At 42.2% G+C, this 288,358-nt stretch overlaps 3 protein-coding genes across 3 annotated transcripts in view; 2 read left to right on the forward strand and 1 right to left on the reverse strand.

Moving 5' to 3' along the window:
* Positions 1 to 14,953, forward strand: part of svip (small VCP interacting protein) — a 20,774-nt gene extending 5,821 nt beyond the window's left edge. Inside the window, exons 2-4 of the mRNA XM_067993535.1 lie at positions 1,006 to 1,056; positions 10,445 to 10,558; positions 14,360 to 14,953. Coding sequence (XP_067849636.1) covers positions 1,006 to 1,056; positions 10,445 to 10,558; positions 14,360 to 14,374 — 180 coding nt within the window. The 3' untranslated portion in view covers positions 14,375 to 14,953. The remainder of the gene's footprint in view (positions 1 to 1,005; positions 1,057 to 10,444; positions 10,559 to 14,359) is intronic.
* A 15,227-nt stretch (positions 14,954 to 30,180) lies between these two features.
* Positions 30,181 to 191,394, reverse strand: LOC137327731 (growth arrest-specific protein 2). Its single transcript, XM_067993536.1, has 7 exons — positions 191,253 to 191,394; positions 169,049 to 169,170; positions 138,655 to 138,796; positions 133,482 to 133,545; positions 110,539 to 110,677; positions 84,924 to 85,031; positions 30,181 to 30,463 (listed from the first exon to the last, which is right to left on the reverse strand). Exons 1-7 carry the CDS (start codon positions 191,392 to 191,394, stop codon positions 30,227 to 30,229), a joined length of 954 nt encoding a protein of 317 aa, XP_067849637.1. The 3' UTR covers positions 30,181 to 30,226.
* Positions 191,395 to 209,983: 18,589 nt separating this feature from the next.
* fancf (FA complementation group F) lies at positions 209,984 to 212,538 on the forward strand. The gene has a single exon (XM_067994094.1). The coding sequence runs from the start codon at positions 210,061 to 210,063 to the stop codon at positions 211,141 to 211,143; it is 1,083 nt and encodes a 360-aa protein (XP_067850195.1). The 5' UTR covers positions 209,984 to 210,060; the 3' UTR covers positions 211,144 to 212,538.
* The last annotated feature ends 75,820 nt before the right edge of the window (positions 212,539 to 288,358 follow it).

Genomic DNA, 288,358 nt, shown 5'->3' on the forward strand with positions numbered 1-288,358 from the left:
TTTTGTGTCATCAGCAAATTTAGCAACCATACATTTGGTCCCTTCATCCAAGTCTTTGATATAGATTGTAAATAGTTGAGGCCCCAGCACTGATCCCTGTGGCACTCCACTAGTTACATCTTGCCAACCTGAAAATGACCATTTATGTCTACTCTGTTTCCTGTTAGCTAATCAATCCTTTATCTTTGCTAATATATTATCTCCGCGAATATATTATCTCCTACACCATGAGCTCTTATTTTGTGTAGTAGCCTTTGGTGTGGCACCTTGTCAAAAGCCTTCTGGAAATCCAAGTACACCACATCCACAAGATCCCCTCTATCCACATTGCTTGTTACTTCCTCAAAGAACTCTAATAAATTAGTCAAACATGATTTCCCTTTTACAAAGCTGTGTTGACTCTGCCTGATTGCTTTGAGATTATCTAAGTGCCCTGCTATAACCTCCTTAATAATAGATTCTAGCATTTTCCCTGTGACAGATGTTAAGTTAACTGGCCTTTAGTTTCCTGCTTACTGTCTCCCTCTTTCTTGAATAGAGGAGTTACGTTTACTATTTTCCAATCTCGTCTTATTGGTATAGGGCAATAATGAATTTCCTGATTTTCCAGCTAAGACCATCCAACCTTTTTGGGGCATTGGCTTGCAGGATTTTCTGGAGCTGCATGGGAAGAATACCAGCCCATTCAGTTACAGTTCTACCACTTCTTGTCCCTCCCTTCCACTGCTTACCAGTGAGCCAGGCTGGCTGTCCACGAGCTAATCATTGACATCCCCCTGGAGTACTCTAGACCCTGCCAAGCTTGGGTAAAGGATTACAGGATCAACTTGGTTCAGTTATTGAAAGCTTTAGGAAAAGGTGAAGATAGTGAACCTAGATTTGTTATTAATTGTGATCTGAAATCAGGAGCAAAATAATTAGAATTATAGGAAACTGCTCAACAAAGTTGAACATCTTTTTATTAGCTACAAGCTAATTAATTTTGAATTCATTTTATCTACCTAGGACACCAGAAGGCGGCAACTAGCAGAAGCTGCTGAGAAGCGTCAGAAAGAGGTAAGAATATTAATTAGTGTTCTGTTTTCCTGAAATACATTGACAACTTGATGCAGGACAGGGTTGACAGGTATTCAGTCTGTTTAAAATGGGAGGCATTGACGAGGGCAGTGGGTGCCTTTGCAAAGGCACCTTAGGGAGGACAACATTGAGGGTGCTGAATGTGGAGGGAAGGTATTGAAAAGTAATTGACAACACAAAATATACAAGTTTGGCAAGTTATGGGCATCTAGTTTTTTCTGTTGCAAGTGGGATGCAAAAGTGCTGATGGTTCACGTGGACAGTTTTTAATTTATCATTTATTTCATAGAAGATCTTTGTGACATTGCTTGTTCTGTTCACTAACAATGAAGTGTTATTAACAAAATATGACCGCAAAGTGCTACTGGAATTAAGTGTGATACTTACAAAGTGCATGCTATACCCAAGACCATAGATACAGTGCTTGCATTTATCTAATATCTTGTCGTCCACATGTGAAACACTTTACAAAATGAATTATTTTTGGGATGCGGTGACAGCCATTACGTACCAGTAATGTACTGCAAGTTGCAATGATCGGGTAATTTCTGTATGGCATTTATTGGAGGAATGTTGACCAAGACACTACTAGAACTCCTTGCTTCTCTTTGAATAATACCGTGGCATTTTCAACTTTCACCTGAGCATGCGGATGAGATTGTTGTCCCATCTGAAGGACAGTGTCCCTGCTAGTGCAACAATAGCTCATTACAGTACTGGAATGTCAACCTAGACTGAACTTGTGTTCTACTGTGGAGCTTGAACCCACAGATTTCTGAGACTAAAATGCTACCAACTAAAATGACACAACAGAAATTTAAATTTATTTTCCTTAATAAATCGTAGGTTTTAATATTTTAACCCAAGTTTCACATTTATTTTTAGTTTTAAAATTAATATCTGGCTTTCAAAATTTTGCTTTGAATTAAGCACGCTTGAATACTAAAATTGTTTAAATACACCGATGCTCTGCTGACATTGCATAGCTGCTAATCATTTTGCACAACTCTCCTTTACCACAAGTGGTACAATTGCCAGCCTGCTTATCTATTGTGACCAGTGTCACTCTGATCATGCCAAAGGATTTAATTGAACAACTGAATGTTTTAACCTAATGCATTTAATTAACTTTCTAGCCAATTCATTAACTAATGAGAGGAACCTTAAAATTTATGCACACTAAAGCCTAACTAACATTTATAGGAAACCTCCCAGCAGAGTTAGAATTATTATTACTATTAGAATGACAAATGTAACTACTCCACTGACCCTTGTGTACTCTATACAGAACTGTTGTAGTTTCCAAACATTACATTTCACTTTTTTCTGTGATGTACAAAGTACAAATGCTACCTACACATTAAAGCAAGTCAGCAGTATAAACCAAAACGTGGGCATGTGCCGCATATAATGTCGAACCTGTTTATCTGTTACAGCCAGATAGTGCCATAAAGAAGGCAAGTTTATAGTAGCAATTTAAATATGCCAGTGTTCAGTAGATACTGAAACATTAGAAAAATGTTATTCCCTTTAAGTCCATTTTACTCTGTTCAGTACTTGTTGGCATCCACAGATAGTACTAGGATGTTCAGAATGTAGCAGACATTGTCTATCAAGTGCCTCCTACAGACTAAACTTTTCTGGCCTTTGTGCACTACGTTGGGAATCAGATTGTTTAAGTGTAGTTCCAGCATTTTGCCCAGGATCTTGGTGAGGCAGTTTATCAGGGAAATTAATCTGTTGGAAGGGCAGTTCAGTGGGTCTTTGCCTAGCTTGTGGATAAGTGAGATGTTTGCATCTCCCTATGTGTTTGGAAATCATGAACGGTTTTGATAATTAAGGGGAAACTGTTTCCAGTGGCTGAAGGGTCGGTAACCAGAGGACACAGATTTAAAGTGATCGGCAAAAGAGCAAGAGGCGACATAGAATCATAGAAAGTTACAGCACAGAAGGAGGCCATTCGGCCCATCATGTCCGTGCCAGCTGAAGAAGAGCTACCCAGCTTAATCCCACTTTCCAGCACTTGGTCCATAGCCCTGTAGGTTACGGAACTTCAAGTGTACATCCAAGGACTTTTTAAATGAGTTGAGGGTTTCTGCTTCTACCACTCTCTCAGGCAGTGAATTCCAGACCCCCACCACCCTTTGGGTGAAAAAAATTCTCCTCAGCTCCCCTCTAATCCTTCTACCAATGACTTTAAATCTAAGCCCCCTGGTCACCGACCCATGAGGAAACATTTTTTTACACAGTGAGTTGTACTGATCTGGAATGCACTGCCTGAAAAGGTGGTGGAAGCAGATTCAATAGTAACTTTCAAAAAGGAATTGGATAAGTACTTGAAGGGAAATAATTTACAGGCTATTAGGAAAGAGCAGGGGAATGGGACTAATTGGTTTGCTCTTTCAAAGAGCCAGCATAGGCATGATGGGCAGAATGACCTCCTTGTGTGCTGTACCTACCATGATGTGCCAAAGTCAATTTTATTGAGTGTTTTATGTGGCAGGAGGCCAGTTCCAGCACAGCTTTTTGTAGAGGTCTGCTGGGATCCCATCAGGATCTCAAGCATTGCCATTTTATAAATCGACAAACTCCCCCGTCTCTAGATTATGTAACTTAATTTGACCATGTCCAATTCACCTGGTTGAGGAACTGTTATGTTATCCCAAATATGTTCAGCTGATACTGTGGATTTTGACTTGAGAAATTCTATAATTTCCTTGTTTGCTGGCTTGCAGTCAGAGGCTACTATGCCATAATAGGTGCATATTGACAGAATGGCCCTGTCAAAGTTTACCTGGGTCATTGCCCTGTTTGTACTGTTGCATGTGAGTAATGCAGGTTAGCTGCGTTATTTTCATAGAGTTGAGTTAACATAAAAACATAAGAAATCGGAGCAGGAGTGGGCCATACGGCCCCTCGAGCCTGCTCCACCAATCAATAAGATCATGGCTGATCTTTGACCTCAACACCACTTTCCCGCCTGACCCCCATACCCCTTGATTCCCTTGGATTCCTAAAAATCCTTCGATCTCAGCCTTGAATATACTCAACAACTGAGCATCCACAGCCCACTGGGGTAGGAAATTCCAAAGATTCACAACCCTCTGAGTGAAGAAATTTCTCCTCATCTCAGTCCTAAATGACTGACCCCTTATCCTGAGACTCTGCCCCCTAGTTCTAGACTTTCCAGCCAGGGGAAACAACCTTTCAGCATCTACCCTGTCGAGACCTCTCAATCTTATAGGTTTCAATGAGATCACCTCTCATTGGTTCTTGACCCTTCCTCCAATGGGACTAGTTTCTCTCTATCTACTCTGTCTAGACCCTTCATGATTTTGAATATCTCTATCAAATATCCTTGCAACCTTCTCTGTTCCAAGGAGAACAACCCCAGCTTCTCCAGTATAGGCCCATTCTACTTGATCCCTCCTCACAGGTCAACCCTCTCATCCCAGGAATCAATCTAGTCCACTTTCGTTGCACTGCCTCTAAGGCAACTAGAATCATAGAAAGGTTTCAGCATGAAAGGAGGCCATCCGGCCCATTGAATCCACGCTGGCTCTATGCAAGAGCAATCCAGCTAGTCCCACTCCCATGCCCTGTCCCTGTAGCCCTGCAATTTTTTTCCTTTCAAGTAATTACCAGTTCCCTTTTGAAGGCCACGATTGAATCTGCTTCCACCACCCCCTTGGGCAGTGTATTCCAGATCCTAACCACTCGCTGTGTAAAAATATTTTTCCTCATGTCCCCTATGGTTCTTTGGCCAATCACCTTAAATCTGCACCCTCTGGTTCTTGACCCTTCCTCCAATGGGAATAGTTTCTCTCTATCTACTCTGTCTGGACCTTCGTGATTTTGAATATCTCTATCAAATATCCTCGCAACCTTCTCTGTTCCAAGGAGAACAACTCCAGCTTCTCCAGTCTATTCATGTAACTAAAGCCCCTCATCCCTGGAATCATTTTGATCTCCTTCCTTTAGGTAAGGAGATCAAAATTGTACACAATACTCACCAAAACCCTGTACAATTGCAGCAAGTCTTTCTTACTTTTGTACTCCAACCCCCTTGCATTAGATGCCAACATACCATTTGCCTTCCTAATTGCTTGCTGTATCTGCATGTTAATTTTCTGTTTCATGTACAAGGACACCCAAATCCCTCTGAACACTAACATTTAATAGTTTCTCACCATTTTAAAAAATACTTTTGTTTTTCTATTCTTCCTACCAGTGAATAACCTCTCATTTCCCTGCATTATACTCCATCCGCCACCACCTTGCCCACTCACTTAACCTGTCTATATCCCTTTGCAGATTTTTTTGTGTCCTCCTCACAGCTTACTTTCCCACTCAGTTTTATATGTTGTAGCACCCCACTAGCTACAGCCTGCAAACCTGAAAATGACCCGTTTATTCCTACTCTCTGTTTTCTGTCTGTTCACCAATGCTCTATCATACTAATATATTACCCTCAATCCCATGAGTCCTAATCTTGTGTAACAACCTCTTATGTGGTATCTTATTGAATACCTTTTGAAAATCCAAATATACTACATCCACTGGTTCCCCTTTATCTACCCTGCTAGTTACATCCTCAAAAAAAACTCTCTTAGGTTTGTCATACATGATTCCCCTTTCATAAAACCATGTTGATGTTGCCTAATCATGTTATGATTTTCTAAGTGCCCTGTTACCAAGTCCTTAGCAATGGATTCCAGCATTTTCTTGATGACAGCTCTCTGTTTTCCCTCCCTCCTTCCTTGAATAGCAGTGTTACATTTGCTACCTTCCAATCCACTGGGACTGTTCTAGAATCTAGAGAATTTTGGAAGATCACAACCTCTGCAGCCACCTCATTTAGAACCCGAGGATGCAGCCACATCAGGTCCAGGGGATGTGTCGGCTTTTAGTCCCTTTATTTTCTCCAGTACTTTTTCTTTACTAATATTAATTACTTTAAGTTCCTCACTCTTATTTGACCCTTGGTTCCCCACTATTTCTGGTATGTTTTTTGTCTTCTACCATGAAGACACAGTCACAAAATATCTGTTCAACATCTTTGCCATTTCCTTATTCCCCATTATAATTTCTCCTGTTTCAGCCTTTAAGGGACCAATGTTTAATTTCACTACTCTACCTTTTTATATACTTGTGGAAACTCTTACAATCTGTTTTTATATATTTTGTTGGTTTACTCTTCTATTTTCTCCCTCTTATCAATTTTTTGGTCATCCTTTGCTGATTTCTCAAACTCTCCCAATCTTCAGGCTTACTACTCTTGGCAACATTATAAGCCTCTTTTAACCTAATACTATTGTTAACTTTTTTAGTTAGCTATGGATGGATCACTCTTCTCGTGGAGTTTTTATTTCTCAATGGAATGTATATTTGTTGAAAATTATGAAATATTTCTTTAAATGTTTGCCATTGCTTATCTACCGTCATATTTTAATCTAATTTCCCAATCTACCTTAGCCAACTCTCCCCTCACACCTATGTAATTGGCTTTGTTTAAGTTTAAGACGCTAGTTTTGGACCTAAGTATGTCACTCTTTTACTCTGATCATATTTTGATGAATTTCACTCTTCTCTAGAGGATCCCTTAGAGTGAGATTACTAATTAACCCTGTCTTGTTACACGAGACAAGTTCTAAAATAGCCTGTTCCCTGGTTGGTTCCAGGACATACTGTTCTAGGAAGCTATCTTGAATGCATTCCATGAACTTGTCCTCCAAGCTACTTTTGCCAGTTTGTTTTGCCTAGTCTGTATGAAGATTAAAGTCCCCCACGATTACTGCGTTACCTTTTTTACAAGCTCTTATTTCTTGACTAATACTCTATCCAACAGTATAACTACAGTTCGGGGGCCTATAAACTACTCCACCAGTGTTTTCTGCCCCTTGTTATTTCTTATCTCCACCCATTTTGATTCTACTTCCTTATACTTTGAGCCAAGATCTTTTCTCACGACTGTCTTGTCATCCTTTATTATCAGGGCTATTCACACACACACACACACACACACACACACACACACACACACACACACACACACACACACACACTTCCATTTTGTCTGTCTTTTCGACAAGTCAAGTACCCTGGAATATTTAGTTCCCAACCTCGATCACCTTGCAGCCACGTCTCAGTAATGGCTACTAGATCAAGCCCATTATCTCAATTTGTGCCATTCTCCCCTGGCTTGAGAGAGGTTGGCCTGTTTTTGGGAAAGGCCAGTCATGTGCTGTTTAAGAGTGTTCATCCTTTCTTTCAGGTTGTTCTTCATGGCTAGAGCTGCCCTCTATCCCTGACAATATATTCTGTGATGTCACCTGGTACAGTATCTTGCCAGTTTTCTTGAGCACCGATAGTTTGGGAAATCAATATTTGTACACACGGGAAAGGAAGGAAGTGTTTAGTCTTGAGGTTTGTGTGAAAAAGATAATATTTGTATTGTGTTGAATGTTGATGTGTAGCAGATAGGGGTATGGACCATATGTTACAAGCCTGCACTAGGATTAGCTGCAATTGTAGGCTGAGGAAATAGTTGATTTTAAGTAGGATTTATTGGGAGTCAAAGTAAAAAATCCACTTCCAAATGTTCATTGATCACAGCAGTTGGAGCTCAGGTGTGCAGGCACTGTTCTCCTCTACACCCCTGACTTTATCACTTCAATCTCACATTATAAACTGCTGTAATCATTTTGGAGCCCAGTGAGGTTATAAAGTAAACTATCTGAAAAGGTAGAAGCCATGCCAGCAGTCAGTGTACCCCAACCCTCAATAAATTGTTTCCATCCCAATGGTCCCTGCCAGATTTCAAGTAGATGAGTTAATAGAACTCCAGCACCAAAACCTCTGCAAAGCCAACTTTTCAGGGCTATCTTGAGAGGATATGTTGCACTCGACACCCTTCTCAACCTTCCTGCTAGGGAGAATCTGTTTCAAAATGAGCCTCACCCTAACTTATGCCTGTTTCAAATGCTCACAATCCAGATCTCTCCTTATCACCCCGGTCCCACACAACCCTGACTTTTTCCTGATCTAAATACACTGATTATTTTTCACGCTCCGCTAGATGCATCTGACAGTCCGAAAAGAGTATTGACTCTTCACAACTGCTGGTGCTATTTCTGCCCAAGGCAAGTTCAGACGATAGTGCTATGGATCACAGCTATAGAAACCTTCCTCCCATCACAAAGATGAGCCAGCGCACTGACTTTAAAATCCCTGATTAACTTCTTGGGGGTGCCCCTAACTTCTGCCAGTGGTACATCCTGAGGTGGCAGCAAAACCACCAAAGCACATGTAAACTGGCCTCTCAAGGGCATGTAATTTGATTCCTATATTCCAGATAGTACAAATCCAGCAAAAATAGCTTGAGATCTTGAATGTGCTCTTTCCACTGACAATTGGGAATCCATTTGCGAGGCACTTCATAGTTTTCCACAAGGCCCTTGGGACCTCTGCTGTTCGCAATATTTAAATTAATAGAAATAGGGTGTCTGGAGGGTAAAAATCTAATTATCTGATACAATGACTTGAAAGAATATTGATTATCTTCATAGAAACGTGAATCAGTTATATAAATTGGCTGAAATGGCATGTTTTAATGTAATAAATTAAGAGCAGTTAATAGCAGATATGTATAATTTGAATGGGCAGTGTGCGCAAACATTTGGGAGCATCTGGTCAGTCTAAAGCAGTTATCAATCATAAAAATCAGGAACTGAGGTACATCTGGAGCGCATTGAATTACAAGTCAGAACAAGTTATACTGACATTGTAGAGATCATTTTGAGTATGATGTCATTTGTCATTCCACCTCAGATGTAGTTGCATTTGATAAGGTCCAAAGAAGAGTGGCCAGGATGAGTCCAGCCTTAGGGAACTGAGTTGTGAAGAAATATTTAAGTGATTGGAGAAAAGACTAGGGGAAGAAAATAATTAGAGGAGATAAATAATGGAAGGTATAGATCAGACCTTGAAAATAATGAAGTATAGATCAAGTGGCAGTAGAAAACTATTTAATTTGATTAACAAGTATAAGACCAGAGGACACAAGTGCAGAATTAGAGATCAGTTTCTTTTCCTTTCTTCTTCTCCCTCCTCCCTGCCCCCCGCCCCCAAACTCACCACAGGATAATTGACATTTAGAACAGACTTTTCAAGTCATATCAAGTTGATTTCAAGTCAACTGATACATTTAATACCTTTTATTAAGAAGGGGACATTGAGGATTATAGAGATATTAAAAGTACTGCTTGATTTTCTTTTCACAAAGAAGATATGGGAGGGAGCTTAAAGTGGGGGGGGGGGGGGTCAACAGATGGTGGGGAGACAACTAATCATGCGTGGGCTCTGGCTGCAGCGGGCTTGATGAGCCCAAATGGCTTTTACTGACTCACTATTTTCTTGTATTCCACTTCTCACTGTTGTATTGACCCACAAAACATTGTGTTGAACTTGTTTTTAAGAATTGTTTTCAAAAATTCCTAGTGGTATTTTGAACACAGACCAAAGGGTTCCTGGGCAGTACTTTTCAGAATGTTAGGTTTTCATCTTTGAAAAAGAGACTGTTCTAAAATTGCCAGTGTCTAGTCTAAATTACGCCTATAACAATATCTTTACAAAGTAAAATAACATAGATGTTTATCATGTTGTATGCTTATGCTATAAATGTACCCCAGAACTCTCCTTTCATCTGGTTCGTGCCTCTTGTGCATCCCCCCTCTTCCTTCGTCCCACCATTGGCGGCCGTGCCTACGGCCATTTAAGTCCCTCTCTGGAATTCGCTCCCTAAACCCCTCCACCTCCACCTCCCCCTTTAAGACCTTTTAAAGCTACTGGTTATCCCTCCTAATATCTTTTTTTGGGTTTGACGTCCATTTGTGTCTGATTACCCCTCTGTGAAGTGCCTTAGAATCTTTTCTACATTAAAGGCACTATATAAATGCAACTTGTTGCAATATTTGAATGTGACCAATTGCTTCTGTGAAGTAACCCAAGAATGGATATAGGGGGCAATTTTGCACATGCATTCTGGGGGCATGAACCCTTGCCTGCTGCCGTTGCATACTGGAATTGTGAGCATGCTGCTCATGGTTGTCTGATGTGTTGGCAGCAGGTGAGGTTCCTCTTTTTTTAAAAAAAAAGAAAGCTCCTCAAAGGTTCTGTTTTTAAATATATTAAGGAATTTTGAACTTTTCAAACACATTTGTAATTACTTTTTAAAAAAAATGCATAGCTACTATGCAAAATGTATTCAGTCTCATCAAAAGAGCTGTTTTCTTTGGAGATTTGTTTTAGATTTAAGTAGTATCTTCAATGTTGTACTTAAAATTTGAAAAATTCTCTTTCTGGAAAGACTGTGCACCGAGGCATTAAGAATCCTGAATCTGTGGAACGAAAGAAGAAGAAGCAGGAGGAGATGGACAAGCAGCAGATGTATTCCACAACTTCAGGAGGAGGTGGCCTCCGGGTGAGAGAATATTTATACTGTGTACAGTGAGGTATCTCCCAGTCACAATGAGTGGGAATTTGCTAGTTGGTCATTAGATAACTGGTGGGGGGTATGGTTTTGAACTCTTACTATGCAGACAGGCCTGGTAAAAAGCTCAGTATTTATCTCCGGTACACAAAGGCCCAATTACAGTAACTGCATAAAAGATGCGTAATTTGAGTGAATGGTGCACATATTTTACGCACTCCGTTCTTTGTTGCAAAGTTAGTTGCATGCTGAATTCCTGTGTAAAAGCAATTTGAATAATCAACTGAATACACACTTTCAAGTTGATTGCAATTGAGGCTGGGAATAGGGATACAAAGGTGATTTGAGTAATTTAAGTGAAGCTTTCTTAAATGTATGGGAGAGAAAACAGTCTGACCTGGATCTAATTGTCTGTATGAAAGGGAAAGGCCATGAAAATGCAAATGGCTTTCCATATGCAAAATAACTTGATAATTTACATCCTTACAGAATTCTCAATGGCTTTATTTCAGTAAATTCAGAAGGCTGCACTGACTTGATCTTTTATTATCTCTCAATTCTTTGCAGATCAAGATTAGAATTCACAGTAGTTGGAACTGTAATCGCCTTTAAAATACTAAAAACATTATGATACATGATGTTGTGTGGGGTCACTAACTACTTTGTGCATTTGTGTTAAAAAGGTTAATTAGATGTAGCAGCTCTGCTTTAAGTAGTGAAAGCAGAAATATGCAGGTGAAGAAACTCGTGACTAAGAGCACACACTGGTGCAGAGAATGTGCCTATGCTTACTGGGGGAAGAAAAATAAATTGGTTATGATTTTCCAAAATTCTCTAGATTTTGGAACAGTCCCAGTGGACTGGAAGGTAGCAAATGTTAGCCCGCTATTCAAGAAGGGAGGGAGAGAGAAAAAAGAACTACAGGCCAGTTAGCCTGATATCGGTCGTTGGGAAAATGCTGGAATCCATTATTAAGGAAGTGGTAACAGGGCACTTAAATCATAAAATCAGGTTGACTCTGTCTAATCATATTATGAAAGGGAAATCGTGTTTGAAAAATCTTAGTTTTTTGAGGATGTAATTAGCAGGGTAGATAAAGGAGAACCAATGGATGCAGTATATTTGGATTTTCAAAAGGCAATCTATAAGGTGCTACATAAAAGGTTGTTACACAAGATAAGGGCTCATGGGGTTGGGGGTGATATATTAGCATGGATTGAGGATTGGTTAAAGGACAGAAAAGAGAGTAGGGATAAACTGGTCATTCTCAGGTTGGCAGGCTGTAACTAGTGGGGTGCCGCAAAGATCAGTGCTTGGGCCTCAGCTATTTACAATCTATATTAATGACTTGAATGAAGGGACCGAGTGTAATGTATCCAAGTTTGCTGACTATATAAAGCTAGGTGGAAAGTAAGCTGTGAGGAGGACACAGTCTTCAAAAGGATATAGACAGGTTAAGTCAGTGGGTGAGAAGGTGGCAGATGGAGTGAAATCTGAGGTTATTCACTTTGATAGGAAGAATAGAAAAACAGATTTTTTTAAATGTTGAGAAACTATTAAATGTTGGTGTTCAGAGAGACTTTGGTATCTTTGTACAAGAAACACAAAGTTAATATGCAGGTACAGCAAGCAATTAGAAAGGCAAATGGCATGTTGGCCTTTATTGTAAGGGGGTTGGAGTACAAGAGTAAGGAAGCCTTACTACAGGGCTTTAGTGAGCCCTCACCTGGAGTACTGTGTAAAGTTTTGTTCTCCTTACCTAAGGAAGGATATACTTGCCTTTAGATGCAGTGCAACAAAGGTTCTCTAGGTTAATTCTTGGGATGAGAGGGTTGTCCTATGAAGAGAGGTTGAGTAGAATGGGCCTATACTCTGGAGTTTAGAAGAATGAGAGGTGATCTCATTGAAACATGTAAGATTCTGAGGGGGCTTGACAGGGTAGATACTGGAGAGTCTAGAACTAGGGGGCGTAATGGCAGGATATGGGGTCGGCCATTCAAGACTGAGATGAGGAGGAATTTCTTCATGCAGAGGGTTGTGAATGTTTGGAATTCTCTATCCCAGAGGTCTGTGGATGCTGAGTCATTGACTATATTCAAGGCTGAGATGGATAGATTTTTGGACTCTAGGGGAATCAAGGGATATGGGGATCGGGCAGGCAAGTGGAGTTGAGGTCGAAGATCAGCCATGATCTGATTGAATGGCGGAGGAGGCTCGAGGGGCCGTATAGCCTGCTCCTACGTTCTTATGTTAATTTCGTACTTATCTTTGAATTTTGTACTTGTATCCTCTAGTCCTGCGCTGACTGTCAAAAGTTAAATAGGTTGCTTACTTGAACCTTATCTATACCTTTCATTATTTTAAAGACTCTGGGGTAGAAATTCTGGGAATCAGGGTAGGTTGGGGGAAGCGGTAGTGATTTTTGGAGGGGGAAGGGGTAGTAGCAGCGGCCCACGTTTTTTAAATATGGGGTCGAGAGGAGCGCTCCTGCTCCTCCCGGCTCCACGTTCAGGTAAGTAAATTTCAAAAGCTTACCTTGGTAGCAAGTGGTCTCAAGGTCTTGGTTTATTGAGCGCAACTGGCACTGGCTGCCTCAGAGCAAACCAGTTTTGCAGTGTGGGCATCAAACAGGTGTTAGACTCCTTATTTGCATATGCAAAGGGTTATGGCCTGTTTCAGGCGTGGGCACTCTACGACTTTTTTTTTCTGCTGAGCCCCCAATGTGGCGGGCGGCGCACTTTTGGACGGAAATGCGCCCGTGCTTCCTGCCCACCACATTGGGGGCTTAATAGGCTGGATAGAGCTCAAAAAATGTGTGCTGTGCAGCTGAATTTATAGGCCTTAGATTGCAAGTCTTTTCATCTTTTTTCCAAGGAAAACACATTTAATTGCTTGATCTTATCTTTATAACTAAGTCCAATAAGAGAGAGATAGAAGGTGTACTTGAATATTGCCATCGTAGCATTGACTTTACTGGCCCTGTTACTGATGGATCATTCTGGTCACTCTTCTCTGAACTCTTTCCAGTGGATTTTTATGCTTTTTGAGATGGGGGCTTTGTGGCACACTATCCCAGAATTTGAAAATTACAAATTAAGACATTTTTAAAAAGGAAATTAAGCAGATGGCTAATTGTTTCTGTTTGAGGATGTTGAGCAGGGCACTTGTGTTCTTCCCCTCTCCAACTTTAATATCTGCATTGAACAGTATTTCCTTCATGTGTTGCCCTGGAGATGAGTTTTTCCACTATTAATGCTAAACTCAGGAGATTGTGTTTTCCTGGTACCAATCTGCCACTTGCTATAGTTTGGTGTGAGTGAAATAACTGAGATTTCAACTACTAAGAACCTTTATATGTGATGGGTTTTCCCTGCCCCCTCTTCTGTATGGAAGTAAAACAAAACAAAGCAGCTTGCTAATGGAACCAATCATTAACCTGTACTTACCCTGTCCCTTGACAGATTTCTAGCTGGTGATGTACATCACTCACAAGCTGCTCCCAATGTAAAGCTTAGCCATTGTTTTATCACCTTTCTTCCCATCCCTCACATCTTAGGTCCCAAAATAAACAAACAATCTGTGTGATATTGACTGTGGAAAGTAAGGAAATACAACTTAATTGCTTGTGTTTTATGTAAGAAAATATTTGAGATATAGTTTATATATTGAAGAATCCAAGAATGTGATGTTTTTGAGATTGTAACTGGGTTACAGACTCATTATTATGCACCCATGTTATGTACATTGCTGAAACCATTACATTGTCTAAATAATTTTTTATTTAAATTCCAGTGGCAAGTTGGTTAAAGAATCTGAAGAGCTGAAAGAAGACGGTCTTCAATATTGCCAATGTAGCATTGACCTTACAGGCCCCTGTTACTGAGAGGTTCATATTCTCTGCGTGGCTTTCGATGTTGTGTGGTTAGAAAGATCCAGAAATGTGCCATCCTTCGCATTGAATGTTCTATACAGAGGCTTTCTGTATTCCTACAGAAGTGTACTATTTTCCTTCCAGTAATTTAAAAACCTGTCCCATAATGTTTAAAACACTTGGCCAATCCAGTCATTTTTAAGAAACAGTGGAAACTACTCATGGCTTGGATGTTGCTGTTCCACAGGGTCCTTTAGTTTGCTTTTGTTTTACCAGAGATTGTATTGCTAGATGTTTACTTTCTAATGTATTATCATTATTTATAAACCATTGTAGCTACCTAATGTGGATTTTTCTAGATAATTCAGCTGCAGCTTTATTAGGCATGGTTTTCTAGATTTATAAACACTTGACTTTCTAAACCTTTGTGCCTTGGATATAGTGTGGGGAGATATGTGAAAATATGCTTTCTTTTAATGCTATAGCTTGTGTTTATTAAAATATTTACCATCCTTTTTGGGGCTTGTTTTAATTTATTGTATTAACTTTTTTAGCTGCTGAAATTGTAGACTCTACTGGGCTAGATCTCTACATTCAACTACCTCTAAATATATGTACTCAACCCATTTAGGAAAAATACATTTTTTTAGGACTAAATAAAACTATTTGTAGTATTGATTGCATGTTCTTAGCTGATTATACTTTGGAAATGCTATTAATTTATTATGTATAAATATTTGCTATTCCTAGCATGAGTAAAACAAACCCCAGTATAAATGCTCGTCATCAAGTGATTCAATCACAGGTCTCTGCTGTTTGTCACTGACCATCGTGACACTTGTTGACAAAATAATATGGAGAGAATTTGCTTGTTCCTCTGTATTTTTGGAATATACAACCTACAGTGTCTTCCAAGGTAGGTAATTTTTTTGCCAACTTTGTCCTCCTTAGGAGGTGCTGACTACTGCTGGAGTACAGGTGACCATTGACACCATATCAGGGTTATTCTTTGTTAAAAACCTAGACAAAGTGTTGTCAGGATATTTTTCTGCAGTGTTGCTGATCTTGATGTCCTCACTGACATCCACATACCACTTTCTGTCAGGAGGTTACTGACTAACAATGGAAAGGGGTAGACCCTGGCTGATTTTACTATGCTACTTTTACTTACTAAAGTCAATGCTCTGGGCTAATTCTCCTGCCATCCCAGCTAAAAACAGCTAACCAGGAATCAGAGCTGGGCTATGGCTCAGTTACATGCTGCCTTAATCAATTGAGCCATTGTTGTGGGGGGGGGGGGGGGGAGGGAAACGGTGTTTACAGCTTGAATTATTTCCTGGTGCAGGTAGTTCTCTGAACACCTTTTGTTGGGAATAACAATGTCTCTATAGAATTTATTAATGCTATATAATGCTCTGCTTGATAACAGCTTTCTAGTTTTTGACTCTACTTAGAAGATAAGACCCATTGAATGGTCAAATGGTGTGTTATCTTCAGCATTGAAAACACCAAGAAACAATGTTGAGAATGACTATTAAGATGTTTATTACTTAGGGGAAAAGGGAATGGAGTTTTTACATTGTGTACAGGACTCCTTTCTTACCCAGTATGTGAGAAGCCCAACAAGAGAGGAATCACTGCTGGATCTAGTAATGGGAAATGAACTAGAGTAGATAAGAGATGTAAGCGTAGGACACCATCTTGGCAATAGTGATCATAGCAACCCTTCAAATAATGAAGCTGAGAATCCCTACATGGTCAGTTTTCAGTAAAATATTAAGATGCCTATGTGGCAAAGAAGCAGAATGCAAAATGGTTAGAAAGGGTTAATTAGTTAGTAACTGAGATTGGTACAGGTGGCCTGGCCTCCTGCTGGGCCATATGTTTGCGTAGTCAGCAGGTTTGCATTGTCTTATCAATGTAGAGTCTTTGATGTGATTCAAGGACTGGTCTGAATGTCTCCATGTTTATGGAAGATCAATATAGGTAACGAGCTTAGCCAAAGTTGAAAGAACATTCCAGGTTGGAAGGTGATGAAGTATCCCCTTTGATGTCTAACAGCAGCATGATCAGCACATGGACGATTTATGATTGTCCGGAAATAATGTAACCTCGCATGGCAACCTATGCCTGGCTTATGATTGGTGTTGACCCTCGTTAAGTATGTTCCAACCCCTATTCATCTGTATAAAAACGTGTGGATTTCTGTATGTTTCTTGTTCTTGCTCTGCCAGCATAGAGGGACTCTATCAGGAGTCCAAATCAATGCTGCAGACTAAGAACCCTGCTATTAAAGTTGTGATGAACTTTAAAATGTATTCGACTTCAGTTTTTACTGAACCAGACTGAGGGGAAAGAATCCGGATCGTCAAAGCAGTCCGAGCCTGCATGCAGCAAGACCTGGACAACATCCAGGCTTGGGCTCATAAGTGGCAAGTAACATTCGCACCAGGCAATGACCATCTCCAACAAGAGAGAGTCTAACCACCTCCCCTTGACATTCAACGAATCCCCCACCATCAACATCCTGGGGGGTCACCATTGACCAGAAACTTAACTGGACCAGCCATATAAATACTGTGGCTACAAGAGCAGGTCAGAGGCTGGGTATTCTGTGGCAAGTGACTCACCTCCTGACTCCCCAAAGCGTTTCCATCATCTACAAGGCACAAGTCAGGAGTGTGATGGAATACTCTCCACTTGCCTGGATGAGTGCAGCTCCAACAACACGCAAGAAGCTCAACACCATCCAGGACAAAGCAGCCCGCTTTATTGGCACTCCCTTCACCACTGGTGCACCGTGGCTGCAGTGTGTGCCATCCACAGGATGAACTGCAGCAACTTGCCAAGGCTTCTTCGACAGCACCTCCCAAACCCGTGACCTCTACCACCTAGAAGGACAAGAGCAGCAGGTACATGGGAACAACACCACCTGCATGTTCCCCTCCAAGTGACACACCATCCCAACTTGGAAATATTAGCGATCCGTTCCTTCATCATCGCTCGGTCAAAATCCTGGAACTCCCTTCCTAACAGCACTGTGGGAGAACCTTCAGCACACGGACTGCAGCGGTTCAAGAAGGCGGCTCACCACCACTTTCTCAAGGGCAATTAGGGATGGGCAATAAATGCTGGCCTCCCAAGCGACGCCCACATCCCATGAACAAATTTTTTTAAAAATAAGGTTTAAAAGAATGATTGAGAAAGATGTAAGACAAAGACCACAGTAATAGATTGGAAAAAAGCTAATTTTGAGGGGATGAGTGGAACTAGGGAAGGTAAACTAGAAAAACATTTTGACAGAGATTGAACAGCAGTGGGAAATGTTTAAAACGGTGATCAATAGAGTTCAAGAGAAATACATTCCTTTTTTTTAAAAAAAAGCAAGAACAAATTAGCCAATAATGAAACACCATGCATGAATAAAGAGATAAGGGTAACATTGAAACTAAAGAAAAAAGCATACTCTTAAGTACATGGACAATAAAGGAGAGGATGACCAAAGGGAATATGAAGAAGTTAGGAAAGAAGCCAAAAATAAATTAGGAAAGCAAAGAGGAACTATGGAATTAAATTATCAAGGATTGTAAAAAGAAATAGTATTCTACAGACACATAAGTAACAGAGGAAAAATCAGAATAGGGATAGGGCCACTCAGGGAATGCCAAGATAAACTCCCAGGATATGACAGCAGAATGACAGAAATATTGAATAGCTACTTTGCCTCAGTATTTACCAGGGAGACTAACCAGGTGGACATGACATCAGCAGAAGAGATCAAAAAGGATTTAAAACATTTAAGATAGAAAGGGGGGAGATAATTGATAAACTAATCAAACTTAGAGTGGATAAAACCCCTGGTTTGGATGAATATTAAAAGAAGTTAGGGAGGAGATTGTGTGTGTAAAAAAGAAAATAGAAAAGTGAATAGTACCAGAGGACTGGCAGCCAGCTAATGTTGCTCTTACATTTTAAAAGGGAGATACAAGAAGTCCAGGGAACTATAGACCAATTAGCTTAATGTCGGAGGTAGGCAAGATAATGGAAATTTTACTCTCAAAATGTAATAGAAAACATCTAGACAATAAAAATATACGAAAGAACAGTCAATACAGATTTCAGAAGGGAAAGTTATGCCTGACCAACCACCTTGAATTCTTTGAAGAAGTAACACAGTAGATATGGGTAATGTAGTAGATGTAATATATTTGGATTTTCAAAAGGCTTTCACTAAGGTACTGCATTGTAGACTCGTACGCATGTAGAGTCAGGGGACAGTAGCAGAATGGATAGCAAGTTGGCTACAAAACAGAAGAGAGAGTAGGGGTTAAGGGCAGGTACTCAGACTGGCAAAAGGTGGGAAGTGGTGTTCCACAGGGATCAGTGCTGGGACCACTATTGTTCACAATTTACATTAATGATTTGGACTCAGGAGTTGGAAGTACAATTTCAAAATTTGTGGAGGACACCAAATTAATACAAAGGAGAAATGCAAGAGGACATTAATAAACTTGCAGATGGGTGTGTAATTGGCAAATGAATTTCAATATAGATAAGTGAGGTGCATTTTGGTAGGAAGAATAAGGAGGTCACACACTGCTTGGATAAGAGTCTGAATGGGATAGAGGAGCAAAGGGATCTCTGGATACAGGTACACAAATCACTGAAAGTAACGACACAGGTTGATAAGGCCATTAAAAAGGCAAACCAAGCACGGGGTCATTTCTAGAGGGATAGAATTGAAAAGCAGAGAAGCTATGTTAAACTTGTATAAAACCTTGGTTAGACCACACTTGGAATACTGTGCACAGTTCTGGTCTCCATACAATAGGAAGGATATACAGGAATTGGAGAGGGTGCAAAAAAAATTCACAAAGGTGATACTAGAGCTGAGGATATCCTTATCAGGAAAGGCTGAACAGATTGGGGCTATTTTCTGTAGAAAAGAGAAGGCTGAATGGTGATCTGATAAAGGCCTTTAAAGAAGTGTTTGACAGGGTAAACGTGGAGAAAATGTTTCCACTTGTGGGGGGAAACCAAAACTAGAGGCCATAAATACAAAATAGTCACTAATAAATCCAATAGGGAATTCAGAAGAAACTTGTTTACTCAAAGTGGTAAGAATATGGAACATGCTACCACATGGTGGTTGAGGCAAATAGCATAGATGCATTTAAGGGGAAGCTAGATAAGCACATGAGGGAGAAAGGAATAGAAAGGTATGCTCATAGGGTTAGATGAAGTAGGGAGGGAGGAGGTGCGTGTGGAGCATAAAAGCCGACACAGACCAGCTAGGCCGAATGCCCTATTTCTGTGCTATAGTTTCGATGCTACTAGGTGGCAAGCTCTCTTCAGTTACAAAGCGTTTAACTCCTTGGCTTGTTGATTGTGTTTGATCTACACAGGGAGGATGGAGCCAGTGGTGACGATGGCTGGAAAAACTGGCAGATCCTCAAAGCAGGAATATTTGTAACACTTGGGATGGCTTCAGAGCAAACCCCATCTATATCTTCTTTCTTCTCCACAACCCCCCCCGCCAGCCATGCTGTCCTGACCTTTGGGAACTAAGTTTAGCTCAATGGTCAGAATTTTAATGTATATTGCACCAATCGACCCTGTAACAACATTGTCATGTTTCAGGATTTCCGACCATCTTAGGTAGTTTGTGGCGATGGCATTTTCGAAGGGCACTGTGTGAGAAAAAGGAGCCATTGTTACGCATTTGTGATTCTATAATAGGTTGTCTCTCAAATTCCAAGTCATTGTTGACTCCCATAAACTGATCTCGCTTCTACTATGATCTGTGGAGCACCTTCAATATCTAATTAAATGGTGGAGTAATCCAGGAACTGTAACTGTAAGACCCCTCCATGTGTACTGGATACTACAATCTTGCACATGTTGCCACATACGGTCTAGCTTTTCGGAAGGCGGTCTAAAAAACTGTAGTGCGAAGAGGCCAATTTGTGAACCAACAAAGTGGTTTATTTTACATGAAATATATTAAACAGAAATATATTAAACAGAAAGCAGTCTGAAATATATCTATTGCTCCTTGTACCACAGGAAAATAAAATATGCCATTCTGCCCTGTTAATGAGCTAAACTGTTTACAAGTTAGCAGTTCTTGAACTGGCACTAATCTTTATTCTTACAGGCTGCATGCACTTGTACTGTGGAGTCTCATAGCCTCCCTCATTAGCTGGAGAGAAAGCAAGATCTCTCCTATATCTCTGGTTGTTCCAGGCATAGATTGCCCTGGACTTAATTCAAAGGTCAGACAAAGGCTGACCTCTGACCCTTCCGTAAGCACTATTTCTCAAGGTTTGGCTCGCTGAACCGTTCGTTATCACCATGAATAAGAAACCCTTCCCCTTGTGGGTGCCCACAACAACTACATTGGTTAGCTGATCCCCCTGCTGGGCACATTCTAGAATTAAAGGCACAAACTGCTATTCAAACTGTTCAATAACTTCCATTGTCTTATAACTAATATGTATGAGTAAACTGTTTTAGTAGCTATTTCATTTCCCCTTTGATAGCACATTAACATTCTTAACTATCCATTTTTCAGTACGTACTGGCTTTTTAACTGTCAAATGGAAACATATGCTGAAACTCTGGAAATGAATTCATTATAACCTGAACCTGCCTTTCTATCAGTAATATATAAATGAAACAAAAAATGCCTTCTAGACCAAAAAGGTAAAAACCCAATCAGTTATACCATGAGCACTTAACTAAGGAAAGGTAGTTAGTTGTGTGGCCATGAGTTAAGGGTCAAGGGTGCTGAAGGTGGTTACCATAGGGGAGGGAAAAGTAGATTGATTTAAGGACAGGCCTGGGGTAAGAGAGAGCTTTTAGGGTGGAGTGGTTGGGAGCAGGTAGGGACACTGAGACAACTAAGTGAATAGTTTCAATCTTCTAGCCAAAAAAGTCAATGAGCACTTTAAAGTTGGCCTTGGAGCAAAGGAAAGGAATTGCTGAAGTTGGGTTATCCTTACCCCACAGGGCAATCCTGGAATAGGAGGATGTGGGACCATAGAAAGGGAGAAGTGGTATTGCTTAAGGCTGGACAGCCAGGCCTGTTGAGTGCCAGGTCTTTGCTGCTCTAATTTGAGGGTGCAAATGTGGAAATTTAACAAGGGGAATGGTGGGTTGGAAAACTATTAGGGACTTTAAGAGAATAGTATCTAAAGTAAAGAAACTGTTGAGCAGATCAACAATGGCACCAATATTGTGGCGGGTAGAGAACTAGAGGGCATTGGAGATTAATGAGGAAGTTGGGGGTATTTTTTCCCCATAGAGATAGGGTGGTGGGATTGAAGGTCGGCAGAGAGTTGTCTTGACCGACAAAGTGATTAAAGATGGTCTCATCAGTGATCAAAATCATGGAAATGGCGAGACCTTGTGCGCTGGCGAGGTCAAAATGGTGGCGTTGGAGGAGTTGTGGGAGGAGACTAAAGGGTAGAACAGGAAGGTGGAGAAATCAGTTGAAAGGAGAATTTAGGTGAAAATTGAAATCACTGAGTGTGATGGAGTTGCTCAGTGCAGGGGCTAAGGGAGGAGAGGGGGAGAAGATTTTGGCAAGGAAATTTCTGGGGGACTTGAGAGGACAGGAGATGACAAGGACTTTGAATAGGCAGGAGGAAATTGTGATAGTGGCATCTATGATTATAAAGGGTTAAAAACTTAAAATATGGTATTTTGGAATTCTTTAGCATGCAATATTCCATCTCTTTCATACATTGCTGTACTCCATTTCAATCCAGATGTAAAATTACCTATTTTCTACAGGTATATTAATCTTTTAAAAAGGTACTGACAGAAGTTTAGCAGGGTAATGATCAGTACATTGAAAAGACCAAATATTCTAAATTAACATGCAGAAATAAAGGAAACTAGAATATTTGTTCAGTATTCCCTAAATCGAATTAACATTTGTTGCTACAAAATTGTACCAGTCCACTCAAAGGATCAAATTGTAACTTTTATACTTAATGTAAAGCTTTTTTTTCTTTGTAACTAGCCTTGCTAATCATGTATGAGTTCAGATGGTTCTAAACAGCTTTATAACTGGTTCCTGTTTCGTAAATTTTAAATGCAAGAGTATAGTTCACTTTAAGTTCTTTCATTTTTTTCTTCTTGTACAAAATGCAGCACTTTGCAATCAGTTCTGGTAAATTTCTGCAATGTGTAGTGATATATGCTGACAGTCATTTTTGAAGACTTGTATTACACAAGCCATAATGTGCCATTCTTGTTGTATAGAGACTGATCATTTACTCATGGGATTAATGTGTTCACAAGTGTTGATTTTTGTTATCATATCAGATAAATTAATATTCAAGAGTTAAATCAGGAAGAAGACATTTGTGTGAAATACAGTTTGACTGCTTTGCCACTTGAGGGCAGTATTAACATTGTGATGTGGTTTTCAGATAGAGCTAATAATTCACTCTGCCAGGCATTTTTAAACCACATATAAACCAAGTGCTGAAGAACATTTTATTAGCGTTCTAAGATTAAAGCATTTTAGCAACATGAGGGAAAAAAGTTGTGTCCAGTAATATCCCCTATAAAGTAGATGGAACTATTTGACCTCTGTGTATTAACATGCTACATGATTTTAATTGGAAAAACATAATCCACGTTTTGTCATTGTGACATGTATAAAACACTTGACTCTTCCAAAGCTGAACATTCTTTCTCCTTCCCAACGCCCCCCCCCCCGCCCCCATGACAAGAATACTGTTCGACATTGAGGTTATAAAGTCTACCCAACGCCCACATTCATTCATTTTCTTAACACAACACTAATACATAAAAATGAAACTGCTAAAATGCAATTTGATGAGCACTTAAAATGACAATAGGCTACTTTAACTTGCCAGTCTATGACAGACCATATCTTAAAGTCATTTGAATATTTGTCCTCTCAGCAAATGAATGGAGAGTAGAAACAGACTCCCATGATGCTCTAGTTATTTGCTGACTAGAAATGACAGGACTGTCATAGTACTATCACAGCTGGAGCACTGCACATTTATTTTTACTCTATAATGATCTTGTCTCTGTTTTCCATTACTCTTATTGAAATTTATAGTAAAATACAGTACAATAACTTCTGTTCAAAGTACTGCCTGTATAATTCAGGAAGTACCAACATTTCCTCATGATCACACTAAACAAATGTTGAAATGCCAAAGGGAACTTAGAATGGTTTCTTGAGAGATATAATGGTTTTAAAGATGTCAGGGAAACAATTCTTATAATGTCCTGAAAAATAGCATGTATGATCATTCAAGGTATTTCAGATCACATCTTGCGATAGAAACGACGGTTATATTTTATAAGTTCCAATAGAATCATTGAATCATAGAATATTAAAGAATAGAAATGGTCCGTGAGGCTGATGATTTTCTCCACATGAGCTGCCTAGTCTAATTGTACTCTCCTTATTCCCCATTCTAGTTTAATATTCTTTTTCAAGCAACTGCTCTTTCTAAAGAATTTATGGATTCTGCTTAAACAACAGTTTGTGGTAAAGAATTGGCAATCCTAATCAGCCTCTGTGTAAATATTTTTTGTCTTACCTCCCTTTAATTCTTTTTGTCATATCTTAGATTTGTGCCCTCTTATTACATCTTGCTGGCCAGTGGAAATAATCTATCACTATTTATCTATTCACAACTCTTGAATCTATGCTACGATTTTTCCATTGCTTTTATAATTTTCTATAATAGTGCCCAAAACTGTACATAATACTCCAACTGCAGCCTAACTAAGTTCTTTTACAAGTTCAACATTACCTCCTTGCTTTTCTATTTTATGCCTCTAAATACAAAATCCACATGCTTAGTATTTCATCCCATATAATAGACTATAGTGGATTACCAATAACTGAAGTGAGAGTAACTGGTATATAATTTCCTGGTTTATCCCTGTTTCCCCTTTTAAAGAGGGGAGTCGGATTAGCCATCCTCCAGTCCTTTGGTTCTTTAGCCAGTAATGTGACACTTATATTTCCAAGGGTGAATAATCCCTTTATTATTGAAGGGAAGGGTACATTATGAAGCAGTTTATCAGGCAGATAGTGGGTATAAATGCCAAGCCTGTCCAATACCATTAGTTTTCAGGCATCAACTTAGCATGTCAAGCTGTTTCCTTGTCACCTGTCATGTAGGCCTCTTTGGCATAATAAATGTAACTACTATGATTGTCAGTGATTAGTGCATTGCTATTACATATCTTATTGCTTGCGCTTTACAATACTTTTTAAATACTGTTTAGATGGGTTAGTCTAAAAATGCCAAATGCACATCTAGGCAGCTTTCGTAAGCAGTACTGCAAATTTTAGTAATTATACACAATATTTTACCTTTGTATTTATAGAAAACAATATGGCACAGCTCTGTACAATTTATTGCAAAGCAGAATACTCGACCCTTTTGAACAAGGGATGACTGGTGGGAGATTGCATAGGAGCATTATTTACAATGCAGATATGTAGCAAAGGTCAAAGATGTACAGCTTTAAAAGAAACCTGCTTAGGTATACAAGAATCTACTATAGGAGCTGAGGTGAGTAAACAGTTCATAGCCGTATCCAACAACATCAACCAAGTCAGAAGTTATTATTACCTTACAATAAATCCATGGCTAAGAATGCAGAGAACATATTTACAGTTTTAAACCCTTTATAGTGCAAGTACAAAACTTGGTTGCCTTTAACAAAAATGAACATTGGTATTTAAACACCTGTCAATATATTGTATTTAAACTGAATCCTTTTCTGCTTTTGGGAATGCATTTGTAACAGGAGAGGGCAAGGCCAAATATTATGTGTTAAGCTGCTTAGTAGAAATGTAAAATTGGCTTGGAAAGGTAAGCAAGACTTGTTTTACACATTAACTACTCAAATAGGCTCGAGGGGCTGAATGGCCTACTTACATTCCTATGTACTCCAACCCTATGACCATTAATGCAGTTTTTATTGTAAATGAAATTCCACAAGAGATCTATGTTCAAGGGTTAAATATTTTTCATCCCAAACCTTTTACATTCAGTTAGTCTCTGAGAGGAAAATAGGACTGGCTGTGTTGATCATCAACTGTGATGGAGATATCAAAATATTTATGGTATACTATCAAAGATTTTTTGAGAGCAACGGAAACTTTATGTCAGCCACACAGGCTGCTGGGGATCCGCTATCTATGGAGGTCTCCATAGCTTGGGTACAGTCAGAGTTTCATTTATGCGACACCGGGCTCAAGCAGAAAGCTCCAGTCCTCTCCCATTGTACCAGTTGCCCACCAGCTGGCTTTATAGCTTCTTTGAGATTTGACAGCTTGTGACAATTTATAGGCTGTGGAGATGGATTTGCTGAGAACTGATATGAGAATGTCTTAATTAGGCATCTCTTCGAATTGATTTTTTTATTACAAAACAGTGCATTTATATGAAATAGCATATAAAAAAGAGTTTGATGGGAATCCCACATGACACCAACTATCTGACAGTGGGAATGTATGTCTCAGTGGGAAAAACAACTTATAACAGTCAAAAACGTAGTTATCAATTCATTATGATTTTAACATGTTTTTACTGAATATACTTCAATTTTTATTCTGCGGTTTGGTCAAATAAAAGAATTATTTTTTTTAAAAATCTGCACTATATTCTTGTGTCAATGTGTGTATGTGCAACCATCAAAAATCACTGAGACCTATGGAAAAGTTCCTGCAGCTTATTAGTATTCTGAATGATGATACGTGGCCAAGAACTGTTGCTGCTCAAACTGCACTGTAGATGCAAAGCAACATTCAAAAGCAAACTAACAATTTTATTAAATTCTGTTTAGCCTGCCTTCATAACAGAACAGTAAATATTGTCATTTCACACCACAAACTTTTAACAAAAATTTTGCTATAAAGTTTAGATATGCTCTTGCATGGTTCTTTGAGCTGTGTGATGTTTAAGCTTAGATTGTCAAACTTAATGCTGAAGACAGTGTGGACTATTAAGCAATTTTGCCAAGTTTAGCAATGGTAAAACAAAGATGTAGATGCGAATTCTTTTATTTTAACCATAGTATCTTGCTCATTATTATGCTCTTTAGCTCGCTGCAGCCTAGTACTTATCCTAGAATAATGTTTTATTAGCCCACTGTTGTGCAGTATCTGTCAATCCATTTGACAAGATGTTTTCCAGTCTTATATCCCATTTACACAGTAGCTGGGAATTCACAGTTGTATATAGATATGTATTTGTAGCTAGTCACTATCAAAAGCAATCATATAAATTGTCCAGAGCAAAATATCTGTATTTTGTCTTTCTATTCCACAGTGAAATCAAATGAATGGCCTGACTCCATTTACTCCTATCATTAAACCCTAATTGAAATGCTTTGTTTGCCATTATAAACATTGTGAATTTAGATCATTTTGAGTAAACAAAACCAGTGTATATCTTAAATCATCTCACTGAGTGCTGCAATGTGGAGACATCTGTGAACTCCACAATCAAATTGGCAATGAAGAATTGATCACTACCTCATTCAGGTGATTTTTTTTTAAAGTTTAAAATGTGTTGGTGGTCAAACTGCATGCAGGAGCATGCAGACTTTGGGCATATGCAGTTTTAGAACTGAAGAGTCCCATGAAAATTAGTCCAGTTGGATCCATTTGAAGGATGTCCAGTATACAAGCAGAATAATGGAACGGCTGTGCTTATTCAATCCAAATAAGTTGGTTTCATTGATGAAGCCAATGCTATCAAATGCTAAATGCTACATCCTGAATGTGGGTCTGGATATTACAGTTGGCCTCTAAACCAGCCTAAGCATATTGCAAAGATTTGATATTATCAACATATGAAATAATCCAACATTGGATTTATAAAGAGAATCTGTAGCGTGAAACCACAGAAAACCAGGCTACATCCCATTTTGACTTCAGTAAACCATTTGAGATTAATTACCTTACAGCTCTGTTGGGGTGATGGGGGGGGGGTCTATATAGTAGCTCCAGAATGGAGCAAAATACCTTAGTGATTTTTTCCACAGATACTGCCTAGCCTGTTGAGTGTTTTGAGCATTTTCTGTTTTTATTTCAGATTTCCAGCATCTGCAGTATTTTGCTTTTGATTTATTTTAGGATGTTTTTGGGGAGGGGGGCAATGTAAGTATAGTGTGAATAATTAAATCAATCAAAGATTTTTAAATCTAATTACAGTGCTGTTTTTTCACGTGTAAAACATCAAAGAACCTGCATTTGATTTCATATATCTTGCATTGTTGGATAGGGGCTTTAGGAGGGGTTGTAATTACTGCAACTTATGAAAGGAAAGCATTTTATAATTGGATTAATTCCATTCTGCATGATGCAGCTAATGCCTGCAGTTTAAATGAAATGAAACCTCTGAGGGATACAGTGATAATGTGTTAGCAACTGCTGTTCAGCCAGCAGCATTGGTAGTCTGCACTATATTCATGACGTCTGCTTTGTAAGTTTGATTTGTTCAGGAGACTAGGTTATTGAGAGAAATAAGGGTAATCCTTTATTTTAATGTATAGAAATGGTTATGCATCTGATGATTTGCTGCTATTTCTGCATGGTAGTATAATTAAAATGTTTAAATTTGTCTCAATAAGAGTAAGAGCAAGCCTCCCTTTTCTTAAACTGAACACATGGTGAATTAAATGAAACGTATGTGTACATTTGGGGAGAGAGATTTGATACCCTTAATCTTTTTAAACGTAGCAGCAAATTTGGACAGCGATATAGGCACATTGCTCATTTTTTTTTCTGTTCATTAAGGAAATGGAAAAAGCAGAGACTCATAAAGCAATAATTCAATGTGTGGGAAGTATAGCAACTTTTGTTCCTACCCTACTTTGGCTTCATAGCCAAGGAGTGCTAAATTGTAAGAAATCGTTCTGTATAAATAAATCTTTGGAGTAACAGCTATGCAACTATATTCATTTGAGTGTTTGTTTAAATAAATTCTGGTAATGAGCTACCAAAAGCATTTAGAGCCACCTTTTAATTGTTCTGACATGTCACCTCCATAAGGTGTCAGTGAATCACACAGCTTGGTTGCAAATTGTCCCTTCTGCACTGCTGTCACTTTCAAAGCAGCATGATGTTATGAGAAAGCGGACAATTTTGCATTGCACAGAATGTTTATGATTTTACTATTGAACAGATGGAAAGGAGAAAAAATCATAAAAATATTGAGGTAATGTTATAACCACCAGACAGATTGAGATAATCAAATGGTGCCAAGCATCCAAGTTTAGCTGATTGGCTGAAAAGGTCAGCCAGCTATTGAGAGCTTGGAATGCTCATAATTGGGAGGCAGCCCAAACTTTGAAACGGTATAATTATATGGATGACAGAATGGAGGTGGTGTAGTTCAGACCCCATTGTAATATTTTGGTGTTGCAATTTGTAAATATTCAGACCTTTATACTCAAGAGTGCAGAGTACTTAGCCCTTCTTGTTTGGTGTATTGTCACTGGTACAGGTGCACCACTAATTTTGGGGCAGAAATCGCTCAGAAATGAACGGTGAGCTCAACAGCGCTCACTGTTGTTAGTGGCGAAAAGGAGAAGCAAGTTCCGGTGTTCTCACATGCGCAGTGAAACGCAGAAATCCGGAACTTGCTCCTATTGGTTCACCGGCGATATGACAGCTTCGAATTAAAGGGACAGCGCCCGCTACAATCAGTGAAATCATTGAACCAGCACCAACTTGCTCATCTGCCCAGCTGGAAAGTAAGTAATATCGCCATATTTGGGAACGCTTAAAAATACCAGATCTAAACTAAGTTTTAACAGCGCGGTAAGTCTTAATGATGGCCAAACAACTAAAAATTAACTTTAAAAATGTGGAGTCTCATTACTCCTTATTTTAATACTTTTTTAATGACCAAAAACTTTTTTTTAAATTAAAAAATTTTAAAACTTTAAAAAAAATTTTCCCTTCTGTCTCTTTTATTTAATTCGATTATTTCTTACCCTCTTTTTTTCACTGTCTATAACTGTTTTTGCAATGATTTTTAATGTTGTACTTTTCACTTCCTGAAATTCACGTTCCAAGCCTGCAGAAATAGTTTCACAGCATGTCAAAAATGCTGTAATCTGATTGGTCGAGGGGAGAGATTGATCCTCTCTCTTCTCCCATGGGTCCTAGCTTCGCTGGAGCTAACGCTGGGCTTTTCACTTCCTATTTGAGGAATTGCACCCAGTAAAGATCGCGATAAGTTAATGGGTTAGTATAAATCTATGTTCGCCGCTCCAAGCAATTTCTGTCCCATTGTCTTTAACACAAAGCCAGTGAACAGCAAGGATTCGAGAGAAGCAGGATGTGTGATAGCCAAGCAACATGTAGAATGTCTATAATCAAAATAGGCACTGCTACAAGTTTACCACTTTCCAATCAAGGAATTTTCCTAAGGTGAAACTTAAATCAGTGAAGTCTTGCACTAATTTGTTGTAAGCATTACTATCCCTGTCAATTTCTCTAAAGTCCATTTACTGCCATTACATTTTGCCTCAGTCTGGTAGTAGTCTGCATTCTTTTGGCCCCTTTTTGGTTTCACAAAAACTTGTACAAAAAGCCCAAAGAGATCTTGGGGTGATTGGCTGCTTGGATTATTCTTGGCCTGCTTGGTTTGAAAAGGCTGAAGTAGCTAAGGTACAGGTTTTTGATATATTGGATCACTACTCAAAATAATAGAGTGGACATAGTTGCATAGTAAATACTGTGACAATCACTTTGTTCCTCAGTTACCACTATTATTACTTGCACTCTCTCTTCTGCTTCTATAATGGGCAGCTACCACAAGGTAACTATCAGGGCTCAGATCCTTGATCGTCGGGGACTTGTTAGGAATTGGAGAGGTCTTGCCATCCACTCTGGAAATCTGCAGCATCCGGCAGGGGTCATGCTTCAGCAGGTAGCCTTCAAACGTCTCCCATCCCCCTCCTACACGCACCATCACATGCTTGTTGTGCAGCATCTGCAATGCAAAATAATTGTTTAACAATAAAATCAATGAAAGGGTGTAGCATGGGTTGTACAACAGAACAGAATTCAATAAAGATTAAAAAGCCATGACTAATTTTTATTTAGGCATGTAGAAGACTGAAAGGCAAACATAATGAGCGAGCATAAATTAAGAATTAAGTAATAAACACAAATATCCTTGCTAATTTTGCCTGAATAATCAACATTATGGCACTGATTTAAAATTTTACAGGCAGTTGCTATGTACTCCCACGGCCATAAGCTATTTTTATTGATTTCATGTTACAGTCCCACTAGGTCATGCCAATGTAGCTGTTACGAGGGAAGGTAAAGCAGAATAAACTGCCAATACCAGCCCTCGAATATAAGAAATGTTTGATTTCTATTAGTAGTATATCCATCTTGTTCAAGGTCGCTACAAAGCAATTTTCAACATGTCAAATGAAAAGCCTTTTATATTCTATGCTACTTGGCTGCCCAATATTACAGATAAAACTGCAGAATTTTAATATTTATTAGTCCTGTTAAATACCCAGTATTCAGCCTTTCTTACATTGTGTAAATTGCTGTTTGTAATTTTATTGTGTTACGTCAAGAGAAGCATTTGGGAACCCAATGGACTTCCTGCAAATGTGTCATACATTTTAGTAGAAATAGCAAGAGAAAAATAAAAGGGGGAAGGTTTTGAATATTCATATTTAATACTACATTGAAGTTGGACCTGCTCCACATCTTAAGAAATTAACAATGCATAAACATTTAACAACTGATCTCTTAACTTATAAGACAGTGCAACATCTTAAAAAATAAATGTGTTAGAACATACAGATGTATACATGCAAGCTAAAATTCTTAATTGAAGTATAACAGCTACAAGAACATTTGCAAAGACTGGAAACTACTTAAACAACAAAGTCTGTACACTCGGAAGTTTTGTTTTCAGCAGGTTGTAGTGAGGGGCCATGCCGGGCTGCTACCTTTCACCACAAATGTTCTATGCAATGATGTATCTGTAACCTGTTCGAATCAATTGCACCTACATTCTAGCAAAGTGGATGCAGTGTTGACCATCATTGGATCTCAATTCAATAATTTGTGAAATGAGTGTCCATGTACTGCTGTAAACAATTTTACAACACCAAGTTATAGTCCAGCAATTTTATTTTAAATTCACAAGCTTTCGGAGGCTTCCCCCTTCACCTGACGAAGGGGGAAGCCTCCGAAAGCTTGTGAATTTAAAATAAAATTGCTGGACTATAACTTGGTGTTGTAAAATTGTTTACAATTGTCAACCCCAGTCCATCACCGGCATCTCCACATCATGTACTGCTGGACCACTTTATTTTGGTAATTGAATTTGAATGCCATTAACCAAATGTACTCCAAATATTAACCTTTCCAAATTAACCTAAACCAACAAAATGAGTATGGAAAAAAACAACAGCTGTGGAAACCAATAGTAGCTTCATATTAAAGAAATAATGAGGAATCATAGAGTATATTACAATGAAACTATTTTTCAAAATACATACCCCAAAGTCATTATATGAGCATAAAACGATCAGTGGACCAAAAGTAATTGAAATATTCTCTGTAGACCCACCAAGATTTATGTCAGTTGTTTGATTATGAACTGTGGCTTTGGAAGCCATTAAGAGTCAATAAACTGATAGACTCACAGCTATTGCAAATTGTTACTTGGATATTCTGTAAGAAGATTCAAGGGTTAAAAGGTCACAGATCTATTTCTCAGTACAGCTGGCACTTACTACAAATTATTACTTTTATTTGGGTTACCTTCAGAGGAAAGTGCTGTATCAGAATTTTCATTATGCAAAAGACTACTCATCATCATGTAATGTGTATTTAACTGCTGTGACTAAAAACATTCGACTTATTTTCCTGAACAGATTAATAGTAATCAACTAATGGACTAATCTCAGTCAGTAGAAGGATTTTCCTTTGAACAAGGAATGTCAGTTCAGTGATGAAAGAGTAATGAAAATTAATTAGCACGTCGCCAAATACGTTGCACTGCAGCTCAAGAGCTGTGGGACAGCCTTCTAAAGTAACTTTAAATGTAGTAGTATGTTTGAATAGACCATGAGTAATGTTTGGTATTTTTGTACATAGGTAAAAGAATAAATCAAGTCTACTCATTTATGGCTTTCAAAGAATAATGGATAGAGTTGCACAATTCAATCCCCCAAATACCAGAACAAAATCCAACAAAAAATGTGCTCACTCAAAAAAACACAGAAAATGATAAAACAATTTTTGAAAGTGATATGCATCATTGAGAAGCCTCCTTCTCCTGGTGAAGCGAGTGCAATAGTCATGTGTATGTTTCGCATGGACAAAGTGTGTGCCTGGGGTGGAGCTAGAAAACATAAAATTTACTCTGGGACCAATTTATATAATTTTCATACCTCAAACAAAGCTTGCATTGCTGTTAGTTCAACCTTTTAAATGCTTGCCAGTGTCTTTCCCACAAAATGTGCATAATGCATCGGGTGCACAGGCCTTCATGCCCAAATTGGCAACCTGTGCTCGCCAGGAGCAAAGCTCGATGACACCAGTGGAGTTTTTGTAATGTTTTCTATTAGCATTATTCATGCACTCCCAGTTCTGTGTTTCATCATCACCTAGCTCCAACCCTGTAAACTCTTGACTTTACCTGATGTTACCTTCCTCTATCCCCATGATTTCACAATGTTATGCTTCCTATCGCCTGACTCTATTCCCCAAATCTCCTGGCTCTGTCTTGGTGCCTGTTCTGTCTCTCCTTGCTTCCTGCTCTACCCTTATGATCTCCTTTTGCTGTCCAGGTGATCTCCCAGTCCTTTCTTTCCCTCACCCCTGGTTCTGTCTCTGCCTCCCAATCTCCTGAGCCAGCTGACTATCACGGATGCATGCATGATGCTGCCATTATTACAACATAACAATTATTCTGCTTCCTCTACCAATAATACAATACATTTTAAACTTTAACTATTTTAATTGAAATCACTGAGCTGCTACAATCAGTACCACTATTTGTTTTGCATTATTTATATTTAAGAAAGTTTCAGGCTGGATGTTTAGTATATTATTACAGATATGATAATATGCAGACAGCCATCTACCCTTATTTAAAATAGAAAAAAAAGTTTATTTTCAAATCTGGGGCTTTTATCATGTTCAGGGCTAGACTGTAGTTTCCATAAGTAGACTGAGTATCGTATGAATTGAAACATGCATCTTTATTCTCTGTCATGCATGGATTAGTGCAGCCTGGATAAATCATATACTGGAGACGACTTGGGATGCCAACCACGTTCTCCTATAAGCTCAGAAGGCAGAAAAGTAATATGCCTCTACTCCATTGCCAATATGATAGTTCAGATTTATTTACAGATAAACTTACATTAAAAGCAGAAAGATACACCGGATACTAATATATTACAATAACTAAAATTACATTACACATAAACAGGGTTGACTGCTTGAAACAAAAGAAACGGAGTCTGAAATTCTTACAGTGCCTCTAGGCAAAGCTCTTGGAAACACAAGGTGTGATTTTCAACTGCCAGCTGCTTGTTTCTCACCTGAAAAATGGGCAGTCGGTAGATGAAAATCAGATGGGGCACTTAAGCCACTCCAATGATGCCCATGCCCGCCTGGCGCAATTTTCAGGTGGGTCTGTAAAAGGGCAAGCAGTATGCTAGTCTGTTTTAGGCGGGAGGCTGCTTAATTAAGCAAATAGGGGTCGATGCCAATGGCAGGACTCTGACTGCAATTTTCAGGTACAAATGGGTGGAGTGTGCGCTACACGTGCTCTTATCATGTGTACCAGGTGTTGAGCGGTCTAACTAGTGGTTCTTAAAGGGACTGCTAATGACCGCTCAAGAAAAGTACCCAGAATTGTTTTTGCAAGAATTTTTGTGAGGCCAGAAGGAGCATTGGTGCTGCTCCTGGCTCCACAAAAATACAGTGCACTGCAGCTGGCCCGCACTCAATCCCTCGACTGCCCCCTGCCTGATCTGCTGGCTGGCTCAGTGTGGGAGCTGGCCAATTTCGCTCCCTCTCAGAACCAGTAAGCTGTCCGTTTGGCACCTACAGCTCTCCAGCGGCATTCAAATGAGGCCTTAACCTGAAACTGGTTCAGGCCTTCCGACGCCAGCTTTGGGTGGGTAGGGTGGCCACTTTGCTGACTTTGTGCGCGTTTTGGACTGAAGTCGAATTTTCTACCCACAATCTCTGATGTTAATTGCATAAAACAAATCTTTAGGGATTTACAGACCCTAGAATGGTGAATAGACCATTAATGATCCTAAGAGGGTCCCTGGATCATAAATGGTTCCTTTCTTTTATTGTCAAAGTACAACTGTGGGAAGATGACATCTTCTGTCAGCTACAAGTGAATTAGCTCTCAAGCTAATAATGGTAGCTTAGGCCATGACAGTGGTGACAATCCAAGATCATACTTTACAATAGATTCCTAAATTGCTAAATTTATCCTGTGGAATTTCTTTCCTGTCAAGCGATTTCTTTTGAAGTAGTCAAGCAATCAAAATATTAACATATGTGACTTTTTTCATACTGGGCTTCATACCTGATCAGACCAGAAATTATAACTCCATCAGATATGCTCCATACATTAATAACTTTAAACTTTTTTTGCACCCATCAAAGGGTATTGATTACCTGTTATCTTTTCCTGCAAATTGAGTCTTCCATTTCATAACTTAGTAAGGAGACAGCACCCTCCATTTTGAACCTAGCTATTTTAAAATCACATGAAATAAAGACAGAACATTTTGTTTTGTTCTAACGCTGGGCTTAGATTTTAAGTAAATAAAATAGCGGAGAAGAAAGCTTGGGATATTTGAATAAAATGGACACTTACTCTTCAAATATGAGCATGTATGTTTCCAATCTAAAGGGATTTATTGTCATGGAAACAAAGCATAGTCCTGTATATCATTATGAAAATTAATTTTGCCACAGCATGCAGTCAATAAATCAAAATTAATTTCTTTAGTTCTGATCCAAATCTTTTACAGGAAACTCTCAAGACTGTAAAATAAATAATCATAGTTGTAAACCTGGATCATGTTAAAATGACAGTGAGCTAGAAATTGGGCCATGTAGCGCCCGTTTTTCAGGCGCTATGCTGCCTCCTAAGGTCCCAAAATGGTGTCTGGAATGCGCGTGCACGCTTCTAGTATGACGTGCACTGGACGCCATTTTGATAAAGGCATTTGTGCACGCACAGATAACGAGCGACAGCATCATGTAAAATAGGGAGAGTATGCGTTAGATCAGTGTGCAACGCTGATTAAAAGGGATAGACACCATCTTGGCACTCAAAACTCCAGCCAATGAACTTTCTTAACCACGAACAGCTGAACATGTCTTAGACAGCCTGGAGGACCCCCCCCACCAGCGCTATTTAAAGGAATCATGCAGGTTTTGCAGGTTAGTGGCTGGATTATTGCTTCTGGCTGCTGGTATAATTGTACGTGTTTATTGAAGCTTCCTATATTTGGATAGAGTTGCTAAGGTATATAAAGATTGGTTAGGCAGGTCCTGCAATACTGTTGGTGTCATTTACAACAGTGTGCTGAACAAGATTCCTGGCAACCAGGGGTGGCCTGCTAGGGCTCCCGCTGGGCATTGGACACAACTGGAAGGCTGCGCAGAGCGGGTCACGCTGCGAGGAGAGGGAGGAGGAGGAGGCGCAGGGCACTGAGCAGTAGGCCATATCCTATGAGGACCTTCATGGAACAATACTCTTAACTCAACATGAGCGAAGATCAGTGCATCTGATGGCTGCGGTTCACCAAAGAGGTTGTGATGGAGATATGCCAACTGCTGCAGCCACAACTGCAGCCTCAGAGCAGGGCAACGACAGCATTGCCTGTGGCTATCAAGGCAACCGCGAACTTTTACGGCTCCAGATCCTTTCAGGCCTCTGCTGGCGATATTTGTAACATCTCGCAGTTCGCAGTGCACTGCTGCATAAGGGAGGTCATGGCAGCACTGTACCAGCTGCGCAACAGGTTCATCACATTCGCACTTGACAGAGAGAAGCAGAGCGAGTGAGCACGAGGGTTTGCTCGCATTGTAGGCTTCCCTATGGTGCAGGGTGCCATTGACTGCATGCATAATACCATGCGTGCTCCACATCTCAACTCGGCCATTCTTTATGAACAGAAAGGGGTTCCACTCCCACAATGTGCAGCTGGTCTGCGACCATACACAGCGCATCATGCAGGTCAACGCCTGCTACCCTGGCAGCGGTCATGTCGCCTTCATGATGCAGCAGTCCAATGTCCCAACTATGTTTGCACTGGCTCAGCAAGTCGAAGGCTGACAATTGGGTGACAAGGACTAGCCCCTTATGAAGTGGCTCATGACCCCGGTCCGGCACACGCACACATACAGAGCAGGCATACAAAGAGAGCGATGCAGCCACATGGAACGTCGTCGAGTACTCTGTAGGCCTCCTAAAGCAACGCTTCCGCTGCCTGGATTGTTCTGGTGGAGCCCTGGAGCACTCCGCTGATTTATCATGGTATGCTGCAAGCTGCACAACCTCGCCCTTATGAGGGAACAGCGCTTACTATCGCCTATGCAGTAAGACCCTGAGCCAGAGGCAGAGGAAGAGGAGGATGAGGAGGAAGTGGTGGAGGAGGAGGGGGAGGAGTTGGGGGAGGAAGTGGAGGAAGATGCAAGGAGGCAACAAGATGCACAGGCCCTGTCCGCCAGGGCTCTGTGTGCTCATCTTATTCATGAGTGATATCACTAACCTCAAAGACACCTCCCAAGTCACCAACAGTCCTAGACTCCCCACCTTTCCTCTCCCAAATGACCATCAAATCATTCTCCTTATGATTACACATTGCTTCCTCCTGCAGCTCATCGTATAAATAAAAAACACCACCAATTGCAACTTCAAATCCAAATTTATAACATAACACATTTATTCAAGCAGCAAACATTAGAAGATTCAACCTTGTGCATTCCCTCACTATGCCTTTTCCTTTCCTACTGCTCTTATGAGGTGCATCCCCAATGGCTGGAGCATGGTTGGGGGAAGGCTGCTGGCCTTCAATTGAGAAGCGTGCCGATAGCCTTGGAGGGCGACCTCGAGCAGCTCTGGGCTGGGAGAGCCCGGCTTCAGATTGCACCATCTCGGCATGGGCTGCAGCAATCTGGCCTGACTGGCTGACAGCCAACAGCAAGGGCACTGGCCGAGTGGCAGGGGTGGGTGCAGGAATGCTGTCATCTGAAGAGAGGACGGCAGGTTCGACTGACGTGGTGCCACTGCCACTCGCACGGGTCGGCGCCTCAGCACTCCCAGTGATCAGCTAGAGAATGGATTGCTGGAGTGCTGTGATGCCCTGGAAGCCCCGTTCCATAGCAGTACCCAAGGCCAGGATAGCAGCAGTCTGCGCTTCCAAAGCAGCAGTGTGACCTGCCACAGCAGTTGTCTGGGCTGCCACAGCATCAGTCTGAGCTGCCATAGCAGCTATCTGAGCTTCAATCGAAACATGCAGACCTTTGATGACATGTATTTGTGTTGTAATGGAGACCCGACATCAGTCTCTGCAACATGGTGGGTTCTAAACGTGTGCTGATGGAGGTGACTATCTGTTCTGTGTAGTTACGGATGGGCGTCAAGTTTTGCGCAAAGCCCTGCGCCAAGTTCAAGGTGGACTCCTCCATGCCCCTTGACATTGTGCGCAGGCTTTCTGCCAGACTTTCCAGTGCACCAAGCATTTGGTGGTGTACGCCCATCAGCCTTCTTCTGTAGCCTGGCCCATCGAAGTCATCATCTGACGCCTCGGCAGCAGAACCATTGTGCAGCCTCGCCCTCCGGTGAGCAGGCACCTGTGGAATCCGTTCCCCCCACCCCGGCTCCTGTGCACTTGTGCCCGATGTCTCCCCACGAGCAGATCCCTCCTGTGACCTAGCCTCTAAAGGACGCGCAGTGTCAGTATCTGAGCTGGTGGATGCGAGTGTCAGATCGAGTGACGGTGTGGCTGCGTTATCGGTGTCCTCCTCCTCCTCCACTACCTCGGACGGTGCCAGCTCCAGTTCTTGGGTATCTGCAATGACAAAGGGAGACGGGTTGAGTTGTGAAGCTGGGACAGGAGCAAGTGACATGTGCATGCTGACACCATCTGCAGCATGTGCATCAGAAAAGATTGTGGGATGAGGGAGATGTGGGAAACGAGGAGGATTAGGTATGCAGAGACCCCCATCATCGGGACCTCCAGCACCGCCAGTGGCCATGGCCGCAGTGACATTCCGCCCAATGATGCGCAGCACGGCCTCCTCCGGGGGGTGAGGACGTGTAGGCATGCCTGTCCTCCCTTGGGTCTTTCAGTCTGCCGGCTGTTATGCACCACCTTCTCCTGAAAGACAGAGGGAAGTGTGTCAGTGAGTGTCCTGCAATGTGTTTGGGTGATGCATCTCTCATGGTCGAATAGCTGACAGTGTGCGTGACCTGTAAGTGGTGGCTGTGTGGATTGCAAGTGTGCTACTATGTGAGGGTGAGATGCAGCATCTGAAGTGCAGCGTTACGTACGGATGGGCAATGTTTGTCGGTGGGTAGGTGAGGGGGGTGTCGAGTGTGGAGCAGTGGTGCAGTTGGTAGGATGTGCCACTCGGCACTTGCATTCACTCACCTTGACCACTCGTGTCAAATTATTGAACTTTTTCCGGCTCTGTATCCATGTGCGTGGTGCTATACTCCTGCCATTCACCTCCAGGGCCACTTCCTCCCACTGCCTCCGCAGCTGGAGTATGGAGGGTCTTCTGCCACCCTATGGGTACAGAATGGCTCTCCATTTCTGCACTCCCTCCACTAAAGCCTCTGTTGCGCTGTCGGAGAATCTTGGGGCACGTTCTCTTGCCGCTCCAGCCATTCTGCCTGTCATCCTGCACTGCTTCCATCCCCTTTAAGAAATGCAGGCTGTCTTTACCTAATGCTGGCCACGCCCCATATCGGGCCTCCTGCTGGTGCGTGCAGCCACTCAATGGCATGGGTAGCACTGGCTGCATGTGGAAATCATGGAAATGAGGATGCAGCACGAATCTTGCGTGCTGCCTGCATCGGTAACACTGGGCACGGGTTATCCGTGCACCACAACCCCTGTGCCCGGAATACAATTTAACTCCCACTAATTTTTACTTACTACACTATGCTCAGGAGAATTGGCCAGAATGAGTAAATTTGTAGAAAAGCTGTTCTTATGATTTATCAATGGTTTTTAAGGCATAAAGATCTTGCTGTGTTGTAATATTAGATTATATTGGTTCTGCTGTGTTGCCATGGCAATACCTTAAAGTGATGCTTGTGCTTTATTCCTTATATCCCCATTAGACCTTAGGTCCTGAGAGATGTTGGTGAGTCATCACTTTCCTTGACAGCATGTCCTCCAGCTCCATTTCCCCTCACTAAATCATTTATTGTGAAGGCATTAAGCCAGTGTTAAAACAAGCTGCTTTATAATACCATTAATGATAATGTTACAGTGTGACTATTTACCACGTGTTTAGTCGTTACCAACAGAAAGGCCATATATTTCTAATTATAAGGAGTTCTTGTGTGATAAATGGAGTACGCTAAAGGCATATTAACCCACAGGTCTGATCTAAGAACATTTTGTATGCATACATTTTTCATCTCATGCTCACATGGCTAGCAGCTGAAAACTCTTGGTGACAGTCTTTAATCAGTACTCTGCTTAATATTTCATATCTGCTGAACTGTAAAGGAGCACAGTTTTTCAATAATTACCTGCATTGATATAGGACTTTAACATAGAAAACACCCTAAGGCACTTTACATACAGTATAAATATATGTTAAACTACACATGCACTCCCCAGAAATAGGTTTTGTTCAGATGGTTTGTGACCTAAAAATGATGGGGTCTTGTGTACCCAGGGCCACTTGAACCACTAGCAATTTATAGCTTTTTTTTCAAATTACAGCATGATAGTAACCTGTATGGTATAAATAAAACAACTAACCTGGGAACAGTGGGATATATTTTTAAACTCCTGATATTTTAAACCCCGAAGCTTGTATTATGGGAATTACTTTCTACATTCTGACATTATTCAGTAATTATTTTCACTTCATTCCCTGTATCGTTTCAGTCATTCTGTTAATTATTTCACAGGTTTGCACTAATTTTCTTGGGTGTCAGAGACCCAGGATTAATATCTGGTACATAATGCCGCAGGCATTATATTCCAATATTAATCAGAAGTCACAGTTAGTGAGAATATAGTGTGACCAATAGAAGGACATATCAATTTTCAATGTCATCGTTGTGAAACAAACTAAAATACTTGAAACTAAATTCAGCAGAATATGTAGCAGCTTTAAAACTAAAGCTTACTGGCCACTGTTTTCCACATGAAAGCTTGATTGATGATCCACTGAGGCAGTACGTAGCATGCAGTGCTTGTGAAGCACTTGTTTCAGTAGCAAATATGGAGTCAGATCTACAGATAATCTCACTTCACTGTACCTCTCCTGTTTTGCTATTTTCAGTTTCCGCTCTGTGACTTGCAGACTGTCTTGTGCTTAATATATGCAGATTTTTTGAGTGTAGCTCACTGAACAGATATTTGAAATGACAGTGTCATTGTGTGATATGAAAAACTCTGGTTTGGAAATATGAATGTGTGCAGTGGCTTCTTTAGTCCACACTGATATCACTGCCCGTCTTTTTGCATGGGCCAGGAGAGTTGCTTAAATTATTTCTGATATTAGTTCCATTTTGGAAAAACACAGGAATCTTCAAATTGTATATATGTCAGAGTCCAGTGGTCACTATTACCTGAAGCTATCAAGATAACAAAGCTGCATAGTTTTCCACTTGTCTGACTATGATCCAGTTTTTGTCTCATTCTAGTTCTCCCAACTCTAGGAACTTGTAACCTTCATTTTGTTTTTCTCTTGGGAGCTGTGGTGGTTTAAATTTCAGATGCCTTTTTTATTGCCTATGAAAACACTCCTAGTTTATAAGAATCAAAGTCAGGGCTATAATTCTTGGCTCTTCCAGAGAAGCCTACATTGAAATTTCAAACAAAAGGTGCATTGATCCATATGAAATTCTGTATTTTTTTCACTATGATCTTTGATTCGAGATGTGCTTGCCTTGCCGATAATTTAACATAGCATTCTAAGTATATGAATGCACAATCTCTGAACAGATGGTCATCAATATAAAAATCGAACAAACCCCACTCACGTGTTTATGTAAATGTGAAGAATCTGATGAGCTCAAGTGAAATGTGATGTTAATGGTAAAGGGTGAAATGTCAATCAGTCAGTCTGGAGTTCCAAACTGTTTAATAGCTGTTTCTAAGAACTGCTGCATTCCCAAAATAAAGATAAAGGCAAATGCAACAAGTTTTTAATGAGAGGGGGAGAATGGAGAGGGGGTCCTTGCCTTATTGTGTATGTGGGGCGGGGGGGGTCTCGCTTTTTGTGTGCACAAGGGTCTTAATTTGTGTGTGCATAGGGCTCTGATTTTTGTTTGTACAGGGGTCTGATATTTGGGGGTTTCACATTTTGTGTCAATGGGAGTCTCCCTTTTTTGTACATGGGGGTTTCACGTTATTGTGGGATCTTACATTATTGTGTGTCAAAACTGAGACAGCCAATTAATGTTTAATTCTAGTTATAGGCTTGTACTGTGCAATCTCAGTGACTAGGAGCTTGGTTTTGACTTCCAAAACTAAGTTCCTTACAACCAGCAATAAGATTTCCACTCTTGTCCGCCGACCTAGACTTGAGTAGAATTCAGACTTCATAGGTGAAAGCAGTATGTATTTGTCCCAATGTGCCACCCAGTTTCCGTTTAAACCATATTTTAAACCTTCTTAATTTTCTCTCTAGGGAAGAAAGGAGGTTAAAGATCCTGTTTATAATACAACCCAGGTTGGACAATAATTATTTTGCTAATTTTGTTCTTAACCTTGTATTATTATCTGTTGTCAATATTGCTTGTATTTAAGGAAATACTTTCATGTTATAACTTTCAGGTTATGATTTGTGCTGAATGAGCACTTTGACTTCAAAGTGAGAGTTATGTGCTGTCACATGCAGAAGGGAAAGAGATTTAGCAATAACTCCATTGCTGAGGTATAATACAATGTAAGATTCATTAACCTGCTGTGGGAAAATCGATCAAATGAAACCTTACAGGTCACTGTTCAAGCAGGAGACCAATCCCCCAGCTTCTGGATGATGAAATAATTGTATCTGGTGGTGACATTTTTTATTCAATCATGTCACTCACAGTGGAACACTGGCGGTTTTCAATAACTTCAGAGAAAAGCTGAAGGATAAGTGTCACTTAAAAAAAGTGAGGTAGAAAGAAAATATTGCCCAAAGCAAGCAATTATTTTTCCAAAAAACAATAATTATTTAATGTTTTACGATATTACAAAAGGCTAATCTTTAAAAAGAAATCCCTATTGGGTGACTGGTAGAGGATACAAACAGACTACATCCCTTTTCTTGATTATCTTTAACAGTAGGACTAAAGGGTTGATCTTTATCTAAAATTTAACTAAGTTTGGTATCAAGCATTTAACCTAAATTTAATCTTAACTTGCAGTTTTCAGTTAGTGGTAAACAAGCAGCCTGAAGTGGCAGTTGGTCACCTAATTAATTAGGTGACTGGTTAGAACTGGTAATCTAATGTCAGCTGGGGCTGACTCAGGTGATTGGCATTCGAGCTAGCATAAATTCAGAAGGGTTTTGCTAATGCATGGAGTGAGGGAGCATGCAGCAACTACTACTACTACTACTGATGGAGTCTGGTTTCGGTAGAGTCTATAAACTGGGAATTTGGTGAGTGAGGGCATTTGGTGCAGTAAGGGGTGAGGTGCATTTGATTCGTCAGCAGAGCAGAGAGGAGTGTACCGAGAGTGGGTCACAGCAACAACAAAACAAAACAAAACTGCAGTGTGATGTCACAGGTAAGGTAAATGTAAGGAATCTTACAACACCAGGTTATAGTCCAAATGTTTTATTTGAAAATCACAAGCTTTCGGAGGCTTTCTCCTTCGTCAGGTGACGAAGGAGAAGGACGAAGGAGAAAGCCTCCGAAAGCTTGTGATTTTCAAATAAAACAGTTGGACTATAACCTGGTGTTGTAAGATTCCTTACATTTGTCAACCCCAGTCCATCACCGGCATCTCCACATCACAGGTAAGGTAGGTGGTTGGTGGTGAGTATCTCTTCTGTTTCCTTCCTGCTTAGGCTCACCACCACCTTCTCAAGGGCAATTAAGGATGGGCAATAAATGCTGGCCTTGCCAGTGACGCCCACATCCCATGAATGAATTTAAAAAAAAACTGTGGGCTAAATAACATAGCTTATAACTACATTTTTTTTTTAAATGAAACTTAATTTAGTTATAGCAAGTAGTGTTTTTTAGTGAATCAAGGTCTCTAGTGTAGTTAACATTCTCTAAATTAAGAGTAATTTAAAGGAGTAAACTCCTTTGTTGGCCAGGGGCTGCAGTAACCTGAGATTCCCAGCTGCTGACACTCAGGCAAAAGCAACTTTTGAACTGAAGTAACCTGAGTTCAGTCGCTGGCCTGAGCTGGCTGGAACTGGTTTGAATTAGCTAAGTTTTGTGAAAGACAAAGGAGATATGATAAGACACAAGTCCTTATTTAGAAAAGGAGTAATAAGGTAATGCTACCTAAGTCCTTGGGACAGAGCCAATGAGGTGAAGGCACAGACTAGGCGAGCATGCCTAAACCAACGGGAGAGAGAGAGAACACAGTTGGAAGAGATAAGATTCGGAATAAGAGAGAATCTGGGGCGTGGAGCCAGAGCGAAGATTCCGGAGACCAACCATCGTGGAAGTGGAAGAACCTACCTCAGGGACGTGGAGAGGATCTCAAAAGAGAGAGAGAACGGAACGCCTGGCCAGTGTCAGCTCTCCTTTTCGGGTATTATCCTTTATATTCTGTGACCACTCAGGGAGTGTCAGAGAAAACTAATGGGTGTGTGTTTAGATCCTAGTTTGGGTATAAAACTGTATAACCTGGTGCAAACTGCATGTCTATATCTAACCAGACGTATAAGCTATAGGTATATGATCTAACGACTCAAATAAAGCAAATTGAGAGTTAAGAGAGAATTGACTCTTCTCCTCTTTGTACTAAGCCAGTAACCGTAACCGGTGACCTCCGGTCAACACCTTAAAGGGAGTAACTAACGAGCTAATCTAAGGCAAGTCATGGCAGCAGAGCTCGCACCTGTGATATGCTCCTCCTGCGCTATGTGGGAAGTCTGGACACTACCGGTGTCTCTGGCGACCATGTGTGCAGGAAGTGTGTCCAGCTGCAGCTACTGGCTAACCACATTTCGGAGCTGGAGCTGCGGGTGGATTCGCTGTGGAGCATCCGCAATGCTGAGATTATCGTGGCTAGCACGTTCAGTGAGGTGGTCATACCGCAGGTAAAGATTACGCAGGCAGAAAGGAAATGGGTGACCGCCAGGCAGGGTTAAAGGACTAGGCAGGTAGAGCAGGAGTCCCCTGGGGCCATCTCTCTCTCAAACAGATATTCCGCTTTGGGTATTGTTGGGGGGAAATGGCTTATCAGGGGAATGCAGCCAGAGCCAAGGCCGTGGCACCACGAGTGACTCAGCTGCTCAGGAGGGGAGGAAAAAGAATGGGAGAGCAATAGTGATAGGGGATTCCATCGTAAGGGGAACAGATAGGCGTTTCTGCGGCCGCAGACGTGATTCCAGGATGGTATGTTGCCTCCCAGGTGTTAGGGTCAAGGATGTCACGGAGCGGCTGCAGGACATTCTGAAGGGGGAGGGTGAACAGCCAGAGGTCATGGTCCATATCGGTACCGACAACATCGGTTTAAAAAAAAGGGATGAGGTCCTGCAAGCAGAATATAGGGAGTTAGGAAATAAATTAAAAAGCAGGACTTCTAAGGTAGTAATCTCAGGATTACTCCCAGTGCCACATGCTAGCGAGAACAGAAGTAGGAGAATAGACCAGATGAATGCATGGCTTGAGAGATGGTGTAGGAGGGAGAGGTTTAAATTCCTACGGCATTGGGACCGATTCTGGGAAAGGTGGTACCTGTACAAGCTGGACGGGTTGCACCCAAGCAGAATCGGGACCAATATCCTCATGGGGGCATTTGCTAGTTCTGTTGGAGAGGGTTTAAACTAGTATGGCAGGGGGATGGGAACCAAAGATCCTACAGATAGGACAAATTCAGATCAGGAAACGGGAAGTAGAAAAGCAGTTAGTGACGTAGTTAGCGACTCAGAAAGGCAAAAGAAGCAAAGGTTAAATAGCGTTCAGCACAGGAATTTGACGGGGTTAAAGGGTATATACTTCAATGCAAGGAGTATTACAAACAAAGCAGATGAGCTAAGGGCACAGACAGACACATGGCAGCATGATATCATTGCAATAACAGAAACCTGGCTTAAAGAGGGGGATAATTGGCAGCTCAATATCCCTGGATATAGAGTTTTCAGGCAGGATAGTGCGGGTGATTTCTAAAAAAAAAGGAGGGGGGGGGGTAGCATTATTGGTTGAAGAATCAATTACAGTTGTGAGAAGGGATGATATGCTAAATGGATCATCAATTGAGGCGATATGGGTTGAGCTAAGAAATAAAAAAGGGGCAGTCACACTACTAGGAGTGTAGCCAATTACCGCCCCATCAGTCTACTCTCAATCATCAGCAAAGTGATGGAAGGTGTCGTCAACAGTGCTATCAAGTGGCACTTACTCACCAATAACCTGCACACCGATGCTCAGTTTGGGTTCCGCCAGGACCACTCTGCTCCACACCACATTACAGCTTTGGTCCAAACATGGACAAAAGAGCTGAATTCCAGAAGTGAGGTGAGAGTGATTGCCCTTGACATCAAGACAGCATTTGACCGAGTGTGGCACCAAAGGAGCCCTAGTAAAATTGAAGTCAATGGAAATCAGGGGGAAAACTCTCCAGTGGCTGGAGTCATACCTAGCACAAAGGAAGATGGTAGTGGTTGTTGGAGGCCAATCATCTCAGCCCCAGGACATTGCTGCAGGAGTTCCTCAGGGCAATGTCCTAGGCCGAACCATCTTCAGCTGCTTCATCAATGACCTTCCCTCCATCGTAAGGTCAGAAATGGGGATGTTCGCTGATGATTGCACAATGTTCAGTTCCATTCACAACCCCTCAGATAATGAAGCAGTCCGAGCCCGAATGCAACAAGACCTGAACAACATCCAGGCTTGGGCTCATAAGTGGCAAGTAACATTCGTGCCAGGCAATGACCATCTCCAACAAGAGAGTGTCTAACCACCTCCCCTTGACATTCAATGGCATTACCATCGCCGAATCCCCCACCATCAACATCCTGGGGGTCACCATTGACCAGAAACTTAACTGGACCAGCCATATAAATACTGTGGCTACAAGAGCAGGTCAGAGGCCGGGTATTCTGCAGCGAGTGACTCACCTCCTGACTCCCCAAATCCTTTCCACCATCTACAAGGCACAAGTCAGGAGTGTGATGGAATACTCTCCACTTGCCTGGATGAGTGCAGTTCCAACAACACTCAAGAAGCTCGACACCATCCAGGACAAAGCAGCCTGCTTGATTGGCACCCCATCCACCACCCTAAACATTCACTCCCTTCACCACTGGCGTACAGTGGCTGCAGTGTGAACCATCCACAGGATGCACTGCAGCAACTCGCCAAGGCTTCTTCGACAGCACCTCCCAAACCCGCGACCTCTACCACCTAGAAGGACAAGAGCAGCAGGTACATGGGAACAACACTACCTGCACGTTCCCCTCCAAGTCACACACCATCCCGACTTGGAAATATATCGTCGCTGGGTCAAAATCCTGGAACTCCCTTCCTAACAGCACTGTGGGAGAACCTTCACCACACGGACTGCAGCGGTTCAAGATGGCGGCTCACCACCACCTTCTCAAGGGAAATTAGGGATGGGCAATAAATGCCAGCCTTGCCAGCGACGCCCCCATCCCATGAACGAATGAGAAAAAAAACCATAGACCCCCGAATAGCGAAAGGGCGATAGAAGAACAAATATGTAGGCAAATTTCTGAGTGCAAAAATAGGAGGGCAATAATAGTAGGGGACTTCAACTACCCTAACATCAACTGGGATTCAAACAGTGCGAGGGGCACAGAGGGCGCAAAATTCTTGATCGGTGTCGAGGAGAACTTTTTTAGCCAGTACGTGACAAGCCCAACAACAGGGGATGCAATTCTAGATTTAGTCCTAGGAAATGAAGATGGGCAAGTGGGTGAAGTGACAGTGGGTGACCAAATTGGGGATAGTGACCACAATTCATTTGTTTTTAGCATTATTATGGAAAAGGACAGAGTTTAAATCAGGAGTAAATGTTTTAAATTGGGGGAAGACAAATTTTACAGAACTAAGGGGTGATTTGGCAGAAGTGGACTGGACACAACTACTTGAGGAGAAATCAGTGGCAAGCCAGTGGGAGGCACTAAAAGGTGAAATTCTACGGGTACAATGCAGATACGTCCCCTCAAAGAAAAAGGGTGGCACTGCCAAATTTGGAGCCCCCTGGTTGTCTTGAAGTAAACGGGGCAAGATAAAGCAGTAAAAGAAAGCTTATGACTGTCACAGAAAACCAAATACTGCAGAAAGCCTAGAGGAGTATAGAAAGTACAGGGATGATGTAAATAAGGAAAGTAAAGAGAGGGCATGAAAAAATATTAGCTAGTAAGATTGAAGAAAACCCAAAGATGGTTTATCAGTACATTAAGAACAAGAGGATAGCTAAGGAAAAGGTGGGACCTATCAGGGATGATAAGGGTAACTTGTGTGTTGAAGCAGAGGATGTGGGTAGGGTTTTAAATGAATATTTTGTCTCCATATTCACAAAGGAAAGGGATGATCCGGACATAGTAGTTAAAGAGGAGAGATGTGAAATATTAGATAAGGTAAACATTACGAGAGAGGAAGTACTAGAGGGACTGGAATCCTTGAAAGTTGATAAGTTACCAAGACCGGATGGATTGTTTTCTAGGCTATTGAAGGAAGCCAGGGAGGAAATAGCAGATGCTCTGAGGATCATTTTCCAATCCTCACTAGATACAGGGGAGGTACCGGAGGACTGGAAGACTGAAAACGTAGCACCATTGTTTAAAAAAGGTACGAGGGAAAGGCCGAACAATTATAGGCCGATCAGTCTTACCTCGGTGGTGGGCAAACTATTAGAATCAATACTGAGAGATAGGATAAACTGTCACTTGGAAAGGCATGGTTTAATCATGGATTTGTTCAGGGAAGGTCATGCCTTACATATCTGATTGAATTCTTTGAGGAAGTGACGAGGAGGATTGATGAGAATAGTGCAGTGGATGTTGTCTACGTGGATTCTAGTAAGGGATTTGACAAGGTCCCACATGGCAGACTGGTCAGAAAGGTAAAAGCCCATGGGATACAGGGAAATGTGGTGAATTGGATGCAAAATTGGCTCAGTAACAGGAAACAAAGGGTAAAAGTCGATGGATGTCTTTGCGAATGGAAATCCATTTCCAGTGTTGTGGCACAGGGCTCAGTGTTAAGTCCCTTGCTGTTTGTGGTATATATTAATGATTTGGGCTTGAATGTGGGGGCATGATTGGCAAATTTGCAGATGACACAAAAATTGGCTGTGTAGTTGATAGTGAAGAGGATAGCTGTGGACTCCAAGAAGATATCAATGGGTTGGTGGAGTGGGCGGAAAAGTGGCAAATGGAATTCAACCCAGAGAAGTGTGAGGTAATGCACTTAGGGAGGGCAAACAGTAAAAGAGAATACGCAGTAAACGGGAATATATTGAGATGGGTGGAGGAAGTGAGAGACCTTGAAGTGCATGTGCACAGGTCCCTGAAGGTGGCAGTACAGCTAGATAAGGTTGTGAAGAAGGCATATGGAATGCTCTCCGTTATTAGCCGAGATATAGAATACAAAAGCAGGGATGTAATGATGGAACAGTATAAAAAGCTGGTAAGGCCACAGCTGGAGTATTGTGTGCAGTTCTGGTCACCACATTACAGGATGGATGTAATTGGTCTGGAGAGAGTGCAGAGAAGATTTACAAGAATGTTGCCAGGGCTTGGAAATTGCAGCTACGAGGAGAGATTGGATAGGCTGGAATTTTTTCATTGGAGCAGAGGAGGCTGAGGGGAGACTCAATTGAGGTGTACAAAACCATGAGGGGCCTAGATAGAGTAGACAGGAAGTACCTGTTTCCCCTAGCAGAGAGTTCAAGAACTAGAGGACACAGATTTAAGCTGATTGGCAGAAGGATTAGAGGGGACATGAGGAAAAACTTTTTTACCCAGAGGATGCTGGGTGTATGGAATCTGCTGCCTGAATTGGTGGTAGAGGCAAGGACCCTCAACTCTTTTTAAAAGTACCTGGACCTGCACCTAAAGTGCTGTAAGCTGCAGGGCTATGGACTGGGTGCTGGAAGGTGGGATTAGAATGGGCACCTGGTTGTTCTTCGAGCCGGCGCGGACACGATGGGCCAAATGGCCCCCTTCTGTGCTGTATCTTTTCTATGATTCTATGGTAAAGCTAACCAGCTGGAGGGTTAGGCAGTTTTTGTCATGAGTATAAAAAAGAATAAATCACCAGTAAGATAACAGTGAGGGAACGAGTGAAACTCATTTTAATGTTGTATAATGCCTGGTAAAACCTTATAAACATATCTTTTGTATAAATTTTGAAATAATACCACTGATATCAAGAAGATATAGGAGAACATTTAACCAGGTGTGTGATATAGATAGAACATGCAGCCAAGGCTATGTTACCCATAGTAGAGTACTTAGCACTCCTTTTGATTTCTGAGCTTGCAGGAAGCACACATATGCTTACATAGTGTGGCATATTTTCAAGATATCCTCCCCTTGCTAAAGATTTCCACCAGTTACAGTTTCCTGTCGTGGCTACAGTGATTTTCCTGACGTCAGGCCCAAGGAACATCTATTCCCCAGACGCAAAGATTGGGTAAAAGGGGCAAAGGCCCATTACAGTGGGTCTGTAATGGTTTTATGTTGTCCCAGAATTTCCGGAGCTTTCCTCAAAGGGTGGAGTAGGGCCTGATGAGGTGGGAGGGGTCATGAACCCTGGGTACATGCTTGGAGCTATTACTGGGATGATACAAATTCAGGACAATTAGTTATTTAAAGAGAACTTTACCACAACAGAAAATATGGAAAGGTGAAACTTACTCAAAGATCTTTCCAGCTGTTTCTTTCGTTCCCAGTGATCGGGTATTTGCAGGAATTCGTCCTGGGTGGCGAGAGGATGGGCAAAAAAAAGGACAAAAAAAGAGAGGGGAAAATACACAGATGGGAGTAAGAGAAAGTAAGATGAAAGTCATAGAGAAGGAGAGAAGACACTGACATTGGAAGAGGAGCAGATAGGGAGTAAATAGGCTAAAATAGAAAAATAAAAGATATAAAGAGAAATGGAGAAAATTAATAAACTCCAGAGAAAGGAATGAGAAATACCCTTACAAAGTGAAAAGACTCCCATAGATGCATCTCGCTGCAACAAATAAGCACTGTATGTATTTTTCCATTCTTTTGTGCTGCAGGCAATATTTGAAAGATGAAACAAATAAAAAAGACAGTAGTTGTTTCCAACAGAGAACAAAAATAGTGATAAGATATTTTGCTTTAGAAATGTATCACTTTATTTGTTTATTGAACTCTGCATGGATGTCTGCCAATTAAAAATATTTTTAAAACTAGTAAGTTACCTAAGGTCAGTTGTGGGATACAAGTTTTTTTAAAATATACAAAATGACAACAGAGTTGGGAAACAGTCTTCAGTATTTGCTCCATAGAGCCACCTAGTGGCCAGAGCCTGCAATTAAATTGTGACAGTTCACATAGCAAACTTAAATGGGAAATGTTGACATAACAATTTACAATGGTAAATGCTGACTCAAACCTGATTAAAAGTCATAACAACAAGAAGTATGATGTCTGGACAGGAAGTGCACACCCTATGCAAGATATTTTAATATTTAGATGTGGAAGTTGTGCTAGACTCTCAGATAGTAATATTGATGGAGTCAGGAAGAAGTCCTTGATTGAGATATTGCTAGTAATCTATATCTGCCTACCTCAAATCTGACCCTCACCCTCATCTAACTAGAATGTGTTAGCCACCATGCTTTAATTCCATGTTCACTTCCTTTGAACTCTCTCAGTGCTATTTTTGACTGGCCTTGTCTGGACTGATGAAATTAAGTAGCAGGATGTCATTATGATTCCAGGTAGTGGGCAAATGCTACCAGTACTAGGTGCTGCTTCTTGCTTTCCTCAAGAGTATTAACACTGTCACTCAAGACTGCAGTAAAACATTTTCATGGGTCCCAAAGAAGCATCTTCTATTTGTACCATAATGGGGAGAGAGACTGGACAGATGACAATCTGGAGAGTTTTGCCTTATTTTGAAATGTTAGATTATTGGTAAACTGCTGCTAGGTTGTTAGGCATAGCTAGTGGCAGAGATAGAGCTGACCTGTGTTGATATAACAGTGGTCCTCAGCAATATATACTAATGAGACTTTCTCTCATACTACTTAACTAAAATTAAAACAGAATTAAATCAGTAACTAACAGAGAGCCATTTCTTCATCCACCTTCACTCCATTCTTTCCAAGTTCCCTGTCTTCCAACCTAATGACTTCAGGTTCCCGATCTTTATTTCTAAATCCTTCCAAAGTCTAGCTCCAGCTCATCTGAGTGAAATTCTTCCGCTGTTTGGCCCAACCTGCTACTTCTGCTCTTTTTGACTCTGCATTACTGTTTATCTGCCACTTCACCACTAGAGGTCAATCTTTCAGTTACTGCAACACTGCTTGTTGGACCTCTCATAAAATCACTCTATTTTGCTACCTCTTTTCTTTCTGACAAAAATCTAGCTTAAAAATTTCAAGGAGCCTATTGAAGGGGAGGCAATGTGGCTAGTCGGGACTTCTGCCCACTGCTTTGACCACCTAATGACCTGGGATTCAGCACAGGGTCATTTAGATATTCGAGGCAGGCAACTCACATATGCAGCAGTGTAACAGAGGCACTTGCAGCACTGAAGAGAGGGAAGTTTGAGTGGCGGCCTGTACCTCTGAAAGGGTGTGCCAGATGCCTGAATCAGGCCGAAGAGGAAGCAATGAAAAACTGTGCCAACAATTTCTCCCAGTAGCTGCCATAAGTACAGTATTAATTGATCCCTGAGGAATCAATTACCATTCTCCTCCTGACTACTGGGGACATCTCGAGGCCCAAAACAGGATCTACATCTGCTATCAGCAGGTATAATTCACACTGGCTATCGGGGGAAAGCTGGGTGGAAATCATGGATTAGTCGGGAATTCCCGCAGACATGTCCCCATAATCGGGGATGGGCCTAAAAAGTCCACCCTTTGGCAGGCAACTTGAACAGGAAGATGTGTGGGGTGGAAACTCGGCAAATCTGAGTTCCGCCCCAAAGAATTCCCCCTCTCCTTGCTGGGCTCGCGCCGTAGTTCCGTGCACACTAAAGCTGGAATTATTAGCCTTCTAACTCTCCAACCATTCTTTTGATATTCCCTCACTTCACTGCTCCCATTTTTGCTCAGCATCCTCCTCCCCTCCTTCTGGACTAAGATGATCTTCTACGTGAAGATGCTATAAAATGCACATAGTTGCCTTTGTTGGACTCCTTTATTCCTGATGTTGCAATTTGTCCAATTATGTCATAGATACAGAATTGATTTCAGGAGCAAGGCAAGAAGACATCAAACTGGCACCCAATCCGATCCTGTCAATTTCCCGCTGGGTGGGTTAGGTTAAAATTATTCCTAATAGATTAGGTGGTAAAAGGTGAAATATTTTTTTAAAATGGGAAAGGAGAGAAAATGGGGAAAAGTGAAGTTAGCATGCAGAATTAAAATGTTTTAAATGTTTTATTAAACTCATATTTTAAATGTTTATTTTAATTCTTTAATATTGATATTACAGTAATAAATCTACTCAGGAGAAAAATTGTGACTGAAATATTTGTATTGCATTCAAACTGAAACTTATAAAACCAGTCAGCTTAGCAAGTTAAGAGTCTCCCTAGACCTGCAGGTACCCTAGGGATTTATATATGTGGCTTGGAAGTGACAAATACATAAAAATTATGTTAAGAGATAAAATGGTCCCTTTTTAAAAATTTGAAAGGTTAAGAAAATAAAAAGTAAATTGAAAAGAAGCAATAAAATTTAAAGTCAAACAAGATATCAGAGCAAAATGTACATACAGAAGTAAATGATAAAATAATAACGTACAGCGAGGGAAAAAAATTAACAAAAGACAGAGCAATAGAAAGAAAAGTCCTTTATGTCTAGACAATTCAGTGAGGTATAATGACTAAAAGAGAGATCTCCCATCAAATAAATCGATCCAACTTCAGTGCGCGTATTTATGCATTTGCCATGTATTTTGTTAGTTTGTAACACTAGAAATATATTTAGAATCAATAATTATTCCCCTGAGAGCTACATTAGCAGAAATGTTTGACTGGTTTGGACTTTGTAAGATCATTAAGAAGAATAAACAGCCTACTCATATTATTTTTGGTCAATAGAGTCAAATTAGGTAATGTATATTGTTCCTGTAAAAATAACCTTAACTAGTTCCACTGTTGCTATTTGGCCTTTGGTGTGGCTGTGATATCACTCAAGTCACTGTTCACTTTACCCACATCTTTTTTTTTTCTGTGAGCTATAGGTAAAACTACCCTTTTTAAACTTCCATTTATATGGTGCCTTATCACAACCTCAGAATTTTCCAAAGCACTTCACAACCACAACCAACAGTTCAGCTAGGTGCAATGACTAAAAGAGAGATCTCCTATCAAATAAATGTTATGTAGGCAAACATAGCAGTCAAATTGCACACAGAAAGGAATAAAATAGTGACCAGTGACTTAAAGGCAGCTCATTATGTTGAAAGCAAGGAACTCAAAACTATGAAACTTCTGGCCTTCCTTAGTTTTCCCTTCCTCCTTAAATCCACAGACTTTCAAAAGTGCAAGCTTGGCATTACCTGGCCAGTGGTTCTAGATTTTATCTCATGCTCTCTGCTACTCTTTTCAATTTTAATGTGTATTGTACTATGGGAACAGAGCAGATCAGACAGCATCTGGAAACAAAAACAACAAGTCAAACTTCTGGGTGTAACCCTGGAAACTGAAAGATAAGCAAGCATTTTAGTAGGGTTGGAAAAAAAAAGGGGGAGAAATAACAACTATTCTAATTACAGAGAGGAAGTAAAGATCACCAAACAGTTTTCTATTAGGCAGTCTGAAATTCTTTCAACCCATTAACTTTCTCTATGTGACTCCCATCCCTTTTTGTTTTCTAACTCTACTAAAATATATGCTCACCTTTCATTTCTGACGAAGGGCTCCAACCGAAATGTAAAAGAGCTTACATTTATACAAACATACGAAAAAGGACAAGTAAGGACCAGCTGGATCCATCAAGCCTGTCCCTTCCGGGCATGTTGTAACTTCTACACACCATTATCCCATTCCCTTCCCATCCCCCACACAGCCATGGAATCTCCTGGGAGAGGCCAAAAATAAGAGAGAAAAATCTTTAGGCCAATTTAGGGAAAAAAACTCTGGGAAATTCCTCTGGAAACCCCATTGTATCTAGATCTATTTGTAATCTATTTTTATCATTTAAGGTCCTTGCACCTACATCTATCTTTGTGTTATCTACAAACCTTTAGATAGTTGCCCCTACACCTTCATCTAAATCGCTGATAAAGATGGTGAAGAGCAATGGCCCCAACACCAATCCCTACAGGTCTGCACTAGTGACCAGTCACCATGGAGAACCACTACCATTAATAACTACTTTCTGTCTATGGGAATGCAACCAGTTCCTTATCCAGTGCTAAATCTGTCTGCAAATCCCACAAGACTCAACCTTAGTGGCTTTTTGTGTGGCACTTTGTCAAAGGCTTTCTGAAAGTCAAGATATACAATTTCGACTGAGCTTCCAACTCCACCAAGTTTGTAACTTTCTCAATAAATTCAACCGAGTAGGTGAGATAGGACCTTTTTATTCCAGGTGCAATGATGAGATTCATTAATTACCTGTTCTCTTTCCAGGTAGGCATGCAGTACATCTCTAATGATCCTTTCTAGCAACTTACCTAAGACTGAAGTCAAACTAACTGGCCTGTAGTTTCCTGGTTCTGATTTATTGCCCTTTTTAAATATTGGTATCACATAGACCTCTCTCCAGTCCATGGGAACAATGCCAGAGCCCAGCGAGCTATTAAATATATCAGTAAATGGCTTATAGAGCCCAGCCCCCATTTCTTTGACTATCTTGGGGTGAATTCTGTCAGGGTCAGCAGCCCAATCCGTTTTGAGATTAATTCTCAACAGAACTATATCTGCATCTATTTGACACGTTCAGCACCAGCATCAACCCTAAGTTGTATTATTTGTAATGCATTATCATGTTTAGTAGTGAAGACAGATGCGAAGTAGCTATTTAAAACCTCTGCCACAAACTCCACCTGAATCTGCCCTGTGGAATGCTTCAGTGGCATTATACGGTGGTTCATGGCCCTCTGACTCTTAACATAGCTGTAGAAGACCTTATTACTACCACACCTATCCATTATCCTCTTTTCCAGTGCCCTTTTGGCTGATCAGACAGCAGCTTTCATTGCCCTCAGCTGTGTTCGATACCTATCCTTGTTCTACTTATTTTTTTAAGCCTGTAAAAGTATTTCTGTTTTAGTCTAATTTGTCTTGGCACATGATCAGTCAGCCAATTTAGTTTTGTTTTACCATGTGCTCTTCTTAAAATCCTAGCGGCATTCATGGCTTCCATTGCGTTTCAGATAGTTTCTTCTTCAGTGTCATTACAATCCCAATCTAGTAGGATCGCCGAACCAATCTTGCTCAAGTCATCTGCCACCTTCGCATATTTGGCCCTTTTAAAATCTGGTACTAATATTAAAATTTCAGCATGCTTGGTTTGGCTGATCAAGTTAAATCTAATAATGCAATGGTTACTATTGCCCAAGTGTTGCCCCACATGGAAGTCAGATACTGCATCAGGGTCGCTACTGAAAATTAAGTCCAATACTCGATTTCGCCTAGTTTCTTCCTTAACATGTTGCGTAAGGAAACAATTGTTTATAATATCTACAAATCTTTCAGCTATCCTGCCCACAGTACTAGATGAATCACTATAGTGTCTTATCACATCCTCAAGAAAAAATACTTCCCAACTGGTGGATTACTTTTGAAGTGCACTCACTGTTGTTATGTGAACAGACAGGGCAGCCAATTTTGCACATGGCAAGGTCCAGCAAATAAGGTGAATGACCAATTGTACCATTTTTGTTTGAGAGAAGAATGTAAGCCAGAACACTGAAAGGATTTACTGTTCGTCTCTGAATAGTACCACAGGATCTTTTACATCCACCTCAACAGGCAGACGGGGCTGCTGAAAGACAGCCTTACATCACTTCCTCAGTACTACACTGAAGTGTCAGCCTAGATTATGTGCTCAGGTCTGGAGTGGATTTTGAACCCCACAAGAGGCAAGAGCGCTATCAGCGGAGCTGAGCTATCTTCTCTCTTTACAGATGCTGACTGATATGCTGGGTCTCTCCATAATTTTCTGATTTTGTTTCAAATTTCCAACATCTGCAGTTTTTTCCATTTTTAAAAAATTCATTCTCAGCATATGGGCATCACTAGCAAGGACAGCATTTATTGCCCACCCCTGGTTGCTCTTGAGAAGGTGGTGGTGAGCCTTCTTGTTGAACCGCTGCGGTCCATGTGATAAAGGTACTCCCACAGTACTGTTAAGTAGGGAGTTCCAGCGACGATGAAGGAATGGTGATATGTGTGCAAGTCAGGATGGTGTGTGACTTGGAGGAGAATTTGGAGATGATGGTGTTCCCATGCACCTGCTGTCCTTGTCCTTCTAGTTGGTGGAGGTTGTGGGTTTGTGAGGTGCTGTTGAAGAAGCCTTGGTGAGTTGCTGCAGTGCATCCTGTAAATATGGCACATTGCAGCCACGGTACGCTGGTGGTGGAGGGAGTGGATGTTTAAGGTGTGTATGGGTGGCCAACCAAGCAGACTGCTTTGTCCTGAATGGTGTCGAGCTTCTTGAGTGTTGCACCCATCCAGACAAATGGAGAGTATTGCATCACACTCCTGTCTTGTAGGTGGTAGAGAGGCTTTGGGGAGTCAGGAGGTGAGCCAGTCACCACAGAATACGCAGCATCTGACCTGGTCTAGTAGTCATGGCATTTGTGTGGCTGGTCAAGTTGAGATTCTAGTTAACGGCAATCCCCAGGACGATGATGGTGGGGGATTTGCACTGTTCGCCCATATAGTTCCCTGCCACTTATTAAGAGTTCTAAAAGGGCATTAAAAATGAGGAGCTTTAGCAGGTAAATTCATGTTTGTGATGTTAGGGTGGAAGTTCTATCCAGGAGTACCTCCATCCATGAAAAGCAGCTTAAAATCCCAGAATTAAAGCAATGAAGAAACCAAATTTTAAAATGTTTTTTGAGAGCTTTCAATTTTTGAAAAAAAAGTCTGGGCATCACAAGCACACTGATAGAAACTGCATCTAACTGACCAGCCATTATGCAGCTAGGCTATATTATCACCTTTATAAAGACAGCCTTTATAAAGACTTTTAAAATTTATGCCCATGTATGTGGCCACTTACTTTGAAGAGGCTGTGTCCCTTTTAATTTAACCACAATACAATGTCAGAGGTCTTTAGGGTGACACGACATTTTCCACCATCTCCTCTTCTGGCTGGACACAATATGAGCCAAGAACTTGTTGACATAAATTTACTCAGCCAACCAAGGGAAAACTCGTGAGACTGACGTGCAGCCAAAGCAGCAGGTGTTAAGCTTCTGTCCATCACTTTAGTGCCAAGGCCTGAAAATTTACCTCCAGTTGTGGAATTTTGATTTTACTGTTTCTTTGAATAATTCTGTTAAAAAAATTTAACTGCACCCTATAGATGTATTTTCATCCCTACAGTGCTCATTAGTGGAATGAATATATTGGTTATAAAGAATTACATGGAATGTACAGCACAGAAACAGGCCATTTGATGCAACAGGTCTATGCCGGTGTTTATGCTCCACACGAGCCTCCTCCCTCCCTACTTACTTCATCTAACCCTATCAGCATATCTTTCTATTCCTTTCTCTCTCATGTGTTCATCTAGCTTCCCCTTAAATGCATCTATACTAGTCGCCTCAACTATTCCCTGTGGTAGCGAGTTCCACATTCTAACCACTCTCTGGGTAAAGAATTTCTCCTGAATTCCCTATTGGATTTATTAGTGACTACCTCATTTAGACTCTTATTATACAAGCAGTATGTGGCCCCCTTATACTTCCTAACCAAAATTTAATACCTCTCACTTAACTATATTAAAATTCATTTGCTAATTACACGCCCATTCTGCAAGTTTATGAACGTCTTCCTGTATTTTGTTGCAGCCCTTCTTGGTATTAACTATACCCCCCACCCCCCCACCCCAATTTGGTGTCGTCTGCAAATACTGAAATTGTACTTCCAATTCCCAAGTCCAAATAGTTTATGTAAATGATGAACAACAGTGGTCCCAGCACCGATCCTTGTGGAACACCACTTCCCATCTTTTGCCAGTCTGACTAACCAACTTTAACCCCTACTCACTGTTTTCTGTTTTGTAGCTAGCATTCTTCTGCTAATTGTCCCCGACTCCACATGCTCTGACCTTAGTCATGAATCTACCTTATCGAAGGCAGTTTGAAAATCCAAATGTATTACACCTACTGCATTACCCTTGTCTACCCTTTCTGTTACTTCTTCAAATAATTCAATGAGGTTGGTCAATCATTCGTAACAAGATAGATGAATTAATGGCATAAAGATAAGTGGGTTTGACCTAGTAACCATTACAGTGATGTGGTTAAAGGCTGACCAAGTTTGGGAACTAAATATTCCAGGGTACTTGACTTTTAGATAAGATAGGCAAAATGGAAAAGGGGAGGGGGGGTTGCCCTTATAATAAAGAGATAAAGGCAGTAGTGAGAAAGGATCTTAGCTCAGAAAATCAGGATGTAGAATCAGTATGGATGGAGCTAAGAAATAATAAGGGACAGCAATCATTGGAGGGAGGAATTTATAGGCCCCCAAACAGTAGTTATAGAGTTGGACAAAGTATAAATCAGGAAATTAGAGGAGCACGTAACAAGGGTAATGAAATAATCGTGGGGGACTTTAATCTTCATATAGACTGGGCAAACCAAATTGGCAAAAGTAGCTTGGAGGACGAGTTCATGGAAAGCATTCGAGGCAGTTTTCTAGAACAATATGTCGAGGAACCAAATAGGGAACAGGCTATTTTAGATCTAGTGTTGTGTAATGAGACAGGATTAATTAGTAATCTTATAGTTAAGGAACCTCTGGGGCAGATTGATCATAATATGATAGAATTACATATTGGATTTGAGAGTGATGTAGTTAGGTCCGAAACTAGAGTCTTAAATTTCAACAAAGCCAGTTACGTAGGTATGAGAGGCGAGTTGGCTAAAGTAGATTGGAAAATTAGATTAAAAGATATGATGGTAGATAAACAATGGCGAACATTTAAAGAAATAATTCATAATTCTCAACAAATATACATTCCCTTGAGGAATAAAAACTCCATGGGAACAGTGATCCAACCCTGGTTAACTAGAGAAGTTAAGGATGGTATTAAATTAAAAGAAGATGCTTACAATGTTGCCAAAAAGTGTAGTAAGCCTGAGGATAGGGAGGGTTTCAGAAATCAGCAAAGGATGACCAAGAAATTGATAAAGCGAAAAAAAATTGAATGTGAGAATAAACCAGCAAGAAATATAAAAACAGTTTGCAAGAGCTTCTACAAGTATGTAAAAAGGAAGAGTTTAATGAAAGTAAACATGGGTCCCTTAGAGACAGAGGCAGGAGAAATTATAATGGGGAATAAGGAAATGGCAGAGACGTTAAACAAATATTTTGTATCCGTCTTCACAGTAGAAGACACAGAAAAAATACCAGAAATAGTGGGGAACCAAGGGTCTAATGAGAGTGAGGAACTTAAAGTAATTAAGATTAGTAAGGAAAAAGTACTAGAGAACTTAATGGGAGTAAAAGCCAACAAATCCCCTGGACCTGATGGGCTACATCCTAGGGTTTTAAAAGAGGTGGCTGCAGGGATAGTGGATGCATTGGTTTTGAACTTCCAGAATTCTCTAGATTCTAGAATGGTTGCCGTGGATTGGAAGGTAGCAAATGTAACCCTGCTATTCAAGAAAGGAGGGAGAGAAAAAACAGGGAATTATAGGCCAGTTCGCCTGCCATCAGTAGTAGGGAAAATACTAGACTATTATTAAGGATGTAGTAACAGGGCACTTAGAAAATCATAATATGATTAGGCAGAATCAACATGGTTTTATGAAAGGGAAATCGTGTTTGACAAATGTATTTGAGTTTTTTGAGGGTGTAACTAGCAGGGTAGATAAGGGGGAACCAGTGGATGTAATATATTTGGATTTTCAAAAGACATTCGATAAGGTGCCACATAGGAGGTTGTTACACAAGATTAGGGCTCATATGGATTGGGGGTAATTTATTAGCATGGATTGAGGATTGGTTAACAGGCAGAAAACAGAATAGGAATAAACGGGTCATTTTTAGGGTGGCTGGTTGTAACTAGTGAGGTGCCACAAGGATCAGTGCTTGGGCCTCAGCTGTATACTATATCAATGATTTAGATGAGGGGACCGAGTGTAATGTATCCAAGTTTGCTGATGATACAAAGCTAGGTGGAAAAGTAAGCTGTGAGGAAGACGCAAAGAGGCTGCAAAGGGATATAGACAGGTTAAGTGAGTGGGCGAGAAGGCGGCAGATGAAGTATAATGTGGGGAAATGTGAAATTATCCACTTTGATAGGAAGAATAGGAAAGCAGAATATTTTTTTAAAAGGTGAGAGACTAAGAAATGTTGGTACTCAAAGGGATTTGGGTGTCCTTGTACACAAATCACAGAAAGTTAACATGCAATTAAGAAGGCAAATGGTATGTTAGTCTTTATTGTAATGGGCTCGGAGTATAAGAGTAAGGAGCTCTTGCTGCAATTATATAGGGCTCTGGTGAGACCACACCTGGAGTACTGTGTACAGTTCAGGTCTCCTTACCTAAAGAAGGATATACTTGCCTTAGAGGGGGTGCAATGAAGGTTCACTAGATTGATTCCTGGGATGAGAGGGTTGTCTTGTGAGGAGAGATTGAGTAGAATGGGCCTATATTCTCTGGAGTTTAGAAGAATGAGAGAGCTGATCTCATTGAAACGTTAAAATTCTTAGAGGGTTTGATCGGGTAGAGGCTGAGAGGCTGTTTCTCCTGGCTGGAAGTCTAGATCATAGTCTAGATCTAGGTCATAGTCTCAAGATAAGGGGTCGGCCATTTAGGACTGAGCTGAGGAAGAATTTCTTCACTCAGAGGGTTGTGAATCTTTGGAATTCCCACCCCAGGTGGCTGTGGATGTTCAATAGTTGAGTCCATTCAAGATTGAGATCGATGGATATTTGGACACTAAGTGAATCAAGGGATATGGAGATAGGGCAGGAAAGTAGAGTTGAGGTAGAAGATTAGCCATGATCTTGAATGGTGGAGCAGGCTCGAGGGGCCTTATGACCTACTCCTGCTCTTATTTCTTATATTCTTATCATGACCTTCCCTTTTGAAATCCGTGCTGACTATTCTTCATTATATTTTCAGTTTCTATAACCGGTTATTATAAGATTCCAAGTTTTCTTACTCACTTTTAACTAAATTATACGGGCTGTAATGCAATTGTGTACTTGCAATTTAACCAGGCCAGTAAATTGGAGGAAACCTGTCAGGAAATTATGTATTATGAAAAATAATCTATCAAGTATTGCAGAACCTGATAACTTGGCACTGTATCACAAGGTTTGTTTTTGTAACCCACAACTATCCTAGCCTGTATTTTGTTCTACAAAAAATATACATGCATTTTTATTGTTCATGTAAGATTTGTAAGATGCCCTCTCTTGAGCATAGGTGATGGGTGCTGGAGTTCAATATTGTTCGGGGCTCAATCTACAATTAGTAGTCACACTGCTCAGATCATGAAAATCCTTAAGAATGAAAGCAGGTGAAGAACAGTAGAAGCAGAACAAGGAAAGATGAACAAAGTGTCGGAATGAAAGAACATAAGAACATAAGAAATAGGAGCAGGAGTAGGCCAATCGGCCCCTCGAGCCTGCTCCGCCATTCAATAAGATCATGGCTGATCTGATCCTAACCTCAAATTTAAATTCATGTCCAATTTCCTGCCCGCTCCCCGTAACCCCTAATTCCCTTCACTTCTAGGAAACTGTCGATTTCTGTTTTAAATTTATTTAATGATGTAGCTTCCACAGCCTCCTGGGGCAGCAAATTCCACAGACCTACTACCTGAGTGAAGAAGTTTCTCCTCATCTCAGTTTTGAAAGAGCAGCTCCTTATTCTAAGGTTATGCCCCCTAGTTCTAGTTTTACCCATCCTTGGGAACATCCTTACCGCATCCACCCGATCAAGCCCCTTCACAATCTTATATGTTTCAATAAGATCGCCTCTCATTCTTCTGAACTCCAATGAGTAGAGTCCCAATCTACTCAACCTCTCCTCATATGTCCGCCCCCTCATCCCCAGGATTAACCGAGTGAACCTTCTTTGTACTGCCTCGAGAGCAAGTATGTCTTTTCTTAAGTATGGATAGGGGCATGAAGAAAAGAACAGAATGTGGCTGGAAAGAAATAAGAATGGTCAGACTGCAGAAGCAGTCAAGGTAGGGCAATAACACCAGGGCATTCCAGTACATTACCTAGGGAGTGTTGCATTACTGGAGGTGCTGTCCTGTAGATGATAAACTGAGGACCTGTCTGCCTGATCCAGAAATTAGGTGGATGTTAAAGATCTCATGCTACTCCTTGCGGAAGAGCAAGGAGTTCTCCTGAAGTTATGGCCAACATTTCTCCTTCAACCAACATCAAACAAAACAGATCAACTGGTCATTTATCTTGTTGCTGTTTGTGGGATCTTGCTGTGCACAAAATGGTTGTTATGGCCTATATAGCAACAGTGATTACACTTCAATGTAATTTGTTGTATATAAAGCACTATGAAGCATTTCTGGAGACATGATAAGGCAAGTCTTTCTTTCTATTGCAAAATAGTAATAGTCACATAAATATCACCCATTCAAATATGAAGTGCACAAGAGACCCACAGTGTACAGATGCTAAAATGGTACATAAAACATTCTGATACTAAACATTTGTATTGTGCTTCCACAAATCAATATCATGTACACTCACTTGCCAAATCAATATTAATCTGGAAGATCTACGGCCTTAATTTTTGGTAGACACCGTCAGTCAGTATCTTCAGATTTTGCAGCTTACGCATCACCTGTTACTGTTATTTTTTTCTGCAAACAAATATGTTGTATTTCTTTCTATTAATAAGGTATTATCTGTCATTGGATGCTGCCCTCTTTTCAGTTTTCAGATTGTTAACATGGCAGCAGCTATTCCCAGTGATCTGCAAATGTATCCTTTCCCAATTTGGCTCCAGCTCTGCCACTACATTAAAAGTTAATGAAAATGTGGCATAAACCTCTTTTCCACAACAGTAAAGTCATTTTGTTAATTGGTCAGTTGCCCGGGGACTAGTGATTGAAATTCTCATTACCAGACTGTCCTCTATTTCCCGTATATATTTTCTTCAATCTATGCTGCTACTTCTGGGACAGTAGCTTTCAATTTTTTTTAAAAAAAGCTCTTGTTGATATATGTTGCATTTTTGAGCTCTTTTGTGACATCATACGACCCATCATGCTGCAGATTTTATTAATGCAGAAAAAATGTAAATGCTATAAGATTGCACTGCTTGCATCGATTTGTTCTGTTCTGTTTGTCTAAAGGTAGGTCATTAATTAAAATGGTTATTAGGAGTAGAATCAATACTTAAGCCCCAATTTTAACTCAAGGCAGGAATCTGGTGTGAGGGGATGAAGGTGAGTGCCAAATCCCCCTGACCTCAGCAGCGTGGGGCCCAGGCGATTTTAACGCCTCGTTTGCATCCCTCCAGTCAGTCGCCCGCCCGAAGCCGGGAAGCGGCAGCTGGCTGGCAGGCGTGGAATGTCGGATGGTAGGAAGCTGCCGGCCAAGACCAAAGGAATGGTTCCCGGCATTCAGCTAAGTTGTGAGGAGAAGGGTTTCAAGAAGGCCTTGTAATCAGGAAGGGGACCTCAGGACAGCAAAGGCCTACACTTCCCTTGTGGAACCCAGAGGGGCACTCCTGCTCCTCCTGGCCCCACAAAGAAAGTTTTTAAAAGAAGTAAAATAACTTGTCTCTTTGGGCCTCTTCTGGCCCCAACCCTTTCTCCCGCTAACTCGACCTGCCCACTCAGGCCACTAGTTGAAATAGCAGTCGGGCCCCAATGACATAATTGGAGCCCAATCTGCATATTTAAAGAAGGACTCGGCCAGTTTCCAGCGGCTATCTTTACTGCCTGCTCAGAAGAGCAGATTAAAACTGAGGACTGCAGAAAAAGAGCGGGACATCAGCAAGTAAGTCTCCCGGCCGATTTTAACTGCCCACCCATCCAGTTTCCACCAGGCAGTAAGGTTGAAATCACCCCTTTAATTTTATATCAGCTAGATAGGTATGGTATGGTATGGTTAAGACTGAGTCGTATGGCATCATGGTGGGAAACCGTGTACAAGTTCACTGGAGACCTTCTAGGAAATGATGGACCTTGTTGACAATGGAAATTCGGTGGATTCCAGCAAGGCTTTTTATATTGTGCCACACAAGCAATTAGTCCACACGGTAGAAAGGCAAGTTTCTGAGATGGACTGAAAATTGGCTAAATCAGAAAAAGAAAAGGCTGGTTGTGAATGGAGCTACGTCAATATGGCAAGAGGTCACTAGGGAAGTGCCACAGAAACCAGTGCTGGAGCCATTGGTGTTCAGAATGTGTTGGTGGCAAGTGTATGGAGTTTGTGGCGGAAGAGAAAGACGGTCTTCAGTCTTCCCAATATTTAACTGAATGAAATTGCAGTTGATGCATGACTGAATGACAAACAAGGGCCTTGATTTTATTCCCCCCCCCCACCCCCCAAGAAAGGGCAGGTAAGAGTCGGGTGAGGGGTTAAAATGGTGGAAACAGTGATCCCGTCCCCAACCTGGCGAGCATAATGCCCCATTAATGGCAGGTGAGTATCAGGGCTGACGAGTCTCCCGCTATGGAGAGGTGGGAAGCTCATGAATATATGGTAAATTGGGGTCTGTGATGCAATAAGAACCCCAATGTTATTTTAAATGGTGCATCACGGTCGGCAAGGTTGACAGGGCAACTCGATCATTGTGGTTAAAGTAAGGGAGGCCCGATCTGAAGAAAACTGCTGCTCTCTCACGTGCTATCTCACTTCATTGTGGGTTGTGATTTTGTGATAACTGCTTGATTCGGATTGTGGTTTTGACATACTCTATTTGAAAAAGGAGAATTTGATTATGGACGCTGCTTTAAATGCACTATATTGGAGTGAAGAAGAGGGGGAAGAGCAGCAGCAGCAGCAAGGACGTGCTGAGGAGGGAGTTTCAGGTGGGCAGCAGAGATGACAGCAACAGAGGGGGCATGCTTGCAGATGACCTTACCCACCTCGCAGAGTGTACAGACAGAGGCTCAGCTTCCTTGAACTGTCTGAGGAGCAGTGCTTTAGGAGGCTCTGATTGTCAAGGCATATGATCGCGGACCTCAGTAGTTTCCTCAAGGAAAACCTGCCTGCTGGACCTGGAGGCCATGCCGAGCCAGTGGCAGTGAAAGTGACCACTGTGCTCAATGTTTACGCCTCTGGCTCCTTCCAGGCAGCCACAGGGGACATACCGAGGCTGTGGCAGTCAGCCACCCACAAATGCATCAGAGGGCTCCACAAAAAAAAAAATTTCACCTACCTTTGAGGGCTTCCGTTTCTTGGCCAACAGGTTTTACTGCCACAGTGGACACTCTGCCAAATAAGCTGTAAAAATGGCTTGGGGGTCATTTCTACATAATAGGACACCGGTTTGAATGTATTCAAGAGGCTCCCACCTGAATCGGTGCTCCCCATTCTACCTTAATTCTGGATTATCTATAGGGAGAGAGTTAAACCTTTCTGTGAGCCTGTACCACCACATCTAACTGAATTTCCAGTAATTAATCAGGTTATACACGATCCATATATCTCTAGAACTCCTTTCTGCAGTTACTAATGGTTACCAGCAGTTAGCAGATTTCAGTAAGAGGATGAGCAACACAATACAATATATTGCCATGGGAAAAGTAAACACACAAAAATGGTGCTATGATACAGTTTGAAATGTTAACATAAATATATATGAGGCTGTGACGTCTTGAGGCACAGCTGGTATTCTGCTTGTACCTTTCAAATTCCTGCAAATTTGTGCCACAAAAATAAATGTACCGATTAATTGTCAGGAATTTGTGCTATCCGGGGATTCAATTTATTCCAAGTCCTGACAAGTCCTGTTTTCATTGCCTTCAAGGAATTTGCGGTTGGGATTCTGGTCTAAAAAGCTAGTTATCCTTAGTAACCAAGTAACACTGAAATAATAATGGGTGATATAGTGGATTCATTGTCCAGTTTCATCAAATTTTTGAGCTACATACAAAATATTTCTTTTCAAAAATCTAATTTCTGAATAACATTTCAGTACTAACTTGAGCCAAGAAAGTACGAGTTAAAAAGAGTGAAGAGGACCTTGCTTTTCTCCATTGGAAAAACATGCAGAAAGAATTAAGTGGTTGAATTTCTGTGGGGGTTCTCCCGATCATCCACTATAAATTCATGGTTTCTCCGAGATTTCTGCGGATCTTCCGCCGGTGTTACAGTGGACAATCGGGAGACCCCCCACCCCTGGAAATTTAACCCTTAATGTTAATTGTATTGAAGTATTTTTGTTTAAAATGAATATTGCAATAAAATTTGAGTTATTTTAAATAGAATTATCCCCAAACATGTTAAATAAATACGTTAGGCCGGATAATGCTGAGAGCGGCGAACGGACAGCACTAGCCGTTCGTTAGACTTGCCCTTGGCCACAGACTTTCTATGAGCTTTTGCATAGCAAGTTCCTCTAAATTAGAGAGCCAAAAAGTGTGATTCCCTCTACAGGGCACCCGGGACCTGTGTGAACAGGACAAGGAGCTGTGTATCTCCCTAACCAATCAGATTGAAGCATTGTTAATAACAGCACAGTCAGAACCAGGAAGTGTAAGTTAGAATAGTGAATTCAATATCAAATCAGGTACAGAAAGCGACATAAAGAAATGGTAAGAAAGATTGAATTCAGAGACAGATAAGAGAAAGTAAAGGCAAACAAAATTTTTAAATTGCCAACAACAATTAAAATCTGAAGGAATGAGATTCCACACTTGTAAAAGTTCATTTTCAGTGCCAGAGAGGTTGTTTGGCAGTAATTAAGACTTACCACGCTGTTAAAAGGGTACTTAGACTTGAAATGATTTGATTTATTAACAAGATTAGTCCATATCTATCAGGTAAGTGCAGGAACTTCACGCCGTTCAATACATTTGAAGGAGGTGTCAGCCGTCAAGATGCCACATTCGCGCTGCTTTTGGAGGAGGATCGTATCTCATACAGCAATTCCAGATTTCCGCATTTAACTGCACATGTGCAGTCACCAGAAGTTGCTGTCCAAGTTGCACATGAATAATAGTTAGCCTCACCATTATTTTTACAGCAAAATCCGGCCCAACACACTTTGGCCTCGAATATACTCACCGTTGCTGGTGTAAAATCAACGTGCCAGGCAAAGCAAATTTTGCCACATTTAAATACCATTTTATTGAGATTAAATACAGCACTCTCTTAAAATATAAGTTAATCAAGTTAAAAGACCACTTAAGGGCTGTAATTTTTAAAATGATACTAATTGAATCTGTAATATGCTTGGACATGACCATGTGTTTATTTCATAACTATACAATGTGTCTTCGTATCCTTTCATTAATTCTGAACATTATCTGAAATAATGGTTAGACTATCTTGATCAGGCTTGCGGACCCAAACATGTATGTGCAATGGACGTTATCAATATTGCTCTAACTCTTCTTTTCCTCTCCCTACCTTGATTATGCACTGAGCAACTATTTCTGTGCAGTGTTTCATCTAACATTCTGGCTTGACAGACAGGAGAAGGACTGGGAAAATAAAATTATAGCATCCATCTTGTCTTGGTAGTCAAGGACACATCTGTAACTGATCCACCCAGCTGCACATGTGTACACAAGATTCAGTCTATGAGCCAAAAATGAAATCAAAATTCACTGACCCGGGTGGTCTGTGTTTCACCTCTGTGCTTGCGTTCCTCTTTCCTTGTCACAATCAGAGAATTAGCTTTTGGTACGAATTGCCATTTATACGAGAAGAATATTTAAATATCCTAGCAAATAATATGAACAAAATGGAAAATATGTATCTATTTCTGAGGGAAGTAGAAAGTTCTATCCTTTAGTTGCTCTTGGGTATGATAATGAAGCATTACTTCAATCAAAAATACTGGGTAGAATTTGCATTTATATAGTGCTTTTAACATAGTAAAATGTTCCAGGGCACTTCACAGGACCATTATCAAACAAAGTTTGACACCAAGCCACGTAAGGAGATATTAGGACAGGTTGGTCTAAGAGGTAGGTTCTAAGGAGCGTCACTAGGGAGGAGAGAGAGGCGGAGAGGTGTAAAGAGGGAATTCCAGAGCTTAGGGCCTGGGCTCCTGAAGGCACGGCTGCCAACGATGGAGCAATGAAAATCAGCGATGTGCAAGAGGCCAGAATTGGAGGAGCGCAGAAATCTCGGAGGGTTGTAGGGCTGGAGGAGGTTACAGAGATAGGGAGGGGTGAGGCCATGAAGGAATTTGAAAACAAGATAAGAATTTTAAAATCAAGACGTTGCCGGACCGGGAGCCAATGTAAGTCAGCAAGCACAGGGATTGAATGCTGCATTTCGAACCAGGTGAATTGAAAAAACTTTCTTTAGTTAGGAAAATGTAATCAGTCCCCATCTAAAATGCTAGATTAAGAACTGCACAGAAAAACTGTGTTCAATATTGGGAGGTCTTGGAAAAGAATTGACAACACTCAAATCTCCTTGATCGTGATCAGGAAGATATTTGTGGGCTAGGTACTCTCCAAGTGAGGAGGACACATGTGGCAAGCAATCAGTATCTAAGAGATGAGAGAAAATTACAAGATAAATAACTCTAAGCAAACATTTTTTTAAATGTTATTAGAACTCACTACTTTATTGGAATAGGGAGACCCCTTTTTGTGTACAGGTTGTAAGTTATCTTGGCTGCAATTTGCTAAATGCAGTAAACCTTACCTTGATTATTTCTAAATTGGTAATGCTTTACCTTTAATTCTTACATCAAGGACAGGTTTAAAGGATTACTGACATTTAAAACTGCCTGGGAAGCATTATAAATGGTACTCTCTTCAATATTATCAACTGACACTTCATCTCATCACCATTTTCCCTCATTAATGAACCCCAAGCCTAAAGTTAACTCAAGGGCAATTGATTGTCATTATTTACATACAGTATATTTCCAATCATCTTGGACACCTTTTTAAAATGAACTTACAAGTTCATCTTGTCTCTTCTGTTGATTTACTTGTCAATTCCAGGTAAGCTTCATAAGTACAAAGCCCTTCAGACCCCAGGAGGTGGACCCCTGCTTCTCCTGGAGCCACAGAAATAAAAGCTGAAAATTTTCTGGCCCTTCTTTTGACCGGCCTCCAGTAGTTACTTTAAGGTTCACTGGTTAGGCCGCTCCAGAAATGGTACAATTAGCAGAGCATGTGCGGCGTAAACTCTACCATTTGTACCTGAGGTTTGCATTCGTCATCCTACCATTGGTGTGTTACAATGATTTGAACATTTAAGGAGCCTAACTCCTGTTTCAGGCAGGCTGTCTAAAAGTCGCCCAAGCCAATATGGTAGTCGGTGCACTTCTCCTGTAATTCGGGTGTGGTATTCGGAGGTCTAATGCCGATTTTAGGTTGGAAAAACGGGTGCCCATGAATTGAATTTCTCCCTCATGGTGTTCAGGAGGAAATTCAGAGGTCATAGTAATACACTCAGTTTTAAGTGACTTCAATTAAAACTGCAAAGTTATTAGAAAAACATAATACAACCAGGGGACCAGAGCCTTTTTGAGAATCAATAGGTTTAATATTTGTATTAACTAGAAAAAGCTTAAAATTTAAAATTGAAAAGTAGTTTATTTAAAAATATATCATTGTGTAATGAGAAAGGGTTAATTAATAATCTTGTTGTAAAGGAGTCCTTAGGGAAGAGTGACCATAATATGATAGAATTCTTCATTAAGTTTAAAAGTGATGTCACTAAATCCAAAACTAGGGTCTTAAATCTAAACAAAGGAAACTACGAATGTATGAGGTGCAAGTTGTCTGTGGTTGATTGAGGAACTACATTAAAAGATATGACGGTAGACAGGCAATGGATAGCATTTAAAGAATTAATACATAATTTGCAACAATATATTCCTTTAAGGCACAAAAACCCAACAGGAAAAGTGGTCTAACCGTGGTGAGCAAGAGAAATTAAAGGTAGTATTAAATTAAAGGAAGAGGCATATAAAGTTGTTAGAAAAAGCAGTAAGCCTGAGGATTGGGAGCATTTTAGAATTCAACAAAGGAGGACCAAGAAATTGATAAAGAAAGGGAAAATAGAATATGAGAGTAAACTAGCAAGAAACATAAAAATGTACTGTAAAAGCTTCTATAGGTATGTAAAAAGGAAAAGACTGGCAAAGGCAAATGTGGGTCCCTTACAGACAGAGACGGGAGAACTTATAATGGGGAATAAGGAAATGGCAGAGAAATTAAACAAATACTTAGTGTGTCTTCACAGAAGAAGAAACAAAAAACCTCCCAAGGGTCTGGCAAGAATAAGGAACTGAAAGAAATTAGTATTAGTAAAAAAAAAAGTACTAGAGAAATTAATGGGACTGAAAGTCAATAAATCCCAAGGACCTGATGATCTATATCCCAGGGTTTTGAAAGAGGTGGCTACAGAGATAGTGGAGGCATTGGTTGTCATCGTCCAAAATTCTATAGATTCTGAAATGGTTCCTGCAGATTGGAAGGTAGCAAATGTAACCCCACTATTTAAGAAAGGAGGGAGAGAGAAAACAGGGAACTACAGACCTGTTAGCCTGACATCAGTAGTAGGGAAAATGCTAGAATCTATTATAAAGAATGTGATAACAGGACACTTAGAAAATAATAGGATTTGGCAGAGTCAACATGGATTTATGAAAGAGAAATCATGTTTGACAAACCTGTTGGAGTTCTTTGAGGATGTAACTAGTAGAATAGATAAGTGGGAACTGGTGGATGTGGTGTATTTGGATTTTCAGAAGGCTTTCGATAAGGTCCCACACAGGAGGTTGGTGAACAAAGTTAGAGCACATGGAATTGGGGGTAATATGATGAGAATGGATTGAGAATTGGTTTACAGACAGAAAACAGAGAGTCAGGTTGGCAGACTGCGATTAGTGGGGTACCACAGGGATTGGTGCTTAGGCCCCAGTTATTCACAATCTATACTAATGAATTGGATGAGGGGACCATATGTAATATTTCCAAGTTTGCTGATGACACAAAACTAGGTGGGAATGTGAGTTGTGAGGAGGATGCAAAGAGGCTTCAAGTTGATATCGACAGGCTAAATGACTGGGCAAGAACATGGCAGATGGAATATAATGTGGAAAAATGTGAAGTTATCCACTTTGGTAGGAAAAACAGAAATGCAGAGTATTTTTTAAATGGTGAGAGATTGGGAAATGTTGATGTTCAAAGGGATCTGGGTGTCCTTGTACATGAGTCACTGAAAACTAACATGCAGGTGCAGCAAGCAATTAGGAAGGACAATGATATTTTGGCCTTTATTACAAGAGAATTTGAGTACAGGAGTAAAGATGTCTTACTGCAATTATATAGGGTCTTGGTGATACCACACCTGGAGTATTGTGTACAATTTTGGTCTCCTTACCCAAGAAAGGATTTACTTGCCATAGAGGGAGTACAACAGAGGTTCACCAGACTTGTTGGGATTGTTGTATGAGAGATTGAGTAGACTAGGACTGTATTCTATGGAGATTAGATGAATGAGAGGTGATCTCATTGAAACATAAAAAATTCTCACAACGCTCCACAGGGTAGATGTAGGGAGGATGATTCCCCTGGCTGGGGAGCCTCGAACCAGGGGTCACCGTCTCAGAATAAGGGAGTGACTGCCCTTGATATCAAGGCATCATTTGATCGAGTGTGGCACCAAGGAGCCCTAGTAAAATTGAAGTCAATGGGAATCAGGGGGAAAACTCTCCAGTGGCTGGAGTCATACCTAGCACAAAGGAAGATGGTAGTGGTTGTTGGAGGCCAATCATCTCAGCCCCAGGACATTGCTGCAGGAGTTCCTCAGGGCAATGTCCTAGGCCCAACCATCTTCAGCTGTTTCATTAATGACGTTCCCTCCATCATAAGGTCAGAAATGGGGATTGCACAGTGTTCAGTTCCATTCGCAACCCCTCAGATAATGAAGCAGTCCGTGCCCGCATGCAGCAAGACCTGGGCAACATCCAGGCTTGGGCTGATAAGTGGCAAGTAACATTCGCGCTAGACAAGTGCCAGGCAATGACCATCACCAACGAGAGAGTCTAACTACCTCCCCTTGACATTCAACGGCATTACCATTGCCGAATCCCCCATCATCAACATCCTGGAGGTCACCATTGACCAGAAACTTAAGCGGACCAGCCATATAAATACTGTGGCTACAAGAGCAGGTCAGAGGCTGGGTATTCTGCGGCGAATGACGCGGCGAATGACTCACCTCCTGACTTCCCAAAGCCTTTCCACCATCTACAAGGCACAGGTAAGGAGTATGATGGAATACTCTCCACTTGCCTGGATGAGTGCAGCTCCAACAACACTCAAGAAGCTCGACACCATCCAGGACAAAGCAGCCCGCTTGATTGGCACCCCATCCACCACCCTAAACATTCACTCCCTTCACCACCAGCACACTGTGGCTGCAGTGTGTACCATCCACAGGATGCACTGCAGCAACTCACCAAGGCTTCTTCGACAGCACCTCCCAAACCCGCGACCTCTGCCACCTAGAAGGACAAGGGCAGCAGGCACATGGGAACAGCACCACCTACACGTTCCCCCTTCAAGTCACACACCATCCCGAAGGCGGCTCACTACACTGTTCACTACATTTCTGAGTTTCGTGTCATCTGCAAACTTTGAAATAATACCCTCTATACCCAAGTCCAGATTTTTTTTTTATTCGTTCATGAGATGTGGGTGTCGCTGGCAAGGCCAGCATTTATTGACCATCCCAAATTGCCCCTGAGAAGGTGGTGGTGAGCCGCCTTCTTGAACCGCTGCAGTCCGTGTGGTGAAGGTTCTCCCACAGCGCTATTAAGTAGGGAGTTCCAGGATTTTGACCCAGTGACTATGAAGGAACAGCGATATATTTCCAAGTCGGGATGGTGTGTGACTTGGAGGGGAACGTGCAGGTGGTGTTGTTCCCATGTGCCTGCTGCTCTTGTCCTTCTAGGTGGTAAGAGGTCGCGGGTTTGGGAGGTGCTGTCGAAGAAGCCTTGGCGAGTTGCTGCAGTGCATCCTGTGGATGGTACACACTGCAGCCATGGTGTGCCGGTGGTGAAGGGAGTGAATGTTTAGAGTGGTGGATTGGGTGCCAATCAAGTGGGCTGCTTTGTCCTGGATGGTGTCGAGCTTCTTGAGTGTTGTTGGAGCTGCACTCACCAGGCGAGCGGAGAGTATTCCATCACACTCCTGACTTCTGCCTTAGAGATGGTGGAACGGCTTTGGGGAGTTAGGAGATGAGTCACTTGCCACAGAATACTCAGCCTCAGACCTGCTCTTGTAGCCACAGCATTTATGTGGCTGGTCCAGTTAAGTTTCTGGTCAATGGTGACTCCCAGGATGTTGATGGTGGGGGAATTGGCGATGGTAATGCCGTTGAATGTCAAGGGGAGGTTGTTAGTCTCTCTCCTGTTGGAGATGGTCATTGCCTGGCAATTGTCTGTTGCGAAAGCTACTTGGCACTTATCAGCCCAAGCCTGGATGTTGTCCAGGCCTTGCTGCATGCGGGCATGGACTGTTTCATTATTTGAGGGGTTGCGAATGGAACTGAACACTGAGCAATCATCAGCGAACATCCCCAATTCTGACCTTATGATGGAGGGAAGGTCATTGATGAAGCAGCTGAAGATGGTTGGGCTGAGGACACTGCCCTGAGGAACACCTGCAGCAATGGCATGGGGCTGAGATGATTGGCCTCCAACAACCACTACCATCTTCCTTTGTGCTAGGTATGACTCCAGCCACTAGAGAGTTTTCCCCCTGATTCCCATTGACTTCAATTTTACTCGGGCTCCTTGGTGCCACACTCGGTCAAATGCTGCCTTGATGTCAAGGGCAGTCACTCTGACCTCACCTCCGTAATTCAGCTCTTTTGTCCATGTTTGGACCAAGGCTGTAATGAGGTCTGGAGCCGAGTGGTCCTGGCGGAACCCAAACTGAACATCGGTGAGGAGGCTATTGGTGAGTAAGTGCCGCTTGATAGCACTGTCGACGACACCTTCCATCACTTTGCTGATGATTGAGAGCAGACTGATGGGGTGGTATTTGAATTTGTCCTGCTTTTTGTGGACAGGACATACCTGGGCAATTTTCCACATTGTCGGGTAGATGCCAGTGTTGTAGTTGTACTGGAACAGCTTGGCTAGAGGCGCGGCTAGTTCTGGAGCACAAATCTTCAGCACTACAGCCGGGATGTTGTCTGGGTCCATAGCCTTTGCTGTATCCAGTGCACTCAGCCGTTTCTTGATATCACGTGGAGGGAATAGAATTGGCTGAAGACTGGCTTCTGTGATGGTGGCGATCTTGGAAGGAGGCCGAGATGGATCATCCACTCAGCGTTTCTGGTTGAAGATGGCTGCAAACGCTTCAGCCTTGTCTTCTGCATTCACGTGCTGGACTCTGCCATCATTGAGGATGGGGATGTTCACAGAGCCTCCTCCTCCTGTTAGTTGTTTAATTGTCCACCACCATTCACGACTGGATGTGGCAGGACTGCAGAGCTTTGATCTGACCCATTGGTTGTGGAATCGTTTAGCTCTGTCTATAGCATGTTGCTTCCACTGTTTAGCATGCATGTAGTCCTGTGTTGTAGCTTCACCAGGTTGGCACTTCATTTTTAGGTACACCTGGTGCTGCTCCTGACATGCTCTTCTACACTCCTCATTGATCCGGGGTTGATCCCCTGGCTTGTTGGTAATGGTACAATGAGAAATATGCCCGGCCATGAGGTTAGAGTGTGCTGGAATACAATTCTGCTGCTGATGGCCCACAGCGCCTCATGGATGCCCAGTTTTGAACTGCTAGATCTGTTCTGAATCTATCCCATTTAGCACGGTGGTAGTGCCACACAACACGTTGGATGGTGTCCTCAGTGTGAATACTGGGCTCCGTCTCCACAAGGACTGTGCGGTGGTCATTCCTACCAATATTATCCTGGACAGATGCATTTGTGACAGGTAGATTGATGAGGACGAGGTCAAGTAAGTTTTTCCCTCGTGTTGGTTCGCTCACCACCTGCCGCAGGCCCAGTCTGGCAGCTATATCCTTCAGGACTCGGCCAGCTCGGTCAGTAGTGGTGCTACCGAGCCACTCTTGGTGATGAACATTGAAGTCCCCCACCCAGAGTACATTCTGTGCCCTTGCTACCCTCAGTGCTTCCTCCAAGTGATTCATCAGCTGAAGGAGGGCAGTAGGTGATAATCAGCAGAAGGTTTCCTTGCCCATGTTTGACCTGATGCCATGAGATTTCATGGGGTCCGGAGTCAATTTTGAGGATTCCCAGGGCCACTCCCTCCTAACTGTATACCACTGAACCGGTGGGACAGGACATACCCAGGGATGGTGATGAAAGAGTCTGGGACGTTGGCTGAAAGGTATGATTCTGTGAGTATGGCTATGTCAGGCTGTTGCTTTACTAGTCTGTGGGACAGCTCTCCCAATTTTGGCACAAGTCCCCAGATGTTAGTTAGGAGGACTATGCAGCGTCAACTGGGCTTGGTTTGCCTTTGTCGTGTCCAGTGCCTAATGGTCCGATGCCAGATGGTCCGTCCGGTTTTATGCTTATTGTGACTTTCTGTAGTGAGATTGTACAACTGAGTGGCTTGCTAGGCCATTTCAGAGGGCGATTTAAGAATCAACTACATTGCTGTGGGTCTGGAGTCACAGGACGGCAGGTTTCCTTCCCTAAAGGACATCAGTGAACCAGATGGGTTTTTACGATAATCCGGTAGTTTCATGGCCACCATTACTGATGCTAGATTCTTTTTATTCCAGATTTTATTTAATTAATTGAATTTAAATTCCCCAGCTGCCGTGGTGAGATTTGAACTCATGACTCCGGATTATTAGTCCTGTGTTGTAGCTTCACCAGGGTTGGCACCTCATTTTTAGGTATGCCTGGTGCTTAGTGGTTATGTTACTGGACTAGTAATCCAGATGACTGGTAACATAACCACTATGTACCCTAGGTCATTAATATATATCAAAATATATACTTTAAGCCTCTATTAATGGCACCATGTATGATGTCAAAAGTAGGAGCAACATTATGAGGAAATGTTGAAGAAAAAATCACTGCAGCCCCATTTCACCTGGGTATCTTCTCATTTCTACCCTCCGTGCAGTGGTGCTGTTCTGTAGGAACACTGAATACATCATAACAGATCATCTAAGACATGGAACCGATTAAGTGCTCCTATTTCTTTATCTGCTACATTGTCTTACAAGCTGTATCTACCTGACCTGCCTGGGATCAATTTCTGAATGCAATTTCACAAGTCCTAAATTGTACTGAGTTTTGAATATTTATTTATGCATTGCCAGTAAAGGTTGTGCCCAGCTCAAGATGAATCGTGCCACCTTAATCAATAATGTTGTGAAAAGCACAATTGGAATTCCTAGGCTGCTTCTCACATCATCCTAGCTAGCTGGTCCCAGACTGAGTCACACAGTGCTGTTGCCATGGCAATGGTTTTACACCACTTACTCTCAACACTTAACGTTTCCCAGAAAAAATGACTGGTGCAAAATTTAATGTTAGGAATGTGATACAAAACATGCTACCATAATGCCATATCTCTGACCTTACTATTACAACGGGATTTACTGAATTAAGTGTGGGGCTGTTGAGAAGATTTTGAGATGCAATCACAAGAAGGGCAAGGTGAAATATCTTTCAAAATTTCATTATTTGTCAAACCTTTTGGGTATGAGGACTGTCAAAGATTAAAAGGTCATATAAATTCTCATTATAAATAAAATGTATGGAATTGGTCACTTAAATGTAATCAGCTCCCTACTTAAGGATGCTCTGATTTGTCAAGCAATAACAAAATATCAGACCACAATGTCCATTAACCACCAATTCGGTTCGCAAAACATTTTTATTTTAAGTATAATAACGCTTCTGTTTCAAGAATCTCAGTATTAAGATTCTATACTCTACTCCATAGGTAACCCTAGCTACAATTCTCTCTGTTCAACTAATCAACGTTTGTAGCTAGAAAAATAATAATCTATTGGTAGCGTTGCTACATTACATAAACTTTGTTTTCTCTGTTTAAAAAAAACTCTCAATTGGATGTGTCAAACTTCATAGAATTTTGTAAAATATTTTGGAACGATGCCCTTGACAGATTGAGATGCTGTAATCTGGCTCTCCTGAGCAGAAATTGGCCAAAATATCTTAAGGAAAGTTCAAACAAAATAGGAGAAAACTATTCAAGTTACTGATCAGATTCATTGTTGGAGATCAATTCTATTTCTAACAAAACTGTTATCCCAGGGACTGGAACTTGGTAGTAATTTTCTGGCGGATTCCAATCACACAGGTTTAAGATGTGCTCCTGACAATACAGATTTTTCGGTTTACTGCACATTGTTCTGAAGGCAGATGTGAGAACCCTGGCAGCTCTCCAGGAGGAATTTGACAGGGTAGAATTGGACCATCTACATTCTCAAAGGTTTGCATTTAGTTCTAAATTTATCAAGCAAATCAAATCATTTTTGTTATCCAGTGGGCGCAATTGGTCATTTCTTTGGACAGGGAACTATTATTTCACAGAAGTGAAAATGATTATTCCCACAGTTAATGATTAATCGCAACATGCCAGCATACCAGAATTAGCTTATATGTTTAAGATTATATCAGAAGCTATGCAACCTTAGGATAAATAGAATGTTTAGCCAGTGAGAGTAACTGAGTTTCAGGCATTTTGTATGACTTACATCTGTAATGTTTATAAACTATGTCTCACGTTTACAAATGTTCTTTCACATTCTACCAGTTAAATATCCAATATATATTCTCAACCAACAGCTTTAGTGAACCAAGTATCAATTGCTCAGGCATTCAGTCTACATTTGGTTAATAGATGGGGCAGGAGGTTAAGAATTGCTTTGGTTATTCTGTATAGTAACATCATAAACATGTAGTGACTTGAATAATTCTGCCCCAAGGATGCTATTTTTTTACCCTTTAGATTTGCATTGCCAACAGAGGCTTTTGCAGAATAAACCTACATTCAGAACTGGTATGGGAGCAAGCTCTATGGGGTAAGTGGAAAGTCCAATTCCAATCATTCTATATGTAAACATGTCTTTCTGGACTCCATTAACAAAAATTACATGTGGCCCCTACTAAACTTGGTCCGTACCCATGTCACTGATACTGGACCAAAGTTTTATATGGTCGCTGATCATTGCAATGACAGATCTAATGGTTCCCACCAGATCCTGAAAGCTTTGAGAGGGTCTCCCTGTAGGTAACATTTGCGCCACAAGTGTCAGGTAATGACTATCGTCAACAAGAAAAAGACTCAACCACCACCCCATGACCTTCAAAAGCACTACCATTGCAGAACCCCCACCATCAACAACTTTAGGGTACCAGTTGACCACAAACTTAACCAGACCAGCCATATCAACACAGTAGTTACAAGAACAGGGCAGAGGCTGAGTACTCTGTGATGAATAGCATATTTCCTTCCCTTTCAAAACCTCCAGCTCAAAGCCTCATAAGACTCATGTTAGTGTGATGGATGGGTGCAACCACAACAACACTCAAGAAGCTCAACACCATCCAGGACAGAGGAGTTTGCTTGATCGGTGCCCCCAACACTAGACTCGATATCTACCCCCTCCATCACTGATGCACTGTGGCTGCAGTATGCATTATTTACAGGATTCACTGCAGCAACTCACCAAGGTTACTTTAACAGCACCTTCTTTGTTGTACATTAGTGCTATTGCCATTAATGCTCAGTTGACAGGAAAGCTTACTCCAGGGTAAGAGGCCAGAATATTCCTTAGTGATAAAAGTGCTTTCCTATAATGTCCCATCTAGAAAACAGACTGAGAAGTGAAAAGGATGAATGAACACTTTGTTGATGAATTTATATAATCAGTTATATTTGAAATTGTGATCAAATCATGAGGTCAATGTGCAATATGCGTTCAGGTTGTCCACTTTGATTTGTAATTGAACTTAGAAATTATTGGGCTGTTGGACTTTGCTGGCAGGATGAAACAACATATGCAAAATCTGACTTATCATATATGAAATCTCTAAGTATTGGGAACAGAAGGAAATGTACCATTTAGTGATTTTTGTTTTGACTAGACTGTAGAAATGTTCAATTATTAATAAAATTCTGCTGGTGTGAGTAATAGGAGTCTTCAACTTGCAGCTATAAGGTCACTCGTCCCAGAGCTCCCCGCCACTCAAGCTGACTTGCATCACTTGGGTGAGCTTTGTCAGTTCTTGGCTGGGCTTCTCTGTTGACTCCATCCTAACAGGAGGAAAAGCTGATTTAGACAAATGTGAACTCCTGGAATCATGCCTACTCTTTTCCATTCATGATCATCATTGATGGCAGACATGGAGATGTGTAAAAGACAACAGTATTGCCAGACAGACAAATGAGAGACAAGAAAATAGGACAAAACTATGAATTTGGAATGACTTTAAAGCTTAAGTATTATTTCCACTTATCTTCACAGATTTATTGCATAAGTAACAAATATCATACAAAATAAAAAAAATTCGGTTTATCTGGATTGAGATGTCTATCGAGACTTCCAGATAGTCTTTTTTGTTCAACTTGGAAACATTATCTAAACACTGGCTTCTGTAGTTGACTCTAAGGCAGGCTGTAAACTTTGATCAACGTTAAAGCATTGGTTGGGGAATTTCCCTCTTTGGAAAAACTATCAGGAATTAGGGTTTTTTTTGTACACTTCTTATTGGCTGAGTCAGGGAATAATAGAGGCTGTGGACCAAGTATAATTGTTAATCTTGGTTTTTATTTAAAATTTAGCTATGATCCTGAAATTACATTATGGGATACCAGCATGTGAACACTTTGCTCATTTATATGATATTCCTCTCTCTGCTATTTTAGTGGAAACATTAACCTATTTATTGTTAAATAGGTTATCACCATTTAAGTAGCAAAGAGAAGTATTTCAGGCATGTGGTTTGAGGATTCAGATGCTAGTATCCTACAGTCTAATTTCAAGGATAATGTACTGTTATATTGACTTAAATATATTTTATCAAAACTGGCAGCAGATTTTTTTTGAGATTCATTCACGTTTTGGCGGCCATCTTCTTCAGAAGAACAATGGAACATTACTTGTCTAGGTCTCTGAACTTGTGATTGTAAAAAGAAAAACAATTTTAGCAAAGCAAATGTTACATACATTAACTTTTGATAGTTTTACCATTCCTTTAAGCACCCCGTTGGTCTTTGCACTGCTGACTCATCATGAGTCATGTCTGTGTTATCCCAGACACAAAAAGAATCTGGAAACCAAGATTAAAAAACGTTGCTATCTTACTAAAGAAGTTGAAAAGACTTCAGTTCCTTTCTGTTATAAATTATGTATAGGGTGTTTCAGTTTGATATTGATACAACCAAGATTAGCAGAATTGTGCTATTCCCTGCAGGGAAAAGGTTTTTTTTAAAATATAGCTGAATCTTGGTTGTTGCCAGATTATTAAATCATCAGTTTCCACTTACTGTCAAAGTAAATGACAAATTCAGCTGCTTCTCACGGATCAGTACACTTGCAAAATTAATAGGAACAATTAAGCCGTGCAGAATATAATTCAAATTTACCAGAATTATTTGTGCAGCCCCATATCATATCTTAGCATTTCTACAATAAATTTCAGCTGATGGTGTATAAATCAGTTTTATCTACTTAACTGCTCCGTAAGGAGAATGCAAGTTATAATCAATTGTGACTGATATGTGGATCTGAGATTCAGTAACATCAGCAATTTAAAATAAAAATACATTTAAAAATATAATAAAGTCAATTTTTGTCATGAGTGTTCAAAGCTGGCTAATGGTTGCTATGAAGATATTTTGAGTAAATACTGTTGCTGGCATTTTGTTTTGAAAATGTTTTATTTTAAAGATCTTTCCTTCTTGCATCGTTTGAAAAAGTCAAAAAACTAAAGAAACTAATTGATCGGGCCTATTTTTTTAAAAAAAATTAATAACACCTTTGTTAATGATTAATATTTGCCTCTGCTGTTTAAAGCCAATGAAAGAGATTTTCAATCCCCAAAGGGAACCTGAAACTAAAGCTTTGCATGGTGTAATGCCTTCATGTTAAAAAAAAATGATGATGAATTTTTTGGATGAGTACCTCATCATACAGTGTAGATAAGCAGCTAAGCCTCTTTCAGTCTTTTCTCAGTCTTGGTGAGGTGATCTTCCAGCACCTCTAGCTGCTTTCGGGGTCTTCTCTTAGTTCTCTACCTAACCTGGTGTCTTTTCCTGATCAGCCCGCATTTTAATAATATCCTGGGCTTTAATATATTTGGCCAAAAACTCTGTTCACTTTCCTCCATCTGTGATGCACTATTGGAGGTCCCATTCCTCAGATGAGACGTTAAACTAAGTACCTGTCTGGTAGTTCAGGTGGATATTAAAGCTACCCATGGCAATATGCAAACAGTAGGGAGAGCTGCTGATGTCCTAGCGAACATTCCTCCCTCAACCACCACCACCAAAAAACCCACATTGAATGTTTGTAACACCTTGCTATGTGCAAAATGGGTGCCACGTTTATTATTGCACTTGAAAGTTTGGCCTTGACTTTAAACCCTCCCGACGGGCAGGAAAGTGTCGGGCGAGGGGTTAAAATTCTAGTTCCTGCCTCCAAGCCGCCACATTCTACCAGTGTCCTGGCCAAAAATATTACCTCTTAACCAAAACCATCAAAAACAGATTATCTGCTCATTTGCCCATTGGTATGTGCAAGTTGGCTGCTGCATTTCCTTACATCACAACAGTCACTGCACTTCAAAAGTACTTAATTGGCTTTGGGATTCTCTGAAGACGTGAAAGGCACTATACAAATACAACTTCTTTCTTTACTTTCTTTCTTTCATACAAGAGAATTAGGTAAGATGAAACTCAGAGATAGCACTTCCTCCATACTCACTGCTACACAGGCAGACAGACAACCTTGTGTCCAATGTGAGCTTTGAAGGGAAAAGCACCATCCCAGTGCAAAAGCCAGGAAATGTTTAGTGCTCTAGGCAAAGAAAATACAGCCATCTAGAAAACCGCAGGCAAAGGAATTGAAAGTAAAACATGCCGAAGATCTGCTCGCCCAATTTTCCATTCCTTCTGTGCCCATTCTGCACCTGCACGATTGATTGAAGTAATAGCTCATCGATTTATCAAATACTGCAAACAGTTTTACTTTTATTGACTGATGGGGGGGGGGGGGTGGATTTCAACCCCATTGTTAAAAATTGGAAAGCTGACCCCAACCCTTCCTACTTCTGGTTTAACCGGCACAGGTTGGGGATCAGGCAATCAGATCTCTCCCCACAGCGATCTTCACACCCCCCCACCTCCACCCCTGGTGATCTCTCCCTCCCTTCCTCCATCCTTTATGGTTCATGGCTGCGACCTTGTACAGCAGGCTTTCCCACCCGTCAGCCAGTCAGCCTCTCCACCTAGCTGGCTGTCGAGCAGGAAATGCAATAAAAAAATTCTAATCAGGTCCTGCCGTTAAATTCGGCAGGACCTCCGCCTTCCCGGTATTTCCGGGTTTCCCGGCCACTGACAAGCGCTCCCCACCCCCCGCTCCCTCCCCACCTCCCCGTAAATATCGGGGCCATTGTTTCAAGTGCAGAGAAACTTGACTAATAAAACCAGAACACAGCAGTAGTGACTACTGAATATGCTGTTTTCAATGGATTCAACTTCCTTCACTAAATTGAGGTATTTAGCTGTCTCTCAAACACATTGTAGTGATGATCTATATTTTTAAATAATCTTTTATGATTTGTTTAGTGATTTTTTTTTCTTCATTGTGGTGAAGGACGATAGTACTATGGAACAGGACAATTTCCATTTCAGACACCCATAGTCTACATCAGGCATTCCCAGATTAAGCTGGGAGAGTAAAGCTCCCTCTAATAGCAACATGCCTAAATTCAACCTCAAAAGAGCACTTCCTACTGCATCAATGTAGCATTTTTCCATTTTGTTCATCTACTATCCTGTGATTTCTTTGAGCAAGATAATCAACAGAGTGCCAAATTAGGGGAAGTTTGCACTAGGAACTGGTTTGAGTATGGCCAAACTTATTTCACGTATAGTCCTTTGCAACCAACAAAGAGGAGATTTGACTCCCTTGAGTCTGGGCTGGATTGGAACCAAGCCCTTAGAGGTAAAAAGGCAATACCTATGCAACTGCATCATCCAGTCCCTTGCATTGAACTACTTTAACATGTAATTCTTAATTAGACCATAGAATAGTCAGTTTGCTGCAGTGTAATGTATTTCCTTGTGTTTTCAGAGGTTAGACAGATTGTCAGATTAGTGTAGGAAGTGCTCGCCCTGAATCTGACTCCTCTATATTTGATCTAAGAGTGATTCTAGCCATCATTCATTGCAAACTGAAAATATGTTCTTTTCCCTAACACTGTCTGCTTTTACCTCTAAAATAGATATATACATACAAGATATCACATTAAATGTGTCTTCTACAATAATCTTTCAAAATTTTTTACCCGAATGAACAAGATCTTTTCTCCAACACGATATCGCCCTTGGGAGAGACGTTCCACAGAAAACTTGTTTGGACATTTGCAGGGTGGATCTTCTGAAATTTGTTTCACCTAAAGAAATAAAAAATATCAAAATTTGTATCTTAAAGGGTAGGAATCCTAAATGAGGCAATATTTTCCCTGACCATGAATCATAAAAAAACTAAATCACTTAAAAATAATCCTTTCTTGCCCTTTGCAAATAAATATATCATAAAAATGCTCTTGAATATTTTACCACTACAAATATCAGACTAACTGGCTTGTAATTCACTGATCAATGCTCATTCCTTATTTGGAATCTTGGAGTCACATTCATTCTCCTCCCCTTCCCAAGTATATACAGCCCATGCTAATTCTTTCAAAATTACAAAATATTAACTAGATCTTGCCTATTGCTTTATTCATCTCCTTGAGAATTCTGAGGTATAACGTATCTGGTCCAGGTACCCTGCAGATATATAGAGTAAAATTCCTCTTTTAGTGATTCTATTTATCCATAGTTAACAACTTGCAAACAAAGTTACATTCTCAGGTATCACACATTTTAAAGCTATGCATTCCTGTCATTTCACTAGTGAGTAGCTAGTTACAGACGAAAAACAGATTCTCCCATTTTTGTTAGAAAGGAATTTCACCAGAAAACAATCTGAGTTTATTCATACCACATGTTCCACTGACAGCCATATTTTTTTTTACAGGTTCCTTGCCCAGCTTGACTGTCGTCACCCAACACTCACGAATGTGCATATTCAGTAGGAAGTCACTCAACAGCAATCAAAGGTAGGAATATTTGGCAATTTTTAAAAAATGTACTCAAGGGATGGTCTAACCAGCTATAGAGCTTCCACCCCTTCCTGCCTCAGATCCGCTAACACAACGCAAACCATATGAAGCATTTAGCCACTGAGCAACTGGGGATCTTGATTATGGCCATTTTATGAGGAAATGCCTGTAGGTTATCTGTCACATTGGAGTAATTTTCAAGAAATTGCCAACATTTCAATCCAATTGTTTTTAAGGGATTTTAGCACTCAATTCAATTTACTTCTTGCCTTTCTACACATGCAAACTATTTTGCAGATTTTTTATTTTATTGCACTATGTTAACTGATCCTGAACTATGAGCTAATTTTAAACATTCCAACATCAACATGAAACTCAGGATTTTGATGTCTAGTTTGGCTTCAAGCTAAGCAATATGGCAGCAAATGAATTTTGAGCCTTTAAGTCACTAACAAAGGAAGCAACGCATTCCAAAAATCACACAGCTCACAGTCATCATTTTCTGGCATTTGGTTCGGTCACCTAATTAAGCATTTAATTTTAATGCAATGTTGAATTATGTCATTTAATTTTCCAGTTCTAATGCTTAGCAAATAATCCAACCAGTACAAGACAATTTTGCAAGCCACAAGCTAAAATCAGAAAATTAGATGACTGCTTAGTTCCTGCAGAATTCATCATTCTCCATTGGCTATGTGTACATGGCTTCATAGGCATTCGTGTAACCTATAGGCTTGTGCCACAAGGCTGTTTTTTTGTTTGTGTCAGAAGTGTAAAAGCTTTCCATTAAAATGAACACTAGGGGCTCGATATTAGGAGGGAGGCGGGTTGCCAGCGGGGGGTCGACTGGGCACGTGGGTAACACGCCCAGTGAATTTGGGGTGCTCCACACGCGATCGCAGCCTAATTGAAGGCACTTACCTTGGCTTCCGGGTTTCCCGTTCTAGACCTGCGCAGCAGACGCACTGCGCACCCCCATCACAGGCTGTCAGCAGGAGGAGCCTTATATAAAGGGGCAGTCCTCCAAAGCTCCTCCTGCAGCAAACAAGCAATTTAGGCGCATGGAGCAGGCCAGAGGCAAGGATGCTCCAAAATTCTCTGACTCCTCACTCCAGGTGCTGCTTGATGGAGTGAGCAGTAGGAGGGAAAATTTTTTCCCATTGGATGGGAGGAAGTGTCCTCCCTCCACCACATAGAAGGCCTGGCTGGAGGTGGCCGAGGAGGTCACCAGCAGTGGCAATGTGTCCAGAACCTGGGTGCAGTGCAGAAAGAGATTTAATGACCTAACCAGGTCAGCCAAAGTGACTATACTTACGCATTCTCCCACACTCCGTCTTCCACATCACCTCCACCACCACACAACTCCTTCTGCACTGCCACCACAACGCTCTCGCATCACTCCTCACATCCACTCAACCATCATCCTCAGCTTGCCTGCACGTACTCACTGCCTCAGTTCCCATTCGAACACTACCATGCAACCCAATCCTCATACAATCTCATGGCTATGTCTCAAACGCACCCTCCCATGCATCTCCCTCACGCTCAACCCCACCCACATCAATGCATGCAGTGGGTCACCATGCAACCATCACTCAATCACACCTCTGTGTTTTGCCCTCATAGGAGAAGAGATGCCACAATGCCTGGGAGAGGGCAAGGACCGGAGGGGGCCCATCACACCAGATGGCATTAACAGATGCGGAGCAGCAGGCACTCAAAATAAGCCGGACGCTGGAGTGCCTGTCCGTGGCGGATGCCGAGACTGGGAGTGCACAAGCGGCTGGTGACAGAAATCTAACACTCAGCACTCATTATAGCGAATGATCTTAGCATCACTTGGCATCTGCAGCACCTTAACATCTGTCCACATGCTTAATATTGCTTTCTGTTCTCTTGCAGGGCCATCTGCGAGCGCCGTGACTGCGGAGGGCGATTCCTCAGGACCTGTCAGCCTCTGAGGGTGTATCATCACATCTGAGCCAGCCATCCACCAGCGCAGATACAGACACCTCGGTGGGTCCCCGTCCTCACTTAGTTGGGTTTGCACGTGGTGAGTCACCACGCACATCTGAGCACGAGCAGACCCTGATGACAGGGGCAGCCGTGGAGAGTCTGCGTCAGTGGGAGCACTCTTCTCCAAGACGTGAAGGCATCTCTGAGGAAGTGTCGCGGGAATGTCTGCGATGGAGAAAAGGCTAGCCTCCATCAAGCATCAAGCATAGCTCAACAATGAGTCCATTCAGGCCCTGACAACGGACATTCGGATTCAGGGTGAGCAACATTCTGCTGCCTTAAACAGGCTGACAGATACCTTAAAACTGGCCTTCCAAGGCTTCACAGAAGTCTTCCAAACTGTCGTCCAGCAGGGTGGAAGGAGTGATGTGGGCCTGGGCCACGAGAGGGATGATGGTGAAAGGGGACATGGAAGTGGGGACGCCACTGAAAGCGCTTCCACGTCTCACCCGTTGGCCCCCCTCTCAACCAGTACCCGCAATGCTGCTTCCTCTCCAGGTGGCCGAGTCTGCCCCTGCAAAGGTGCAGGAGGAGCAGTCTTTGGAGGGGCCCTCACGGGCACCGAAACCCAGAGGGCGTCCGCGCAAAGCATCTCATCGGTCAGGGCATGGACAAGAGCAACCTGTCACTATCTCTGCTGAAGCCACAGAGGTAGCACCACGTAGGGATTCCCGTAAATGTAAGGCGAAGGATTTGTGAGCGCAAAGGGGATGCACAAGGGTGAAAGACGAAATGTCATGTTTTTGATTTATTTTCCTTTGTTTTGCAAAAAAATCATAAATTATTATCACCACTACTGCCACATCTTTGAAAATCTTGTCTGGTTTGCACAATAATACCCTTTCCTGAGGATCATCATGAAGACCCACACCTGATGCCACCTATTGTGTCACTGCAAAGTGGGTGTAGGTGTATTTGCAGGGCTCTTTTGTGCAGACGACTGAGAGACACCGGCGATGTCCCCGGTGGCACCCTGGAAGGATGCGGAGGAGAAGTTGTTGAGGGCAGTGGTGAGTTTGACAGCGACAAGTAAGAAGATGGTGCTCGGGCCAGCTGGGAGCAGCTCGGCATGAAGGAGGCTGCAGATATCTATGACTACATGTCGAGTGTAAACAATTTTACAACACCAAGTTATAGTCCAGCAATTTTATTTTAAATTCACAAGCTTTCGGAGGCTACCTCCTTCCTCAGGTGAACGATGTGGAAATGAAATCCTCGAAATGAAGTCGCATTTATAATTCACAGAACAATGCTTGGTGAGTACAGACAGTTTTTTCAACTGCCCGTTGCCAAGGCAATCAGTGTGCAGACAGACAGGTGTTACCTGCCAGGTCTCAGAATATACAAATTACCAAAAAAAAAAACAACAAACACAAAAAAAAACAGAGATAGAGAGGTAGAAACATAGAAAAGACAGCAACTGACCCGTTATATTAAAAACAGATAACATTTGTTCGCTGGTGGGGTAACGTGTAGCGTGACATGAACCCAAGATCCCGGTTGAGGCCGTCCTCATGGGTGCGGAACTTGGCAATCAATTTCTGCTCGACGATTTTGCGTTGTCGTGTGTCTCGAAGGCCGCCTTGGAGTATGCTTACCCGAAGGTCGGTGGCTGAATGTCCTTGACTGCTGAAGTGTTCCCCGACTGGGAGGGAACCCTCCTGTTTGGCGATTGTTGCGCGGTGTCCATTCATCCGTTGTCGCAGTGTCTGCATGGTCTCGCCAATGTACCATGCTCTGGGGCATCCTTTCCTGCAACGTATGAGGTAGACAACGTTGGCCGAGTCACAGGAGTCTGAACCATGCACCTGGTGGGTGGTGTCCTCTCGTGTGATGGTGGTATCTGTGTCGATGATCTGGCATGTCTTGCAGAGGTTACCGCGGCAGGGTTGTGTGGTGTCGTGGACGCTGTTCTCTTGAAAGCTAGGTAATTTGCTGCGAATACACAGGGTCTGCTCAGACGAGGAGGAACGCGATGGACACCTACAGACGCTGAAAGACGCCCTAGTAAGAACGGGATATGACGCTCGACTCATCGATCGACAGTTCTGACGGGCCACAGAAAAAAATCGCATAGACCTCCTCAGGAGACTAACACGGGACGCAACCAACAGAGTACCCTTTGTCGTCCAGTACTTCCCCGGAGCGGAGAAACTACGCCACGTTCTCCGCAGCCTTCAACATGTCATCAATGACGACGAACACTTCGCTATGGCCATCCCCACACCTCCACTACTCGCCTTTAAACAGCCACCCAACCTCAAACAGACCATCGTTCGCAGCAAATTACCTAGCTTTCAAGAGAACAGCGTCCACGACACCACACAACCCTGCCGCGGTAACCTCTGCAAGACATGCCAGATCATCGACACAGATACCACCATCACACGAGAGGACACCACCCACCAGGTGCATGGTTCATACTCCTGTGACTCGGCCAACGTTGTCTACCTCATACGTTGCAGGAAAGGATGCCCCAGAGCATGGTACATTGGCGAGACCATGCAGACACTGCGACAACGGATGAACGGACACCGCGCAACAATCGCCAAACAGGAGGGTTCCCTCCCAGTCGGGGAACACTTCAGCAATCAAGGACATTCAGCCACCGACCTTCGGGTAAGCATACTCCAAGGCGGCCTTCGAGACACACGACAACGCAAAATCGTCGAGCAGAAATTGATTGCCAAGTTCCGCACCCATGAGGACGGCCTCAACCGGGATCTTGGGTTCATGTCACGCTACACGTTACCCCACCAGCGAACAAATGTTATCTGTTTTTAATATAACGGGTCAGTTGCTGTCTTTTCTATGTTTCTACCTCTCTATCTCTGTTTTTTTTTGTGTTTGTTGTTTTTTTTTTTGGTAATTTGTATATTCTGAGACCTGGCAGGTAACACCTGTCTGTCTGCACACTGATTGCCTTGGCAACGGGCAGTTGAAAAAACTGTCTGTACTCACCAAGCATTGTTCTGTGAATTATAAATGCGACTTCATTTCGAGGATTTCATTTCCACATCGTTCACCTGAGGAAGGAGGTAGCCTCCGAAAGCTTGTGAATTTAAAATAAAATTGCTGGACTATAACTTGGTGTTGTAAAATTGTTTACAATTGTCAACCCCAGTCCATCACCGGCATCTCCACTACATGTCGAGTGACTGAGCCTCCGTGTGCACTGCTGATCAGAGAGGTCCAAGAAGCTGAGCCTCGGTCTGTAGACCCAGTGCCGAGGGTACTGCCTTCTGCGACGCATCTCTCTCTGCGGTTGCCCTCCCTCCTGCTGTGCAGGTGGATGTGTCACAGCACTGTGTTTGTGGAGCTCCACGTGTCAGAGGTGGACGGCGTGGCCGGCGAGGCTTGTGATGCTGTTCGTCCTCCAAGGAGGTCATGACTGCAGCTACAGCGGCTCCCATCCGGAAGATGTACGTTTGAGGGGGTCAGCAAGGTAGGTAAATGTGTCTGGACACCGGGGTAAGTTTGCAAGTTGGTGAATTTTATTGTTAGGAGGAGGGTGGTGGAGACCAAACTTTGTTCAAAGTGACAGAGTGGCCTCCTGCAATGAGTGAGGGTCTCCCCCACCCCCCGACCTGTCAAATGGACCTTTGCAGCTGCCACAGGCTGGTGGCTGCAACACATCCATTTCAACTTGAAATGTTTCCCCCAGTATGGGAAACAGTCTCAGTTTAGTTGAAAATCCCACCCCTCCTAAAATATCCTACAAATCAGCTCTGCTAACGACCTGAACTATCAAATTAATTGCCTTAAGTAGGATCCCGCCGGCTTTAATTGCTGGTGGGAGTCCCACATGTGGGGGCTGCACGCGCATCTAAGCGCATTACTGGGAAAGCCGGAAGTGGGCAGGTTGGAGCCGGCCTCCGGACTCGCCCCGGGAATTCCCAATTTTCGGAGCCCCCCCTCCCACGAACCCGCCGGCTCGGATGTCCAAAAATCGGGCCCTAGCCCTTGAAGTACCTGCATGTTAGACTAAACCTACAACAAAAATAATACTAAATTGCAACTATTGAAGTTTTGTCTGACAAAAGTTTTGGCTAGGCACTAGTTTCTCTGGAGTTTATCTGTGGAAGGAAATGACATGAAAAAACTGGAATTTCGTGGACCATGCACGGGCCACGTGCAAACAGCTTAAAGTTCATGTGCATTGTAAAAGCATTACCGGTTCAATGGATAATTTTTTCTGTCATGTTAGATTGCAAAGGGCATCTGAATCAAGATGACTTGACCCCTGAATTCCAATTTTAATGGACTTCATTCACATTACCCCTTTGTTCCACTCTTTTACATTTCACACTAGTTTTACTGCATCCTAAGTTTAAAAATTGAGAGTTTCAATTACCTTGAACATGATGCCTGACATTTCTCCAATTTTTAAACTTTTGATGAATAGTTTTATGCCAAATTTGTGCAACAGGCTTAGCAAAATATTAAAATTAGGTGCAGTAAACATTTCTAGTCAGCAAGATAATGGACCAGATTTTGCTGGAGCGGGCCATCTCGGGGCACACTATGCTAGTTAGAATTATTCGTGCAGGTTTTGGTTTTAAAATCTTTTGCCCACAAAGTTGCTGGAAGTGCGAGCTGACAACGGTGCAGCGAGGGTAACAGGGCATCTGGGACTTTGGTGAATAATGGGACAAACAGTGTATCTTCTTAACCAATGAGAATAAAAGATTGAGAAATATACAGAGGAAGAACTGAGAAGGAGGGTGAATTAGAGTGGATGAATTCAATGTCAAATTAGGTACAGAAAGAGAAATAGAAAGGGAAAGAAAGATTGGATTATGAGAGGGAAAAAAAGAGACAGAAAGGAAAAGTAAGAAAATATTTTTAAAATTTTAAAATTTGACATTTATAAAATCTCCTAAAACAATTCACAACCTGAAGGAATGAAACTCTATACTTATAATTGTTCACTTTCTAAACAAGAGAGGTTGACTGGCAGTCATTAACAATTATCACGCTGTTAAAAGGGTATTTATGTTGTTAATTACTAGACTTAACTTTCTGTGGAGTTTAATGGACAATTAAATGCAGCAATGTGCAAATGCAGCAACTTCATGAAAATCCTGAGGAGGTTAAGATGTTTTTGCGAAACTAACGGCAAATCGGCCAGCAACTTGTCGCAATTCGCAATTCGCAGGGTATCTCTTTCTCATTACAAGTTGCTGGCCGGTTTGCACATTAATAATAGTGTGCGTTGTTCAGACACCGTTATTTTTTCAGCAAAATTTGGTCCAATATTTTCTTAAACTAATTTTTTTAATATTTGTTCAGCGAACAGGAACTGTAAAGCATGTGACCTGGCATGTGATAGTTAAAATGATGGCCTTTCATTAATATCCAATCGGGAGAATTCTTATGGAGCTGGCAGTAGTACAACTCAAAATAGTTCATTTGGATCAATTTTTACAACTTTACTTTTTTAAATGGATGAAAGAGGTTGAAAGGCAGAGTAAAACATTTTGTCAGCTATTCAGCCAGCAAAAGTCCATGTTACTTACAAATGCTGACAAGTGTAAGTTCATTTGTCACTCTAATGAATTTCTCTTTGTCTAGTTGATGCTTAGTATAGAATTCTTCTGTTCTATTTAAGTGGTATCGTAGGATTACGTTCAGTTAGACAATACGGCACCAAAACTGTAAAGCTCCACTAACATCCAGTGAGTGCGGATGAGGATTTGCTGAGCCCAAGTCGTTGCACACCACAATTCATGGCAAACAAAAGAGGGGGCCAAAGGGAGGCTGCATTGCCAGCCAGGAACAGATTACTTGTGAATGAATTATGATAATGAATTCCCATGCTGAAATTCATGTGTGGACTAACTTTGCCCATGGAGGCTCACCTCGCCCAGGTAAAATAGGTGCATGACCTACTGAACTTAAATTCCCAAAGTTAAATCAAAACTTCTGTTTCTTTGAAAGAAACATTTATTTGCATTTATCTCCCTGCATTAGTTTTGTTTGCTGTAGAGGGTGCAATTTTTGTATTTTAACATTGTATGTTTACCAAAAGCAAACAAAGAGCTGAAGATCGGAATTCCTTTGAGGATTGTTGATGAGAAAGGCAAGTTCAGGATGGGACAGCAAATAAAGATGCAGCAACTCCTCGTGTGCTGTGTCTGCACCCGTCAGTAACCTGACATCCACAAAGGAGATCTGACTTTCCTACCTCTGCCTGTACAAGTGAGGATGTCAACGAGCTATGCCAGCCGGCCTGCAGACAATGTCTCAGACAGTGACAGCTCTTTCTGAAGCTGGGGCGATTACCAGTGCATTAAGCTTTAATGCTACTGGATTCTTCCAAGGCAATTTGAATTTCTTTCATTTTTAACTGATTCTTTATCAAAAAGTTTCCCAAGTTTCAAAGGAGATCCTCAATAATGGCACCGTGGTATAGGAGGCCATTCAAGTGGGGGGAGGGAAAAGGAATGTGATAGTCTTAGGGGATAGTATAGTCAGGGGGCTAGATAATGTCTTCAGCAACCGCAACCGGGAGTCCCGAAGGCTGTGTTGCCTGCCCGGTTCCAGGGTTAAGAACATCTCCTCACGGCTAGAGAACATAAGAACATAAGAAATAGGAGCAGGAGTAGGCCAATCGGCCCCTCGAGCCTGCTCCGCCATTCAATAAGATCATGGCTGATCTGATCCTAACCTCAAATCTAAATTCATGTCCAATTTCCTGCCCCCTCCCCGTAACCCCTAATTCCCTTTACTTCTAGGAAACTGTCTATTTCTGTTTTAAATTTATTTAATGATGTAGCTTCCACAGCTTCCTGGGGCAGCAAATTCCACAGACCTACTACCCTCTGAGTGAAGAAGTTTCTCCTCATCTCAGTTTTGAAAGAGCAGCCCCTTATTCTAAGATTATGCCCCCTAGTTCTAGTTTCACCCATCCTTGGGAACATCCTTACCGCATCCACCCGATCAAGCCCCTTCACAATCTTATATGTTTCAATAAGATCGCCTCTCATTCTTCTGAACTCCAATGAGTAGAGTCCCAATCTACTCAACCTCTCCTCATATGTCCACCCCCTCATCCCCGGGATTAACCGAGTGAACCTTCTTTGTACTGCCTCGAGAGCAAGTATGTCTTTTCTTAAGGATGGAATGTCTTTTCTTAAGAAGAACTTGGAGAAGGAGGGGGTGGATCCAGTTGTTGTGGTCCACATAGGAACCAACGACATAGGTAGAACTAGGAATAAAGTTCTGTTGAGGGAGTTTGAGGAGCTAGGTTCCAAATTAAAAAGCAGAACCTCAAAGGTAATAATCTCTGGATTAATACCTGAGCCATGTGCAATTGGCATAGGGACAATCAGATATTAGATGGTTAAATGCGTGGCTGAAAGAGTGGTGTGGGAAGCAGGGGTTTGAATTCATGGGGCGCTGGCACCAGTACTGGGGGAAAAAGGGAACTGTTCCATCTGGACTGACTCCATTTAAACTGGGCTGGGACCAGTGTCCTGACAAATGGAATAACTATGGCAGTAGTTGGGCTTCAAACTAATAAGGCGGGGGGGGGGGGGGGGGGGGGAGGGGGATGGGTTCCGGTAAGGTTAAATCTTTATAAGTTAAAAGAGAAATGTCAAGACTGTACAGCAGTGTAGTGATTTGGGTAAAAACAAGCAGTGTGTCAGGAAGGGCCAGAGAGTTTAACAAAGGTAATAGGGCATTAGTGACAAAGGTCACATCAGGGAAAAATAGTAAAAAGTTAAAATTAAAGGCCCTATATATGAATGCACTTAGCATTCGTAACAAGATAGATGAATTGATGGCACAAATAGAGGTGAATGGGTTTGATCTAGTAGCCATTACTGAGATGTGGTTGCAGGGTGACCAAGGTTGGGAATTAAATATTCAACGGTACTTGAATTTAAGAAAAGATAGGCAAAATGGAAAAGGCGGGTGGGGGCGGGGGAGCCCTGATAATAAAGGATGAGATAAGACAGTAATGAGAAAGGAACTTAGCTCAGAAAATCAGGATGTAGAATCAGTATGGATGGAGTTAAGAAATAACAAGGGGCAGAAAACACTGGTGGGAAGAGTTTATATACCCCTAACAGTAGTTATAGTGTTGGACAGATTATAAATCAGGAAATTAGAGCAGCATATAACAAGGGTCATGCAATAATCGTGGGGGACTTTACTCCTCTTATAGACTGCGTAAACCAAATTGGCAAAAGTAGTTTGGAGGGCGAGTTCATGGAATGCATTTGAGACAGTTTTCTAGAACAATGTGTCAAGGATCCAAATAGGGAACAAGCTATTTTAGATCTACTACTGTTTAATGAGACAGGATTAATTAGTAACCTTATAGTTAAGGATTCTCTGGGGCAGAGTGACCATAATATATGATAGAATTTCATATTGAGTTTGAGAGTGATGAAGTTAAGTCTGAAACTAGGGTCTTAAATTTAAATAAAGCCAATTACGTAGGAATGAGGGGTGAGTTGGCTAAGGTAGATTGGGAAATTAGATTAAAAGATATGGCGGTAGATAAGCAATCGGGAATATTTAAATAAATAATTTATAATTCTCAACAAATATAAATTCCCTTGAGGAATAAAAACTCCACGGGGAAAAATGATACAACCATGGCTAACTAGAGAAGTTAAGGATAGTATTAGATTAAAAGAAGAGGCTGACAATGTTGCCAAAAAGAGTAGTAACCCTTAGGATTGGGAGTGTTTTAGAAATTAGCAAATGATGACCAAGAAATTGATTAAGAGGGAGAAAATTAAACATGAGAGTAAACTATCAAGAAATATAAAAACAGATTGTAAGAGCTTCTACAAGTATGTAAAAAGGAAGAGTTTAGCGAAAGTAAACGTGGGTCACTTAGAGGCAGAGACAGGAGAAATTATAATGATGAATAAGGAAATGGCAGACATTAAACAAATATTTTGTATCTGTCTTCACAGTGGACAACACAAAAAAAAACAACAGAAATAGTGGTGAACCAAGGGTCTAATGAGAGTGAGTAACTTAAAGTAATTAAGATTAGTAAAGAAAAGGTATTGGAGAAATTAATGGGACTAAAAACCAACAAATTCCCTGGACCTGATGGCTTACAAACTAGGGTTTTAAAAGAGGTGACTGCAGAGATAGTGGATGCATTGGTTTTGATCTTCCAAAATGGAATGGATAGAGCAGATGAATGTGTCGCAGGAGGGAGCGCTTTAGATTCCTGGGGTACTGGGACCAGTTCTGGGGAAGGTGGGACCTCTACAGGCCAGACGGGTTACACCTCAACGGAGCTGGGACCAATGTCCTCCTGGGGAGGTTCGCTAGTGCTGTGGTGGTGGTGGGGGGGGGGGTTTCAATTAATTTGGCAGAGGGGTGGGCACCAGGATGTAGCACTGGAAAGGAGAAACAAGGGGTATAAAGGATCAGAAGAGAAAGATAGCACTAGAGCAAGTAATAGAACAGTATTAGGTGGGGTCAGACTAAGAGAGGGTACAAGTTTAAGACTGGTTTGCAGTGCATGTGTGTAAACGCACAAAGCGTGGTAAACAAGGTTGGTGAGCTGCAGGCGCAAATAGCCACATGGGAATACAATGTCGTGGCAATAACTGAGACCTGGCTCAAAAAAGGGCAGGATTGGATACTAAATATTCCTGGATACAAGGTGTTCAGAAAAGATAGGGATGGAAAGAAAGGAGGGGGTTGGCAGTATTGATTAAGGAGAACATTGCAGTACTGGAAAGAGAGGATGTCCTGGAGGGGTCAAGGACAGAATCTTTTTGGTTAGAGTTAAGAAATAAAAGAGGTGGCATTACACTACTGGGTGTATTCTATAGGCCACAAACTAGTGGGAAGGATATAGAGGAGTAAATTTGCAGGGAAATTAGAGAGGTGCAAAAGCTATAGAGTAATGATAACTGGGGACTTCAACCATCCTAATATAGACTGGGATAACAATAATAATATAAGGGGCAAAAAGGGGGAAGAATTTTTGAAATATGTTCAGGATAACTTTCTTGACCAGTACGTATCCGGCCAAACGAGGATGGAGGCATTGCTGGACTTGGTTCTAGGGAATGAGGCGGGCAAAGTGGAGCAAGTGTTAGTGGGGGAGCATTTAGGGAGCAACGATCATAGTATTATAATGTTTAGAATAGCTATGGAAAAGGGCATGGACCAGTAAAGTAAAAATACTCAATTGGAGGGCCAATTTCAATGGGATGAGAACAGATCTGGCCCGGATAAATTGGAATCAAAGATTGGCAGGCAAAACTGTAATTGAACACTGGGCGGCCTTTAAAGAGGAGATGGTTCAGATACAGTCTAGGCACATTCCCACGAGGCAAAAAGGTAGGGTAACTAAAGCAAGAGCTCCCTGGATGTGAAATAGTAAATAAGATGAAATGGAAAAAAGGGGTGTATGACAGATGTCAGGTTGATAACACAAGTGAGAACCAGGCAGAATGTAGAAAATTCAGAGGGGAAGTGAAAAAGGAAATAAGAGGGGCAAAGAGAGGGTATGAGAATAGACTGGCGGCCAACATAGAAGGGAATCCAAAAGTCTTCTACAGGCATGTAAACAGTAAACAGATAGTAAAAGGAGGGGTGGGGCCAATTAGGGATCATAAAGGAGATCTGCTCATGGAGGCAGAGGGGATGGCCGAGGTACTAAATGAGTACTTTGCATCTGTCTTTATCAAGGAAGAAGACGCTGCCAGAGTCTCAGTAAAGGAAGATATAGTTGAGATACTGGATGGGCTAAAAATTAATAGAGGTACTAGAAAGACTAGCTGTACTGAAAGTAGATAAGTCACCCGGTCCAGATGGGATGCATACTAGGTTGCTGAGGGAAGTTAGGGTGAAAATTGCGGAGGTATTGGCCATAATCTTCCGAGCATCCGTAGATACATGTGTGGTGCCAGAGGACTGGAGAACTGAAAATGTTACATCCTTGTTTAAAAAAGGGTGTAAGGATAAACCCAGCAACTATAAGCCAGTCAGTTTAACCTCAGTGGTGGGGAAACTTTTAGAAACAATAATCCGGGAAAGAATTAACAGTCACTTGGATGAGTTTGAATTGATTAGGGAAAGCACGGATTTGTTAAAGGCAAATTGTGTTTAACTAACCTGATATAGTGTTTTGATGAGGTAACAGAGGAGGTCGATGAGGGCAATGCAGTTGATGTGGTGTATATAGACTTTCAAAAGGCGTTTGATTAAGTGCCACATGGTACACTTATCAAGATTGTGGCCCATGGAATAAAGAGGGCAGTAGCAACATGGATACAGAATTGGCTAAGTGACAGGAAACAGAGAGTAGTGGGGAACGGTTGTTTTTTGGACTGGAGGGAGGTGTACAGTGGTGTTCCCCAGGGGTCGGTGCTGGACAACTGCCTTTCTTGATATATATTAATGACTTGGACTTGGGTGTACAGGGCACAATTTCAAAATTTGGAGATGACACAAAACTTGGAAGGGTAGTAAACGGTGAGGAGGATAGTGATAGAACGAGGAGACAATATAAACTAGAAGGTACAGCTCTAAAAGGGGTACAGACCATAAGAGATAGGAGCAGGAGTAGGCCATTCGGCCCCTCGAACCTGCTCCACCATTTAATGAGATCATGACTGATCTGATTTTTACCTCAACTCCACTTTCCTACCCTTTCCCCATATCCTTTGACTCCCTTGCTGATCAAAAATTTGTCTAACTCAGCCTTGAATGTATTCAATGACAGCCTCCACAGCTTTTTGGGGTATAGAATTCTAAAGATTCATGACCCTCTGGGAGAAGAAATTCCTCTTCATTTCCGTCGTAAATGGGTGACCCCTTATTCTGAGACTATGCCCCTGAGTTTTAGATCCCCCATGAGGGGTAACATCCTCTCAGCATCTACCTTATCGAGTCCCCTCAGAATCTTGTATGATTCAATAAGCTCTCCTCTCATTCTTCTAAACTCCAATGAGTGTAGACCCAAACTGTTCAATCTTTCCTCATAAGACAACCCTTCCATACCCGGAATCAACCTTGGGAACCTTCTCTGAACTGCCTCCAATGCACGTATGTCCTTCCTTAAATAAGGGCACCAGAACTGTAGTACCCCAGGTGTGATCTCACCAGCACCCTGTACAGTTGTAGCATGACTTCTCTGCTTTTATACTCCATCCCCCAAGAAATACAGGCCAATATTCCGTTTGCCTTCTGGATTACCTGCTGCACCTGTATGTTGACTTTTTGTGTTTCATGTATGAGGACACCCAGATTCCTCTGCACTGCAGCATTTTGTTGTATTTCTCCATTCAAATAATATTTTGCTTTTTTATTTTTCCTCCCAAAGTGGATGACTTCACATTTTCCCACATTATATTCCATCTGCCAAATTTTTGCCCATTCGCTTAACCTGTCAATATCCCTTTGCAGACTCTTTGTGTCCTCATTGCAACTTGCTTTTTCACCTATCTTTGTATCATCAGCAAATTTGGCCACAAGACACTCTGTTCCTTCATCCAAGTCATTGATATATATTGTAAATAGTTGTGGCCCCAGCACTGAGTCCTGCGGCACCCCACTAGTTACAGATTGCCATTTTAAAAATGACCCTTTTATCCTGACTTTGTTTTCTGTTATTAGCCAATCCTCTATCCATGCCAGTATATTACGCCCAACACCATGGGCTCTTATCTTGTGCAGTAATCTTTTATGTGGCACCTTATTGGATTTCCAAAAGGCATTCAAATATACTGCATCCATTGGTTCCCCTTTATCCACCCTGCCTGTTACTTCCTCAAAGAACTCTAATAAATTTGTCAGACATGATTTCCCCTTCATAAAACCATGTCCTGCTACTACTTCCTTAATAATGGATTCTAGCATTTTCCCAATGACAGATGTTAGGCTAACTGGTCTATAGTTACCTGCTTTCTGTCTCGCTCCCTTCTTGAATAGAGGTGTTACGTTTGCGGTTTTCCAATCCACTGGGACCTTTCCAGAATCTAGTGAATTCTGGAAGATTACAACCAATGCATCCACTATCTCTGTAGCCACTTCCTTTAAGACCCTCAGATGTAAGCCATCAGGTCCAGGGGACTTGTCAGCCTTTAGACCCATTAGTTTACCTAGTACTTTTTCTCTAGTGATAGTGATTGTTTTTAGTTCCTCTCTCCCCTTTGCCCCTTGATTTTCTACTATTATTGGTATGTTATTAGTGTCTTCTACTGTGAAGACAGATACAAAATATCTGTTCAATTCCTTTGCCCTTTCCTTGTTTTCCATTATTATTTCCCCAGTCCCATCCTCTAAGGGACCAATGTTTACTTTAGCTACCCTCTTCCTTTTTATATACATGTAGAAGCTTTTATTGTCAGTTTTTATATTTCTTGCTAGTTTACTCTCATAATTTATTTTCTCCCTCTTTATTATTCTTTTAGTCATCCTTTGCTGGTTTTTAAAGTTTTCCCAATCTTCGGGCTTACCAGTAATCTTTGCCATGTTGTATGCTTTTTCTTTTAACCTGATACTTTCCTTGACTTTGTTTGTTAGCCATGGTTGGTTCACCCTTTTTGTGGAGTCTTTCCTCCTCACAGGGATATATTTTTGTTGCGAGTCATAAAATATCTTTTTAAATGTTTGCCACTGCTTATCCACCATCATACCATCTAAACTGTTTCCCCAGTCCACTTTAGCCAATTCCACCCTCATTCCTTTATAATTGCTCTTATTTAAGTTTAATACAGTAGTTTCAGACCCAAGATCCTCGCTCTCAAACTGGATGTGAAACTCATCATGTTATGATCACTGCTTCCCAAGGGATCCTTTACTTTGAGATCATTAATTAATCCTGTTCCGTTATCAATTACCAGATTCAAAATGGCCTGTTCCCTGGTTGGTTCCCCGACGTTTTGGTCTAAGAAACAGTCCCTAATACACTCTATGAACTCCTCCTCAGGGCTATTTTTGCCAATTTGATTTGTCCAATCTATGTGAAAGTTAAAATCGCCCATGATTATTGCATTACCTTTTTTACAAGCCCCCCTTATTTCCTGATTAATATTTTGCCCTACAGTGTAGCTACTGTTAGGGGACCTATATACTACTACCACCAGTGATTTCTTCCCCATGCTATTTCTTACCTCCACCCAAATTGATTCGACATCTTGATCTTCTGAGCCAAGATCATTTCTCACTATTAACAGAGCTAACCCACCACCTTTGCCTTTTCTCCTATCCTTCCGAAATGTTAAATAACCGTGAATATTTAGCTCCCAACCTTGGTCACCTTGCAACCACGTCTCCGTAATGGCCATGAGATCATACCCATTTGTTTCTATTCTTTCCTACCCCGGCCCCATTTGCTAGTGCACTCTTATGTTTGTACACTCTGTCCCTTCCTGACACACTCTGTTTATCATTACCCACATCACCTTTCCTGTACTATTTCCTTGTCTTTTCTCTTTATCAATCTAAACTTTGCCCCTCCTGAGCCCTTCCCCCCCCCCCCGCCTCTATTTAGTTTAAAGCCTTCTCTAACGCCCTAGTTATTTGGTTTGCCAGAACACTAATCCAAGCATGGTTCAGGTGAAGCCCATCCCAACGGAACAGCTCCTTCTTTCCCCAGTATTGATACCAGTGCCCCATGAATTGAAACCCACTTCTCCCACACCAATCTTTGAGCCATGCATTCATCCCTCTGATCTGATTTACCCTGTGCCAATTTGCTCGTGGCTCAGGTAATGATCTGGAGATAATCACCTTTGCGGTTCTACTTTTTAATTTAGTCCCTAGCTGCTCAAACTCCCTCAGCAGAACCTTTTTCTTAGTCCTACCTATATCGTTGATACCTACGTGGACCACGACAATTGGATCCTCCCCCTCCCACTCCAAGTTTCTCTCCAACCCTGAGGCGATGTCCTTAACCCCGGCACCCTGGGTACAGGAACAGAGAGATCTGGGGATATATGTGCACAAATCGTTTAAGGTGGTAGGGCAGGTTGAGAAAGCAGTTTAAAAAAGCACACTGGATCCTGGGCTTTATAAATAGAGGCATAGAGTACAAAAGTATGAAATTCATGATGAATCTCTATGAAACACTGATTCGGCCACAACTGGAGTATTGTTTCCAGTTCTGGGCACCACACTTTAGGAAAGATGGGAAGGCCTTAGAGAGGGTGCAGAAAAGATTTACTAGAATGGTTCCAGGGATGAGGGACTTTAGTTACATGGATAGACTGGAGAAGCTGGGGTTGTTCTCCTTGGAACAGAGATGGTTGCGAGGAGATTTGATAGAGGTATTCAAAATCATGAAGGCTCTAAACAGAGTAGATAGGTACCCATTGGCGAAAGGGTCAAGGATCAGAGGACAAGGATTGAAGGTGATTGGCAAAAGGACCAAAGGTAACATGAGGAAAAACTTTTTTACACAGCGAGTGGTTAGAATCTGGAATGCACTACCCGAGGGGGTGGTGGAGGCAGATTCAATCATGGCCTTCAAAAGGGAACTGGATAAGTACTTGAAAGGAAAAAATTTGCAGGGCTACGAGGATAGGTTGGGGGAGTGGGACTAGCTGGATTGCTCTTGCATAGAGCCGTCACGGACTCGATGGGCTGAATGGCCTCCTTCCGTGCTGTAACCTTTCTATGATTCTATGAACATTCACTAGATTCCAGAATGGTCCCTGTGGTTTGGAAGGTAACAAATGTAACCCCGCCAATCAAGAAAGGAGTAAGGGAGAAAACAGGGAACTATAAGCCAGTTAGCCTGACAGTAGTAGGGAAAATGCTAGAATCTATTATTAAGGATGTAGTAACAGTGCACTTAGAATCTCATAATATGTTTAGGCAGAGTCAACGTGGTGTTATGAAAGGGAAATCGTGTTTGACAAATCTGAGTTTTTTGAGGGTATAACTAGATACTAGGGTAGATAAGGGCGAACCAGAGGATACAATATATTTGGATTTTCAAAAGGCATTCGATAAGATGCCACATAAGAGGTTGTTACACAAGATTAGAGCTCATGGGATTGGGGGTAATATATTAGCACAAATTGAAGATTGGTTAATGGACAGAAAACAGAGTAGGAATAAACGGGTCATTTTTGGGGTGGCAGGTTGTAACTAGTGGGGTGCCGCAGATCAGTGCTTGGGCCTCAGCTGTTTACAATATATTAACAATGACTTAGATGAAGGGACTGAGTGTAACGTATCCAAATTTGCTGACAATACAAAGCTAGGTGGGAAATTTAGCTTTGAGGGGGATGCAAAGAGACTGCAAAGGGATATAGACAAGTTAAATGGGTGGGCGAGAAGGAGGCAGATGGAGTATAATGGGGAAATGTGAAATTATCCACTTTGGAAGAATAGGAAAGCGGAATATTTTTTAAAAGGTGAGAGACTAAGAAATGTTGGTATTCAGAAGGATTTGGGTGCCCTTGTACACGAATCACAGAAAGTTGACATGCAGGTACAGCAAGCAATTAGGAAGGCAAATGGTATGTTGTCCTTTATTGCAAGGGGGTTGGAGTATAAGAGTAAGGAGGTCTTGCTGCAATTATATAGGGCTCTGCTGAGACCACACCTGGCGTACTGTGTACAGTTTTGGTCTCCTTACCTAAGAAAGGATATACTTGCCTTAGAGGGGATGCAACGAAGGTTTGCTAGATTGATAAGAACATAAGGAACAGGAACATGAGTAGGCCATATGGCCCCTCGAGCCTGCTCCACCATTCAATCAGATCATGGCTGATCTTCAAACTCAACTCCACTTTCCTGCCTGATCCCATATTCCTTGATTTCCCCTAGAGTCCAAAAACTATCTATCTCAGCTTTGAATATTCTCAACGACTCAGCATCCACAGCCCTCTGGGGTAGAGAATTCCAAAGATTCACAACCCTCTGAGAGAAGAAATTCCTCCTCATCTCAGTCTTAAATGGCCGACCCCTTATCTTGATTCCTGGGATGAGAGGGTTCTCGTGTGAAGAGAGATTGAGTAGAATGGGCCTATGTTCTCTGAAGTTTAGAAGAGTGAGAACTGATCTCATTGAAACATATAAATTTTTAGAGGGCTTGACAGGGTAGATCCTGAGAAGCTGTTCCCCTGGCTGGAGAGTCTAGAACTAAGGGTCATAGTCTCAAGATAAATGGATGGCCATTTAGCACCGAGTTGAGAAAAAATTTCTTCACTCAGAGGAGTTGTGAATCTTTGAAATTCTTTACCCCAGAGGGCTGTGGACATTTAGTCGTTGAGTATATTCAAGATTGAGATTGGTAGATTATTGGACACTAAGGGAATTAAGGGATATGGAGATAGGACGGGGAAGTGGAGTTGAGGTAGAAGATCAGCCATAATCTTATTGTACGGCGGGCAGGCTCGAGAGGCCGTATGGCCTAGTCCTGTTCATATTTCTTATGTTTCTTGTTATTCTGTCTAATTTGGGCAAAGTGAACAATTTGAAGAATTCACAGTGCTGAAAGAGAGACAGGGTATTGTCTTCCTTAAGCTTTAATTTATGTAGCAAATATAATTTTTAGCTATTAGTTGGCAATTGAGTCCGAACTCGTGGCTTAATGTTTCTGCCCATGTACTCTGAAGTGGTTAACGGCCTAAAGTCCTGCCCCGAAAATAACATTTTAATATAACTAAGCGTAATTATATGTCATGGTGTGACATCCCATGACACATCTTGTAACTGTTAACATCTCCCATGAAGATGGTAATTTTGTCGAGATACAATATGATTTTTAAAAAGTGTGTTTCTAGCATCTGAGTCGGGGTGTTACTACAGAGCCAGAGCAGGACTTTTAAGTAAGGTCCTGGTAGATTAGCTGATTTCCTAAGCACTTATCCTGCCGCCCAAATTTTTTTGCAGACGTTTACTTTTTAGTCTAAAACTTCATCAAGGAAATTGCAGTTTTGTTAAGGCTTTTCAGGTGGTCCGGCACTTAGGATATCAGCAGCACCAAGAACTTGGGAAAGTGTTGGAAAGATACACTGTCAATCACACCCAGCCTGTCAGATTGAGTTATGCGTGAGAAGTTGGATGTGTAATTTTTCAATGGTACCTTGACCTAAACTGCGATTTTCAGCAAACTTTCCAGTGACAAATCACAGCACATGCACACTTCAAGCAGGGATCACTGGATAACACTCAGGAGAAGGAGCCTAGACTCATTTTACTCTTTGGAGGCCAACTGTAACAACCCTACTGTCACCCTTGCTGATAAGAGCTAACAGGGATCAAAACAGGGACTTTCTTAGTCTATATGGACCAGTTATTCACTGGACAGACTTCATGAGCTTCCAGGAAGCCTCATGGAGGATGAATTTTAATAAGCATTTTAAAAATTCTAACCCAACCCCCTTTAGATTATAATGCTATAGGACGAATCCACCCCGAGTTTGCCAGTAGTAATCTAACAAGAATGTGGCAGTGTAGTTGCAGCCTTTCATGGAAACATTTATTTTTCTCCATCATTGGTCAATATGTTAATACAATAATGCTTCATGTCACTAATGCTCATAGTCCACAAGCAAAACATTATACTCCCACCATGTTTCTCTGGCGGCTTTGCCGATGTGTGGGCCTCCCGCGGTTTGAAGTAAAAAATCACATTGCAGCATTGATGACATCATCGAGCTGCATCTTTCGCAAATCTCACCAGATTTTGTGATCTGCAGCCAAGCATGCTACAAGCTCAGAATCTCCAGCCAAACATGCTGCAAGCCCAGAATCTCCAGCCACGCATGCTACAAGCCCAGAATCTCCAGCCAAGCATGCTACAAGCCCAGAATCTCCAGCCAAGCATGCTACAAGCCCAGAATCTCCAGCCACGCATGCTACAAGCCAAAATCTCCAGCCACGCATGCTACAAGCCCAGAATCTCCAGCCAAGCATGCTACAAGCCCAGAATCTCCAGCCACGCATGCTACAAGCCAAAATCTCCAGCCAAGCATGCTACAAGCCCAGAATCTCCAGCCAAGCATGCTACAAGCCCAGAATCTCCAGCCAAGCATGCTACAAGCCCAGAATCTCCAGCCAAGCATGCTACAAGCCCAGAATCTCCAGCCAAGCATGCTACAAGCCCAGAATCTCCAGCCAAGCATGCTACAAGCCCAGAATCTCCAGCCACACATGCTACAAGCCCAAAATCTCCAGCCAAGCATGCTACAAGCCCAAAATCTCCAGCCAAGCATGCTACAAGCCCAGAATCTCCAGCCAGGCATACTACAAGCCCAGAATCCCCACTGCCCTCTCCTCTATTTCAGAGTACAGGTTTGGAGTTCCTGCAGAGAAAAATGGTCCTTTTGGAGCTGTGAAGATTGACACCACAACAAAATGGATGGAAGTGACTCCGAGTCAATACTGTCTTATCTGTGCACCCCTCATAGGACGAGCTGCTCTCTGAAAGGTAAGTATGCTCACACTGCTTAATTTTGAAATCTTGCATTACAATACATATAAGCAACTCTTCGCTGTAAGCTTGGTGGAGCATCACAGAGGAAATGTGCGCAGCACTCTGGCAACTGTTAGGTAATTTGCAAGCGCACAGGCATGCCCATGTTTAACAGGACACTCTGTATTGCTGCCATGCCAATGAGTCTACACTGTGACCCATTCAATGTGGCATGCAACAAACAACAAGCATGTTGCCAAAAAAGGGTTCCTAGGTACTCAGACAAAATGGCTGTTGGGCTGGACACTTGGGTGACCACACAATGCTCCTCATTTCCTCATCCTGACAGGCCTTTATATCTAGATGACTAGAGTACAAGGGGGCAGAAGTTATGCTGCAGCTATACAAAACCCTGGTTACACCGCACCTGGAGTACTGTGAGCAGTTCTGGGCACCGCACCTTTGGAAGGACATATTGGCCTTGGAGGGAGTGCAGCGTAGGTTTACTAGAATGATACCCAGACTTCAAGGGTTAAGTTACAAGAAGAGATTACACAAATTGGGGTTGTATTCTCTAGAGTTTCGAAGGTTAAGGGGTGATCTGATCGAAGTTTATAAGATATTAAGGGGAACAGATAGGGTGGATAGAGAGAAACTATTTCCGCTGGTTGGGGATTTTAGGAGTAGGGGGCACAGTCTAAAAATTAGAGCCAGACCTTTCAGGAGCGAGATTAGAAAACATTTCTACACACAAAGGGTGGTAGAGGTTTGGAACTCTCTTCCCCAAACGGCAATTGATACTAGCTCAATTGCTAAATTTAAATCTGAGATAGATAGCTTTTTGGCAACCAAAGATATTAAGGGATATGGGCCAAAGTCAGGTATATGGAGTTAGATCACAGATCAGCCATGATCTTATCAAATGGCGGAGCAGGCACGAGGGGCTGAATGGCCTACTCCTGTTCCTATGTTCCTGTGTTCCTAACAGGTAATAGTGAGGTGTCAGTCATGATAACACTCTCACCTCTGAATCAGAAGGTTGTGGGTTCAAGTCCCACTCCTGAGACTTGAGCACAAAATCTAGGCTGACACTGAAGTGCAGTACTGATGGAAAGTACTGTCTGAGGTGCCATCTTTCAGATAAAACGTTAAACCAAGGCTCCGTCTGCCCTCTCAGGTGGATGTAAAAAATCCCATGGCACTATTTCAAAGAAGAGAGTGCTCCCCGGTGTACTGGCCAAAATTTATCCCTCAACCAATATCACTACATCAGATTACCTGGTCATTATTTGTGGGACCTTGCATTGTGCAAATTGGCTGTCACATTTCCTATATTACAACAGTGACTACACTTCAAAAGTACTTCATTGACTCTGAAGTGGTTTGGGATGTCCTAAGGTCACGAAAGGCACAATGTAAGTGCAAGTTATTTCTTTCTTTTCTTTCTAACTTCCAGGCTTTAGTGCTCCATTTCATTTCAGGCACATGTGCAGGAAATTTAATCTTACAAAGCATTTGGATTAGATTTTTTTTCTGAACACATCAGTAAGAATCCAATTATAAGTAATAACCACCAGTGCTTGATGCTGATTGATCTGAACCAGACTTTGGTGTAAGTGTTTACAGGTAAAGCTTATTAAAATTCTAAATCCACATGCCAACCTACAAGAGATTTCAAAACTTAATTTCTGGCTTCACTGAGATCAGAAATCTGGAGACAGAATCAGCAGGGTTCAGTCCAGACAACTTATGTGATCATAACTGAGAAAGAAGACCGAAAGACAAATTTCACTGTAGATACAACATAATTTCCAAACAGCTAGATTCATGCCCATCTTTATAATTGAAAGTTGTTTTTATATAAAATCTAGAAGGTGAAGATTCATTCTTAGCAGAAAATACTGGAAATACACAGCGCTCCAGAATTTTGTTTGCGCAGCACTTACATTTCAGGTGAAATCTGGCACTGAAGGATCCAATAGAGCATGCAGTGCACATGTGCTCAATCCATGCTGGAAGTGTGTCATAAGCATTCTTGGTTAAGGTGCCCTGTAGTCGACCAGGATGACTACCTGAAACTGGCGTTAGGCCCACTGCCTATGCAAATCGGTGTCCCAACACCTGGTTCAGGACCTTTCCAAAAATGGTTCGTGACTAGCCACGGCATGCGCCATTCATGCTGTGGTCAGTTATCTCAGGCGCACAGCAGCTAAATCAGCAGCTGCCACCAAAGATGCAAGCAAGAAATCTTGAATGTGGAGTCAAGAGGAGCTGGAATTCTCCTCCTGGCTCCACATTACAACTGCGGGCCGCTGCCAACCACCACTCACACCCCTCAATAATTGCCTCCTCCCACCTTGGACTTACCTGCTACCCTTGGCTGGCATCTCAGCAGCCAATCTCAATCCCATACATAAACCTACGACCAGCGAGCTACGTCCAGGGCTGCAATAACACTTGCGTATTATACTAGTGAGGCAGGCGGACTTTCCCGTAGTCCTGCTACCGGCCTCTTTTAGCTGCATGCAGCATGCGCTGCACCCGGAGCACGTTCGAATCAGGGCACGAGCCGGGTGCAGCATGTCCAGTAATATCTGTAAAGAGAAATAAAAGCAGAAAATCTGGAAAACACTCAGCAAGTCAAGCAGCATGTGTAGAGAGAGAAAGAGAGTTAACATTTCAGGTCGATGACCTTTCATCAGAATTCCAGCCTGACCTGCTGAGTGTTTTCTGTTTTTTTTACAGAGAATTACATAGAATTTACAGAACAGAAACAGACCATTTGGCCCAACTAGTTTATGCTGGTGTTTATGCTCCACACAAGCCTCCTCCCACTCTACTTCATCTAGCCCTATCAGCATATCCTTCTATTCCTTTCTTTCTCAAACTTATCTAGCTTCCCCTTAAATGCATCAAATGCATTTTATATCAGATTTCAAGCATCTGCAGTATTTTGCTTCTGTAAAGAGAAGATGGCTTAATGTTTCAGAGCTAGACCCTTCATCAGAACTTGTTTATTTTCAGCATCTGTGGTTTTTATTTCACATTTCTAGCATTTGCGGTTTAATCTTTTTATCTCTTGGCCGCAGATGGTCTCAGTTTTATCAATCAAAATGCAATCTTCAAGTAAGGTAAAAACTTGCTTGTATAAAGATCTGGAAGGTCCACCTCTGGTTAGCTGGAATTAAATTGAGCATGAATCAGCATATTTTCTGGTCCTGGATGGCACATCAGTATTCAAACCCAACTCTAGAGCTTGCTGCTGGCTGGGACTTGTTGCCTTTGAATGCCAGGGTCAGCATCCAGACCAGGGAGGATGCCAATCCCGGCTGAGATTAATGGCAGTTTGCTAGAAAGAATCTAGCTGCCTATTTATTATTTTGGATTACATTTTTGCTTTGTTTTACTTACTGCATCATCCAGCAACTTTCCTGCACTCTTCTTTCCAGGAGATTTAGTCGGAGAAGGAGATGGGGGAGGTGCGGAACGGGACTCTTCCTGTTCAATTTCTTTTTCTAATTTGACCAGTCCTGATGGTTCCACTCCAAACCTGGATTTCAAAAGGAAAGCAGTTCATATGTCTTTATTGTTAAACGAATCAACATACACAAACTCAAGCTTCCATTTGCAAGAAAGCTAGCTCAATCTTGATTTGATTGTATGGGTTGGTATAAGTCATCTGTGCTAAAGTGCACAATTTTAATTTAATTGTTTCCATTCACGTATAATGCTTGCCAAAATTAGCATTACCTTTTGAAGCCTCAATGACACTGACATATAATAGATACTACACAGGAATGGAAGCAATTATACAAAAATGTACACGTTGGGAACAAAAATGGTTCACATATTTTAAACCTTATTAACAGATTAGTGATGATTGCACCAAAGTGTATTCCACTGAAAGGTTAAAATAGCTCATAAGCTCAGGCTGCATCCAACACTGTATCACATATATCAATGCAGCAATGACTCAATCAAACTACAGCACTGAAAAATCACAAATCACACTGTAGCTAGGGGTTGATAATGAGCTGGTAGGCAGCTGTAGCACAATGGCTGCTGCTGCTTGTTACGATCAGGCTCTGAGGCCCAATTTCTACTTGGCATCCATTGAGTATCATGCCTAATAATGCACTTTGGGAAAACAGCTGTGCCTTAGGCTTATTAAGGTCACTAAAAATAACAAAACATAGCTTCATACACTCAGTACCCATATGAAATAGTTGCTGACAGTGGCCCTCTGGTAAGTCCTAGGAGAGGGAGGGGGTAAGTGATCAGGATGGAGGGGACAACCCGGATAGGGAGGGAAGCAATCGAGAGGGAAGGGAGCTATTGGAAGAGGGGTGGGGAAGCGATCAGGAGGGAGGGGGCGAACTGGAGAGGGCTGAGGGAGGGCCACCAATGGTCTTCAATACTACAGTGGGGCCAGGGAGGAGCACACATGCTCCTCCCAGCTCCACATTTGGATAAGTTTTTTTTAAAAACTTACTTTTTTTGTGGCGGCCTCCAACAGTCCCTTTAAGGACCGCTGGATAAGCAGCATGTAGCATATGGTTTTTCTGTTTGGCGCCTGAAAAATGGACGCGGCGCCATCAAATTCCTCGGCCAATCTGTTTTTGTTGAGTTTTGAGAGTGACGGGAGAAAAACCTGTCATCCCCTTTGGTATGCCACTATAAAAGTTTAAATATTAAACCTAAATTTTGCTGGATCATTAGGCAATTTTAAGTGGAATAAATCTAACAATTTTTAACCCACATGAATACATTGCCATAAGTTTTTGAATGGGTGTAACAGACCTGAAAAAATGACTCATTGTTTGTACAGTATTAGAATAGCAAATTATTGTATCCCCTGTTCAACACTTCCCCAGGCTGAACAATTCAACCCATCACTGAAATTAACTTTAACATATGGCTGGTGACTCATTCTATTATTGACTGCAAACAAAAATGGACTTCGACATGTGGCGCTGACTCAACCCTTTCAATTTGTTTGTTACTCTCTACTGCAGCTGAAGTATAGAATGGATATCTTCTTTTTATCTATTAGAATGGCAGACTCAGGATGGCACAGCAGATTGCTACTTCATGCATTGCATGCCCCATGAGATTTAGGTCTGCAATTCCCTCATGGTGAGTTTCCAATCTCAGCCATGCCTCAAGGTAGAGTGAAGCCAGGCATTTCAGGCAAAAGGCAAAGAAAAAAAATCAGTGGATAAGGCACTTGCTTTTATATGTTATCTACCATGTTGTACTGCCACTTTCATTATCTTTCATTATCTCTCATCCTCTACTGCACAGTGGAGAACGTTATGGACATTGCCTGTTGATTTATGTCTCACTATAATGTCAAGTACCACTTATCATCACTGAATGTATGAACAACATTCTACAATAGTATATTTTATAGAGATGAAAAGATTGTGGGTCTGTCTCAGTGAATGAATCCTAATATGCTGTCACCTTTTATACTGTATGTGTGGTGGAACCACAGCTTGTGATATATCAAATGAAGATGAAAACAAAAAATGCTGGAAACACTCAGCAGGTCAGGCAGCATCTGTGGAGAGAGAATCAGAGTTAACATTTCAGGTCGATGAAATTGATGAAACCTTTCAACCAATTCTGATGAAAGGTCATCGACCTGAAATGTTAACTCTGTTTCTCACTCCACAGATGATGCCTGACCTGCTGAGAGTTTCCAGCATTTTCTGGTGTTATTTCAGATTTCCAGCATCTGCAGTATTTTGCTTCCTCCAAATTAAATGGAGAGTTGAGTTTATAATAAGATTTATCTGTGTATCACATGTTTTATGTGCCATAGATATTTTATTACTGTGCCCTGGATAGGATTTATTTTCCTTTCCAACCATCCCCCCCCTCCCCCTGCCTTGGTGGGTGTAAGTCAGATAGAGTGTACCCGAAATGCTCTCTGCCCAACCTGGTCTCAATCCACCCACATTTTTAGATTCAGGTCATTACCCTAGGCCCAGTGCACACCAGCTGCTGATATGCTCTTGGCAAGGCCTTGCAACAGGAAATGGGATGGAAATCCAGCTACCAGCAGGCCTCGAGCCCTGAAGATTTACAAGGGATCTGCCAAAAAAGGGCACTTACCTTTTCAGATCCTCTATTACCTTGCTGCCTGCATTTCTTACATCATCTAATCTGAGCAGGGCAGGATGCAAGGCCTAATGCCAACTTCTTCTGGGTGCTCACCCTAATGGCCCTTGCCTGGTGATCACACAGGGAAATAAAGTGGGAACCACTGTTACATTCCTCCTTACTCATTTGGAAGCTTACACTTCCTGTAGCAACACAAGGAGGGGATCACCTGGCATCATGGAGCTCTGCCCTTTCTTCCCCTTCTTTGCTGCCAGAAACTCTGCGTTCCCAGGGTGCAAAGCAGAGGAAAATCAGGCTCAGTGAGTTCATTCATAGTGCTTTAAAGCCTGCTTATGGATCAGAGAGGAGTTAATGCAGTTGCCTCGACTGTTATTGCTGCAACTTTTGTGTTACAGAAAAGCAATTTCTCCTCGGCAGTAATGTAAAAATGACATTGTATCTCCAGAGCCGAGACCCAGTCTGACTTTGGAATGCAATGACATGAGACCCCTCAGGGAGGCTACTTTATACTGTTTGGGTTTGACAGCACATGGAATATAATTCCAATGTACTTCGAACTCTGGTTTAAAAAAATGCTCAGCGGAGTCCTTTAGAGCTTTTTGGAGTTTTATAAACTTGGGCAGAGTTATTTTTTAAATTTTCTTGAGAAACCTCCCACCCATGATATGAAAATATTCAAAATTCACTGTAAACACGCATAGGAGGCTTGCTTGGTCACAAGAGTGCAATTCCAGCCATCATAAAAAAGGCAGTGCAGTGGTCGCAGATCAGTAGCACAATCTAACTGTAATCTGAGTCCTTGTTTCTTAAGTCAGGCTCAGTAGTTAGATTGATTGAGTGGAATTGTCAGGTTTACTCTGTTCCCTCTTGGCAGGACAGCTCAACGCTGTGAATACATTTGTTTCTTTCCACGTACATGCAGTGCTACAAATTGTATATATTGCATGTGTTGACATGCCCATGAGACAGTGCATGTACAGGCACATACAAAAGCAAAGAAAATGCTAACGTATGCAGCAGAAATGTGATGGATAAATGCAATGGATGTGGTTATGCGTTAGCTGACATTACATTGCACTGCTTCTAACTTGATTCCAGCACAAAATCTATCCAAGAATTGGGTTTATTTTAATCCAGGAACTAACTGAAGCTCAGGATTCAAGACTTTAAACTGCCAGTCAGAGCTTGAATACAAGCAGATGTTTGGTGTTCTTTGACTTCTGAATGTAAATATAAACTGGGCACTAGATTTTCAATCAACCTACCTGTGATAGGAAAGCTGTACAAACAGGAAAGTAAAAGACACACAAAAAAAGCAACTCTCGATAGTATTTAACATCTGGATTCAAATGAGAAATAGTGTTTTGTAAATTAGAGTAAATTAACATTCACAGAATAAAGAAGACAGGTTTCAGAGATTGTTGTCATAGCTATTGATTCACAGCATAGGTATGCACAGCAGCAGCTAAGAAATAAAAAAATAAGTTTGGCTCATTGTAAATGGTAGCTAAGGTACCAAGTAAATAGGGATAAAACAATAACTGGTTCAAATTATATTGATCCAAATGAATTTCATTTCTGCATAAATGAAATTCTAGTTACAAATTGATTGCTTTCTTTGGCTAATAACTCATGTGGCCTGTTTAATGAAAAGTCAGCCAACATCACTGTGACTGCTTACACTGAATATATCCTTTTCCTGTCTGTCTGGAGGGGCTGACATGTTGTAAATCTTCTTATTCTCACTGGACCTCTTCCTATACCTGGCTTCATGTTCACTCACTCACACTCACTCACTACACTACACTTCTGTGCAAGATGCTGCTTGATCTTCCTCTTTTTGATTTAATTAATCTGACATTTTTACATAGCTCCTTGTGCTGAAAATCTAACCAAATCATTGGTAATGATTCTTGTTAGCTATACTCATTGAACACAGAATAGATCGTTCCTCATTGTAGTTGCCCAAGGAAAGAGGTAGTGAGGGTGTTGTGGGACCACTAAGAAATTGACTGAATATACTATTAAACAAATAGAACCTGTTGTAATAAGCATTTTTTTTGTTTCCAACATGCTAAAATTCAATAGTCCTGATGATTTAATAATGGAAACAAACACAAAACTATCTACACCCCTATATTGTTCAAGCTGATATATACGCACTGCATTACAAGGAATTGTAGGGCAGATGCCCCAATGTCACGTATGGGGAGTGCCACCCGCAAGGAACATGGTAGGCCTCAACAGAATCATTGCTCATCTCTTTCTGCAGTCACCTAGAAGAATCCATGTTGTTCACCTCAGAATTCCACTATTTAAAACTTGCTTGATTTCCTGCTACTCTTGACTAGCCAAACTGAACTTTGTTCATTATAGCTAGTGTATTTTTTTTTCTATTGGTTACTGCTGCTTTCTGCAATTCAGTATTCCTTTGGTGCACACCTCCAACAGTAGCATTCTTACTGCCATCAGTTGCTAACCACAGCTGCAAGCACAGTGCTCACCATGGGCATTCCATTAGGCCTGCCAATGGCTATCCTGGATTTGGATTAGGAAGAGGAGGGAAGATAGGTAAATGTGCTAGCACCTCAGATGTCTGGCACCAACCCATTGTGGTGCAGGGCTTACATTATTCAACTCAGCCCCAACTACTTGAGCATGCCTGAAGTCAACTGCCTATGCTTGTCTTCATGCCTGAAGTCAAATGCCTATGCTTGTGGTGAAAGTCATCACGACAATGAACGTTTATGCCATTGGTTCCTTTCAAGCCACCAGTGGAAACATTTGCCAAATCTGTCAGACATCCAAACACTGTTGCATCAAGCAAGTCACTACAACCTTGTTTACCAGAGAAAACAAATTTGTCACTTTCCCATGGAGAGAACAACCTGAGAGTGCACAGCTGGCTGGGTTCCCAAAAGTACAGAGCCTCATTGATAGCAACCATGGAGCCTAATAACAACCTTGTGGCATATATGAATTGGAAAGGATTCCATTTTATTATCATATAAGTGGTCTCAGACCACCACAACAGAATATTCCAGAAGTGACTATGAAATTTCATCTAGCGAAAGTCCACAGTGCCACACAGGCAGATAAGATGACTGTCCGCTGGATGACCAGGACTACCCCTTGCTCCCCTGGTTATTAGCACTAGTCAGAAATCGCCATATCAAGATGGAGAGAAAATGCATGAGTCTTATTCCTCCACCTTATATCCAGTAGAACATACAATTGTATGTTGAATGAGTGCTTCCACTGTCTGGACAGATCAAGAGGGATCCTACTGTATAGCCCTGAAAAAATTTCAAAAATAATCTGCATTTGCTGCAAAATCTTGCTATTCGGAGAGGTGAACCGTGCAATCATAGATGCTGAAAGGTAGACCTGTGGTCTTGGCAGCAGAAGGGGAGGAAGGAGACCTGGCCTTGGCTGAAGCACAAACAGGAGATCCGTGCATCAAGAAGTGATTGATAAGACTTTCAGTTAAATGCAGTCCTTGGGATGCAATATTGAATACTCCTATGGTCCTCTTTGTAGTTTACTTGCTCCTTAACAATATGCAAGGCCAAATTGCCTATGCCTTCATTACCATCCCGACTTGCTGGTTCCCAACTACAACATTCATATTTCCCTTCTGTCTAACAAATCATCCTCAAACATTCCAAAGAAGGTGCAATCAATTGATTTCCCCGCACCACGGGCCCGATATTTGGAGGGCGGCGGGATCGCAGCGGGGGGTCGACTGGGCGCGTGGGTAACGCGCCCAGTGAAATTGGGGTGCTCCACACGCAATCGCAGGCTAATTGAAGGTACTTACCTTGGCTTCCGGGTTTCACGCTGGAAAGCTGCGCAGCATAGGCTGTCAGCTGGAGGAGCCCTATTTAAAGCAGCAGTCCTCCACAGACTGATGCTGCAGAAAATAGGAAATATTACAGCATGGGGCAGCCCAGGGGTTTAATGATGCCTCACTCCAGGTATTATTGGATGGGGTGAGGAGGAGGGGGAGGACAGAGATCTTCCCCCCGCGGGTGGGAGGAAGTGGCCTGCCTCTGCCATCAAGAAGGCCTGGCTCGAGGTGGCAGAGGAGGTCACCAGCACCACCAACATATCACACACCTGCATACAGTGCGGGAGGTGCTGCAATCACCTCAGTAGGTCAGCCAAAGTGAGTACACTTACTCATTCCCCTACACTCCATCTGCCACATCACCGCCCCCACCCCACATCTCCTTCTGCACTGCCAACACTACCCTATCACATCACTCCTCACACCCATTCAAAGCTCAGCCTCATCTTACCTGCACTTACTCACCTCGCCAGTACTCATCCCACCACTACAACTTAACCCAATCCTCATACAATCTCATGGCTCTATCTCATACTCACCCTTTCATGCATCTCTTTCATGGTCAGCCTTGCTCAACCTGCCACTACCTGTGCTGCAGCCAGAGGGCATGCATCACATATGTGCAGTAGGAAGCGTAAGACAAACGTGTCGTGAGCATGAAGGGGATGCACAAGGGTGTTTGAGGGTTTGTCACGGTTTTTACTTCTATTTAATTTCTGATCAACTCACATAACATATTATATTGTCACCACTACTGCCATGTCATTGCGAATCTTGTCTGGTTTGTGCAATAATGCCCTTTCCTGAGGATCACTATGAAGACCCACAACTGATGCCACCCATTGTGTCACTGCAGAGTGGGTGAAGGTGTATTTGCAGGGCTCTTTTGTGCAGATGACTGAGAGACGTCGGCGATGTCCCCGGTGGCACCCTGGAAGGATGCGGAGGAGAGGTTGTTGAGGGCATTGGTGACTTTGACAGCGACAGGTAAGAAGATGGTGCTCGGGCCAGCTGGGAGCAGCTCAGGATGAAGGAGGCTGCAGATGTCATAGAGTCATAGAGTCATAGAGTTATACAGCACGGATAGAGGCCCTTCGGCCCATCGTGTCCGCGCCGGCCATCAAGCCCAGTCTAATCTAATCCCATATTCCAGCATTTGGTCCGTAGCCTTGTATGCTATGGCATTTCAAGTGCTCATCCAAATGCTTCTTGAATGTTGTGAGGGTTCCTGCCTCCACAACCCTCTCAGGCAGTGAGTTCCAGACTCCAACCACCCTCTGGGTGAAAAAGTTCTTTCTCAAATCCCCTCTAAACCTCCCGCCTTTTACCTTGAATCTATGTCCCCTTGTTATAGAACCCTCAACAAAGGGAAAAAGCTTCTTAGTATCCATCCTATCTATGCCCCTCATAATTTTGTACACCTCAATCATGTCCCCCCTCAGCCTCCTCTGCTCCAAGGAAAACAAACCCAATCTTCCCAGTCTCTCTTCATAGCTGAAGCACTCCAGCCCTGGTAACATCCTGGTGAATCTCCTCTGCACCCTCTCCAAAGCGATCACATCCTTCCTGTAGTGCGGTGACCAGAACTGCACACAGTACTCCAGCTGTGGCCTAACCAGTGTTTTATACAGCTCCATCATAACCTCCTTGCTCTTATATTCTATGCCTCGGCTAATAAAGGCAAGTATCCCATATGCCTTCTTTACCACCTTATCTACCTGTTCCGCCGCCTTCAGGGATCTGTGAACTTGCACACCAAGATCCCTCTGACCCTCTGTCTTGCCTAGGGTCTTCCCATTCATTGTGTATTCCCTTGCCTTGTTAGTCCCTCCAAAGTGCATCACCTCGCACTTTTCCGGGTTAAATTCCATTTGCCACTGTTCCGCCCATCTGACCAACCCATCTATATCGTCCTGCAGACTGAGGCTATCCTCCTCGCTATTTACCACCCTACCAATTTTTGTATCATCAGCGAACTTACTGATCATACCTTTTACATTCATATCCAAGTCGTTAATGTAGACCACAAACAGCAAGGGCCCCAGCACAGATCCCTGTGGTACCCCACTGGCCACAGGCTTCCAGTCACAAAAACAACCTTCGACCATCACCCTCTGCCTTCTGCCACTAAGCCAGTTTTGTATCCAAAGTGCCAAGGCACCCTGGACTCCATGGGCTCGTACCTTCTTGACCAGTCTCCTGTGCGGGACTTTATCGAAGGCCTTACTGAAATCCATGTATACCACATCCACTGCGTTACCCTCATCCACACGCCTAGTCACCCCCTCAAAAAATTCAATCAAATTAGTCAGACATGATCTTCCCTTGACAAAGCCATGTTGACTATCCCTGATTAATCCTTGCTTCTCCAAGTGGAGACTAATTTTGTCCTTCAGAATTTTTTCCAATAATTTTCCTACCACTGATGTTAGGCTCACTGGCCTGTAGTTCCCCGGTTTTTCCCTACTCCCCTTCTTGAATAATGGTACTACATTAGCGGTTCTCCAGTCCTCTGGCACATCCCCTGTGGCCAGAGAGGTTCTGAATATATATGTTAGAGCCCCCGCAATCTCCTCCTTTGCCTCACACAGTAGCCTGGGATACATTTCGTCCGGGCCTGGGGATTTATCCATTTTTAGGCCTGCTAAAACCGCCAATACCTCCTCCCGCTCGATGTTAATATGTTCGAGTATATCACAGTACCCCTGTCGTATTTCTCTGTCTATGTCGTCCTTCTCCATAGTGAAAACAGATGCAAAAAATTAAAACAGATGCAACGACTACATGTTGAGTGACTCTGAGCCTCCGTGTGCACTGCTGCTCAGAGAGGCCCAGGAAGCTGAGCTTCTGTCTGTAGACCCTGTTGCGAGGGTAGCGCCTTCTGCAACGCATCTCTCTCTGCGGTTGCCCTCCCTCCTGCTGTGCAGGTGGATGTGTCACAGCACTGTGTTGTGGGGCTCCACGTGTCAGAGGTGGACTGCATGGCCGGCGAGGCTGATGATGCTGTTCGTACTCCGAGGAGGTCATGACTGCAGCTACGGCGGCCCCCATCCGGAAGATGTACATTTGAGGGTGTCCACAGGGTAGGTAAATGTGTCTGGACACCGGGGTAAGTGTGCAAGTTGGTGAATGTTATTATTAGGAGGAGGGTGATGGAGGCCAAACTTTGTCCAAAGTGACAGAGTGGCCTCCTGCAATGAGTGAGGTTCTCCCCCCACACCTGTCAAATGGACCTTTGCTGCTGCCACAGGCTGATGGCTGCAACACGTCCATTTCAACTGGGAGTGTTTCCCCCAGTACGGCAAACAGCCTCAGTTGTTTGGAAAATCCCACCCCTCCTAAAATATCATGCTAATCAGGTCTGTAAACGACCTGAAGTACTTAAACAATAACCTTAAGTGGCATCCCGCTGGCTTTAATTGCCGACGGGAGTCCCACATGCGGGGGCTGCGTGCGCATGTCAGCACATCACTGGGGAGCCCGGAAGTGGGCGGGTTGGGCCAGGCTCCGGACCCGACCCGGGAATCCCCGATTTTCACAGCGCTCCCGCCACGAACGCACCCGCTCGGGGGTGTGAAAATCGAGCCCCACATGTGTGTCCGAATATTATACTCATTCAAATATGGTTGCACACTATTGCTCTTGAACAGGGACCTCGTGATTTGCCTGTAAAAAATGCCCTGCTTCTGCTATATCATGAGATGGCCTTGCCACTACTCCCAGTGCCTTGGCATCAATGCTAGCTGGCTGCTTCCGCCCACTACATGCATCTCTCGCAGTTCTTCGAGGAGGCCTTCTGGGAGAAGCAAATGTATTTTCAACTTGAGAGGTCAAGTCCTACTATACCCCAGCTATTGGATACCCCTTGTGGATGACCAGGGATCTGTGTGGAACCAGACCCTTGGCTACAACTAAAGAGTATGAAACCTGCCATCAAATCCACTCAAACCCTAGCCTCTGAAGACACAAGTGAGAACCTTCTATAAATTGAAGTCTAGGTTTCAAAAACAGCAGACACGGTGTTGGCACAATCAATGTCTCAGTGTTGCATGTACTGCCTGTCTGGACATTGCTAAGCACCACTGCTCATAGTTATCAGTCCATTGTCACCACTGCAAGGCAATGCATGGTTACCAGCATCCCACATGCTTTCCGCTAAAACTTTCACTACCATTCCCATATGAGTCACAATAATGAATTTTCCAATTTGTGTGCAGTCACTCAGTCCCCTTCCAAATTCGAAAATTAGCACAATGAGACTGACATTTAACATAGACTGTATTTGTGCCGCAGGAAAAGACAGTGCATGATCCCAAAGAGAGAAAGTTCATAACGGGAGGATTGGCAAATATACACGAGGAGAAGGCACTCACATCATAGGTCATTGGTGGCAGAAGGAATTGTATTCCTGGTGATTACAAGCTTATCGAAGAATGAACCCAGCAACAGTGGCCTGGCAGGCAGTTCTTTACAGGATCCAGCTTTTTCTCAGGGGTTCAGAACCAGTGAGTCTCTCTGTCAGGTTCCCCAGATGCCTGAACATTCTGATTTGCAAACAATTTTACAACACCAAGTTATAGTCCAGCAATTTTATTTTAAATTCACAAGCTTTCGGAGGCTACCTCCTTCGTCAGGTGAAGCAGTGAGGCAGCATTACCTTAGCATCTGATTTTGAGATGAAACCTGCAGTTGGTCCTTCACAGTACAGTGGTTTTCAGAGACAACAACTACCTCAGTCTCATAATAATAGACGAAATCAACAGTTTTCAAGCCCTGCATTTCAGCACTCAGGAGGCTCCTTGAAGAAGTTCAGAAGTGGCAAAAAATAAATATAGAGACACAAATTGGAAGCAGTATGGTGAAGACAGAGATTCTTGTCTGGCTTATGGATCACATTATGAATTAGATTTATTGACACTATTTTTCAGGTTTTATTGTCTTGGCAGTAATGAGGGTTTTAGGAAAAGGAGGATAATGGTATATTGTTGAGAAGTTGCAAGGAGTTTTAAATTTGAGATTGCAATGTTGTGGGGAGGTGCTATTAGTCACAGATATTGGGGTCTGTGTATATTGTTGGCTATATAGATGAGTTATTTATTTTCAGGAGAATATATCCCTGTCAAAGCACCCGTGACATTTCTTGGGTCAGGCACAGGATAACTCTCTGGATCGTCCTCATTCCCGTGCTCATGTCGTCCACATCCACTTCCCTTTCCTGTGATGATTCATTCTCTTCTTGCAGCTGGACTCCTCTCTCCAGTGTATAATTATGCAGGATGCAGCAGGGAATGACAATGCTGGATACTCATGCTGAAACATATAGTAAAGCAGCATCAGAACTGTCCAGATAGTGGAATTGCGCTTTCAGCATTCCAAAATGTGCTCCATCATGTCTTTGGTGGCCGAATGGTGTTGTATCTCTTCTCAGAATTACTCCGAGGTATCCTGACCAGGATCCTTAACCAGGATGGAGAGGGTGACCATTATCTCCCAAAAGCCATCCAGTGACCTGCCTTCAATTGACAAAAAGAGCTGGTCCAGATGCCTCATTATAAACATATCAAGGCAATTGCCAGGGTACCTTGCATTGACATGTAGTTTCTTATCCCTGTGGTCACATTTCAGCTACAGATTTAGGAAGTGGTATCCCTTCTTATTAATGCTGCCACTATATCTTCTGATAGCCGCATGAGTGCAGTCCATAGCCACTTGCACCCTTGTGAAGCCTGCAAAGCCAACGCCTTCTCACTTTGATAACTGTGTCCATGGAAAAAGAACTGAACTGGTCAGCTATAATGAATAGTGTATTGGTCACCTGCTTGATGCAGCTGTGGACTGCTAACTGTGAAATGTGACAGGGATCACCTGCTCTTCATTGGAAGGATCCTAATATATAAAATATCAGCATATGGATACTTTCACTTCTATGGACAGAGTGGTGGTATTCCTTGAAGATGGTTTAAGACTTGATCCAGTAACCTGCATAACTCATGGAGTACATTCTCTGAAAGTTACATGCTTCACATAATCTAGTTGCTGGGTAACTCTTAATCCTCCTCAGTCTTCTCTAATGCAGCTAGACCCTTGTCTGATCCCTTTGCTCCATCCCCTCCCCCCTGGGGAAGGAAAAATACAAATGAAAGCCCAGTTGGAACATCATCCTAACTGGTACCCAAAGAGGAATTCCCCTTTAAGAGACAGCTGGAAGTCCTTTAATCCCCTCTTCCAGTATTTACAGCTCCAGGTCTTAAGTGATAACATCCCTGAAGTTCAAAACCTGAATGAAAAGCTACCATAAATCCTTTCCTGCTATGAACCTTCTAACCAAAATACAGAGAAATCTCACCTTGGGGCAAGATGAATTTGAGTCTGCTGCCTTTCAGAGGCCTCTGCTGCACTTTATGTTCTGACAACTGGGCCTGCCTGTTCTGCTTAATGTAAGGAAGAGCGGAGTGATGGGAAATCTTACAGATGATGTCACACTATCATCCATCGTGTCCTCATTAGCCTTTCACCATTTCCTCTCTGATTGGCCTCAGCAGCGGTACTTTTAACAGGGTGCAGAAAACCTGGGGGAAAACTGCATGAGTGGGAACTTGGCGAAGCGTGATTCCGAGTACTGGAACCTACCAGCAGAGACAGAATGACTGAGCACTTGGACAAGTATCAACTGATCAAAGAGAGTCAGCATGGATTTGTGAAGGGTAGGTCACTTCTGACGAATCTGGATTATTTTTTTTAAGGAGGTCACTAGCATGGTGGATAAGGGAGTGTCTATGGATGTTGTCTGTATAAACTTCCAGAAGACAACTGATATGATTCCGCGTAAGAGATTATTACCAAAAATGAGAGCACATGGAATTGGAGTTAACTTTATGACAAAGTAAGCTGTGAGGAGGACACAAAGAGTCTGCAAAGGGATATAGACAGGTTAGGTGTGTGGGCAAGAAGGTGGCAGTTGGAGTATAATGTGGGGAAATGTGAGGTTATTCACTTTGGTAGGAAGAATAGAAAAACAGAATATTTTTCAAATGGTGAGGAACTAATAAATGTTGGTGTTCGGAGAGACTTGGGTGTCTTCGTACAAGAAACACAAAAAGTTAGTATGCAGGTACAGTAGGCAATTAGGAAAGCAAATGGCACGTTGGCCTTTATTGCAAGGGGATTGGAGTACAAGAGTAAGGAAGTCTTACGACAGTTGTACAGGGCTTTAGTGAGTCCTCACCTGGAGTACTGCGTACAGTTTTGGTCTCCTTATCTAAGGAAGGATATACTTGTCTTAGGGGCAGTGCAACAAAGGTACACTAAATTAATTCCTGGGATGAGAGGGTTGTCCTATGAAGAGAGGTTGAGTAGAATGGGCCTATACTCTCTGGAGTTTAGAAGAATGAGAGGTGATCTCATTGAAACATTTAAGATTATGAGGGGGCTTGATTGGGTAGATGATAGGGTAGATGCTGGGAGATTGTTTCCCCTGGCTGGAGAGTCTAGAAGTAGGGACCGTAGTCGCAGGATAAGGGGTCGGCCATTCAAGACTGAAATGAGGAGGAATTTCTTCACGCAAAGGGTTGTGAATCTTTGGAATTCTCTACCCCAGAGGGCTGTGGATGCTGAGTCATTGAATATATTCAAGGCTGAGATGAATAGATTTTTGGATTCTAGGGGAATCAAGGGATATGGGGATCGGGCAGGAAAGTGGAGTTGAGGTCGAAGATCAGCCATAACTGAATGGCGGAGCAGGCTCGAGGGGCTTGCTCCTATTTCTTATGTTCTTATGTTCTTAATGGTCGATAATTGATTGGTAGGAATTATAGAGTAGGAATAAAGGTTTTGTCACAACTCACCAATCAGAGAACAAATGGTGTTTCACAGGGATCTGTACTGGGGCCTCAGCTTTTCATCATTTATATTTATGACTTGGATTAAGGAATAAAGAGTATATTCAAATTTGCAGATGACACGAAGGTGGAGGCACAGTAAACGTGTGGATGGGAGCAGGAAGTTACAAAGCGACATAGACATAGACAGACTAAGTAAAACTATGGAAAATGGAATTCAATGTGGGGAAGTGTGAGATCATCCACTTTGTATCTAAGAAATACAAATTGGAATATTTTCTTAATAATGAGAGGCTAGGAGATGTGAGGAGCAAAGGGATTCAGGTGTCCATGGACACAAATCACTAAATGCCACTGCAGAGGTACAAAAATTAATCAAAAAAGCTAATAGAATGTTGGCATTAATCTCAAGGGGGGTGGAATTCAAAAGTGAGGAAGTGATGCTTCAGTTGTACACAGCCTTAGTCAGACCTCATCTGGAGTGTTATGTTGTTTTGGGTACTGAACTTCAGGAAAGGTACATTGGCTTTGGAAGGGGTACAGTGCAGATTCACCAGAATGATATCAGGGCTAAAAGGGTTAAATTATGAGGACAGGTTTCCCATACTTGACTTGTATTCTCATGAGTTTAGATGGTTGAGGGGTGATTTAATCAAGATATTTAAAATGATTAAGGGATTTAATAAGAGTAGATACAGAGAAATTATTTCCTCTAGTGGGGGAATCCAGTACAAGAGGGCACAATCCTAAAATTAGAGCTAGGCCATTTAGGAGTGAAATCAGGAAGCACTTTTTCCACACAAAGGGTAGTGGAAATCTGAAACTTGCTCCCCAAAAGACTGTGGATGCTGGACCAATTGAAATTTTCAAGATCGATAGATTTTTATTAGGTAAGAGTGTGAAAGGATATGCCAACAGGTAAATAGAGTTGAGGTACAGATCAGTTGTGATCTAATTTAATGACGGAACAGGCTCAAGTAGTTGAATGGTCTACTCCTGTTCCGATGTTCTTACTTCAGTGCTGGTTTTCAGGTAGAAAGAATATCCGGGCTTAGATTTCTAATCAGCTATCAAAAAGAAACTTCCATTCTATTTGGGCGGGATTCAAACCCATATCTCATACGAAATGGTAGCATTCTAGCCACCTAGTCCCCAACAATACTTTTTTTTCCAATTTACAATTGCACTGTATTCTAATTGAGTGAACTTTACGTATTGATATGACTAAACATTACTTTTAGATGATTTCAACAAACAACTGTATGAATATGTTCCTTCATTGATATTGAATGCATATCACAAAGGTCTTATTTCATGCAGTGTTCCAAAGTTGTCAAAATACTTTTGGGAAAAAAAACATAGGACTTTTACCATTTACTTCTAAATCTTACACATATATACATTGGTAAATTATACACAATTTGTATTTTGTCCTACTTATAAGATCAATATTGTCACAACAATTTCTTTGTTGCTGTACATTAATTTGTTCTTGTCACCTTTTACCGAAATGGCAAACAGATGATAACTGTGTAGTTATTTGGGGTTTGTTACAGTGCCAAGTCTCACTTTAAATATTGGAAGTCGTTTGCAGAGTAAACTGAAATCCTTCAAAATATATTACAAAGTACTTTCCAATCCAATAAATGTAAAGTTTAGTCTTAGAAAAGCAAGACTGCATATTTAAGTTATTTTTCAAAAGCTATCACTTTAATAAAGTAGATCAAATCAACATCTTAAAAGATCATCTGTTGCCTATGCTTTCAAATGAGGAAAACAATAAAATAGACAGTTCAAAATAGAGAACCCATGGGCAACCAATCAAAGTTGGTTCAGGTTAGGAATCAAATCCAAGCAAAATAAGTCATTCCATACCTTTTGATTAAAAGATAATTTCAATACATATAGTAAAAACCCAATATTCTCCATTTAATAGAGATCTATTTAGGGGGGAACCCACTTAACTGTTATCTGGTATGTGTATGAAGTAAAACTATTGTTCTTTTTTCCTTTGTGAAAAATTGGGAGTTTTCCCTGCACTTATAGATGCCATGTATTTTTTTTATTTGTTCATGGGATGGGGGCGTCGCTGGCAAGGCCAGCATTTATTGCCCATCCCTAATTGCCCTTGAAAAGGTTGTAGTGAGCCGTCTTCTTCAACCGCTACATTCCGTGTGGTGAAGGTTCTCCCACAGTGCTGTTCGGTAGGGAGTTCCAGAATTTTGACCCAGCGACGATGAAGGAACGGCGATATATTTCCAAGTCGGGATGGTGTGTGACTTGGAGGGGAACGTGAAGGTGGTGTTGTTCCCATGTGCCTGCTGCCCTTGTCCTTCTAGGTGGTACAGGTCGCGAGTTTGGGAGGTGCTGTTGAAGAAGCCTTGGCGAGTTGCTGCAGTGCAATAAGAGGTGTCCGCGGTGTAAAAGGAGAGTCCGAGAGGTGAGCGCAGTGTAAAAGGAGAGTACGAGAGTGGGAGGAGAGTCTGAGAGGTGAGCGCAGTGTAAAAGGAGAGGCCCAAGAGTGAGAGGAGAGTCTGAGAGCGGGAGGAGAGTCCGAGAGGTGAGTGCAGAGCAAAAGGAGAGTCCGAGAGGTGAGCACAGTGTAAAAGGAGAGTCCGAGAGCGAGAGGAGCGTCGGAGAGGTGAGCGCTGTGTAAAAGGAGAGTCCAAGAGCGAGAGGAGAGTCCGAGAGCGAGAAGAGAGTCCGAGAGGTGAGTGCAGAGCAAAAGGAGAGTCCGAGAGGTGAGCGCAGTGTAAAAGGAGAGTCTAGACAGCGGGAAGAGAGTCCGAGAGGTGAGCGCAGTGTAAATCTAAAGCAAGTCACGGCAGCAGAGCTCGGACCCGTGATATGCTCCTCCTGCACTATGTGGGAAGTCATGGACACTACCGGTGTTCCTGGCGACCACGTGTGCAGGAAGTGTGTCCGGCTGCAGCTACTGGCTAACCACATTTCAGAGCTGGAGCTGCGGGTGGATTCACTGTGGAGCATCCGCGATGCTGAGATTATCGTGGATAGCATGTTCAGTGAGGTGGTCACACCGCAGGTAAATTTTATGCAGGCAGAAAGGAAATGGGTGACCGCCAGGCAGAATAAAAGGACTAGGCAGGTGGAGCAGGAGTCCCCTGGGGCCATCTCCCTGTCAAACAGATATACCGCTTTGGATACTGTTGGGGGAAATGGCTTATTAGGGGAAAGCAGCAAGAGCCAAGTTCGTGGTACCACGGATGGCTCTGCTGCACAGGAGGGGAGGAATAAGAGTGGCAGGGCTACAGTGATAGGGGATTCAGTTGTAAGGGGAACAGATAGGCATTTCTGCGGCCGCAAACGTGGCTCCAGGGTGGTATGTTACCTCCCTGGTGCTAGGGTCAAGGATGTCACGGAGTGGCTACAGGGCATTCTGGAGGGGGAGGGTGAACAGCCAGTAGTCGTGGTCCATATCGGTACCAATGACATAGGTGAAAAAAAGGATGAGGTCCTGCAAGGTGAATTTAAGAAGTTAGGAGACAAATTAAAAAGCAGGACCTCAAAGGTAGTGATACCAGTGCCACGTGCTAGTGAGTATAGGAACAGGAGAATAGACCAGATGAATACGTGGCTGCAGAAATGGTGTAGGAGGGAGGGATTTAGATTCCTGGGACATCGGGACTGGTTCTGAAGAAGGTGGGACCTGTACAAGCGGGACGGGTTACATCCAAGCAGGACTGGGACCGATGTCCTCGCGGGGGTGTTTGCTAGTGCTGTTGGGGAAGGTATAAATTAGAATGGCAGGGAGATGGGAACCTGAGCAGGGAGACAGAGGAGGGGGAAACAAGAATAGAAACAAAAGACAGAAAGGGAATAAGCAATAGTGGAAGGCAGAGAAAACAAGGGTGAAAAACAAATAGGGCCATAGTGAAAAGTAAACTAAGATGACGAGCAATTTTAAAAAGACAAGTCTAAAGGCATTGTGTCTTAACGTGTGGAGCATTCGCAATAAGGTAGATGAATTAACAGCGCAGATAGATATTAATGGGTATGATATAGTTGCGATTACGGAGACATGGCTGCAGGGTGACCAAGGCTGGGAACTGAACATCCAGAAATATTCAATATTTAGGAAGGACAGCCAAAAAGGGAAAGGAGGTGAGGTAGCATTGTTAGTAAAGGAGGAAATCAATGCAATAGTAAGGAAGGATATTGGCTCGGAAAATCATGATGTCGAATCTGTGTGGGTGGACCTAAGAAACACCAAGGGGCAGAACTAAGGGGTTTGTCAATAGGCCCCCAAACAGTAGTGGAGATGTAGGGGAGGGCATTAAACAGGAAATTAGAGACGCATGCAAGAAGGGTACAACTATAATCATGGGTGACTTTAATCTACATATATATTGGTCAAACCAATTAGCAATAATACTGTGGGGGAGGGATTCCTGGAGTGTGTATGTGATGGTTTTCTAGATCAATACGCTGAGGAACCAACTAGAGAACAGGCGATCCTAGATTGGGTATTGTGCAATGAGAAAGGATTAATTAACAATCTTGTTGTGTGGGGTCCTTTAGGGAAGAGCGACCATAACATGATAGAATTCCTCATTAAGATGGAGAGTGAAATAGTTGAATCCGAAACTAGAGTCCTGAATCTAAATAAAAGAAATTACGAAAGTATGAAGTGCAAGTTGGCTATGATAGATTGGGGAACTTTACTAAAAGGGATGATGGTGGATAGGCAATGGCTAATATTTAAAGAATGTGTGCAGGAATTACAACAATTATTCATTCCTGTCTGGCGCAAAAATAAAACAGGAAAGGTGGCTCAACCGTGGCTTACAAAAGAAATTAGGGATAGTATTAGATCCAAAGAGGAGACATATAAAATTGCCAGAAAAAGCGGCAAGCCTGAGGATTGGGAGCAGTTTAGAATTCAGCAAAGGAGGACAAAGAGATTGATTAAGAGGGGAAAAATAGAGTATGAAAGTAAACTAGCAGGGAACATAAAAACTGACTGTAAAAGCTTCTATAAATATGTCAAGAGAAAAAGATTAGTGAAGACAAATGTAGGTCCCTTACAGTCAGAAATGGGGGAAATTATAATGGGGAACAAAGAAATGGCAGAACAATTAAGCACATACTTTGGTTCTGTCTTCACAAAGGAGGACACAAATAACCTCCCAGAAATGTTAGGGAACCAAGGATCTAGTGAGAGGGAGGAACAGAAGGAAACCAGTATTAGTAAAAAAAATAGTGCTAGGGAAATTAATGGGGCTAAAGGCTGACAAATCCCCAGGGCCTGATAATCTAATCCCAGAGTACTAAAGGTGGCGGCCCTGGAAATAGTGGATGCATTGGTGGTCACCGTCCAAAATTCTATAGACTCTGGAGCAGTTCCTACAGATTGGAGGGTGGCAAATGCAACCCCACTATTTAAAAAAGGAGGGAGAAAAAAAGCAGGGAATTACAGACCAGTTAGCCTAACATCAGTAGTGGGGAAAATGCTAGAGTCTATTATAAAAGATGTGATAACAGAACACTTGGAGGGCATTAACAGGATTGGACAAAGTCAACATGGGTTTATGAAAGCGAAATCATGCTTATCAAATCTACTGGAGTTTTTTGAGGAAGTAACTAGTGGAATAACTAGGGGAGAAGCAGTGGATGTGGAGTATTTGGATTTTCAGAAGGCTTTTGATAAAGTCCCACACAAGAGGTTAGTGTGCAAAATTAAAGCACATAGGATTGGGGGGAATATACTGGCATGGATTGAGAATTGGTTGACAGACAGGAAACAGAGAGTGGGAATAAACGAGTCTTTTTCCGGGTGGCAGGCAGTGACTAGTGGGGTACCGCAGGGATCAGTGCTTGGGCCCCGGCTATTCACAATATATATCAATGATGATTTGGATGAGGGAACTAAATGTAACATTTCCAAGTTTGCAGACGACACAAAGCTGGGGTGGAATGTGAGCTGTGAGGAGAATGCAAAGAGGCTCCAATATGATTTAGACAAGTTGGGTGAGTGGGCAAGAACATGGCAGATGCAGTGTAACGTGGATAAATGTGAGGTTATCCGCTTTGGTTGTAAAAACAGAAAGTCAGATTATTATCTGAATGGTGATAGATTGGGAAAAGGGGAGGTGCAACGAGACCTGGGTGTCCTTGTACACCAGTCGCTGGAAGCGAGTATTCAGGTGGAGCAAGCAGTTAGGAAGGCGAATGGTATGTTGGCCTTCATTGCAAGCGGATTTGAATACAGGAACAGGGATGTCTTACTGCAGTTATACAGGGTCTTGGTGAGACAACATCTGGAGTATTGAGTGCAGTTTTGGTCTCCTTATCTGAGGAAGGATGTCCTTGCCATGGAGGGAGTGCAACGAAAGTTTACCAGACTGATTCCTGGGATGGCAGGACTGACATATGAGGAGAGATTGGGTCGACTAGGCCTATATTCACTTGAGTTTAGAAGAATGAGAGGTGATCTCATAGAAACATATAAAATTCTAACAGGACTAGACAGACTAGATGCAGGGAGGATGTACCCGATGGCTGGGGAGTCCAGAACCAGGGATCACAGTCTCAGGATACGGGGTATGCCATTTAGAACCGAGATGAGGAGAAATTTCTTCACTCAGAGGGTGGTGAACCTGTGGAATTCTCTACCACAGAAGGCAGTGGAGGCCAAGTCATTAGATTCATTCAAGAAGGAGATAGTTATATTTCTTAATGCTAAAGGGATCAAGGGATATGGGGAAAAAGCGGGAACAGGGTACAGAGTTAGATGGTCAGCCATTGTCATTTTGAATGGCGGAGCAGGCCCAAAGGGCCAAATGGCTTACTCTTGCTCCTATTGTATATGTTTCTATGCATCCTGTGGATGGTACACACTGCAGCCACGGTGCGCTGGTGGTGAAGGGAGTGAATGTTTAGGGTGATGGATGGGGTGCCAATCAAGCGGGTTGCTTTGTCCTGGATGGTGTCGAGCTTCTTGAGTGTTGTTGGAGCTGCACTCATCCAGGCAAGTGGAGAGTATTCCATCACACTCCTTATCTGTGCCTTGTAGATGGTGGAAAGGCTTTGGGGAGTCAGGAGGTGAGTCACTCATCACAGAATACCCAGCCTCTGACCTGCTCTTGTAGCCATAGTATTTATGTGGCTGGTCCAGTTAAGTTTCTGGTCAATGGTGACCCCCAGGATGTTGATGGTGGGGGATTCAGTGATGGTAATGCCGCTGAATGTCAAGGGGAGGTGGTTAGACTCTCTCTTGTTGGAGATGGTCATTCCTTGGCACTTGTCTGGCACGAATGTTACCTGCCACTTATCAGCCCAAGCCTGGATGTTATACAGGTCTTGCTGCATGCGGGCACAGACTGCTTCATTATCTGAGGGGTTGCGAATGGAACTGAACACTGTGCAATCATCAGCGAACATCCCCAATTCTGACCTTATGATGGAGGGAAGGTCATTGATGAAGCAGCTGAAGATGGTTGGGCCTAGGACACTGCCCTGAAGAACTCCTGCAGCAATGTCCTGGGGCTGAGATGATTGGCCTCCAACAACCACTACCATCTTCCTTTGTGCTAGATATGACTCCAGCCACTGGAGAGATTTCCCCCTGATTCCCATTAGATGTCCTACCTTTGCTGCAATATAAAGTTCTGGATGAAATTCTTAACTAACGCCATTGTGGGAGCACCATCACCACAAGGACTGCAGCAGTTTAAGAAGGTGGCCCACCACCAGCATTTCGGGGTAACTATGGATGGACAATAAATGCAGCCTTGCCAGCATCACCTTCATCCATGAACAAAGAAAATCACTTCCATGTTAGCTATTGTTATATGCCTATATTTGTATGGTTACAGTATTAGTTTTGAAACTGTGCTGAAAAACTTCAGAAAACCTTTTATATACAGGAACAATGATGAATGGACATAAAGAGAGCAGCTAAATTCAAAGATCAGTTGAAGATAAGATTCAAACTGGAGCCCTCTGACCATGACTCCAATGCTCTAACAGTATGAAAAATTAATAGCAAATTTTAGATATTTGAAGCAATGTAACTCCTTTCAAGGGTGAAGAATCTTCAATTACTAAATTATACTAATGATTAATTTTACCTGAAGCTCAAAGTGCCTCCATTTGCTACACAGCATCTGCTGACTGAGTGAATAAAAGACATTAAAAATGCTATAGAAGTCACTCTTTACAGTTTATTTATATGAGTACACCCATAACTTAACAACTCAGTGTACATTTTTTAATTTAATCCATTCTGGCTGAAATATATTCTCAACCTGTAGCAAGAAAAAAAATCCTTTCCATTTTCTTTTGCTATTATGGTCGGCAAATTCTGTGAATTTCTGATGCTCAGTATCCGGGCCACATCATTGCACTGTTTGAACAACAAGATGTTGCTGAATGCAATCTTGAACATCTCTTTGTACTGTTAACTACCCTGGTGCAGATGGCAACCTATGCTGGCAGCAGGAGCTGGATTGAACTGTTAATGGAGTTAATGGATCCATGTTTACATTTATAAAAAAGGAAGGGAAATATAATTTTACCTGGAAGCTATTCTCCCCAGTTCCAGCAAGCACAGACACACTTCTCTGGGCTGTTTATGTAGGACTGCAAACATAAGGCATGAAGAACAATTAGAGATTTAATATCAACTATTACCTCAATACCTCTATACACAAAACTATTTCAGAACAGACATTAATACTTCAGTTATAACATAGTTCCACTTTATGACTTTTGTTAATCTAAATTATTGATTTTTTTTAATTCATGTTTATGTCATACATTCATTTTGATTTCTTGGTTGCAGGCTTTGTTATGAAAATGTTTATTTATCTAAATCATTGTGTTGTCTTTGGAGCAGTTTGCATAATTGTAGTTTATTTTATAAAAAATCATCAAAAATTTATAAAAACTATAAAAACTAATAAAATATTATGAATTTAAGCTGTTTTCTCATGAAGGTCTACAGCATGTGAATGAGTTAATACTACACACTAAAGCAGAACAAAGATTTATAAAATATAGTGCAGTAATCTGCTCATACTTCAAGATCACAAAACTGAGTTCCAGTGAGAACTAACAGTCATGTAGTTTCTCTGGCCCAGAATTTCCTCAAATGGCATAATTGGTAAGTTACTCCAAAATTTACGTCGGCTTCTATGCCGATCTTGCCAACCGGTACTTACGCTGAAATTTCCTGACAATCTCATTAGCGTATCCCAGAACATAAAAACCAGTGTAATCAAGCAGAAATCAACATAAACAATGGGGGCCTGAGGAAAGCGCGGAACTTACACATATTCCTTCTTAAAATCCTTCTTTAAGTATGAAAAATAAAGTTTGAAGCCATGAAACCATCATTTAAGCAAATTATGCACAGCATGGTTAAGAAAATGCAATCAGGGAAGGTTTTCAATTTTTAATATAACTCATTCTGTTGCCATTAAAATGCATTAGATGATTAGATGTGGTTCTTAGTGAGGAGAAATTCAAAATATCACTTAAAAAAATCATCATAAAACACCATAAATATGACTTTGGATCTTGTTGCACCTAAATTTTGAGTGTGAATTTGCAGCCTGTTCAGAACTGGCATAAATGGGGGTGGAGCTATGTTTATGAGTGGCAAAGGTTGAACTGAATCGGCACAAAAGATCGAAGAAACTCGAGCGCAGCGTAAAAACTGGTGTAAGTCACTTACGCGCAAATATTGCACTAAAAATTGCCATTACGCCATACTTATGCTGTTGATTCGGTGCAAGTTTCGGAGAAATTCCAGGCCTCTGTGTCTAAGACTCTGTCATTTCTCATTACTTTGTGTATCCTTACCGAGGGGAAATTGATAAAAGTCTACTGTATCGTCGATGGGATAGCCAGCTCTCCAACTAGCAAGTACATGATAGAACAGTATATCCTACTAAAGGTGTGGAGAAACCATCAGTTCTCCCAGGCTAGAGAATTGTGAATATATAGGATTAGTAAGAAGTTTAGAGGAGCCCAAATACAGGAAAATGGGAGATTGAACAGAAATCGCTCTCCCCTATCTTTTAAAATTTTATTTACTGAACAATTCTCCACCTGTTATTGCTATCCACTCGCTATTTAAACTCCGATAAAATATGGGTCCTTTTAGCAAATTTTAACTTTCATAGGTTTTTCTTGTTACATGTATGTTCCCTCCCCTTTCAATGACTGTCATTTCCCATTACTTTGGTTGAACCTTAACTCTGTCCTACACCTTTCAATCGACGCATGACATCATCCAGGGAAACACTTTATACGAAAGGAAAAGGCCAACATAATTTGTTCAATAAAATATAAGCCGTAGATTCTGGAGCCACGTCATCATTAGCACTTCTACAATTTTCAGACCAGTAATAGTATTTAAAAATTAGGCTGCAGCCACTTTCTTCTAAGCAGCCACTGCCACTATTACTCAGTGAAGGTGCTATCAGTTCTAAAATCACTTCTCGCATCAAAGAGCACAGCTAAGTCCAGTCTGCAGCAGGACAGAATTCCAACTATGGGCTCAATCTTAAAATTAAATTGTGGGTGAGTTGGGGGTGATGGGGGCTGCGAAAATGGCAAAAATCCCCAGCGGGTTCAGAAGCCGGCTCCAACCCCCTGACTTCCGAGTTTCCCACAGACGCACCTGTGTGCGCGCGCTTCCCGAATCCAGAAGTCCCGCCAACAATTAAAGCCGGCGGGATGATGGTTAAAGAACTAAATACTTGGGGTATTTAAGGTACTTTACTTCTGATATATTAGGTAGTTAAAATGATTTTAAACTTACCTGGGCAGCTTTCCCACTGCTTCTGATTCACACCTGGTGAAACTAGGCATGAGGGGCCGGATCAGGCAAAAATAAACTAAATAAATTAAATAAAAAACCATTGCACAAAGTTAAAAAACACAATAAACCTACCTTTCCACCCTGCTCCAATGTCCGATGTCTTCCTCTCCGATGTCCCTCTCAGTACCTGATGTCTCTCTCCGATGTCCCTCTCCGATCTCCTCTTCCTCCCCCCTCCAATCTCCCATTCTCCCCCCCCCCCCCCAATCTTCCCCTCTCCCCCCCAACCCCTCTGATCTCTGTTCCAGCGCAGGATCACGTCTCTCTCCTCTCTCTTTCTCTCCCCCCCGCCCCCCCACCCTGACCTCGGCGTTGCAGCTCCTGTCGGCAGCCAGCCTGTCAATCAGGGGCTGCCGGGCACGAAACCCGGAAAGAACTTTAATCGCTATCAATTACATCGCGATTGTTTCAGAAAAGGTAATTTTTTTAAAATTCGGGTTTGCCACGCGCACCTTCACCCACCCTCGCTGCCACCCTGCCACCATTTCAAAATTGAGCCCAATGTGTTTTGCTCTCAATTATTGCAGCTGGGGGGGCAGAGGAGTAGAACAATTGGGCAGACTTTTGCTAAAGAATAGTGCTACCACAACACAAAACATTCACTGCATTAACATCAACATATTTAAATTTGCTGGTTACCAGAAAGGGACTTGAAAAGTACAAAATCTGTCACTATCCGAGTGGAAAATAGGCAGATGTGTTTTTCTTTGAACTACAAACTAGTTTTTATTCTGTGGCTGCTAACATCACAAAAATGCACTCTAATGTTTAACTTGTCAATTATGCTGGGCCAGTAAACTCCTCTTGGGTAAACTTTGTCAGGACTAATATGCTTGCACTGTTTAAAGCTGCTGTTCACTCAATACGATCCCTGCGCTCGAGACAGAGGCCCGAGGATCGCAAGAAATTAGTCCTCGGCCTCATCTAAATAATCACGGTGAGCTGCCGGCACCTGTGCAGGCGGGTCGCTCGACTGAATAAGCAAATGTCAGGCCACCGACCTCGGGTAAGTCCCAGGAGAAGGGGGAGGACAGCAGGAAGGGGGCCGATCACGGCCGTCAGGAGTGATGTGGACCCAGGAAAAGCGCTCCTGCTCCTCCTGGATCCACGTCAATACTTTTTTAAATTAAACTTTTCGCAGGCGGCCGATGGCTAGGCTGCATCTACATCTAGAAAACTTGAGTGGAGAAGTCCAACTCAGGGCAACCTAATTTCCCTGAGGTGTCCTAAAATAAGCAGTCAGACTCTCATTAACATATGTAAGGAGACTAACACCTGTTTTAGGCGTCCGCCTGAAAAATGGCCAGATCCAACTTCAGGTCGGGCTTTTTTCAGGCATCCTTGGGGCGCAGGATGTTTGTCCCTGAAATTGGGCTTCACTGCGCCTATTTTACGCCTGTAATACGGGTGCAACCAGATCCAATTTCTACCCTGTAATGTTTTGGACTAGATTCAACAGTTCCCTGCCTTATATAACCAACTGAGTTCATTCTAGAAGGCAAATGACTAAACTCTTTGAGAAGAGTATTATTAGCTCTGCTCAAAAAATATAAATATAACAAGATCACAATATGTTGGTTTAGTTTGAGAATTTATATGAATTAATACATGCAATACGATTTTGTATATTCTGATTCCACCTTATAATGTTTAGTATTAAAATTGTATAGAAATTCCCTGTGTGATCTAAAATAAGGCATTAATGGAACACTAAAATTACCTTCAATTACCCCAGGTTAGGGAGGGAAAAAATCAGCCAGTGTTCCTGCTCCTGATTGCTATCCAGAGTCCTCCGATGTTATACAGAACACTCTTATATATTTTGAAACCTGAAAAAGTCTTTCAGTGCTCAAAGATTTTAATGCAGGTTTTAATACTTCTAATTGATTTTGAATTGCTTCTAAGTTAACAACCAGCTAGGAGTTTAATCTTTTTAATCAATTCTCAAAGTGCTATTCTAACCAAATACATAATGTTGAATTACTGCAGTGTTTTGAAATGAAGTACATCTAGAGGTAGCATAAATTCACCTTTACGAACTTTTGTCCAATCAAGAATCCTTTAAGTCAAACTGCAAATCCTGTAAGACTTTTGTTTGTAGAATTCTAGAGGCTCAGCCAACACACAGATTTTTTTTTTACATGCGTTGATGGAAAACAGAATGATATGAATGTTGTATTATACACAGCAACTAGGAAAAGGTAATAGTTGATGAATGAAATCAGTATGGAAGTTCAGTCAAAAGACACAAATTACAACACTGATCATACAATATTACGATATAATACATAGCATTCCAACACCAACTGAGGAGGAACCTTTGTAAGAACCTCTGCTTCAGCTCTTCTTTGTCACGCAATGAAGAAGACTCCTTCCTTTGGCGGTATGTCCTAAAAAAGCAATATTTGAGCCAATAGTGTCAAAGTGCAGATAGCCATCTTTGAGGCCATTTCTCTTGAGATCACTGACAGCTTTATTTTGCATTAGAGTACGTCAGAAAAAAGCCAGAGATAAGTATGTCAAGCTGTCATTTGGAAATAATAGTGCAAAACTGTTCCATTAACACATAGAAAGAGCATATCAGTTACATGAAAGATAAGCAGTGCAGTCAGTTTTTGTCAAGTGACCTTTTGTCTTTTTGTCTCTCAGCTGCACAAAGGCTCATTTATTCTCCAGACAGCACAGATAATGCATTCATCAAACTAAATAGGGCTTATCAAATAGAACTCAATGTAACAATGTAGGCCACAGAAGATACTCATCATATTCTGTATTTCATCACAATACAGTTTTCAAAGTATCCTATATTGCAGCTAATCCCAATGTGGTATATTATGATGTAAATAAAAGTGACTACGTACCCAAACCTTCAGACTCAAAAAGGCAAGTATCATCCACCCCCACTTCTCTGCACCAGGCTAGGAAGTTGGCAGTATTGTCACGGGCAAAGAAAGAACCCGAAGCGGCATTTGCTTTGCAAGGAATCTTCTTCACAAGTAGACTCTGTGAATGCAAAACATATTATTAATTCAGTAGAGATATCCTAGGCTGTTTATGTATATGGTCAATTGTATACATCCATCTAAAATATATTAGAAGTCTTACATCTGTCTGTCTGCGCCACCTGACTTCTGTTGTCACATTTTTGTTACACTTTTTGCTTCAACTATAAATTCCTTATAAATTCAACTATAAATTATAAATTCCTATGTCTGAATTTATTATGGATTTTGTCTACATAAACTCATGACTCTGATTGCACAATATGGCCCTGGATTTCCACAATTCCCACAAAAAGTTTTCTAAAAAAAAAATTTAATCTACCATTTTTTTCCTCAAATTTATAATGTCCAAAATAAGGATTTAAACAAAAATTTTTAACATGAAAAATTGCATCTTTCACAATAACATGATACAATATATCCATTGAATTGTATTATGTGTAATTTAATCCCTTCATTAAAGTTTTCACTTGAAGACCTCAGACCCTCCGAAAAACCTGGACTTGGAGTTGATATTTTAGCTCATACCTGTGACTCTGTGAGCTGAATTTTGTATGTGCAATCTACCTAATTTCCCAGGATGCATCAGAGCCATTCCATCAGTGATGATGGGAACTCTGGAATTTTTAATGAGCAACAACTTGGCTACTCAAAGTTTGTGGGACTCTTATATTTTCAAAATATAAGATACGGGTCTGAATGGAAATCAGAAATTGCAGACGTAAAACACAGATGCAGATCCCATCCTTATGTTTATAAACTGTTGAGTTCCTAAAACATTGAATAAAGGTTGCTCAGCACTATACCCCCCCCCAACACCCACCTACCAACAAACTCTTTCAATCGGTACTCAAATCTTCCAATCAGATGCTTCATCTCACCCACACACATTACTACTGTTGCAAGCTGCACACCCACAACTCACAGGTCACACACACTGGCAGCTATTCAACCATGAAAGCCACATCATCCAAACATCTTGCATGACACTCACCGACATGCTTTCTTGCAGAGGGTGGCGCATATCAGAAGGCAGCAAGTGGCAGTGGCTCCATGGAACATGAACCTGCTGTCCTCTCTCAGGATGACAGAATTCCTGTCCCACCCCTGCCACTCCGCCGCCAGTGCCCTTCCTGTTGCCTGTCAGCTACCAGCCCACTTCCTATAGAGCATCGGAACTTTATTTTATGAAGATAGGAACAGGAGTTGGCCATTTAGCCCCTCCAGCCTGTTCTGCCATTAAATAAGATCCTGGCTGATCTGTGGCCTAACTCCATATACCCGCCTTAGCCCCATATCCCATACTACCTTTGGTTAGAAGAATCTATCAATCTTAGATTTAAAATTAACAATTGAGCTAGGATCAACTGCCATTTGCAGAAGGGAGTTCCAAACTTCTACCACCCTTTGCATGTAGAAGCGTTTCCTAACTTCACTCCTGAAAGTCCTGGCTCTAATTTTTAGGCTATGTCCCCTTATTCTAGTACTCAAGTGTAGGAGACCTGCAAAGACAGGTACAAATGCATCAGCAGCCAGAAGCAATAATCCAGCACTAGCCTGTAACTTTTTTTTAAATATTCGTTCATGGGATGTGGGCGTCGCTGGCAAGGCCGGCATTTATTGCCCATCCCTAATTGCCCTTGAGAAGGTGGTGGTGAGCCGCCTTCTTGAACCGCTGCAGTCCATGTGGTGACGGTTCTCCCACAGTGCTGTTAGGAAGGGAGTTCCAGGATTTTGACCCAGCGACGATGAAGGAACGGCGATATATTTCCAAGTCGGGATGGTGTGTGACTTGGAGGGGAACGTGCAGGTGGTGTTCCCATGTGCCTGCTGCTCTTGTCCTTCTAGGTGGTAGAGGTCGCGGGTTTGGGAGGTGCTGTCGAAGAAGCCTTGGCGAGTTACTGCAGTGCATCCTGTGGATGGTACACACTGCAGCCACAGTGTGCTGGTGGTGAAGGGAGTGAATGTTTAGGGTGGTGGATGGGGTGCCAATCAAGCGGGCTGCTTTATCTTGGATGGTGTCGAGCTTCTTGAGTGTTGTTGGAGCTGCACTCATCCAGGCAAGTGGAGAGTATTCAATCACACTCCTGACTTGTGCCTTGTAGATGGTGGAAAGGCTTTGGGGAGTCAGGAGGTGGAGTCACTCGCCGCAGAATACCCAGCCTCTGACCTGCTCTCGTAGCCACATTATTTATATGGCTGGTCCAGTTAAGTTTCTGGTCAATGGTGACCCCGAGGTTGTTGATGGTGGGGGAGTCGGCGATGGTAATGCCGTTGAATGTCAAGGGGAGGTGGTTAGGCTCTCTCTTGTTGGAGATGGTCATTGCCTGGCACTTATCTGGCGTGAATGTTACGTGCCACTTATGAGCCCAAGCCTGGATGTTGTCCAGGTCTTGCTGCATGCGGGCTCGGACTGCTTCATTATTTGAAGGGTTGCGAATGGAACTGAACACTGTGCAATCATCAGCGAACATCCCCATTTCTGACCTTATGATGGAGGGATGGTCATTGATGAAGCAGCTGAAGATGGTTGGGCCGAGGACATTGCCCTGAGGAACTTGTGCAGCAATGTCCTGGGGCTGAGATGATTGGACTCCAACAACCACTACCATCTTCCTTTGTGCTAGGTATGACTCCAGCCACTGGAGTGTTTTCCCCCTGATTCCCATTGACTTCAATTTTACTAGGGCTCCTTTGGCGCCAAACTCGGTCAAATGCTGCCTTGATGTCAAGGGCAGTCACTCTCACTTCACCTCTGGAATTCAGCTCTTTTGTCCATGTTTGGACCAAGGCTGTAATGAGGTCTGGAGCAGAGTGGTCCTGGCGGAACCCAAACTGAGCATCGGTGAGCAGGTTATTGGTGAGTAAGTGCCGCTTGATAGCACTGTCGACGACACCTTACATCACTTTGCTGATGATTGAGAGTAGACTGATGGGGCGGTAATTAGCCGGATTGAATTTGTCCTGCTTCTTGTAGACAGGACATACCTGGGCAATTACCCACATTGTCGGGTAGATGCCAGTGTTGTAGCTGTACTGGAACAGCTTGGCTAGAGGCGCAGCTAGTTCTGGAGCACAAATCTTCAGCACTACAGCTGGGATGTTGTCGGGGCCCATAGCCTTTGCTGTATCCAGTGCACTCAGCCGTTTCTTGATATCACGTGGAGTGAATCGAATTGGCTGAAGACTGGCTTCTGTGATGGTGGGGATATCGGGAGGAGGCCGAGATGGATCATCCACTCGGCACTTCTGGCTGAAGATGGTTGCAAACACTTCAGACTTGTCTTTTGCACTCACGTGCTGGACTCTGCCATCATTGAGGATGGTGATGTCTGCAGAGCCTCCTCCTTCCGTTAGTTGTTTAATTGTCCACCACCATTCACGACTGGATGTGGCAGCTTTGATCTGATCCGTTGGTTGTGATCGCTTCGCTCTGTCTATAGCATGTTGCTTCCGCTGTTTAGCATGCATGTAGTCCTGAGTTGTAGCTTCACCAGGTTGGCACCTCGTTTTTAGGTACGCGTGGTGCTGCTCCTGGCATGCTCTTCTACACTCCTCATTGAACCAGGGTTGTTCCCCTCGTTTGTTGGTAATGGTAGAGTGAGGAATATGCCGGGCCATGAGGTTACAGATTGTGCTGGAATACAATTCTGCTGCTGCTGATGGCCCACAGTGCCTCATGGATGCTCAGTTATGAGTTGCTAGATCTGTTCTGAATCTATCCCATTTAGCATGGTGGTAGTGCCACACAACACGTTGGATGGTGTCTTCAGTGTGAAGACGGGACTTCATCTCCACGAGGACTGTGCGGTGGTCACTCCTACCAATAGTGTCATGGACAGATGCATTTGCGACAGGTGGATTGATGAGGACGAGGTCAAGTAAGTTTTTCCCTCGTGTTGGTTCGCTCACCACCTGCCGCAGGCCCAGTCTGGCAGCTATATCCTTCAGAACTCGGCCAGCTCAGTCAGTAGTGGTGCTACCGAGCCAATCTTGGTGATGGACATTGAAGTCCCCCGCCCAGAGTACATTTTGTGCCCTTGCTACCCTCAGTGCTTCCTCCAAGTGGTGCTCAACATGGAGGAGGACTGATTCATCAGCTGAGGGAGGACGGTAGGTGGTAATCAGCAGGAGGTTTCCTTGCCCATGTTTGACCTGATGCCATGAGATTTCATGGGGTCCAGAGTCAATGTTTAGGACTCCCAGGGCTACTCCCACCTGACTGTATATCACTCCTGCATGATTCCTGTAAATATTGCTGGTGGGGGAGGACCTCCATTCTGTTTAAAACCTGTTCAGCTGTGTGAGGTTAAGACAGTGCATTGGTGGAGTTCCAGAATCGCATCTGTCCCTTTAAATCAGCGTTGCTCACTGATCTACTTCATAACCTCCCTACTGTACATGCTGCCGGCATTCGTTAAGCGCGCGTGCGCAAACGCCTTTACTAATATGGCGTCCTGCGCACATCACGCCGGAAGCGTGCGTGTGCATTTTGGATGCCATTTTGGGTCCTTAGGAGTCCTTGTAGTGCCTACACAACGGGCCTTATGCGGCCCAATTTAGCCCCCAAAAACTCCCAGGAGAGATTTTTAAAAATGCCAGATAGAAAAACCTTAGGTCAGTTCACGGAGAAAAAAAATAGGAAATTCCACTCTGACCCCCGAAGGCAATCAAAATGATCTCTAGGAGATAATTAAATCAAAAGCAAAATATTGCGGATGCTGGAAATCTGAAATAAAAACAGAAAATGCTGGAAATGTTCAGCAAGTCAGGCAGCATCTGTGGAGAAAGAAACAGAGTTAATCTTTCAGGTCGATGACCCTTCGTCAGAACTGGAAGAAGTTGAAGATTAAACAGTTTCTAAGCAAGTACAGGGTCAGGGAAAGGGGGGAAGCGGAGGGGAGGAAAGAATAAAAGGGAAGGTCTCTGAAAGGGTGGAGGGCAGGAGTGGTTAAATGACAAAAGGGATGATGGTGCAAGGCAAGGAGGGTAGTAATGGGACAAGTAAAGAAACAAAAGATGGGTCTAGAGGAGCTGTAAATGACAACAGCAGAACCATTAGCAGCTCCTGCTATCCAAAAAAATGGGAGCAGTGGCTATGATCTGAAGTTATTGAAATGAATGTCGAGTCCAGAAGGTTGTAAAGTACTTAATTGAAGGATGAGGTGCTGTTCCTCGAGCTTCCATTGAGCTTTTTTTTTTTCGTTTTCAGCACGGATAGAGGCCCTTCGGCCCATCGTGTCCGCGCCGGCCATCAAGCCCTGTCTACTCTAATCCCATATTCCAGTATTTGGTCCGTAGCCTTGTATGCTATGGCATTTCAAGTGCTCATCCAAATGCTTCTTGAATGTTGTGAGGGTTCCTGCCTCCACAACCCTTTCAGGCAGTGAGTTCTAGACTCCAACCACCCTCTGGGTGAAAAAGTTCTTTCTCAGCTTCATTGGAACAGTGTAAGAGGCCGAGGACAGGGAGGTCAGAATGTGAGTGGGATGGGGAATTAAAAAATGGCAAGCGACCAGCAGGTCAGGGTCACACTTGCAGAGTGAGTGGAGGTGTTCAGCAAAGCAATCACCCAATTTGCGTTTGGTCTCCCCAATGTAATGGAGACCACATTGTGAGCAGCGAATATAGTAGACTAAATTGAAAGAACTTTACAGGCAGTGATATTAGTCACAACAAGGAACTCGTCCAGCTCCTTTTTAAATTGCTGCAGCAAATCCGCACTCAGCATGGGAGTTCCAATTGTCGACAACCCTCCGCGTAAAGAGCAAACCTCAGTTCAATGCTTGCATTGCTTACACGTGACCCTTCATTTTCCTTAACCTATCTAGTTCAAATAGTCTGTCCACACAGACACAGTCTAGTCCCTTCATCATTTTAAACACTTAAATTAAATCTCCCTGAAGCCTATGCTTCAAACGAGGGTGAGGAAGAGAACGTCTTTATTCATACTGATATTCAATTTTCAAAAAAATGCACTTGAATTATTAAGCCAACTGATTATCTCCACCTGCTTTTGTTGAAAGTTAGAAAATGTTAATGCTACTACTTCACACCTGTGAGAGAGGTTCTAATTTCTAACACATATGAAATAGAGGAAGAGAAAGAGATAGAGAGTAAGGCACAATAGAAGATAACATTTGAAAGCAAATAAAGGCTTTTTGAGGGAGATAGGGATGGAGATGGAAGGAGATACAGATAGGGAGGGATGAAGGAATAGGGATGTGGAGGGAGTCGAGGGGGATTGAAAGACAGAGAGAGGGGTTCAGAGAGAGAAGTGGGTTGTTGGGAGAGAGACTAGGGGTTGAGAGAGAGAGAGCGACCGAGAAGTTAGTGATGGATAATGGGATTGAGAGTGAGGAATAGAGAGGGAATGTTGAAAGAGGGCTGTGTGAGGTAGAGTTTAGACTGAAGGGGCTCTTGCCACTTCCTGAGATCCATGCTCAACTCCATGCGCTGCCACATCTCTCTTCAGCAGCACTGACTCACTCTACTTCAGAATCGTCCTAGTCTGCAGTTCCATTTCATCCTTCGCCTCATCCAGCACTTTAACAAAAAACTTATTTTCTTCCTTTTCAGGTGTCAAGAATCATAAGCTTCAACAACTCTTATAGAATCATAGAATCATAGAAGTTACAACATGGAAACAGGCCCTTCGGCCCAACATGTCCATGTCGCCCAGTTTATACCACTAAGCTAGTCCCAATTGCCTGCACTTGGCCCATATCCCTCTATACCCATCTTACCCATGTAACTGTCCAAATGCTTTTTAAAAGACAAAATTGTACCCGCCTCTACTACTGCCTCTGGCAGCTCGTTCCAGACACTCACCACCCTTTGAGTGAAAAAATTGCCCCTCTGGACCCTTTTGTATCTCTCCCCTCTCACCTTAAATCTATGCCCCCTCGTTATAGACTCCCTTACCTTTGGGAAAAGATTTTGACTATCGACCTTATCTATGCCCCTCATTATTTTATAGACTTCTATAAGATCACCCCTTAACCTCCTACTCTCCAGGGAAAAAAGTCCCAGTCTGTCTAACCTCTCCCTGTAAGTCAAACCATCAAGTCCCGGTAGCATCCTAGTAAATCTTTTCTGCACTCTTTCTAGTTTAATAATATCCTTTCTATAATAGGGTGACCAGAATTGTACACAGTACTCCAAGTGTGGCCTCACCAATGCCCTGTACAACTTCAACAAGACATCCCAACTCCTGCATTCAATGTTCTGACCAATGAAACCAAGCATGCCGAATGCCTTCTTCACCACCCTATCCACCTGTGACTCCACTTTCAAGGAGCTATGAATCTGTACTCCTAGATCTCTTTGTTCTATAACTCTCCCCAACGCCCTACCATTAACGGAGTAGGTCCTGGCCCAATTCGATCTACCAAAATGCATCACCTCACATTTATCTAAATTAAACTCCATCTGCCATTCATCGGCCCACTGGCCCAATTTATCAAGATCCCGTTGCAATCCTAGATAACCTTCTTCACTGTCCACAATGCCACCAATCTTGGTGTCATCTGCAAACTTACTAACCATGCCTCCTAAATTCTCATCCAAATCATTAATATAAATAACAAATAACAGCGGACCCAGCACCGATCCCTGAGGCACACCGCTGGACACAGGCATCCAGTTTGAAAAACAACCCTCTACAACCACCCTCTGTCTTCTGTCGTCAAGCCAATTTTGTATCCAATTGGCTACCTCACCTTGGATCCCATGAGATTTAACCTTATGTAACAACCTACCATGCGGTACCTTGTCAAATGCTTTGCTGAAGTCCATGTCGACCACGTCTACTGCACAGCCCTCATCTATCTTCTTGGTTACCCCTTCAAAAAACTCAATCAAATTCGTGAGACATGATTTTCCTCTCACAAAACCATGCTGACTGTTCCTAATTAGTCCCTGCCTCTCCAAATGCCTGTAGATCCTGTCCCTCAGAATACCCTCTAACAACTTACCCACTACAGATGTCAGGCTCACTGGTCTGTAGTTCCCAGGCTTTTCCCTGCCGCCCTTCTTAAACAAAGGCACAACATTTGCTACCCTCCAATCTTCAGGCACCTCACCTGTAGCGGTGGATGATTCAAATATCTCTGCTAGGGGACCCGCAATTTCCTCCCTAACCTCCCATAACGTCCTGGGATACATTTCATCAGGTCCCGGAGATTTATCTACCTTGATGCGCGTTAAGACTTCCAGCACCTCCCTCTCTGTAATATGTACACTCCTCAAGACATCACTATTTATTTCCCCAAGTTCCCTAACATCCATGCCTTTCTCAACCGTAAATACTGATGTGAAATATTCATTCAGGATCTCACCCATCTCTTGTGGTTCCTCCACTATTCCCGCCACCTCCAGCGTGATGCCACCACCAAACACATCTTCCCCTCCCCTCCCCTTTCAGCAATCCGAAGGGACTGCTCCCTCCGCAAGACCCTGGTCGACTCTTCCATCACCCGCTCCTCTTCCCATGACATCTTCCCATCCGAGCGCGGGAGAAGCAACACCTGCCGTTTCACCTCCTCCCTTCCTACAGTCCAGGGCACCAAACATTCCTTCCAGGTGAAACAGCGGTTTACTTGTTCTTCTTTCAATTTAGTTTACTGTATTCGCTGCTCACAATGCGGTCTTCTCTACATTGGGGAGACCAAACGCAGATTGGGTTATCGCTTTGCTGAACCACTCAGTCCACAAATGTGACCCTGACCTTCCGGTCGCTTAGATTTTAATTCTCCGTCCCACTCCCACTCTGTCCTCGGCCTCTTACACTGTTCCAGTGAAGCTCATCGGAAGCTCTAGGAACAGCACCTCACCTTTCGATTAGGTACTTTACAACCTTCTGGACTCAATATTGATTTCAATAACTTCAGATCATAACAACTGCTCACATTTTTTCGGACAACGGGTCTTGGTAATGGTTCTGATGTTACCATTTACAGCTCTTCTAGATCCATCTTTTGTTTCTTTATTTGTCTCATTACCTCACCTCCTTGCCTTGCACCATCCTTTTGTCATTTAATCACTCCTGCCTTCCAACCTATCAGAGACATTCTCTTTTGTTCTTTCCTCCCCTCCTCTTCCGCCCCCACCCCTCCAACCCCGGCTCTGTACTTACTTAAAAACTGTTTAATCTTCAACTTCTTCCAGTTCTGATGAAAGGTCATCGGCCTGAAAGGTTAACTCTGTTTCTTTCTCCACAGATGCTGCCTGACTTGCTGAGTATTTCCAACATTTTCTGTTTTTATTTCAGATTTCCAGCATCTGCAGTATTTTGCTTTTGATTGGGTGAGAGAAGGGTGGTTGAGTGAAAAGGAGGTTCAATGAAAGAGGGAGTTGAGCAAGAGAGAGGTTTGAGACAGAATGGTGAGAGAGGGGGATTTGAGAGAAAAGGGGAGTGTTACTACAATGTGACAAGTTTACGATGGCAATTTCTATTATAAATGTAGAAAGAGGAATTTATAATAGAAAAATAAAAATAAGGTAAAATTTATGGCTTAAAATAGGGACTGAATTATACTCAAGCACCCTTGTCCAATTATCCACGGCCTCTATCCCCACTTTACCGGGAAAGTACATTTGGTCTTGACTCCCAGTTTGCACACAATGAGAGATTGATTGTAATATAGTAAAAATCTTACATCTGTGTGCATTTCCTGTTAACTTTTTCCCATTATACACTGCTTTGTTCACATTTATAATGGAAACTTGTCACATTGTAATTACATTTTCCCTCCAGCAAAGATATAGTGGCACCATTGGGAGGAGAGTATAATTACAATGTGATAAGTTTCCCTAAGCAGTTTCTATGATAAATGAGGACAAAACAATTTATAATGTAAATATAAAAATAAGAATGTATGACCTTAAAATGGGGACGTCTGCGCACCATTGTCCAATTATCCCATAGCTCCAATCCACTTTATCTGAAGATTGTACTGGATTGTGACTCCCATGTGCTTCAGTGAACACATAGGTAAAGCATTTGCCAGCAGGTTATGACTGAATAAACCCTTAAGTAAGTTGTATAAAAATAATGATCCTTCAAAATATCTCTCTTAATATCTTTGTATAGTACACGAATGTCACATATGTGCCTATAATGAAGGAAACTGACAGTAGTCTCATGGGGCCTGATATTAGGAGGGCGGCGGGTTCGCAGCGGGGGGTCGACTGGGCGCGTGGGTAACATGCCCAGTGAAATCAGGGTGCTCCGCACGGAATCGCAGGCGAATTGCAGCCACTTACCTGTGCTTCCGGGTTTCACGCTGGAAAGCTGTGCAGCGGGCGGACTGTGCATGCGCAACATAGGCTGTCAGCTGGAGGAGCCCTATTTAAAGGGGCAGTCCTCCACTGACTGATGCTGCAGAAAATAGGAAAAATTACAGCATGGAGCAGCCCAGGGGGAAGGCTGCTCCTAGGTTTAATGATGCCTCACTCCAGGTATTATTGGATGGGGTGAGGAGGAGGGGGAGGACAGAGATCTTACCCCAGCGGACGGGAGGAAGCGGCCTGCCTCTGCCACCAAGAAGGCCTGGCTCGAGGTGACAGAGGAGGTCACCTGTACCACCAACATATCGCGCACCTGCATATAGTGCAGGAGGCGCTTCAATGACCTAAGTAGGTCAGCCGAAGTGAGTACACTTACTCATTCCCCTACACTCCGTCTGCCACATCACCGCCCCCATCCCACATCTCCTTCTGCACTGCCAACACTACTCTATCACATCACTCCTCACACCCACTCAAAGCTCATCCTCATCTTACCTGCACTTACTCACCTCGCCAGTACTCATCCCGCCACTACAACTTAACCCAATCCTCATACAATCTCATGGCTCTACCTCATACTCATCCTCTCATGCATCTCTCTCACGGTCAGCCTCACTCAACCTGCCACTACCTGTGCTGCAGCCACAGGGCATGCATCACATATGTGCAGTAGGAAGCGTAAGACAAACATGTCGTGAGCATAAAGGGGATGCACAAGGGTGGTTGAGGGCTTGTCATGGTTTTTACTTCTATTTAATTTCTGATCAACGCACATTACATATTATATTGGCACCACTACTGCCACGTCTTTGTGAATCTTGTCTGGTTTGTGCAATAATGCCCTTTCCTGAAGATCACTATGAAGACCCACACCTGATGCCACCCATTGTGTCACTGCAAAGTGGGTGTAGGTGTATTTGCAGGGCTCTTTTGTGCAGACGACTGAGAGACGTCGGCGATGTCCCCGGTGGCATCCTGGAAGGATGCGGAGGAGAAGTTGTTGAGGGCAGTGGTGACTTTGACAGCGACAGGTAAGAAGATGGTGCTCGGGCCAGCCGGGAGCAGCTCGGCATGAAGGAGGCTGCAGATGTCCACGACTACATGTCAAGTGACTCTGAGCCTCCGTGTGCACTGCTGCTCAGAGAGGTCCAGGAAGCTGAGCCTCGGTCTGTAGACCCTGTGGCAAGGGTAGTGCCTTCTACGACGTGTCTCTCTCTGCGGTAGCCCTCCCTCCTGCTGTGCAGGTGGATGTGTCACAGCACTGTGTTGTGGGGCTCCACGTGTCAGAGGTGGACGGCGTGGCCGGCGAGGCAGGTGATGCTGTTCGTCCTTCGAGGAGGTCATGACTGCAGCTACGACGGCCCCCATCTGGAAGATGTACATTTGAACATAAGAACATAAGAAATAGGAGCAGGAGTAGGCCAATCGGCCCCTCGAGCCTGCTCCGCCATTCAATAAGATCATGGCTGATCTGATCCTAACCTCAAATCTAAATTCATGTCCAATTTCCTGCCCGCTCCCCGTAACCCCTAATTCCCTTTACTTCTAGGAAACTGTCTATTTCTGTTTTAAATTTATTTAATGATGTAGCTTCCACAGCTTCCTGGGGCAGCAAATTCCACAGACCTACTACCCTCTGAGTGAAGAAGTTTCTCCTCATCTCAGTTTTGAAAGAGCAGCCCCTTATTCTAAGATTATGCCCCCTAGTTCTAGTTTCACCTATCCTTGGGAACATCCTTACCGCTTCCACCCGATCAAGCCCCTTCACAATCTTATATGTTTCAATAAGGTTGCCTCTCATTCTTCTGAACTCCAATGAGTAGAGTCCCAATCTACTCAACCTCTCCTCATATGTCCGCCCCCTCACCCCTGGGATTAACCGAGTGAACCTTCTTTGTACTGCCTCGAGAGCAAGTATGTCTTTTCTTAAGTATGGGCACCAAAACTGTATGCAGTATTCCAGGTGCGGTCTCACCAATACCTTATATAACTGCAGCAATACCTCCCTGTTTTTATATTCTATCCCCCTAGCAATAAAAGCCAACATTCCATTGGCCTTCTTGATCACCTGCTGCACCTGCATGCTAACTTTTTGATTTTCTTGCACTAGGACCCCCAGATCCTTTTGTACTGCAGTACTTTCCAGTTTCTCGCCATTAAGATAATAACTTGCTCTCTGATTTTTCCTGCCAAAGTGCATAACTTCACATTTTCCAATATTGTATTGCATCTGCCAAATCTCCGCCCACTCACCCAGCCTGTCTATATCCCCTTGTAGGTTTTTTATGTCCTCCTCACTCTCTACTTTCCCTCCCACCTTTGTATCATCTGCAAACTTTGATATGTTACACTCGGTCCCCTCCTCCAAATTGTTAATATAGATTGTAAAGAATTGGGGACCCAGCACCGACCCCTGCGGAACACCACTGGCTACTGGTTGCCAGTCCGAGAATGAACCATTTATCCCAACTCTCTGCTTCCTGTTAGATTTGAGGGTGTCCGCAAGGTAGGTAAATGTGTCTGGACACCGGGGAAGTGTGCAAGTTTGTGAATGCTATTGTTGGGAGGAGGGTGGTGGAGGCCAAACTTTGTCCAAAGTGACAGAGTGGCCTCCTGCAATGAGTGAGGGTCTCCCTCCCCCACCTGTCAAATGGACCTTTGCAGCTGCCACAGGCTGATGGCTGCAACACGTCCATTTCAAGTGGGAGTGTTTCACCCCTCCTAAAATATCATGTTAATCAGGTCTGTAAATGACCTGAAGTACCTAAATAATGACCTTAAGTGGCATCCCGCCGGCTTTAGTTGCCGGCGGGAGTCCCACATGCGGGGGCTGCGCGTTCATGTCAGCGCGTCACTGGGGAACCCGGAAGTGGGCGGGTTGGAGCCGGGCTCCGGACCCACCCCGGGCTTAAAATTTCTCAGAAATCCAGAGTGCCAGTGTATGTGATTCAATGGGCATGATTTTTACATGGAGCCGGGAAGAGAGTGGCCGGGGGGGGCAGGGGGGAAGGGTGGTGGGGGAAGGTAATTGGACCCGAAACCCCGAAGTAAAGTTGGTGGGTTGGAATCTGAGAAGCTTTATAAAATGTAAGCATTGTTTCACCTAACCACTACATCTTGCCTTGTCTTCTCTATGACTCTTTTTGACCTTGGTTCTGTGTATCACTATTGGCCTTGAAAGTTACAATAGCCAATTAGTACTCCAAAAAGTTAACTTATTATAAAGCTAAGCATATACATGGTTTAAAGTATTACTATTGTATGTAACTTGTTAAAGACTACAGAACAAAGCAATCATTTCCTTCAATCAATATGGGGGTGGGGGGGAGAAGTTATATACCAATTTGTTTTAATCTAATTGTTTTAACAACAGTACTACATCATGTAGGATAATAAAACAGGTAAAGTCATCTAGTTTGGAACTTGTAAGCCTAAAATTATTTATTTATTTCACAACCTTTGAGACATTAGGATAGTCATACACCAAATGCCACTGGAACGGATATGGAGGAGAACATTCCTTTGATTTTCCATTAGAACTCTGGAATCAGAAAAATCCAAAGAATAATCAAATTAGGCAATGTAGCCATGGCATCTTTGTAGGCTTGCTATATTCCAATATGATCCCTGATCTTTACTAAACCTGAACAGGTTCTATTGCTTTGGTAACATCTTTGGTTCCTCCAGATTACTGACAGATTCATAGGGTCCGATTTTACCAGGGGTGCGGGTTCTCGGCGGGTAGGCCAGCGGGCGCGTTTTCAACGCGCCCGGTGAAATTAGTGGGTTGCCCGCGCGATCGTAGCAGGCAACACACTAATTGGATCCACTTACCTGCTCCTCCGGGTTCCCCGATGCTGATCTGCGACTCGGGCGGGCTGCGCATGCGCAGTAAGATCTGTCAGCTGGAGGCGCTCAATTTAAAGGGGCAGTCCTCCACTGACAGATGCTGCCACAAACAGCAAAGATTACAGCATGGAGCAGCCCAGGGGGAAGGCTGCTCCCAGTTTAATGATGCCTCACCCCAGGTATCATTAGATGGGGTGAGGAGGAGGGGGAGGACAGAGATCATCCCCCCGGCGGGCGGGAGGAAGCGGCCTGCCTCTGCCACCAAGAAGGCCTGGCTCGAGGTGGCAGAGGGGGTCACCTGCGCCACCAACATATCGCCCACCTGCATACAGTGCAGGAGGCGCACCAATGACCTCAGTAGGTCAGCCACAGTGAGAACATGTAGTCTTTCCCCTACACTCCGCCTGCCACAACACTGCCCCCACCCCACATCTCCATCGGCACTGCCAACACTACTCTGTCACATGACCCCTCATACCCACTCAAACCTCATCCTCATCTTACCTGCACCTACTCACCTCGCGAGTACTCACCCCACCACTACCACGCAACCCAATCCTCATACAATCTCATGGCTCGATCCCATACTCACCCTCTCGTGCATCTCTCTCACGGCCAGCCTCACTCAACCTGCCACCACCTGTGCTGCAGCCACAGGGCATGCATCACATATGTGCAGTAGGCAGCGTAAGGCAAACGTGTCGTGAGCATGAAGGGGATGCACAAGGGTGTTTGAGGGATTGTCATGGTTCTTACTTCTATTGAATTAAAGACCAACGTACATCACACATTACATTGGCACCACTACTGCCATGTCTTCGCGAATCCTGTCCGGTTTGTGCAATAATGCCCGCTCCTGGGTATCCCTATGAGGACCCACCACTAATGCCACCCAGTGTGTCACTGCAGAGTGGGTGTAGGTGTATTTGCAGGGCTCTTCTGCGCAGACGACTGAGAGACATCGGGGATGTCCCCGGTTGCAGCCTGGAAGGCTGTGGAGCAGAAGTTCAGGAGGGCAGTGGTGACTTTGACAGCGACAGGTAGGAAGATGGTGCACGGGCCAGCCAGGAGCAGCTCGGCATGAAAGAGGCTGCAGATGTCCACGGCTACATGTCGAGTGACTCTGAGCCTCCGTGTGCACTGCTGCTCAGAGAGGTCCAGGAGGCTGAGCCTCGGTCTGTGGACCCTGTGGCGAGAGTAGTGCCCTCTGCGACGCATCTCTCTCTGCGGTAGCCCTCCCTCCTGCTGTACAGGTGGATGTGTCACAGCACTCTGTTGTGGAGCTCCACGTGTCAGAGGTGGATGGCGTGGATGGCGAGGCTGGTGAGGCTGGTGATGCTGTTCGCCCTCCGAGGAGGTCATGACTGCAGCTACGGCGGCCCCCATCTGCAAGATGTACATCTGAGGGGGTCCGCAATGTCTCCGGACCCCGGGGTAAGTGTGCAGGTTGATGACTTTGACCATCAGGAGGAGGGTGGTGGAGGCCAAACTTTGTCCCAAGTGACAGAGCGGCCTCCTGCAATGGCTGAGGGTCTCCCCCCCCCCCCCCCGCCCCACCTGTCAAATGGACCTTTGCAGCTGCCACAGGCTGACGGCTGCAACACGTCCATTTCAACTAGGACTGTTTCCCCCAGTGTGTGAAACAGTCCCATGTTTATCCAAAATCACACACAGTCCCTTAATCAGGTCAGTTAATGACCTGAACAACCAAAGTAAATACACTCAAGTGGTATCCCGCTGGCTTTAATTGCCTGCGGGATTCCCACCAGCGGGGGCTGCGCACGCACCCCCGCACGTCGGCGCGGAACCCGGAAGTGGGCGGGATCGAGGCGCGATCCGGTCCGGCTCCGGGATTTCGGGATTTTCAGGGCCCCCCCGCCGAGAACGCACCCGGTAGCGGGTGCTAAAATCGGGCCCATAGTGTTGTTATTTTATGATTTTTGAATTGAATTTATGTGCTAGTAGTGGTATTAATTCTGCACAAAATTCCCAGTTGAGAGTGGCTGAATCGCACTCCAAATCAGCTAGGTAAACTGTCACTGGAGTAAGCCAAGCTGGCTCCAGATTAACAACTGGAACCAGCACATCATGCAGTGATGAATATATATGTGATGTCACAGCATGTGAAACTGCTCTATCTACCAACATTGTAAAACTACCTGCTTCCCAGTGCAAATTTGATCATACAGCCAGTGGACTGCGCTTAAACGGAGCCCCCGTCTGCCCTCTCAGGGAGACGTAAAAGATTCCATGAAGAGCAGGGGGGTTCTCCCCAGTGACCTGGTCAATATTTATCCCTCAACCAACATCACTAAAACAGATTATCTTGTCATTATCACATTGCTTTTTGTGGGACCTTGCTGTGCGCAAATTGGCTGCTATGTTTCCTACATTACAACAGTGACTACACTTCAAAAGCACTTCATTGGCACTTTGGGACGTCCTGAGGTTGTGAAGGTGCTGTAGAAATGCAAGTGCTTTATTTCTTTCTATACGTAAATTAAGTATGTGGTTGGGTGACATTGGGGGGAGTTTTAACCCCCAAGACAGGTGGGTTGGGGCTGGGTGGGAGGTGAAATTCACAGCTTTTTGGATCGTGGCCACCAACTCGGCTCCAATGCGCCCACTTCAGGATTTAACATGGGCACGTTTGGATGCGTGCGAGGAACATACTCGCCGAAGTCACGTCCCCAATTAGTGCCAGTGGGTGGTTCATTATCGGGACAATTAACGTCATTAGGAGATGTCAAGTAGCTTTTCTTTTAATTGAATTTAACCTAACTTCAAATTTAACTTCTCCAGCATGGATTTTCTGGGGCTTTTGAATCTTGCCAGTGAAAAGGAGGCGAGAAGGGTCGGATCCATGAGGTAAGTGCCTTTATTGCGCTGCTTGTGGGCCAGGAGAAGCAGGAGTGTTTCCTCCAAGCCCAAGAGGCTTACCTACCACGATCAGAACCCCCCGCCCCATTGTCCGAGACACCCCCACCCTCCCTCCGATCACCAATTCATCTCTCTAACTCCGAGAACCAACTCTTCTCCTGAGCCGATCACCTCCCCCCACCCCGATCTTCTCCACGGCACCCCCCCATCAAGTCCTCCATGGCCCACGGTCTCACCCTCCCTCCTCTCCGATCCCCGGCTGCGGCATGCTACTGCAGGCCTTCCCGCCCGACAGACAGCCGGTCAATCAGGCTGGCTGCTGGGCGCGAAACCCGGAAGTAAAACGTTTATCCTTCAATTAGGTCGCAATCGCAGATTCCAACCCACTAACTTTACTTCAGGGTTTCGCGTCCAATTTCCTTCCCCCACCACCCTTCCCCCCCGCCTCCCCCCCTGTCACTCTCTTCCCGGCTCCATGTAAAAATCATGCCCATTGAATCACATACACTGGCACTCTGGATTTCTGAGAAATTTTAAGCATCACAATGGGGGTAAAGTCATGCAGGTTTAAGCCATTTTTTTCAGGTTTCCACGGCTCTTCTGAAGTTATAGTGGATGAGTGGGAGGACATCTGCAGAAATTCACCTCCCACATGTCTTGATAACCACTGACTACTGTTAATCTGACTGAGATAGCATTATTTAATATAACAAGTCCACAATGTTAACTACCCACACACAGAGCAAGATGATCAAATCCCTTTAAAAACACACATATGCTGAAAGAAAACGTAATCCTATTGGAATGCAGTCTTACAAGTTATATAACAGAATCATAACCTATCACCCAGCATAATCTCACACAATTTCATCTATTTTTTAAGTTTCATTGTTGGCTTTTCAAAATATTTGGAACAAAGGATCTCCACTTTTCCATAGCAACAGAAGGATTCTTGTGGTTAGTGAGGAGTTTACAAATGGATTCTAGCCTGATCTGAATATACACCTAAAATACTGCCATGTTAGTGGCTAGTACTAACAGTCCAGTCCTGACAAATGACAGATGGAAATGCTAAGCAATGAAGCACAATTTCTATAGTAACAATAGCAAGCTCTCTCAGGTTAAATACAGCATGAAATTATAGGGTAAATTCAGCGCACCCATTGGGGAATCACACTCAAAAGGGGTATGGGTCAGAGATAAGGCTACAGCACTGAGCACTAAATTTATTGTTATAATCAAGATACAGTTAAATTAAGTACTGAGATTCAAACCTAAATTATGCCACAAAAAGATTGTCTAAGGAAATAGATGATTTGTTAGCAATGTCTGGTAATCTAACATAAAAATAGTCAGAGGGTAGCCCTTTTCAAAGACATGCAAATATACTTAAAGAAATTGGCAGTTGTAAAGTGTCTTAAAGGTTTGAAAGCAGAGGATTATACAGTGACACTAATAGTGATGTAATTACATCATCCTGTCATTAATCAAGTCTGCCACACCAAATAAAAATTAATATCAATATGAAAACAAACACTTTGCAAAAGTTTATGCTATAAGGCTTCTTGTGGTACCTCTTTACAACAGCAAATATTTCAGTTGGATTTTAAGGAATCTAGTTGCCCCAAACCTCCCTAGTTCAATAACAATGCCTCACTAATGTCCACAGTGAGAAAGGCATAATCTAAAGAATTAATTAGTGGAGGGTTATCAGGGTCTGGATTCTATTTTTATTTACGTAATAATACGAGTATGGTCAGTGACATAGCTTTTCCCCCAAGTGCTTCAGAATGTTCTGTGTTAATGTGGGTCAGAAAACTAGATCCAGGCTTTGTCAAATCAGATTTGAATTAGAAATCTGTTTTCACAGTTGGTAGTAAACAATGGTCCTGTTTTGCAGTTCTTGCTTTCATAATGTAGAATACCAAATGGGAAACAGCACACTGATAACGTACTTTCAATTCTTTGATCCCTTTATAAGTACCTCCGTACATAGAGTGGAAATGTCACTGCCATCTTTGCAACATCCCTAAATTTATTTCTGTAGTTAGCTGTATTTTATGTAAATTTCAGTTGGCTTTATCTTGAATATCACTATATTGAGATGGGTCTACTGGTGGGCTCCATCCAAAAGTGCAGGTTCCCCAGCTAACTGTCCCTCTTTAGGGGAGGGCCGATCAAAACATTTCCTGGCACGTCTGGTATTTTCCTGCCTGGAGACCCAGGCAGGCCCCATTTCTGCCTCTACAGTGACCTGTATTCTAACTTCCTCCCAGTGTCCAAATTCCTGCGCAAATTAAATACAGAACACAGGGAATTCCAGCAAGGGAAACCTCTCCCCCCAGCCCCAACTCTTCTGAAGTCATGGGCCATGTTTGGGGTGGAAGAAAATTCCATTCATTCAGGGCTCTGTCAGAAATTTCTGATGTCTTCTTTTCTGGGTGGGCACCCAATGTTTCCAGGTACTGACTAATTTTTAAAATATTTATTCTTCAGATGTGGATGTTGCTGGCATGGCCGGCATTTGTTGTTCATCCCCAGTTGCCCTGCTTTTGATACAACTAAGTCACTTGCAAGGCCACTTCAGAGGGCAGTTAAGATTCAACCATTTTGGTGTGGGACTGGAGTCACATGTAGGCCAAATGGGGTAAGGATGTCAGTTTTCCTTCCCTAAAGGGGCATTAGTGAGACCGTAAAGCAGTTTGGGACGTCCTAAGGTCATGAAAGACGCTATTAAGGTACAATCCTTCTCGGGCACTATTTACAGCTGATGTCGCTCCTACAACACCTCAACCCTGGGGGCAGTGATTAGTGTGAGCTATATGGGTTGCCAACCCTCCAGGATTGTCCCTAGTCTCCAGGAATTAAAGATTAATCTCCTGGACACTAATGCGAACAACCCGGGAGAAAAATAATAGGACTATTAAAAAAAGTTGGGTTTTTACATCAACCTACAGCATTACGGTCACTTTTACTGATACCTTGACATCAAAGCAGCATTTGACCGAATGTGGCACCAAGGAGCCCTAGTAAAATTGAAGTCAATGGGAGTCAGGGGGGAAACTCTCCAGTGGCTGGAGTCATACCTAGCATAAAGGAAGATGGTAGTGGTTGTTGGAGGCCAATCATTTCAGCCCCAGGGCATTGCTGCAGGAGTTCCTCAGGGCAGTGTCGTAGGCCCAACCATCTTCAGCTACTTCATCAATGACCTTCCCACCATCATAAGGTCAGAAATGGGGATGTTCGCTGATGATTGCACAGTGTTCAGTTCCATTCGCAACCCTTCAAATAATGAAGCAGTCCGAGCCCGCATGCAGCAAGACCTGGACAACATCCAGGCTTGGGCTCATAAGTGGCAAATAACATTCATGCCAGATAAGTGCCAGGCAATGACCATCTCCAACAAGAGAGAGTCTAACCACCTCCTCTTGACATTCAACGGCATTACCATCGCTGAATCCCCCACCATCAACATCCTGGGGGTCACCATTGACCAGAAACTTAACTGGACCAGCCATATAAATACTGTGGCTATGAGAGCAGGTCAGAGGCTGGGTATTCTGCGGCAAGTGACTCACCTCCTGACTCCCCAAAGCCTTTCCACCATCTACAAGGCACAAGTCAGGAGTGTGATGGAATACTCTCCTCTGGCTTGGATGAGTGCAGCTCCAACAACACTCAAGAAGCTCGACACCATCCAAGATAAAGCAGCCCGCTTGATTGGCACCCCATCCATCATCCTAAACATTCACTCCCTTCACCATCGGCGCACAGTGGCTGCAGTGTGTACCATCCACAGGATGCACAGCAGCAACTCGCCAAGGCTTCTTCAACAGCATCTCCCAAACCCACGACCTCTACCACCTAGAAGGACAAGAGCAGCAGGCACATGGGAAAAACACCACCTGCACGTTCCCCTCCAAGTCACACACTATCCCGACTTGGAAATATATCGCCGTTCCTTCATCATCGCTGGGTCAAAATCCTGGAACTCCCTTCCTAACAGCACAGTGGGAGAACCGTCACCACACGGACTGCAGCGGTTCAAGAAGGCGGCTCAACACCACCTTCTCAAGGGCAATTAGGGATGGGCAATAAATGCTGGCCTCGCCAGCGACGCCCACATCCCATGAATGAATAAAAAAAATACCAGGTTTTTATTTCCATGTTTTTTTTAAATGAATACAAATTCTCAAACTGCCATGGTGGGATTTGAACTCACGAATTATTAGTCCCGTCCTTTTCAATATTATTCCAGTAACATAACTACTACATTACCGTACCCTAGTTGGGCCTCTAGCATCCGCCTTATGTCCCCCGTATGCCAGCGGACATAAAAATTTTGAGGCGTAAAATTTATAACACAATAACAAATCATTTAAAAAGTCAGTAAAATATAACTAAAATTACCCATCATAATTTCCCCACTGACCTCCCCTCTCTGATTAATGTTAATTAGTTAATTGGATATTGAGTTGACTTTCTGAAACTTGGTTAATTTATCTGGGCCTTCCTACTGAATTTTGTAGGATCTCTGCACTTGAACAAGGTCTTTGCCCCTCAATGCCTTTTTTGAGGCCTCAGTGCCACTTTGTACAAGTGCAACTCAGGCCCTGGCTTTCACTCTCCTTTCAGTTTTGTTCTTTCCCACTCCACTTACCCTCTTGGGCCCAGACACTTCTGGACTCACACTATGCTAGTTTCATTCCAAACCTGGACTCTGCTGAAAGAAAGAGACAAATTAAATCAAGAGTTTGTGTAGTCCAACTTTATTTATTTCAATTGTATAAATTTCTGAAATAAAATTGGGTGCTCATGTTTACATTATTTACTTCTGAAATTGCCAAGTTGGTTGCACAAACTGCTGACTTTATTTATTTCAGCAGTGTTCCGGCCCAGCCAGTAGAAAGGAGAGGAAAGAACACAGGCCCTTTGTCTCTAATGAGTCCGTCCCCTCTGCCACTTGGATTCAGCCCTCTCCCCCTTACTGCTAGGGACAGTATCTTTCTCCAAGTTCTAGTCAGTATTTGTACTACGGCATTATCTCACTGTGTGAAAATGGAGCAACTCATGCATTGTTTTATTAAAGTGAAAAATACAATATGGAACTTGAAAATAAAATTACCACTCCCTCAAATGCTGCCAAGCCCAACTGTCATATCAGTGGTGCTGGGCTCAATTATCCCTTGAATATTGCAATGCTCCTTCTCCACCAATGCACCCAGGCCTCCATTCTCACCACCCAGTGCTCCTAGGCTCCAGCCACAACTTCCACGGTGCTTCAAGCCTCAGTCTCATGAATTGCTGCTCAGCTGCAAACTGTCCATTGTATTCCCAAACCCTTGCCCAAGCCCAGGCACACATGCTAACCCCAGATTTCAGCCCCAACCATGATGTTTCTTTGTCACCTGTGCATGTTGCATCAGTTCCTGCACAGCTTATTCCCACTTGGTACTTACTTCCAACCTGCTACATGTTGGCTGTCATTTTGCTGAATACCTTGAATTTTAATAAAGTTAAGACATAGAATTGCGAGCATACAAAGGGATTGGGAGAAATACAAAAGAAAAGAGACAGAGGGAGTGTGAGACTTACAGAAAGAGTAACAATGAGAAAAATAGTCAGACACAAATGGAAAGAAATGAAAAAAAGGTTGACAGCCATACAAAGAGAGAGAGGTAGAGTCAGCAAAGTGGAACAGAAATAAACAGAAAGAATTACAACATGGGAAAGAAGCAGAGAAACAATAAAAGAAAGCAAACAAGAAAGAAAGACTAGCATTTATTTACTGCTGTTTACATCAAAATGTCTCAAAGTGCTTCACATACAGTGAATTACTTTTCAAGTACAGTGACTGTTGTTATGTTGGCAAACACAGAAGCCATTCTGTGCCAATATTATCTTGCAAACAGCAATAACATGAATGACCAGTGAATCTGTTTTGTAGTGGTTCTGCTTGATGGAGGAATGCTGGTCAGGACATCAGAACAAGTCACTGATATTATTTGAATGCCACAGGATATCAACTTATGTAATAACATATTGTGTGTTACTCAGTACAACACTCCGGTACATATACACATCATGTAATAAGACACTGTATGTTATACTGTAGAGCACTCCTATCATAAGAAAACAGCATGGGGCTGAACATCTGGGAGTAAGTGCTGGGATTTTCCTGCTGGGAATCTTTGCTGCTGACCCCACAAGACTTTCCAGGGTTAGCATTTCAATGGTGTGTGCTTGTGCCACTTTGGGCACATCGAGGGTACCCACCAGAGCGAGGGATCGAGAAAATGCAGCGTTGACAAGCTTCTCCAGGGTGGTGCTGATGCCACCTTGATTTGTGGCCCATTAATCCTCTTGTTAAGGGGGCCGAGAAAACATTCTTTAAAAATTGGGGCTTCTAAGTCAGAACCCATGCTTGGACCACCACTCCAGCTATTCCATCGGCCGGTATGCCTCATTCATCTGAATGTAGTGGTTATCAGTCTTCTGCCAAGCTAGAGCCGAGGAAATCCCCAGTGTGTGAATTCCTTCGCTCAGCCATGCCCCCTGTGATATCAAAAGGTTCCCCTCCAGATAAGCTCCACGAAAACAGCGCTCAGACCGTGACCTGGTGTATCTGGTTCCCAGCCTAATTCATGGGCCTAATACTACATGCCAGTGGTCTTCTGCTGGGAATGCACTGTTCAGTCTCAATCAGATTTAAGGCCCATACCTTCTATTCATTGTGAACAACACTATAGGAGATCTGCTAGTATTAGTTAATAATGAATATACATAATGTAGAGCTAAGAATAGGCAGGATATCAAATGAAAAGAACCTTGGCTTTATAAACACAGCCATAGAGTAAAAAAAGCAAGGAAGTTATGCAAAACCTTTACAAATCACTGGTTACGACCAGCTAGAGTATTGTGTCCAATTCTGGGCACCACACTTTAGGAAGGATGTCAAGGCCTTAAAGAGGGTGCAGAGGAGATTTACTGGAATGGTAATGGATGCGGGACTTCAGTTACACAGAGAGACTAGAGAAGTTGGGGTTGTTCTCCTTACAGCAGAGAAGGTTAAGGGAAGACTTAATGGAGATGTTAAAAATCATGAAGGGTTTTGATAGAGTAAATAAAGAGAAACTGTTTCCAGTGGCAGAAGGGTCAGTAACCAGAGGACACAGATTTAAGGCAATTGGCAAAAGAACCAGAGGAAGGATGAGGTGAACTTTTTTTATGCAGCGAGTTGTTATGATCTAGAATTCACTGCCTGAAAGGCTGATGGAAGCAGATTCAATAATAACAACATTTGAAAGGGAATTGGATAAATAGTTGAAGGGGAAAAATGTGCAGAGCTATGGGGAAAGGACAGGGGAGCGAAACTAGGAGGGGGTGGCCCTGGGAGTCCTCAACATTGACTCTGAACCCCATGAAATTTCATGGCAAATATGGGCAAGGAAACCTCCTGCTGATTACCACCTACCGCCCTCCCTCAGCTGATGAATCAGTACTCCTCCATGTTGAGCACCACTTGGAGGGAGCACTGAGGGTAGCAAGGGCACAGAATATACTTTGGGTGGGGGACTTCAATGTCCATCACCAAGAGTGGCTCGGTAGCACCACCACTGACTGAGCTGGCCGAGTCCTGAAGGATGTAGCTGCCAAAATGGGCCTGCGGCAGGTAGTGAGCGAACCAACACGAGAGAAAAACCTACTTGACCTCATCCTCACCAATCTACCTGTCGCAGATGTATCTGACCATGACAGTATTGGTAAGAGTGACCACCGCACAGTCCTTGTGGAGACGAAGTCCCGTCTTCACACTGAGGACACCGTCCAGCGTGTTATGTGGCACTACCACCATGCTAAATGCAGTAGATTCAGAACAGATCTAGCAGCTCAAAACTGAGCATCCATGAGGCGCTGTGGGCCATCAGCAGCAGCAGAATTGTATTCCACCACAATCTGAAACCTCATGGCCTGGCATATTCCTCGCTCTACCATTACCAACAAGCAAGGTGATCAACCTTGGTTCAATGAGGATTGTAGAAGGGCATGCCAGGAGCAGGAGCACCTAAAAATGAGATGCCAACCTGGTGAAGCTACAACACAGGACTACATGCATGCTAAACAGCGGAGCAACATGCTATAGACAGAGCTAAACTATCCCCAAGCATCAGATCAGATCAAAGTTCTGCAGTCTTGCCACATCTAGTCGTGAATGGTGGTGGATAATTAAACATCTAACGGGAGGAGGAGGCTCCGTGAACATCCCCATCCTCAATGATGGCAGAGCCCAGCACATGAGTGCAAAAGACATGGCTGAAGTATTTGCAACCATCTTCAGCCAGAAGATCCCCACCATCACAGAAGCCAGTCTTCAACCAATTCGATTCACTCCACGTGATATCAAGAAACGGCTGAGTGCACTGGATACAGCAAAGTCCAAGGGCCCCGGCAACATCCCGGCTGTAGTGCTAAAGACTTGTGCTCCAGAACTAGCCGCACCTCTAGCCAAGCTGTTCCAGTACAGTTACAACACTGGCATCTACCCGACAATGTGGAAAATTGCCCAGGTTATGTCCTGTCCACAAAAAATAGGACAAATCCAATCCGGCCAATTACCACCCCATCAGTCTACTCTCAATCATCAGCAAAGTGATGGAAGGTGTCGTCGACAGTGCTATCAAGCGGCACTTACTCACCAATAACCTGCTCACCAATGTTCAGTTGGATTCCGCCAGGACCACTCAGCTCCAGACCTCATTACAGCCTTGATCCAAACATGGACAAAAGAGCTGAATCCAGAGGTGAGGTGAGAGTGACTGCCCTTGACAACAAGGCAGCATTTGAACAAGAGTGGCATCAAGGTGCCCCAGTAAAATTGAAGTCAATGGGAATCAGGGTGAAAACTCCCCAGTGGCTGGAGTCATACCTAGCACAAAGGAAGATGGTAGTGGTTGTTGAAGGCCAATCATCTCAGCCCCAGGACATTGCTGCAGGGTTCCTCAGGGCAGTGTCGTGGCCCAACCATCTTCAGCTGCTTCATCAATGACCTTCCCTTCACCATAAGGTCAGAAGTGGGGATGTTCACTGATGATTGCATAGTGTTCAGTTCCATTCGCAACCCCTCAGATAATGAAGCTGTTCGTGCCCCTATGCAGCAAGACCTGGATAACATCCAGGCTTGGGATGGTAAATGGCAAGTAACATTCACGCCAGACAAGTGCTAGGCAAAGACCATCTCCAACAAGAGAGAGTCTGACCACCTCCCTTGACATTCAACGGCATTACCATCACTGAATCCCTCACCATCAACATCCTGGGGGTCACCATTGACCAGAAACTAAATTGGTCCAGCCACATAAATATTGTGGCTACAAGAGCAGGTCAGAGGCTGGGTATTCTGCGGTGAGTGACTCACCTCCTGACTTCCCAAAGCCTTTCCACCATCTACAAGGCACAAATCAGGCGTGTGATGGAATACTCTCCACTTGCCTGGATGAGTGCAGCTCCATCAACACTCAAGAAGCTCGACACCATCCAGGGTGAAACAGCTCACTTGATTGGCACCCCATCCACCACCTTAAACATTCACTCCCTTCACCACCGGCGCACCGTGGCCGCAGTGTGTACCATCTACAAGATGCACTGCAGAACTCGCCAAGGCTTCTTCGACAGCACCTCACAAACCTGCGACCTCTACCACCTAGAAGGACAAGGGCAGTATGCGCATGGGAACACCACCACCTGCGCGTTCCCCTCTAGTCACACACCATGCTGACTTGGAAATATATCGCTGTTACTTTATCATTGCTGGGTCAAAATCCTGGAACTCCCTACCTAACAGCATTGTGAGAGGACCTTCACCACAAGGACTGCAGCGGTTCAAGAAGGCAGCTCACCACCACCTTCTCAAGGGCAATTAGGGATGGGCAATAAATGCTGGCCTTGCCAGTGATGCCCACATTCCAGGAATGAATAAAAAAAAATTGGATAGCTCTTTCAAAGAGCCAGCACATTTTATGATTCCATGAACCTCAATGTGCTTGTTGTCTTTCCTAATACAGTGTTCATTCTTTATTATTGTCTGATTCTACTTTCAAGTACTGTTTCAGTCACTGCTTTATTTTTCTAGTCCTTTACTACCTTCAAAAATCCCTGCCCAAACTCAATGTTGAAAACTTTCCATTGCTGCTGACATACTGATGAGGCTGATCGGTTAACAGTGCGTCACAGACTGGAACTTCTTATTAAAGTATCCTCTACTGAATTTGAACTTCCAACATTCCACCAACCAAGTCGTTGTATTTTCAAACCCTGACTGAATTAGTCTTACCATGCTGCATATTTTAACTTTTATTCTTCTAGTACAGGACTTAATAAAATTCAGTGAAGATTTTTAATACTGGAGTTACAGAAAGAATTTTGCAACATTTCCAAAAATAATAAAATATTAGAACTTTTAATGTTCTTCAGAGTGTACTATAAGCACAGATGTGTGTACATTGTGTACTTTGTTTTCACTGTGTGCATTGGTTACCATTTGGTCAGGTAAAAAAATATTTTTAAATGCCTTCAGCCCTATTTGTTGTTGTGCCGGATGGTGCATTATAACTTATTAGATTGGTAATTTTCAGTTGCCGACCTGGTATTGTAGCAAATAGGATTTTGACAATACTTAAAATCAATGGAATAAAAATGGGACGCGTTCTATAAAAGGGGGCAATCTGCTCTGCCAGACGAGCGCCCAGATGGAGAAGTTGAAAATTACCCCCATTGAGTCTAATATTCCTCCTGTACCAAAATATCAGGCTGGCTACTAGTTAAAAACTAGATTAATTATTTTTCACCAGGTAAACCCTCACTGATAAGGGGAATTATTATCTGCTCCAACCTTATCGCTCTATATATGAGCTGAAATATGGTCAGCCTGATTCTCCCACATGTGCCAAAGTAGCTTGCTCATGGCTTAATGATAACATTCATTTCCACTACCACCTATGTCAGGTGTGGGAAGCAAATACAATGACACAGGAGGATGAGCAGGTCAGTCAAAAATTGGATGGGTTGGTGGTACAAGTGCATCAAATTACTTTTTCCCTTGTATTTAGGTTTAAAAAAGGAAACAGTTTGCAGCTAAAATCAGAATGACTGTTTTACATATTTCTTTTAAATTATTATTACAACGAGTTTTGAGTGAGCTATCAGTTGAGACTTAGCCTGTTTATTTATCTGTAATTTTAAGTTTGTTTTTAAGCAAACAAAAAGATGGAGGAATTGGCACTTACCACTGTGGTATCCGAGCAGCAATTCCTCCCAGTGGCAAACATGGAATGGGCAAACAATTGTCCTCACTACTAGGCAGTTTAAATATTATTATTCCAATGTGCAGTAGCCATCATGCCAGGAAAACAGATATACAAATGACATTAGTATCCAACTTTGTACAAATTTGTACCTCTGTTGGAAAAAGGCAAATTGACATTGTTATGTTTTCAATTGTCCAGAGATCAGAGTTGAATTTCACTACCCCAGTTAAAAAAATGACATCTCCAGATGGTAAACGCAAATTGAAAAAGTAATGTCTTTACCAGATGGAGGTTATTGCCTGCCTTAGAAAAGTAGAGTAAAAAGCAAGGTGAATGGGCTGGCTTAACTCTGGCTACAAAGATTGTTGGTGGATTATCAACATATAAAACAATGAAATAGCATTGTGGTGTAATGTGTCAGTGCTTTAACACTGCCATAGAATGAAAGAGCATAGTTTAAATCTGTCATTCCTCACTCAGCATGTTTCTAATCCCTTAGCATGCCACTGGGGAGAGACACAAAGCAGAGTCAGGAGTTTCCCAAAAGGAAGAAAGGAAAGTCAGAGGAAGAGTCAAATGCTCTGGCACATTTCGCAGGAGCCAACTCAAAAGAAGTATATGCTGAGGTCTGGAATCAGATCACCTGCCTGTCTCTCAGTTTGAAGTGAACTATGAAAATATACTACAGAAAGACGGAAAGAAGAAAAATAAATAAAATATATTAAAGGTGAAGGGAAGGGAAAATTAATTTATACCTAAGTGTAAATAAAATTATTCACATAATTAAAAAAATTATTTTTTTTCACAGCATTTTATTTTCTAATGCCATATTGCAAGTCCATGGCAACTGTACATTTGCCAGAATTTTAAAATGGCAAATGTCAGGACCAATAATGCTCTCCACCACCACCACCACCAGAAATGCTGTGGAAGAGATCATTTGAGTTGTGATGTGAGAGGCAATAATTTTGGCTGGTGGGAAATTCTTCTGTGTGCCTTCATATCTGACATCACTTCAGTGACATCTGGTCAAGTAGAAATTAACGAAGACAAGTGACTTTTTTCTACACTCTATCCCGGGGAAGGTGCATGTTTTCAAATTACTGGTACTCCTAAAAATCTTGTTGGTTTAATGTTACCAAGAATAATATCTAGTCTTTTGATAGTTAATTATCCTACTGGTTTATGCTGAGCATTACTGAATATGTTCATTCAGACAGTAAGAATGTTTGCAGAAATATAATACTGAACTATGAAAATATATAAAGGAAACTTATTTTGGGCTGTCAAAGCATTCTGTGAAATACTTAAACTGATTTTGATGACATCTCGTGTTTTGCCTGATTTCTCTGGCTGGGATATACATGAGATTTGTCTGACTTGGAATAAGAATGGCTTTAATGAGTCATTTTGACCTTAATTGTCAGCTTGATTTATTACAATGCACATCTATGACATCATTTGCACTAACCAATGTCCTTAAGTCCTTATTTATAATGGAAAATCAGAAAGGAACTCCCCATCCCCAAAAATGACAGGTGACGTTTCTCTATTTTGCACTGCAATTTAGAGGATCCAGAATAAACCACACCCAACTTTTATATGGTTTTCTTTGCACTGGATTTGGAATTCTTTGGATGGGAATTATCTGATCAAAATTCTCCACAAAGGAACTGCAAATGTTTACAAATGTGAATATTAGTTTTGGTTGTGAACTTCTTATTTCTTCAATGATATATAACAGAAGTCATAGAAGTCCAGGTAAAAAAGATCAGTTATCTGGAAACACATTCCCAGCTTAACAACATTAATTATCCAAATCAAAACTTAATTTCCTTGCATGTTTGAAGGTTAAAAACTAAAAATGTCACCTTCATTTGAGCTGGATTTCTAGTACAGTTTTGACCTTGGACTGTGGTTATCAGACTTACTTTGGCAGTTTTGTCTTCACTGCTGTTTTCTTTAAATTTCTCTTGTAATGTTTGTGCCAGCTGACAGAGAAGTGCTCCATTATCCAGCTTTTCCATAAAACTTTCCGCAGTGATCTCTTTCCCTGGATGTTAGAAAAGTGAAGATAAAACATGATGACTGGTGTATTCTGTTACATGCCAGTGGTGATGCAAAGAGCCACAGAAGTGAGAATCAAGTAGAAAGTATTTTGTAGTTGAAGTCTATCTTCTTTTTCAGCCTATTGTGACACAGATTATATTATTTGCATCACCACAATAATACCTATGTATTTGCCAACTCTTATTTCAAATTTAAATATCACTCACATATTTTTAGTTTTGCACAACTGCTTTGTTGAGTTTTCTACCTTTTGCAATATGTTATGATATACATCCATATACGGTAAAAACATAGGTTTAACACTACCAAAATTCCTAAAAGAAATGTACACTTCTAAAATAAGCAATTGAAGATCAATATCCACTTGTGCAATTTTTAACGAAGAAGCTGAAATCCACATTATCCAATGCCCCCCCCCCCTCCCCATATCACAATGTCCACCCTGTAATGATAGTGGATTTTTTTAAGCCAGAGTGTTCTTTTTGATTGATATTTATAGGTTATTTCAAATTCTTTTATGTATTTTTGCTTAATGTTAATCAGCTTCTCTTTATTTTTATCATCATCATTGATGATCTCCCTTCATGCTGCTTTTCAAAATATTTGTTTCCTAGTTAATAATTCCCTTACCATTCATGATCTCGATGCAGAGGAGCATTCAACAATCTAGGTCTTGCTGAGACTTGGCTTACTGATTCCAATTTCCCCCCACCCCCATTGAGGCTAGTCTCCCTGGTTTCTCATTCCATCACATTCTTCTCCCAAATTGCTGTTGTGATGGTGTGGCTATCATCTCCAATCCATCCTAACCTATCCCTCAATTCCCCTGGCTCTTTTTTAAGGTGGGGGGTATAGTTAATACAAAGGAAGATTGCATTAAAATGCAAGAAGACATTAATAAACTTGCAGAATGGTCATGTAATTGGCCAATGAATTTCAATATTGATAAGTGTGAGGTATTATATTTTGGTAGGAAGAATAAGGAGGCCACATATTGCTTGGATAATAAGAGTCTAGATGGGGTAGAGGAACAAAGGGATCTTGGGGTACAGACACACAAATCACTAAAAATAGCAACGCAGGTTAATAAGGCCATAAAAAAGGCAAACCAGCACTGGGGTTCACTTTTAGAGGGATAGAATTGAAAAACAGAGAAGTTATGTTAAACTTGTATAGAACCTTGGTTAGACCACACTTGGAGTACTGTGCACAGTTCTGGTCTCCATGTTATAGAGGCATTGGGAAAGGTACAAAAAAGATTCATAAGGATGATACCAGAACTGAGTCCATACTAATCAGGAAAGACTGAACAGGCTGGGGCTCTTTTCTCTAGAAAAGAGAAGGCTGAAGGGTGACCTGATAGAGGTCTTTAAGATAATGAAAGAGTTTGATAGACGTAGAGAAATTGTTTCCACTTGTGGGAGAGTCCAAAACTAGAGTCATCAATATAAGATAGTCACAATAGGGAATTCAGGACAAACTTCTTTAACCAAAGAGTGGTAAGAATGTGGAACGCGCTACCAAAAAGAATAGTTGAGGCAAATAGCATAGATGCATTTAAGGGGAAGCTAGATAAGCACACGAAGGAGAAAGGAATAGAAGGGTATGCTGTTAGACGTAGATGAAGTAGGGAGGGAGGAGGCTCGTGTGGAGCATACATATCGGCATAGACCAGTTGGGCTGAATGGCCTGTTTCTGTGCTGCAGACTCAATGGGCTCGATTTTAGGGTCGGGTTTCCGGCGGGTTTCCAGCGGGGGGGCCCCGAAAATCCCGATCTCCGGTCACGTGACCGGATCGCGACGAAATCCCGGCCACTTCCGGGTACCGCGCTGACGTGCGGGGCTGCGCGCGCAAGCCCCGCTGGTGGGAATCCCGCAGGCAATTAAAGCCAGCGGGGTTCCACTTGAGTGTACTTAACTTGCTCGTTGTGGTCAGTTAATGAGCTGAAGCAGCTGTCAAAAGAGGAAGTGTGGGATTTTAGGTTCAAGGCAGTCAGTTTCCCACACTGGGGGAAACAGGACCATTCAAACCAGGCGTGTTGCAGCCAGCAGCCTGTGGCAGGTGCCAAGGTGTGCTCCACGGGGGAGAGCCCTCACCCACGCAGGAGGCCACCGCGTCACATAGGGCAACCCCTGCCCCCCACCACCCCCCGCCAAGCCAGAGGACAGACCGACACGAAACCGCAGCCCCAGTCCGAGGACCCACACACCTACCCTGCACAACCCCTCAGACCAACACCTGCCAGTTGGGTGGTGTGTGGACACCCTCGGAGGACGAAGAGCATGACCAGCAACAGCAGCCTCGCAGTCCACGCCGTCCGCCGCAGAGACGAGGATCCCCCCAACACGGTGTTGTTGCACGCCCACCTGCACAGCAGGAGGGAGGGCTACCGCAGAGAGAGACACGTCGCAGAGGGCACTACCCTCGCCACAGGGTCCACAGACCGAGGCGCAGCTCCCCGGACCTCTCCGAGCAGCAGTGCACAGGGAGGCGCAGATTCGCTCGACATGTAGTCGTGGAGATCTGCAGCCTCTTTCATGCCGAGCTGCTCCTGGCTTGCCCCAGCACCAACTGCTTACCTGTCGCTGGCAAAGTCACCACTGCCCTCCACACCTTCTCCTCCGCATCCTTCCAGGGTGCAGCCGGCTACACCGCCGATGTCTCTCAGTTGTCTGCGCGGACGAGCCCTGCAAATACACTTGCACCTACTCTGCAGTAACACGATGGGTGGCATCAGTGGTGGGTCCTCATAGTGATACCCAGGAGCGGGCATTATTGGACACAACGGACAGGATTCGCGGAGACATGGCAGTGGTGGTGTCAATATAATGTGTGCTGTTTGTTGCTCTGAAATTCAATATGGGTAACACCCATGACAAACCCTCAGACACCCTTGTGCACCCCCTTCATGCTGACGAGACGTTTGCCTTACGCTGCCTACTGCACATATGTGATGCATGCCCTGTGGCTGCAGCACAGGTGGTGGCAGGTTGAGTGAGGCTGGCCGTGAGGGAGATGCACGAGAGGGTGAGTATGGGATGGAGCCATGAGATTGTATGAGGATTGGGTCGCGTGTTAGTGGCAGGATGAGTACTGGCGAGGTGAGTAGGTGGAGGTAAGATGAGGATGGGGTGTGAGTGGGCATGAAGGGTGATGTGACAGAATAGTGTTGGCGGTGCCGAAGGAGATTTGGGGTGGGGGCAGTGTTGTGGCAGACGGAGTGTAGGGGAAAGACTTCGTGTTCTCACTGTGGCGGACCTACTGCGGTCATTGCAGCGCCTCCTGCACTGTATGCAGGTGGGCCATATGTTGGTGGCGCAGGGGACCCCCTCTGCCACCTCGAGCCAGGCCTTCTTGGTGGCAGAGGCAGGCCGCTTCCTCCCGCCCACCGGGGGGAAGATCTGTGTCCTCCCCCTCCTCCTCACCCCATGTATTGATACCTGGGGTGAGGCATCATTGAACTGGGAGCAGCCTTCCCCCTGGGCTGCTCCATGCTGCAATTTGTTCCATTGGTTGCAGCATCTGTCAGTGGAGGACTGCCCCTTTAACTAGAGAGCCTCCAGCTGACAGATCGTACTGCGCATGCGCAGCCCGACCGACGCGCAGGCCAGCGCCGTGGACCCCGGAGGAGCAGGTAATTGATTCCTATTAGTGGGTTGCCTGCTACGATCGCGTGGGCAACCCACTAATTTCGCCGTTCGCGTTTTCGACGCTCCCGGAGGACCACCCGCTGGGAACCCACAGGCCTGCTAAATTCGAGCCCAATGTATTCCAAAATTATCTTGAAGAGTAGAAGCAACTATGAACTCTTATTCTCCACTTTCAACCATCTAATCAATCTTCTTCCTCTGCTCCCTTTAGCCTCCCTTCAGATTCTAAAAGGTGAGGAACTTATGGACTTCTTATCCAAAATCGAGGCAATCTGCAGTAGCACCCATGCATCTGACCGCTACACACATTCTCACCAAACTCATCTTGTCCTTGAAAACCCACTGTTTGCTCACTTAAAATCTTCCCTCCTAGTAACGTCTCCTCTTCATGCCTACCCAACTTCCTCTCCTCAGCTCTCTATTTTGTTGCATCATCAACCTATTTCTATTTTCTGGCATTATCCCTAACTCCTTCAACAGTCATCACCCCCCTTCAAAGGAAAACTTTTATGTCCCCCCTCACATTCTTCATTTCTCTGCAACTAGTTTACTCCTTGTTCCCATCCTCTTCGCTCCTTCAATGATGGTTGTTCTTTCAGCCACTATACCGCTAGAATTCCCTCCCAAAATCTCTCTGCCTTACCTCCTCCCTCCCGGCTTTCAAAATTTCACTTATTTCCTCTGCTCTTTTGGCCTTGTACCTTAACTCTATTCTACCAATTCTTTTCCTTTTTGCTCGGTGTCTATTTCATGTTCAGATTTATAAAGCACTCAGATACATCTTTCCAATGTCAATAGCACTATATAATTGCAAGTTGTTATTCTAATTTTTGAATTACTCGGGGGAGAGGCTAAAAATATAGTCTGACAGCTGAATGCTGTGCTTTCAGACTGAAACGAGGACATGAGATTTTACAACATTATCACAAGACACTGACACATGGAGCAGGCATTCAGCAAGGAGTTTTTACATACATAAAATATTGTGGTTGTTTCCTTCTGTCAAAAGGGATACAGAATACTTGGTTTGAAACGAAATACAGCTTTTCAGTAATATTAGTATATTAGCAAGCCACTCAGTTTTATTGAGCCGCTATAAAAAATAACAAGAAAAAAAATGGAAAGACCACTCAGCTTCAACCTAGGCATCGAATGAAGGCACATCCAGCCCAATCAACCCTACAAAGTCCTTCTCACTAACATGTAGAGACCAGTGCCAAATTTGGGAGTGCTGTCAAACAAACTAGTCAAGCAACAGCCTGAGTCATAGTCACAGAATTATATCTGTCAACCAACATCCCAGATTGCTCCATCACCATCCCTAGGTATGTCCTGTCCCACCTCAGGACAGGCCCACCAGAGATGGGGCACAATGGTATACAGTCAAAGGAGACTGGCCCTGGGAGTCCTCAACATTGACTCCGAACCCCATGAAGTCTCATGGCTTCAAGTCAAACATAGGAAATGAAGTCTCCTGCGATCAACACCTACCACCGTCCCTTAGCTGATGAATCAGTACTCCTCCATGATGAACATAATTTGGAACAAGCACTGAGGGTAACAAGGTAACAGAATGTACTCTGGGTGGGGAACTTCAACGTCCATCACTAAGAGTGGATCGGTAGTATCACCACTAACCAAGTCCTGATGGACATGGCTGCCAGACTGGGCTTACCACAGATAGTAAGAGAACCAGCATGAGGAATTAACCTACTTGATCTTGCCTTCACCAGTCTACTTATTGCAGATGCGTCTGTCCATGACAGCATTGATAGGAGTCCATGTGAAGAGTAAGTCCTGTCTTCACACTGAGGATACTCTCCATCGTGTCGTGGGATAGATTAAGAACAGATACAGCAGCTCAAAACTGGGCATCCATGAAGCACTGTGGGCCATCAGCAGCAGCAGAATTGTATATCACAACAATCTATAACCTCATGGCCCAGTATATCTCTCACTCCTCCATCACCATCAAACCACGGGTACAGTAGCATAGTGATTATGTTACTGGACTAGTAATCCAGAGGCCTGGACTAATAATACATGAGTTCAAATCCTGCCATGGCAGCTGGGGAATTTAAATTCAGTTAATTAAATAAAAAATCTGGAATAAAAAGCTAGTATCAGTAATGGTGACCATTAAACTACCAGATTGTTGTAAAAACCCATCTGGTTCACTAATGCCCCTTGGAAAAGAAACCTACCATCCTTACCCAGTCTGGCCTCTAAGTGACTCCAGACTCACAGCAATGTGGCATCCTAGCCAGTTGTACAGGCCCGCTCAAGAAGGCGGCTCACCACCACCTTCTCAAGGGCAATTAGGGATGGCCATTAAATGCTGGCCTTGCCAGTGATGCCCACATCCCATGAATGAATAATAAAAAAAAACAGGTGACCAACCTGATTCAATGAGGAATGTAGAACAACCTGCCAGGAGCAGCACTTGAAAATGAGATGCCAACCCGGTGAAGCTGCAATACAGGACTACATCCATGCTAAATAGTGAAAGCAGCATACTGTAGACAGAGCTAAGAAATCCAACAACCAAAAGATCAGGTCAAAGCGCTGCAGCCCTGCCACATCCAGCCATGGACAACTGAACAACTAATGGGAGAAGAATGTTTCATGAACAATGATGACGGAGCCCAGCACATGAATGCAAAGGTAAGGCTGAAGCATTTGAAACTATCTTCAGCCAGAAGTGATGAGTGGATGATCCTTCTTGGCCTCCTCTTGAAGTTTTCACCATCACAGATGCTGAAGACCTGTGCTCCAGAACTAGCTGTACCTCTAGCCAAGCTGTTCCAATACAGCTACAACACGGGCATCTCCCCGACAATTGCCCAGATTATGCCCAGTCTACAAAAAGTAGGTCAAATCCATCCCGGTCAATTACTGTCCTATCAGCCTATTCCCAATCATCAGCAAAGTGATGGAAGGAGTTGTCAACAGTGTTATCAAATGGTGCTTACCAATGCTCGGTTTGAGTTCCTGTATGACCACTTGGCTCCAGACCTCATTACAGACTTGTTCCAAACATGGACACAAGAACTGAATTCCACAGTTGAGGTGAGAGTGACTGCTCTACATCAAGGCAGCATTCGACTGAGCGTGACACCAATGAGCCCTAGTAAAACTGAAGTCAATGGGGATCAGAAGAGAAAGGAAGATGGTTGTGGTTGTTGGAGGCCAATCATCTCAGCCAAAGAACATTGTTGCAGGAGTTCCTCAGGTCAGCATTCTATGCCCAACTATCTTCAGCTGCTTCATCAATGACCTTCCCTTCATCATAAGCTCAGAAGTGGAGCTGTTCGCTGATGAATGCATTGTATTCAGCTCTATTCACAGTTCCTCAGATAATGAAGCAGTCCATGCCCACATGCAGCAGGACCTGGGCAACACCCAAGCTTGGGCTGATAAATGTCAAGTAACATTCGGGCTACACAAGTGCCTGGCAATGACCATTTCCAAAAAGAGAAAGCCTAACCACCTCCCCATGACATTCAATGGCTTTACCATCGTCGAGTCCCCCAACATTAACATCCTGGGGGGTCACCATTGACCAGAAACCCAACTGGATCAGCCACGTAACTGCCGTGGTTACTAAAGCAGGTCAGAGGTTGGGTATTCTGTAGCATGTGGCTCACCTCCTGACTCCCCAAAGCCTCTCCACTACGTAAAGGTATAAATTAGGAGTGTGATGGAATACTCTCCACTTGACTGGGTGGGTGCAGATGCAGCACACTTAAGAAGCTTGACACAATCTAGGCAAAGCAGTCCACTTGATCAGCACCTTATTCATTAGCCTAAACATCCACCCCTTCCACCACCTAAATGCCGTGGCTACAATGTGTACCCTCTACAGGATGCACTGCAGTACCTCCCAAACTCATGACCTCCACCACCTAGAAGGACAAGGGCAGTTGGTATGCGGAAACACTATCACCTCCAAGTTCCCCTTCAAGTCATATATTGCCATTCCTTCATCGTCACTGGGTCAAAATCCTGGAACTCACTTCCTAACAGCATCATGGGAGCACCTTCACCACACAGGCTGCAGTGGTTCAAGAAGACCCACCACATCTTCTCCGGGCAACTAGGGATGGGCAATAATGCCAGGTTTGCGAGTGATGCCCACATCCCAAGAATGAATTTAAAAAAGAGTCAAAGAAAACCAGACCTAGCAAGCCTCTTTCATTTTGGTTAAAAAATGCAATCCAATTCAGGACATTATGAAAATGAAAACAGCTCCATACACTTAAATGGGTTTACAATCTGTCTCAGCTTTTTTTTTCCTTGCAAATTTCACTCCCTTTGATGGTATAAACTGGCTTATTTTCTCTTTATAATTTAAATCAAATTGCTTATGAATGAGCAGAAATCTTCTTTATACAATGCAAAGAGAAATAACCATAGTATTTATCCTCTCATTCAATTGCTTGTACCTAATTCCCGACATGGTAGATAAATGTGTTGCTTATATATTATTTAAGCTGTTATTAGTTTGTTTTTTGCTATAATTTAAAGTAAATGCAGCATGTGTCCAATTTTTGAACAGCTGTAAAAGTCCATTTATATACACATACAAAAAATACAGGATCTTCAGTTAAGTAAAAAATTGATACCACAATGCTCAAACTGACCACAGGCAAGTTTTTTTTTGTAAAACTGGTATCTATGAATTGCACTGAGGCAGAAAGTGACTTCACTTGCCTTTTGTAAAGCTTTATTGTCCCCATGTTAATACAGAAAGAGTGATTACCCCAGCACAGTGTTTAATTTTCCGTCCAGAAGAAATTACCTTATATATTTAGAATGATACCTTTTAAACTGCTTGGAAATGTAAAATCACAGGGGTATCAGCAATTGGTTTCAAAGATAGTTTTTTGACTTTAGCGGGATAAAGTTTCCTTAGGAAAAAAGGAACGGAAAACCAGATAATGTGGCTTTATGTTTTTGAACTTTGCTGAAAATCAAAACTTAATTGATTTCCTTTAGTCCTGAGACTACACAGCAAGAATAAAAAATTCTCATCCTGAATAAATGCATTCCTCATTGCACATTTTTGGATTCCCTTTCAGGATGATTGCCAATACAAACACTGCCGAGAAATGGAGGTAATAAATTTTAACATTTGGGCCTATTAAAGTGTCACTCATATTAAATAAAGATTATCTACTACTATGCAACTCCCTTTTTTTCTATATTTATAAATAATTTCAAGACGCCTTTCTATCTTTAAATCTTTTACTTTTAGTTGCTTTATAATGCACTAAAGTTCTATTTATTTATCTGTGTTTAACTAACCAGTCTTGAGCTGGCTTGCTGCCTATCCCATCTGCAGCCAATGAAAAATTTATAAAGTGTCAACTTTCAGCTGCCTGCATTTCATTTCTGCAAAAGGTAATATCATTCTTTACAAAAATGCATGCTACCATCAAAAATGACCAAACAATAGCCAGTTCAAGAAAAAAAACAGCTGGATATGCATCCAAGTATTATTAAATAAAATTTAATTCATAGCATTACTTTGACAGTGATGTTACTTAAAATGATTTGTACTAAGCTTTCATATAAAAAAAGAGTAAACTAATTGTGATAATAAAAGATTTTTTTGTCTTAGTACAGCTGTTGCCCAGTTAAGAGCCCCCTCCTCCTCTTAACAGAAAGCCTCTCACTCTCAGCCGTATTCAGTTTCCTCAGATATTCAATGAATTGTGATCCATTTCTAGTTTCCGAGATGGCTGGTTAAAAAAAAGGCTTAAATGTTTTAATTCTGTGGTGGTTGTAGAGTGTGTAGATCTTGGATTCAAAGACATTTCCTCTTTACATGTAAAAGCTTCAGATACAAAAATGTGTTCAAGTAAAAAAATCATAAATTTTATACAAATATATGTATTTATAATATTCAATAAATTCTCTAACAGTTTTTTGGTATTATATATTGAAAGATCTTAAAAAATGAGGGGCATGTCAAAGAATTTTATATGGTTTCTGTGACAATGAGAGCTATAAGCACTGTAATGTATATCAAATGGCACAGTGAGAGGATATTATATTTGCATTGTTAAGTTGCATTGAAAACTTGAAGAGTAGGTAATACAGTGGATTAGCACTCTGGCCTTTTACTTCAGGAACTTTCCCTGACGAATGGAATAAAAGTCTGATCAGTTTAAACCCACTTCTGAGTGTTCATGGGCCTTGATCACAAACTGCCCCTAATTTGGCAATGAATTGGCAATATCAGTTAGAGAGACCACAGGATGCCTGGTGTGGGAAATGTAATAAGTACCCTTCTAAGTGTTAAACAAAGTTGATGCTATATCTGACCTGCAAGTGCTCAATGTTGCCAATGAGTGCCAGATACGGGAAAGTGTTTCAATTCCTAGTGCAAATATCCTTCGCCTTGACAGAAACATAGAAAATGGGAGCAAGAGTAGGCCATTCGGCCCTTTGGGCCTGCTCCGTCATTCAAAATGATCATGGTTGATCGTTTAACTCAGTACCCTGTTCCTGCTTTTTCCCTATATCCCTTGATCCCTTTAGCATTAAGAAATATATCTATCTCCTTCTTGAATACATCTAATGACTTGGCCTGCACTGCCTTCTGTGGTAGAGAATTCCACAGGTTCACCATCCTCTGAGTGAAGAAATTTCTCCTCATCTCGGTTCTAAATGGCATACCCCATATCCTGAGACTGTGACCCCTGGTTCTGGACTCCCCAGCCATCGGGAACATCCTCCCTGCATCTAGTCTGTCTATTTCTGTTAGAATTTTATATGTTTCTATGAGATCACCTCTCATTCTTCTAAGCTCTAGTGAATATAGGCCTAGTCAACCCGATCTCTCCTCATATGTCAGTCCTGCCATCCCAGGAATCAGTCTGGTAAACCTTCGTTGCACTCCCTCCATGGCAAGGACATCCTTCCTCAGATAAGGAGACCAAAACTGCACACAATACTCCAGATGTGGTCTCACCAAGGCCCTGTATAACTGCAGTAAGACATCCCTGCTCCTGTACTCAAATCCTCTTGCAATGAAAGCCAACATACCATTCACCTTCCTAACCGCTTGCTGCACCTGAATGCTCGCTTTCAGCAACTGGTGTACAAGGACACCCAGGTCTCGTTGCACCTCCCCTTTTCCCAATCCATCACCATTCAGATAATAATCTGCCTTTCTGTTTTTACAACCAAAGCGGATAACCTCACATTTATCCACATTATACTGCATCTGCCATGTTCTTGCCCACTCACCCAACTTGTCTAAATCACATTGGAGCCTCTTTGCATCCTCCTCACAGCTCACATTCCACCCCAGCTTTGAGTATAAAATTCAGTAAAATAAATTATTTACAAAAATATGGACTCCAAATCTAAATGGAAAGTTAAGATTTAGTAAGTTCTTTCATGCTGACTTGGAAGAAACCTTCAATAAACCACCAGGTATTTGGGCACATACTCATCATTAGACCACTAAGTGTTTGTGTATATATCAGCACTAGACTGCCAGGGACTTAAACAAAATTGGTTATAGACTTAGAATTATTATTTTAAAAACATTGGGATTCAAACTGTAGTGAAGATTGGGAGTTATGCAAAAGTGAGCTGAAATTAATAAGGGAATATTGAGGTAATTAGGGAATATAAGGGAATTAGAAGGTATTAGAGGACAATATAAAAGCAGGTTGTGATTTGGCAGCACAAGGGATCCAAAGAAATTGATTAACTGCTCACATAGATAAAAAGATTGTAAGATCTGATTGACCATTCAAGGGATAGTTTGTGTTAACATACTATAGACAATCAAGAGTTGGCAGACATATTAAACTCCTGACCCAGTCAAATTAGTTTACAAATTTAGAATATATGTAGAGGTCAGTAAAACATGCGATTACAGCAGTTTAGTGGTTATGTTACTGGACTAATAATTCAGAGACCTGGATGAATAATCCATAGAATGTGAGTTCAAATTCCACCATGGCTGTTTGAGAATTTGAATTCAGTTCTTTTCAAAATCTGGAAATAAAAAGTTGGTATTGGTAAAAGTGACCATGAAGCTGTTGGATTGTCATAAAAACGCAACTGGTTCACTAATGTCCTTTAAGGAAGGAAACCTGCCATCCTTACCTGGTCTGGGCTATATGTGAAACCAGGCCCCCTCCACCAACATGGTTGATTTTAACTCTGAAATGGCTTAGAAAGCCACACAGTTGTATCTAAACAGGGCAATTAAGGACGGCCTTGCTAGCGTCATCCATATCCAGAGAATAAATTTTTTAAATGTTGTGGAAGGAACTCTGTGATTAAATGTCTACTGCACAACTGGGCTATCTCCTATAATCCTTAAGAAACAGGTGAGGCTCTGATTAATATATTTAAAAATCAAAACATACAGAAGCTGCATCTAAGAAAAGCAATAAATGTAATCCTGACATTTAAAAAAGGAGTGACACGTGAGGCTGGAAATTATAAACCAGTTAGTCTAATATTAATAGTGGAGAAAATGCTTAAGCTCAGTAGATGATGCCTAAATATGTGTTGGAATTCTTTGATAAGGAGATAATAATGAATATTATTTACTTGGTTTTTCAGAAGGCATTTAGCAATGTTCTGAAGCTTTCAATGAAGATTAAAGCTCATGGTAATATCGACAAGTTAGGTAGCTCAGTTAAAGCTGCATTGGCAATAAAAAGCAGAAATTGATTTATTAACAGACACAATCCTCTCTTTGGGTATTAACTAGTGGAGTTTTGCGTGTGTCTACACAAGGTCCCCTGCAATTTACACTAATAGGAACAAACATATGCCATTCAGCACCTTAAGCCTGCTCCACCATTAGATTAGTTCATGTTTGATCTGTATCTCAACTTCATTTACCTACCTTTGTTCCATATCCCTTGATACCCTTAAGTAACTAAACTCTATTGATCAAGCATCCATAGCCTTTGAGGGAGCAAGTTCCAGGTTCCCACTAGCCTTAGTGTGAAAAAGTGCACCCTGATCTCACTCCTAAATGGCCTAGTTTAATTTTAAGATTATTCCCTCTTGTTTGGAATCCTGTACCAGAGGACATAGTTTATGTCTCTACCCTATTGAATTCTTTTATCATTTTAAACACATTGATTAGATCACCCTTCCACCTTCTAAACTCAAGGGTGTACAAACCAAGTTTATGCAACCTGTCCTCATAATTTAATCCTTCAAGCCCTGGTATCAGTCTGGTGAATCTGCCTTGTACCCCTTCATCCTGAGGTTTGGTGCTCAAAATTGAACACAGTACTCCAGATGGGGTCTGACCGAGGCTCTGTACAACTAGAGTATCACTTCCTCACTTTTAAATTCCAAGCCTTTGAGGTAAAGTCCAACATTCTATTAGCTTTTTTGATTACTTTTTGTACCTGTGCATTAGTATTTAGTTATTTATGCACATGGACACCTAAATCCCTTTGCTCCTCCACAGCTCTTAGTCTCTCACCATTAAGAAAATATACCAAGTTGTCTTTTTCAGATCCAAAATCTCAAACTTTGAACTCTATCTGCCATAGTTTTGCCCACTCACTCAGTCTGTCTATGTCCCTTTGTAACTTCCTGATCCGATTTACAAAAATTATTGCGCCTAACTTTGTGTCATCTGCAAACTTGGATATACAACTCTCTATTCCTTTAGCCAAGTTATTATAAAGAGATGCAGAAAATTACATCTGGTGTAATAATATTAGAAAATTTGCTAATGACATCAAACTACATGACCAAGTGCCTAGGAGATGGAAAATTGATAGCATTTAAAAAAGATCTCAACAAATTAAATGACTGGATGCTGCCAGTTAATGTGATGCTATTATCACAAAGTTACTGGGATTTATCTCAAGAACATTTAGTTGTAAGTTGAAACACTTTGGGCCAAATTTTGCTGTCAAAATAACTGTGAGGCTAATGGCGTTTGCTGTTATTTATGTGTAAATAGTACAACAACTTCAGGAGAGGGGCAGAACTAATAAACTCAAATATCCAAAAGTTGCTGTCCGAGTTGCACGGTTCTGCCATTAGCTTCATGAAAACTGCATCTCGTTGTCTGCCTCACCATTGAAATGCATTGAATGGTGTGAAGTTACTGTGTTTGCAGGGTAGATACAAACTAGACTTGTCACAGAAAGTTAAGTCAAAGTCATTTCAAGTCTAAGTACCCTTTTAACGATGTGATAAGTGTTCATTACTGCCAATCAACCCCTCTGGCGCTGAAAATTAACTATTGCAAGTGTGGAGTCTCATTCCTTCAGGTTTTAATTGTTGTTGGCGATTTTAAAAATTGTAAAATTTTAAATGAAACATTTGTTTATACTTTTCCTTTTTCTCTCTCTCAATCCAATCTTTCTTTCCCTCTCTTTATTTCCCTTTCTGTACCTGATTTGACATTGAATTCACCCATTCTAATTTACACTTCCTTCTCAGTCCTTGCACTGCTTATTTCACAATCCTTCAATCAAATTGGTTAAGGAGATACACAGATGCTTGCCCTGTTCATTCAGGTCCCAGAAGCCCTGGGCATAGGCTGTTAGATGCCCTGTTACAGAAAATTATGGCCCTTTATTTTAGCCCGATAGAAAGTCTACTCCTGTTGATTCAAAATCACTTAATTCAAAATACTGAACAATTTGAAGTTGATTTTTGAGCTTAAAAAAAATTGAATTAATAGGAGTAGACTGTAATTCATTGGTAAGAGCACATTTAGAACATTCTGTGCTGTTCCCCCAACCCCAGACATTGATGCAATGGGAGGTTTAAACGAAAAGTAGCAAAGATAATTCTGGGATTTAAAATTCTTAAATTATGAAGAGAAGCTTGTAGAATTTATTGCAGAAAGGGTGCTTTACTGAGCACATGATCCAGGACTTTCAATTGGTAAAATACATGGAAAATAAGGTTATTGGGTTATTTAGCTGAGACGTCAAGGCTTTGACTAGAATATACTGTAGCTGAGATTAACAAGCCCCAAGTATGACAAAAGAATAAGAGATTTTTTCCAAACAGTAGCAATAGATAAGAAATAGGAGCAGGAGTAGGCCATATGGCCCCTTGAGCCTGCTCCCCCATTCAGTAAGATCATGGGTGATCTTCTACCTCAACTCCACTTTCCCGCCCTATCCCCGTATCCCTTTATTCCTTTAGTGTCCAAAAATCTATCGATCTCAATCTTGAATATATTCAACAACTGAGCATCCACAGCCTTCTGGGGTAGAGAATTCCAAAGATTCACAACTCTCAGTGAAGAAATTCTTCCTCATCTCAGTCCTAAATGGCCGACCCCTTATCTTGTGACCGTGACCCCTAGTTCTAGCCTCTCCAGCCAGGGGAAACAGCCTCTCAGCATGTAACCTATCAAGCCCTCTAGGAATTTTATATGTTTCTATGAGATCTCCGCTCATTCTTCTAAACTCCGGAGACTATAGGCCCATTCTACTCAATCTCTCCCCATAGGACAACCCTCTTAGAGGAGATGAGGAGAATTTGTTTTACTCAGCAAGTTGTTAAGATCTAGATGCATTGCCTGAAAGGGTGCTGGAAGCAGATTCAATTGTAACTTTCAAAAGGGAATTGGATTAAAAAGGAAACATTTGCAGGGCTGTGGGGAAAGAGCAGGATAGTGGGACTAATTGATAGCTCTTTCAGACAGCCGGCACAGGCAAAATGGGCCGAATGGCCTCCTTCTGTGCTGTATGATTCTATAATTAATGCTTTCATAAGGTGCATAATGAGTATTTGTTTTAGAAAAGCAATAAATGTTATCCAGATAAGTATAGACAAAAATGATTATATATTATATTGAACATTTAATCATTTAATTATAATCTGCAGAATGTATCTAGTTAGGGTTGAATATTGTAATGTTAGATCAGTATCTTGGGGAGTTTTGCTTAACTACATTGGGGGTTAGAGAGAAACTACAAAGACCTTTATGTCAGAAGATTTACCTATAATTATTCACCTCAATTAGGACATTAAGTAAATTTGGTAAGTCCACGATAGTACAAATTATACATGTCTTTTATAAGGAACTGGGTTGAATGGCCTTATCTCATTTCATACTTTCTTATATTCTTATATGAACACTAGATCACCAAGCACTCACAAACATAGCAACACTGGAATGCCTGTGACTCAGACACAAGCCAGTAATGCAGCCTTACTGCAGTAGCAGCAGGATTGTTACTCTTCAGACACTGGATGCATTTCTGGTGCATAGTGCACTGGAGTCGAAGGCAGGTTATCTGGCACAAATAATTAATGTTTTGCATGGTACTCTATTGCTGCCATGCCAATGCATTTGTCCCGTGGCCCATTAAATGTGGCAAGCAACAAACATTTGGATGAGAAAGCTATACATAACAAGTGACAATCGATGCAAACCAAGGGGGCTGCTCCAGAGAATCTTGGAATGGCCATGCTGTCCATGGCGGTTTGCAGTTTCATCAAGTAATCATGTAGCACTGTTCAGATGTATATTGTCAATTCCTTTATACAAGCTCCAAACTGTGCAAACTGCTTGGCATACTTTCAAATGACTGCATGAACTGTTGTTACTTAGCTACCAAACTTTAATAGTAATTAGTCTCTGTGACTGATTCACCCCTCTCCTGCTACACACTCAGGTGCTTGTATACATGCCCACAATTAAACTACAGAGAAAATGGCCACATGTTCATTGAAGCACATGAAAAATTGTGTAAATTCACAAGCCCACTACTAACCAAAAGGAATAGATTGACACAAAAGTATGTAGCTACTTTTACATCATTCCCAACCACTGATAACTGCCATGATGAGAGCAAAATAATGAGCATAATAAATAAAATTATATTGTAAATTCCACAGAGGAAGCTCAGGAGCAAGCTGCCAGGGAGTAAAATAAATAAAAAGAAAACAAGATGCCACCAAAACTACAAGTGAATAAAATAGAGCAGCACTAGAAAAGCAAGCATAAGAATATAAGTATTAAGAAAAAGCTGCTAAATATCTCGTTGGCAAATGATTAAAAATAAGTTTTAGTAGCCCTTCAAAAACAAGAAGTTGTCACTACTCATTACAATTGTGTTCTAGACACCAATGTAACAGGAGATAGGGTTAGTAACTATCTAAAAGTTTTGAGAGCTTCCGTCACACTGCAGAATCACATTGCAAATATCATACTTTGTTATAGTGCAAAACAATCTTTAAAAAAATAGAAAGCCAGTTATTTCCTGATGGAGCACTGCACAAACCAAAACCCCCTCTTTTTTTTGCAGATGCAGCAATTAGGTAGAAGATGGGTTGCCCTCTTTGGTACACTATCCAGAGAAAAGCAGCTGGGAGGAGGCAGCAAACAGACTAAATGACATCTGCACCAATTAGAGGATATGGAAGCAAATATGGGAGAAGTTTACAGACCTGAATGCAATGTAAGACCTGTTCCTTTACTCACACATGAGCTGGGGTGCATGGGCACTTGGGTGTCACTTTATATATTCTTGAAACTCCTAGGATCTCAACACTACTTCTGGGCTTGCAGAACAAGATGACACAGGACAGACGGAAGCAAGCCCACATGGGAGGGAGCTCTAGAAATTTCAGGCCATTGATACCATTTGAGAAGCCCAAACTTGAAATCAAGGAGTGCATAGAGTGACTGGGGCAGAGGAAGGGCAGAGGCTTCCCTTAAGCCAAGAGCTAGTTGCATCCTTCCTCTGATATTTCTTCAATCACTCAGGCATACATTTGAACACACTAGCACGACACAGACTATGTAATAAAAAATGAGAAAAACTTGCATTTAGGATGTCCCAAAGTGTTTCACAGCCAATTTGCACACAGCAAGGTCTCACAAATCACAATGAGATAAATGACCAGTTAATCAGCTTTAGTGGTGTTGATTGGGGGATAAACATTGGCCATGATATCAGCAGAACTCCTCTGCTCTCTTTTGAATAGTACCATGGGATCTTTTATATCTACCTGAGCAGGCAGACAGGGACCCCGTTTGATATCTCACTCGAAAGTTGGAACCTCTGACAATAAAGCACTCCCTCGCTACTACACTGAAGTGTCAGCTTAGCAAATATGCTCAAGTCCCTACAGTTGGGCTTCAACCCATGACCTTCTGAGTCAGAGTCAAGAAAGCTACCATTGAGCCAAGCTGACACTACATATTACCATGTAAACACAATTTACATGGTGTCCTGCAACTAACATTCTAATCTGTTCCTCTTTGGTTTCTGTAGGCATTCCTCATGACCCAGCCAGACACAGGCCTTGAAGAAGCAAGCACTTCACAACACGAAGCATCACTTGCACCATCTACCACAAACAGCAGGACAGATACATTCACCCCATGGGATATATATGGGATCCACATATCTATCCTGCTTGTAGAGGAGCAGCAGGTGAATTACTGAGCACAAGTAAGAAGAAGAACGTGATAGTAGTAGTGGTGGACCTGCTAGCCAGAGGGCAAGGTCACATATTTTCTCAGCTGTAGAGCCTAGAGATTTAGATAACACCGGACCGACTTATAAAAGAACATTGATGTTCGAGCACACTTGTCTACTGGAGTCATTTCAGTCTGTCCACAGCACCCTGCAACATCTACCATGAGTATGCAGGAGTCACTAGCTGTATCTGTACAGTCATGCAGGAAGGCTTCTCAGCACTGCAGTGTGCTATGGCATGTATGCCAACTACATGGGCATCTGCATTGGAGTCCCCGGTAGCAGAGGTTCTATCCAGTTAAAATATATCTCATCATTGTTCAGACTGCTACTATAGAGACCTTTTATCCTAAAATACAACAGGGTCTCATCCTTCTTCAACATATTGGTAAACCAGATGGAGAACATCATGACGTAGGGCTTCACTGACCTCTTTGTCGCCCAGAGGTCTGCTCCCACACACATAGTGAAGAAATATCCAGAAATAGGGGCACAGCTAAGGAAGACATGGATGAATTTTTCATCTCTCAAGTTGATGGCCCATCTACACCCCCACTCAAATGGCAGTAGATGTGCCAGGAAGTAGGCAGGACCATTCCGATACTGCAGCAACAGATGTGACAGAACCAGGGCCATCTCATGAAGCACACAAATTTTAAAGCACACAAGGAGGCCATCTGTGCTAGCTCTCTGAACTCCCTCAACCTAGGAATTTGATCACCTAAGTGTTTTTGTATGAATATAAGAAAATGTGACCCACCAAGTCTGTTCTTTCTAAATAATCATAGGGAAGAATTGTTGATTGTTATGTGGAATAAAATGGTAAACATTTCCTTTTTGAATGCATTTACAATGTCACTATGTATGGTGACCAGAGCAATTCTTTCTCCTCCATGTGTAATTTCCAATGTCAACAACTTTCCCAAACTTATTTAATCTGATGCAAAGGATATAAATAACCACAGAGTAAAATCTCTGTGAATAGAAAATGTTGTGAAATTACTCTGGCCCCTAAATATAGTCAAATCAAATAGCAACTTAATTTTAAAGCTTACTTTATTCAACTCTGACCAGTTCCACTTCATGGTTGAGGTTCCCATGATCACAACAGACATGAAAACATAGGCCCATAAATTCCTCAGGTCCTCATCCTGGCCAGGATCACGCCTGATGGTGGTCTCCAGCATTAATCCAGCTGGAGTTTGCTAGGTCACCGGAAGGGCACCTCAGCTACATGCGACAGGCAAGCATAAATGGGAGGGGGAGGATTGCCCAGACTCCCCATAACCCTGGCCATTATCTCTTCAGCCCCTGAGCAAGGGATCTGATCTACAATTTTTTTAAAGTATGCTGGTCTTCAGGATTCCAGTCCCTGTAGAAACCGGTACACCTCCACTCATGCGACATACCAGCCTCCACTGATACACTGAGTCCCACTGGAGCCTCAGAAGCAGGAACTCCTGGTGTAGGGTCCATGACCCAGACTTTTCCCTCAGCTGTCATTTGCCTTTTAAGGGGCAGGGAGAGGTTCTACACCTTACAAGGTAACCAGGAAATCTCCCCCACCCAAAAATACACCAAGACAATGGCACAACTGGATCTCCATCATTTTCCAAGAAGTTTTGTCCCTCTCCCGTCAGATTTATGGTAGGAGACTGAGGAAACACACAAGGAATTTCAGGCTCAAAATGTTTCCTACATTAAAATAAAAGGGAAAGCTACCAATAATGGAAACCTGAAATAAAGCAGAAAATGCTGGAAATACACAGGTCAGCCAACATCTCTGAAGACAAATGACAGGTTATGATGTTTTGAGTATGTATCCTTCATCAGAGGTGTTCTGATGAAGAGTGTACACCCAGAAAATCATAATCTGTCTTTTCTCTTTATAGATTCTGGCTGATCTGCTTTGTATTTCCAGCATTTTCTGGTTTTATTTCATGTTCCATACTTACACTGGAATCAATTTTTTCTATTAACTTTCATGGATGATTTTAAAACTTATGCTGGATTTAGTCAAATCTCCAGTGCAAAAAAAGGGCATGAAGTATTAAGGCACAATTTTCTGAATCATTGGGTTGAGCTTGCTAATGGCACAGGTTCACCTGCAGTGGCATCTCAAGAGGATCAGCCACAACAAATTTTCCAACAGAAGATCCTCTTCCTAATTTGAATAGACTACTTGCATGTGATGAGCTTGCCCAGAGAGCTTGGCTTCTAGCATTCATTTCAAGGACCCAAAGGTATTGCATCTGGAAATTCCACTTGGCTTCAGGGAGCTTAAGGATGAGGATGAGTTTCAGACAAATGATCAGAGGGAGATTTGCCTACATCTGAGGTGCGCTACATGGCCCTTTCATTACATAAGTATGAGGGTCCATAGACTCCACCAGCTATTGATTAATCCATCACTTTTTGCATGTTCTTTCTGCTAGATGTCTGGCATCAAGTACAAGATACAATTTTTGTCACCAAGTAACACTCCATCAGAATCAATAGCCCCTTTACTGCAAATATTTATAGGAGTAAATTTTCGTCTATGGGTGCCCACTGAGCACCCTGTGAGGGAGAAGCTGCTCACAATTTTCCTGCCCCAGGCCACTTGCATGGCCCGGGCACACTCCAGGTGCAGGACTGGCCCTTGTCAAGACTGTGTGTCTAAAAATCAGGGAGGAAACTTAAGTGCACTGCAGACCTGAGAGACCTGCAGCTGCACTCCAGATTGCCAACATCAAAGCCTTCTCACCGTTACTGGAGATGTGTAGCCAGAAGGCTTAAATGCTTCAGATTTTTTGGGGGGGGAGTGCAAGGTCAACAAATACTTTGGAACTTGACTAATAATCTTCAGCATACTCCAGGACCCTGCAGTCTGCTGGGGCAGGCCACTGCACCAGCTTTCTTCAGGCAGCCCTACCCTGGGGTGCCGAATGAGTGGATCCACAGCAAAATGAGAGAGGAGGCCAGAAGCACCCTTCCCACCTCATTATAATACCAACAGTGGGCCTGAACCTACAGCAGGTGGAGGTCAATTTAAGAATAATGGGGAAGCCCAGGAAATCTTGGCGGGCAGGGACCTGATGTAACAGGTCTTCATCCCTTTTCCATCTTCACTTGTCCTGGGGAATGGCAATTTCCCAGGTGCAGTGAAGAGAAAAATCTACCCTATAATCTTTCCTGCTCTTTAGACTAACAAGTCCTCCCATGGTTGGTCTTATACCCTTAAAAAACCTGCCTGATGAACTTAAGTAAATTAATGCAAGCCATTGTTATCTCTGGGTAACAATGACTGGAACATGATTCCTTCTTCCCAAGATGAAACAACATTTCCTTAAGCTTCTGCAACTTGCAGTACTAACGACTATAAATATTAATAAAACTAGTAGATCTCCCATGGCATTCCTCACAAGTAGTCAGGGACTTGGAGTGCACGACTAATCTCAATGTTTCAAGACAAAAAGACTTGAAGACTTCACTGCTAATATGCAAGATGTATAGATGTGCAGAAATCAAGCATCACAGGCTCCACAAATAAATGAATAAGATGTGTAATCTGGTTTAATAGACATCTGAACTTAAATACAAGGTTCTATTCTTATCTTTAAAGGCCCAGGCCTGCCACCAAAATAACTTTGCAAAAAATATTGAAAATCCTAACTAATCATTTTAAATGTGTACAATTATAATTAAGCACATAACTATGCATTGGAAAACTGGAAGGGTATAAATATTCAGCTGACCCGAAGATTCCTGTAAAAAGGGTATCCATTTATGGGACAGGCTAGAGAGTCCATCAGGTCTTTTCCTATCCAATATTTTTGTTTGTTCATATTCTAACTCACCAAAGCAAACACGTTTCCCAGAGGGCTTTGCTCAATGGCTGAACTATTTCCAAAGACCCTTCTCATTTTTAATCATTTGAATCAAATACCAAGCATTAAAATTGTAATCTTACCTAGTAAATTTGTCAACCATAGAGCCAAGTCCTCTTTCATTGGTAATAAACTAGCTTCATGCCTGCTTGCCAGCCACTGACTATATTGGTGCACATCAGAAAGGCTTGGCCCAGGCTCCTTGGGAGTAAACGTGCTGTACATCTTTCCTTATCCACTTGTAATATCTAATGGAGAAGAGAAAAACAGCATGTGATGATATTGAAGGGTAAACAACAGGTGATGATACACCATGGCATAAACTTTCTTTTCATTCAGAAGTATATTAGTGTTTATTCTTCAGTAGTTGAAATGAATGAGAAAACGAGAGCAAATAAAGGCACTAAATTGTTTTGATCCGTGCACATTAATCCAAACTCAAAATAACATTATTCTGCTATTTACTATTGGTTGCACTCATGGAAAAGGATGTTATATCTTACCTCAATATTTAATTAAGAATCAAAAAAGGCTCACATCAAATAAAAAATATCCAACATTTACCTTCATTAAGTATAAAGTATTTAAAGTTTTACCTTGTTCCCAAACTACAGCAGTGCTTGGCTACAAATGGCTCTGCTCAATGTTGCTTGCTATCGAACCTTCCAAATATACACTCCCTTCCAAATATACCCTGTTTCAGAACAGCCCTTTTTGTACCTGAATATGAGCCACCATCTCAAGTTCCAAGCAACATTATCAACAACAGTGACCTGGTTTATTACAGTTTACAGTACGCCTAATGGCATGCAGCAGTCTGGTCCTTTTTCAGCACGACTATAAGGCATAATCCACTCCCCTCTAAATGAACAGTAGGTTTTTTATATAAGCCTGTACAGTAGAGCATTCATCCCATCATCTTAGCAAAGCGTAGTGTTACAATGTTTTGTCTCATCCGTAATTTAAACTATCAAACTGATATTTATAAAAGGATAGCACATGAAAAGAGCAAGCAATTAAAGAGGTAGCTACAAGTTCATCAGCACTTTTTTCAGTAATTAATCTATCACAGAAATTAAAAGCCGTCCACGTAAAGAAAGTGCGCCTAAGTCAAGCTTCTCCAGTGTAATTTAGGTGGTGATTGATAAATACAATGCAGTATTGGCACTGAAATTACTGCTTTATTATAACAGGCCTTTGATATTGAAATAGAAATCTGCAAACTATGGAGGAACCTAAAGCTTCCTTTCTTTTCCTTTGAGGCGATTGTTTTCCTGTTTTCTTTCATAATTACATCAAAGCGTTGGATGAATCGAGGTTTCACGCAAAAAACTAAAACCATTAGGACAGTTCGGTGTGTAGAAATTAAGTAAACTGAAATAAGTAGTACTAAAAAAAATGAAAGCATGTAAATCACGGTGTAAAAACAGTGACTTCGGATACCTCGTACTTTCTCATTTGCTTGTGACCCATGAAAAGCGCATAACCGAGTTTTATTGTTTCAAATCGTATGTTGAGACTACGATCAGTCTGATAACGTGCCTGAACGCCGGGTTTTTTTTTAGCTCCCTATATCATGCTTTATTACTGTTACAGTGTCGTGGAAGCTGATAGTTGCAGAGTAATCACTGCATTGCTCCTCACCCACTTCGAGCGGTTCCGTTGCGTAGATTTCACTCAGTTTCTCCTGCAGTGCAACACTCTGCGTTTCGACCTTGCTAGCCCGTATATGTAGATTAAACAGCACTTTCCACAAGGGTCTCCTTGCATGACCGATTCTTCAGCTCATTAAGTGTGCATCTTAGTTTGAAGAATTCTAGCAGTGCCGACTGGAAAGTAACACCACATTTCCTACACGTTCACATCGTCCTGACAAACGAGAACGGAAATCAATGGCTACAAATACTTTTCCACTACCAAACGGTCACTGACAATGATTTACCCCTGAAACGCGTATACATTTCAGCATCTGACAAAACCAGATTTTTCGAAAATTAATTTCGTAAATTGGGGCTTTTTGTTGACTGTAAGCAAATTTATAATAATTTTATCACGTGAGTTCCATAACATTTGTGCTTTATAATAACTGACAATTAATTTGGCCGTACATAAAAAAAATGTCTATTAATTCGCCGGTTATAGCTTTCTGAAGGATTAGTTTCAATTTTGCGCTGACTCATTTTTTCTTTTTCACTTTGTCTTAATCATTTTGGTATTTTTATTTTTGAGAAATATTGATCTGAAAGTCAAGTAGCACAGAAGTAACAGGGCTGTGGTTAGTTCTCTTGGAATAATGGGTCAGATAACATGCAATGTGGTTGTTACTGGTGCCTGTGCTATATTGCTGGGAACCAGTTTAATGGTTTAGATAGGTATTAAAAAGTCTCTGGTTGGAGAGCAGGCAGTTATGGCCAACATCATTAACACTAAAAACAAATTAGCTGGTAGTTCAAAACATTGCTGTGTGGCATCTTGCTGTGCACAAAATGGCTGCTGCTTGACATAAGAATATTCACATCAGTTCAAAAGTAGTTCATTGGATACAGAGTGCTTTGAGATGTGACAAAATGCAAGTATCTTTTAATCCGGTTTCTTTTTTGAGTTTTCACTGAATCTGCAACTTTTACTCCTATTTTTTAGATTTAAGAAGTGACTGCCTCATTAATCCAACCAACATTCCCTCACACTCTTCCCATGTAGCGTAATATCACATTATGGTGACACATTCAATTATTTGAGTAGCACCAGTATCTGCCAACAGTATTCCAAGAGCAAGCTGGATTTCCCTACAAGGGGCAATCACACTGACTCACCATACAATTCCCCTCTTTCAGTGCAGGTGCTACTGTCAATGCAGAGAAGGCCATTTAAAGGACACTCTACCAGAGTAGGTGGCCACAATTTTCTGGGTACCTATGAACCCTCAAATGGTAATGGGTCCTGTTGATGGCAGGGCAAAACTTCAGCTTTGCTTCAGGGCTGGCATGACTCAAAATGATTAGGTGACACAGGAAACAGAAAGAAGCAACATGGATCACAGATCTTGCGGATTGTCAGATCAACCACTGTTCACTGAGAACAGCTATCAATATTCTTCACTGCATAGGTACATGGTTAAATAGCTGCAGGATAGATCAGAAAAAAAGTGTTAATATCTGGCATTCCTTTGGTGACTATAAGGGATGAAGATGAACTATGTAGACAGTTGAAACAGTGATTAAGGAGATGATGAGGTGGGAGTTTCAAAAATAACAAACTGTCTTGGTGGCTTGGATAGTGTAGTTGGCTGGTATAGAAGGTTTAGTATATTGTTGTTTCATCTCTGGGTCCTAGGTTTGAATCTAGTACAAGCTGTTGAGATGGAAGCCTCCTCTCCACTCTTTGTTAGCTGTAAGGGTCCCAAATGAAATGAGTTTGGACAGTTTCAACTTAGTTCCTACTAGGAACATGCCCATGAAATAAAACTGATCAAAATTTGTTATAATTCAATATTAATTTGGCAACTTCACTCACAACACAGCAGGTGACAAGTGAACTTCACTATATCTAACCTATGCCTGTGCTATAATTGACCTGCAATGCTCAGTGTTGGCAGTGGACAACAAAAGTGTTCCATTATACCAACACTGATACCTCTCACCTAGATTAGCTCAACTCTCAAAATAAAAAGCAACTGGGACTGCATTGTGGATGGAAACAAGATACTGGAAGGAATAGGTTTCATTAAAATCAGTTTTTGACCAGGAGATTAGGTTAAAATATGTTAACTTTTACAGAAAAGTAAGGAAACTAGATTGGGATATTGCTTTGGAAAGGAGAAACAAAAAATGGAGTAGGTTAATACAGAGCAGCAAGCCATAACAAAGGGAAGGGTGCAATGAAAGGTAATTAGGAGGAATTAGGGAAGAAGTCTTTAAAATTGGAGAAGCCAGAAGTAAATTTGGAGACAAAGCCAACAATCCATAAAACTATATGAAAAATAAAGCCGCACAAATGGACAGAGGAGAGCCAAATAAGAACTTTTAAAAGTTACACACTTAACTAGAACTGGAACTATTAATAAAGGTCAATACGCTATCAATGAACTAAAATGTTTGGACACAAAATTAATATGTGGAACAAAATCCTGATCTTCTAAGTTATACCTGGAATAAAAAGTGTACATATATTTATATTATCAGAGACCTGGCTTAAACCTCAGGATATATTTTATAAAACAGAGATTAGAGTGTTCAGAAGCGTTAGAATGAATGAAGGATAAGGATAATATTACAAGTAAAAGTTAACATTACTGGTCAAGGAAATTTTGATGATTAAAAATGGTGAACGTAGCCCAGAAAGGAGGCTGCTGGGAGTTGATTCGGGTGGAAACTTGTGGAAGTAGGGGATGAAACTAATATTTTAAAAGACTGCTACAGACCACTGAGACCATACAGCAATATTGTTATAGGGCCGCTTGAGTAAGTTAAGGTTTTTCTTATGATGTAATGGGATCCAAAACCACTGAAAGTTGAGTCAAATCCATGAAACTAGTTAAAGACTGCATCTTAACTCTACATGTTAAAGACAAGAAAGAAGACTTTATTACAGGGATAATTTTCTGACATTGCAATTCCAACGGGGAGTCTCAGAAATCCAGATGTGCATTGCATATTATCATTTTCCATCTATTTTTATCTAGGATTTAACTTGGTATGAGCTTGTTTAATTGTTATGGTATGTAAGGGGTTAAAACAGTTTTGCTTACAAAGGAATGTTCCAACTCGATTTTGACATGACAATTTGCAACAATTGCAAAAACTGAAGGGAAAACTAAGAGGGGGGCTAAGCCATTCAATTCAAGTTTAGCCATTTCATGAGAGTTGTTCAACTATATATTTGGCAGTTTCTTTTGAACAGAAATTATTTAAATTCTCAGTCCTCGATACTGTTTCTAAGATATTTAACAGCCTATCTTTTTCAAATCAGTGAGCCTGTCTGAAGCCTTGTCAGAGAGTTAGTTGGTATAAAAAGGGAGGAAAAAAAACTAATTGGAGTCAAATCCATGAAACTGGTCAAAGATTTCATCTTAACTCAGCATAGTCAAGAAAAGACTAGGAAAGGGACCATATTACAGGGGTGGATTTCCATTGAAACACTGCTGGTGGGAAGTCTCACCCACTGGTAGCACATATTAAAAATTCAAATGCATCCTGAAAGTTATTTAACGACCATTTAAATTAATAATCAGAAAATCATGCACAGCGCATATCCAAATTTTCAATATGCACTGCTGCCCGATGAGACACCCCAACAGCTTCATAAAGTTGTAAAATTATCCCTTACATATATTGAGCGCTGAACCAGAGATAGTTAAGAACACAGTAACATTAGGATCAGGAGTAAGCCATTCAGTCCCTCCAGCCTGCTGCTCCATTCAATTAGATCATGGCTGGAGCAGGATGTTACAAAGGGAAATAGACAGACTAAGTAAGTGTGCAAAACTATGGCAGATACCCTTACCTAACAAAAATCTTTCTATCTCAGTCCTGAAATTGTCTAGCATCCACAGCCTTTTTGGGGGGGTGCGGAGTTCCAGATTTCTACTACCATTTGTGTGAAAAAGTGCTTCCTGATTTCGCTCCTGAATGGCCTGGCTCTAATTTTAAGATTATGTCACCTTGATCTTGATTCTCCCACCAGAGGAAATTGTTTTTCTGTATCTACCCTATTGAATTCCTTTATCATTTAATGCACATTGATTAGATCACCTTTCAACCTTCTAAACTCAAGGGAATACAAACCAAGTTTATGCAACCTGTCCTCACAATTTATCCCTTTAAGCCCCGGTATCATTCTGGTAAATACTCTTCCAAGGCCAATATATACTTCCTGAGGTTTGGTGCCCAAAATTGAATGCAGTACTCCAGATGGGGTCCAATCAAGTTTCTGTACAACTGAAGCATCAGTTCCTCACTTTTGAATTCCAATCCCCCTGAGATAAAGGCCAACATTCTACTTTATGTACTTGTACACTAGTTTTTAGTGATTTGTGTACATGGATACTTAAATCTCTTTGCTCCTCCACTGTTCCTAGTCTCTCACAATTAAGAAAATATTCCAATTTGTCTTTCTCAGATCCAAAGTGCGTGACCTCATACTTGTCCACATTGAACTCCAGCTGCCATAATTTTGCGCACTCACTTAGTCTGTCCATTTCCTTTTGTAACTTCCTGCTCCTATCTGCACTACTTACTATGGCCTCCTAACTTGGTGTCATCTGCAGACTTGGATATACAACTCTCTATTCCTTCTTCCAAGTCATTAATAAGTATGGTGAAAAGTTGAGGCCCCAGAACAGATCCATGGGGAACACCACTTGTCACATCCCACCAGTCAGAATACATTGCTGATCTTTTGGCTGAAGATTATCATCAGATAGTGTTACTATTGTAAAGGTGTGAAACAATAAAGTTGATGGGGTTGATTTTCTTCTGCACGTACAAGAATTGGTGCATCCAGCCTGAGAGGTCAAGTTTTAAAAGCATTGAACATCTTAGTGCAAATACATTTGCATACTTATTTACAGCATCTGGTGCAGAGTCAAATGGGTTTAGGGAGTAAACTAGTTCTGGGAGAAGAAAATTGCATATGTGATATTTAAAGGGATGGGACTAATTAAATAGAGTGTCACAATAGGGCAGAAAAATTCTGAAAGCCTTTAGAGAGCACAAAAGGCACCTCAATCCGTAAGCAGGCTTTATCTAAACTGAAGAGGTGCTGGGGGAAGGGGGGGTGTTAAGAAGTGGCAGGCAAAAACAAGGGGAAAGAGAGCCATAAGTGCAGGCATGAGTCTGCAGCCAAGTGATAGAGCTACCCAACACATGATCTCTAGTTTAATGGCTGCTGAGATCGAGGTGGTGCTGCGTGAAGTGCTTACGAGGAGTTGTCCTCTGTACAACTCTGTGGTATAAACAAAAAGATCAGCATTGCAGCATGCCTGCAAGGAGGTGCAGTTAAGTTTCACACCACAGCTGATCGTTACTGTTTTTTCATGTGCCGGCCCTATGACATATGGGAGATGCAGTGTGTCCTTGGAGCAGAGGCTTACATTTGCCCCTCTATCCTGAGAAGACTGCTCTCGTGGTGAGTATGCCAGGGCCTGCAGAAATTGTCGGTGGCTTCCTGGCGGGTGCAGCCAATCAAGCAATGCTGGCTCTTGATTAACAATGCAAGATAATTGAATCATAGAAATTACAGCACAGAAGGAGGTCATTCAACAGTGCCTGTCCTAGTTCTTCAACTAGTGTCATCTACTCTAATTCCTGCCCTTTCCCCACATCCTTTTATATTCTTTTAAAAATATTTATTCAATCCACTTTTAAATTATTTTATAGTCGCTACCTCAACAGACACTTGTAGGTGGGGTGTTCCATGATCTAATAGCCCTTTGCGCAAAAACATTTCTTCTAACTCTTCTCTTCATTATTCTAGTGATAATCCTGAATCTAAGGCCTTTGTTACCAATTCACCAACCAGTGGAAACAATCTTTTACTTTTTAAACTCTCAAATTGTCAAAGAAATCTGATAATTGAAGACTTATTTAAAATATCAGAGATATAACCATTAATAAATAAACAGACAAGAATCGTTTCCAAATGCATTTCCCCCAGAATTTTTTTCTTGATTATGTGGCTTCTTATCAGTTATGGGTTGCACACTTACATAAAATTAAACTCATTAATAATGAAAAAAGTGATTAACCCTGTTACAATCTAGATACTCTCCCAACTTTCTATGCTCAAAGCAATAAGGCAGTTTCCATGGGCAGGCCCATGCCTCCCATGATCTGAAACATAAACCTTGTAGGTAGAATTACATAGAACATACAGCACAGAAACAAGCCATTCGGCCCAACAGGTCCATGCCGGTGTTTATGCTCCACACAAGCCTCCTCCCTCTCTACTTCATCTAACCCTATAAGCATTCCTTCTTTGTCTTTCTCCTTCATGTGTTTATCTAGCTTCCCCTTAAATACGTCTATGCTAGTCACCTGAACTACTCCTTGTGGAAGCAGGTTCCACATTCTAACTATTCTCTGGGTAAAGAAGTTTCTCCTGTATTCCCTTGAATGGATTAGCATTTCTCTGGACTAACAATGACCCTTTTCTCAAACTATACGTTAGAAGGATGTACAGCACACCCACCTCTGTGATATGTGGAAAAACAGGACACTGACAGACTATATATTTCAGGTTAAAATTACTTACAAGTTTATTACAAGAAAGTAATAGACACAGAAGCCAATTAAAATAAGAAAATATCAACGCTGTACTTAACTTTCTCTGATCATTTAAACCATTTCTGAAACCAAAATAATAAATCTTATAAATATTCTGAAACCAAAATAATAAATCTTATACATATTCAGACTCCTTGTTCAAATTCCTTTAAACTAAGTCTTTTGATGAGCTTTTTACATGAGTACATTCTTCTGCTCTCACAGATTGCTGGCTTGCCAAAAAGTTGGCTGGAAATGTGGTTGGACCAAGTGAGCTGCAGATATGGTAAAAACTACAGTAATTATACCTAGTCCATGCAGCTTTCCATAGCTCAGATCGGAAGAGTCTTTTCCTCACTAACCAAGTTTCTATGAAGTCGCTTCAGATCCTCTCTGAACAGACAGGCAAACATGTTTTTAATCAATTATATCTTCTCGGCAGTGTATGAAATCTCAATTTTTGACATCCAGATAGGTTTTTGAACCTTTTGACACTTTGACACATTCCAATAAACTTGGTCCTAAGTGACCATTGGAAGTCTCCTTTTAGCATTGCAATTTTGCATACATTAACATTTCACAAGCATGAGGCATTTGGCCAAACACACTGAATTTGATGAGGGACCATTTATAGATAAAGACATAAACAAAGACAGCACTCTTTTGCACTTCAGTGTCAAACATTGACAGCATGTGTGTATTCACTCACCTCCAGGCCCTCATGTCAAGACAAAGAAAGAAATAATCAGTGCAAGATTAAAATCCTCCTTACAATGTAGACACTCGAGGGCCGATTTTCTGAATCCGTGGTACCGGCAGGCAAGGCTCCCCGCCGCAGGTGTAGACTCTTAAAATTACTCTTACAGTTTCATTAGGAATACAAGATGAGAAAGAGAATGTTCTTAAGAATTGACAGTCTTCTCATTGCTCTTTGAGTTAATGTTGAGAATACATCCATTTAGATTTATGCTGACTGTTTACTAGTGACCAATTATATTATACTCAGCACCTGTCTCATGATGTGCATTAGGTGCAGGTGACCTGCATTATCCAGCATAGAGGCTTGATGTGCACAGCATGGTATAATATGGTGGGGAATGCTTGTTTTATTGACAGTCCGCACACCAATCCTGCGCTAACTTCATTATGGGGCCAAAAGTTATGTTAATTAGGTCCTTGCCCTATGATGCAGCATCAGCATTACCTGAACTGCATTACAGTCACTCAACACCCACATAAAACAGCATTCGATGGTAAGTCCCAAAGTCAGTTGGTATCTTTTCTTCCAGTGGTCTGCTTGGTAGTTGTAGGAATTAGCTGCATTTTGACCAGTGATTTGTCTTTACTTTCACTGCTGAAGTTATGCACATCTTCGCAACACTACGTCCCGCTCCCATCTGCATGTATTTTGCAAGGGAACTAGAATTGTACAGAGCCTACATTGCACAAATGGATATTCCACTGGACATTCCTATGTATCTGGAAGAAGAGGAGGAGCATCAATAGAGGCATGCAAGACAGGTGCATTTATACCTTAGGCACTCAATAAGGAACTAACCATAAATCACCATTTTTGTATACAGCCCTAGGAATTCATGCACACATCTAAGGAGATATCTACATACTGAGACAACATTTTACCAGAGAGGCCAGGAAAGAACTGTGCTGCACGCAGACTACTTCTGCGGACAAGAACAGCTCTGAAACTATTTCTAATGGCTGGGACAGTTGTTAGTGGGTGTTATGTTTACTACTGCCTTTAAACTTTACATGCATTGTTTGCCTGGGCTAAGGATTTCATTACTTTTTTCACAGATGGCAACTTGGGAACCTAGTCTGTCCACTGTAACGCTGGCTCATGACTCCTTTCACACACTAAGGGGCAAAACCTGAACAGAGATACAGCTATCAGGGTCTTGGTGCAGATCATCAGCATGCTGAAACAAAGGCTTTATACCTTGAGCTACCAGGGAGTCTTATTCTAAAGCCCAGACAATACATCCCAGATCATTGCAGTCTGCTGCACCTTATATAACTTTGCCCTGGAAAAGGTTATTGTAGTGAATCATGGAAAAGAAGAGCAGTTCTTCAGCCAGTGGCAGAAGAGGGCCTCGACCAGGAGCTAGAATAAATATCTGAAGACAAATTGTTCACCCATAAGGATTCTTAAAGCAGGCTGCAATCATCTCCATGTGTACCCAATACTCTTATAAAAAACAGAATCCCAACCATTGTCCTCAGCCCTGCCTGAAGACCAATAAGCCTTACTTCAAGACCCATGAATACCATAGAATTTCTTCACAATTACCTTGTTCTTCTCCATCTCAAATGAGCTATCACAACACATCAGAGAGTAAGTTACCCAAATTTAGTTCTAAAGTGCAGTTCATCCATTGTGTATTACCCAGTGGTTCCCCTCAATCATACTGTATGGTGTGTGTCTTCTACTTCATAATCCTGTGCTCCTTTTGTTTGCCCAGTAGGAGCTGAAAATGAGATGCTTGACTGCTGCGTGTCAGTGGCTGGCTCTAGGGATGAAAGTGGCCCTTGTAGAGGGGCAATAGATGGCCATGCAACTACAGGTGTCAATGTTATAGCTACAGTGGCTGTCTGGGCCTGCATGTTTCCTGCTACATTTATAGTCATTTGAGTGAGGTGAATGGATGATACAGATGTGACTTCACCCTAAGACATCTCTTGTATCTGTGTCACCTCCCACCATTCCCCTACTGCCAGGCATTCTCTCAATATAGCGAGAGATCTGTGTGGGAGCAGACAGGTAGGCAACAGTGAGGTTGTTGAAACCTGAATTATAATTGTTGCAATCTGATTCCTCAAAAGAATGAACCAAGGTAAGACCGACTACTGGAGCCCAAAATGTCTAGAGCCTCAGACAGAGTACTTGTTATAGAAGCCATCTGAGATTAGGACCTTAACCAAAGGCGACTCTGTTGCTGGAGTAACCACATTCTTCATGCTGGTTTAAAGTTCAGTCAGGCAATCATGTAACCATACACAGAGGGTTGTGGATTCTTCATATATGCCCCCAAACTGTGCAGGCTGATGCTTGACGCTCTCTCAACTGACTGCAAGAATTGCTAATGCTAAACTACCAAACTGCATTTCTATGCAGGCCTTGTTAAGTCTAATTCCATGGGCTCAGCAGCTGATGTAGCCCTCAAGCTGGCTTTCAGTGTGTTGTGCCTCCTCCAGTTTGTATCTGTATATATATACACATTCTGTAATAAGCTCAACTAGTAGTTATAGTCTGAACTCTACAGTCTGTCAGAATGGTGTTTTTCTGCCTATCAGAAAGGTTATGAGTATACAGTAGGCAGCCAATATTATTTTCCGTGTATATGTCAGTGGTGCAAAGGTGAGTTCTTAACCTTGAACCACATTAATTGCAGTTACTTCACGCATAGGGTTATGTTTCAGTTCATAGGAGTTGTGGCTCTGCCTCACGAATCTCCTCTCTAGTCTCTCTTAGTACTTTGAGATAAATAAAATTAAAATCCTGAACAGGCAATAGATAGTATCAGTCATTAAATTTTCCTAGGTTATTTCTGTTTGGAGACAGCATGTGGCCCATGTCTTCCCTATGAATAATTGAAGGAGGAAATCATTCAGAGTATTTACTATCTTATAACTGTCCTCTCTTTTGAGACTATTTGCATCCTTTGGTTCTCACCTTTTCTCTTACTGCCCCCTTAATGTAGAAGTATTGGAAGAATTTATTGCTGATATACTTTGCCTCTGTAACTATGCTTTTTCTTACATCTCTTTGTCTTTCTGATCACCCTTTTAACATGTTTCTGCATGTCCCGTTATTCATCCCAGTGAATCCCTTCTCCACTGTCTGTAGGATTTGCAGAATTAACCATCACTTGCTGAGCGATAATTGTTGAAGCATATATTAAATTATCAGAAATCTCTAACTTGCTCACTAGCAACCTAGTGCACTTTCTCGAAGTCTTCTGTGCTTTCAACAACTAGCAGGACCAAATTTATGAGATACCTGTTCTCAATACAAATGCTTGCAGTTGTACCCTATTGTGTTACCTAAAACCAAAATAAAAAAGATGACAATTTTTTTTCTTTTCATCTTTCTATATAGAGAATAATTTGAGTTCAGTCTATCCTCATGTGAATGAGAGACTCTTTCCCCAAATTAAGGGACTATTTTTGCCAACCTTCCCTTAGGATTCTTCTTGAGGTATGGGAATCTGAACAAGACACTATGAAGGTGGATTTAAGAACTGATCAACTATCACTGCTTAATCCTTTATTTGTGTTCGTCCTTTTAGAGTTACACTTCTGATTGTGCAGCCATAATTAATGCTTTAGTGCCATTATGAATTAAATTACAGATTATAATGAACACAGCACTCAAAAAGATCTTTGCTGTACAATTGCTTCTGACCTCTTTAATTGCTCTTTTGTGTGCAGAAAAATACATTTTAAAAATCCATTCTATAGCAAACTGACTTCCAAAGACTTTACAAAGAGTGTCTACTATAATTATTTCAAAAAACAATTCATGCAACTTTTTAGAAATGCAAATTTGAAAGAAGTTATTATGACATCAGTTTAATAACAGAAAACAAACAATTATTACAAAATATTCCTTACCAACTATACTAGGATCCTGATGGATTGGGATAGCATTGTGGAAAGCTTCTGTGGCAATGTCACTACTTCACCTATTTCAGAAGAAAAGTCTTTACTATTTCCACACTCTGGTTCTTTGTAGTCTCTTTTCTAAAATTGTTATTCTCTATATTCTATTATCTCTGTGCTAAACTGTCATATTAGTGTGAGATATAAGACAGTATTATGTGGTGGAATCTAATTCACTGGGAATGAGATTAAGGATTCGATATTAAGGTGCTGTGTCAATAACATACAGCGGAGTACTGAAAAGGATATTAACCTGTCTGTGACTTAAAGAATGTCTGCAAAAAACATATGGTCACCTTTTCAAGCATATTTGTAGATCAAAGATATCCTTGGAAGTATTCATGGGATGATGGTTAAGAGAAGTGATGCAACAGGTGTTCTCTTTTGGCTTATATTCCACGCTTAACGTAACAATTTAGGAAAGAAACAGGGTAAAGTAGCCGATCCTAAAATAAAAATGAAAAATAGATTCATTTAATCATCTTTTTGCAATATATAAACTTAATGCAATATATAAACTTAATATCATTAAAATCATTATATGCCTTTCTTTAATAGTTCTTTAATTTTATATATTATTTGGTAGATATATTCTAGCCAACATTAAATAGAAGATAAGTTCTAGATACAGGATTATAACTTTTGTTGGGGGGGGGGGAATCTGGAGTTTTTATTTTTTCTTCCTCTTGTTTCCACCAAATTTCTCATTGCCCCTCCTGAAGGCATTGACTCCTTGCTGGAGTATGATCCCAGACACTAGGTGTCCTCCAGTACCTCCTTCAAATGGTCATTCTTCATGTATGAAGCAATACAGTCAGTGTCAGCAATATGTTCCAAACACAGAGGCATCAATGCTGAGCCATGTTCTGTCCTCGTCCAACATCCACATAATTAAATTCTGCCACTGCTTGTTAGTCTGGATCAGCAATCGGAAACCTGGCTGATTTTCTCGTCCCCTAACTTAGGGTGCAGAGACTGAAAAATTTAAGTGTGCCTACTGCTGCTCCAGCTGAAGTCAACTAACAATGCAGCAAAGGAATCGTTGGGACCTTCTTGGTCCGTATGGCTCAGCTATTTACTGCCTTAACCAGTTCCACCATCGGGGAGCCTTCCAATACTGTTTAATTTATCTGCTGTGTACCAAATTTTTCAATTGTTACTTCAGGGGTGGCCAACCTTTCAATGTTTAAGAGCCAAGAAAATAAATTGTGGGTAACAAAGAGCACAAGCTTTAAATATTCCCTAGCTCCCTCTTGCCCCCTTTCTCAATCTCTCTTTCTCTCTCTCTTCCTCATTTCCTTTCTCCCATACAGCTACCAGCTGCAGTTTTGTTTCATAATCTCAATCAATAGCTCTACTCCACATTAAACAATCTGGTTTAATTTCTGCTGCAGAGGTCGGTAGCACTGAAGATTTGTGCTTGTAATAGTAACAATTCTGTGGCACCCTATGCTCCTTCAGTGGGATGCATACTAATTAATTATGTGCATGGCAGCCTCTACCCCACCCCCTCTGCTGGATATTGGAGCAGACACAAGCTGAAATTAAATTAATAGTTTCAAACTTTGACCTATTCTAATTTTTTTCACCCCCTTTCAGAAAACAAAAATCAAAATTTTGACCCAGGGTTTCCCTTCAGACATGTGAAGAAATCATGATGGTTCTCCACCTAAAAATTGAACACGTGATTTCTAACACAAGCTCTGTTTGATGTACATCATTTCTAAAGGCTTTTAACTGTTACAAAATTTCAGGTTGATATAAATCATTGTTCTCTTCTTATGTCAACATAGAATTATACCTTTGGGTCTTTCTTTTAAGTAAGAAAGGAAAAATAGATAATGCCATATATGCAGAAAATATGTTTCGAGGAAAGACACAACCAGCCATGGCAGCGGAATGGAAAATCTTGGGTATTCTAGGTGTAGTAAGCAGGCCCAATGCCATACTCATTGCTGAACATTAAAGTTAAAAAGCTGTATACTGGATATTATTTAAAAAATCTCTGTAAACAATCAATAAAGTAATTTTGCAAAAGAGTTGAACAGCCTATGAACTTACACTATACGTTCTCAATGCTCCCATCCTCTGGCCACCACATTTAAATGTTAATAAATTTTCTTCTAAAACCCCTTTGAGTCTACTTTTCTACATTTCTTCAAAAGCCTTCTCAAAATAGACTTCTTTAACCATGTCTTTTGGTTACCTCCCTAATTCTTTCTCTAACTTCCAGCTCAGTATCCTTGTAAATTCCATCTTGGAATATTTTCCTGTGAAAGGCACTACAGAAGTGTTACATCGAGTTACAACAAAACTACAGCACAGAAACAGGCCATTCGGCCCAACTGGTCTATGCTGGTGTTTATGCTCCACACGAACCTCCTCCCTCCCTACTTCATCTAACCCCATCAGCATACCCCTCTATTCCTTTCTCCCTCATGTGCTTATTTAGCTTTCCCTTAAAACGTGGAACTCGTTACCACAAGGAATGGTTGAGGCGAATAGCATAGATGCATTTAAGGGGAAGCTAGATAAACATACGAAGGAGAAAGGAATTGAAGGTTATGCTGATAGGGTTAGGTGAAGGAGGGAGGGGGGGGCGGAGACTCGTGCAGAGCATAAACACTGGCATGGACCAGTTGGGCCGAATGGCCTATTTCTGTGCTGTACATTCTATGAAGTTCTATATAAATGCAACTATGCTATTTGCCTAAACTACTCCTTGTGGTAGTATGTTCCACATTCTTGCCACTCTTTGGATAAAGAAATTTCTCCTGAATTCCCTTTTGGATTTATTAATGATTATTTTATATTTATGACTTCTAGTTTTAGACTCCCCACAAAGTGGAAACATTTTCTTTATGCCTACCCTATCAAACCCTTTCATTATCTTAAAGACCTCTATCAGGTCACCCCTCAGCCTTCTCTTTTCTAGAGAAAAGAGCCCCAGCCTGTTCAAATCGTTGTTGTCATAAACAATGCACCACTCCTTTTGTACTCTGTACGAGAAAAAGATAGTGTCTTTGTGCTCGGGCGTATGTGAATGTGACAGAGTGAGATAGGATAGAAATGTACAAGACGATGCTGCAGTCTGAACCAATTAGGACCAGCTGTTGTTTTTTTTCCCATTTATACAATGGCACTGCAGAAGTAAAATGAAAATAATAATTTAAGGACAAAGAAGAAACATTTTATTATCCAGATTTTAGAAACATGTTACATGGTTATTAATTCTATTTTGAAAGCATTTTCATGGATTTGAATTGAAATAATGCACAGAAATCATTTTAATTTTGCTGTATTCAATTTTAAGAAGCCTTTATGGTGACTCCTTCAGGGAAAACTTTATCCACAAAATTCTCTTTATTCTCAACTCATGCCAATCCAAACCCTATCTTTAACAAATGCTAGCTGCAATTATGCATATTTAGGTCACTAGCAGGTTAATAACGAATAGAGCTATATGACCAATTTTGCATTGTTGCAAAGTGATATGAACTTCACAGCAATGTAAAACTAACAGTAACTATGGAATTATGTCCCAATCTGACTCTGGCACCCAGCAGTGTAAGACCCCCCTTAGGGAGTACATCTCACATCATTAGACTTGACCATGCATGGAATATAACTCCATTGCAGTGTCAGACCAGATTTAGATTCTCCTGAACAGTTCGTTGGGACGTCCAGCATTTTATAAATCTAAGCAGAAACTTTTTTAATATTTTGAAAAAAACAGTCCAGACCACATTATCAAAACAACAAAGATTTATCGGCCTGCAGCAGAGTATGCACAGAGCTGTTAAGAGTGTGGTTTGCAGCTGTACTACAACTTAGCCACTACCGGCTGCGCACTGCATTGTGCAGTTACCAGTCACAGGCTGCTAGTGCATCATAACTGCAGCAAAAAGCTCATACAGTATTACTGTGTGGTTTCCAGACCAATAATTGTATTTTAGTATACTACTGCTATGAATTACAGCTTCAATGGCATCTGTATGCCATTGGATCAATAATTTTGCATTATAGCTTTCAGGTTTAGCCACTTTACTGCTTCACACAGTCAAACTGGAACTTCTGCCTAAGTGTTATGCTATTTGATGAATAGACCCTATTTAGAGAAGATTTGATGTCAAATACTTTGCTGTCCCCACCCAAAAATGTTTATCAAAGATGTATTTTGGTTCCAAACCTAAGAAAAGCTTGGGGAGTTTGAAGCCGAAAAACACTGTGTGCTGGACACACAACCAATCTACATACGGTAATTTTAAACAGATATCTATTTCAAACGCGCATACTCACTATAAACTTCAAATGTCAATATAAACGTTTCATTTTACTAGAATAAATGCAGGAGCATTTTACTCTTCTCAATAATACCCTCTCTTCCTGTTAGCTGATGTTGTTGATTTAACTCTTTCAAAAAGGATCTAGACAAATAACTGGTTGGGAAAGAAACTGGGATAGAGATATGGAGAACTTTATCCCCTCCATTTAACCTATAGAGGGAAGAATCAATGTTACTTTACATTGTACATAGTTGGTGAAAGGAATGAGCTCTATGCTTTCTTATCTTCTTATATGAACCTAGTTATAGTTTTATTTTACTACCTGTCGAATTCTAACAGAAAAACACACTTAATTATGTAACCAGAGTCAGGAACGGCCTAGATGGCGGAGGAGCAGGCGGGATGTCACCGAGGCCATTGGCAGAACAGATGTCCTGATGCGACATCCGGTCCGTGGCCAAAGCCACTCAAGCGCTAAAAGTCGCACTCGGCCCTGACTCCACTAGGTGTGTCGAGGAGGCTCATGCATGTGCAGTGACCTTATCCCATCTGACCCCCATTCATACAGAATTTCTCATCGGCACTGGGCCCTGAAACCTCCCTCGGGGGCTTGTGCCTCACAACTTGAGCCATCTCTTGGTGATTCCCTACGTGCCATTCCACTCAGCACGGAGAGGTTTCCTGTACGGGCTGCTCCTGCACATGCTCCACTTCTTCGTCCTCGTCTCCCATCCGGACACGACTTGGCGTACCATCTTGCCATCCAGCGGAGGTCCCCCAATGGAGGGTTTTCTACGAAGGAGTCATCCCATGCACCATTGGGGATATAAGGTGGAGAGTGTTGCACAGAGCAGTACCCACAAACAAGCTGTTATGCCATTTTACAGACTCCCAGGACGAGTTCATGTTCCATGTATGTATCGAGTGTGAGAAGTTGAAGCCCCTGGTTCACTATTTAAAGGGACTGCTCCTCAAGTACTGGCTGCACTTCAGTCCCTCGCTCCTGATCTTTGGCCACCTGGTGAGGAGGGGAGGGCGGGAAAGTCGGAGGATCTCCTCCTGGGCCTAGCCAAGTTGACCATCTACACGTCCAGGCTAGACGCAGCCCGCAAAGTGGTTGGGGGGGGGGGGGGGGTTGCAGTTGCTCCGATTGTCTGCCACTCTTTCGCAGCATTCGCCGTGCCCGGGTGACCCAGGAGAGGGAGCACGCGGTATCTGCTGGTACGTTCGAGGCTTTCCACGGCCGGTGGGCACCGTAGGGACTGGAGCGCGACCTTGATCAATATAATAAAATTATGATTTGACTTTATTATTTGGTTTTTATTTGTTTTTTTTTTAAATAAATCACACCCTGACCCCCCCCCCCCCTTATAAAAGGGGACCTAAAGACACAAAACAAAATCCCCCCCCTTATAAAAGGGGACCTAAAGACACAAAACAAAATCCCCCCCCCCCCCCCCCCCCTTATAAAAGGGGACCTAAAGACACAAAACAAAATCCCCCCCACCCCCCTAAAAAAAAACCAAAACCACCCCAATGCCCCTCCTGACTGAACTTGCGCAAAGCTCACATGACCCCTGCAGACTGGCCCCGGAAGTGAAAAGCCTCGCGGCCGAGGAGCGCGCGCCGAGTTTGAACCCCGAGTAACGGCTGCGGCTCGCGGGATGGAGGCGGTCGTGGGGAACCTGGCGCGGTTCGCCGAGGTGCTGGCGGTGGCGCGGAGCCCGTGGGCCGGAGACTGGGACGAGGCGGCGGTGAGCCGGGCTTTCCAGTGGGCCCGTTACTTCGAGCAGCTCAACCGGCGGCTGGAGGGGGAGGCGGGCGCGCAGGCCGTCCTCCAGCGGCAGCTCCGGCTCCTGGAGCAGCGCTTCTGCCGAGGGCCCGGCCACCCCCTGCCGCAGTACCGCTCCCTCCGGTTCGAGGAGCTGGGTCGCGGGGAGGAGATGCTGAGGGAGGCGCTGCTGTGTAATCCGGCCGCTTCCGCCGCTGCCTTTCACCGGGCCGCTAAGTCGTATCGGGCCGCCAACAGCAGCGGCGGCGGCGGCCTCGGGCCGGCCATCCCCCCGTCGCTGGGTCGTGCGGTCAGGGTGAAAGCCGCGGCACGGCTTCTGCTTCAGGCCTGGAGCCGGGACACCGGGTGTCGCGTTAATCCGCCGGAACACCCCGCGGTGTCGGAAACCAAAGCGGAGATGCTGCGCCAGCGTCTGGAGGAGTTACCGGAGCAGGCGGCCTGCGAGGAGGTTTTGCAGCAGACTGTGTCCGGGGACGGAGGCGGCGGCGATGTTGGCTCTTTCCTGCCGGTTGCCGCTCTCCTGACGGACGGGGCCGGGGGGGAGGGGGTGCGAACGGCCGCCCTGCGGTGGTTGCTAGGAGACGGCCGCGTGCTCGGCGCCTTCTGCCGCGCGCTCCCCTGCTCCCTGCTGACTCGAGTCGCTTCGCAGCAGCAGCAGCAGCAGCCGCCGTCGTTGTCGTCGACGTCGTTCGGGCGGGAGTATCTGCACTTCCTAACGGACTGGGCCGGCGGCATGCGGTACGACGCGAGCAGCGGCAAGTGGACGCATGACGAAGGGTCGCCCGAGCAGGACTGGGAAAGACTCTTGGAACATCTCGGCGCACTCTTGCGGGGACCGCCACCGGTGAAGGAGGCGGCGGAAAGGACACTGAACTCTTTGAAAACTATGGATGGAGATTTCGACGTGTGGGGTATCAGCATTTGGACAGATCTGTTACTTGCGTTAAAAACTTAGAACGGTTTTTGAAATCATTTCCATTTTGTACTCTCTTTGTATTTATTTACACATTTTAAAATATATTTGAGTTGGCAAATGTTATAAAATATTCTATGTAGTTTGTTGCTTAAAATTTGAAATGGGTGCCAGTCAAGATCACCCCAATTAAAAAGTTAAAACTGATTGAACGTCTAGGCTTTATCATGAGATTTAGGATTCCTTGCCTGGTTTACAGGTGTGCGAAGGAAACTGACACTTGTACACCCCGTACTCTCAAAGATTAATGTGCACAGTGAACATATTGACCAAGCTACATGTCCATGCAGAAGATGAAAATTTGATGCTGCCCTAGTTAAACTCTAATTTGATTATGGTAACATATAGTGATTCTGAAGTAAGATAATCTTTCCGATTATGAAATGGTTTTTGCGTGATTCTGTAGCTAAGCAATGCAAATGATTATTCTACGATGCATCCTACAAAAATCTGAGTGCTTATTCCTACGGTGTCCAGTACAAATGCCTTTTAGCAAGTAATCATCAACATTTATTGGCTTAGCGTCCTACTTCTGTTGCCGAAAATTCCATTTAACTGATGTACTTTCTTATATTTGGCTTTCATACTTGCATCTTTTTAAAAGCCAGGCCCTAAGTTAAGCTTCCATATGATGCACATGCACTGAAATCTTGCAATAGAGCATGCAAGCTCCCGAATTTTCAGTGTTACCACATGTAATTGTTTAAAGTTGTTGGCTAGAAAACAAATGGACCAATTCTGTACTTTACAAATATGATGTTGGAATAGTTGTTAGCCCAGGCAATTGCTAATTTAAAACCTTTACAATCCTTCAGTTGTACAATATATTTTGGAATTTTTCTGATGAGCACATGCAGAATTTATGCAATATCCATGGTTGCAGAGAAGACACATTAGTGACTTAAAGATTCATGGTTGTGATTTGCAAGGGATGTTTCCCATTTGATTATGAATAGTCTAATGTTTAGCAGTATGATATTGAAGCACATAGGTAGCTTCAATTATTCTATGTTGCTTTAAGTCACAGCAAAAGAAAGTGCCATGTAAATACACTTTAGAATCTGGCTTTGAATCCTAGTCTTTGCTCCCAGGTTTATTCAAAAAATTAATTGCCATTCACAAAATATCTTCTGACCCTTCAAAACACTTGATTTGCTCCTTCACAGCAACAATCCTATTGTTTTCCCATTATAACATCTAGCTTTCTCTTTATCGAGTCCAGATGTCATCCATCCTTCCTGACAGCCCGTACTAGCTGTTGATCAGCCCCTTTTAGAGCCTTGAATCTGGCCCCTTGCTTTCCATCCTGATGTAAGCGCCTTAGGACATTTTACTACATTAAAAGCATTATATGAATGCATCTTGTTGTATCTGAAAGTATAATTTCTGTTTTACTTTATCATATCTGAGGCCTCCTTTGAGATGTCTATTTTTGAGGCTGAAGAACCCTAACTTATCAAATAATTCTTTATATGTCTGACACAAGGGATCCGCCTCATTGCTTTCGTCTGCAATACCTTTTAGGTACTGGATGGGTCCCATATGTCGCAGTGATCAAACTGTATTCGGTACTCCAGGTTCAAGACATAAATATAGCTTCAGTGTAACCTCTGAGGATTTGAACTTATGTGATTGGAAGTATAATCCATTATTTATTGCTGCCTCACACTTTTTAAACAGGCTGAGTGACTAATCAATTATCACCCCTAGATCTCTCTCAACACCCCTTTGGAAAGTTCTGTATCACCATGGAATACATTTTTACTTTAACTTGCATATGGCTGTATTGAACTTAAATTGCCACTGACCAGTCCAGATGAAAATCCTGACAAGCTCCCTAAGATACCTAATTTGGTGTCATCTGCAAATTTAAACTGCCTTGCATTGAGACTGATTCTAGGTATCTATACCAGGAATATAAAGGGGAGCTGCACTTCTGGGCCTGTACTTGTTTCTAGCCTCTGTTTTCTTCTTGTTAGCTAGTTACTAATCTATACCTTCCCCTTAATACCCACTGATATACTGCACTAGAAGTGCCTTTAAATGTTATCAAAGACCTTTTGGAAAACTAGGTACAGTGCATTATGGCTTCTGTCAAATTGGGATGTCACTTCCTCAAATCTAACATGCAGTATTGAAAAGGAGTAACATTAACTTTAAAATGCAAGTTTTAGCTTAGACATCATTGTATTCCAACATTGCTTAGAACTAACTTAACTTGAACTCTTGGTTTGAATTTATTTTTGATTGCCTAGGCAACCAAAAATATATTCAAACTAGAAATTTATTTTTTTCTGATTATTTAAAAATGTTACAGAAACATGAGCACAGCAAGAAATTGTTCAAGTAGATTTTTTTAAAATCCTTAAGATTAGTTACAGCCTTTTTTACATAGAATGTACAGCACAGAAACAAGCCATTAGGCCCAACTGGTCTATGCAGGTGTTTATGTTCCACACGAGCCTCCTCCCACACCTCTCGAGGACATAACGTACAGGGTGGATAAAGGGGAACCAGTGGACATAGTGTATTTAGACTTCCAGAAGGCATTCGACAAGGTGCCACATAAAAGATTATTGCTCAAGATAAAGAATCACTGGATTGGGGGTAATATTCTGGCATGGGTGGAGGATTGGTTATCTAACAGGAAGCAGAGAGTTGGGATAAATGGTTCATTCTCGGACAGGCAACCAGTAGCCAGTGGTGTTCCGCAGGGGTCGGTGCTGGGTCCCCAACTCTTTACAATCTATATTAATGATTTGGAGGAGGGGACCGAGTGTAACATATCAAAGTTTGTTGATGATACAAAGATGGGAGGGAGAGTGAGGAGGACATAAAAAACCTACTGGGGGATATAGACAGGCTGGGTGAGTGGGCTGAGATTTGGCAGATGCAATACAATATTGGAAAATGTGAGGTTATGCACTTTGGCAGGAAAAATCAGAGAGCAAGTAATAGCGAGAAACTGGAAAGTACTGCAGTACAAAGGGATCTGGGGGTCCTAGTGCAAGAAAATCAAAAAGTTAGTATGCAGGTACAGCAGGTGATCAAGAAGGCCAACGGAATGTTGGCTTTTATTGCTCGGGGGATAGAATATAAAAACGGAGGTATAGCTGCAGTTATATAAGATATTGGTGAGACCACACCTGGAATACTGCATACAGTTTTGGTCTCCATACTTAAGAAAAGACATACTTGCTCTCGAGGCAGTACAAAGAAGGTTCACTCAGTTAATCCCGGGGATGAGGGGGCGGACATATGAGGAGAGGTTGAGTAGATTGGGACTCGACTCATTGGAGTTCAGAAGAATGAGAGGCGATCTTATTGAAACATATAAGATTGTGAAGGGGCTTGATCGGGTGGATGCAGTAAGGATGTTCCCAAGAATGGGTGAAACTAGAACTAGGGGGCATAATCTTAGAATAAGGGGCTGCTCTTTCAAAACTGAGATGAGGAGAAACTTCTTCACTCAGAGGGTAGTAGGTCTGTGGAATTTGCTGCCCCAGGAAGCTGTGGAAGCTACATAATTAAATAAATTTAAAACAGAAATAGACAGTTTCCTAGAAGTAAAGGGAATTAGGAGTTACGGGGAGCGGGCAGAAAATTGGACATGAATTTAGATTTGAGGTTAGGATCAGATCAGCCATAATCTTATTGAATGGCGGAGCAGGCTCGAGGGGCGGATTGGCCTACTCCTGCTCTTATTTCTTATGTTCTTATTACTTAATCTAACCCGATCAGCATAACCTGTTCCTTTCTCTGTCATGTACTTATCTAGCTTCCCCATAAATGCATTTATGCTCTTTGCCTCAACTACTCCATGTGATAGCAAGTTTCACTCTCTGGGTAAAGAAGTTTCTCCTGAATTCCTTATTGGATTTATTAGTGACTAACTTATATTTATGACCGTTAGATTTGGATTCCCCTGCCAGCGTAAACATTTTCTCTATCTACCCTATCAAACCCCTTCATAATTTTAATGACCTCTATTAGGTCACCCCTAAGACTCTTCTAGAAAAAAGAGCCCCAGCCTGTACAATGTTTTCTGATAGTTATAACCTCTCAGTTCTGGTATCATACTTGCAAATCTTTTTGCACCTGCTGCAGTGCCTCTATTTAGTTGATTTTGTTTTGAGTAAAATTGTTCTAATTTTCAGGCCTTGGCAGAAATGTTTCCTGTAGTAATGTTTTCACTTTGAAGAAACTCTTAAATTCAAGCTTTCATTTCTAGTCTTTGATTAGATGTCAGCCTTGGCTCAGTGATAGCACTCTCATAGAAAATAGGAGCAGGAGTAGGCCATTCGGCCCTTCAAGCCTGCTCCACCGTTCAATATGATCATGGCTGATCCTCTATCTCAATACCATATTCCTGCTCTCTCCCCATACGCCTTGATGCCTTTTGTGTCTAGAAATCTATCTAGCTCCTTCTTAAATATATTCAGTGACTTGGCTTCCACAGCCTTATGTGGTAGATAATTCCACAGGTTCACCACCCTCTGAGTGAAGAAATTTCTCCTCATCTCAGTCCTAAATGTCCTAGCCTGAGACTCTGACCCCTCGTTCTGGACCCACCCAGGGGAAACATCCTCCCTTCATCCAGTCTGTCTAGCCCTGTCAGAATTTTATATGTTTCAACGAGATCCCCTCTCATTCTTCTAAACTCAAGTGAATACAGGCCATGTCGATCCAATGTCTCCTCATACGACAGTTGTGCCATCCCAGGAATCAGTCTGGTAAACCTTCGCTGCACTCCCTCTATGGCAAGTATATCCTTTTTTAGGTAAGGAGACCAAAACTGCACACAATACTCCAGGTGTGGTCTCACCAAGGCCCTGTACAACTGCAGTAAGACATCCTTGCTCCTGTACTCAAATCCTCTTGCAATGAAGGCCAACATACCATTTGCCTTCCTATCTGCTTGCTGCTCCTGCATATTTGCTTTCAATGACTGGTGTACAAGGACACCCAGGTCCCTTTGTACATCAACATTTCCTGATCTATCACCATTTAAGTAATACTCTGCCTTTCTGTTTTTCCTTCCAAAATGGAGAACTTCACATTTATCCACATTATACTGCATCTGCCATGTATTTGTCCACTCACTCAACTTGTCCAAATTGCCTTGAAACCTCTTTGCATCCTCCTCACATCTCATGATCCCTAGTTTTGTGTCGTCAGCAAACTTGGAAATATTACATTTGGTTCCCTCATCCAAATCATTGATATATATTGTGAATAGCTGGGGCCCAAGCATGGATCCCTGCAGTACCCCACTAGTCACCGCCTGCCACCCTGAAAAAGACCCATTTATTCCTACTCTCTGTTAACCTATTTTCAATCCATACCGGTATATTACCACCAATCCCATGTGCTTTAATTTTGCACACTAACCTCTTATGTGGGACTTAATCAAAGATCTTCTAAAAATCCAAATAAACCACATCCACTGGTTCTCCCTTATCTATTCTACCAGTTACATCCTCAAAAAACTCCAGTAGGTTTGTCAAATATGATTTCCCTTTCATAAATCCATGTTGACTTTGTCTAATCCCACTGATATTTTCTAAGTGTCCTGTTATCACATCCTTTATAATAGACTCTAGCATTTTCCCTACTATCTCTGAGTCGGAGAGTGGTGTGTTCAATTCCCACTCCAGAAACTTGAGCACATAATCTAGGTTGACACTTCAGTGCACTACTAAGGAAGTGCTGCACTGTCAGAGGTGCCATTAAACTGAGGCCCATATTCCCTCTCGGGTAAACGTGAAAGATCCCATGGCATTATTCAAAGAAGAGCAGGGGAGTTCTCCCAGTGTCCTGGCCAATATATATGCCTCAACCAACATCACTAAAATAGATTATCTGGTCATCATTGCTGCTTGTGGAACCTTGCTGTGTGTAAATGGCTGCTGTGTTTTCATACATTACAACAGTGACTACACTTCAAAAATACTTGGCTGTTGAGTGCTTTGGGACATTGAGGTTGTGAAAGGTGCTATATAAATGCAAATTCTTGTTTTCTTTCTAGTCTTCAAAGCTGATGATTTTTTTCCTCATCAATGTTATTTGAAATTGCTGTATAAAAATAAATGCCTAAATTCCCCTTCCATAATTTGCTTTTCCTGTGTTACTAGATGAGGTATTAGCATGCCAAAACTTAATTCTTCCTCTGAAGATATGAAATAGTTTTCAAGCCAAAGATGTGGTTGTACTGAAAATAGCACTATTTATTGAAGTATTCCGCAGAAGCCTGATCTAAAGCAATAGCATTCCTTTGCAATGCTTTAGTTAAGTTTGTATCATTGATTTTTGTTTTTCCATCCAGAGAAATTGGCCATATTACACTGCTCACATATAATTAAAAAGGGTGTCTAGGCATATTGTAGCAATATGTGACTCACACAGCTGTAACTGAGTTCTGCAATTATAACTTGATTATATGGTAACTAATACAATTTTCAGATTTTAAATTATAGTTTACACATGACAGTGCAAGTAATGCATTCTATTGAGTGTTCACATTTTATATACAGGCTGTACCAAGGGGAGTACTGATCGACTGAAAAGTAAATAGGAGTGAATAGGGCACATAATCTGCAAGCCTGAATGGTAAGGTGGTTTATTTTTAGGTAAATTTGTTCCTATGGGCTAGCAGAAACAACAAAAAAGAGGAGGAGGAGGAGGAGAATGATTGTTTCTGATCGTTTTCTAGCCACTTTCCTCACTTTCGATTTGTATTTTCCTTACCTTTTCAGTTCTGTTTGGTTGCTGTTTTACTTTGAACTAGTCAACAAAGTGTGCTGTTGTAACCTGAATTTGTAAATGGCATTTTACATCCTCTGGACATCCCAAAGCGCTTCATACCCAATGAATTACTTTTGAAGTAGTCACTTGTTATGTAGGCAAATGTGACAGCCAGTTTGCTCATTTAAAAAAGTCCTGTAAACAACAAATGAGATAAATGACTAGTTAACATTTTTTTGGGTTGTCAGTTGAGGGATAAATGTTGGCCAGGACACCATGAGAATTTCCCTACTCTTTAGATAATTACATGCCTTAAACAGACGGATAGGGTCTTGGTTTAACTGTGCATCTGAAAGATGACCCCTGTGACAATGCTGTACTCCCTCAATACTGCACTGAAGAGTCAGCCTAGATTTTGTGCTTGAATCCTGGAGTGGAGCTTGAACCCACAAACTTCTGACTGAGGCAAGAAGGCTACCACTGAGCCAAGCTGACCATTTAGATCTAAATAAACATCCAGTAGTTTACACGGCCTTATCTCACACATGGCACTGCCAAATTGGATTTACAACTGTCAATGAAGACCTGAGCAGATTTCAACAGTTCTATGATCACTGGTGGTAAGCAAGATCTAATGTGAGTAAAGCCAGAATCATCATTCACTTAGAAACCATATAAATGGTTAGATATTTCCAATGTAATTTGAGAAAAATATTAATGCTGGATACCCAAACCAGGTATTTTTGGGGACTATTATTATAGCCCTGGGGAGTCAAAACCCTTGAGGTACAAGATACTATTTTGAGTTTATTTTCATCTTATTATATTTGTGAATGTCATCTATATTTGGGGTACAGTATTAGTTATATTTGTGGACAGCAGTTAATGCATGGAAGTTTGTGTTTTTAAATCTTGTTCCTTTAAAATTGCAAAATACAAACATTGTTGAAATGGAAAATGTTTAGCATTATTGCTATATATTGGAAACTTTTATGCTGAAACATTGAAAATCCATTCATAAATGATATATCAAACTGTGGTATTAGTTCATCCCACTGCCAAAGGTATTGCACCCATTTGTGACGGGAAAGTTGAAACTTGACACTGCATTTTACAGCTGCTTCACATGCAAGCAACATTTGAGGTGAGCAGCTGATTTGATTTGACCACAAAATGGTTGCAGAGTTAACTTTGGAGCCATGAAGGTAGAGCCTTTTTGTTCTATCATTGGTCTATTCCAAAGCTGATGGAATGACTCGTTAATATTGATTTAAACTAGTTTCTTTGGGCTCTGCAGTCCAAACTCGGGGCTGCTGAAGTGGTTGCAGATGGTTTTGAAAACAATGTTCTCTTCCATTTGAAACTTGAGTGAATCAGTGAACTTTATGCAGTCCCTCGTGACATTTCTCCCTTTTTAATAAAGTTGTGTTCAAGAGTTCATATGATAGCTACTCACTGGTACCATCGCACCATGAAATTATTTGCTTCTGTCACAGTACTGAAATGGCATTGATAGGAAATTAGTCCAATATAAATCGGTGGTTACACTTAACTTTGGAACAACAGCTGGTACCTTGGCTCCTTGGCTCTCGCCATGCTACTGTTTATCCATTCCAATGCTGGTGGAATGTCCTATTAAACTCAATGTTTTTTATTCCTTGCATACCCGAGCAAATGACCACATTTTTTCTTTACCAATGAACCTAAGTAACTGCTTCATTCCAGATGCTAAAAATAACAAGAAATAAAAACAAATGATAAGCAAATTAAACCTTACAGAATGTAAGTGTTATATTCTCTGTGTGTAAGGCTAAAGAAAATTTATTTTACTAAACTGGCATTGATTTAGGATAACTTAGTAAAATATTTTTTCTTATATTTTTAGACAGGAAATTAAGTCGTTACAAAGAAATGCTCAACAAAATCATTTTTCTCTTTGCATCTGTTGAGTTTTTGGATCATATTTGCTCTCAATCTGGAGAATACAACTTCTGTATTTTAGACTACACTTAGCCCAGTCTTTGCTCCATATAGCTTTGAGTAAAAGCCTTTCCACCATCTACAAGGCACAAGTCAGGAGTGTGATGGAATACTCTCCACTTGCCTGGATGAGTACCGCTCCAACAACACTCAAAAAGCTTGACACCATCCAGGACAAAGCAGCCCGCTTGATTGGCATCCCATCCACCACCCTAAACATTCACTCCCTTCACCGACGGTGTACCGTGGCTGCAGTGTGTACCATCCACAGGATGCACTGCAGCAACTCACCAAGGCTCCTACGACAGCACCTCCCAAACCCGCGACCTCTATCACCTAGAAGGACAAGGGCAGTAGGCACGTGGGAACAACACCACCTGCATGTATCCCTCCAATGCACACACCATCCCGACTTGGAAATATATCGCCGTTCCTTAATCATCGCTGGGTCAAAATCCTGGAACTCCCTACCGAACAGCATTGTGGGAGAACCGTCACCACACTGACTGCAGCGGTTCAAGAAGGCGGCTCATCACCACTTTCTCAAGGGCAATTAGGGATGGGCAATAAATGCTGGCCTTGCCAGCGACACCCACATCCCATGAACGAATAAAAAAAATGTAAGGAATCTTACAACACCAGGTTATAGTCCAACAGTTTTATTAAAAATGTTTAATAAATTTTTAATAAAATTGTTGGACTATAACCTGGTGTTGTAAGATTCCTTACATTTGTCCACCCCAGTCTATCACCGGCATCTCCACATCATGAATTAAAAAAAAGTATCTTTGCTGACTCTGATATCTAGTTAAATTTTGATAGTGTGCTTAGGATAATGAATAAAACCTTTTAGATTTATTTAATACTAGATCTATCCTGTACCATCACATGATTCTACTCATCTCTGAAATTGGCAGAGAAAGACAAAACAGAATATTTTCTTAATGGTGAGAGACTTGGAGATGTGGAAGAGCAAAAGGATAAAAGGTGGTACACAGTTACAAAACGTAATGAAATATTGGCCTTTATCCCAAGGGGGTTGTAATTCAAAAAAGTGAGGAAGTTACACTTCAATTGTACAGAGCCTTAGGCCTCCTCTGGAGTTCAATTTTGGGAACTGAATTTCAGGAAAGACTTATTGGCCTTGGAAGGGGTGCAGCACAGATTTGCCAGAATGATACCAGAGCTTAAAGGGTTAAATTATGAGGCGAGGTTGTATAAATGTGGCTTGTATTCCCTTGAGTTTAGAAGGTTGAGGGGTGATCTAATCGAAGTGCTTAACATAATAAAAGGATTTGATAGAATAGATACAGAGAAACTAATGGGAGAATTCAGTCAAAAATAACATCTAAGAAGGAGGTAACGCATAAGAAAATAAGGAGAAATTCCAAAAGAATGGAAGAACAGCAAAAAAGATTAAAAAGGCTAACATTGAATGTGAAAATAGAATAATAACAAAGGTGTTTATAAGCATATCAGGCATGAGAGGATAGTTCAAGAAGGGGATGAAGAAGAAAATCATCCAGCAGAGAATAGAAGTATGGCATATATTCTTAGCAAGATTTGCACTTGCCAGTGGCTTGGAGAGGTTATGAGAGTTTACCGGGTAAGTGCACTTGCATACCCATTGGAGTAGTCATTAGCATATATCCAGTGTGAAACAGGTATAATTAGCTTGAGTGCACAGAAACAGGAGTGCGGCCTTTAAAAAGATAATTCAGACTGGGGAACAGCAAGGTAAGGAACAGTGATTGGTTTGCTCAACTGACTCCTGGATAACCTCATTGCATATCATATCAATTTTTTCATCATACCTTTTTAACAATGATGTTGACAGTAGCAACACTTGCACCTAGGAGCCAGACAAGGCAGCAAATGATGGCGCTAAACAGGAGGCGAATAATACAATATTACCGACCAAGACCTCCGAGACCATTCTGCTGGTGGCCTGACCCCATCAGAAACAGTGATAAGTATATCCAAGTTTGTGTAGGCAAAATGCCAAAAAGAAATCACTGTAAAATGCATTTCCCAACTGCAGAAATCTCTATTCCAACATACCTGTCAAAGCCCCTCACGTTCGCCTGAATCAGCTGATCCTACAAGAAAGATTCTGTAACTCATAAGGGACGCAGTCACAAGTGACTTCCATCACTGTTTCATACTTCTCTATTAATTATAATGATTATAATACACAAATGGTATAAAGTACATTGGTAATCAATAATTTAAATTATGTTGACTTATGTTTAATTAGAAGTATTAAAGATGGATGATGCTATAATATTCCTCAATAGATTTGCAAGGTGCCTATCACCTCACTTCAGAAGTAAACAATTGCCATTCTTTAAACCCCCTAAGAAGGGTTAAAGCATTAATTTATGAGGTGCTCTCATCCCAAAATAAAATGTATTGAAGCACTGACTCCACCATTGGCAGCTATGCCTTCAGCTGCCTAGGCCCTAAGCTCTGGAATTCCCTCCCTAAACCTCTCTGCCTTTCTACCTCTTCTCCTTTAAGACATTCCTTAAAACCTACCTCTTCGAGCAAGTTTTTGGTCACCAGTCCTAATATCTCCTTATGTGGCTCGGTGTCAAATTTTGTTTGATAATCACTCCTGTGAAGTGCCTTGGGATGTTTTACTATGTTAAAGGCACTATATAAATGCAAGTTGTTGTTCTTGACTCATAGAGCAAAATGAGATTTTAGTTGTGCGATTTTCAACAATGTAGTTGGTTAATCTATTAAAAGAAATTACCCATTAATTTTTCTAATGCAAGTTATTTATTCACCATGGAGTAATAAGTTGCAGATACTTCGATCATACAAGTCAGTAAAGCAATATTCAATGCATAATATTTTTCTCTTTGACTCTGACTGTGACACAACAGTCAGATTTTTCTTGGCACTGGAACATTAAGCCAATGGACCTCTTATATCCACCTGGACAGGCAGATAATTAAACATCTCATCTGAAAGACAGCATTTCTGACAATACAACATTCCTTTAATACTACACCAAAATGTTAGCCTAGATTCTGTGCTCAAGTCCTGTAGGGCTCAAACCCACAATCTTCTCACTTAAGGTGAATTATTTTCTTTGCAATTCTAATGTCAAATAGAGTAAAATAAAGCAATGTATCAAACATTTTGAAAGGTGAAGTTATTTTGGTTAGCCGCTGGTAAATTGTATACAAGAAACATCTGACATGGAAAATAGAAAACCTGAGATCTGACATCAAGCTACTTGAGTACTGAATGTTTTTTTGATATATATTAATGACTTGGACTTGAGTAAATAGGGCACAATTTCAAAATTGGCAGATGACACAAAACTTGGAAATGTAGTAAACATTGAGAAGGATAGTCATAGACTTCAAGAGGACATAAACAAGCTGGTGGAATGGGCGGACACGTGGCACATGAAATTTAACGCAGAGAAGTGCAAAGTGATACATTTTGGCAGGAAGAACAAAGAGACGCAATATAAACTAAATGGTACAATTCTAAAGGGAGTGCAGGAACAGAGAGACCTGGGAGTACATGTACACAAATCTTTGAAGGTAGCGGGAGAGGTTGAGAAAGCAGTTAAAAAAGCATATGGGATCCCCTATAAATAGTGGCATAGAGTACAAAAGCAAGGAAGTTATGCTGAACCTTTATAAAACACTGGTTTGGCCACAACTGGAGTACTGTGGGCACTGGACACTGCACTTTATGAAGGATGTGAAGGCCTTGGAGAGGGCGTAGAAAAGATTTTCTAGAATGGTTCCAGGGATGGGGAACATCAGTTACATGGACAGACTGGAGAAGCTGGGGTTGTTCTCCTTAGAGCAGAGATGGTTGAGAGGAGATTTGATAGAAGTGTTCAAAATCATGAAGGGTTTAGATAGAGCAAATAAAGAGGAACTTCCCATTGGCGGAGGGGTTGAGAACCAGAGGACACAGATTTTAGGTGATTGGCAAAAGAACCAAAGGCAACATGAGGAAATTTTTTTTTTATTCAGCAAGTTGTAATGATCTGGGCTACTTGAAGAGAAAAAATTTGTAGGGCTACAGGGAAACGGCAGGGGAATGGGACTAACTGGATTGCTCTCACAAAGAGCCAGCACAAGCTGGATGGGCCGAATGGCCTCCTCCTGTGCTGTAACCATTCTATAATTCTATGTATTTTGGAGTGTCCAAAATACTGACATTTTGTCACATGTTCAGAAATAATTTTCTATTTCTTTTAGTTTTTATTTGTCTAGTACTAACCATTACAAATTTACTAAAATTTGGGAAGGGTCAGGATTTTCTATTCCTAGATCCCTCATTGATGATAATTCAGTGCACAGATGAGAGTACTGGTACAGTAAAATATACTTCCAATTTATTTGGCAAACTCTGGACCATTATGCCAGTCACTCAAAACACATCTGTACTTGATGGCTAAAAACAAAAAGATAAAGCTTAAAGACAGCTTAAGACCAAGGACCTAACTTCTGATATTTTTTCAGAACGCTGCTGCTGATTTTATCCAGGACTTTGTAGAGTTTCTTTTCTTCAGTCTAATGCAGAAACAAATAAAAACTGAAAGAATGCATATGTGTTTGAAGATTGTACCAATCATAGCACCAGGGCAGCCTAATGACAGGAGCAACTGCTGCTGATAGGATCTGAATCCTTATGCCTCTGTTACCAGCACTATACATCACAGCTGCAACTTTCCTTAAATTGTTTTTCTTAAGCACTTAATTTACTGATATCTTCATTCAACACCTCCAGACTGGTTATTCACATAACCTATTGGCTAAAAATAAATTTTAAAACTTGATCTTTCAAATAATTTCATTTGAGATTGTTAAATGTGCTTGCTGGTTACTGGAATTGTTTGTTTAGTATGATCCCTTTGAATCTCTTTTCTTTCTTGCAAAAAAATCAGTTTGTGTAATCACCTTGGCATGCAAATTCACCAAGTATGATCAGTTCTTTACTACTTAAGCACTTCATAGGCTATTAAACTAAAGTTGTTCATGTATTGTCTATATAATTATCTATTTTGCATCATTCCTCAAAGGCATCACCCATCCATAAATAAATCTTAATTGGCATAAATAAGCACTATTTAGTAAATGAACTGCACTGATTGACTCTGATGATCTAATTCGATTCAGTTAACCAACAATCAGTCCCAGTCACTGAACAGGTTTATGAAAAGCGACAAATAACAACATTGATCAAATTATTCAATGTTTTTCAAAGCTATCATTCATATAACAAATGTAAGGAATCTTACAACACCAGGTTATAGTCCAACTGTTTTATTTAAAAATCACAAGCTTTCGGAGGCTTTCTCCTTCGTCAGGTGAGCGAGTGTGGGATTCCATGGAAGGTTACCGCATTTATATTCAGAGAACAATACCTGGTGATTACAGATAATCTTTCCAACTGCCCGTTGTCAAGTGTTCAGACAGAGAGATGTTACCTACAGGACCACCGAATACACAAACGGCCAGAACACAAAACAGAGAGAGAGGGAGAGAGGGAGAGAAACATCCGAAAGGAAGAGAAAGACAGAGAATGACCCGTTGTGTTAAAAACAAATAACTTTTTTTCGCTGGTGGGGTTACGTGTAGCGTGACATGAACCCAAGATCCCGGTTGAGGCCGTCCTCATGGGTGTGGAACTTGGCTATCAATTTCTGTTCGACGATTTTGCGTTGTCGTGTGTCCCGAAGGCCGCCTTGGAGAACGCTTACCCGAAGATCGGTGGCTGAATGTCCTTGACTGCTGAAGTGTTCCCTGACTGGGAGGGAACCCTCCTGTCTGGCGATTGTTGCGCGGTGTCCGTTCATCTGTTGTCGCAGTGTCTGCATGGTCTCGCCAATGTACCATGCTCCGGGGCATCCTTTCCTGCAACGTATGAGGTAGACAACGTTGGCCGAGTCACAGGAGTATAAACCATGTACCTGGTGGGTGGTGTCCTCTCGTGTGATGGTGGTGTCTGTGTCGATGATCTGGCATGTCTTGCAGAGGTTGCCGTGGCAGGGTTGTGTGGTGTCGTGGACGCTGTTCTCCTGAAAGCTGGGTAATTTGCTGCGAACGATGGTCTGTTTGAGGTTGGGTGGCTGTTTGAAGGCGAGTAGTGGAGGTGTGGGGATGGCCTTAGCGAGGTGTTCGTCGTCATCGATGACATATTGAAGGCTGCGGAGAACATGGCGTAGTTTCTCCGCTCCGGAGAAGTACTGGACGACGAAGGGTACTCTGTTGGTTGCGTCCCGTGTTAGTCTCCTGAGGAGGTCTATGCGATTTTTTGCTGTGGCCCGTCGGAACTGTCGATCGACGAGTCGAGCGTCATATCCCGTTCTTACGAGGGCGTCTTTCAGCGTCTGTAGGTGTCCATCGCGTTCCTCCTCGTCTGAGCAGATCCTGTGTATTCGCAGGGCCTGTCCATAGGGGATGGCCTCTTTGACGTGGTTAGGGTGGAAGCTGGAAAAGTGGAGCATCGTGAGGTTGTCCGTGGGCTTGCGGTAGAGTGAGGTGCTGAGGTGCCCGTCTTTGATGGAGATTCGTGTGTCCAAGAAAGAAACTGATTCTGAGGAGTAGTCCATGGTGAGCTTGATGGTGGGATGGAACTTGTTGATGTTATCGTGTAGTCTCTTCAGTGATTCTTCACCCTGGGTCCATTGGAAGAAAATGTCGTCGATGTATCTGGTGTATAGCGTTGGTTGGAGGTCCTGTGCAGTGAAGAAGTCCTGCTCGAAATTGTGCATGAAAATGTTGGCGTATTGGGGTGCGAATTTGGTCCCCATGGCTGTTCCGTGTGTTTGGGTAAAGAACTGGTTGTCGAAGGTGAAGACATTGTGATCCAGGATGAAGCGGATGAGTTGTAGGATGGCGTCTGGAGATTGGCTGTTGTTGGTGTTGAGTACTGAGGCTGTTGCAGCGATGCCGTCATCGTGGGGGATACTGGTGTAGAGTGCCGAGACGTCCATCGTGGTGAGAAGTGTTCCTGGTTCAACTGGTCCGTGGGTGCTGAGTTTTTGTAGGAAGTCTGTAGTGTCGCGACAGAAGCTGGGGGTTCCCTGTACGATGGATTTCAGGATGCCCTCGACGTATCCAGAGAGGTTCTCACACAGGGTTCCGTTGCCTGAAACGATAGGACGTCCGGGTGTGTTGGCTTTGTGTATCTTTGGGAGGCAGTAGAAGTCTCCCGCGCGGGGAGTACGTGGGATGAGAGCACGTAGGATGCTTTGAACATTTGGATCGAAGGTCTTGATCAGTTTGTTGAGCTGGTGGGTGTGTTCTTTGGTCGGATCTGCGGGTAACCGTCTGTAGTGTTCCTGGTTGTCCAGTTGTCGGTATGCTTCTTTGCAATAGTCCGTTCTGTTCTGTATGACGATGGCTCCTCCTTTGTCCGCTGGTTTGATGACGATGTTGCGGTTGGTCTTGAGAGCGTCGATGGCGTTGCGTTGTGCTCGGGTGACATTCTGGACTGTCTTGTGAGTGCGGCTGATGAATCTGGCATTGACGCATTTCCTGACAGCTTGAGCATACATGTCAAGCTTAGGGCAGCGACCCTCCGGAGGAGTCCAGTTTGACTCTTTCTTCTTCGGTTGCTGTACCGCGGATCCCTCTGTCTGCTGTTCCGCATCGTTGATTGTCTCATTGGGTTCGCTGCTGAAATCTTGGGATTTGTGGAAGAATTCCCGGAGTCTCATTCTCCTGATGAATTCCTCTGTGTCCGCCGCGAGACCAATGGGGTCCATTTTGGTGGTGGGGCAGAAATTGAGCCCTCGGCTGAGAACTTCGATTTCGTCTGGTTGAAGGGTGTGGTCGGATAAATTGACGATAGACTTCCCTGTGGTTGCAACCGTGGTACCGGGGGAGGCTTGGTTGATGCTGGTGGTGATGCCGAGTTTCTCAAGCTTCCTGCTCTTGGTTTTCAAGTAGGCGGCGTAGTTCCGTTGCCTCGTCTGTTGCCTTGTCTGTATCGCAAAGAAGCATACCGACAACTGGACAACCAGGAACACTACAGACGGTTACCCGCAGATCCGACCAAGGAACACACCCACCAGCTCAACAAACTGATCAAGACCTTCGATTCAGACCTTCAAAGCATCCTACGTGCTCTCATCCCACGTACTCCCCGCGTGGGAGACTTCTACTGCCTCCCAAAGATACACAAAGCCAACACACCCGGACGTCCTATCGTTTCAAGCAATGGAACCCTGTGTGAGAACCTCTCTGGATACGTCGAGGGCATCCTGAAACCCATCGTACAGGGAACCCCCAGCTTCTGTCGCGACACTACAGGCTTCCTACAAAAACTCAGCACCCATGGACCAGTTGAACCAGGAACACTTCTCACCACGATGGACGTCTCGGCACTCTACACCAGTATCCCCCACGATGACGGCATCGCTGCAACAGCCTCAGTACTCAACACCAACAACAGCCAATCTCCAGACGCCATTCTACAACTCATCCGCTTCATCCTGGATCACAATGTCTTCACCTTCGACAACCAGTTCTTTACCCAAACACACGGAACAGCCATGGGGACCAAATTCGCACCCCAATACGCCAACATTTTCATGCACAAGTTCGAGCAGGACTTCTTCACTGCACAGGACCTCCAACCAACGCTATGCACCAGATACATCGATGACATTTTCTTCCTATGGACCCATGGCGAACAGAAATTGATAGCCAGGTTCCGCATCCATGAGGACGGCCTCAACCGGGATCTTGGGTTCATGTCACGCTACACGTAACCCCACCAGCGAAAAAAAGTTATCTGTTTTTAACACAACGGGTCATTCTCTGTCTTTCTCTTCCTTTCGGATGTTTCTCTCCCTCTCTCTCTCTGTTTTGTGTTCTGGCCATTTGTGTATTCAGTGGTCCTGTAGGTAACATTACTTTGATTGCCTTGACAACGGGCAGTTGGAAAGATTATCTGTAATCACCAGGTATTGTTCTCTGACTATAAATGCGGTAACCTTCCATGGAATCCCACACTCGCTCACCTGACGAAGGAGAAAGCCTCCGAAAGCTTGTGATTTTTAAATAAAACAGTTGGACTATAACCTGGTGTTGTAAGATTCCTTACATTTGTCAACCCCAGTCCATCACCGGCATCTCCACATCATTCATATAACAGAAAGTAGCATAAAACCAACCAAACCAAATAACTGAAAAAAATTTGCTTCCATTTCTTTCAGCAGCCATGTTTCTATTTTGAGCCAGTGACTATGCAATGAGATAAAGTTATATAATAAACAAATAAATAATGAGGCAATCGGCATAAATTACTAAAACATCTAATTGAGACTCTTGAAAGGGTCATTAAGTTGACCCAATGCCTCCAGCAAAGAATACATTGTACAAGTGCTCTCCCCAAGAGGAGGGTATCACTAATACAATTGGCCACAACAAACTACAATCACACATGGTAGTAAATTAGAATTTGATTGTGACCGTCAGTTACCCACCAGCTGCGGAAGGCTATAAGCATACCGGTGGACGCCACATGATCCATCTCCCAAGTCACTTGGCATGCACAAGGCCTTAAAAGAACAGCAAGCAATCGGTGCAACTGTCCTGGACTAGTGGATAGCATTGAATTGGGAAATATCTGTTTAATGGAGGATTTTAATTCTTCGGGCATTCAATGGTGAACCATATAGCGTTTAGAGCAGGTTGCCTTTACCCGGTCTTGCTTTTATGTGCCTCCAGTAGCAACATCAACGCAGTTGACTCTTAACTGTTCTCTGAAGTGGCCCAGCATGCCATTCAGTTGTATCAAAGCACTATGGGCAACTAGGGATGGCAATAAATGCCAGCCTTGCCAGTGATACCCACATCTTGAGAATGATTTTTTTAAAACTACAATTATTTGGTGATTACCTGAGTTTGTTTTAAAATTAATAATCACCAGAAAGAAAACCATAACTCCCACAAATATCTGATCTCCCTCCTGGCTTTAGCCCCAACCTCACTCTTTCTTGGCTTCCCAATACACAGGCCTTCCCCAGATCCCAGACTTTGCCCTTCCTGGAGAGCAAAATAATAATAATAATTAATGCAATTATAATGCAGGCAGTCTACAGCAACTGAACAGGAATATGGTCAACCATTTTAAAAAAACAGGTCAAACAAAGAGAAAGAAAGCCAATCATTTCCTGCTGGTTTCTTCTGACTTTGATAACATGGCCTCTCTCAAAGAGGAAGAGCTGAGGATTTGCAAGCATCAACCAATCTAGAACACCAGGAGGGCAATGTACCATTCCTTTGTGCTTGGTCTCAAGAGGAGGGGCAGGGCTTCTACAGACAAGCTTCTCCGAGCAACAGCAATTAGTCTCTACTTGATCAATGGGTGTTTCACCTTTCCATAAGTGGTATTTGAGTAAGTAGAAGATCCAATTTCTGCTCTACTCCAGCTAATTAGCCTTAAAGAGATAGGACAGGTCATAGTTTCACCTTGGCAGCAGACAGCTTTCCTTACATCCCTGTTTTTTGCAAATGGAAAGGAAAGCTCTTTGGATTCATGCTATTATTCAGTTCACTTTAGTGTTATTGTTGAGCAATTGTGATCACGTAGGAAATATCTGAGTAGCTCATACTATACAATCCCAATTCAGATGTTCACACAGCCATAGCGCATTCCTTAATTTACACTATTTTCGGAAGAACCTTTTTTAATCTTGTAGAAAATTTGGAGCAAACAAAAACTTACTGCATTTACTACAATGGTTAAAGAAACAGCAAGCCATGGAAAAGTACTGCAGTACTGTTTGTCAATCTATGTTTCACCTGAGTCAACCTAACCATACATATTGAGCACTTTGGGAGAGAAATTCATTTAGTCGTATTTTTGGGTGTGAAATGGTCAGTGCATTCAGAGCATATGCCAGAAGCTGCACAAGCTCTGCCTAGTTTTTGACCAATTTCAGAGCGGGTTCCTTAAACAGGCGTTAAGCCCTGCATTAGCAAATATAAGGGGCCTAACATCTGTTTAAGACAGATGCATGAATATCGCCTGAACTAATATGGCATCAAATGTATTTCAGGCGCCCTTGGGGCATGGGACACAGACCCACGAAATTGCTTCTATTTTGCGCCTGAGCAATGGGTGAAATGAGATCCAATTTTACCCCTTTTTACTGAGGACTGAGAAGTGTGTAATAATTAATGTTTACATGTCAAGGCAACATTTTGTTTCCCACAGATTCATACAGCTGTATATAGAAATGCAATTTTTGAAAAGTTATTTAGTTTCAGCTATATCAGCTTGTATCAGTTTCTTATGCAGAACCTACGTAGTTCCCTTTAACCAGCTTCACTGAAAATTGTATTTTTTATTCTTTGATTGTTGAGTGTATCTGCTAAAGTTTTTACTAAATTAATATGTTTTGCATTAATGCTCCTCCTGGCTCCACAAAAATCACTAAAAAAAAATCTACCTGCCTCGTTTTTGGAGTGGCCTGCTGCAGTCCCTTTAAGCTGCTAGTTAGCCTGCTCTACATTCAATACTACAGGGTGGAGTATGCACAGCGTGTGTTCCACCCATTGGTACTTGAAAATTGCACCAAGGTCCTATTGGCGTCGTAGGACCCCGATTTGCATATTGTATTGCTCCTGCCTGTTTCCAGTCTATCTGAATGCCTCAATCAAAATGGTGGCAGGTAGTACCACGGCAGGAATGGGGCGGTAAGTTCTGCACTCCAATTTTGAGCGTGCTATCAGCATGACAATCAGCCTTTGGGACTCTGGTTTGGGTGTCATAGTAAGGAGTTCAGCGCTAGTGGTACATTTGCTATGATTCTCGTGAATTGAATTTTAAGACTTTAAATGTAATTTTTAGTTATTTTTGATCTTATGGCAATGCAATATTTTAATGTGTTACTGACACACACTACAAAGTAGAATTGTTCAATTTAAAGAAAATTGAAGAAATTTATAACATTCCTATGCATTGCCATAGAGATAGTGCCACTACAAGGTAAAACTTGAAATTACATTTGCTAACATTTCATTTGCCAGAGTATTTTGTAAGAGATATGAAAATGAACATATCCCAAATTGAAAGTGTGTCTTTTCTGAAAAGTATCTCTTTTGTTAGAACCTTCATTTGGCAGAGGTTAAAATGTAACTTAAGGCTTGGTTAATGGCACCCAATCCATAACTATACAACATATCCTCATAGTTAGAAAATGTAATTCTCTGCCTTGAAGGGTTGTGAGTCAACTCTACCCTTGATACTGATAACTTGGGTTAGCCACAGACCATTCTATCTCAAAATTTTGATATATATATCAATTTTAATTAGCTATGACCTCACAGACCATTATTTTAATTGAAATGGAAGCCAATCACTCCTCTTAAATAAAACAGTAATGTCCAGCTTAAGGAGGTTGGTGTTCATTTTTAGGTCTTTTCAGTAGTTTTATTCTGGATATATTTTTGGCCTCAGTGTCTCAAACGACTTCATATGTGAGTCTCGGCTTTGTGCGATAATGTAAAATGGGTGATAGCGAGTAGGCAGCCCGTTTTACATCTCTTCCGATTTTTATTTCCATTGAAGTCAATGGGTTCAAGTCCGACTCCAGAGACATGAGCACAAAATCCAGGCTGACACTCCAGTGCAGTACTGAGGGAGCGCTGCACTGTCGGACGTGCTGTCTTTCGGATGAGACGTTAAACCGAGGCCCCATCTGTCTTCTCAGGTGGACATTAAAGATCCCATAGCACTATTATGAAGAAGAACAGGGGAGTTCTCCCCGGTGTTCTGGCCAATATTTATCCCTCAACCAACATCACTAAAAAACAGATTATCTCGTCATTATCAACTTGCTGTTTGTTGGACCTTGCTGTGCGTAAATTGGCTGCCACGTTTCATACATCGCAACAGTGACTAGACCTCAGAAAGTACTTAATTTGGGACATCCTGAGGTCATGAAACGTGCTATATAAATGGAAATCTTTCTTAATAGAAGTTGTAGTATAACAGGGAACATTATGAAGGGGATTTTCATATAATTTGAACACAAAATTCTATATTTTGTTTGCAATAAAGAGGTATAAATACATTTGAATTAATGTATTTTTTATTTATATGAAGTAATGAAGACATGCTTATATCAGGAATTCTATAATATTGATTGTTTTGCATAACTAACCTAAATTCTAAAACCGAACTATTGATTAAATCTACTGCAAAGATAAAATCTACATTAGATGCAGAACATCATGTTCATTATCCCCATTATATTACAAAGTTTTATCATCCGGATAGTAAATATTAGAATGAACAAGAGTTCCCACAGATGTCTAATTTGTACACTGCAAAAGAGCACTAAGTGGACAATAATGACTCCATATTCTGATGTTGTACTGCAGTAGTTTTACATATTCTTTTGATCTAGCATTGTGCTCCATCATTTCTAATCTAATATAATTTTAATGTAAATAATATAACTAATACCCAGTCACCTGCTTTGTAATGCTTCTTGCCTTTAGAGACCATTCATCAGTAATTTTTATACCTAAAAAGAGTAAAATCGTTTTTTTAAATCTTTTATGTAAATTAAATAAATAACTTAATTATTCATAAAATATTCTTGACACAGCATTGTAGTTTGCTATTCTGCAAGAAATTATAATGGGAATAGAGGAAAATGTAATGCTTAGCACATAGTATCATTGTAGGTATAGCACAGGAGGAGGCCATTCAGCCCATCATGCTGTGCCCACTCTTTGAAAGAGCTATCCATTTAGTCCCATTCCCCTGCTCTTTCCCCATAGCCCTGTAATTTTTTCCCCTTCAAGTATTTATCCAATTCCCTTTTGAAAGTTACTATTGAATCTGCTTCCACCACCCTTTCAGGCAGTGCATTCCAGATCATAACTACTCGTTGCATAAAAAAATGTTTCCTCATGTTGCCTCTGGCTCTTTTGCCGATCAACTTAAATCTGTGTCCACTGGTTACCGACCCTTCTGCCACTGGGAACAGTTTCTCCTTATTTACTCTGTCAAAACCATTCATGATTTTGAACTCCTCAATCAAATCTCCCCTTAACCTTCTCTGTTATAAGGAGAACAACCAGCTTCTCCAGTCTCTCCACATAACTGAAGTCCCTCATCCCTGGCACCATTCTAGTAAATCTCTTCTGTAAGGCCTTGACACTCTTCCTAAAGTGTGGCACCCAGAATTGAACACAATACTGCAGCTGAGGCTTAACCAGTGTTTTAGAAAGGTTTAGCCCAACTTCCTTGCTTTTGTACTCTATGCCTCTATTAATAAAGCCCAGGACCCCATATGATTTTTTAACAGCCTTCTCAGCTTGTCCAACCACCTTCAAAGATTTTGTATGTGCACCCCCTTTAACATTTAAGCATCAAACCCAGTGTCAGTATCAAGCACTCCTAATTCAATATAATATGCAGATTGAAGTGCCCCCAATCCGTTATTTCCACACCACCTGAGGAAGGAGGAAGCCTCCGAAAGCTTGTGGGATTAAAAATAAAATTGTTGGACTATAACTTGGTGTTGTAAAATTGTTTACAATTGTCAACCCCAGTCCATCACCGGCATCTCCACATCATAATCTGTTCCAGCAGTGCAGTTAAATCCAACACCAGAAAAACATCCCATATTACAATAGATAGTTTATCCACACCAACTATGCTTGTGGCATCTGAGTGAGCGTATCAATTTTAATGCAATTAATGCCAAATTATGGGCAGTTTTTGTGCAATGGACTTACGCGAACGGAAACTGGATGAAATTTCCCAAAACTTATTTCAATTAGGGCCTTTGCTACCAACAAAGAGAGAGATCTTCATCCCATTAATCGGGGCTAGATACAAACCCAGATTCCAAAAAGGAAAGGAAACTGCACCACTCAGTTCCATTAATCATTCCTTTTTCAGATGCTATTATTAATATATGTTATTGGAGCATGCTAGCGTTAGTCTGAGTGTAACAACATTTAAATTGATGGCTTCAATTAATTAAAAATCTGACTGTGGGAGTGAAATTGATCGTCGACAGTAGCACAAAATGGGTGATAGTGAATCTGCAGCCTGTTTTACGCTCCACTATTGAAGTCAATGAAAAAGAAAATTAGGCAGGTGTAAAAGGAGCTGCCGATTCATCATCACCCGTTTCGAGCTACCGCCAAAGACCCCTGTGTCTTTGATCAAATGAGTTTGTTTCTTTGGTACCAAAGAAATAATTTGTTCTATTGTATAGGTTTTGTGTGTGATGCAGTCATATAAGTTAGTCATATCTGCCGGGATGTGCAATATTGTATTCTGGGATATTGGTTCACCCATTGTCAATTGCATATATATGTAAAAGGAGGAGGAGTGGTATCTGGAAAACTGTATTTCAAAGGAATTAGCAGGCACCCAAGAGATTAGATTGTGGAGTTTAAAACATGGTTGAAGATCTTCTGAATTCTAGTATTCGATCAGACAAGAGGTGCTCTTTCACTCCCTGATTGAGGGATAAGATACATTTCAACATAAGATGGGATAATATATTACGTTGATACAACAAGTTCTCTGAGAAGAATTCATTGAAGTGGCAAGCATTTTGAGCTTGACAAATACTAATTGACTGCTTTGACGTATTTGTATATTTAATGTAAGATGTTTGACCTTGACAACTGAATTTGCCGTGCCAGAAACCAAAATTTTGTTCATAGAATTTGCCGAGACTTTTATATTCCATCAGATCACGTTTTTACAAAAATGAATTGATCGTTGTAACAACTTTTCCATTGTTGGTGTGCTTATATTTATTGTGCTTTATATTATTTAATTGTAATCATATTAGTGGCTTTAGTCTGTAAATTTCTGGTCTGTGTATTTATATTTGACACTTTTAAGGGCATTTGGTAACAGAACGAAACTACGACCATCCAGTGAGCAGATTGCTGTTAACTCTTGAGGTAGGCAACTCTGCATATCATAGGGAACAAGGTCCACTAATAGGAATTTAGAGAGAGAGAGAGACCATAATACCCCCAAATGATAACACTGGGCATGATGCAAAATGCTAAACTTCATCTCAATTATTTATTTGTCCAACAACTTCCATGTAAATGCAAACACATGGATCTCAGTAACAATGAATAATACTTCTCATTCTTTCAAGTCATAAATATTAATAGGACATGGCTGAAGCTAGATGGAATTGGAGTTTTTGGCATAGAGTTTCCGCTAGGGCCGCAATCGGGAAAATGCGCCGGACACTGCGCCAGTTTTGCCGAGGTGAAGTTACACTCAGGTTTTTGAGCAGACTCATTAGCATAAGTCCGAACGTAATATCTCCCATGAAGCAGGGTAATCGATTCAGGACTGGAACAGGGCATTCTCCAGCATCACAAAGAGGAGTGGGATTGCCAGGAAATGAGCCATTCTTCAACTGACTGATTAAATGCTCTTGGTCTTACTTTTTAATTAACTGCTTTGATATACTCTTGGTACATAAAACCTGTGACCAGCAGTCAATTGAAGCCACACAGGTGTGTCCGGCTCTGCTATAATTGACTGAATTTAGACTAATTTAAATTGAATTTAAAGTAATTGTAGCAGCAGCAGGAGAAACATAACAGAGTTAGACTTGAATTGTCTCCTGGTCACTGCAGGTACAGGTGATTAATGTTGGATTATTGTGACCATGGGTATCTTACTAACTGTACATAAAACCTACGGTTTATACTATCAGACCTTTTTCTTCTTTTTAAAAAGAAAAATATTTTCAGCTCTTTTAGATTTCTCACACCATCAATCATTCTCAAACCCAAAAAGGGGCAAAATCTGTGGGTTGTAAATCTGCTTTTAAACATCTTTAAATGGTGCTCTGCAATAAACTGCAGGTAGTTTGAGTGACTTTCCAATTTTCCCTTGTTCCATGTAAAGTGCCTCTATATCTCCCCCAATGGCCTGTCTGAGAGTAGGGAACTACTATGTGGAGACTGAACAGATTTGCATTCAGAGCAGTGTACCAGTGGAGTCACCACTGCTCTATAAAACTGTTTAAAAACATCTAAAATATGACTCTATTGGCAAAACTATTTGTGTCAGAGTAGCAATTCCAATGGGAACAAAAAAGGCTATTGAGCCCACTGCTGACATTTGCATGTAAAATCCAACTAATTCAGTCAATTTCCTAAAGAAAAGATTTATATTTTTATATAGCATTTTTCACCTCCTCACTTTGTACCAAAGTGCTTCACAGCCAATTAATTACTTTTGAAGGTCACCAAATCAATAAATGACGTATATGACCAGTTAATTTGTTTTGGTAGCATTGGTTGAGGGAGAAATGTTGGTCAGGACATTGGGAGAACTCTGCTCTTCTTCAAATAATGCCCTTGGACATTTTATGTTATGAGTAAGCAAATAGGCCTCAGTTTAACCCTTTATCCGGCATTAGAACTTAGCTGAAGCTATATGGAACTGGTAAATATATTGCTTACAACAAGTCGAGAAAACCAACAGTCAGCAGATGTGTTTGCAGAGAAGGGAAAGCGTGGTTGTCTACTTGGTCTGTATACAGCTTAAGCACTATAATTAATTACCTTCAACAGAGCATAGCATCAAAATACCAACATTGCAGGATGCGTTTTGCAATGAATTCTTCCAAGTATTTCAAGATATAGCAAGCTGAAGGGTTGTAAGTCAAACTGCATATTGGAAAAAGTTTGTTATTTCTTTTGTTCAAGAGGCTTATAATGTTGCCAAGAAGAGTAGCAAGCCTGAGGATTGGGTGAGTTTTAGAAACCTGCAAAGGATGACCAAAAAATTGATAAAGGAGAATATAGAATATGACAGTAAACTAGCAATAAATATAAAAACAGGTTGTAAGAGCTTCTGCAAGTATGTAAAAAGAGAGTAGCGAAAGTAAACGTGGGTCCCTTAGAGGCTGAGACAGGAGAAATTATAATGGGGAATAAGGAAATGGCAGAGTCGTTGAACAGATATTTTGTATCTATCTTCACACTAGAGGACACAAAAAAATACCAGTAACAGTAGGGAACCAAGGGTCTAACAAGAGTAAGGAATTTAAAGTAATTCATATTAGTAAAGAAAAAGTATTGGAGAAATTAATGGGTCTGAAAACCGACATCCCATGGACTGGATGGCCTACGTCCTAGGGTTTTAAAAGAGGTGGCTGCAGAGATAGTGGATACATTGGTTATGATCTTCCAGAATTCCCTAGATTCTAGAATGGTTGCCGTGGATTAGAAGGTAGCAAATGTAACCCTGCTATTCAAGAAAGGAGGGAGAGAGAAAACAGGGAACTACAGGCCAATTAGCCTGACATCAGTAGTCAGGAAAATGCTGGTATCCATTATTAAAGACGTAGTAACGAGGCACTTAGAAAATCATAATAAGATTAGGTAGGACCAACACGATTTTAAGAAAAGGAAATCGTGTTTAACAAATCTACTGGAATTTTTTGAGGATGTAACTAGCAGGATAGATAAAGGGGAACCTGTGGGTGTAGTATATTTGGATTTTCAAAAGCCATTTGATAAGGTGCCACACAAAAGGTTGTTACACAAGATTAGGGCTCATGGGGTTGGGGGTAATATATTAGCATGGATAGAGGATTGGATAACGGATAGAAAACAGAGAGTAGGGATAAACGGGTCATTTTCAGGTTGGCAGGTTGTAACTAGTGGGGTGCCACAAGTATCAGTGCTTGGGCCTCAGCTAGTTACAATCTATATTAGTAACTTAGATGAAGGGACGGAGTGTAATGTATCCACGTTTGCTGACGATACAAAGCTAGGTGGAAAAGTAAGCTGTGAGAAGGGCACAAAGAGGCTGCTAAGCGATATTGACAGGTTAAGTGAGTGCGCAAGATGGAGTATAATGTGGGGAAATGTGAGGTTATTCACTTTGGAATAGAAAAACAGAATGCTTTTTTGAATGATGAGAAACTATTAAATGCTTGTGTTCAGAGAGATATGGGTATCCTTGTACACGAAATACAGAAAGTTAACATGCAGGTACAGCAAGCAATTAGGAAGGCAAATGATATGTTGGCCTTTATTGCAAGGAGGTTGAGTACAAGAATAAGGAAGTCTTGCTGCAATTGTACAGCACTTTGGTGAGACCTCACTTGGAGTACTGTGTACACTTTTTTGTCCTCCTTACCTAGGGAAGGATATACTTGCCTTGGAGGCTGTGCAACAAAGATTCACCTAGATTGATTCCTGGGATGAAAGGGTTGTCCTTTCAGGAGCGATTAAGTAGAATAGGCCTATACTCTCCGGAGTTTAGAAGAATGAGAGGTGATCTCAATGAAACATATAAGATTCTGAGGGAGCTTGACAGGGTAAATGCTGAGAGGCTGTTTCTTCTAGCTGGAGAGTCTAGAACTAGGGGGCATCATCTCAGGATAAGGGTTTGGCCATTTAGGACTGAGATGGGGAGGAATTTTTTTACTCACAGGGTTGTGAATCTTTGGAATTCTCTATCCAAGAGAGCTGTGGATGCTCAATCGTTGAGTATATTCAAGACTGTGATCGATAGATTTTTGGACTCTAAGGGAATCAAGGGATATGGTGATCGGTGGGAGTTGAGGTCAAAGATCAGCCATGATCTTATTGAATGGCAGTGCTGGCTTGAGGAGTCAAATGGCCTACTCCTGCTCCTATTTCTTATGTTCAGCATCATTGCAAGGCATCATTTCTTCAATGGAAGAAAATTGAGGCAAAGCTAAAAGATTTGGAGGATTGTGGTATAATTGAAGGAGCATGTAGCCACACACCTTGGATCTCACCTCTACTAATCACCCCCAAACCCAAGAATCATAGTGATTATCTATGTGTCAGTAAGCATCAAACAAAACAATTAGTGTGAATGACATTATTATAATGATAAACTGATCATGTGATTTCTCAAAGCTACACCTTACATCTGGGTATTACCAGCTTGAGCTCAATGAGGATTGCTACTATTATAATGTTTGCCAACACATAGGTCTGAAACAATACAAAAGGCAGACTTTGGTTTATCTTTTAGCAGCAGGAGAGATATTTGAATGCACCATCCAACAAGCTATTGAAGGAATTCTATGTGTCCCGAATATAAGCAATGTTACTTGCACACAACCAAACCGTGCATGGTGTGTGACTGCAGCATTTTTTAAAGGCTACAAGAAAATGGCTTTTCAATCATATGCCAGCAATATGAATTTGTTAAGAATAGAATAATTTAGCCTAGTCTTCAAGAAGCATGGAATGTCATGAGACTCCAAGAAGGTTATCACACTCCACAACGCCGCAGCCCCCAAAAACACATCAAAAGTCAACAGTCTTCTAGGCATGATTACTTACTATTCCCAATTTGGCTTTAATTATGGAGATATATAAATAAAATAAAATTATAGTACCAACAACTAAAGGCAGTAGGGCAAAAAACACATGGCCCTTTGGGTGCACTCTGGCAAAAGTGCACTAAGAGAGCCAGAAATTAGGCCGGGACCCAGATACACCAGTCTCGCCTCGTGTCGCAGCATCTGGGAGCTTGGTATGGGGGTGAAGCCTTTTCTGACCCTTATAAGGCCAGTGGCATAAGAGGAGACAGGGATGGGGGTGGGGACTCGCAATATCGGGTGTTCCTACACCTCTGTTCTCAAAGCAACTGGTGTATCATCAGCAACGGTACACTTGGTGGGTCCAAGTGTACTAAGCCGCCAACCAACATGTGGGCCCCACCCGGGAGTACAGGCTATGATTACGGCTGGGACCCCCCAAAGAAAATAAGTTCATTTTTTAAACTGACCCAGGGGTCAGTTCACTGTTCTTTCTGGAGAGGTCCTGACACCAACTGTCACCCCACCTGTTGGCTGGTCGTCAGCCACAGTATGCGCCCTCTTCGGTGGTTGGATGCCTAAGATATGGCGCTGCACTTACACCATGATGCGCCCCTCCCCAACAGATTTTCAGTGTGAGCATATTCAAGTGGGGAGAAACCTAAGTTTACCTAATCATATAGTGATGGCTTATTTTGACACTAAAAGGTGAACAGAGATCCATGTCGATGCCAATTCTATGGGCTTAGAAGCCATCCTTATGCAAAAAGATGATTCTGGTGTATCTAGACCTATTATTTATGCCAGTTATTCACTCAGCATGAATGGTTAACAATTATATGGGGCTGTACAATGAATCTATCGATACAACTATGGACGACAGTTTACAGAATTTATAGATCGCAAGCCTTTGATTCCCATTTTTACCAAGTCAAGTCTAAACCTTTATCTAGAATCCAGCCCTGATTGATTTTGAAGTAAATGGAAGTCAAACAACAAAGCTCCATCTTAGAGTTCAGTATTCCAGTAGTTTACAGACGACCTTGGATTTCATCATCACCGAATCACACAAAAACAGTCACAAAAATAAAGCATGAAAAATTCATGAGAACCATCAAGGAGGACATCCAGACTACTCAACTGGATGGTTGGTCTCGGTAGGAACAGCTTTGGGCATTCTTGTGTAACTAGCATGCTACACCTCAGTCCATTACAGGCGAAGGACCTGCTAGGACTTTGTTCCATCGCAAATTGAGAATCACTGTCCCTTATGTTATCACTTCCAAACAGAATGGTAAGATTATGTGAAAATGAAGGAATATGTTGATCAAAGGAGTAAGTTGATCGAACACCCAACCAATTGAAACTAAAGTAGGTGACCACATCCTAGTGAGAAACAATTAGTTAAGAAAAACTAATATGTTCATACAATCCATTTGTCTACACTGTGAATGGCAGACTTGATTCGACTATAGCTGATCCAAGAGGTTCCCACCAAATGGCCAGAAATATATTTTAACTTAAGAAAGTAATATTGTTGGAATCTCAACATATCATGCCGACTGAACACAACATTGATTTTAGTGGTCATGCACCAGTTGATGCAGTCATCAATATCCAGGATCAAGCACCACCTACTCACATTATTCCTTTCAGTAACAGGAGATCACATTCAATCTGAAGGACTGGAAAACATACAGTGATTGTATCACTTGTAATAAGGAAGAAATTTCCTGTAAATAATGAATCAGCTTTTGTAAACAACAGAAGCTATGTTGTATTCTCTTTATCATCTGTGCATATAAAGCCAGGAAGAAAGTAGCAGGCCACCAGCTCCCCAACTGGATATTTGGACTTTTTTTGAAACAGCACATCCTCAAATTCTAGCCTCAATTATTATTTTCATCGGGGCTAATTTTGACTTTGAGTGATAGTGTTAAAACAGGCGACATCAAATCAACCGCCCGTTACACATCTCTCCTGATTTTCATTTCCACTGAAGGCCATTGTAGTTCATTAAGATGTATAACTGGCAGCTGATTCAATGTTGCCTTTTTTTACATTATTGCAGAACGTCAAAATTGCTTCCATGCACTTACTCTCTGTGATTGCTTCCTATTAAATGCACTTCCTCTCAATTCATATCAAAAACCATTTAACATATGCTTATATAGCAGCTTTAATGTAGCAAAGTGTTCCAAGAGAGGTGACTGAAGGCGAGATAAAAGAGGTAGGTTTTGAGGATTTTTACAAAGGTAAGGAGAGGTGTATTAAGGCGACGGGATTTTGGAGGAGAATTTCAGAGAGCAAGGCCCATGTTCAGCCATCAGCACATCAGAGGGTGCATGGGGCAGGTGATGGAGGTGGTTTCTGGTGGAGAAGAGTTGATAGGGTTCATGAATGTGGCAATGGCATAGTAAGGACTAGAGTAGAGGGAGTTGTGGAGAAGGAATTGGGAGTTAGGAGCTGGAGAGAGTAGTGGAGAAGGAAATGGGAGTAGTGCATTTCCAGAAGTGGAGGGTACTGAAGAGTCCATAGACTATACCTGCTTAACAGAACAAAGGTGGTAATGGGGAAAAACTAGTAATGAAAATGCAGGAAAATCTACTGAAATATATGATCAGACTAGAAATGACAGCCCTGATTTTAACCTGCAGGAATGGGGCGGTTTCAGGTCGGATGCTCATTTCACTCTGCATTGACTTCAAAATCGGACAGGGTGTAAAATGGGTATCTGACCTGAAGCCGCCCCGTTTCCACCAGATGGGTTAGGTTAAAATTGGGGCTTAAGTTTAAGCTTTAATAAAATGAAGATAGTTTCTATTTTTGTTTTGAAAAATAATTAGAATGCCTATAATTTATTTTTTTAACTTTAATTTATTGTTTATAATTAATATCAAAATGTAATTTAACTTTAGACTGAAATTTTTCAGATGGCAACTGAAATTATATAAATATATATTAATGTAATCTTTTACAATAAATAAGATTGATTTTGAAAGGCTGTGTCACATGATGTACTTTACCGCCCAGCTCTACATCATTTAATTAGTAATGTCCTTCATTACTAATTTATCTTTAAATGGCATTAGAGAATTTAAATACCAAACAAAATGACTGCAACCTTTGGAAAACTATTTAAAATAAATACACACGTGTGCACAAACTCACAAGAATCCAATTATAGTGATTGATTTGGCCACTAGCCCAAATGATCACTATAACTGACCTGATCCCTGTAGCCAATTCCCATCTGTTGTGTTGCTCAGTGATACCAAGCACTTTAAACAGCTAATTAATCCGTTGCTTTCTCTCCCTTGTCAGCGGCTCAGTTGTTTAAACGGTCGTTTTGTGCAGAGAAACTTTCCATTCAGAAGGGTAGATTTTTATTTTTGGTGGGAGCGGTAAACTGGCCGCAGCGGATCGGCCACCTGTTACACCTGCCTGTTCTTCCTCTCGACAATAGAAAGGAGAATCGAGTTGGAGTGTGTAACGGGCAGCAGATCCGCTACCGCTAATTTACCACCCAAAGGTGAAAATTACCCACCAGATTAACTAAATAAATGAATGGTAGTCAATGAATTTTACTAAAAAAAGAGCAGAAGAGAAAGTACCTTGTTAATTAGCTGTTTACAGCACCTAGCAGCTCCATAGCTCATCGGAGGAGTACAGCATCAAACTGATCGAGTACAATTCCGCTACCCTTGCTACCAACCCCACCCCATTTCTCGGGCTGAACCAGATGTAATAATTAATAACTAAATGTTTGGGTTCAATTGGCCTTCAGAAACTGCAGAAGCCATTTTAAGTCTGTAGTTGAATTGCTGCCTTGTAATTCACTTGGGTGTAGTCATTATTCTATATATATATATATATATATGGATGTGGTCAAAATGTCTCAAGGGTTATTGCATGTGTTGGCCCCTGAGGAACTTCCTTTCAATTACACAGTGTGTTCACAACCCCCAAAGTTATACCAATCCTCACTTCTTTGTGTAGTGAACCTAGTAACCAAGAATAATGAAGTTAAGTATTAATAAGAAAAAAAGAATAAAAATTGGAACACTACCCAACAAGACTAACTAATGCATGGAGTAAAATTATAAATTAAAATGCAAAGAAAAATACCTCCAACAGGAACCATCATCTATTTTCAAAAGGTCGACTTGAGTAGGCCAGGTATTGGGACCTCACAATTTTTATGGGCAAGCAGAACAGTCTGGATGGAACCTTGCCCAAATCCACGAGGTAGTTAGGTACATTTACATTTATTTATTTATTTTTTTATTCGTTCACGGGATGTGGGCGTCGCTGGCAAGGCCGGCATTTATTGCCCATCCCTAATTGCCATCGAGAAGGTGGTGGTGAGCCGCCTTCTTGAACCGCTGCAGTCCGTGTGGTGACGGTTCTCCCACAGTGCTGTTAGGAAGGGAGTTCCAGGATTTTGACCCACCGACGATGAAGGAACGGCGATATATTTCCAAGTCGGGATGGTGTGTGACTTGGAGGGGAACGTGCAGGTGGTGTTGTTCCCATGCGCCTGCTGCCCTTGTCCTTCTAGGTGGAAGAGGTCGCGGGTTTGGGAGGTGCTGTCGGAGAAGCCTTGGCGAGTTGCTGCAGTGCATCCTGTGGATGGTGCACACTGCAGCCACAGTGCGCCGGTGGTGAAGGGAGTGAATGTTTAGGGTGGTGGATGGGGTGCCAATCAAGCGGGCTGCTTTATCTTGGATGGTGTCGAGCTTCTTGAGTGTTGTTGGAGCTGCACTCATCCAGGCAAGTGGAGAGTATTCCATCACACTCCTGACTTGTGCCTTGTAGATGGTGGAAAGGCTTTGGGGAGTCAGGAGGTGAGTCACTCGCCGCAGAATACCCAGCCTCTGACCTGCTCTCGTAGCCACAGTATATTTATGGCTGGTCCAGTTAAGTTTCTGGTCAATGGTGACTCCCAGGATATTGATGGTGGGGGATTCGGCGATGGTAATGCCGTTGAATGTCAAGGGGAGGTGGTTAGACTCTCTCTTGTTGGAGATGGTCATTGCCTGGCACTCATCTGGCGCGAATGTTACTTGCCACTTATGAGCCCAAGCCTGGATGTTGTCCAGGTCTTGCTGCATGCGGGCTCGGACTGCTTCATTATTTGAAGGGTTGCGAATGGAACTGAACACTGTGCAATCATCAGCGAACATCCCCATTTCTGACCTTATGATGGAGGGAAGGTCATTGATGAAGCAGCTGAAGATGGTTGGGCCGAGGACATTGCCCTGAGGAACTTGTGCAGCAATGTCCTGGGGCTGAGATGATTGGCCTCCAACAACCACTACCATCTTCCTTTGTGCTAGGTATGACTCCAGCCACTGGAGAGTTTTCCCCCTGATTCCCATTGACTTCAATTTTACTAGGGCTCCTTTGGCGCCACACTCGGTCAAATGCTGCCTTGATGTCAAGGGCAGTCACTCTCACTTCACCTCTGGAATTCAGCTCTTTTGTCCATGTTTGGACCAAGGCTGTAATGAGGTCTGGAGCAGAGTGGTCCTGGCGGAACCCAAACTGAGCATCTGTGAGCAGGTTATTGGTGAGTAAGTGCCGCTTGATAGCACTGTCGACGACACCTTCCATCACTTTGCTGATGATTGAGAGTAGACTGATGGGGCGGTAATTGGCCGGATTGGATTTGTCCTGCTTTTTGTGGACAGGACATACCTGGGCAATTTTCCACATTGTCGGGTGGATGCCAGTGTTGTAGCTGTACTGGAACAGCTTGGCTAGAGGCGCAGCTAGTTCTGGAGCACAAGTCTTCAGCACTACAGCTGGGATGTTGTCGGGGCCCATAGCCTTTGCTGTATCCAGTGCACTCAGCCGTTTCTTGATATCACGTGGAGTGAATCGAATTGGCCGAAGACTGGCTTCCGTGATGGTGGGGATATCGGGAGGAGGCTGAGATGGATTATCCACTCGGCACTTCTGGCTGAAGATGGTTGCAAACGCTTCAGCCTTGTCTTTTGCACTCATGTGCTGGACTCCGCCATCATTGAGAATGGGGATGTTTGCAGAGCCTCCTCCTCCCGTTAGTTGTTTAATTGTCCACCACCATTCACGACTGGATGTGGCAGGACTGCAGAGCTTTGATCTGATCCGTTGGTTGTGGAATCGTTTAGCTCTGTCTATAGCATGTTGCTTCCCCTGTTTAGCATGCATGTAGTCCTGAGTTGTAGCTTCACCAGGTTGGCACCTCATTTTTCGGTACGCCTGGTGCTGCTCCTGGCATGCTCTTCTACACTCCTCATTGAACCAGGGTTGATCCCCTGGCTTGTTGGTAATGGTAGAGTGAGGAATATGCCGGACCATGAGGTTACAGATTGTGCTGGAATACAATTCTGCTGCTGCTGATGGCCCACAGCGCCTCATGGATGCCCAGTTTTGAGCTGCTAGATCTGTTCTGAATCTATCCCATTTAGCACGGTGGTAGTGCCACACAACACGTTGGATGGTGTCCTCAGTGTGAAGACGGGATTTCATCTCCACAAGGACTGTGCGGTGGTCACTCCTACCAATACTGTCATGGACAGATGTATTTGCGACAGGTAGATTGGTGAGGACGAGGTCAAGTAAGTTTTTCCCTCGTGTTGGTTCGCTCACCACCTGCCGCAGGCCCAGTCTAGCAGCTATGTCCTTCAGGACTCGGCCAGCTCGGTCAGTAGTGGTGCTGCCGAGCCACTCTTGGTGATGGACATTGAAGTCCCCCACCCAGAGTACATTTTGTGCCCTTGCTACCCTCAGTGCTTCCTCCAAGTGGTGTTCAACATGGAGGAGGACTGATTCATCAGCTGAGGGAGGACGGTAGGTGGTAATCAGCAGGAGGTTTCCTTGCCCATGTTTGACCTGATGCCATGAGATTTCATGGGGTCCAGAGTCAATGTTGAGGACTCCCAGGGCCACTCCCTCCTGACTGTATATCACTGTACCGCCACCTCTGGTGGGTCTGTCCTGCCGGTGGGACAGGACATACCCAGGGATGGTGATGGAAGAGTCTGGGACGTTGGCTGAAAGATATGATTCTGTGAGTATGGCTATGTCAGGCTGTTGCTTGACTAGTCTGTGGGACAGCTCTCCCAATTTTGGCACAAGTCCCCAGATGTTAGTAAGGAGGACCTTGCAGGGTCGACTGGGCTTGGTGTTTTGCCGTTGTCGTGTCCGGTGCCTGGTGGTCCGATGCCGGGTGGTCCGTCCGGTTTTATTCTTATTATGACTTTTCGTAGCGACATTTTACAACTGAGTGGCTTGCTAGGCCATTTCAGAGGGCAATTAAGAATCAACCACATTGCTGTGGGTCTGGAGTCACATATAGGCCAGACCGGGTAAGGGCGGCAGGCTTCCTTCCCTAAAGGACATTAGTGAACCAGATGGGTTTTTACGACAATCCGGTCGTTTCATGGCCATCATTACTGATACTAGTATTTTAATTCCAGATTTTTATTTTAATTAATTGAATTTAATTAATTAATTGAATTTAAATTCGCCAGCTGCCGTGGCGGGATTTGAACTCATGACTCTGGATTTTAGTCTAGGCCTCTGGATTACTCGCCCAGTAACATAACCACTATGCTACCGTACCCATGAGGCTGCACATGCCAGTAGCACAACCTCTGACCTTTTGGCCCCAAATTAGCTATCAGATAATCAGGCATCCTGCCACTGTCATGTGAGGTCAGGTGTCTAGTTTCATGACCAACATCAGCTGCCTGTGAGACCCTGCGCTGCCAATGGGGCCTTGAATATTGGAGCTAACAGGTCAAATTCTGTTTTTATTACGTGAGATTCTAAGACTTCTACCAGCATTTCGGCTTTACAGTTTTCAATTCCATCAATTTTTCTGCAAAAGAAACATTGATTATGATTGAAAGCACAGGCTGCTGCGTGTTTCAAGGATGCAACCAATCACAATATTGGACAGGAAGCAATTTTAACCTAACCCGCCCATCAGGAAACTGATGACTTCGGGTGCAACGCTGGTTTTACACCCTATTTTAATCCCTGTTGACGTCAATGGAGAGTAATATTCGGCAGGGTGTAAAACAGGCATTCCACCCGATCCTGTGGGTTTCCCACCCAATGAATTAGGTTAAAATTACCCTGTTGCAATGTTAGTTCAACCGTGTTCTCATGGTTTATGATATCAGGGTGATTGAGAGTTCCTACACTTTAAGTGGGGAGTGACAGTCAAGGGAAGTGAACAAGCTCGTGATTTTCTGTCCATTAAAATGAATGGACGGAAAATCACGGCTGCACACCTGCAATTTCCCGAGATGCACTCCCTGCGAATGCCAATCCCCTCTGGGAGTATCGGATCACAGAATCACCCCTATCATCTTACTGCCTCCATTATTTTGAATTACAGTTATGACTTTAGGTTAAAACCACCAACTAGCATGCTTTCCCATTTAAATTAATGGACAATATAGCAAAACTCCCCTATCCAAAGAGATTTATATATTGTATAGCAAACGTTTGGGGGAGGTGGGGATGGAAAGGAAAATAAAAATAAAACAATGGAACAATAGGGTTTGGGGCTCCTATTGTTTTCTGCTTTATTCCGTAATGTCTTCTGAATCTGAAAGAGCATGACGAAACATATGTGCCACTCAAATGATGTCAGGAGTTGATTGACTGCTCGGCACAGACACAGCAGACTGCATTTCTTTCCTGTTTACCAAAAGATTCCTTGAAATGTCAATGTTTCCACACTTTTCTCAGTGGGTTTCTACTTATGATCATATATAGAAAAACAATCAAGGGTTATGAGAAAAACAGAGAGAACTGGGATATGTTAAGTGAATAATGTACTTAAACCATGTTTACAATGAGGTTGCTACCTGAGTACACCGATAAAAATAATTAATAAGAAAAAAGTCTATTTTAAACTAGATATAACTCTTTCTTAAGAATGTTAAAGGTGCTATATAAATGCAAGTTGTTGTTAAGTATCAATATCAATTGCAATGCATGTACAGTACATTAATAGCTTACTCTAATAATGTTAATGTTAACAGCTTTTAGCAACAGATATTCAGTAAAAATGTTAACACTAAAATATTCTTCAGGGTATATCAGCTCCTAAAGTGTTTTTTGATTAAACTTAAACCATCAACCCCGTCATACACTCAAACAAATTATTACCCAAATACAAATAGTGATATGGAAAGTCTAAAGAATTCAAGTGTAGTTTCTTTGGATAGGATAGGAATAGAAGGAAGAAGGGCATATTTACATCTCAGAAAACTTGACGCTCACTCATGCTTCTGTGGAAGATGCATGCTGGGATGAAGCATTTCTATTTGCTCCCTGTGGTATAATGGCGTTATTAATGCATAGCTAAGCATGCCTGAAGACACAGTAAATGCCTTTCGCTACTAAATTAATTAGAATACCAGGACAATAGATTAAAAGATTCAAGCCAAAATATCACGCACAAGATTGGACACAGTGTGCTGAAGCCTACTTAAATCAGATACCTAACTTTATTTGAAATACAGTTTGGAAAACTGGCTGACATATTGGAGGGCAGGGCTCTTGTTTTTCACCATTTTATTTTTTTGCAAAATGATAACGTTGCAAAACATAATGAAATAAAAAAATGAGTCTATTTACAGCATACTCTAAAGAAATGGCTGAATTGGAATCTATTATTTTTACACATGAGCCACAGATACTGCCTAATGGCTCCCAGGCAAAAAATGCCTGTGTTGTTCTGCAACCGGCCAATAGAAGATGTGTGAGTGAAGTCTCAAGTGTCTTTGACCTCTCATTTTCCTTCATTTCCTGCAGAAAAGCGCCTGGCCCTTTCATGGTGCCTTTCAGTATCAGTATAGTTGACCAATAATTTAATGTGTGGGGTGAGCAGATGTGAACCCATGTTTTAACACCGTATAATGCCTCTAGACTATTTATTGTCATAACTTTTTTCAACTGAAGCTCCTCCGTTATCCCCCCCAAAAAAAATATAATTGGAATATATGGTATCTTTGACGCAGCAAAATGTTCTGCAATAACTTCACAAAGTGGAGGGGGATATCACAATGATGCTGACCAAGAAAAAGGAAAGGACTGTGATGGTTAAAAGCTCTGACATCCATGGAAGAGCGGAGACACACAGTAGACCAAAGCTGGAAGAGCAGAGGGTACAAGCAGGAATTTATGGCTGGGAGAGCTTGCAGGAATACAATGGGTTGAGATCATGCAGGGATTTGGAAACAAGGAAGAGGATTTCAAAATAAATGAGTTGGAGAATGGGTAGCAAAGGCAAGAGTGGTAGGTGAGCAAGACTTAGTATGGGATAGGATGTGAGTGTTGGAGTTGGTGTAGGATAAATCCTGGGAGGCCGGCAAGGGGGGTGTTGGGGAGGTTCAGGCTGGAGGTGATGTTTCAGACTGAGGGAAGGACAGAGGTCGCCAAAGGTACATGGTCAAAGAAAGATTTTCCTATGTTCTATTATGAATTGCTTTATTTTTAAAGCTAACTTTTTATGTTGATTATGTTTTCCAAATGCCCAATTGAAGATCAAAGTTTTTTTGTTCTTTATTGCACAACTATCACAAATCCAGGCTACATCTTCCTAAAAATTCAGTTGTGTTCTTCTGAGCAAAAGGTTTCTAATTGAAATGCAACTTTTACCTGAACTAGCCCACTCCCCAGTATCTTGTAACAAAGGCTGTCAGTGCCACATTACCTTTCCGCTGTATATGTGTCTTACATCTGCTATTTGGCTAGGGCAGAGATCGTGTCATATAAGAGACAGGTATGAAATAATATAAATCATGGTCAATGTGGTGTTCTTGACTTGTTCTGATCGCCTAGAGAGATTGGAGATTAATTTTCCAGATCTTTTTTTCCCTAATTGCCCTTGGAGATTTGACCTGGTTTTTCACCTCTCGCAGAAGACTACATGGCAGCTAGGGTGTAAGTGTCTCTTGATGTGATGCATAAGGCATCACACCTGTATAGGACAGGCTAGATGGACCAGCCAGTCCTTTCCTGTCCAATGTTTTTGTATGTTCTTGTTTTGCTCAGAACATTGTGCAATGTTATTGACCAAACAAAGGCTGATGATAGACACGAGAACTGAACAATACATTAACGCTAAAAGCAAAGCAAATTACTGCGGATGCTGGAAATCTGAAATAAAAACAGAAAATGCTGGAAACAGTCAACAGGTCAGGCAACATCTGTGGAGGAGTTCTGATGAAAGATCATCGACCTGAAACATTAACTCTGTGTCTCTCTCCACAGATGTTGTCTGACCTGCTGAGTGTTTCCAGTATTTTCTGTTTTTATTATATATTAATACTATTAAGCATACATTTTATTCAAACCTAAACCTAGGTGAACAGCTTAGCCACTGGTTTACAAAAAAAAAAGTTCTCAGCATTCTATCAAAATTTATGCCTGGGTTAAGTAGCGATACTGCTTAAAATTGTGGTTCTGGTTTGGATTTCATTTTTATAATTTTAAGAACAAGTCACCTGAATTCAACAGCCTCCTAAGCTCATCAGGCTCTGTTGCCACATCAAAGAGTCTTAAAAGCAAGCTAAGTTCCTGACAGTGAGTAGTACCACTGAAAACATCACTCCACAGAGTGGCACTCCACTCTGAGTCATGTTGGCCGATGATGGATTTTGGACTTTTGATACTTGTTTTAAAGACGACTAAAATAATGGTCTTGAACGAAAACCTCGCTTTCTTGATAAAGCACACAGCTGTCAGCTTGACCGAAGTCAGGATCCTTATTATCCAGGACGCTAAGAGATAGAAGCTAGCCAGATGAAACAGAGCCTTTGTAAGATTAAACCTGAAGTAATTGATAAGAAGAAACAGTTGCAGAGATAAGGGAGCAAGGCCTGCAAACTGTTAAGAGATTTGATGTTTGATAATTAAATAACAGATTTTGGACAGGAAACCTTATAAAACAGCTCATTCTACAAAGGTTTTCAGGACAACCACGGATGACATCAGAACAAGACATGGTAGGAAAGGAACCTTTGTTTTCTCCCCAAGACAAGGAACCTGATCAATTCTTTGTCCTGAGTTGTACTCGTCAGAAAGAAAAAGATTGTATGAAAAGTTACAGCTTTCTTTCTGATACAAACTGTCGTGTTATAGATCATATTAAATTCTTTAAAGTTAGAAAATAACTACAGTGCTTGCATAATTTTTTGGCCTTTTGTATTCTGAACAAGAGAGAAAAGTAATCTTACACTGCCAATAAACTTCTAGCAGCATAAAGATTTTGAAGTGTTGTCCTTTGCTTTTATGTTAGGTTAGAAGGATGTTCTGAAGTCCCAAAACCTGATTAAATGGCTTGCAAGGCTCTGTACCACATGACAGTGCCTTTTTATATAACGGTTTTACCTCCCTTTGAATAAAGTCACTCATTACAAGTTTCAATCAGGACATTTGAAGCTTGCAGACACAAATGATTCTAAGTTTTGACCGGCAAAATAATTAAGGGGTACCATCACATAGGTATCAAAGTATAAAATGTTTTGAATATAAAGTGTAACTTGAAAATAATAATCTTGTAATACCCTGCATAGGATCATGTCTTGTTCATTAGATTTTCAAGTCATGGTGTTATTTCACGTACTATGGTGTCATCAATAAGCAATATCAAAATCATAATTAAAATGAGATGTATGTATGTTAACTAGGCATTAATCAGCTTTATGTTATGTTAAGTACCATTCTCCATCATGCAGTTGCATGCATCCAGAATCCATTTTTAATTATTTTATTAGCAATGGATGTAAATAAGTTAGGTAGGAACCATTGATTGCTGTCAGGAATTAACAGCGTGTGATCAATCATAGAATAGGCAGTGTAGTACCAAGGTCATCTATCAGCAGCTTAATGTCATGAGAGAGAGCTTGTCGTTTTCCTTGTTCCAACCGATGAAATGCCATTGCGACAAAATTTCAAGTGTTAATTGGTGAAAATGAACACATTCTGTAATTTGTCTGTCAGGCAGCTCAGGTATTTACGCTTGGCTAAATTCTGTATTAACTGGTACACTGACATTTTTGTTAAACACATGACCAGTTTCAGTTAAAATATCCACTACTTAATCTCAGACACTACTCTGGGCACTGTCACTGTCATTTTTGAAAGAGTGTTTATAAACACATGGTTTGATATCATTGCAACTGTTTTTCCCTTACAGGAAGGGAAAGATGGAAATGAGCTGCAAAGTAGACCTTTTCCACTCGCTTTCACCTCCTAGTGACCGGTAAAAGAGGAACAGGTTGCTTGTCTCGTTGCTTAGTAAAAATAGGTGATGGAGAGGGACCCAATAAGAAGAGTTATGTTTTTCAGTGCTAATAAAATATAAAAAAGAATGTTAGCCTAATCTATTTCTAGTTTATTTATGGTAGGAGAATAATGTAAATTATGGGCCAGATTTTGCTGTAGCAGGGCATCTAAGGGCATCTGTTGCTGAAATGAGAGTTGATAACGGCGCAGCGAGGGAAACAGGGCATCTGGGACCTGCATGAACAGGGCAACCAGCAGGGTTCTCACCGCTGTTTCCAAATCCCTCCCGATCTCTGTAACCTCCTCCAGCCCTACAATCCTCCGAGATCTCTGCGCTCCTCCAATTCTGGCCTCTTGCACATCCCCAATTTTAATCGCTCCACCATTGGCAGCCGTGCCTTCAGCTGCCAAGGCCCTAAGCTCTGGAATTCACTCCCTAAACCTATCCACCTCTCTAATCCTCTCTCCACCTTTAAGACGCTCCTTAAAACCCTACCTCTTTGACCAAGCTTTTGGTCACCTGTTCTAATACCTCCTCAGGTGGCTCGGTGTCAAATTTTGATTGATAATCGCTCCTGTGAAGCGCCCTGGGACGTTTTATTACATTAAAGGCGCTATATAAATGCAAGTTGTTGTTGGTATCTGCTTAAACAATGAGATTTAAGGATTGGGAAATAAACAGTGGAAAGACTGAGAAAGAGGGTGAATTAAAGGGGATGAATTCAATGTCAAATCAGGTACAGAAAGAAATAAAGAGAGGGAAAGAAAGATTGGATCAATAGAGAGAGAAAGAGAAAAAAGAGACAGAAAGGAAAAGAAAAAAAAAATTAAATTTAAAATTTGACATTGAAGGAATGAGACTCCACACTTATAATAGTTAATTTTTGGTGCCAGAGAGGTCGATTGGCAGTCATTAACACTTATCACATCATTAAAAAGGTACTTACGCTTGTAATAACTGGCCCTAAATATCTGTGGCGGGTTTAGTTCATAACTACCATGAAAATACTGCAACTTTACAACAGTCAATGTATTTCAATGGTGAGGCAGATGGCAAAATGCCGTTTTCGCAAAGCTAACGGTGGACAGTAACTTTCGGATATTCGTATTTAACCGCGCATTTACTCCTCGCCTGAAGTTGCTGTACTATTTACCCATAAATAACGGCGAGCGCTATTAGCCTTACCATTATTTAGACAGCACAGTCTGGCCCAATGTTTTGTCTGTTTACACTGATATTTCTCTCATTCTATGAGTTGTGTACACTGTTTGACACATACAACTGTTGCGGTTTTACAGAAGAGGGCTTGGGTGGTATTGTGGAGTGCATTGTTTTAACCGACTAATTTTATCAATGGCAACTGATATCCCTGGCATTTTCCCTGAGGTATTGCATTTAAAATGGCAGCAATCTGTGTGACTTACGAATGCTGAAATCCACTTTCCTGCTGATATAACCAGCTCAGAAATCAGTAGAAAGTATGCAAAGTACTGCATGTTATTTACCTGTTTACACTATGTTAACTTTAAAGAAGACACAACCATCAAATACAAACAAAATACAAAAACAAATACAAAGAAAGAGGCACAAGAACTTAATCTGATTTGACAAATTTATTGTTCCTTATACTTTTAATAAAAAACAAAGATAAGGGGTGCTAAATTGGACTGTGTAGCCCCCGTTGTTTGGGCGCTATTCCGCCTCTCCGACATCCAAGATGGCATCTTGGATGCGCACGCACGTTTCCAGCGTGACGTGCGCCAGACGCCATCTTGGTATAGGAGTTAGCACAGGCGCAGATAACGCAGGCTGGAAGCATGTAAAGTAGGGAGAAAATGGCTTCAATCAGTGTGCAACACTGAATTAAAGTGATAGACAACATTTTGGGACTTAACGCTCAACTCAACGCACAGGGTTGTGAGCATCTGAACGTGTCTTAGAGTGCCTGGAGGACCCCCCACCACCGCTATTTAAAGGGGCAATGCAGGATTTACAGGTTAATTGCTGGATTATTGCTTCTGGCTGCGGAGACATTTTTAACTGTTTTTGGAGGTCTCCTAGACTTGAATACTAGGACGCGGGAACATAGCCTAACAGTTAGAGCTAGGACATGCAGGAGTGAAGTTGGGAAATGCTTCTACACGCAAAGGGTGGGAGACGTTTGGAACGCTCTTCAGCAGACGGCAGTTGATGCTAGCTCACTTGTGAAAGTTAAATCTGAGATTGATAGATTTCTGTGAACCAAGGGTATTAAGGGAAATGGGGCTAAGGTGGGTATATGGAGTTAGGTCACAGGTCCACCATGACCTTCTCCTGCAAAAAAGCGGGACATGTGTCTGGGTGATGTGCCTGTCATGGTTGAATAGCTGCCAGTGTGTGTGGCCTGTGAGTTGTGGGTGGGCAGATTGAAACAGTGGTAATGTGTAAGGGTGAGAGGAAGCATCTGATTGGCAGAGTTGAGTACTGATGGAAAGAGTTTGTTGGTATGTGGGGGATGGGGGTGTAGTGCGTAGTGTAGTTGGTAGGAGACGCCACTTGACAGTTGACCTCACTCACCTTGACCACTCATATCAATGCTTTGACCTTCTTCCTGCACTGCATCCAGTTTCATGATGCTGTGCGCCTGGCATTGACTTCATCCCCGCTGTCGCCCACTGCCTTTTGAGTATATGTCTGGAGGGCCTCTTGCCCCCCCCCCCCTCCCAACCCCCACCCCACCTGCGGATATAGGATGTCCCTCCTTCTGTCCACCTCTTGCACCCAAGGTCCCTCGTGCATTAGCAGAGAACCTTGGTGCATGCACTCTCGCAGGCCTAGTAAAAACTCAGATCGGCAGATTGGTGAGGTCTGGCGTGCAGGTTGGAGAATGTGGGATTTAGTAGTGCGCAACCTTTATTCAATGTTTTAACATAACTGATCAGTGTGTAAACATGGGGATGGGACCTGCATCTGTGTTTTATGTGTGTGATGTGTGTGATGTCTGATCTCCGTTCAGACTCTGTACAGACAATAGACTGTTATTTTCAGCAAATAACAGGTACCAGCTACCTTTAAGAGAGTTCTAAGAAACATCCTCCCTTTGAGATTCAGCTCCCTCTGGTGGTGGAAAGTGTGAATTGCATTGATTCCACCTGCAAGGCCTGGAATGGAACGCTGATTGCAGGTAAGTCCTCGGGTCGGCCCAAACTTGCGTCCTGCCTGTGCAGGGGCCATTGGGCGTGGGATAATCGCACATCACGTTACCTACGCCCAAAAAAGGCTCCAATCTATTTTTATCCCCGATTTCCCTTTCATAAAACTGTGTTGCCTCTGCTCAAATCACATTATGATTTTCTAAGTCCCCTGTTGCTATGTCTTAATAATAGATTCTTGCATTTTCCCTACTGTTAATGTTAGGCTAACTGGCCTTTCATTCCCTGTTTTCCCTCTCCCTCCTTTCTCGAATGGCAGAATTACATTTGCTACCTTCCAATGCACGGGTACCGTTCTAGAATCTAGGGAATTCTGAAAGATCAAAACCAATGCATCCACTATCTCTGCAGCCACCTCTTTTAAAACCCTAGGCTGTAGCTCATCAGGCCCATGGGATTTGTTGGCTTTTAGTCACATTAATTTCTCCAGTACTTTCTCTTCACTAATATTAATTACTTTATGTTCCTCACTCTCATTAGATCCTTGGTTCCCTCATGTTTCCGGTATATTTTTTGTGTCTTCTATTGTGAAGACAGATACAAAATATTTGTTTAACGTCTCTGCCATTTCCTTATTCCCCATTATAATTTCTCCTGTCTCAGCCTCTAAGGGACCCACGTTTACATTTGCTACTCTCTTCCTTTTTACATACTAAGTAGAAGCTCTTATAATCCGTCTTTATATTTCTTGCTAGTTTACTCTCATATTCTACTTCCTCCCTCTTGAATATGAGGGTAAACTAGCAAGAAATATAAAAACAGGTTGTACAAATTTAACAAAGAATTTAGAGAAAGTGGATGTGTGAAGTCAATGGAAAGGAGAGCTGGACGGAGTGGGTGACAGGCAGCCGATCCACAATGCCGAGTTTACCAGCTTACGGTGAATGTTAAAATCTACCCCAGTGTGCATGTGAGCAAGAAATGTATATAAATCCTAGAATAGAAAAAAAACGTGGCAGCTAAGCATATAACAAAAAAGAACAAGATAGGCAAGCAATCATTCTCAGCAACCAAAACTAAAAACGCTATGGCCTTGTTTTTCTCTTTTCCCTGTTAACACAGCCAAGTCCTGACATAGTTCCTATACTGAGCTGCTTCATCAGTAACTCCATAAATCACTGATTTAATAAAGCAAACTGCTGCATTTCCACGAACAGCAATTGCACAGCATTTATATTGGTGCCAAGTAGATATGTTACATTCAGCGTAATTTAAAGCAGCCTAATTTGATGTAGCTGAATCAATTATTTTCAGAGAGGTAACCATGCTGTCACTGGATATTTTTTCCAATGATAATATTGTCCAGAACATTCTACCTAATATCACAACCAGAACATATAAGATATATGCAACATATCCATCTTTGCAGTAGACTCTCCATTTAGCTCCATCCATCTGAGCACACCAAACAATTACAAATTAAGCTGAACTAATGTCTTGTCTGTTCATTACTCAGACCAATCAGTTCAGTGGCACACAGGAGATTTCCCTCTTGATTATTAATGTAATTACCAGTCAAAACATGATGAAGTAAATGGAAGAATCTGATATTTATTTATATATAAAAAGTGTTAAAATTTGACACAAAACTTTCCAGAATACAGAAACAAATTTCAGCATTCTGCTATTGACACTAGTAGCATTAGGTTGTGCCACAGTGCAGTAAAGTTATTTTATCTGGTAGTGTGATACAATAATAAGTTCTGAGGACTGACTATGTAAATTCAAAACTTGCATGCATTTGCACAGTATTGTCTTTTTGTTTTCAATTTTTTCCACTTCCTCTCTCCAATGTGTGATTCAAGCTAGAGTGTGGCTTCACTATTTTGACGTTTTATGAATACCAAACATGGTATAAAAAAAGGCACTTTAATTTTTACACTGATGTACTATAGAACCACCCAAGTAATTAAGACATTCTACGCATAGCCTCATTTGCTATTATTTATAATTAATCCAGCTGTTAGGTCTTTCATTACAGTAAAGCTCAGTCTGTGACCAAATGTTAAAGAATTGTGAATAAAAATATTTACAATGAAAAATCAATCAGCTGGATTAACATCGGTGTAAAAATTGAAGTGCCTCTTTTTTTACCATTTTTGATGTTCGTAAAACCTTAAAGTAGTCACCTATTTTCCACAAGTCTGAAAGACCTTAAATTGCTACAACTTTTGTGCAGACAGTAAATTTTATGAAAATAAATATTATAGATTGATGGATTCACTGTAATTTGTAGAAGATGAATGGACCATCTGCACCAGAATCCATCATTATAGATGTCAATAATTTGTTGTACCTGAATTTTAAGCACTGCCATAACCACCAATGTTACTGATTTTTAAAAAAAAAATTACACAAGTCAATGGGCCCAAATACAGTATGGTACCAATGGTGCGTAAATGCTGCTCAATTAAGCAATTTGTTTACATTCACTGAGGTATCAATAAGCTGACACAGCAGTGACCAGCTAGTACTGAATTTCAAAATCATTGTCAGCTCCAGACTGGCATCAAAGACTGTCAAGGATGCCAATACCCATTGAGCTCATGCTGATGTCAGCTGAATAATTCTGGTGACTTTTGGACCTGAAATGTCACATCTCCATAGGGCTGCAGAGAAGAATTAAAAGCAAGATTTCCCCTTTTAGGCAGGAAGTTAAAAAAAGTATGCTGTAGAATAATTACAAGTTAAAAGTGCTTTCGTTTGAAAGTGCTCTCTCTTACAGTAATGCTCGTCTTTAAACTCCAGAAACTGTGAATGTATACGGCTGGATTTTCCTGTTTGGGATGGGATAATGGTGGGTGAGATTTCTACTCACGCCTCTGACCCTGCCATAATCATGACCCATTTTCCAGGATTGAGGATTATCGGCCATGCAGGATAGATTCCTGGTGGGATTATGGATGCCAAGATGGAGCCTGTGTTGCGAGAAAGGGTAATTCAGCAATGCTGCATCATCAAAAGAGGTGATGAGGGACCTTAAAGGGCAGAAAGGCCAGACAGAGGCCCACACAGGTAGGAGGGGGTTGAAAATGAAGTGAGAGTAGAGGCCTCCACTAGGTCCTCTACCTACATTAGTGGGGCCTAATTGCTACTACCATGAGCCTCCCGCCTTCTTCCATCAATTGGTCCCAGAGAGTGGTGGTAAGAAGGGCAGACAGGAGCGAAATGGGGCAGAAAACTGGTCTCCCCTCCCCCACTGGCATTTTTATTTGGCATGTGGGAAAGATGTGTCCAGTGGTGGTCCCAGCAGAGGCAAGAAGTGAGAAATCCAAGTCGGGGTGAAAAATCCAGGACTTGGTGGGGAGACAGTGATAGGCATCATTACACCATTTCCTCTCCATTTCAATTGCTGGCCCATTCAATTTTGGATGGAGTAATAGAAGAAAATCCAGCCCATATTATATTGTGTTTTAGTTACAGAGAACAAATGCAAATATTCTGGGAGTGGTGAGGTTATGATGAATAGATTATTCAAGATATATTCAATAATTCAAAAATTAGAGTGGTTGAAGCAGAGACCATTGCATCTTTTAAGGGAAGGGTAAATAAACATTCGGAGCAGAGAAAGATACAGGACAGCAGGGAGAGAGCAAGCCAGTGGGATTAATTTTGCATTGTTCTAGTAAAGAGCTGGCACAGTTGTAAACACTTATTGTTCTCTAGACAAATATTTCCTTTCTCTAAATTAACACAAGAAGCATCACCCTCAGTTTGGTCATTATGCCCAAAATAGCAGCCTGCTCCATTCAAGCACAAGAGATTGAAATATTATTATGGAGCAATATGTAAATTGACAGAGTAAAATGGAATCCCTGTTCAGTATTATAGTCAGTGTGAAGCCTTTATCCTGCAAAGATGATCAAAGAATGTTAGCCAGGCAGATCACCTGGCACCAGAACCGAACTGTTTGAACTTAGCATTATGCCACCAACTGTGTCCGCATGCCATGCTACCAACCTGGCAATGACAGAAAGCAGCTGGTTCTACAGGATCCACATCAGCACAGAGACAATGCGGAGCTGTGTCATCTTCTGTAAAGAATCTCCACCATAGGGATTCCAGTAGCAGTCACGGTTATCTCCTTCCTCAACTGTCATGCTTTTGCCTCCTTACAGGTTAGCACTGGGATCATCTGCAGCGTCAACCAATTTGCTATCCACAGATGTATCAAACAAGTAACTGATGCATTATTTGACAGGGCCAGCACTTTTACCTGCCTTCACATTGAATAGTACCAGTACCATGACATGCTGCCCAAATTTATCACATTGTTGCAATTCACAAAGTGCAGGGAATAATTGACTTGCTATGTGAAGCATTGTTAAGATTTCAGCTGATAAGTTTCAAATATAACTTGTATCCTATAAGTGTGGCCCTGCTTACTAAGCATTCAAAGGACCGAAAGGTTGCATAACAGATTTGGAGTGGTAAGCAGTGCAAAAATATTAGGTTCTTTGTGGCATTTGGGACAGATATGTGCCGTAGGAATCTGCAGGATAGCATTATCTTGGCACCTTTCCTCAGATGTGCCGCTGGGTGTTTCAGAGAGCAATCATTGTCAGCTCTCTCCTGCTCGGGTTTATCAAACAACTGTTCTCTGGGGAGGGCCTCCTTTACCTCACTGAATAAATCAGCACCTCAAGGGCACCATCTGAAAATATGGCCGTGTGTTTTCAGGAACCTGTGAAAAATAGTGTGAATTTTTAAAGTTTGTCCCTTCAGTTCATATGAAATGGTAATTTAACTCTCATTGGCATGAATTTCAAAACATGTCTTTCGTTTCTTTAATCAATCTATTTTATATTTAGGCCATGAAGGAAAACCTTCAATGAGACTTTTAGTCCTGCATGTCTGAAATAATAATATGATACTGTAGTCTGTGAAAATTTTGTCTCCAACAGCAAAGATTCCTTGACTTCGCTCTGCTTGCAAATGCACTCTGATTTTCACAAAGCCATTTATAATGGTCAGTTTTGTATTGATTTCAATGGAAAATTGGAACGGTTGGAATTTAAAAAGAACTTAAACTTAATTCTAATTGTGTCTAAGCTAAAAGGCCATTAACACGGACTGATAGGTCTGTTTTTTTCACATCCCACTGTACAGCAGTGTTGATGCTAGAAAGTACAAAGTGATCAGCTGGATTTAGAATAGAAAGCATTCAAATTAGTTTCTTCAAATAGTGATGTACCTGTTGACTGAAATTCCCTGTTAAAAGCACTCTTTGTAATAGGCACAGCGAACAAACACTGGGGTTCAAGTGCTTGTCACAGGAATTATGTGACCACATCTTTACATTCAATTTTTAAAAAATCAACAGGGAAGATTTTCATCTTCATGAGGGGTGACTTGATTGAGGTGTACAAAATTATGAGGGGCCCAGATAGAGTAGACAGGAAGTACCTGTTTCCCCTAACGGAGAGTTCAAGAACTAGAGGACCTAGATTTAAGCTGATTGGCGGAAGGATTAGAGGGGACATGAGGAAAAACTTTTTTACCCAGAGGGTGGTGGGTGTATGAAATTCGCTACCCGACTGACTAAAATGACTGATGATCAGTGGAAATGTTTAAAGAAACATTTAACGTGATACAGAATCGGTTTGTATCCCTGAGGGGCAAGAACTCTACTTGCCAAAAAAACAGCCATGGACAACTAAAGAGGTAACGGACAGTATAAGACATAAGGAAAGGGCATACAAAAAGGCAAAAAATGGCACAGATCCTGGCGAATGGGAAAGATACAAAGATCAACAAAGGGTCACAAAACAGATAGTAAGAGCTACAAAAAGAGAGTATGAAAAGAAAATTGCAAGGGATATCAAAACCAATATAAAGAACTTTTATAGTTATATTAGGAAAAAGAGGGTGGTCAGGAGCAGTGTTGGCCTCTTAAAAACTGAAAGTGGGGATATTGTCATTGACAATGGGGAAATGGCAGATATGTTGAATAATTGCTTTGCGTCAGTATTTACAGTAGAAAAAGAGGATAGCGTGCTGGAAATCCCAAGAAAACTAATATTGAATTGGGGACAGGGACTCAATAAAATTAACATAAGTAAAACAACAGTAATGAAGAAAATAATAGCACTAAAGAGTGACAAATCCCCAGGACCAGGTGGCTTCCATCCCAGGGTTTTAAAGGAAGTAGGTGAGCACATTGCAGATGTCCTAAGTATAATCTTTCAAAGTTCTCTAGATTCAGGAACTGTCCCTCTAGATTGGAAAATTGCACATGTCACTCTGCTTTTTAAGAAAGGAGAGAGAGGGAAACCAGGGAATTATAGACCAGTTAGCCTAACATCTGTTGTGGGGAAAATGCTGGAGTCTATAATTAAGGATAGGGTGACTGAATACCTCGAATTTTTAGTTAATCAGAGAGCCAGCATGGATTTGTGAAAGGTAGGTCGTGCTTGACAAACCTGATTGAATTTTTTGAAGAGGTTACTAAAGTAGTGGACAGGGGAATGTCAATGGATGTTATTTATATGGACTTCCAGAAGGCATTTGATAAAGTCCCACATAAGAGACTGTTAGCTAAGATAGAAGCCCATGGAATCGAGGGAAAAGTATGGACTAAGTTAGGAAGTTGGCTGAGCGAAAGGCGACAGAGAGTAGGGATAATGGGTAGGTACTCACATTGGCAGGATGTGACTAGTGGTGTCCCGCAGGGATCTGTCTTGGGGCCTCAATTATTCACCATATTTATTAACGACTTAGATGAAGGCATAGAAAGTCTCATATCTAAGTTTGCCGATGACACAAAGATTGGTGGCATTGTAAGCAGTGTAGATGAGAACATAAAATTACAAAGGGATATTGATAGATTAGGCAAATGGGCAAAACTGTGGCAAATGGAATTCAATGTAGGCAAATGTGAGGTCATCCACTTTGGATCAAAAAAGGATAGAACAGTGTACTTTCTAAATGGTAAAATGTTAAAAACAGTGGATGTCCAAAGGGACTTAGGGGTTCAGGTACATAGATCATTGAAGTGTCATGAACAGGTGCAGAAAATAATCAATAAGGCTAATGGAATGCTGGCCTTTCTATCGAGAGGACTAGAGTACAAGGGGGCAGAAGTTATGCTGCAGCTATACAAAACCCTGGTTAGACCGCACCTGGAGTACTGTGAGCAGTTCTGGGCACCGCACCTTCGGAAGGGCATATTGGCCTTGGAGGGAGTGCAGCGTAGGTTTACTAGAATGATACCCGGACTTCAAGGGTTAAGTTAGGAGGCGAGATTACACAAATCGGGGTTGTATTCTCTAGAGTTTCGAAGGTTAAGGGGTGATCTGATCGAAGTTTATAGGGAAACAGATAGGGTGGATAGAGAGAAACTATTTCCGCTGGTTGGAGATTCTAGGGGTAGGGGGCATAGTCTAAAAATTAGAGCCAGACCTTTCAGGAGTGAGATTAGAAAACATTTCTACACACAAAGGGTGGTAGAAGTTTGGAACTCTCTTCCGCAAACGGCAATTGATGCTAGCTCAATTGCTAAATTTAAATCTGAGATAGATAGCTTTTTGGCATCCAAAGGCATTAAGGGATATGGGCCAAAGGCAGGTATATGGAGTTAGATGACAGATCAGCCATGATCTTATCAAATGGCGGAGCAGGCACGAGGGGCTGAATGGCCTACTCTTATATTCCTATGTTCCTATGAATTGGTGGTGGAGGCAGGGACCCTCAACTCTTTTTAAAAAGTACCTGGACCTGCACCTAAAGTGCTGTAAGCTGCAGGGCTACGGACCAGGTGCTGGAAGGTGAGATTAGAATGGGCACCTGGTTGTTCTTCGAGCCGGTGCGGACACGATGGGCCAATTGGCCCCCTTCTGTGCTGTATCTTTTCTATGGTTCTATGGTTCTATTGTGTGAAGATTTCCTCTGTTCAGTATTCATGTGAAATTGTAGGCCCATAACATTTTTTTAAAACATGTTTTACAATTCCAATAGAAATAGGGAAATCTTCACCAACACATTTATGAGGTAACTACAGAGACAATTGTAAATCAATGTTTTCAAAGTATAACCTATGTGCCTGAATACTGCCTATTTGTCTTAATCAATTTACATTTTTAAAAAAATAACTCAATATAAAATTTGAGTGTGCCTTATATTAGTTCAATTAAAGCACATAAAATTAAAAGATTATTCAATATTTATTGACCTTTTACGTAAGTAAGATTGTCTTCAATAGCCTAGGAAACAATCCATCCGGCCCTGGTGACTTATCAACTTTCAAGGATTCCAGTCCCTCTAGTACTTCCTCTCTCGTTATGTTTACCTTATCCAATATTTCACACCTCTCCTCTTTAACTACTACGTCCGGATCATCCCTTTCCTTTGTGAATACGGAGACAAAATATTCATTTAAAACCCTACCCACATCCTTTGCTTCTACACACAAGTTACCCTTATCATCTCTGATAGGTCCCACCTTTTCCTTAGTTATCCTCTTGTTCTTAATGTACTGATACAATATCTTTGGGTTTTCTTTAATCTTACTAGCTAATATTTTTTCTTTTGCCCTCTCTTTGCTTTCCTTATTTCCTTTTTTACGCCATCCCTGTACTTTCTATACTCCTCTAGGCTTTCTGCAGTGTTTAGTCTGTATCAGTTATAAACTTTCTTTTTCTGCTTTATTTGCCCCATATACTTCTAGACAACCAGGGGGCTCTAAATTTGGCAGTGCCACCCTTTTTCTTTGAGGGGACGTGTCTGCATTGTACCTGTAGAATTTCACTTTTTAGTGCCTCCCACTGGCTTACCACTGATTTTTCCTCGCGTCGTTGTTAGGCAAAGTTACAGCATTTGAGGATTTGTGTGTATTTCTGTGCTATTGAAAACAAACTGGCACGGACACGATGGGCCGAATGGCCTCCTTCTGTGCCGTAACTTTCTATGATTTTTTAAAACATTTAAAAATATTTCAACTGTAATGAATTACTTTTGAAGTGCAGTTACTATTTTCATGTTTTAGGCAAACTGTAACAGCTTAAAATTATAGATTTAAAAAATCAGGTTAATATGCCAACATAACATCTACATCTAACATAAAATAAGAAACAATATTCTTTGAAAACTTCTTGCATGTTCTATAAATGATAAAATCCATATGCGCTCTCTAAATGATTGACTTCATCAAAATGCAAGCCTGACGAGGAACATAGACATTTTACCAACAGCAAAATTACAGAGACTAAGATGGACCTTTGGCAGTAAGTGCTGGATAAAGCAGTTTTTTTCTGACATGTCGGTTAGCTACTTTATTATTCTGATATTCCTTCAGGGCAGGCAACGCATTCAGTTTGGTCGAGCACAGTATTGTGCTGCTAATTCCCCAGCTCCTGCAGCACATCAAAAATAAACATTTCATTGCATTTCCAACAGCTGCCTGAAGAGTAATTAATGACAGATTGCTGTATTTTATACTGAAGCAACAGTACTTGGTTAGAGATCAAGGAGCTGCAGCTCCTGTTACTGAGCATGCTCTCAAAAGGGTAAATAGCAGCCACGTAGCACTAATTAAAAAAAATGCAGAATGTGCAGTTGTGGCCAATTGTATTTTTGTAGTCATGAATTATGCAGCATACCATACTGGTACTTTACAGGGGATTTTCAAATGCAAAGAGAAGCACCATCTTGATGTTAGGTAACAGTCTGTGCTAAAATGGATTCTGTGCACAGACAAAAACCTTTAAGAATGCAGTTACAGATGATACCTCTGTGCAACCTCTTCATTTATTGCTGCTGCTTCAATCATTTCTTTGTCTCAACAGATTACTGATGACAAAGTAGAAAAGTTGTTGCTGATAAAAGAATAAAAATTGAAACTGAATACAAAAATAGCCACATTTGATTCCTCCAGTGAAAGATTTTATGTTGTGCATTCATTGTTGTAGGATAAATTTTTCAATTAGAAACAATGACCTATTGAATATCCACAGTAATATGCCTCTGGGAGTGCATTATAAGGTTGCAACAGAGTCAAGGGATTCAAGTGATGCTAGAGAGTATGAAAGGGAGGCTTTGTAAGACACAATCCAAAACAACTAACAAAAATGAAATATTCAATCTTCCATTTTGCCATTTGAACCACCAAGCTTTGCTACTTATGTTTGTGATGTCTGCTGCTGCCACTGTAGTCTGCTGTTGAAGTCATATGATGGAGACAGGGCGTCACCATTTTTTGCATGTTAGAGTTTATATAATAGTATTATCTCTAATGCACTGTGATATCAGGCTTCTTTTCTTTTGATATACACCTCAGTGTATGTTTTATTCCTTGTTTACTCCTCAGTGTTTACTACTGTACAACATCTGGGGTTCGTGGTTTTTGATGTTTATCCCAAAATTGTCTCCTAAGAATTGTCTCCTCGGGGGAAAAAGAAGAACCTTTACCCAGTTGAAGGACAGTAGCTCAGCTGACGCTCCCACTGATGTACACAATAGGTTCGAATGTTGAACGAGGCAGCATCTTCCAGCTACTCCATACAAATATCGTTTAGTTCTTTTAACATTGTCTAAATGTACAAATACTTCCTGAATTTTAGTAAAACCTAAACACGAGTGCAGAGGAGAATAAATTGAACAAAAGCAAATGACTACCTTCATTCTAGTCACAATCAGATCACTGCATGCTTTGAGTCATCGTAAGATGTATTTTTAACAATGTACTGTGTGACCTTGGGGATACACGTATCAGACTCTCAGTTGTTCCCATTATGAGACCTTCGATCCTGAGCTTTTTGATGTTCTGTTTTATTCCTGATTATTGGACATTCATTGTTGTGCACTTCTCATTATAAAATGCAAAATCCTTGGCTTCCCTAGAACTGTGTTATAATGAGGGTAGAATGTACTTCTTGTTGGGGATTTGCTTCCAGCTCTAATCATGAATCCTGATGCCTTGCTAGAAGCATTAATCATTGTGATAAAATGGCTCACATCCACATGAGACCAATTTGCACATACACTGCTTGGTACACAAATGTGTCACTGCCTCTTTTTAAAGTATTAGTTGCTCACAGCTGTTGTTGCTATGGTGATACCTGATGCCACCATCTGTCTGTTGACTAGCAAAATGAATCCTGTAGATTCTTTAATTGATCTTGTTGACCATAAATAATTAATTTCTGGGTTCAATTTGCACATAATGGACCAGATTTAAAGTTTTTGTGCAGCAGTGTTACTGTGCTTTAACACTAAAAAAAATGTGATTTGCTTTGGGGCACCATTTTACACAGTTTGTTTTTAATATTGTTTTTCCAACCGGTGTGAACGCTATGTGTTGCCCATGCAGATGCCATCTAATAATAATAATTTTCCTCTGAGAAGGGACAGAAGTTTGTTTTGGGCAAAACCATTGCAGAAGCCATTTAAAAGATCAGCATCAACATACCCTAGGCAGTTTTAAGACTCCTGGAACAGCCAGACACCGCCTTCTCGTCCCTTGCAGAACTAATACATTGGCACAGGTACAAGCTGGTGCTATAACAGACATTATGCTTGCTGCAGTGGAAATTTATCAATGGAGTTTTAAATATCTTGGGGGGGGAAATTGGATAGGGGCCGTTTTTGGGCATAGGTAGCGTGATGTGCGATTATCCCACGCCCAATGGCCCCTGCGCAGGCAGGATGCAAGTTTGGGCCGACCCGAGGACTTACCTGCAATCAGCGTTCCATTCCATGCCTTGCACGTGGAATCAATGCAATTCACACTTTCCACCACCAGAGGGAGCTCAATCACTTAAAGGGAGGATGTTTCTTAGAAATCTCTTAAAGGTAGCTGGTACCTGTTATTTGCTGAAAATAGCAGTCTGCTCTCTGTACGGAGTCTGAATGGAGATCAGACATCGCACACGTAAAACACGGATGCAGGACCCATCCCTATGTTTACACACTGATCAGTTATGTTAAGATGTGGAGATGCCGGTGATGGACTGGGGTTGACAATTGTAAACAATTTTACAACACCAAGTTATAGTCCAGCAATTTTATTTTAAATTCACAAGCTTTCGGAGGCTACCTCCTTCCTCAGGTGAACGATGTGGAAATGAAATCCTCGAAATGAAATCGCATTTATAATTCACAGAACAATGCTTGGTGATAACAGACAGTTTTTTCAACTGCCCGTTGCCAAGGCAATCAGTGTGCAGACAGACTGGTGTTACCTGCAAGGTCTCAGAATATACAAATCACCAAAAAAAACAACAAACAAAAAAAAAACAGAGATAGAGAGGTAGAAACATAGAAAAGACAGCAACTGACCTGTTATATTAAAAACAGATAACATTTGTTCGCTGGTGGGGTAACGTGTAGCGTGACATGAACCCAAGATCCCGGTTGAGGCCGTCCTCATGGGTGCGGAACTTGGCTATCAATTTCTGCTCGACGATTTTGCGTTGTCGTGTGTCTCGAAGGCCGCCTTGGAGTACGCTTACCCGAAGGTCGGTGGATGAATGTCCATGACTGCTGAAGTGTTCCCCGACTGGGAGGGAACCCTCCTGTTTGGCGATTGTTGCGCGGTGTCCGTTCATCCGTTGTCGCAGCGTCTGCATGGTCTCGCCAATGTACCATGCTCTGGGGCATCCTTTCCTGCAACGTATGAGGTAGACAACGTTGGCCGAGTCACAGGAGTATGAACCATGCACCTGGTGGGTGGTGTCCTCTCGTGTGATGGTGGTATCTGTGTCGATGATCTGGCATGTCTTGCAGAGGTTACCGTGGCAAGGTTGTGTGGTGTCGTGAACGCTGTTCTCTTGAAAGCTAGGTAATTTGCTGCGAACGATGGTCTGTTTGAGGTTGGGTGGCTGTTTAAAGGCGAGTAGTGGAGGTGTGGGGTTGGCCATAGCGAGGTGTTCGTCGTCATTGATGACATGTTGAAGGCTGCGGAGAACATGGCGTAGTTTCTCCGCTCCGGGGAAGTACTGGACGACAAAGGGTACTCGGTTGGTTGCGTCCCGTGTTAGTCTCCTGAGGAGGTCTATGCGATTTTTTGCTGTGGCCCGTCGGAACTGTCGATCGATGAGTCGAGCGTCATATCCCGTTCTTACTAGGGCGTCTTTCAGCGTCTGTAGGTGTCCATCGCGTTCCTCCTCGTCTGAGCAGACCCTGTGTATTCGCAGGGCCTGTCCATAGGGGATGGCCTCTTTGACGTGGTTAGAGTGGAAGCTGGAAAAGTGGAGCATCGTGAGGTTGTCCATGGGCTTGCGGTAGAGTGAGGTGCTGAGATGCCCGTCTTTGATGGAGATTCGTGTGTCCACGAAAGAAACTGATTCTGAGGAGTAGTCCATGGTGAGCTTGATGGTGGGATGGAACTTGTTGATGTTATCGTGTAGTCTTTTTAGTGATTCCTTGCCGTGGGTCCATAGAAAGAAAATGTCGTCGATGTATCTGGTGTATAGTGTTGGTTGGAGGTCTTGTGCAGTGAAGAAGTCCTGCTCGAACTTGTGCATGAAAATGTTGGCGTATTGGGGTGCGAATTTGGTCCCCATGGCTGTTCCGTGTGTTTGGGTAAAGAACTGGTTATCGAAGGTGAAGACATTGTGATCCAGGATGAAGCGGATGAGTTGTAGGATGGCGTCCGGAGATTGGCTGTTGTTGGTGTTGAGTATTGATGCTGTCGCAGCGATGCCGTCATCGTGGGGGATACTGGTGTATAGTGCCGAGACGTCCATCGTGGTGAGAAGTGTTCCTGGTTCAACAGGTCCGTGGGTACTGAGTTTTTGTAGGAAGTCTGTAGTGTCGCGACAGAAGCTGGGAGTTCCCTGTACGATGGGTTTCAGGATGCCCTCGATGTATCCAGAGAGGTTCTCACACAGGGTTCCGTTGCCTGATACGATAGGACGTCCGGGTGTGTTGGCTTTGTGTATCTTTGGGAGGCAGTAGAAGTCTCCCACGCGGGGAGTACGTGGGATGAGAGTGCGTAGGATGCTTTGAAGGTCTGGATCGAAGGTCTTGATCAGTTTGTTGAGCTGGTGGGTGTGTTCTTTGGTCGGATCTGCGGGTAACCGTCTGTAGTGTTCCTGGTTGTCCAGTTGTCGGTATGCTTCTTTGCAATAGTCCGTTCTGTTCTGTATGACTATGGCTCCTCCTTTGTCCGCTGGTTTGATGACGATGTTGCGGTTGGTCTTGAGAGCGTCGATGGCATTGCGTTGTGCTCGGGTGACATTCTGGACTGTCTTCTGAGTGCGGCTGATGAATCTGGCATTGACGCATTTCCTGACAGCTTGAGCATACATGTCCAGCTGAGGGCAGCGACCCTCCGGAGGAGTCCAGTTTGACTCTTTCCTCTTCGGTTGCTGTACCGCGGATCCCTCTGTCTGCTGTTCCGGATCGTCGATTGTCTCATTGGGTTCGCTGCTGAAATCTTGGGGTTTGTGGTAGAATTCCCGGAGCCTCATTCTCCTGATAAATTCCTCTGTGTCCGCCGCGAGACCAGTGGGGTCCATTTTGGTAGTGGGGCAGAAATTGAGCCCTCGGCTGAGAACTTCGATTTCGTCTGGTTGAAGGGTGTGGTCGGACAAATTGACGATAGACTTCCCTGTGGTTGCAACCGTGGTACCAGGGGAAGCTTGGTCTCATACACCAACTCTACAGCAGACGCCACAACCTCGAAACCAAGATAGAGTCCATACTCTCAACCTGTACTCAGGACACAGCAGACCAGCTACGATATACCGCCAAACAGACGAGGCAACGGAACTACGCTGCCTACATGAAAACCAAGAGCAGGAAGCTTGAGAAACTCGGCATCACCACCAGCATCGACCAAGCTTCCCCTGGTACCACGGTTGCAACCACAGGGAAGTCTATCGTCAATTTGTCCGACCACACCCTTCAACCAGACGAAATCGAAGTTCTCAGCCGAGGGCTCAATTTCTGCCCCACTACCAAAATGGACCCCACTAGTCTCGCGGCGGACAAAGAGGAATTCATCAGGAGAATGAGGCTCCGGGAATTCTACCACAAACCCCAAGATTTCAGCAGCGAACCCAATGAGACAATCGACGATCCGGAACAGCAGACAGAGGGATCCGCGGTACAGCAACCGAAGATGAAAGAGTCAAACTGGACTCCTCCGGCGGGTCGCTGCCCTCAGCTGGACATGTATGCTCAAGCTGTCAGGAAATGCGTCAATGCCAGATTCATCAGCCGCACTCAGAAGACAGTCCAGAATGTCACCCGAGCACAACGCAACGCCATCTACGCTCTCAAGACCAACCGCAACATCGTCATCAAACCAGCGGACAAAGGAGGAGCCATAGTCATACAGAACAGAAAGGACTATTGCAAAGAAGCATACCGACAACTGGACAACCAGGAACACTACAGACGGTTACCCGCAGATCCGACCAAAGAACACACCCACCAGCTCAACAAACTGATCAAGACCTTCGATCCAGACCTTCAAAGCATCCTACGCACTCTCATCCCACGTACTCCCCGCGTGGGAGACTTCTACTGCCTCCCAAAGATACACAAAGCCAACACACCCGGACGTCCTATCGTATCAGGCAACGGAACCCTGTGTGAGAACCTCTCTGGATACATCGAGGGCATCCTGAAACCCATCGTACAGGGAACCCCCAGCTTCTGTCGCGACACTACAGACTTCCTACAAAAACTCAGTACCCACGGACCAGTTGAACCAGGAACACTTCTCACCACGATGGACGTCTCGGCACTATACACCAGTATCCCCCACGATGACGGCATCGCTGCAACAGCATCAATACTCAACACCAACAACAGCCAATCTCCGGACGCCATCCTACAACTCATCCGCTTCATCCTGGATCACAATGTCTTCACCTTCGATAACCAGTTCTTTACCCAAACACACGGAACAGCCATGGGGACCAAATTCGCACCCCAATAAGCCAACATTTTCATGCACAAGTTCGAGCAGGACTTCTTCACTGCACAAGACCTCCAACCAACACTATAAACCAGATACATCGACGACATTTTCTTTCTATGGACCCACGGCAAGAAATCACTAAAGAGACTACACGATAACATCAACAAGTTCCATCCCACCATCAAGCTCACCATGGACTACTCCTCAGAATCAGTTTCTTTCTTGCACACACGAATCTCCATCAAAGACGGGCACCTCAGCACCTCACTCTACCGCAAGGCCACGGACAACCTCACGATGCTCCACTTTTCCAGCTTCCACCCTAACCAAGTCAAAGAGACCATCCCCTATGGACAGGCCCTGCGAATACACAGGGTCTGCTCAGACGAGGAGGAACGCGATGGACACCTACAGACGCTGAAAGACGCCCTAGTAAGAACGGGATATGACGCTCGACTCATCGATCGACAGTTCCGACGGGCCACAGCAAAAAATCGCATAGACCTCCTCAGGAGACTAACACGGGACGCAACCAACCGAGTACCCTTTGTCGTCCAGTACTTCCCCGGAGCGGAGAAACTATGCCATGTTCTCCGCAGCCTTCAACATGTCATCAATGACGACGAACACCTCGCTATGGCCAACCCCACACCTCCACTACTCGCCTTTAAACAGCCACCCAACCTCAAACAGACCATCGTTCGCAGCTTTCAAGAGAACAGCGTCCACGACACCACACAACCCTGCCACGGTAACCTCTGCAAGACATGCCAGATCATCGACACAGATACCACCATCACACGAGAGGACACCACCCACCAGGTGCATGGTTCATACTCCTGTGACTCGGCCAATGTTGTCTACCTCATACGTTGCAGGAAAGGATGCCCCAGAGCATGGTACATTGGCGAGACCATGCAGACGCTGCGACAACGGATGAACGGACACCGCGCAACAATCGCCAAACAGGAGGGTTCCCTCCCAGTCGGGGAACACTTCAGCAGTCATGGACATTCATCCACCGACCTTCGGGTAAGCGTACTCCAAGGCGGCCTTCGAGACACACGACAACGCAAAATCGTCGAGCAGAAATTGATAGCCAAGTTCCGCACCCATGAGGACGGCCTCAACCGGGATCTTGGGTTCATGTCACACTACACGTTACCCCACCAGCGAACAAATGTTATCTGTTTTTAATATAACGGGTCAGTTGCTGTCTTTTCTATGTTTCTACCTCTCTGTCTCTTTTTTTTTTTGTTTGTTGTTTTTTTGGTGATTTGTATATTCTGAGACCTTGCAGGTAACACCTGTCTGTCTGCACACTGATTGCCTTGGCAACGGGCAGTTGAAAAAACTGTCTGTTATCACCAAGCATTGTTCTGTGAATTATAAATGCGATTTCATTTCGAGGATTTCATTTCCACATCGTTCACCTGAGGAAGGAGGTAGCCTCCGAAAGCTTGTGAATTTAAAATAAAATTGCTGGTCTATAAATTGTTTACAGTTATGTTAAAACATTGAATAAAGTTTGCTCACTACTAAATCCCACATCCTTCAATCTGGATGCCAGACCTCACCAATCTGCCAATCTGAGTTGGTAACAGGACTATGAGAGTGCATGCCCCAAGGTACTCTGTTGATGCACTAGAGACCTTGGGTGCAAGAGGTGGACAGAAGGAGGGGCATTCAATATCCACAGTGCGGGGGGGCAAGAGGCCCTCCAGATATATTCTCATAAGACAGTGGGAGGCAGCAGGGGACGAAGTCAATGCCAGGAGCACAGCATCATGAACATGGATGCAGTGCAGGAAGAAGTTCAATGCTTTGACATGAGTGATCAAGGTGAGTGAGGTCAAATGTCAAGTGGCGTCTCCTACCAACTGCTCCATGCACTACAACCCCCATCCCCCACATACCAATAAACTCTTTCCATCAGTACTCAACTCTTCCAATCAGATGCTTCTTCCCGCCCTTACACATTAGCACTTTTTCAATCCGTCCATCCACAACTCACAGGCCACACACATTGGCAGCTATTCAAACATGACAGGCACATCACCAGACACATGTCCCGCTTTCTTGCAGGAGAAGGTGGCGCATATCAAGAGGCAGCAAATGGCAGTGGCATTTAGCCCATTGAGCCTATTCTGCCATTCAATGAGATCATGGTGGACCTGTGACCTAACTCCATATACCCGCCTTAGCCCCATATCCCTTTGTTCACAGAAATCTATCAATCTCAGATTTAACTTTCACAAGTGAGCTAGTATCAACTGCCGTCTGCTGAAGAGCGTTCCAAACGTCTTCCACCCTTTGCGTGTAGAAGCATTTCCTAACTTCACTCCTGCACGTCCTGGCTCTAAATGTTAGGCTATGTCCCCGCGTCCTAATATTCAAGTCTAGGAGACCTCCAAAAACAGTTACAAATGTCTCCGCAGCCAGAAACAATAATCCTGCAACTAACCTGTAAATCCTGCATGGTCCCTTTAAATAGCGCTGGTGGGGGGGCCCTCCAAGCACTCTAAGACACGTTCAGATGGTCGGGGTTAAGACTGTACATTGAGTTGAATGTTAAGTCCCAAAATGATGTCTCACTTTAAATCAGTGTTGCACACTGATTGAAGCCATTTTCTCCCTACTTTACATGATTCCAGCCTGCGTTATCTGCGCCTGCACTAACTCCTATGCCAAGATGGCGTCTGGCGCACTTCCGCTGGAAACGTGCGTGCGCATCCAACACGCCATCTTGAATCTCGGAGAGGCCGCGTCGTGCCGAAACAATGGGCGCTACACGACCCAATTTAGCACCCCTTATGTTTGACAAATCTATTAGAGTTTTTTGATGGTGTAACTAGCAGGGTAGATCGGGGGAACAAGTGGATGGGAACATAAGAACAGGAGTTGGCCATTTAGCCCCTTGAGCCTGTTCCGCCATTCAATGAGATCATGGCTGATCTGTGACCTAACTCCATATACCCACCTTAGCCCCATATCTCTTAATACCTTTGGTTAACAAAAATCTATAAATCTCAGATATAAAATTAACAATTGAGCTAGCATCAACTGCCATTTGTGGAAGAGAGTTCCAAACCTTTTCCACCCTTTGCGTGTAGAAGTGTTTCCTAACTTCACTCCTGAAAGTCCTGGCTCTAATGTTTAGGCTATGTCCCCTAGTCCTTGAGTCTCCAACCAGTGGAAATAGTTTCTCTCTACCCACCCTATCAGTTCCCCTTAATATCTTGAAAATTTCAATCAAATCACCCCTTAATTTTCTAAATTCCAGGGACTACAACCCTAGTTTGTGTAATCTCTCCTCGTAATTAAACCCTTGGAGTTCAGGTATCATTATAGTAAATCTATGCTGCACTCCCTCCAAGGCCAATATATCCTTCCTAAGGTGCGGTGCCCAGAACTGAACACAGTACTCCAGGTGTTATCTAATCTGGGTTTTGTATAGCTGTAGCATAACTTCTACCCCTTTATATTCTAATCCTCTAGATATAAAGGCCAGCATTCCATTAACCTTTTTGATTATTCCTGTCCATGATATTTTAATGATCTATGTACATGGACCCCTAAGTCTCTTTGGACCTCAACTGTTTTGAGCTTTTCACCATTTAGAAAGTACTCTGATCTATCCTTTTTAGGTCCAAAGTGGATGTCCTCACACTAGCCTACAATGAAATCCATTTGCCACAGTTTTGCCCAATTCACTTAATCTATTAATATCTCTCTGCTTCCATCTACACTGTTTCCAATGCTGCCTATATATGTGTTATCAGCAAACTTGGATATGTGGCTCTCTATCCCCTCATCTAAGTCGTTAATGAATACAGTGAATAGTTGAAGCCCCAACACAGATCCCTGTGGGACACCACTAGTCACATCCTGCCAATTTGAGTATCTGCCCATTATCCGTACTCTTTGTCTCCTGCTGCTCAGCCAATTTCCTAACCAGGTCAATAATTTGCCCTCAATTCCATAAGCTTCAACTTTAGCTAACAGTCTCTTATGAGGAACTTTATCGAATGCCTTCTGGAAGTCCATATAAACAACATCCATAGACATTCCCCTGGCCACTACTTTAGTCACCTCTTCAAAAAATTCAATCAGGTTCGTCACGCATGACCTACCCTCTACAAATCCATGCTGGCTCTCTCTGATCAGCTGAAAATTTTCGAAGTGTTCAGTCACTTTATCCTTAATTATAGATTAGTAATTTCCCGACAACAGATGTTAGGCTAACTGGTTTATAATTCCTGCTTTCCCTCTCTTACCTTTCTTAAATAGCGGAGTGACATGTGCAATTTTCCAATCTAAATGTAGTATATTTGGATTTTCAAATGGCATTCGATAAGGAGCTACACAAGAGGTTGTTACACAAGATTAGGACTCATGGGATTGGGGGTAATCTATTAGCATGGATTGAGGATTGGTTAATGGACAGAAAACAGAGAGTAGGAATAAACGGGTCATTTTCAGGGTGGTAGGTTGTAACTAGTGAGGTGTCGCAAGGATCAGTGCTTGGGCCTCAGCTATTTACAATCTATATTAATGACTTAGATGAAGGGACAAGTGTAATGTATCCAAGTTTTCTGACGATACAAAGCTAGGTGGGAATGCAAGCTGTGAGGAGGACGCAAAGAGGCTGCTAAGCGATATAGACAAGTTAATTGAGTGGGCGAGAAGGTGGCAGATGGAGTAAAATGTGGGGAAATGTGAAATTATCCACTTTGGCAGGAAGAATAGAAAAGCAGAATATTTTTTAAAAGGTGAGAGACTAAGTAGGAAGTGTTGGCATTCAGAGGGATTTGGGTATCCTTGTACATGAATCATAAAAAGTTAACATGCAGGTACAGCAAATAATTAGGAAGGCAAATGGTATCTTAGCCTTTACTGCAAGGGGGTTGGAGTAAGGAGGTTTTGCTGCAATTATATAGAGCTCTGGTGAGACCACATCTGGAGTATTGTGCACAGTTTTGGTCTCCTTACCTAAGGAAGGATATACTTGCCTTAGAGGGGGTGCAACAAAGGTTCACTAGATTGATTCCTGGGATGAGAGGGTTGTCCTATGAGGAGAGATTGAGTAAAATGGGCCTATATTCTCTGGAATTTAGAAGAATGGGAGGTGACCTCATTGAAACATATAAAGTTTTTAGAGGGCTTGACAGGGTAAATGATGACAGGCTGTTTCCCCTGGCTGGAAGTTGAAAACTTGGGGTCATAGATTCAAGTTAAGAGGTAGGCCATTTAAGGCAGAGATGAGGAAAAATTTCTTCACGCAGAGGGTTGTGAATCTTTGGAATTCTCTACCCCAGAGGGCTGTGGATGCTCAGTCGTTGAGTATATTCAAGACTGAGATTGATAGATTTTTGGTTGCTAAGGCAATCAAGGGGGGGTGGGGGGTGTGTGCAGAGATTGGGTGAGGATCGGGCCGGGAGAGAGAGGTCGATCGGGTGTCTGGGCCGGAAGATCGGGGGTTGGGGCCAGAGATTGGGAGTTGGAAGGAAGCGGTGGTGGGGGGAAGGCGGTGATCGGCCTCCTGCTCCTCCTAGTTCTACATTCAGGTAAGTTACTTACCTTCGTGGTTGGGCCTAGCAGGCGATCCATAGGCCGGCTCTATCAGGGCAAACCATTCTTGGAGAGGGGGCCTCAAACAGGCATTAGGCCCCTTATTTGCAAATGTAATGTTTCCAATGCCTGTTTCAGGCATGGGTAAAAGACACATTTTTTTTTTGTCCTCACCCAATATGGTGAGCAATTCCCTCCAGAAATGTGCTCACATTTCCTGCCTGGCATATTGAGCCCTTAGTAGCTTGAGTAGCTCCTGAAAAACAGGTGCTGCCAGACCAATTTCTAGGCCTATTCACCTAGAACTTATCATGAGTAGCTACTTCTCGTTCCTAGCACTTACAGCTACCTTTTTCTTTAAATAGGGGTCTTACAGCCTGTCCCTGCTGAACAGACCAATTAACAATTAAAATGAATGAAAATACATTCCCAATTCAATAAAGCCTTTACCTTTAAAGCTTGACTGAAATGCAAATCAAAGGCTGAAGAGAAACAAAACATTAAAGCTGAAGTATGAGTGAGGATTGTTAAAAGTTTTCATTCCACATAGATTACTAGGAAACTACTGGCCAATTGATTTTGCAAGGGGAAAACAAATCAATGACTATGACCATATAATTTGTGACTGTATTGATTGCTCTCAATGAAACCTGCTATTTGTGTGTTTGTAGCGTAAGTGGAAACACCAAGGTTCCATTAATTTGCTACAATCTGGTTAAAACTAATAGTGTAGAGACCTCAATAAATTGTCTGTAATTTCTAGGACTTTCCTAATTGCAGAATAAATTACAGCTAGTGTAATTTTTCATAGCTGCACCCTTCTTAGCCTTCATGAAATGAAACCAGTGCATGGCTGACAATCCCACAGAGTCAATGCAATTGCAGTATATTTTTCAAATTAAACAACATTGACGGAAGCAGGAAGATGGGATTTATTTTTGTTTAAATGAAAAAGGTAGGGCCATTAGAATGAAGTGCAGCATGAGGAAGGCTTTGGAGGCAACAGGCCTACTCTTTCCATTAGATTTTGTACAACTTGACTGTCATGTACTCTAACTAATTAATTTAGTCTCTCATGTCCTAGACCACAGAGCATAAGTACTCATAATATAGCCTAGGGAGATACACGTGGCCTACCTCCCCGTCATCTGACAGACCTGCTGCTCCATGTGCTTTTGAGCATTTACTCAAAGCTTCTTTACCTGCGGACTGTTGTCAGAGTTGTGATTCAGCAACATTCCCACTTCTCTTGTTTCCAGTGACAAAGTAAGGAAAGGGTTTTCCCAGCATCCATAAAGCAAATGAATAAGCTCTATTGTGTATTCTCACTAATGTATTTAGATTTAAATAAATTGGTGAGAATACGTGACAGTTCAAATTGCTTAGTCTGTTGGAAAGAGTAAGGATTGATTGATTCAAAGATCTTTTTCCCATTCTGTACTTTTAAGGGAACTATTTATTCCCTTCCTCCATGGAAAGTGTCTGGCGTCTACTCAGTAACTGCATGCAGTAGGATGATTGAAATCATAAGCCCATCATATGGTGATTTGATAGACTTACATCCCACCTGTGACCTGTGGTGTAGCATGTTGCAAGATTCCTAAAGCAAGACGCTGTTTGAAATTGCAGGCCTTAACAAAATGTTAGTGAATAACACTGCCATAAGGAGACCCCATACACTTGGAGTAGAAATGCCAATTGCATTTAAGTGCTTGCTCATATTCCATTGAAAACAAAGTACTGCCTTTCACTCCATTGCATACATTGTGAAAAAATGCAAAGCTCAAAGTCTGCATACATACAGGAATTATATTCTAATCCCTTGAACCACTATTATTTTAGCATTTACGTAATTGAAATTGTTTGAGAAGATCAGAATATACTTTTGAAGCCATGATGTGGAGATGCCGGTGATGGACTGGGGTGGACAAATGTAAGGAGTCTTAGAACACCAGGTTATAGTTCAACAGCTTTATATTGGCTGCCACATTTGCCAACATAACAACAGTTACTGCCCTTCAAAAGTATGGAGTCTTACAACACCAGGTTATAGTCCAACAGCAAATAAAGCTGTTGCACTATAACCTGGTGTTGTAAGACTCCATACTTTTGAAGGGCAGTAACAGTTGTTATGTTGGCAAATGTGGCAGCCAATTTTCTCAAAGCAAGGTCCTATAAACAACAAATAACCAGTTAGTCTGTTTTTGGTGATGTTGGTTGAGGAAGAAATTTCAGCCAAGAAATTGGCATTACTCTCTGCTTATTTCAATGGACCTTTTATGTCTAAAAGACCAAGCATCAGTTTAGTGTTGTACTGTCATGTCAGCCTAGATTATGTACTCAAATTCCATAGCAGGGCTTGAATTCATAACCTTGTCACTCAGAGGCGAGAATGCTACCAATGAAACCAAGCTCACTATAAAAATAAGAATGCGACTCTGCGGAAGGCGTGCAGTTTTATGCTAATTTGCTTTAGCGTGATCAATTAGATTCACCTAGGTTTCACTTGGTGAGTGGGGGTGAGGGATGGCAGTAATAGGTGTCTTTTTTGTCATTTTCCAGTTATGGTAGTAACAGTCTCATATCTTTAAATATTTGCTGAGCAGAGTCAGGCATTGTGCCAATATTTTTCTCAGCCACTACTGACAACATGGAAAGGATTGAAAGTCTGTGCCAACAGTAAGTGAGATCCAGTGATCAACATTTAGAATTCTTTATTACTAGCTCCTTTGAATGCTGCTTGTACACTGTCTGAAGTCTTGTCCCACTGAGTTTCCTTGCAAGTTCAGACATTCTCTCTTTCTCAAATTTCTCAGATGACAAGATTTACATCTTTATTGAGTAAGCACAGGTTGCAGAGAGGAAACGTTTTCATCAGCTAAATGTGCCTTCAGCTGATGCCAGGGTATTACATCCTTAGCCCTCCAAGATGTTGATGGCTGATGACTGTCTGATACTTGTGGTGCTGTTGATTTTAAAGTGAAAGGCCATTCAGCTACGTTATATGCCACAAACTACAAGGCTGCAAAACTATGAGTTCCATTAAATTTCACTCTGGATTTTATTAAAATTGAATAATTAAAGTGCAAGAACTTTTAAATTTACACAGAGATACAGAGCGGCTTTCAGTGGAATATGAACAATCATTTAACAACGCATTTAAAAAACAAAAATAATCAATTAAACCCATAGATGCCCACCACTGCATTGATTTTTTTTTTAGAATATGACTGAATTATTTCAACCAAGAATCCCTTAACATTATCATAAAAAACTGTGAAGCAACATATGAATAGCTATCTCACTGCATGTTTATTTTATCTCAACCTGCTTTGTCTTATATATGTCCACTTGGCTTAGTTGGTAGGCTGCTTGCCTCTGAGTCAGAAAGTTGTGGGTTCAAGCCAGTACTGCAGATGGGAACATATAATTTAGGCTGATGCTTCAGTGTAACACTGAGGGAGGTGCTACCTTTTAGATGAAATATTAAACAGAGAGCTTGTCTACCTGCGTAGGTGGATGTAAAAGATTCCGTGCCACTATTTGAAGAAAAGCAGGAAGGTGTTTGTGGTTGTTGGGACCACCATCACAACAGATATCTTACAATGGAGAGGAAAGTCTGTTTGACTCAGAGGTGTAAATTACTGTATTACCTTATTGAGAAAACTTTGGAGGAGATTTTAAAAACTTTCAATCTATCTGAAGAATTCCAACTTCGGAATGAATGAACACTCGACTCGGCACTTTCATTTGGTAAAAAATTGCAATAATCTGCAGACTAAGACTAAAATGAAAATATATTTTTGACGATTGTGCCCTGCAGAGATCTCATTGTGACTGCACATTATATCAAAGCTTTTGAGAGTGACAAACTGCGGAGCTTGTGAGTTCTGATAGTCTTTCATCCCAGAGAAAGAATGTCAGTAATGACCAACCAATAAAATAATATTCTTTTATTCCTTTTATTTTGCAAAAAAAATTTGAAATATGCTCCCATGAATTGGATTGTTTGAACGTAATGTGCTGCAATGAATTGTCATTTTAATTTAATTGCAATAAGTGATCACATTACCATGAAGTGAGATGATTGCTCATACTCATGGAGTAAAATGTAATTCTAGGAAAGAACTAATTGTAGCAGATTAAAGTACATTCAATTGCATTTCCCACATCCAATCCTCTTGACTCATTCTATCACTATCATCCTCTATAATGCTGCTACTTGCTTATAATGTTCTGTTCCTCAATTTCCTGCCTCCGAGGATTCCCTTTGCTCCACTATTGATGGCAGAGTCTTCAGTTGCCTTGTTGCTAATCTTTTGGAACTCCAACACTAAACCACTCTGCCCCTCCATCTTGCTCTCCAACTCTAAATACTTCCTCAGGACCCATCTTTTCAGCCAAGCTTTTAATCCGCCCCATCTAATTTTTCCTTTCCTGACTTGGTGTTCATTTCCCTATGCTAATATGTGAAGCACTTTGGGCCATTTCACTATATTAAAGGTACTATAGAAATTCAAATTGTTGTTATTGCCTGTAAGGCCACCACTACCATCCATGCCATTTAAGGGTACCACTGCCATCCCAGATGCTGCCACCTAGGTTTTAACATTCCCTTTAACTTCACATAGGCAACCTCTGTTACCCTCCCCTTATAGTAATACCATTTTCAAGTCCATTGCCACTCAAAGTAACACTCCCTTTCACACAAGGACTATTAGAATTAGGAAACAAAAATAACCTACAGTATCACAAAGCAAACATTCATCTGTCAATACACAAACACCTCAAGCTGAAACCTTTGTCAAGCGACTTCTCTTCCTCATCTTCTGATCTGTAATCATCTTCTCTTGCTAGTGTGCTAATATGGCACTGCGTTAAACATTGAAAATTAATAACCAAAGCTGCAGAGGGAGGTTCAAGACTGTAATTCAGTGGAATAATTGGTGCTATAGATTTTTTTTCTATTCCTGTTGAGAATTGCCTGGCCTCCAATTGTCCAACATAGCATGAGTGAAAGCAGAAGCTCACTGTGTGCAAGATCACAGGTCCATGTTCAGTGATTCATGGCTCAATGTGTTGCAATGTTACTGAAAATGGCAGGTCCTGTTAAAAGTATCATAAAGTGTACAGTCACATTTGAGGAAAAGCCAGCTGGGACCATGTGGTTCTGTTTAGTGAAAGGAAGGGAGGACGTGCGTGACCACGTTTGGCAAGAAGCAAGCAAGTAACTACATTTAGGAAAATAAGGAAGGAGGAAGTAAGTAAGTGGTCACATTAGGGGAAGGGGAGGGGAAGCAAGTGGCTGTGCTTTTAAAAATAAGCTTTCGAAAAAGTCCCTTGAGCACCTCGTTGCTTGGAAATGTATTCCTTGGCCAAAAGTTTGTGAGCACTGCAGCCTAGATAGTGAGTATTGACAGGATATCTGACTGAAGGGGGTCATCATGTCGAGCCTGATCCTGTCCTCACCTGACATTCAGACACACATTTTCGAGTAGGGACCATTGGATGGCGATGAGGAGTGGGAACCCATACTGATTTTTTTCCTCTCTAGCCGAGGGCCTTAAGGCCAATTTTGTGCTCCGTTGCTGACCTGGCTGAGATCGGATAACTCAACATGCATTAGGATACAGAACCTGGGACCTTTCTGGTCAGTATGGTACATAACAGTGTCACACAAAGTGCAAGTTGCTGGATAATAAGTAACACAAGCTGTACTTCAAGGCCCACTTCTTGACTCTTGCAGGATTATTGCAAGCCTCATTTGGCTAAATGAGATTCATTCATCCATTTTAATATTTTTTGACCACATCCCCTGGAATTACTATGGTCCAGGGTTATATGGCAAGCTACCAAATTATGACTTTTTGGCACAAACAGTCTGAATTGTTTGGTTTCCTCAGAAGGGGCAGTGGGTAGTAAAATATTAATACCATCTTGTGATAGAGAGACAGAATGAAGCAGCTACAACAGCTGAGCCTCTGCTCCACTCTGGGGAGTATAACCCTGCTTCTCAAACCTCAGCATGTTACAGCTCCAAAAGCAGATTTAATTTATTAGCCAAATTTACAGCAAATAGATAATCTCTGTCTCGGTAATAAACCTGACATGAAACATGCACCTCATGAATATCAGATAGTTGGTAACTGCACGAAAGAGGCAATTTTCTCAGTACCAGTCCTTAGTTAAGTAAGTACAGCACTTATCACCACAGTACTTAACTATTCTATTCACAGAATTTCAAATACACCAAGCAAAGGCTATTACAGACAGACTCTTCACCACCTAAACATGGCTGCTGTGGCATTATTTACTTTCATGGATATGTGCCTGCGTCTTCTTCCATGTAATTTTATTTATTTTTGCTGGAAGGCAGAACTGCATGGTGTTGGTGTCTTGAGGGGGAGGGAAGGGTCCCAAAGGAGGGTGGGGGGGGTCCCACAGTAAAGATTTTTTGCATTTCGAACAGCTTCAGTTTAAAAGGGTTTTTGCACTTGTCAAAAGAGGTTATTAAAATCTGATCGCCTCACTGCCTTTGAGCTCAGCAGAAATGAATCCATCACACTGTAGGAAACATCTCTTATTTAATCATTTAATTTTAGCATATTGCCTATGTATGACAGTTAAAAATGAAAATACAATAGCTCATCTAAATATTCCCAGATGGCACTGCACTCTATGGTAATCAGTTCCTAATACACAAAATTAAAAAGGCAAATTTAAGAAAAAATTGAATTGAACCCTCTTACTATTCAGTAATGATATTTCTACTTCAGCTGTACCAATAAATCATAATAGGTAAGCACCATTGATTTGATACTGGTGAATTGTTCTTTCGTACAATTGCAATAGAATAGTCAGCTCTGGAAACCACAGTACATGACACAGCAGCTCTAACACTTGAGCACTGACTTCCCAACTAGGAGGCTGGAGTTAACAGCCCAGGTTTGACTGACGTTTACAATTAGGTTTGCCTCGCAGGGCAAGTTTTTGTTGCCTCCTTATGGAAAGAAGGGAAAAATTGGTGATTGGGAGTCTTGTTCTCATGTAGACATCCTAGTAAGTCGACTGCGGAGTGGTATTGGCTATATCCATGGCGATGTCTGAGGATTGCAGGTATGTTGGTAGGCCTTGGGATGGACGAGGCAGAAAATAGGGAGAAATGGAATGGTAAAGGCAAGGACCATAATGAAAACTTTTTTTTTTAACCTAGACATGGCAAGGGTGAGGGAGCTTGGGGAAGGCCTGGACAACGCTCTCCGAAGGCGAGCAGGTGCCAGATTTTCCGACTGCATGAGACAAACATGTGCCGTAGATGAGACTGCAGTGGTGCTTGTGCCCACTTGCCCTATGCAAATTAGATGCCCTTCCATTGACCCCACAAACTTCAGCAGGATCAGTGCTGGAGGGAATCAGCGGGTATAATCACAGCATAACCGCCGGGATTAGGTCCCGAGGATTTTCAAGGCGTATGTTTTATTTACAACAGTTTAAACTGATCCTCCCACTTTTACAGACTTGTACATCTGAACCTCTACTCCTTTGAAAATTTTACCACATGGTGTATATTTTCTCTTCTTATTCCTCCTCCCAAAATGTATCACCACATTTTTTTTTTGCATTTAAGTTTCATCTGCTATCAATCTGCCCTTTAAAAACAGTTCACACAGAACAGCAGCTGGGGAAAAAAAAACAATAATGCAGATATCCATCCACTAGAGAGCAGCAGCCAATCGAGACTGGTCCAGCTTCACAACTGATTTTGTGAAATCCTCTTTCATATTTGTTTGGCTTATTTTATTTGAGTGAAGGTGACAGTAGGGCGAATGCACAAGAGTGTTTTGTTATAAAGGATTCTGAGATCATTTTTTGCATTATATATTTCATTAGGGATTGTAAGTTTGCAGCTCTGAAGTATCCGAAATGAGAAATGGCATCAGGCAGGTGTCCCTCTCATATATGTGACAGTCGGATGGGAGTGATAAATTAGATGAGAACTCTGCTTTGTACCTGGTTCACATTTATCCATATTCTTTTCCAATATTGCATACAATTACTTCCCCCCCCACCGCCAAGACCTTGACATTTAGTAACTTGTAAACTATGCAGGTATAATTTTTACATTGAGTTACATCGAATCTACAGCACAGAAATAGGCCATTCAGCCCAACTGGCCTATGCCGGCATTTATGCTCCACACAAGCATCCTCCCTCCCTATTTCATCTAACCCCATCAGCTTACCCTTCTATTGCTTTCTCCCTTGTGTGCTTATCTAGCTTCCCCTTAAATGCATCTATGCTAGTCATCTCAACTACTCCTTGTGGTAGCGAGTTCCACATTCTAACCACTCTTTGGGTATAGAAATGCTATTGGATTTATTAGTGACTATGCATTTTATCGATGACCTCTAGTTTTGAACTCCCCCACAAGTGGAAACATTGGGGGATAAATTCAATAGGGCCCATTTTTGGGCGTAGATTACGTGATCCACTATTACCCCGCGCCCGATGGACCCTACACAGTCAACACCTGAATTTTGAGCTGCCTGCTACTTACCATGATATCTCCATGCAGCCAGCGCTACTCGCGATGCTGAGAGGCTGCACAGAGAATGAGGAAGCCAGAAATTGGGGCGTGCTCAGTGCACGTTATCGGCGGGAAAGGAGGGAAAGTTGGCCGCAAGGATGGCAGGACCGGCACGAGAGTGGGCCCCACACTTCTCGGATGATGCTTTGGGAGCCCTGGTGGAAGGGGTGGACGAAAGGAGGGCCAACATGGACTCGCAGGGAGGCAGGAGACCCTCCAGACTGCAGCTCCGCAGGCATTGGCAGGCTGTGGCGCACAAAATGAATGCCAGGAGCAAGGCACCACGCACGTGGGTGCAATGCCGAAAGAAATTCAATGATTTGATAGGAGTGGTCAAGGTGAGTGAATGCAAGTGTCGAGTGGCACATCCGACCAACTGCACCACTGCTCCACGCATCACACCCCCGGTCAACCACCCACCAACAAACACTGCCCATCCATATGCAATGCTGCACTCAGCATGCTGCATCTCACCCACAAGTAGTACCACACTTGCAGGCCACACAACCACAACTCACAGGTCACACACACTGGCAGCTATTCGACCATGACAGGCACATCACCCACACACATTGCAGGATACTCACTGACACACTGTCCTCTGTCTTGCAGGAGAAGGTGGCGCATAACAGCCGGCAGCAGGAGAGACCTGAGGGCGGACAGGGATGCTTACACGTCCTCACCCCCCTAGAGGAGACAGTGCTTCAGATCATTGGGCAGGTCGTCGCTGCAGCTGTGACAACTGCCGATGAAAGGGGTCTCTGCATATCTAATGCTGCTTCTCCTTTCCCACATCTCCCTTCTCCCATGATCTTTTCTGACTCATGTGATACAGATGCTGTTGGCACGCACGTCTTTCTTGCTCCTCTCCCCGCTCCACAACTCAACCTGTTTCCCTTTGTTATTGCAGATACCCAAGAACATGTGGCGGCACCGTCCAAGGAGAAGGAGAAAGAGGAGGAGGACACTGAAGCCACACAGTCACTCGATCTGACACTCGCTTCCACCAGCTCAGAGACTGACATTGCGAGTTGTTTAAAGGCTAGTTTAGAGGAGGGATCTGCATGTGGTGAGACACCGGGCCCAAGTGCACAGGAGCCGGGGTGGGGGGAAGGAATACCGCAGGTGCCAGCTCGCTGGACGGCGAGGTCGCTTATTAGTTCTACTGCAGAGGAGTCAGATGAGGACATCGATGGGCCAGGCTACAGAAGACCGACTGATGGGCGTACACCACCGAATGCTTGGGGCACTGGAAAACCTGCCAGAAAGCCCGCACACAATGACAAGGGGCATGGAGGAGTCCAGCTCCAACTTGGCAAAGGGCTTTACACAGAACTTGCATCCTTTCCAACATGGAACAGGTGGTCACCTTCATCAGCACACCTGTGGAACCCACCATGACGCAACGTCTGATGGCCGATGTTGCAGCTTCTATTGCAGCACAAACCGATATCATCAAAGGTCTGCAAGTTACGGTTGCTGCGCAAACTGCTGCAATGGAAGCTCAGACTGCTGCTATCGTGGCTCTGGAGACCACTGTTGAACGGGGCTTCCAGGGCGTCACAGCACTCCGTTCTCCAGCTGATCACCAGGATTGCTGAGGCGCCGCCCCGTTCGAGTGGCAGAGGCGCCA

Source organism: Heptranchias perlo, chromosome 12 (genome assembly GCF_035084215.1).
Source record: "Heptranchias perlo isolate sHepPer1 chromosome 12, sHepPer1.hap1, whole genome shotgun sequence".
Taxonomy (NCBI): domain Eukaryota; kingdom Metazoa; phylum Chordata; class Chondrichthyes; order Hexanchiformes; family Hexanchidae; genus Heptranchias; species Heptranchias perlo.

Bases quoted from the DNA above. Each gene is read 5' to 3' on its own strand.
- fancf (XM_067994094.1), top strand. From the start codon at position 210,061: ATGGAGGCGGTCGTGGGGAACCTGGCGCGGTTCGCCGAGGTGCTGGCG.
- LOC137327731 (XM_067993536.1), bottom strand. From the start codon at position 191,394: ATGTACAGCACGTTTACTCCCAAGGAGCCTGGGCCAAGCCTTTCTGAT. The intron at 169,171-191,252 runs GTAAGATTACAA...TCTAACATCCAG, and splicing joins ATGGTTGACAAATTTACTAG to GGAAAGAGATCACTGCGGAA. The intron at 85,032-110,538 runs GTAAGTAAAACA...TTATTTCTTTAG, and splicing joins GAAAGTTGCTGGATGATGCA to GTGAAACAAATTTCAGAAGA.